The sequence below is a fragment of the Amblyomma americanum genome, chromosome 3 (assembly GCF_052857255.1).
Source record: "Amblyomma americanum isolate KBUSLIRL-KWMA chromosome 3, ASM5285725v1, whole genome shotgun sequence".
NCBI lineage: Eukaryota > Metazoa > Arthropoda > Arachnida > Ixodida > Ixodidae > Amblyomma > Amblyomma americanum.
Window position 1 is genome coordinate 72,620,497 of NC_135499.1, and position 237,410 is coordinate 72,857,906.

The following is a 237,410-nucleotide window of genomic DNA, read 5'->3' on the forward strand; positions in this document are numbered from 1 at the left end:
GATAAGCAAAACCCCGCATGCATCTTTTTCACCGTATATTGAGAATGCCCGAGAAATACAAAGAAACCCACGTGACTAGCGGATTCGCGTGCCTCGATCGCACTGCTCTCAATCCTAGTCTGAGCGCACGAAGTCAGTTGGTGACGTAGGCCAATATGTAGCGGTAGGCCTCACTTAAAACCGGATATCTGTTCTGCAGCGAGATTCTGAATTTATCTACTTTCCCTCTTACCGCTGATTCTTTGATGAGCTTCCGCCTCATTAGTTTCTTCCGTTCTCTCTTCAAGGCTCCGAGATTTTACCACCCTGTGGTCTCAACAACAAACCTTTCCCAGGACCTCCACCCCACATCCTCCATCGGTGCCAGGGTGAGCGCACAGTATGCAGCCTATTTAATTTTTAGTCACGCAGTTGGGGCTCTTCCACGCCCACTTCCAAGCCGCCGCGGTGGCTCAGTATTTATGGCACTCGGCTGCTGACCCAAATGACGCGGGTTCGGTTCCGTCCACGGTGGTCGCATTTCGATGGAGGCGAAATTCTAGAGGCCCGTGTACTGCGCGATGTCAGTCCACGTTAAAAAACCGCAGGTGGTCGAAATTTTCAGGAGCCCTCGACTACGGCGTCCTGAGTCACTTTGAGACGTTATACCCCCACAAACCAAACGTCTGCCTCCTGTTCTTTTGTCTGTTGAAGAAAGTATTCATGATCCGTAAATTATTTCTCTGTGAAAACTCTACCCACTTCCTCCTGCTATTCCAAGAACATCTGCCATATTCGCGTACTGCCTGGTTTCCAGCCTGCTTCTTTCCTACCTTGGCACTGAAGTTTTGTACTCTTACTTTGTTCATCGCTGATTCGACATCTCCATAAAAGCCTGCTACGATTTGGTCATCATAACTGGATCTAGGCGCGTAAGCCTGTACCACCATCAGTTTGTTCCTCTTGTTAAGCCAAATTACGATAACTGCCACCCTCTCGTTAGTACAATAGAATTCCTCTATGTTGCCAGCTATATCCTGATGGATGAGGAGTCCCCACATAGCACAGTACGTTCCCGCCCTTTAGCATAGTCCTGTATAGTCCTCCTAACCTGACTAAGCCCTATGGCATCCCATTTAATTATCGCTAGTTCTTCGAACAGCACTGCTAGACGCCTCACTGGATGATGTTCTAGCGTTAAACTACGCCAGTTTCAGATTTCAATGCCGGCCTGTCCAGAGCCAGATTATACTCAGCGGCACGGGCAGGGACACTTCCTTTCTTTTTATCGTCCCACAATGATTTTTTTTTTGTCCAGAGCCAGACGTTCTTAACGCCCTCCGCTGCGTCACAGGTCTGACCGCCGCCGTGGTCAGTATCTCCGCAGCTGCTGGGGACTGAGGGCCGAGGGTTAATTGGTTTGATCATAGAAGGTTGTGGCCAAGTACTACACCAGGGTGGCCAAATCCTGCTCTGGTGAGAGAGTGCGTTGTCGGTTCTAGTCACCGAGATCAGGCCGCACTCCAGGCCTGGTTATGCAATTCCATCGACACGCGGATGTTTTTTTTTTTTTGAAACCCGGTGCAGAATAGAGCGGCACCAGGATTCAAGCCCCGGTCCTCTTACACGCGAGACGGATGCTGTACATCTACGCCATCGTTATGTACATTTTTCAACTTGGATGTGTTCAAAAGGAGTCACCCCGTATTAAAATCCAATTGGCAAAATCAGACCAGTTTTGAAACTCACGTGGCTCGAGATCTTGATGCAGCTTTACATGGCAATAATGGAGGTGGCAAAATATTCGTCATGCTCTCCTCAGCCAAGACAGCGGTTCTTTTGCGCGTCCGTGTAAAGCTGCCCGCCTGTCACGGGAGGTCCGCACAATTTTCATCGTACTACGTCGCTTGCCTGGATTTCGTCGACGCACAATTGGATTGGAAAACATTTAATTCGTCAGAAAAGGCAGAATGCAGACGATCCGTGCTAGGTGGCTATCAGTCCACGGCTGACAGCGACCTGGGTAGCCCATTCAATGACCCGGGTTTGAACTCCCAAGTCTGAGCTGACCAACACGGCCTCCCACTGCTCGAGAGTAGGAACCTGTATTAGAGATTTCGGGGGCGGCTCCTCTTTACAATTCCACAATAGGTGATCATAAGTGGCTAAATCACCACATAATGTACATGCAGGGTCGTATTCACCGGGGTAGAATTTTGACAACAGGTAAGGCGTCATGAAGGATCGCGTCTGGAGTCGCCTCCAAGTGGTCTCCTGCTCCTTATTAAAGGCTTTGTCTGAAGGAGGGAATATCCCCCTTCCAAGTTTAAAATGATTAGTAATATCGTGAAAAGATGATAGGCCGTCCTTCGAAAAACTCTCAGCAACGACAGCGTCCCCTGCTCGGCTGACGAATCCTCGAGCTGTTATGTGTGCCGCTTCGTTACCAGGGTTCCCCGAGTGAGCCGGGACCCATATCAATTCAATAATTCTAAGTCTTTGGTTTGACCCAATATGCTCATTGCTGCCTGAGAAATTCTGTCCCTCGCATAATTGCGTATGACAAATTTAGAGTCGCTGAGTATGGTAGTAGCTTCTGTGTTAATGATAGCAAGGGCGATTGTCGCCTCTTCTGCCGTTTCCGAGGATTTCGTTATGGTAGTTCCGGAGACTATCAGTCTACCTTGCGTATCCACCGCCGTTAGTGCGGACGCTTGTTTCTGGGGATATTCTGCGGCATCTACGTATACTGCATGTTCATCTTGGTTGTATATGTTGTGTAGAGCTTTTGCCCTAGCCCTTCTCCCCTCGTGGTGAGCAGGATGCATATTCTTAGCTAGTGGCTTAACTCTTATTACCTTAGCGATGCGTTTAGGTATCTGTGTTTTGGTATCTTGGGGTGGCAACTGTATGCCTAGTCCTAAACGATCAAGTATTGTTCTTCCTGCTTTGGTGCGGGAAAGCCGGCCTCTCTGCATTGTTAAGTGTGCCTCTGTAAGCTCGTCTAAGGTGTTGTGTACTCCCAAGCCCAGAAACCTCTCGGTGGAGGTACAGTTCGGTAGCCCTAATGCTACCTTGTATGCTGTTCTAATCATAGACTCTACTTTGGCTTTTTCACTACTGTCTAATTTTAAGTATGGGAGTGCGTAGACAAGCCTGCTTATTACAAATGCTTGTACTATTTTGCAAAGTTCCGTCTCCTTCACTCCCTTCCTTTTGCTTGCAATTCGTCTAATTAGTCTTACCGTCATATTGACGGTTGTCTGGAGTTTTTCTAGCGCTTCCTTGTTCTTCCGGTTCGACTGAAGGAAGAGTCCTAGGATTCTTATAGTTTGAACTTCCTTTACAGGGAGCCCGTCCACCCAGATTTTCAGCGGAGGCGGAGGTTTGTAATTTTTTGCTCGAGGGCCCCTTGGTTTGTATCTGATTAGAAATAATTCGGACTTGGAGCAGGTTAGCCCTGCTTTACCCGCCAGGTCTTGTATTATGTCTACAGCTTGTGGCAGGGTATCCTCTATCTGACCATCGCTGCCAGTTGTGGTCCATAAAGTGATATCATCTGCGTAGAATGTGTGTTGCAGCCCCGGGATGGCTGCTAATTTAGAAGGAATTTTAATTAGTGAGAGATTAAAAAGGAAGGGTGACAGGACTGAGCCCTGTGGCGTTCCTTTACCTCCAAGTGAGATAGAGTCTGATTTAATCTCTCCCACTGCTATCTCTGCCGTTCTGTTACTGAGAAATGACTTGATGTACTGGAAAGTTCTTTCCCCTGGGTTGATGTCCGAGAGATTCCTTAAGATAGCATCGTGCGTGACATTATCAAACGCCTTGTTCAAATCCAAACCTAATATGGCTTGCAGCGCGCCTTCTGTTTGAATCCACGCGATGCTCACAGAGACATGCGTGTGTTCTGCTCATTCGAAAACGGAATATCTGCTACGAAAAAAAAAATCTTGAGCTCAACTTCATTCTCATATGCAGTTGGCATCACGAAAGCACATGACAAGCCATCCATGACCAGTGGAGTTGAGAATTCTCCCAACGAAACGGCAACACTGCCGCCAGAATTCCCAGGCGACTCAATTGTACAGTCTAGCGCCATTTGATCTTTCCTTATTTGATCTTTGTTTACCAGAAAGGCTGATGGGTCACCTGGGCTAAAAGTTGTAATCAAACAGCTTGACGAGGCTTGAAGGTTGTCTCATTCGTTCCGGCTGAAACGGTCGAAGAAATTTTGCCTGGCGTGGCGGTCACTAAACATGACGGGCCAGGAAAGAGGAATCCTTCGGTTAGCTAAGCTCATGTATGAGCTGCAGCGTTCTTATTTCGAAAATAAACGGCGTTAGGGCTGAAGCCTGAAGCGATCGCCTTCAAATTTCGTTAGACTGCACATTTCAGTTTTCTTTTTCCTCTCAGTGGAAAATAAACCTCGCCGCATTCGTATTTTCCCAACTTCGATTCTTGACCGCGCTTAAAACGCGGCGCGCTTTTTGCACCGTAACTCGCGCAGACTGGCTGGCGCGGGAGTCGAGACCACCCTCTACATATCGGCCTACCACAGCAACGCGGCCGGCCCGCGCCACGCCAGAAACTGATTCTGTTCGCTCCGACCCCGACTCAGAGCAGCACGATCGCGACACGCGAACGCGCTATAGTCACGAGGGTCACGACAGCTGGGAACAAATGATACACTTAAGGCTTACCTTATTCCAAATTATTCAAGCGGGGGTCTCTGAAGATGCCCTCCAACTCTGCGAATTTTATTTATTGCCTAAAGCCAATATTGGTTAATCTGGGGAAATAATTATAATGAATTAGTTAGTCGAAGAGAAATTCTCTGCGGTGTGCAGGACGACTGCTAAGAGCACGTGACTGGTTTCAGTCGACTAGAGTTTACAATTTAATTTTGTTAGTCCTCGCTAAAGTTCACTGGGACCCGCAGTGGGGATATTTCCTTCTTAGGTGACTTGTTCTTGCGTCCCAAATGGTTCCTAATTTTAGAAAACACAGCTATTTTCCGCTTCTCCACTACGTGAACATGCACTCCTGAAAATTTCAACTAGAGTAATTCTCAGTTCCCCAAGTTAATACCGCGACACCGCCAGTAACTAAAGCGGGCAACTGCTAAGTCATGTAGGCTCTCAGTGCACTGAGGCCGCTCTGAGGCACCAGGTGTCCGCGACCTGCGCGTCTGCAAATGCTAGCATCCACGCACGACCTGCCGCCAGGTCACGCATCGCTGGCCGACCGACTGATTGACCAGGCGACACCTGTTCGCTCGGGGTCGCTAACGGGGCAGCCCGAATTGGGCATCTAATGCGCGACAGCTGCGACCAAACAAGGACGCGTCCTTGCACCACCGCTGCCGCGTTTTCAGTCTTTCGGCGACGAGCGCGCAACATCCCGCCCCGGTTTCCGCTCTGGCGTAGCGCACTTCGCGCCGGCGGCGCACCCACGCCTCCCAGCGAGCGCCGACCGCGCCCGCGCTAATCGTCCCACGCAAGAGCGTACGCGCTACGAGCGCCGCATCCACTGTGCCGAGCAGCCTTCGTCTTCATGACAGACGCTGAAGTTCACCGCATCCTTCGTTGCTACCCCAACCCCGACATTAAACGGTGAGAGCACGCGGTGTCGCAGAAGGGAGGCCCGCATGCTCCGTGTATGGGTCACCGGCGGATTGCGCGCCGACTTCTGGAGAAACGCCCGGCGAATTTCGGCGCTGGAAAGCATGAATGAAACAGCTGCGGCGCTCCTTGCATCTCTCTCCCTCTCTGTCTCCGACTCGCACGCCGCGAAAAACGTTGCGAGGAGGGCGGAAAGAAACGGGCCGGCCGGATTCGGCCGTCCTCCGGGATATTGACCCGGCCAGAGCGCGCGCGCTTGCCACGAGGAGGAGCGCTTCTCCGCAACCCTCTCGCGGCGACCGTTGGAGGGCGCCGCATGCCTCACCTCCGGCACCGAGAGGGAGCCCCCTAAACCGGTTCGCCGGCAGTCTGTCTCTCCGTGCTCGAAGGCAGTGTTCGCCTCAGCAGTCGCGACGTTCTCGCAGCAACGCCAGTAGTGTTGGGATTCTGCGACGGCCGGTGTTTGTTGTGGACGGTGCGCGAGACGATGTGCTCGCCGACGGTGCGGCCACGACAACGGGACCTGCTCATCATCACCGCCAGCTGCCGGCGTCCAGCGATGGCGCGCCCGATCGGAATAATGCCGCTGATCGCGTGCGGCGTGCTCGCCGCCGTTTCTTCCGCGGTCGTCTGCTCCGCCGCTGAACCCAGCGCGGCGTCGTCGACGTCCGACGGCAACGGCTGCAGCGCGGCGCGGGACCTGCTATCGTCGACGCTCGGAGGCGGGGACCACAGGTGGACCCCGGTGCTCGCCGCTTCGCCCACATCCGGTGAGTCGCGCGCGCACAGCGTGTGCTAGTTTATTTCTATTGTTATTTTCTTCTCTCGTGCCGTGACTGCGCGCTCCGATTGCGAGGAGCCGGCCGGTGGCGCGTTTGATCGCGCGCGCTCGGCCATATGGTCGGTCGGTCGGTGGCACGCTTCTCACCGGCGGCAACCGCGCCGCTTTCAACTTCGCGCCTGCGTTCCCATCCCGCGGGCCGGCTTTTTTCGGGAGGCGGCGGCCGTTGGAGGTTGCCGCCGAGGAATGTGCACGAGCGGGCTTTCTCTTTTTTGTCGCCCGCGCTGCCTGCCCCGGGCGGGTTCGGGGGGTGCCGGTCGCCGCTTCTTCCCGGGGCGGTGTGGTGGTCGGCAGGGGGGGTACGGCCGCTTCCTTTTGTGTGACGGTGCGCGCAAGTGCGTTCCGGCCGCTGCCTCCCTCCCCTCCCGTGCTTTTAGTTCGCGCCTCGTACCGCGGGACGGCTTTATTCCCACGGCCCTTCGGCAGAGTCGCTGCGGGCGGCCAGGTCTTTGAGCCAGGTATACGCGCGCCCCCTCCTATTCCCATTTTCGCGGAAGTCTTCTGTGTCCTTCGTGAAAGGTGCCGCGGATGGAGGAACGCTCCTCTGTGTCGCCCGCGGATCCCGGTGCAGTACGGCCCGGGGAGCTGCGCGGTATGGGCAGCCTGCAGTCGGCCTCGAAAGAAACCGCGCAGGCGTTGAGTTGCCAGCGTGGGCATGGCAAAACGGGACGCTCGCCGGCCCGAGCGTGTCTTGCCTTGCTCGGCCGGCCCCCGTGGCGAGAGAGGGGGAGAGATCCGGTAGCCGGCAACAGCAGTCGTGTTTTCGTGATCGTCGCGTCACGCGGTGGACTTTGAACCGGCCGCGGATTGAAATATTCGCTGACAATTGCAGCGCGCACGGCTCCCGCATCGCGCCTTTGCGAGCGGATCGCTGGCGCTCCGTTTTGTCCGGGCGACGTCCGAAGGGCTGCGGTGGGCGGACAGGCGTTGCCGAGACGAGCATCGTTCGGTTGCGCCGTGTTGAAAACCGATCCCCGACACGTGCGCATGGTTCGCTGTCACCGAGCGACCGCTGTTCTTGTGCTGCGAGCCGGAGAAGTTGATGTACCGCAGGCTAGAGTATTGCGTTGGTGCGGTTGCCAGCGAGAACACTTCATTAAAGGGGTTCTCCTTAGATCCGAAACTTCGTTTCAATGCAGTTGCGCGGTGTTTGCGGGAGAAACCGAATTCTTGCCTCCTGCACTCTCTGAAGCGTTTCTCCCGGGGCTGCTTGGATATGATCGCTGGGAAGACGCGTAATAAAACAGTCCTCATTCTGGCGACGAGAGCAGGCGCCGAGCACCCAGCTGGCGTTTGTGTTCTCACGGCAGAAAATTGAAATTTCTCGCTGCAAGGTGGATGCATGGGGGGGAAGGGGGATTGGAGGCTATTTCCCGCGGATTGCACGCCAGAGAGCTCGGTTGCTGAGGAGGGCAATCCGCTTGTTTGCGTGCGAACTGACTGCGCCGCAGTGTTACGACCCAGAGGTGTTCGGCGGGAAAGGCGCTGTCGATTTATCGCTGCAGTCTCGGTTGCGTGCGAGTGGTGACAGCTCTCTCTGGAGAGTCCGGAATGGCGCTGAGGTGGTGTTGTAGTTTTTGGTGTCGGCGCCTGTCTGTGACGCCTATTTGCTAGCCTAAAAAAAAGGGAATCGCTGTTGTTTTCCGCTTGGAACATTTCGATTGAAGGTGGCAGCTGTCTTCATTTGCGTGTATGCGTCGTTTTGTTCGCTGTTCTTCGGGTGGGCTACGCGGGAAGGGGATGCGTTCGTCGAGTGTGCGATGTGAGGGGGCCCGTGATAGTCGCGTCAACTGAGATCTCACTGACCCGAGTGAGCAGCTCATGTAGGAACAACACCGGGCGACAGCGGAGTGCGCTGAAGCGCCTGACCCAGTTCACTGCCGTCGTGTGGCCCGTCCGCTCTTAGCTGAGGCGGCGCACCAATGATTGAACGCAGAAACGGATAAAAAAAAAATGAGGGCGTGTTTACAGCCACGCTTCCGAGCAACCTGCCCATCCATTGCGTCCGCATTCTTCACTGACTTTCGTTCCGAGGGTGGAGTTGTTGCTGTTGCCTGAAAGATGATGATGGCACATACCCATGGTGGGGGATTGGCCAGGGTTCGGTGCAGATCCATACAGGGAAAGTCTAATCCAAGTTTATCTCAAACGACGACAGTCAATGCGATACGCGCGCGTAGTTTTGCCGGCCGCCAATGTGTGGTGCCGTGAATCTAGGCCCACGTGGGAATCCTGTACGTCTCGCTATGCGGGGTTAGTCTTTTTCTTCGCTTTTCGTTTCTTTTATTGGTTTATTTAGTTTCTCAGCGCTCGCCGAACTGTTTTTTTTTTTTTGCAGGAATTGGCAGCGCTCTTTAAGAAAAAAAGACAAAGTGCGCGCCCATCATCTCATGCATGCTCTAAATAGGTCCGTGGCTATTTCCAACTGCCGCGTCCGCATTTTCCTCTCTGCTCCGACTCAAGATGGAAGAAAAATAATAATCCAGGGACAGATACTGTTGAATGACCGCAACTCCTTGGGTCGCCCCAGAAGTCGACTAGACAGTCTGTCCCGGTGTGCACGCGTATCTGCCTCGTCAGGCGGTATACAAGCCAAACTCGCAGCTCTCGAGCGCTTGGAGCCAACGCTGTGCTATCTAGCACAAACGAGTGTATTCACTGCGCAATAGCTGCTGTGTCGTCCGTTGAGTGTTCGCCTCATCTGGAGATCGCTCTTCTGCATCGTTTTGTTGAGGAATGCGCTGCTTTCGGCTGACGACGAGGTGTGCTGTTGAGAGAGGGCGGTAGTTTGTCGTACCTTGTCAAATGTCAGGGGAGAATTTTATTCCCATCTACGAAACGGATAAGTGCATCGGGGGAAGACAGTAGCTAATTGGAATGATCACCTCCTCGGGTGCAGAACAGCGAACAATGCAGTTTCTTTTGCTTCAGACAGCAAGCGGGTGCGAGTTTTTCACTGTTGTGTAAGCGAAGTGCAAACGACATCATCGCACAAGAATTCACCTGACTGCGTTATCTGGGCGCTTTTTGAGTGGAAAAGGCAGAGAGAGAGAGCAGCTGAGATTTTGTATTTTTTATTTTTCTTCAAGACTTGACCCCTGCCCAACTTCATCCAGAGCGCGGTCTGGTGTGGCCCGTTGCCGCCGTTTCACTTTTCGTGCATACCACGCATATCTTGCTCTGTGCACCGAAGACCGCGGACAGCGAACAGGAAGGCGCGCAGAAAGTATATATTTGTCGCACACCCATAGTTTCGTTATGTCGGCGCATGACTTCGGCTGCAAATAATAACACTTGCCGAAGCGGTTTCCCTGGCAGGGGACGGAACAGCAGCGTGTCCGGGTCCGTCGTTGAAGAGGTCGCTGTTTCGGTGCGACATCTACACCCTCGCTTACTTCGTATGCCGGAGAAAAGGAATTAGAAACAGTTTACTGTCCCCCCGGAAAGAATATTAATTTCGCCCTTCGCCGTGCAAAATGGGGGAGTCGTTGAAATTATCTGCGGCTCAAAACTGCCCAGTTACAAGGAGTACGTGAAGCAGCCAGTTACGTTTTGCCTTCGGAAAAAAAAAAGCAAGAATTACTCCCCGCATGTGTTGAGATGGAAATGTATGGTCCCTGCGCGAATCCATTACTTCGCTATACAGTGCGTTTCGTAATAACGAGGTTACTTCGCTGCACCAACACACACGCGCACACACACACACACACACAGCCATCATAGTTTGAAAGAGCAAAGCTAGACTGTGTAAGCTAGGTGACGAGACAGGAGTGTTCTCTACGCCGTTCGACAGCAGAAAGAGCTGATTTATTCAAAGCATTGGGGTCGAAGGACAGTGGAGGAAAAGTAGGTTTTAAAGGGGCGGAAATAACCAAGCGACGGGTGGCTAAAATTAAGACAAGAGTCGAATTTTACTACTCACGGCTAGCCAGGGTTAGCTGTTATCCGTCCAGGAAGGAAAGGATCGAATGCAGAAAGGAGATTAATAAAAAGCTTAAAAACGGCTCATATCTCTCAAACATGGCTGCCAGTATCCGCCGGAACCAAAACCACGCTTATAACGATCCTCCGCGTACCGCGCTCTTTTCGTGCTCAATTCAGTATGCGTTATGTTTCCTTTCGCGCATCCGAAAGAGGTGAAACTTTCGTTTCGTGGACGACAAACTGAAAACGAAAACTGCAGCCGTTCCGGTCCAGTAACGGCGTCTTTCTTTTTTCTTCTTTCATGTTAACCCCTCGAGAGGTGACCGTATTTGGGAATAAATGGAATATTTTATCGACTCCCGCCGTCGGAGGTCGCAGTTAACGAAGAAAGAAAGCACGAAAAAAAATATTCTTGCGCATGTTTCGGGAAACCGTTTGTAGAAGCAATCGGCGCAGTGGCGGCGGCAAAGCGGTGCTCCCGCACACGTGATGGCTCCGGTTACTTCCGGTCGCATTTCCGCTTCGTGACGCGGCGGTGTGCCCGCAACGGAAATGAAACGCCGCGCGAACTTGGGGGAGATCGAACTTCAGCGACTTCGTGTCGTCTGGTATATAGCTATAGCTAGCCCGATCGTTTGTCTGTGCGATCAAAAATTTAAAAAGAACTGACAATAAAGTTCAGTCGAAGGTTTACAGAGTCACGAAACGTCGAAATAAACTGCTGCTTTTTTTTTTCGGTGTGCGGTTACACAGAAGACCGACTGCGTGATCGTTTTAGAGCAGCCTGCAAGCGTAAGCCTAGAGATGCCGGAGAGAGGCTAGAGCCGCTGCTGACGTTTTCGTAACGACACACATGGCCGTCACGTTTTCACTCGCGGAGGCTTCAAAGCACGGCGGTGCGCGTTAACGCGGGGCACGTCGACGATTCGCGCTGCCTTTTTAAACCGAAAGCAACGCGCAGAGCCAGGGCAGCTGCGTACGCGGAACAAGCTGCCTTCCTGTCTCGCCGCCGCCCTTAACGTTCTGTTCCGCCTCAGTTCGCGACTTGATGACTTGTCCCTGATGAACAACACGGCCGCACTTGTGTGCGCCCGCCTCGACGCCCTTATGCGTCGCGAAGTAGTTCGCCGACATCCCGCACGATGGCTCCTTGACGGTGGTTGTGAGATGAGCTGCAGTGTGCGCATTGTGCGCCCGCCATTCGTCCTGTCGTTCGGGTCGCGCTGTTACCTGTCATGAAGGTATACGCGCGCGTCTTCACGCCAGGCGCAGTCATGAGCATAACGTCAAAACGAAGCTTGTGGCCCTTTAATTTCATACTTGCTACCGTACGTCTTTTCTGTTTCGCCGCGTCATATTTACTTGCTTCCTTGTGTGTGATTATTAAGCAGCAAATATCTGCTCGCAGCCTTTCTGCAACGGTAACATGCCTATGGCTAAGTAACTTGGCCGCTCCTAATCCGTCATTAACCATCTATGAGGCCAGGAAAAAAGTGGACGGACGATGTTTCGTGCGATGCAATGATGGCAACCTGTTCCTGTGACCGGCCGTGTGCGAATGCGGTCGATCACATCGGGGTGTGTGGGTGTATATATATATTATAAACAGGCCGCGCCCCGCCCACCCCACCTGGGCACGCCCAATGAGAAAGCTCGCCGAGATTGCCCACTGACATCATCGGTGTAGGGGCGGCTGAGAACGCGCTGTGAGATGTCGCCCTAATTGGTTGCGAGGAGCAGTTTTTAACACTTATTTGCATAATAGGGTCCCCGCAGAGCTTTTGAATTCGACTCGAATACTCACACAGACCGCCTCTGCAGATCTGCTGGACTAGATATTACGACCATCGAAGTCGTTGAAGGGCCCCTTTAAATGGTGAGGTCAGGTGTAGCGACAACCGCTGTGTCGGCAAGAGCGGCTGACGTGTTCTCCCTGGAGCTGTTCGCCGACGCCTGCATTCCAGGAGGCTTGCGTGTGTGTACTTTTCCTAATTATAAAAGGCTGACGTCACACGTGGTTGGCTGCCGACGAACCTAAGTGGTTAGTGCTGCTGTGAGCTCTGCCCTACTGCTGGCAGGGAAGTCGTAGGGCGCAAAGCGCATGCCGCTGAACTTGGCACCATTTAGCAAGAAGCATGTTGTGGAGACTTTATATCTTATGAGACATGGCTTGCTACATGACCAGTTCTTCGCGCACCATTTGCCGTTCGCCGTGCTATAGTCGGATACAACTCAAAACGAAGCGGCTTTTTCCCATCAACGGACCCCCTTCTAGCCAATGGCGTCTGCCTATTGTCATGACCCTGCTAGTGGTAGGCGAAAGAGGATGACCCCTTCCCTCTGCGGTCAGGGATAGACCCCTCTCTCCATTGTGGCGCCGCTTTCCGCGTTGTTACGCTATAGCAGGGCCATAAGAAGGGGATGCTATGACGGGGAAAAGCCGCTGCGTTCTTGAGTTGTATTCGACTATAGTGACACGTGCAACCAGCGCGCTTTTAGTGCTACACACTAAAGCCGAAGGTTAACGATGGCCTTCATGGTGTGGTACCGAGTAGACGTAGAATGACTTCGAAGATTTTCGAAATTTTCTGAATCCGCGATATATTCATTGAAACCAGTACGTAGGCACTGAGGCGACGGCGTGAATGTAAAGCAAGCGAAGGGAGTTAATTAAAACATAAAAGCCAAGAGCATGTGTGCCCGCGGCGCCGCTGTTTGGGCGCCGAATTCTCGGTCGCATTGGTCCCCGTCAGTTATCGAACTTGCTCGGACGCATTAGTCGTGAAACCTGAGTGGACGGCATCTTTTGCAATATCAGTTCAGTGCCTTCTTGGGCTTCGGCACGCGCGATTCCCGCTTTTCTTTTTCATCGCGACTTCTTTTACAGCTCACCCATCAAATGTATTAACGTGATACAGCTGGGGGGAATAGCGAAGTCTTTGTTTCGCAATGCCCTTAGTTTCCTCTCGAGCGGTAACAGAGAGAAAACCACGGACCGGCGGGATGAATTAATCCGCGGGGGAAGGGGGGGGGGAGGACATCTGGGCCATCGAAGCATTGTCGCAGCGCTCGCACGTGACCCCGGGGAGTTCTGGAGAGCGCACCGAACCGCGAATGTTGGGGAACGAGAAAAATACCGGGGGGGATAAAAGGGGTAAAAACGGCCTGTCGCTTGCCGCGTTGCATAATGCATAGAACCGTTGCATAATCAAGAAGCAGCCGCTGCGACAGCCAGAGGAGGAGGATGAAACGAAGAAGGCAGGAAAGAGACGACAGCCACTGCTCCGCGTCGGAAGCAAGAAGAAGGCAAGAGGAAAAGAGGTTAAACTGAACCAGAAGTTACGCCACCGAAAGAGAGTTGCGGATCACTTTGCGCCGGCTGTTTTCGTTATTCCCTCTGGCGTGCGTTTCCTTTCGGGCTCCATCCGTCGATCCGCCGCGCTGGCGAGTTATGACTTTTTTTGTTCGGAAAAGAAGAGGTGAGGCGATGCGAAGTGCGTTTCGCAACGCTTACGGGGTAGGGGGCGTGAATTCGTTAATTCCGTTACAGTTTGCTGCTACATAGCGTGGCTCGGAAAATCAAGCGTTGTGTAAGGTCATCCTGTTGAATGAACAATGGTCTCAGGGATGTCGGCCATTTAGTGGCCTCAAAATATGCAAGCCGTTGTTTCTGCATGAAAGGGGGAAATAAAAGACGAAACACTTCGACTTTCCATTTCCCCCGACGCTCAGGAAGTGACAACGTTAGCTCTGACCCCCCCCCCCCCCCCCCCCCGCTTTCCTTGTGAGCGCTAACTTCACAGGCCCTTTGGATTACGGGAACATGGGTCGCTCGGGACGGAAATGAGTTGGCCGCGATTTTCTGTGCAAAGTTATTCCGGGCTGGACGGTGTTCAGCTGTGGATAGGGAGACACTTTCGCAATACGTCCGTGGACTGAGATTTCACTGCGAGTCAAAGAATACCGCAGGCGGCCGAAATTAATGCGTAGTCCTCTACTACGGCGAAGCACATAACCCGCTGTGTCTTTGCGTCATATGTAAACGCGTGGACCTAACGTCAGCTGTGGGGGATTGCTAGCAAAGAGCGGGAAGAAAGGCTCGCACCGACTAGGGCCCGCAAAACGGATGTCGCTGACTCGCTGAAATCAGCACTGCGTTTTTCAGCAATAGCGTGCTAATATGTGCGGCTGGATTCCGTTTGTATCCCAAGCAGAGGACACCTTGCATGTCGCTTTAAACGCTCCAGAAAAGGGGAAATATATCTGGGCGTCAATGAAAAGCTTCTCTTTCTGTCTCGTGTGGTAGAAGAAATATGGCTCGTGGTGCGCACTCTGCAGGTGGATATACATGGTTGTCGAAGCCGAGAACAAAGCAGGAAAAAGTTTCTCTCCGCCGTTAGGTGCTCGAATGGCGCGCAACTGTCGCTTCAGCGGGAACAACTGGCATCGAGCGGTTGTCGGTCGTTTATTACAAGGCCTTAGTACCGTTGAGCGAGTGCGCATCGTCGGAGGCAAGTCGTCATTTAGATCCTCGAGGCTGCTGCCACCCAGTTGTGTGTGCAGCTCGGAACCGCGATGCGAGCGAGGCGGAAGCAGCCGCCAGGGGAGATGGAGAGGCGCACGCGGCAATTCCGGATAGCTGCCCACTCAGCGCGGTTACCATGTAGCACCTTCTAATTAATGGCCGCGTCGGATGGCCCTATGGCAGCCCTGTCTTTAAAAGACAGCTCCATTCAGTACTCGTTCTTACTAATGGTTCGTTCTTATGCATGGTGTCTGTGCGCCAGCGAAAGAGTCATTTGGTGCCCAGAAGAGCGGATTTATAAATCTGAACTTGAGAGGTCAGCGGCGGTATAATTTAGCCTCAGTGAGGAGCGCTGACAAAAGCTGCTTTGGCGACAACGCAGTTTGCTTGTGAAAACAGCGGGAGTTGGCGACACGCTGGTTGAGCTTTTCTACCTTACGCGAGCTCCGTTTCCCGTGAAATTAGCCTCTTTTTAAGTACAACGCGGTAAGCTGCGGCAGCGAGGTGCTGGCAGTGGTGAGGGAATGCGGGTACTTAGGGCAGGCAGTGACCGCAGATCCTGATCACGAGAGAGATAAACAAGAATCAGAATGGGGTGGAGCGCATCTGGCAGGTATTCTTAGATAAGGAATGGCAGTTTACCAATATCCCCTAAGAGAAAAGTATATAACGTGATGATGATAGCTTTGTATGGCGCAAGGGCATCTGTGGCCAAAGAGTGCCATGGCACAAGGTATTTTCTCTTTACTCAAGGTGGGGCAAAACACTCATTTCCCAAGCATTTCACCCTAAATAATCCTAAGTACACACTAAATACATAACAGCTGTATCTTATCGGTACCCACCTGTGGGGCAGAAACGCGGAGGCCAACGAAAAGGGTTCAGCTTAGGTTAAGGACAACGCAGCGAGCTATGGAAAGAAAAATGATCGGTGTAACGTTGAGAGACCGGAAGCAGGCAGAGTCGGTGAGGGAACAAGCGCGGGGCAATAACATCCTAGTCAAAATCAAGCTGAATAAATGGGCTCGGGCAGAGCATCTATTGCGAAATCAAGATAACCGCTGGTCCTTAAGTGTAACGGACGGGATAACGAGAAGGCAAGCTTAGCAGGGGGCGGATGAGATTAGCAACTTTGCGGGGACAGGGTGGCCGCAGCCGACGCAGCTCAGCGTTAATTGGAGAGACATGGAAGGAGACTGTGCCCTGCTGTGGTCGTAGTCAGGCTGATGGTAATGACGAAGCTATGGATAGAGATTTGTATCTGGCCGCGGTGGTCCTTGCTTGCCCTGCAGTACACGTGGACGGTGTAGGGTTAATTTGCATATGAGCAAGAGAATGATCCTTATGCAGCCGCGTTGGGGCGAAAATATGGCGCACTCATCACAGTCGTTTGCCTATCATTGGCAGAGGGTCGCTGTAGCTGCTCAGCAATCGAAGTGCCCTATCCTCGAAACAGCGCGCGTCACCTGGGCGAGGAAAGATAAAACGGCTCATCCCGATGACTGCTTCGCTGGCAGGGCTCTGCGGCCGTGCGCTGTCACTTGGCGAGCACGAAACGGCACTTCCCACATGTTGTGACGGCAGGACGAACGCCCCGGGGAGAGGCTTCACCGACCGCGCGTCAGGGCGCGGAGTTTCGCTTCTCAGCGTATCCGATGACGCCGGCGCAATCGTGCAACGCACCAACACAGCGATTGGGCGGATGTGCACATCGGCCGAGGAGGCCACTAATCGCCGTCCATTCGGGGGGCGATGAGGTCCAATCGTCGTCGCCGAGAAGGCGTCTTCTTGTCGGTGGACGGCGACCGGGGGAGCGAGCCGGGCGCTCACTGCGCCGCCGGGGTCGTCGACACTGCGCCGGCGGCCCCTCTCCTCAGCTGGTGTGCGCCAGTGGCGGTGCATGCCGCCGCCGAAGGAGTGGCGCGCAGGAACGCCGCATCTCTCTCCGCCGGCTGCGACCGTCAGGTCCGCGCGCTCATCTAAACGCCGGCGGAAGGAGAAAGAGGGGGGGGGGGACTTGGCGTTCCCAGGCTACGGCGCCCGAGCACGCTCACGGAGGATGGGGGAGATTCTGGAACGTTTGCTTGAACATTCTAATCCGTTTAGAGCGGTGACCGCGGAATGACGGCCGGAACGTGTATACCACTCGAGTTTGCATGCTGTGCTGTCGGTGCTGCGGTGAGTGATGGTGAGGAGGTAACCATCGCAAGGGTGGTTACATCCTAATCGGCGCTGCCTTTGGCGAAGAGATCAAGCAGGGCGGAAAGCGTGCTCTGCCCCGCGAGTTTCCTTTGTTCTTTCGCGCCTTTTTCCCTCCATGGCCACCTGTCGTTCTGTGGTGTAGGTCACTGCCCGGCTTTTCTCCCACAGGACGTCCCTCGTTCCGGTGGTCGAAATCTTTCGTAAAGCCCTCCACTAGGGATGCCTAGTCAGGCACCCGATTGGCGGTTGCCGCCGGCCACGTTAATGCCCTTTGGGCCTCGAGGGTGCAGCAGCCGGATAGGGTCGCCTCGCAGTTCTCTCGGGTGCACGTGTTGTAAGGGCCCTCCAACACTCCCTCTATGATTGCGTAAATGTTTTCACCTCCACTAGGGCACCTCTTTCTATTTCTTCGTTCACTCTCTTCTTCACCTCTTCCCTTACATCGCGTTCGAGATGCCCTCCGAAAAGTGAATAACACAGTTTCTGCGTCCTTTCCAGTCCTCAAAAACCTAACGAACTCGGGAAGAATAAAGCATTACCCGATTTTAAAAGATCGATATGGCTGGGCGGGTGAGTGTGTGCTCGTGTCACGCTGTCAAATGAAGCATGGCTGCTCTTTTGCGTCCAAGGTTATTGCGTCCGCGCATTTATTTATTGTGAGACCGGGCGCCCGTTCATCTCAGCCAGTGATTGATTGCACACACTCCTCTCGGCCAGGAGGAATCTCAAGGATTGTAGCCTTTAGGCTGGGGAAGGGGGATTTCAGAGCGAGGTGACGCCCATCTTGATGGGCGTGGGTAAACCAGCTCTGTGCATCGGAAGGAGTCGTCTCAGAGGCCTCGTGGTCCCGTTACTGTGACCCAGCGCTGTTTGACTCACCCGACCGCCCAAAGCACGGGGGTATACACAGCCTGGACAAGAACTTGCCGTACCAGTCAACGAAGCTAACAGCGTTGTGAGCAAAAACGGCCAACGACGTATTGCAAGGGCTGCCAAGCTCGGGGTCGACATGGAGGTACAGTCTTTCTTTAAGTCGCTGCAACCTTCCCCAAGTGCTTAGTAAATGAGTTGTGGCTAGGCCACTTGGCGGGACATTGTCTACGTGCTCATCATCACTGCAGCGTCTATCGCAGTTCAGTGCAAACACACCGCTCGCAAGCGGCGCACGACCTTCTACCAGGCCCGTCCGCGGATCGCGCTCGAATGGAAAATGCGTGACATCGCCTCGCCGTCCATTTCAGTCGTTTGTCTCGCATTTGAACTAGAGGTCCCGTGTCAGCTTGCGGGGCACTGTTCCTCTTGCCGCTGTCGTCGTGTATAGCCGTGAAGCTTTCTGCGTTCCACTGGGAATGGGTGACGTTATCACTCCGCTAAAAAAATAAAAATACGTAGGCGCACTTAATACTAATTACGGGCTGTGAAGGCGAGAGCATTAATTTTTTAATGCATATTGTTTTTCCGTCCTTTATAATGGCAGGCGTACTCGTAGCATATACAGTCGGAATGAAATGCGTACACTGGGTTCACCTTTATTGGACATGATGCAACGTGCTTTTATGGTCGGTGGGTTGTGTGGTCGCTTCCCAATCTGAAGGTGCTTGGTTTAATACCTCCCACCCTCGGCAGAAATTCTTATCTTTTCTTTGCTTATGACGTCTTTGGTGGTAGTGGTACCACTTTTCTTGGACGGCGGTCAACGTGCTGTTCCATTGCTGACCAGTCACGTAAGGCTTTCGCCTTAACATAGGCTGGTGTGCGCATATCTTGCGGAAAGTGCGAGTGTCGTTCCCTTAAAAACGGACTGACGCTTTTGTAAGACTTAGGCGACTACGTTTGCAAGTCGTTTCTGTTACGATTAGTACCTTAAATTACGCTTCGGTCACCAGGACCAGCTCTTGCCGGTCAAGGAACAGCTGTTACCACTGTTGACGCTTCCTGACTTCAGCTTGGGCGACACTGTCCGTGAAGACTGCCTCCAAGCATGACCACGTGTCGGTGCAAGCCGATTAATAGAACCAGCGCTTTCAAACGGTACCGGTGTGCGCCAAGCACGTTCACTGCACGCGGTCTACGCTTCAGGGCCACATCGCTTCAAGGTCGAGGGACGGCGGTCGCCCGTCAGGGGAAGGAAAGCTGTCGTCTCCGCGTGTCTTCTTCCTTCCCAGTCGGTCTCTTCCTCTCCTACAGGTCATAATCGCCGAACGAAGGAGTTGTTTACCTCAGATGGAGCGGCCTTCCACGTGGCAGCCGCCGCGGAAAGCCGAGCGGGGCTCAGTTCGAATGCGCGCCCTGGAATCGGCGTCGGAGATCGCGCTGGTCGGGGAAAAGCGCCGTAACGACGCGTGGGTTCTCCGTGATGCGATCTGTGCGGGCTGAGTCCACGCGTGGATGTAGAAGCACGCCGGTGCCGGATCTGCGCCGCGCAGTCGTCGGTCACTGCGAGAGCCGCCTTTCGCCGGCGCAGTTGCGTGGGCGTCCGCCAGCGCGCATAGCATACGAGTGCGCGTGCATGTGTGCTCGAGATATCGGAATATCGAATGCGTCGGGCTCCAGCGGGCGCAAACAATTTCGGATGCTAACGAATACGCGAGGGGTGGCCACGACGCGTTGCGAAAATGTTGGCACCGTTTTTTCATCTCCGCCTACAGCGGCGAATAAGCCCGGCGCAGATTTCGTATCCTCACTCTATACGCGCCTGACCGCGGCTACGGCTACAGCTTTGTGAGGCGCCGTATAATTGCGGCGCTTGATCGAGTTGCTCCGTCTTGGTGCTGTGAAATTTCGCGACGAGCGATTAACGCATAAGCTAGAGTTACTGGCAGTGGCGAAGGGAACGCCTCTTGAGAAAGCATATTAATTGGGCTCGAAGAAAAAGACGAAAAAAATGTTTCTCTTGCTTTTAATTTTTTTATTATGCACTCGTTCCATGCTGCGAATCGAACTCAACTTTCATTCCTTTTCTTTGTTGCTGTCTATATCCTGCTTTTCCTTTCCCTTGTTTTTCTCTTCTCTTGTGCATGAGATACATTGAAGTTTACGCCAGTACTCCGTCAGGTGGCCACGACATCAAGTGCTCGATCGTGAGCGTGGATTGAATAAAACATGCCCGCACTCAGGTCAGAATAGCTCGTCGTTTCAGCAGCGCGCTGGGAAAAAATTCACAGAGTCTTTTATGCATTTTGTGTGCAAAACGCGTGCACGCTGGTTAGCGGCCTACTCTGTCGCATCGCGTTTCCGCGCACAAGCTTCGGTGCACGGCAAGCGGCGAGTATAGACACGGACAGTTTATTAGAGACTTTTAGCGTAGTGCGCGCAGATGGCCTTCTAGGTGCCAGATGACGCCACGTGCCGGCCAGCACTTGACACGTTGGGACCAATCAGCGTATGCACACTAGAAGCGTGCGGTGGGCACTGTGCTATAAAAGTCTCTACTCTGGGCACTTTCACGAAACGCACGCGCTGACATGGTCTACGTTGCACGGCCAGCAAACGAAGGCAAGCTGACAAAGTAGACTTCGGCAAAGGCTGGAAGAAAGGGGACAAAGAAAGGAGGAAGGACGGCCAGGTCAGGGCGCCTCGACCGTCGCCGTATCTACCAAGGCAGCGGCGGGGCCTCGTCTCGCTGCAGGAAAGGTCGCTCCGTCAACCAGGTCTTGAGCGGGATCCAGGATCGTATGCAAACTAGGCTCGTGGCGGTATCATCTCGACGCCCTTGAGCCAGGGCGTGGCCCATGGAGCGAGAGCACAGCCGCCGCAGCCGGCGGCCATTGTTTCGGAGGGACCTGCGCCCTGAGTCACCGGCGTCTTGGGAGGAGAGGGCAGCCGGCTCTGCTCTGCGCCCGCCCCAGGGTGGCGCAGATGCTGCGCGGACGCGCGCCTGCGAACCAGAGGATCGGCTCTGGTGCCGACAACTGTCTCGCCTTACCCGCCCAAGTTTGCAGATGCTTTGTACCCATCAAAAAGAGTAACTGCACGAAATCGCAACGCTTTGATCACTAGCTAGATATTTACATTCCATTGCAGCAGTTTTTTTTTTTCTTTTCAGGTGGCTATACAGTTTTTGTTTATCCGTGTCTGTTGTCTTCGTCTTGTTCCTTTTGTTGACTCCACTAGTGGGAGGACAGGCACGTTTTTCGCAAGGCTTAAACCAACGCTGTTTTGAACATCTTTTCCTTTTTCCCTCAGTAACAACAACAACGAGGGCATACGTGAGCCCATCAGGCACGCCGTTTGCTGGCCAGCGATAAAGGCCGCGCCGGGAGCAGAACGGTCTTTCTTCTTCTGTCCCTTCGGATACTCGCTTTTCAGTGTGTTCCCGCTACATAGACTTTCCATGGCAGACGAGTTGTCGTTTCTATTGCCGCCCAACTGACCGTCCGAACTCTTCCATTGTTCGGCATCAGCTGTGAGCCATAGTCCATGAGAGCATAAACTACGACGTCATTAAAGTATGGTTTGTCTGCTACTTTATATTATAAAGCAAACGCAACACTTTGCCCTGACGTCATAAATAGCGAGCGTCGCGACGTGCTACTGCAGCCGTAGCGAACCGCGCGAGCAGGGCGGGACCTACGACGCTGCTATGTGTCGCCGCTTGAGTCTCTGAACACTTCGTTTGTCAGTAACAAATGCGTTTCTTTTTTCTCGTCAACAAAGCCACATGAAGCCAAGCAATCGGTTTTCACTAAGAGCGAAAATTGAATGAGGTTGTCCTCGGTGCCACTTTGAAAGATTACGTCGGAAAAGGAGAGAGGAATCGCTCATACTCGACAGTCAAGAGGGTGGCTCAGTGGTAGGGCCCGCGGGTTCGAACCTATAGTTGTGGCGGCCGCCTTTCGATGGAGGCGAAACGCAAAAGGCGCCCGTGTGCTGTGCGATGTCAGCGCACGTCAAAGATGCCAGGTGGTCGAAATTATTCCGGAGACGGTCCGCTACGGCACCTCTTTCTTCTTTCACTCCCTCTTTCCACCCCTTCCATTACGGCGCAGTTCAGGTGTCCGCCGAGAAGTGAGGAAGTTACTGCGCCCTTTCCTGTCCATTACAGCTGAGCGGAGAGAGTTTTGGCGGTCGCGACGGTGGTGTTCCGAAACATCCCGATGCTCTGCGATGCGGACGCCTCACCTCTCGTCCAGCACGTGTGCCCCGCGCTATAGAGATAAGGAGCGGCGAGATAAAAGGTGGTCAAAGCAAGGAGCAGCGAAGGCCGCAGCCTGTGCTCACTCTCCTCGAGATAAGGCCTTTGCGCGATGCTGGGCCAAAGCGAGATTGGATGCGGGGGAGACACTTCACCCTGAAAACGCGTGTGTTGATGTCCGCAAGCGGCGGAATGGGCGGAAATTAAAAGCCGGTTGCGCAGGCATAAACCGCTTTGAAATGCTCCTGCCAAGAAGGCTAGATGGGATACCCGGGGTGCCCGATGTAGCACTGGACGTCTCGACATCAGGCGCCGCCGTTCGCAGTGTCGACACTCGTCGCTTCATCGGGAAACGCCAGTGTTTGGTCACAAAATATGGCCAAGACGTTCGATATATACGACGGGTCTTGTTTCACCGGATTCTTGCACCCCAAGGGGTTTTCTGAAAAACCGGGGTAGATCCGATTTCTATACACGAGGAGAGGAAAGACATTTATTAAGAGCACAAATACTGGGTGTGCTCAGTAGGAGAAGCCACTGGTCGCCATCATAATCGGGCCCCTCTCAACCAATGACTTCTGGTCGAGGCAACTGTGGCTATGAAGGGTTGCCTCCCAGCGGTCACGTGTCGGATCGGGATTGCTGTCCAAGTCTGGGTCTCCTTGACATTCCCAGATTGTATGAAAGAGTGTGCCGACAGCTACACAAAAGGGGCACGACGAATCGTGGATGTCTGGATACCGTTTACTCATCAAGCAGGGATTGAGCAGAGTATTAGTTTGTAGTCTCCTGACTATGTCCTCTTCGAATTTGATAAAGGTTTTGTGAGGAAGAGGATATTTCCTTCTTATGATCTTATAGTACTCACTAATTCATGCGTAGCTTAGTAAGGGTGAGGGGATGTTAACTGCGTCAGAGAGAGGCTGCGTGCCAGATGCTCTGAGGAGGAGAGCTCGAGCAGCTGTGTTGGCGGCCTCATTGCCCGTCGTTGAGAGGTGCCCTGGCGTCCAGAAGATCTGGACGTTCGAAGGATTAGACGTCTCCAAACTTTCCCAACACGGAGCGCCAACGCGACCTCTGAGGTAATTGCGTACCGCTGCTTGTGAGTCGGACATAACCGTTGTCTCGCTGTTCTTTGATCTCGCTAGTGCGACAGCTGCTTCTTCAGCCGATGTGGTATCCACCGCTTGGATAAGGCTGCTTGCGATTATATTCCCCCCCGGGGTGAAACTGCTGCAATTGCCGCGACCCCGTTAACGGGCCCAGCCGCATCGACGTAGACGGTGTCCTTGCTTCCATCCCATCTCTTGGAGGAGGTGTATAGAGGGGTGCCAGAGCTAGACACCTCTCTGTATACCCGAGAGTGAGCCAGAGCACAAAGCAAATGGCACCGCACGCGAAGTAGCGAATGTCTCGTACAGTGTACACTAGTCTCCGAATTTAAGTCCTGTGTTAAACGTCGTCTAACGCTTAAGGTGGTATCTATGTCATGCCTTAGTTTTAAGACAACTTTAAAAAGTACATTTTAGAAGCGAGGCGGTCGGAACACAGGTACACTGTCCGGGCGTCTTACGAGCACTATTGTACGACCACTATACCTGTACTAACGACGACCTACTCCCAGGATTTGAAAGAGATGCAGCGGGAGGGCATAGCTGTTTTCCCAAACTGCCGTATGTTTAAAATGGCCGCTTTGTTATTCAATGAATGCTTTTGCCGTGTCCAAACAAACAGGCCGGCCTAGCACACACGCGGAAGCGCTGCTCAGGTGTATATGGGAATAACTATAGTGAATAAAAAAATTCTCTGATTTGCTATGTAATTTTCTTGACGGCACCGTCAATTTTTATATCTCTCCAAAATTTTGACAAAGCACTTCAATTAGGGCGCAAAAAATCAGCGCTAATAGTCAGTTATCACTGCGAACAAAGATAACCATTAAAAGCCCGACTAATGCAGCTATTTGCTGAATAACCTGATTTGCCCCACGTATGGTCTCTGCCCCGAAACGTCGCAGCGTGGCACCGTGACGCGCAGTGCACGCTAAGGGCAATCAAGCATGACGCACTCGCAGTTTGGAGAGACCGCGTGCATACGTTCACCCTCCTCGGCTTCCTTCCCGGCCGTCGCTGCTGCCACGGCCGCTGTTGCAACGGGGAAGACGACGCACATTTATTTCCCCCACGGTTGCCCAACGGGACAAGCGGTTGCACAATCTGCGCTCCATCGGCTTGGCAGATATTTACGGCGGCACACTCTAACGCGCAGTTCGTTTGAAGCACGCGGATGGGTGATCTAGTTGGCGGTTCGACTTGCGAAACACTGCGCTATATATTGAGTGGCACGCGGGAAGCTGTGGAGCAGAGGAGGCAGCACGAGCGGTGGACGTCAGTTGCTTCCTTACCGAAGCGAAATAATATGAAACGGTTGAAGGGGGACGGGGCCCGCCAACTGAACAATACAGGTGTGCTTCGCGGGTTGCTCGCGCGTGGAGAAATTGCACGTGCAAGCGCGGACAGAGGAGCACGCGCTGTAGCCACCTGCGCGACGCACTCGTGGCCGCCCTCTTGTATTTTCTTGGTGTGGTATGGAGGACAACTGGATGCACACCGGTCGTCCTTGTTGTGCCCTAATTGTGCACGCGCTATAGGCGGGCAACTGAATGCGCCCACATATATAGTTGTGCACGCATACCCGCAATAAGGAAGTCGGTTAGCACGCAGTCCGTGTGTGTGCACGCAAGTCTGCACCCGAGTGGTAAGCTTCTTGTCGCTCTTACCCGTCGGGAGGAAAACTGTTTGGAAAGGAAAAAGCTGCTCTTCTGAGCTGCAGTTTCAACGGGTGATCCTTCATATTTCCACTATCTGCGTAATGTGCAGGAAGCAGCTCGGCGAATTCGGTCCCTGTATGCAAAGTGAGACAGCGCCTGGTGCGTGACGCTGGCGGCGGCGGTGTCGGGGTCTCGTCGCCGCCGCCTGTCGCCCATAGGCCTTGTCCGCCACGGGGTGTCGTCAGTGGGGTTGCCTAACAACGCGACGCCGCGCGTCTTCCCCTTGTTTGTGTGTGTGGCGCGTGTGTCCTTAGTCTGCGGAGCAAGAATGGCGGCGCGCGTGTGTTCGCATTTCAATGCCCGCACTGGTTTCCTCCTCCCAAGCGGCCACTGATAGCGAGCAATTTTCGTCGCCGCAGCGTGAGGGATTTCGTAATGACGGGCTGCTGCTAAAAGAGGCAGCGACTGTCGCTGATGGGCGAAGGAAGGAAGACGTGTACGCGTATCTTCTTGGCACGAACGGTGGTACACGTGCAGTCTCGCGGAATAGGGGCGTTTTCATTGCCTGCACAATCCATGCCGGAGAATGCGGGGCTACCGCTCGAATTGCGGAAAAATAGGGGTTTTCAGCATACCGGAGACGTATTAACGTAGACGCACGCACAGTGGCCCTGCCTTCGCGTGCGCAGGAGCTAGGAGGCGTCCAATAATCCGGCATACGTGTACGCCAGTGCGTCCCCGGTATGCTGGAAACGCGGCCCAGCAATGTTGTGCAGCTGTTGCGAGCGTGGTCTCGCTCTGCGATAGCCGCCTCGGCCATTCCAGCAGCTGCAGAGCAACACAAGCGCCAGCGCCGACATACGCAAGGTTTCCGTACACTTAATCGCAGTACGAGCCACTGAGTAGTTGGTGGCGTTGCACGGGCGATCTACTTTGTTCGCCCAAAAAGTGTGTGCCATGAAGCGACTCCGGTGTCGCCGATGAGGCAGCGTAACGGGCTGGCGGACACGTTTTCCCGCGCTTTCGAAAAAAGAAAAAAGCCATCGGTGTTGGTTTCCCTGTCTTTGTTTTCGGTTCTGGGCGTTTCAGTGCGTGAATGGATCACCGTACGGAGATAAACCATCAATTGGTTAGCATGCAGCTGACAACTGTGGGAGGGCGAAATGCTGAGAACCGCTTCGCTAGCCCTTGCAAACATTTCTCACGGATATTCTACATAGATAATCTACAGACTTTCAATTGAAGTTTCTGCAAGTACTGCAGCTTCCCAAAAGTGTGCCTGTGCCATACATAGGGCTGCGGTTCACCAAAAGACCTTCGCGTAGTGCTAGCAGAGCCGCAGTACCGAACAGGACGGAGTTCCGCTCTTGGCGTCTTTGAAGAACGGTGCACCGAGTTGCACCAGTGCCCCTCCATACACGTCGTGCACCGCTCATCGCGCGCAATACTGGCGAAGCGTGATGTATGTGTGGGGCGTGGCATCACCGTTCCGAGGCCACGCTGAACATCAAACAGGAGAACAAGAAAAAAAAGAATTCACGATAGTTCATAAAACATTAGTCAGACTCCGCGTAAGGATGCCTGTTTTCATCGCCTTCTAGCGGGATAACCCGGTTTCTCCGACGAGCAGCGGTGGAATGTGTTTACTGTTCATCCTTGGCACTGCGTCGGTCACGTCCGGTGACTCACCTACCTTTCTTTCTTTCTTTCTTTCTTTCTTTCTTTCTTTCTTTCTTTCTTTCTTTCTTTCTTTCTTTCTTTCTTTCTTTCTTTCTTTCTTTCTTTCTTTCTTTCTTTCTTTACTTCTTTCTTCCTTTCCTTTCTTTAGTTCTTTCTTTCTTCCCACCCCTCGGTGCTCGGTGTCAGTTCTTTTTGTATGTGTTTATACTCTCGTTCCCAATTTGCTGCCGATGCGCGGGCTGTCGTGAATTTTGAATTTCTCTGGCACTCCTTGCGGAGAGCTGCCAGCGTTTACCCTCTCCAGAACCGACCGGTGTAACGCGGACAGCTTTAGTGAGACTTGCTGCGACCCTGTTTTGGATAGCGTTTTACTATTCGATCTTGCGTGGTCTCTCTCTATTCTATGTAGGCTTCTGCATCCACGTGTCCCAAAGACAGGTTGAGCATAGAAGCAGCTGGATGGAGCTGTACTGCGTGTTTTTAGTTTATCTGGCTTCTCGGTGAGCTCATCAAGCAGGCCTAGAAAACATGCACAAAAGAGATACAGGGTGGGAGGGGGGAGTCAACCGAGGAGCACCTGTTGGAACAGCCTGCCACGGGCGCATTGCCCATTCTCTGTGGCTAGGGTGAATCTTTATACGTGCGACCGATATGAGCGGGAACATGTAGTCCGCATTTCAGAGCCAAATCTGGATCTGCTTGGGCAGCCAAGTTAAAAAAACCGGATTGTCAGCATGTATCTAGTGAAAATCTGCTGAGCTAGCCCCAGGGGACCCCTCACAAACTGTAAGAGATACAGCTCCGCGTTGTAAAAATAAGTAAAGGCTAAGCTTCTCGCCTGCACTTCAGAGGTGATTGTTTGCTGCAAGCAGTGGGCTCCTTTTATAGCCTCGGTCTACACCCAGTGATTGGGTGTAGTAAGGGGCTTTCAGTGTGCGTAATGGATTGTGCTTTGCGCATTATGTAGGCTGCAGAAGACCAAGTTAAATGGCACGGTAGACCGAGCCACGCTTCTAGGGACCATTCTAGAGCCCCTATGCCTTTCAGCTGTTGATGTGAAACGATTTGTGCTTTGTTATCTGCAGTTTCTCGTGGAAGCACTTCGTACGTTCGCAAGAGAATTGGGTAAAGAGCGGTCTCCGTGTTTATTGCGGAGCGTGCGAATTAGTTTTGCCTCTCGCTAGTTGTCGCAGTTGTTTGGCTTTTATGGATTCGATGATGAGCCCGCGTAAGTGCTCACGCGCGCTTGGAGCGACCACATTGATGCACCGACAGTTGGTTTTGCCATTAGAATGAGAATGATAATAATTTTTTATTCGTACAGCACACTAATATCGTAAAATTAAACCAGAATGTGGCTCCCTTGACCAGGGACTCTACGGCATCCTCTTTCGGGTCGCTAAGCTCCGTTATACGCAAAGAAGGAAGGCAAATACGTCAGCGCAAGAAATTAATCATCGCAATGATGCTCGCTGCTTTGTCACTTACATCCTCTCCTGCAGCGCCATGCACAGGCAAGCGTGCAAAGGCTCACATAACACGAGCTCTCACGTCCAACTTCTCCCTGAAGCCAGATTACAAATCCACAAGCACAGGAAGAAACTTCCGGCTGCCACAAACACTGACTGCGCTTGACGCTGTCGGAGAAGGTAGAAAGTAGACGGCCGCGGTGGCGAGTGCGTGGAGGCGTCTTTCCAGCTTCATCAGCGGACGCGGAAGCCCGCATCTTTTCCCACCGCAGACAGAGGGGAACTGTGGAAGGAGGAAAATAAACTCGCCAGCTTTGTGGCTGTAAAAGAACTCGGCCGTTAAGCCCCGCGCGGGGCACCTCCGCTCGTCCAGTATACACGGGGCAGCCAAAGGAAATACGCAAATGCCGCCGGCCGTCTCTTTCCGCGCGCATCTGCAAACTGCACGACGACTCGGGTAGTACGCGCGCGCACTTAAATAAACGCGTCCGTCCTGCACCGAGCGAGCAGCGCGCCGAGAGCAGCAAATTCCGCTTCTTTATTTTTATTTTGTTTACTCCCGACGGAGAATCGCCAGTGTCTTTGTCTTGGCAGCGGTGCACGTACTACCGACTGCGGCCACCCGCTCCCTCCTCTCGGGTGGAGATCATCTCATTCGTGGCTGCCCCCGACGTTTGCGTCGACCGTTTACCGAGCGACGCGTCTGCGAACACTCTTTTCGGCGGCTCGCCCGTAACGCGCACACCGAGGCAGGGTAAACACGGTGCTCGGCGAGAGAACACGGCTAACCGGAGTCCGCAGAAATGAACAAGGAAAACGGCACAAAATGCAGAATTGAGAGAGAGAAAAAGAGAGCCTCGGTGCTAGGGCAGCAACAGCCTTGTCTAGAGTTCGTTACGCTTTCTTTGTTGTTGTTTTTCTTCCCCCGGCCTCTCTCATCGCGGCGGGAGTTGGCGATGCGAAGCGTTTAGCGCTGTCCGCTGCGGGCGCTCCTGCGTTTCGTCGTCTGCCCGCCGGAGCAGACGGCGTGTTCAGCTCGAGCAGACGGCGCGAGGCTGCTGCTGCTTGCTGCACGGCACCACGTGTCTGTGTACATAAGAAGCGAGTGCAGGGTCGAAGTCAGGGCCGAGGAAAAGACGAGAAAGAAGGAAGGGGAAAAAGGCAGAAGCGGGGGAAGATAAACGATTTAGCGAGGAAATCGCGCCCGAGCGCGACTGTACCGGCTCGGACGGGAGCCAGGAGAGCGAGCGCAGCACGTGACCTGGGTGTCCGCTCCGAATTACCGAGGCCGGAAAAAGAAAGAAGCAAATAGAAACGCCGAAGAAGCGGGAACGCAATAACTCGTTCGGACCGGTAACGCGGCGGAACTGCCTCTTCGCGGGCGCATTAATTCCCGTCGCGAGGAATGTGGGAAACGTGCTCGGGGCACTGCAGGTCCTGGATTGGAGGCTGGGAGATAGACTGCCTCGCTTACACGACGGGGGTATGCAGCTGGGGCGATTTTCCCACACTCGCCGCGGTCTATGTGTTGAGTCTGCGTGGACTGCGGATGCCGTCGGGGAAACAACGGCGAATCGGCGGTTGGCAGCCGAGGCGCAGATATAAATAGTACAATGTCGGTGAGGAAAAACGGTCGTCCGGTAACAGTGCGGCAGGGGTCGATTCCCGGCTCCCTTTTCTGCGAATTCGCGCAGTTATCGACCGCTCACCTTGGAAGACTGCGCGAGATGGCTCTTTGATCGTGTCGGTGAAGCGACAGCGTTTGCCATTTGCGCGAACCGCGGGAGCGGTATAGATGATGAATGACGAATGGTGCCGGAGGCAGGGATGAGTATACTTAACAGGACTCGCTTGGCGGGTGGATTTGTACGCTTTTATGCGTTTGTTTGCCGTGCATTTGTTACTTCGATTTCTGCAGCACCTCACCAGGCGGACGAACTGTTGCCTGCATAGCAACAAATGTTTCTTATGGTTTCCGTAGTCTACGAGACCGTTCCTTCGACTGGCCGGTATGTTTTTTCCTGGCCTTCCAGTAGTCGCCCTACTCCTCGTGATTAACTGAAGGGCTTGCCCGGGCAGGAATGCGTGCGATCTGGCTTACTTCTAGTATGTATTTGCGCTTACTTATCGATTATTTATACTGTCAACGTTGTCCCGAGTGCTGGGCAGTGTAAACAAAAGCAAAAGTTTTCCATGACTGATTTGTGCGCTGGGAACTGAAACGTCAAAAATAAAAGAGTATCACATGACCAAGCGTCCGATTGAGTATCTGATATATCACGCGTAATCGAGTCAGTGTGTATCCACCACGGCGTATAAGTTGCTTCACCGCCTCGTTTGCTCGAGGCCTGCTCTCCTTTTTCTGATTCCCGCACTGCGTAGCACCCTTTCTTTTAGGTCTAGTGCTACGCATGGCTGCGTCATTCATTCGCGAAAGAGGAATAAATAAACGTTTCAGAGCCTGCGGCTGGTAATCCGACTCCGCAGGCATGGCGACACTCTGCGAGCGCATGACGCATTGTGCCATCAATCTCCGTCTCCGCCATTTTCGAATTGCCGTCGACGTCAAGTTATTCTGCGGTATACTGCGGTTTCACAGCCCAGCGGAACCGTGAAACTGGATACGGGACTCGGTTGTGGTACCACTGGTCTCGGAGAGGAGGCTTCTCCGGCGGCGTGATCATTGCGCCACATTCCCCCTGGTGGCGAATGGAGCGGCCTTGGGAACGGAGACGGGACGAATGGCAGGCGCTCGATGGACACCTGCAGCAGCGGCATGAAGGTTTCGGTTGTTTCTGCGTCGACTGTGAGAGCGGTTTCCCTTTTTTTTTATTTGAACATCATCATCATCATCATGATCAGCATGACTACACCCACTGCAGGGAGAAGGCCTCTCCCATGTCACTCCAAATAACTCTGTCCTTCGCCAGCCACATCCACACTATGCCTGCAAACTTCCTAATCTCATCCGCCCACCTAACCTTCTGCCGCCCCCTGCTACGCTTGCCTTCTCTTGGAATCCACTCCGTTGCCCTTAAGGACCAGCGGTTCCCTTGCCTTCGCATTGCATGCCCTGCTCAAACCCATTTGTTCCTCTTGATTTCGACTAGGATGTCGGTAACGCGCGTTTGTTCCCTCACCCACTCTGCCCGCTTCCGATCTCTTAACGTTACACCTATCATTTTTCTTTCCATGGCTCGCTGCGTTGTCCTTAACTTAAGCTTAACCCTTTCAGTGAGCCTCTACGTTTCTGCCCCGTAGGTGAGTACAGGTGAGATAAAGCTGTGTTACACTTTCCTCTTGGATGGTAAACTGCCATTCGTCTGTGTGTGTGTGTGCGTGTGTGTGTGTGTGTGAGAGAGAGAGAACAAAACTACAACCCAGGGTGGCACACCTATAGTCTTGAGCGCTAGTGTGCTACCTCTTTCGATTAAACTCGTGCACCAGCTACAATATTTTTCTTTTTTTTTTCCGGGCGGGGTGGGGGGGGAGATATTTTGAAAATAACTCTCTTTTTACCTTAATGATCACAAACACGTTCTCCTCCCCCTCTAACCTCGTGCACAGCAATGTGTCCGATGGTTCCGATCGCAGACATTAAATGCGAGGTGAGGACATGTGAACCAGCATATCGGGACATCCGAACCACTCTACCACAATGGAGCACGGCAATGACCGTTCCATTTGCCCTCGCCAGGAGCGCGGTGCTGTACTGGCGCCGGCGACCCAAGCGCCGAGTGCGCGCAGTGCTCGTATTGTGGTCGGTCCAGGTTCGTGTGTTTTGGTTGCCTCCCGCGTCGCTGCATTAGGGTGCTTACACGACGAGCACGTGTTGCGTGTGTGGTGCGCCACCGTCGGCTCCCCTTTGGTCTCGCAACAACAGCCCCTCCACCTTTGCGCCGTCTCTGTTTTGTCTGGGGCTGCAGGCGCCCGATGGCGGCGGTTGATTATTTTCCCGCGCTCACGCAGCGGCAGATCGACGAGCTCTCCATATCCGCGCCCCGACGTCGGCGGCGCCTTCAATGGGCGCTCTTTGACGGGAAAAGAGCCCTGCCTTGGCTGCCCGGTGCGTGTCGATAAGGGCGGCCGCCGATAAGGGCGCCGATAGCGGCCGCCACCGGTGGCTGCAGCTTTTCACGCCTGCACTGCTCTTTGTTTACGACTCGATAGTGCCTCTGCGTCCTCAGAGTGGCTCGAGCCCTGGTCGCGAACAACGGGTGCTCGCACCGGCCGTGCGAAGCCAGGGGTTTGAAGGGCAGCCAGGGAGCGAACATACAACGCCGCGTGCTGACGCGAAGGCCTTGCATTCTGAGGCGAACGGCCTCAGGAGTGGGGCGGCCCGTGCCTGTGTGGTCAAACCTTTCGTACAATACCTCGCAAAGTCGTGGATCCCAAGTTTCCTCCCACGAAGCGCCGAGTCGAAGGAGCGCGAGATGAACGGCGGTTGAGGCGTCACGCATGCACAATGCACTCGTCTGTACGCGCACTTTTGTGTCTGTCGGTGAAATATTGGCAGCCCTGCAAAAGAGGAGAAACTCCGCCGAAAATTTTAATCCTTATGAAAACCGGTCAGTTATTTCGCCAGAAATGTGGCGTATGTCTGCATACCTCATTGAGCTTCATTGTGCTGTATACGAGGTTTGCCCGAGTGTTTGCGAACATTTTTTGTTTATTATTTCATTTGTTCGTCATTCCGGCAAGCCTGTCTTTCACGCGTTAGTTTATCGATCGTTGTCCAGGCTACCTCTGCTACAACGCGACGAATAAGCGCCGAGCAGCGGACTCCATAATTGCGCGCGTCGGTTTGGTTTTATGGGGTTTAACGTCCCATAGCAACGCCGGTTATGACGGATGCAGTAGTTCACTGAAGGGCTCCGGAAGTTTCGACAACGGGGGAGGTTCTTTAACGTGCACTCACATCGCACTGTACCGGGCCTCTAGAATTTCGCCTCCACCGAAATTCGGCCGCCGCGGGACCGAACCCGCGTCTTTCGGGTCAGCAGCCGAACGCCATAACCACTGAGCCACCGCGGCGGCGTGATTGCAATTAGTACGGCCTATAGCGTGCTCCGTTGGCACATGTCCGCACCTGCTCTTCTATATAAATGCTTTTCGGGCTCGTCGACGCGAGGTTGCGAGCAACGTGCACGGCGACGATAATGGCCCTGGGAAGACGGCAGCGACACTGCTTTCGCCGAACACGGCACTTTTGTGGCCTAGAAAGGGGCACAAATCACGAATTGTTTGTGGGCTACGGTATAGGGCAGTATCGTACTCGCCCGTCCCTGCATGCGTGTCGTCACGCAGGTGGAAAAGCGAAGGGTGGCCGATGTGTCTTTCCCTTGCCGCGCGTGATCCGACGGGAGTGCGCAGCAGCGGGTTGCTGCACGTGTGTCCCTGGCCTTGTCGTCGCGGCGGGGCCGGTGGTGCGGGCACCTTGTGGCGTCGGGTGTCCTTCCTGCGCGGCGGCTGCTGTTCTGCGTGCCGATATCCGCACACCGACCGCCGACCAGAGAGAGAGGATGGAGCGGTGACAAGGACGAACGCCACCGGAGCCGCGTGGGACTGCGGCGAAGTCCGGCGGCCGATGAGTTCCCCTGGCCTGCTCGCTGGCGTATGTGTCGACGGTGTCGCTTTTCATAACGCCGGTGGGCCTTTCTTCCGAGCGCGCCAATCGGAGGGCGTCCGGCCTGTTGCGACGCGCCATTTCACGTGAGCGGGACGCCGCCGCGGATGTCGCCTACGCGCTCTCCTGACGCCGAATTAGTTGGCCGCAGCGGAGATGCTGGGAATGCCGCGGTGTAGTTGTTTATTTCGCTGCCGTAGCATGACAGCGCGCGCGTATGGCGAAGTTGGGAAACCGATCCAGGAGAACAAGGCGTGGACAGAGCAACCGAAATGAATGAATGAATGAATGAATGAATGAATGAATGAATGAATGAATGAATTCTATTCCATCTTCGCATTCCGAGAGCTGTCGCTCATCCTGTTTTTTTTTTTGCTAAATAAGAGCAAAGAATACAGTGTCCGTAATCCAGTCGCACGAAGGTGATATTATATCGCCGTTTGATATAATTGTATCGCTTGGCTCAGGCGCGGGAAAGACTCCCGTCCGCGCCGGCCCCACTTCGAAGGAGGTGAAATTTTTCAAGACGTCCCCTTGCGCTGTGCGTCATATATCCCCTGGTAGCGAAAATTAATCCGGACGTTTTCGGCAGCTTCGGGGCGCTACAGATCGCGTGTTCCAATCGCACAGATCCGCTCGGAAGCGGTGGAAACAAGTAAAGCGCGCTGATGGATGCGGTAGGAACGCTTGGCCACACAGCTGTGAAAGAGAGATAGAGGTAAATTGATTCCCCAAAGAAAGTTTCCTAGTGCAGGTGACTGTGCTCACCGAGCTAAGCTGTATTTCATTGCTCCGTTTTCCTTAACGATATGTTGCTTGCCTAATTCAGTCAGAAATTCAGTCAGAAATTGAAAATCCGCATCGTCTGCGGCAACAAAAGCCAGACAAGCAGCATATACTCCAATATTTCTTGCGGTGCATCGGCCCTTTGAAGAAAAGGGCTGCCGAATAATATATATAACTTCGGGTTCATTAACGTGCACTGGCATTGCACAGCACACGGGCGATTTAGCATGCCACCTCCATCGAAATGCGGCCGCGATCGCATCCGCAAACTTGGGATCAGCAGCCGAGTACCAAAGGCCTCAGAATCGCAGCGGCGTTGTAGGGGACCAGAACTGGGTAAATAGAAAAGAAACAGAAGGCGCTGAGAGGGAAACTTCCGCTTTGCGCCTGTTCTCAGTCCGGCACAACGTCACCACGGGTGACAAATTCTATTTCTGGATACAACTGAAGAACGAAGCAGCAGATGCCCCTCAAAGGAGGCCCCCCAGCCAATGGCGTCGACCGATTGTCGTAACGCCGAGGTTAATCCGATTCAGCCGTCGTTGTTCCCCTTTCATCTACCAGCCCCCGTGATTTCACACTAGCAGTTCGAAGGGGTTCGGTCAAGCGGGATAATCGGTCATCGCCATTGCTGGAAGGGGCTCCTTTGAGGCGCATTTGCCGCTTCATTCTTGAGTTGTGCCCGACTATAATTTGGAAGCCGGTGAACGGAGGACTACATTCCAATTGGTCACGAGGGAGGTCGGGAGTGATGACGTCATTTAGTTTCCTGCTTGGGCCGTGAGGCCCGTAAGACCGCTCTCACGCAGGTATGGAAACAAGTGACGGACTGCCCCTATTGTAGCGGCCGCTTGCAGCGCGCGTGCAAGCTTTCGCTTTTACGAGCGTGCTTCTGCAGGGTTTGATGCCCGCGACGACAGCAGCTGTGCAAGCCCGTCCCCCGCGTCGAGCTTCTTCTGTCAAGTGGGCAAGAAGCTTGTAAAGCAACGGCTTTACTGCCAGCTGCTTTTGGCGCGTTCACGAAAGGAGCCGTGTTGACACCTCGCTCGGCGCGCTGGGCTTCCTAGAATTGCGCCGCTGTCCAGCTCGCCTGCTTCCATTGCCGCACACGGGCTCGGTTGCTCTCACCTCCAGCCGTATACTGCGTGCATGCGCTGTCGGCGGCAGCGCTGCATTGCACAGCGGAAAAGATTTAGCATATACCGCGAACCGCTTCCCCAAACCGGTTCCTAGTGGTGGTGGTGACAGGCTTCATTGAATAAAAGAGGTGAGGCTCTTTCAAGAGCCCCGCAATGAGTGGAGTCCTTATTCCGGGACCCCATTGGTCGAAGCCGCCAGCTTAGCCCTCTTGACCAAAGCCTTTTGGGCCTGAAGGTCCGAGCAGCCAGGCAGGGCCGCCTCCCATTTCTCTCTCTGGTAGGGTTGGGGTGGGGGAAGAGAGCCGAGTTGCGCTGGCAACCCTAAACCACGTGGTAGGTGCCAGCCACCTCCCCACAGCGTTTGAACCTGCCTGTGAACGCGGGATCGAAGTGTTTTAGTACTGCCGGGCACAGCATTGTATTCGTGAATAATCTGAGCAGAACGCGTTCATTTGCTTTCCCCAGTCCCTTTGCAGGGGCCGGGTAGAGGCGATGCCTATCCTTATAATAGGATGTGATAGCTTTGAATGAGAGTAAGTAGCTACCTTCAGGTTCCAGGTGCTCAGGAGCCAATGGGAACGCCCGGTGAATGAGTGCTCGGGCCGCCGCGTCTGCAGCTTCGTTTGCTGCTAGGCCCTGATGGCCCGGAGTCCAAACCAGGCAGCGGAGTGTAGGATCGGTATCCCGGCTGCAGTTCCTTAGTATTCGTTCAGTTAGTGGAGTTATCCAGCCAGCCTCATAATCGCGACACGCCGAACGCGAGTCCGTTAGGATGTGTTTGGGTTTTGAATCAGAAGCAGCTAGGCCATGGCAACCGCTTCAGCATGTGTTGTGCCTGGGGCCACTTGATATATGACTGCGGGCGTGCACCACCCCCTGTTGTTGGGCCCGGCTACATCTAAGTAATAGACACCATGTTTGTTGCCATAGTGACGCGCCAAGGCTTCTGCCCTAGCCTGGCGACGACCACTATGGTCTTGCTCATCCATGTTAGTGGGGAGGGGTCGAACTCTGACAGGGCGTCTCCAGAGTTCGGGCATTCGGACCCGCTCCTGAATGTGAAAATCGTGTTGGATGCGAAGCCGGGCTAGCAAGTGCCGACCCGACCTCGTTTGGGCTAGCCTCGTGTATTGATTCGTGAGATGGCCTTCCTTGACCTCCAGAAAGGTGTTCATCACTCCCAATGCAAGAAGTCTCGTATTGGAGGCGGGGACAGGAGGCGCCATCTGTGGGGCGCTCACTCGCCACTGTGAAGGCGCTGAGAGGCCCGCCCAGGAAGCGGATGCATGTAGAGATTTAGCACAGAAGGGACGTGCTAGCGAAGACGGAGCGCCTGCGCGTGCCCAGTCGTAGTCCAGTATGCGTCTCCGCTATGATAAACCTCCCTACTGTCTAATGTACCGGCCCCGTCGCCCGCACTTCTAGCGCGCACACTCCCAAGGTCCACGATGGCCGGCCCCAACATGCTGCCACCACTGACCAGAGGGGGATGACACTCCGCTCGGCCGGCAGGAGCGGTGGCGACGTTCTGTGACGCCGTTCGTGCTCGACAAAGTGGCTCGCACAGGTCGCGCCTGTCCCCGGCATATTGCACTGCGTTCCTCGGCTCCGCCCGCACCATTCACCCACGGGCTGAGGCTCCAAGAGCCGAATGCCACGCTGGTCCCACCGAAGGAACGCAGTGTTCCGTCACCTGACGGGTGCCCTTTCTGTTCGCGCGATGAGCGGAGGAGATAGGAGGAGGCAGAGTGCCCCCCCGCATTCCTGGCGGCCGGCGGTCCGGAAGAAAGGGAGGTGTGGCCCTCTCATTCGTCCCACGCGCCTCGGCGGTCGCGCGTTGCTGCGCCGGCCGCCCACCGGGACGCCCCCGTCTTCAGCGCGCACCGGTCGCGGGGCCTCGAGGGGGGGGGGGGGGGGGGGGAATGGACGGACGTGCAGGTTGAGACTTGTCCCGGCGATGCTGCCGCTGCGCATGAGTCACAGCAGTCGCCTGCCGCCAGGTAGCGAATGGTGGTAGCGGCGGCGAAGTTTGTTTTGTTATATATATATATGCTTAAATATACCTTAAACGAGCATAGGAAGCGAATTTTAGTTGCATGTTTTCTTCTATTGATGCACAAGACATAGGCTGTATGGATCACCACGTGGTAATCGCCTGCGACCGCTAAATAATTTGTTTGAACTTCTTCTGTCATGCTCTTTCGGTTTCATCAGTCTAACGATGGCTGTGACGTGAAAGTCTGTCTAGGTCGCGTGAGTCATGACATAAACTGCAATATAATCGCTCCAGCTCTTGAAGCACGCTGGCTTAAGCGTTGCAGTGATTTAAACCTGTGTATCAGGACTACGGACCTGTTCACACTTGCCTTTATGGACACAGCCATATTTCCACGCGGCTGTACGAGCAGCTTTCTGATTGGAGGATTTCACGCAGACTTCTACTGCGCATGCGTAGTGCGGTGCAACACGCAGGCGCGCTCAGTCAAACCGTAGACAGTGAGAGTGTCTATACTGCAGCTTTTTTTTTTGTCCTGAACGGACCTTATCCATCACAGACATCGTTCCGTCTTAAATCCAAACAACGTCAACAACAAATTTATTTATAAATTATTTAACCATCGTAGGGAAATACCACGGGGTGATCAACGCATACTAATGTCTGATGCATCATTTCAAAGAAGGAAACTAGCACGCGCAAATTCGGCGTCTGCCCTCCTTTAAGCTTGGAAATTGCAGTGTTGCCCCTGGCTTCCTCTCGCCAATTGTTCCTTTATTTCTCTGAGAGTGCTTTACATTCTTAACTACCAGAACGCCCTCCAGTCCCCAGTACACAATGGAAACGCAATTATCATCCTGCATGTCCTGACTTTATAAATTGCCAGGGTATGTATGGTCATTTTTGCAAAGAGCAAGAAACTCAAAAGTGAAGGGACTTCAGAGGATTCCCCAAGGAGAGCTGGAGAGTAGTGTACGCAGGGTGCAAAAAGGAAACTAGCACTGTGAATTGGAAGAAATACACGCTAGGAATTACTTGCTAGGCGCCGACGACGTATGCGTGGTGTGCGCGCGGAGAGCGTCACTGCACAGCGCAGACCGCGACTGGCAGTGCTACGCGGATACCCTGTCCAAACGCCGTTCTCTTTTCTTTTTCTTTTCATTTTTCCCCTGGCACGTTCTGTCGTTCGTCCTTCGTTGCCTATACACGACACGCTGACTGGCGATCGCGCTCAGCGACAAAACAGTCACCCGAATCCGCACCTGGACTCAGGGGCAACGGAAAAGGGAAGCCCAGCGGAACATGTTCAGGAACAGTTGCAATTGCCATTAACGTTGTATCTGCTCTTTCTTTTCTTTTCTTTTTTTGGCACGATGCCGCAAAAATAGGGGCAATTCACTCGCTCCTTTTACAAGCACAGAAAGTGTTCTAAGTACAGTCACGTATTCCTTGGCAAAAGTTAAACCGCACTCTCTGCCTATAAGAAAAAAAGCGGCTTTTCGCCGTCAAGGACACCCCTTCCAGCCAACGGCGTCTGCCGATTCTCATGAATCTGCTAGCGTGACAATTGTAGCAGATCAAATGGGATAGTCTTTCTTTTTCTTCGAAAAGTCTGACATAAGGCATAAGTTCCCATCCCTGCATTGTCACACTACGCATGTGACCATTGTTTTACGATGGCACATCTAGAATGAATCCGCGGAGAAGGTCACGTGGCTTTTTTTTTTGGTTCGAAGCAAGGAAATGAAGGGCAGGTTGCTCGGCTTTTGCGAAAAAAAACAATAAAACAGCCGTTTTTCGAGTGCCAGAGCTCCGCGGGCCTCATATACCGAGCGGTTAAAAGCGGCGTTCGTTTCGCGCGCTTCCCTGACGTGTGCGGCGTCTGCATACGCGCACGCGAACTGTTCGACGGCAGCGCGCTTCGCACGGTGCTAACAGGGAGGAGCGATCGCATTTCTGTCGTTGGTTCTGCTCTTCGGTTGTCCCAGCCTGTGCTTCCCGATTGCAAAAGCCAGCACCGTGTAAGCGAACGATCGATTGCATCGCGCTCGCAGTCATCGCGCGTGCGCTAAGGGCGACGCTCGCTTCCGACCCGCTGTCGAACGTGAGACGATACTTTTGAGACTCTTCGCGTAACGATGCGATGTGAGCGACGCGCACACTGCATCGTAACAGCGGTCTCGGTGTTGCGAAGCCTTTGGTGATGCACTTTTTGTGCGAAAGAAATATTCTGTTCCCGGTGATAATCGGGCATGCGGTCTTCTTCGCAAGCTCGTTCTTTTCTCGACGGTGTCGGTGCAGTATTGTTTGACCTCGCGGCGTCTCCTTGTTTTCTGCACGAAGCAATAATAATATAATAATAATTGTTTTTTTGGGGAAAGGAAATGGCGCAGTATCTGTCTCAAGTATCGTTGGACACCTGAACCGCGCCGTAAGGGAAGGGATAAAGGAGGGAGTGAAAGAAGAGAGGAACAAATAGGTCCGTAGTGGAGGGCTCCGGAATAATTTCGACCACCTGTGGATCTTTAAGTGCACTGACATCGCACAGCACACGGGCGCCTTAGCGTTTTTCCTCCATAAAAACGCAGCCGCCGCGGTCGGGTTCGAACCCGGGAACTCCGGATCAGTAGTCGAGCGCCCTAACCACTGAGCCACCGCGGCGGGGCAACGAAGCAGTCGGAACGGTGCTTCTTGTTTTTTTTTTTCAACTTTTAGGCCACGCATCACAATCGTTCTTTGGCAGCTTGGCCATGCGAGCTTGCCTATGCTAGCTGTCGTCAGATGTGACCACCTGCAGCAATCTTAGTTCTCCCTGTCGTAGATCCACGCGCAGCTGTATCGCGCTGCGTGCGCTGCCAGGCCGTCCCCCGCTTGCCGTCTCTGGCACCTGAAACGCGGTGTGGTTGTAATGAGCATGCTTTCGACCACTGCGGCTTTAAATTGCAACAACCTGCGAGTCCGTCAGCCATCTTCAGGAGCGAGGAGGCGAATGGCCCTGGTCGTTGCTGTACCGATGCTGCTCGAGCTTTTCTCTTCAAGCAGACGCCCTTTCGACGATGGGTGCGCTGCTTGGGGAGAATAGTTCCAAGCGGTCGGTGACACTGGCCTTCCTGGAACATCGCCTTTCCGCTTGAGGCACTGCGTTTCTTCAGCACAACGAAAGTGGCGGGGCGCGTCGGGTCGTCGGATTGCCGGTCTTTGTGTGCGTCCTGGCTAGAAGCGGGGCTTAGCTTGCAGAGCCGGCTGCGTCGCAGACAACTGAACCTCGCCGGAATGAATGGATGGATGGGCCTCCCCATAACGGCGCCACTACCGCAGACATATCGCCTTCCGCCGAGGGGTGTCCTTCACCTCGGCTCTCGTTGACCGTGGGCGATTCTCTTCGGCAAATTGGCCGCGGTCGTTTTGGAACGGTGCCCAGTGTATAGAAGGAGCGAAGAGAAATAAGAGAAGGGGCGCGCGTGGCCGCCGCGTGTTCGAAAAGCGTCGCGGTCGTTAATAAGCGCGGAGAAACGGTGCTCGGGGAGGGGGCGCGTTGACCCCGGCCTCGGCTTCGAAAAGTGCGAAGGCGCTCTCGCGCACAAAGGGGCTGGCTGCTTCACTGCCCGTCGGAGGGAGCGCGTTCGGACATGCCTCCGGGGTCTTTAGCCACCGCTGGCGCCCATCAACAACTCAGCTAGCGCAGCCTGACGGTGCGAAGAAAAGCGTGGCAGAGGGATGATGCACACCTCGTCCTGAGCCGCGACCTTGGAATCGGTCGCCAGAGCGCCGCACTCTCGCTCCTGCTGCTCTGTTGGCGGTGGTCGTGTGAGGCCCCCTCGCGGGGAGAGGAGGGGGCGCTCCCATTGCTTTTTCTCGAACCCGCGGTGCCCTATGGTGACGTCAGCGTTGCGGGACTCCTCGCCGGACGCTCCTTGACTGACCCTGTGCCGCGGTCCTCCCTCTATCGCCGCCCCTGCGCTTCGCTCCTCTCTTCGGAAGCGGCTCTTTCCCGCCGCCTGCTGCTGCGGTCAGCGGCGGAAAGTCGCGCCGCCTCGCGGGAATGCCGAGAATGCCCGCTTCCGGTAGCAGAAGCACCTGCTCGCGCTGCCCCGGTCAGGCGCAGGTCGCCGATGGAGGTGTGGCGAAGGTACAGGCCCCAACACGCGTGCGAAGTCATCTTTCATACCGGACGCTCGAAGCGGAAAGTGGGCGACTGGGAGGCACGGCTGCGTATGCTCTCACTTTGCCTGTTTTTATGTTTTCTCTGGCTGGATGGTATATGTCCTGCTAGCTTTCATCGATTGAGCTGCAGGCTTTGATGTCCGCCGCCGTAGTGTCTTGGAGGTCTTTTTTCACCCGGTACGACACTTATGGGCGTGATCGCGTCGACCGCGTCAGAGGTCACGAATGTTGCCTGGACGCTATTCAGACTTTGGAAAGTGCTGCGCCGGAAACAAGAGAGACTGCGACGACGCACTTTCCGAGCCTTGATGGGGACATGTGGTTGGCTCGCGCGCGACGAACTACCGAAGGCGGTCGGGAGAAACAAAGCACAACTTCACAACACGGGGTCAAGAACGCATCTTCTTGACATGAGCTTTCGCCAAACGGGGATGCCGCGTACACGAGCCGAGCTCGCTTGCTCAAGAAGATAAAAGTGTGCGCGTATGCAGTTCGTTTCCTCCGCTCTGCTCAGTAAACTGTCTCCGCTATTGACTCTTGCTTGGGAACACGTGGGCCCGGAATGCAAATGCTGCGCCGTCTCATCCCGCCCTATCCTCGTAGCAGTTTCCGAAATGCTGTTTCGCTTGCGCTTCTCTTTTTATTCCGTACCCTCCCCCACGCCGGAGCAGCACGTCTTGCGTAGAAGGCGAGTCTCTCGCTCAGCTGCCATCAGTGTCCGGGTTGCGGGCGCGATATGATGGCGGCGCCTACCGATATATAACCATGGGTTTACGATGGCGCATCTAGAATGAATCCGCACAAAGTTCCTCACTTGGATGAAACTAAGCTCTTTTGGAGTCCTTCGCTTACCGCATGATGCCTTTATTTGCATGTATGCGAACGAACGCACCTCAAAAAACAGAGTGCCGTTCCCTCCGCGATTTATCATTAAACGACGCCGCAAGATAAGGATAGCCTACTGCTTTTCCTCTTCCCGGACTCGGTGTCCCCGCTACGAAGCGCCTTGTTTAAGAGAGGCGCATATAAAGGCATGGACAAAAGTTAAAAGAACGCATCATTGCTTTCTGACTCACTTTACGCCTTCCGTAATTGAGATGAATAGGCTTACTATGCGTATTTTGGCGGTGTTCGCTAGAGTCGGATACAAGTAAAGAAAAAAAAGCGGCTTTTTTCCCAGTGAAAGGAACCCCTTCCGCCCAATGGCATCCGCCGATTTTCGTGAACCTGCTAACATGCGTACTGTGACAATACAGGGATGGCAACTTATGCCTTATGGCACACTTTTCGAATAAAAAGAAAGACTATCCCATTTCATCTGCTACAATTGTCACTCTAGCAGATTCATGAGGATCGGCAGGCGCCGTTGGCTGGAAGGGGTGTCCTTGACGGCGAAAAGCCGCTTTTTTTCTTGTTTGCCTTTTGCCAAGGAATACGTGACTGTACTTGGAACACTTTCTGTGCTTGTGAAATGAGCGAGTGAATTGTCCCTATTTTTTCGGCATCGTGCCAAAAAAAGAAAAGCAAAGAAAGAGCAGATACAACGCTAATGGCAATTGCAACTGTTCCTGAACATGTTCCGCTGGGCTTCCCTTTTCCGTTGCGCGCCGGTTGCGGCAGAGTCCAGGTGCGGATTCGGGTGACTGTTTTGTCGCTGAGCGGGATCGCCAGTCAGCGTGTCGTGTATAGGCAACGAAGGACGAACGACAGAACGGGCCAGAGGAAAAACGAAAAGAAAAAGAAAAGAGGACAGCATTTGGACAGCGTATCCGCGTAGCACTGCCAGTCGCGATGCTAGCGCTGTGCAGTGACGCTCTCCGCGCGCCCACCACGCATACGTCGTCGGCTTCTTGGGTGTCACGGGCGTGCGCGCCTGCTCCGGCCGTGCGCAAGGCGACACCGCGTGCGAGAGATATGCGCGACTCGCGCTGCGTCTGCTCTTCCAAAAGGCGCGCATCCACCCTCCTCCTCCCCCGGAGCGAGGAGGGACAAAAGGGGCGGCTGACTGCAAGAACAGCGGACCGAGGACGGGGCAGTTCCTGCCGCTCGGCTCCCACACCCTCCCGCAACAGTCACACGCTCCCGCCGCAGGGGCGCGCGCCGGGCTCGCGCTCGCGTCCGCCGCGCGTCAATTAACGGGGGAGGGGGGGGGGGGGCAGTGACGGCGGCGTCCTTGGGGGCGACGACGACGATCGCGTTTCCAGCGCGCCGCCGCAGCGAAAGGGGAGAGTGCTCTCTCGCCAAGGAGGGCTGCATCGGCGGGCGGCAGCGCTTGCGGCGGCGACGAACGGTGCGGCGGGCGCGCTTGGATGTCCCGCTCGGCCCCGCCGCCGCGACACTCATGCCGCCCGGCTGCCGTCCCCCTCTCCGTCCCGACGGCAGACCGTTGCGTCACAAGTGGCACCCCCCCCCCCCCCCCCCCCTGCGCTGGAGCTGCTCTTGTTGCGCGCGTCCTCTCGCGCTACGCTCTCGCTGGGTCGCTACGCGTCGCTTGTGTCGCGTCTAGGCCGACCGGAGGAGGGGGAGGGTAACACCCGCTTCCACGGCCCAGCCAGTGTTGCCAGTGTGTCGCAGCCTGGTTAGCGGTGAACGAAGCCGGATGTAAGCAAGTAGACGCTTTAACAAAGGTGGTCAAAGAGAGCGTCCGATTCCGGATGTTCTTTTAGGGGCAGTGATTGACCCGTTTTGCGCTCGCAGTCTGTCGCGATCCAACGCATCCCCATCGAGAGATGAGTCGCGTGGTGTAGCGACGCATCTCGCCGTTGCGTTTCTAACGACGGCTTCTGGCGTTACGTCCCGTTACCCCGTATGTGGGAGGTACGGGGTTCGATTCCCGGTGCCATTGGGTACCTGCCAGTTTTCCAATTGGTACAAGCTCTCCCCGGCCTTGTTCCGGGGTGAAATTCTCGGGGAAAAGAAAAAAGCCTATTTAGTTCCACCTCTGTGCAGATAAAGCACGCTAGCTATGGCGCTTTTTCGGCCGAAATGTAAGCACTTAGTTACAGTTGTCATCGCGCTGTGTTCGGCGTTGAGCGCAATTCGCAGTAGCTTAGTGAAATAGGGGTTCTAGCGAAGCGAAGCCAGCGAGCGATATAAACGAAGATCAGCGAAGAGAGACAGATGATAGCGGTGCTTTCGCTGGATGTCTCTGCGACGAGCTTTAATTGCGCAATTGGCTCCGCGTGGGGTATGACGCGTCCCGTGTCTGCGTCACACTCTGTAGCGGGGCAACCACGACGGGCTGTTTCCGACGAACTGCGAACCCTTCGTGCCGAGCCGCGCACGCACACACGCGCCTATAAAGAAAAAAAGAGAAAAAAAAAAACTGGGGTCGCGCTCTGCGCGAGCAAACCAAAAGGTAAAAGAAAAATAAAGGAAACTCCTCTGCGTTCAGATATCGTCCGGGTCGACATACCTGCCAGTGCCGCCGATCAGCAATATATAAACAAACGAATGAATAAAAATGCATTAATATTTCTTTACTTTAGATTTCTTCAATTGCAGTTGGTTTTTGACATGTCTTGTTTCCCATTTCAACTACTCTGGGCTACCATTGGCAACTAGGCGCAGAAAAGAAAAAGAAAACGCGCTTGTTTCGACTTGTAAGCAGCCAGATCTTGCTCTTTTTGCGGGTGTACGTGTGCCGGAGGGGGGGGGGGTGCAACTAAAATCCCTAAAATTGAACCTTGTTTTTCCTTTTCTTGGTAGCGAGGGCTTAGTCAGGCAGTTGCCTGGAAGCAAATCGGTGGCGGTTCGATCTTGCATGCCAAAGCCTCGGGCGTCCGGCCTGCTTGATAACATTGCTCAACTCAAGCTTAAATGGCAGAGGCTTGGCGTGCCGTTCAGGATCCATCAACTGTGAGGGGCTGATTGTATGTATCATCAGGAATGGGCGATTAGCCCTTGCATGCATGGCTGTCATGGAACAACTGTCATGCTTGAAACCACGGTTCCCTGGAGCGTAACTTTTGGAAGCGCTTGTCCGCTCATCATCCGTGTCCAAACATCGCAGTAGATTGCAGGAAAATAATGATGAGGCAAGGCGTTTCAGTTGGAGGAATGGTTCACAGCTGTTAATTTGACTGGTTAAGCAAGTGCTGTGCGTGCAGCAATATTTGCCCGGCGCAGGCAGCAGTCTGAGGACTATCGCCGAACAGAACAAAGGCGCCGTACTGGGAGTATTCACCGACGTAACAGCGGTCGCCATTTTGTTGTCGGTAGAGTACAGCGAAAAGCCCCTGGCGTATCTAAAAATTCAGGGGGGCACTTTGTTGACCTAAAGTGCGGTGAGGCGAAAGCCTTTAACGGGGTACGTGTTGCTGCTTTGTGTCACTGATGCGTGGTTAAGATGTTGATTAAGTACACAATTGTTTGTGAACCTTAATTGGCGGAGACGCCGGAGGCAGTCTGGGAGGCATCCGTCTGATTCGACGCCTTTCTGCAGTCTCCAGCGTCCTTACGCTAGACGACGAGAACTACATATGCATTGGCAGGAAGTAGCGTAGTCGTTAGCACGCTCGGTTTCGGAACGGAAGGACGGTGATTTGGATCCTATCGCCCACAAAGATTTTTTTTCTTACCGAGTTGAAGAGCGTAACGACGGAAGGACGGTATGACGTCACTTCCGTTGTCGGGACTTCCGGTTGCCGATGTAACGGACGGACAGGTTCTCGACCGGGAGTATCAGCCATCAAAGGCTTTCGCCTTAAAACGATTATTTCCCCCTACTCCGACCTGCACTGCTGGAGCAATGGACTCAGCAACAAAATGGCGCCTGTGACGCTGCTTGAATGCACTGGCGACGAACTTCAGCCGCTCCATGTTGAGGAGAATATATCCGTTGATCCTTACGTTATCCGTGCCCCGTACATTTGGTACACGTAGTCTACCCTCCCTGTCTAATCCCAATCCTCAGCTCTCTCTGTGTTATCCATTCCTTCCCTCGAAACCAGTTCGTCACTCTAATCTCCTGCTCGTACTAATTTTTTGCTGTCTTCGGATAGGGCATCAGTAACTGCTGTTTGTCACACTCTGTCATCTGCGTCGAGCGCTGCCGACGTAGGGCGTTTTGTATTGATTTACTGGTCGCGTAGTATGGCTTAAAACACCTTGTGATCAGACTTCACGGCGGCGAGCGTTTAATCATGCGCATTGCCAACCATTTATCGTCACTTTCGGAGTTGCTTATTTCAAGGTAGCAGCAACGCTGCACCATAACTCGCATTCCAGACGCCGAGTTGGAACACTGCACAATACTTTGCCTCGATATTTCGTCGCCCTTGCGCCTCCTTCTGGAGAAAACAAAAGCGAAGATGGCAGCCATGCAGGCGCAGACTTCCGCTCCCCCCTCCATCCGGACCCGTTTTAGGCTCCCTCCGTTGCTTCACACGACCTCAGCTTTCCGCTTGACGAATGCGTGATTTCATCGCCGTTTTTACGAAACGGTGACTGTGGACGCATGCACTTCTCCTGCACTGCTACGTGTTGTGTCTGTCCTCACACCTTGTGCTCGGCGTTGTTCAGCCACTCCTCTGCCAAGAGTGCGATGATGATTCTCCTCTAGTCGGGTACAATAGAGTTGAGTTGAGGTGTTGAATGCTACATGTGGGATTAGCCTTGCTTATTCTGCCGGAAACTGCTCCACCGTAGCGTCACTTCTATGTTAATAATGTCCCAAAACCTGTCGCATCTACCCCGCTATGCGCACAGTCTCTTATAATAGCACATATTCCACTCCTGCAGTCAGCATCTATGCACACAATCACTTCACGCAGTCCACACCATAGTCCACTCCAGAAGTCACCATCTATGCACATATTCAGTCACAGTAGAACATAATCCATTGCAGTGCCACAATCCATACACACATTCAATCACAGTAGGCCATAGTCCGTTCCTGCTGTCACCATTTAGAAACAAGGTACGTGTCCTGCATAAATGTTAAAAGAAGGCGTGCAGCCTCCCTTCTGCATGTCTGGTTCCCACTCGGGTAGACAATGTCCTGAACTGTACCGTGACGGGTTCCTGTCTTCTTGAAGGAAGCGAACATCACCTGCCTTTCCGCGTTGTACTCTGGGCAGTACATAATATAATGTTCAATATCCCCGCACTCACCACATAAAGAACGTAGCGGAGACGATGTTATGCCCGTCTTATGCATCCAGGCAGGAGTGCGAGCAGAGGCCGTGCGAATTCGATGTAGTAGGGTCGCCTGAGATCTTCTCAGTCCCTTGGTCACACGTGGCTTGTGGGGCGCACTCTACAGGGTGCTGAAATGATCGAGCACCGTTTTCGTGTAGAGGCTTTTTCCATCTTGAGGTAATTTTTTTGACGGATTCCTTGACAAAACTTTATGGGCGAGACTGTCTTCCACCTGAATGCCGCTGACTCCTACGTGAGACGGCACCCATTGGAAATATAGAGTAAAGCCTCTGCTGTTCAGATTCTGCACCAAGTGTAGTGAGCTTGTAGACAAGGCATCAGTAGGGAATCCGCGCTCTAACCACTGAAGGGCAGATTTTGAATCAGTTAGGATGACAACAGGTTGAGCCGGACAAGACCCTAACTTCCTTAAAGCCGCCTCAATAGCAACACTTTCTGCCGTTGTGGAGGATACGACAGCAGCAAAGCGTACGGACCACTTACAGCTGATGAACTTAGCTACAGATGCCCCTCAGAGGAGGCCTACCAGCCAATGACGTCGACTGATTTTCATGACGCCGCCCCGTGGTTTCACACTAGCTGGCCCAAGGGGATTGGTCAAGGAGGAGAGGGGAGAATCGGTTGACGCCAAGGCTGCAGGGCCTCCTTTGCGAGGAATGAGTTGCCTCCCTCTTGAGTTGTATCCGACTGCAGTTTATTGTTAGTTAATATTTAAAATACATTCATTTTGAGGGTGCAGTAACGTGTTGTGGGCCGATTTCGTCCACCGCAGTGTTAGCCCGGGAGTTCTCGCGTTTCGCCTTTATCGCAACGCGGCGGTCGCGGCTAGGGTCGAACCCGGGACCTTGATTGTATATTCAGCAGCAGAACAACATCGCCATTGAGCCAGTGCAGCGGGTACATTATAGAACGATGGAAGAAACGAAATACGATCGACAGGAAGATGGTTTATGGTTTATGTGGGTTTAACGTCCCGAAACGACTAAGGGTATGAGGGAAGTCATAGTGAAAGCTTCCGGAATTTTCGACCACCTGGGGTTTTTGCGTGCTCTGACAACGCAAAGTACACGGGCCTTTGTATTTGGGCTCCATCAGAATTCGACCGTCGCGGCTGGGATCGAACCCACGTCTTTCGGGTCAGTAGCCGAGCGCCATAACCACTGAGACACCGCGGCGGCTGATCGACAGAATGTAATAAAAATGATGGAAGAAACAGTACCAAAACCAGAGGAGGAAATTGAATGACGTTGGCAGCATTTGATGCCATCTGAAACCACCGCTCTCTCTAAGTTGCCAGGAGCGAAGCTCAGGAAAGCGCGGGAAAATATTACAGCTATTGGAGAGCTTTAGCACGGTGGTACTGTAAACACACCCAACGCCAACTACGACCGTACGGCAAATGTGACTAGGCAGCAGGACCATCGCAGCAACGCCAACGCATTACCGTATATGCCGTACGGCTGCCCGGCTGAGCTGGAACTCAGCGTTATTTTTGTTTAAGAAGTAAAGCAACTGAGCAGTCGTTTAGATGGTGCGAAGGTAAAGGATGTTTCTAGCATATGTGTCGAAAGCAGTCGCTCACCACCGCTTTTCTTTTGCATGCACTCACCGTAAGGTCAGTTTGAGTGACTTTTCCACTGTTCTACACTACGGCGCCCATATTCCGGCGGTTGTTTGCCTAGCAAGCTCGGCACGCTTGCCGCCCAAGTTGCTGGGCGCAGAACCCCTTCCCAGCCGCGGCCAACCATCTCGAGTATTCCAGCTATGCCGTCCGGTAATAGCCCATAACCACTTGACTACTCTTTGCCGGCGCCTGATGTGTGTACAGCGGACGAGAGGCGTGAATCGGGCGGCTGTTCTCCCCCTCCCCGTGGCTGGCGAGGAGGGGGGGGGGATGCTTCCAGCGAAATAGAAGCGGCTTGGCGCTAATTAAGCGGCGCGGCCGCCGCTGCGGATTGCTCCCTTCTCTCTCTCTCTCTCCGGATTCCACCTCCTTCTCTCGCTTCCTGGTTAAGGGATAGAAAGAAGGGGCGAGGAATCAAAGAACAACAGCCGCCGAGGAGGTGAGGTGAAGTGAGGTCAGCAAGGGGGGGGCGCACTCATCGCATCTTCTCCGAAGGGAGGATGCGGGGGAGAGGAGGGTGCGAGCATCATCGTCCTCTTCCTTCCGGAATGCAGCAACCAGCGGTGACTGTGTGCGCGTCCGCGCCGCCGAGTAGGGTGGCCCACAAGGAGGAGGAGGAGGAATGAGTCGGGGGAGAGAGAGGGTTGTCCGTGTGGGCGGCGGATGGTGCTCACTGCGTCGGCGCGTGTCCGCCGTGCTGGGACCGATTACGGCGGCGAGTGTCGGCGTCGGCCGGCGATTAGGGCCGCCTGCGCCATCTCCTCGCTAATTGCCCGGGGAGGGACAATGCGGCACCGCGTTTACCGTCGCCTGCCCCTGACGCGTATGGCGCGCGTGCCCCGGTGATGGTTCCCTGACCGCGCGACATCAGCGGGGCCCAGAGGCGTCCTTCTCTGCGCGTCGACGACCGGTGTTCGGAGCACAAGCGGGTTTGCGTCGCCACGGCAGCCCGGCCCTACTATGCTCGTTTGTTTTTGTACCGCTGGCTTGACTCGGTGGGAACTCGGACTCTGTCGTCGCGACGAGAGGAGGAAAGCGGTTCGGGGGAGGAGAGAGGCTATTTTCGACGAGCTTCTCCAGGAGGCGGAACGCGGGCGCGTTCGCCCGCTTATGACAGCTCGCAGAGCAGAGCCATTCGGCACGCTCGACGGCCTTTGGAATTGCCTCGACGCTTGTATTCGAATGCAGCCGCATTATGGCGCCCCTTTTTATTCAGGCGTGTTTGAAAGCCGTGTGAGGGTTCTACTCGGCCGTGGTTATTCCTTGTCTCCTTAATTAATGCGAGCATTGCACCTTTAAGTGGAACGTGCAGCAGCGAGAGTTAAGCACGCGTGTTATCTTTAACCTCGCATGCGATGCACTAGAGAAACAATCTGAGTAATGCCTGCGTACAAAAATTAACCTTGTAATTGGAGTGCAGCCCGCAGCAGGCCAAGCCTTGCGTGTACGCACCCTGAGGGCACGTCATTTTTCTTTGAGAAGAGCAATAACTACCGCAGGGAACACTGAATTAAATTGCCGTGCACTGGGGTTTGAGTGCTCCATAATGACGGTCAGTCCAGATTCCCCCTCCCCCGTTATGTCCACTCTTTGATTACGGAGATTTAGAACAGCGGGACGCTATCGGTCAGGGGGATAGGGGACTAGCGGCGCACCAGTGCGCAGGACAAGGGCGTCATGGTTCTGCACATGCGCACTGGCCTCCTGCTATTCCCCGATTTCCTAACCGATAGGGTCCACCTTGCTATCCTCTCTCCTGCACGGCGTGATTCGGTTTTACACGCCGACTGAGAGAAAGTTACTGCTCTTTGCTTTCCTCGTAACCAGTTATTACTATTATTATTATTATTATTATTATTATTATTATTATTATTATTATTATTATTATTATTATTATTATTCCAGACTCTTGGGAAGGAGGCACTTCTGTGACGCTTAATACCGCCTCTCGTTCTTCTGCTGCTTGTTTTCATTTATTTATTTAACCGCCACTCCGTTATTCTTCGTTAATTGCGCGCCACCTTCACTTTTATGTCCAGTCGCCAGCGCTCGGTCAGGCGCACCAGCGACTCCGGTCGTCCTTGTTTTGTCAGTGGCGTTGCTCATGCCGAACCAAGTGGCCCGAATGCGTGGTGCATCCGTTTCCGCCGAAGGCGTATTGCCGTGCCTCTCGTTCACAGCGCCAATGCGTCCTTGCACGCCGGAGCCGATGCTTCGATCCGCAACAGACAATGCGGCGTATCGCACTTCTTCCTGACCTTGGCGGTGGGCGGGAGTGCTTGGCGCCGAAGGCATTCATTGTCTGAAACTAATTATCGCACGTCTGCCAGAACGCCGAGCCGAATGGGGCGCCTGCTCTAAAGAGCTCTAGTGGAGCGTCCACACGTCCAAGAAATATGGAAAAGAACACGCGAGGCCTACGCCGATACGGGCCGATCGCGCGCGTGTGGCTCTTCTGAACACTGGTGGCACGCTCCAGCGTCTGCGCATTGGGGAATGCGTATATAATTTTAATGCCAGTTGCAATTTTAAGCAGAGCAGTCCCTGCAATTTTAAAATCGGAATGCGTGCTCAACGACAACTTCAACGAGCATAATTAACAGCCACGCTGCTTACTAGCGGAGGCGGCACGCGCAAGTGAACGGGGCGTGCCTGCAATAACACGGAGTGTTGAGCTAATTGGTGCATACTCTGAGACGAGGGACAGAGAAAGAAGAGCACAGCAGGAACAGCGCCGGTCCCAGCGTGCCTGCAATGTTTACAGCATGCAGCCACAGGCGGCCGATCGGCCCGCATCGCCACCGGCCCGCGTGTTCTGTTTCATATGGCTTCGACGTGTACACCATGGACGTCGGACGAAACGGGAACAACGCCGCCAAGGTGGCTCAGTGGTTACGGTGCTCGGCTACTGACCCGTATGACGCGGGTTCGATCCCGGCCGCGGCGGTCGAGTTTCTATGGAGGCGAAATTCTAGAGGCCCGTGTACTGTGCGATGTCAGTGCACGTTAAAGAACTCCGGGTGGTCGAGATTATCCGGAGCCCTCCACTACGGCGTCCCTCATAAGTCGCTTTGGGATGTTAAACTCCATAAGCCATAAACAGCGAACAAGGCAAATTAGACAACGAGATCGCAGTGTTGGCGTTAGTTTCGGCTTCGGTGCGGTCTTAGAACATTGTTCGCGTCAGTTGGCCTACAGAATATGTGCATTTTAAAAAGCACTGTCGGTCACCGTCGTTGACTTTCCCCGCGGTGAGACGCGCCAAGGAGCGGTTGCTGGGCTCCCTTCGAGTATAGTATGTAAGCAAGGGCCACGCTCCGTCGGCGCCCGGGCAGCAGCTGCCGGTGGCCCTGCAGCGTCACGGTTCAAGGCGAACGCCCTTGCCGCCGACCCGTTCCGCTCTGGCTGGCGAAGGTCTGCTCGCCACGTCGCAGTGCCCGAGTTGCAGCTTGGTTTTTCTTATCGGAAACCACGCCTGGTTATGCACGCACACGGCACAGGGAGGAGGGGGAAACCAGTCGAGTCACCTTGGCGCCTTCCAACCGCCCACACATCATGTCACGGTCGGCGGGGTGTAGTACACTACTCCGCTGCTGTACGCTGTGGCCGTAAAGAGGCGAGTCCGTGCAACGGGAGCCGTTCACCGCGGTGTTGACGGCGCTGGAAGTGGCCGCTCCCCGTTTCAAATGGCCGCACCGAGGATAACCGAGCTATACGGGTGTCGTGAAACCCGCCAGGTACACCGCGGTGGGCAACTTCGGTGGCGATACCATTCCTCGGGATAAGTCTGCAGTGCAAAACTCTCGCTAGTGGTTTGCATATATGCAAACGAAGCTGTCGCTTGTGTCGAGCATGACAGAATTGGGCGGGGCGTAACCTACGCTTGAGAGTAGAATGGGATAGCATTAGAGATCCCCCCCTGTGTAAGTACTCCTCTCAGTTCATAGATCCGTGGATAGCGGGGACTCGTTACACCAATACTGGTGCTGCATTGGTGCAGGGCTTACGCGATGCGCCCCTGCCCCGCAGGTGGCCGTTTCGAACACAGCCACCGGCGGTGCTTGCGGCACCCACGTTGCTCTTCCTGAGCTCCCGTAGGGCACAGACAGTTCTTTTGGAGGCTGTCTATCTCTCGACACGGATTGACGGATCTGCTGTGAACGGAGCGTCTAATGCTTCCGAAATAACAATAATAATATTGATAGTATTAAATATTTTATTGCTCATAATATGCGCAGTACAATGAAACGGGCCTGTCAAAGCCTCTAGTGGATTGACGGACTTGGCCCGGCAAAGTTGGCAGACTGACGCGCAGTATCAACAACATGAACATAATATCAACACAGAATGTCAACACAATACTAACACGAAATGAATAGTGACCAAGGTGTAACAGGTTAGGAAAAGTAACATCAGCAAGAAATGAAAATAAACTGCAAGGAACCTACGCCAAGACAACAGTAATAAAACACTTCGTGCCTGATCATGAATGTTTTTCAGACATATAGGAACCGTGTTACAATGAGTGAACCATGATTTTTAACCCTTTTTATTGATGTTGCGGAAAACACTTCCTCTGGCAAATCATTAAAAATTTGGGGAACATAGGCACAGCGCCTGGCTTCCCCATACCTTGCTGAGGAGCGCGGCACCCCAAAACGAATGGTACTACGCAGGCTTCGGGAAGCTGTATGACGTATTTTGAAATTGCTTTCCCAGAAATGCCGTACGTTCCACTACAGTCTGTAGAAAGAGTGTCCGAAAGCATGGAAGACCGAGGGCTGTGAAAATATTATCGGATACAGAAAAGGGGGTGTTATACGCTACATTTCTTAGTATGTTTCTGAATAAAGAGTCAACTCTGTTTTGCCGTCTGGCTGAGCAAAAAGCAAAAGCAGTTATCCCTTATCGGAGAATGCTGTGCCCTAGAGCATGCTCAATATCTTTTTTTATGTCAGAGGGAACAATGGATTCGATACTGAAAAACAACCAGGCTGCGCTCCGAAGCTTATCACAGACGTGTGATAGCTGACTGTGCCAGGACATGAACAATAATAATAATAATAATAAAAATTCGAAGAGTCAACAGAATCCCTTCGATGGTTCTCTCAAACCCGTGCAAAATTTGCATCGCATTTACTGATGATTTACAATGCGCAGAAAATGAGCCTGTAAGATTTTCGTAGCACCGTTCAGCCTGCAGCATCGGCAAAGCTTTGTCGTCGACAGAAGATAAGCTAACCACAAAGGCGCCAATTACTGAACAAACCTATTGGCACAAAGTGAGAGCATGGAAGAAACAAGTCGAAGCGATCGATGACACAAACAACGTTCAACCGTATACGTCCTCTCGCTCTCCCCGAGGACATAATGAGCTGCCCTCTTGTCTGCTGGGACATCGTATCACTGTGTACCCAGTCTCGCGTTCTTGGCAAAATGTGTCTGAAGGTCGCTTGTTCGACTTGCGCCCTCAACAACGCTATGTCGCAACATTTTTACGCGCGCAGTTTTTCCAGGTGGCAGAACAGAGCAGCAGCGCATCATCGACAACAGCGGGAGCAGAGCAGCGCAAAGCGCAGTGTTGCGTGCCGTGCGCTTGGCCACCGTGCTCTCCGCAGTGAGTGTGGCGACAGTCGCGTACAGCGGCCGTCCGACGCGGCTGTCTGCTCCGCTCAGCTGGAGCGGGATCATCGGCCCCGATGCGCCTGCCGGGGAGTATCGTCGCCCTCCCGGCGCAGCGCAGGACGCTGAAACAAGACTCAAAAGCGCAGGCGGCCAATTTCCGACGGCGCAGCTGCATACGTGCATCAGCAGAGTCCTCCTCCCACACCCGCCCGCCTGTCTCGACCGGGAGGGACCGCGCGTGGCCGTAGCGGATCCATTCATATCGAGTGTCGTCTCTCAGCAGCGTTGCAAGTCGGCGTCGCAGTGCGCGCGCCTATACGTACAGTACTCACATTGCACCGGCGCGGCGCGCTGCCTGCTTCGAGCGGGCCGCGGCCGCTTCGCGCCGTCTTTATGTTCTTCGTCGCGGCCGTGCTTGGCGGGACTTCGGCGGCTCCAGATATGCGACGCATCTGTCGAGCATTGTTTCTTCTTTTTTTGGAACCTGCGAGAAGGACACGCTGCTGCCTGTAAAACAGCGATAGTTAATCAACGGTCTCATCTCTTGCAGTCACTCGGTACGACGCTGGGAGCACCACTAATACGTTCGCCTATCGCTCGAGTGGAACACACTGTCTAAATTGTTCGCTCGTTCGAAGTGACTCTTGCGTAGATCGGCGTCCGGGTCTCGTTGTGGCAGAGCGCGAAGCCGAGCTCGGCGAGGGGACCGTGCTCATCTTTCTCTTCAAGAGTGCGTTTCACCGCATTGCAGGATTGCCTAGCAGTGAAGAGGGCGCTGAAACGTGCAGGGTGTACTTATGGCAGCAGCGGTGGTGCCCCCCTGTGGTTTACACACACGTCGGTGCTTGCTCCCGCGTAGCGGCGGACTGGATTTACTGTGCAGGAACTCTTCACTCGTTCTCGGTCGATACAGAGGGCACATTCTCCAAGGGAAAAAATCTGGTCGCGCTGAGGAAACCACTCGCTCGTTTGGTTCAAATACGCTCCGGCCTGTGAAGATTACAGTGCTCGGCGATTGTTAAAAATGAGTCCGTGTAGTCAGGGTGTCCTGCGAATTTGAAGGAAGCCATGAACATTGTTGCGCAGGCTCTGCATTGCTATCGTTAGCCGCAAAGACCCCGTTTTTCGGAAAGGGGGGCAGTGCGGGCAATGGGGGAGGATAATCTTGCGTGCGGAACGTACTTCTTGGAACCGAAAAAATGTTGGGGCAGTGCCTTTTACCATATCGTTTTTTCGCAGAGATGGGCGGAAGGAAGCTAGCCTCGATCCCTAATTACGCCCCTGTTTCTGAGCAGGGTAGAGAAGGGGCATAGATGAGGAAAGTCGTCCCGAAGGCTTTTCTAGATGAACTCTCGACGTCTTGATTCATGCCGCGTGCGTTGGACCCAACAACATGTTCGGTTTGTGTTACCTAAAGCAGTTCGTTACAAGTGACACTCCCATTAAAACGTCCGGGCTAGGAACATGATGAGAGTGTGAGCGTCTTTTCCGCAAGAAGAAGGCGTCGGTGGAAGTTTTGAAAAATTTGCAATGTATTCAAGCATGGTGCCCACTTTTGAAACACCTAACAACTAGTGAACGGTTCCCATCGACACCACGGACTAACTAAACCGGTGTCAAGAATCTCGTTTCGTCAGGAAAAATTGCCGAAAGGATACTTCTACCTCGGGCCTTTGGGTGAATGTTAAAGGGCAACTGCAACAATTTTGAGAATTCCGCGATATTCTAGGACTGGTATCTGTAGAGGCTCGAGGTAAAGCGCGGCAAGTGTTTTCGTGCTAGCATTCAAAATAGTGACGCAATCGATGATTGAACTTTAGGCTTCTCCTCAAAGTACCATAGGAGTGCGGGGAAGCTTGGTGTGACGTCACGGAAGGTAAGATTTAAAATTACCGCTTCCGTCAACCACACCCTGCCATGCCTCGTTGTATGCTGCCACACAACGCTCGGCGGACTTCGCCTTCGGTGGCGTTGGTTTTCGCTTCTTGAAAGCAAGCGTTTATGCGTTGGAAATGTGCCGGTACCTGCGATGACGTCAGCATTCGAACCCCCCCCCCCCCCCCTACTTGGCGCTGTGCGCTGCGGAGAAGTTTGAAGACAGTCGCGATGTGAATAGGCGATTACGTCACCATTTCAAATGCTAGCCCAAAGGGACTTAGCTTGCTTTACCTGCAAGTGTCGCACATTCGACTCCGTTGAGCTCGTCGATTTCTGAAAACCTGTGCAGTGAGTGGCCCTTTAACGGAGCAGCGCCCTGCCAAGGCGGCTCCCGCGACTGACACGCGCGTCGCCCAGTGCAGCGTCGTTTCACGGAGCACTATACTATACTGCCCGTGCCATGTGGGCGCCGCCGCTTTGCGCGCAGACGGTTCGCCGCCGCGATCGGCAACAGCTGTTCCCGCCTGGCCCCGTTCGCTCGCCCCGGCGCAGACTGGGCGGCTCCGCCGACGCCAAGTGCGCGTACAACACGCACAGCCAGAGCAGAGAAAGAAAGAAAAGCACAAAACGAAGGCCGCTTGTTTCGCCGGGGCTTCATTTCGCGCCCGGTACAGAAGGAGAGAAAAAAGGGAGGGGGTATGGCACATGTGCGTTGTGAGTGACGTTCGGAACCAGTGCGCGCGGTCTGCTCGCAGCGCTGCACGGTGTTGTATTTAATAACGCCCGATCGGAGGGGGGCTCTGCGGCTCGCTGGGTGGGTCGCTGTGATGTCAGTGCGCCTTTTGGCTGGTCACTGCGCTGCGCTGGCTTTTTGCTCCGCGAACGTACGGCAAGGCGCGTAGACGTGAATCGACACTGTTCGTGGTTTGCAAGGCAGGCGATAACGATCGATGTACGGCTGACGTTACCAGTTTTGTAACCTATTGTTCCCTGCTGCCCACAAGACTTCAAGAAGCGCTGTCGGGAACGTCGGCCGCCCTTTTTATGAAGAGGCCTGTGCACGTCTGGTGCTCTCACGTTGGTTTGATTTGTAGAGCAGCAATGTAGTAAAACACTGGACGGGAATTAGGCTGTGTCCGCTGACATTCGGGAGTTCGCACGCCGGCGACACATCGGGACCCTGAAAAGAAGCCGTCCCGAAGTGTAGTACTTGTCGCATGTCTTCGCGCATATAGCTTCTACCTCGAGGCATCTGTTTAACACGTTCAGTAAAGAGGACAGGACTTGAAACATGTCAGGGGATTTTGTTGTCCACCGCAGTCGTGTAACAAGGCGCACAGCAGGCTGTACCGTGCAGTCCGCCGTCGGACGTCGCCTCTGCATGCCCTTCAGTTGATGCCCCGGGTACCCGTGACGTTCTGTAGTCGTCCGCTGTTGCACCATGGCCGCACCCAGCGGAACTGCGCCGCCTTCACGTTTTAGTGGAGCTGTTTTGTCAGAGCTTGGCTGGAAGAAATCGCCGCGAAGCTCTGTTGTCGGAATACTGTCAGCGTCAAAAGCGGCACGCGAATAATGGGACTTTTCCTGTTTCCGTCAATCGCGCTTTTGCTTTCGGAAACATTTGTCTCAACTCCGTATTCATGGAGCCATCGCTTTCCGCTTTCGCGTTGTGAAGACGAGCAGTGGAACGGACAACCGTAGCAGGGTAAAAATTACAACCACACGTCCGTCAAGCAGGCACACGTTCTGCTGTGGGGGTGCGGAGGGCGCTCTCCTCGCGTCCGCGCTCTGTCCGTTTCCCGAATGTGTACCAACGGCGTCAGATGAACCCCGAACGAGACAACTCAAACGCGAGCACAAAGAATACAAAAGAAACGTTATAGGCTTGAGTGGAAACACAGGCGTGGCGGATTAATTAACACTTCGAAAGAGCTGTCTTTACGCCTTCGATGCGAGAAATCAAGCGATGTACAGTGTTGCAGTTGGCGTTTCGATTCTCTTGTTTCATTTGCTGATAGTGAGTCGGCAAATAAGCTCCGATAGTAAGGTCGGTTACTGCGGACTTAACACAGGTGGTTTAAAGTGAGAATCCAGTTGCCAGTCTTGCCGTTTGGTTCTCTCGCGTGTCGTTATCGCTTTTCGCGCGGCCTGTATTCTTCAGCCTTGAGCCAACTGGCCTCCACACGTGACAACTCTCTTTATGCACGCCTGTCTTTTACCGTGCTAGAAGAAAGAAAAAAAAAACGAATCTATTCTGCAGTCTGTGTGCTTTTGGAAGTCAGATCTCCTACGTAATCTCCGTTTCAAACATTGCACGGCAATAGCGACGCTTCCAAGTCGTTGGCTGGTTTCTCTTAACGGCTTCCTGCTCCCAGCGGCCACACAACTCCCATGTGTCTAGTCGTTCACCGCGAGATTATTTTTGCAATCTTGATCTGAATACATTTTCTGCCGCCCATATATTTACTTAAACGTGTTATAAGACAGTGTTGCGAGCTCTTTAAGGCCTAAACATCGATTCACTCGACTCTCGGTTGGCCCGTGAACCAGGCGTCACGTGACGTTCCACTCTCGCTCCATAAGGGTGGCCCGCACAGGGAGGAAGGGGGCGGGCAGGTCTAATCCGCTTATCGCCGCTCCCCTAACGTACACCTTTGCAGGTGGCGATAAGCGGATTAGGAGTGGGACCCAACGTGACGCCTGGTCAACGGTCCGTTGTGTGAATCGGCCTTAACGGCACAAATACCTGTTAGCAGAGAGCGCCGAGAAAGGCCGCCAGTAGAGAATTGTCGGGTGAAGAATGTTTCGTCTGCGTTAATAGGAATACCAAGCTTTTGAGCAGTGTATTTTGATTAACGGTGACAAACAGCCAACATTTGCTCGTGTCTGAACGGGACATATGCGCTGTGCATATCGCAGCCTCTGGTGACGCTGCGTCTTCTCTTGACTACCACTGATGTCCCGTGCCCGTGCACTGACCTCTCTCTCTCCCCCCTCTTCCGGTGGCGTTTCGCAGGTGAGCCCCTGACGCTGTGTCCGCTGGCGTCGTCGTCCAGCACGTGCTGCACGCGCGACACCGAGCGGAGGCTGCGCGAAGCCTCCTGGGACCACTTCCGCTTCCGGCTGAGGGACGCCACGGCGCCGCTGCGACGCTTCCTGGACGACACCCTGGTGCTCTTCCGCGGTGAGCGTCGCCTTCCTGATCGGTTTGTGGCCCGAATTATGTGGGCAATCACGTTAGCCGATATGCCCCCATTTGACGCTTGGTGCTTCTCGGAACCGCTTTCAGTCCTCGTCCGGTCTGCACACAGCTTGTTCCTGTATCTTTCTTTCTGTACATTCCCTCCTGCTACAGACAAGGGTCCCGATTGGCTAATTCATGGCGACGCAACTGCGTCTTTGCCCAGAGCAACGGCATTTATCTAGGGGTCTGATGGATGTACGTGTATGGTCAGACTAGGCGAACGCTGTTATCGTGGGTAGTTATCGAGTGTGGAGATCGTAAGATAACGATCCTCGCTCGATGGGTCGGCGCAGAACGAGCTGACAGCAAAGCGCTAGGTAAGGTGGTCCCCCCCCCCCCCTCCCCCCAACCTTTTTTTTTTCTGTCTGACTTCACGCTAGTTGCGAGTAGACGACAAAACTGCTCGCGTTTGGCAGACTAATGAGGGGCTCAGGAAGCAGTTGGGTTCGATCTGGTGCCATAATGATAGATTGCTTATTGTTGGAAGCGCGCTAATTCCTTTTTGGCGCTGAACAGCGGTAAGAGCCCGTTGCTGTTACCCTTTTTGCTTCTTTTACCGCGTAGTGACCCCGCCTGCACTTGTGGCGAGTCGCCATCCTTGGAAGAGCTCGTGAAGCCAAGAGAGAGGCAGCATGGTGTCGCGCGTTGTATCGGGGCTGGGCGAGACGCTGCCTTGTGTCCTTGAAGAACCTTTCAGGTTTTTTCGAACGCTTATCGAGCTATGTAACACCATGGAAATTAAAGGTTCTCGAGTTTACTATACCGGCGCTAGTGATCCCTCACTGGAGAAACGTAAAAACTGTATTACATTCATTCCAAACTGTATTGCAAAATCATTCGATGCCCGCCGATGTAACAATACGCGTGTAGAAATTCCGGGTACTATGGCTGAGAGGTGCAGCTTTTCAAGTGCAACTAGCTTCTTCAGGCAGCCAGCGCTGCCTCCGCAGCTGCTGCAGCGCACGCGTTGAATTTGCTTTAAGAAGTGTGGCTGGAAAAGGGGTTTTGTGTAACACTGTGACGATTGGTTTCACGGGATCAAGCATATAAGCACTCCTCTCTCGTTCCTTTTTATGCCGCGCTTTCCCTTCCCCCCAGCAAGCGGGCACAATCTACCGGGTAACCTGCCCTTTCCTTCATAGATCGCTGGCAGTCATCATATGGCACTGCTCGTGCAGCGGGTAAGCAATGAGCCCTGCGATGGCAGGTGCTGCCACCGGTGGGTCTTGTGCGACGCACATTGCTCTTCCCGAGCGATCAGTCGTAAACTTGACTGCCCCATTGTCACGGTGGTTAGTTTGCTGACGACCCGATGTGCAGGTTGCGATGACGGCACAAGGTTAAGTTACTCAGCTATAGGGGTTCTCCGGGGATTTTTCGCTGGCAATGCCGAAGACGCCGCCGCCGGATTTTCTGCACAGCGGAAGACTTTGCCCTATCGCGTTAAAAAGGCGACATTTCGCTACGCACACCATTGCATCCATTGCGCCCGAAGTCCCCAACTAGTCCGCGAGGACCTTTTTTTCTTCTTCTTTCACTAATACGCTTACGCCGTGGCTCATGGCGCTCCGCTTGAACACCGTATCTCGCCTGAAGGCGCTTCCATTTGACGGGGGAAATTAAGGGCCGGAAGCCTGGCAAGAAACGAATCGTTCTCCTCCCGCGCGTAGATTCAGAGACAGCGAGTGGCTCGGATGTGGCTGGCGAACCGGATTTTGGGTCTGCGTTGGGGTCCGTGCACCTTCAGAGAGACGCGCGGATGCTCAACGACGTCGTACCTGCCGGGCCGGCTACATTTCGATAAAGGCGAATCTGCCACCACCGGTTGAGAAACTGAACGAAGCGCAGACCGGAGAACAAACCTGTGTGCAAGGTGTTGACTCGCACAGGAAGACGGGGACGTGCGGAGAGCTGGTTAACGGATGGTCGGATTCCTAGGGAAGTCAGAGATACATGGGGTGATGAGCGTGGGCCATTTGTTAGGATAATGTGGATGCGGGTATTACAAGTCAGAGAAATGAGAAGGCGCTGAGATGTACAGTGGACTCAGCTGGGCCGAGGTTAGCGATGATGACGCAGATCAGAAGCGCTGGTGGCACCGAAATTCGGCTGCATGTTTATAAACTGTGAACTACAGCGTAACGTGGGTGCAAAATTTAAGGTAGGCACGCCCAAGTAGCGATTTCCTATCGGATGCAGAACGAAGGCTTCTCGGTATATTAGCAGGGCCCTTTCCCCACTTGCTTGCCGTCGGCTCTTCATAGGAAAGGGACTCACAAAGGGAACGAGGGAGGGGAAATCCTCACGGTGCATGCAAACGTTTCGAAGACAAATCCTCCCGTCGAACTTTGCCAAACACCCATCCCTTGTTCACTCTGCGTTTGTATAGAAACCATAAAGAAACCAGATAAGCCCCCTGTCTACCATGGACTCGATAGCAAATGTAGCGCCTGCCGTCGGAGCCCAAGTAGAGCAGTGCTGTTCTGGCGCTATGCCAGCCTAGCGCGCTCTCGTAAGCGAATCCCGACTTCAAGAATTCTCTTACTAGCGAATTGGTTACTACTTTAGTGCAGATGATTACAGTCAGCCGCATTCTCGACTGAGGTAAACGTTTAGTTGAGATACCTTGCACTATGTAAACTCTCGAGTTTACTTCGACGCGGAAGTGATACAACGAAGCTCAACTCTTCGCCGCTGTCAGACAGACACGCGATGAAAGAACACGCATTGTCGGGCAGGTCTTTCCGTGGCCCTGGCGGGAAACGTATCTATGCGTAGTGGAGGAAGAGCACAGGGCCGACTCCTTGACCGTCGCGTTGCTCCCATTGGGTGCAGATAAAGTTGGTGGAAAACCCGTGCCGCGCAAGCATGGCGTCACGGTGCTCCGTCATAATCGAACTTCCGCCTGGCGTTAGAAGGGCTCAGGAGAGGCGGCTTAAAGCGGCACGCGCGTAATGCCAGTTTACCCCGGATGATGGCGCTGCCTCCGCGACTGCTCTCCCTCGTCGGAGGGGCTTGCAGTAGTTCGTGCTCCGTGGGATCGAGTCGGTGCCCGTCGCGGGATGTCGGAATTAAGATAGCACGTCCGTCGCTCGCGGCTGACAGAACGCACGAAGGACAAACAGAGAGGAAGAAGTGGACGGTCGACTCCCCGCCGCAGCGGCAGCAAAGAAGGGGCGGCCGACAAATCAAGGAACTCTTCGGCACGCGGCGAGGGAGGGGATTACGCCGCCTTCCCCTCTTTCTGTCTTCCGATGTGAGGAAGGGAATGAAGGAAGGAGGAGCACCCCCCGGTGTACGAGTGTCGCCGCTGGGCGCTTTGCGCGAGCAGAACCGCATTCCGCGGATTCTGACCGATCGCCTCTTAATCCCGGCGTCACCCCTTTATAGTTAAGCCGCCGCGGTCGGCGACCCCTTCGGCTCTGAGACGGCCTGGCCGCCCAACAGGCCGTCGTCCCGCTGTCAACGGGCGCAGGTATTGCGCAAAACAGCGAACAGGAAAGAAGAAAAAGGTACTAATAGTCTGACGCAGTCGCGTGCGCAAATACGGACGGCGTATTTGCAGGTCAGGTAAGCCCGTAAAAGCCTTTGCTTCCCTGCGGTTTTTACACTGTCTTACTTACGCCTAGGTTGCGTCTACGTATTACCGTCATCCCAACTACGTCCCCTACAAGGCAAAAACCTCTCCCATGTTCCTCCACTAAATCCTATCCCGTGCTTGCTGCGACAACTTTATCCTCACGAACTTCCTAAACACCATCCGCTTACTTGACTTTTTGCCTCCCACTGCTACGCGTGCCCTCTCGTGGAGTCCACTGTTGCCCTGGGGGACGACCCATTACGTTCCCTTAGAGTTACACACCCTCTCCATGTCCATTTATTTTTTTTTGTTTCGACCAGCATGTCATTAACCCGTGTTTGCTCCACGACCCACTCTGCCCTCTTTCTGTCTCTCAACGTTACACCTGTCATTTTCCTCTCCATAGCGCGCTGCTCTGTCCGCAGTTTAAGCTCTAACCTTTTCGTTAGACATGTTTCTGCCCCATAGGTTACTATAGCGGTGCGATAATCGACTCAAACTGTAAAAAAAAAAGGATATAAAGCAAACGGGAATACGCGATGACTTGCCTATTTCCGCGCGCCATCGATGCCCGCATTTAAAGGAATTCGTACCGGTGTTCCGCGCTTTGCGGAAGAAGTCTGCGGGATCGTGCTGAGCCTTTATGAGAGGGTAATAAATGATATCGCGGGGGCGCGGCGCTCGCACCAGGCGGCGCTGTCGGGGAGCGAGCGCGCTTGATTAAAACGCCGTGAGCAATGACCGCCCGCTGACTTAATTAGAAGATGGAAGCTCGATGGTTCCCCTTGTGAGTTGAGGTGTAAAAAGAAAAACTTGAGAAAAAAGAAGCATACGCCGGCCGCCTAATTGAACGCCTGCCTGACGTTTTCTGTTTCAATTCCAAGCCGTGTATCTATATATAGGCCTATACATTTTTCGCAGTCTATCAACTTTGCACTGGTTGCCGCCACAGGCTCCACTCTGGACGTCCAGAATTTCGCTCGTGTGTACCGCTGTTGTAGGTAAGCGCTGCTGCGGTGTTAAATGAAATGATGGCACAGTCCGAGCATTGACGGGGAGCAATGGCGGGGCGATGAAGCCGTAGCCCAGCACTGATACAGTCAAGTTTATACTTTCCTGAAGGCAGCTGTAGCCAGTGTGCGTAACGCGTGCCATGCCCAGTCGGAGTGGGCCCTAAATACCTTTGTTTTAGTGTGCGATTAAAACATTTCCACCACACGCACTCACACGCGAGTCCACACTGTGAGCGAGATGAAATGGGGGCAAGTGCACTTTTTCTTCTTTTCCCCTTGAGAACATGTTAGTCCTCGAGGAGACTAAACTGTGGCCGAAGTCCCTTTTCATCTGATCTCGAAGGGAGTGATGGCTGTTCTTCTTTGGGGGAGTAAAAGTTGTGCCGACCCAGGTCGTCCTCTGAGAGCCAACCGCTGAAGCACTCTTTTGACGCGTGCATTGAGCACATCCCGTCGTATGGCTTTGCGAGGCATGGCTCGTAGGCCCACCTGTCCCTGTCCCGCTGTGTGCACGAGCGGATGCGGCGCAGCCTCATTTGCGTGGGAAGCGGTCTGCATGCTCGCGACTGGAACGCGCGCTTTCCTGCTCTGTGTCCGCTGCTTTCCGCGAGGAAAAGGAAAACGCTCTTTACAGCGCTGCGTTTTGCCCCGCGTTTTCTGATGGCGCCCGAGTTGCGGCACCCCGCCTTGGTGCCGAATCGTGACTGTGCACTGTAGGCATCGCTTTGCTCCGGCACAGTTGACAGTATACTGGAAACGCAGCCGCTGCACACACACAGCGGGCGTTGGCTTTGCGATTTCAGCACCTTACAGAAGTCCTGCCAATGTAAGGCGTGTATGTAACGGCATGTCTCAGGCTGGTTTTGTTTCTTGTATTGGCGGAATTGGTATTTTGTAATTTCTGAACACCCTCAACATAGCCATACTGGAGAAATAAGTGCTCTGGCACGCACTCACAGTGTTCAAGGCCGCGGCTTTCAGGGACCTTCGACACACCTGCCTCAGTCCTTGCGTCTCAGCTTTAGTGTACGTGAACGGGAGCGTATGCGTGCGTGCTGCGTGTATGGGGGAGTTTGATTGAATTTACGCGCTGGACGTACCCGGCTTATCTTTAGAGCGCAGCACTTCGGCGCCCGTGCCTGGATTGAGCGTATACAGTCATCGTTGTCGCCCTAACCAGCAGGTGCATACCAAAGCTTTGTAACCGTGCACGGCGCTAGGGGTGAAAGTAGGGCGACAATGAACAGGCGGAGGAAGGGGTAGGAGAGAGAAAGGTAGAGGAGGAGGGGGGCAGCTAGGGAGAGGGGTCGCGTTCAGTTTGCACCGCCAGTTGCGTAATGATTTCCTAAACGCGTTTGCAGATAGCCGTCATGCTTAGAAGTACACCGCAACCACCTGGGCATAAGCGACTGCGGTGGATGCGGTAGCAGGGAGATGCAGATACCATGGTGATAATGGTTTTTTCCTCCTCCTCCTCACACAGCTCCAAGTTTAGTTTCTCAGTATACCGAAAAATCAAGCTGCGCTAAAGTTTCGGATTAGGGAGCACTTTAATCGTCACAAAAAAAGTTTGCCCGTGCCCGCAGGCTAGTGTGCCTACGCTCTAAGCAAGAATGCGCTAGTATGGGAGGAAAAATAGAGTAAACTCCTGTTGTAGTTGTTGTTGCGACTGAAGGAAGAATGAAAAGGAAAGGGCACGGGCCTGCCCACTGGCTCAAGCCGAGCCACAATCGCTGCCACGTGCAGACAGTAGGAGAGTTAAAAGAGATATGAGAGTAAAGATTGAAAGACAAGCCGCGCATCGCAACAACCGCGTCATCTGTATCTCTTGCTAAACCGTCGTCGTAAAGCTCCTTTAGTGTACTCTCTTTTATAGAAGAGACCGGGTGCGCTAGAAGAGCTTGTTACCTTTCTACTCCTTTTTGTTCAGAAGTGTGCAAGTGGTAGACTCGTGTGCCCCGATCGACCGGCCGCGTCTCTGAAGCGTCCGCTGGCTTGCTGACATGATCCCCGTTCACCCGTTCCCGGTGAGCATTCGCGCAGACTCTGCGGTGTTGTACGTGGCTCCTGAGAGAGTAGCGTGGAGCCATTTCTCTCAAAGTGAGCAGCCGCAGGCACGCCGGCGCCCGCGGGCTTATGCGCCGGCCCTAATTCAGGCGGGGCAGTTACTAATCCCACATGAAGAGCGGGAAGAACGGCTGCTTCGGTCGTTCCCACCCGTGTCTTCGTCCCTCGAGTTCACACGGGACGTCCGGTCGGCGCGGTTGCGTGCCTCGCCACCGGCTGCCTTTGTTGCATATTGCGCGCACCTCTTTGTGAAGAGTAGACTCGTCCGTATACACGCCGTCCTCGCGACGAGACATGCCGGGGACAATTACCGCATGCAGCGCTGGACGGTTTGGGACTCGGCGAGGAGAAACAGCCCGTCGTTGGTCGCGTGGGAATGCACCAGGCGGGGGAGGAAAACTGACGCGTTCTGGGAGCTTGATAAACGCGCCAATTTCCACGCGAGCTGGACTATTTTTCTTCGCTAATTGCGTCTCTGCGTCGCGCCTTTATTTAAATGCACGTGAGAGGAGGAAATGTTCGCGTCCCTTTGGCGGCGGTCGGTGTTTCTTCATTTAATCGTAACATGCACTGACCGAGCAGCAAACGCGCGGTTTTGCTCGTTTGGTTTTGAATTGGGGAACAGTCCCGTGGTTGAGACAAATGTGTGATTGTCTCCGGTTGGTCTCCAAGGATAAGGCCCGGTCCGCATGCATCTCGGAATTTTTATTGGCTCACCTCTGGGAAGCTCGATGAGGTATACCATTCCCCTGAGCTTACATGTGTGCCTCTGGCCGCCTTGGCACTGATGCCCGAGGCTGCTTCGACCGACATGTTGCTATACACGGGCCGATACGAAAGCCGTAAAACGACCGCAAGAAGTCAAGTTACAGCTGTGTGGAGGACTGGGCGCTGGGCCTGTAATGGCCTGGCATGCATGGCCGAAAATGCGCCGCAGAGTGCGGGCCAATAGGGTTCAGTTCTTGGCAAACAGAGTAATCTGCAAGACCAGTAGCGACCTCCCAGTCGCTTGTGATGTCTTTGTAAGCGCGATAAAATTGTCTTCAGTTCTGTTCGGCACTCATGCTCCGTCTTACGCTATTGGCGTGTCAATGGGACTGCCTCAGGTCGCCGCAACCGAGTAGTTAGTCCGCAGCGTATTGTGCACGTTTAGTTGGCCGCGTTGCGTAAGCCCCAGGTTAATGAGGTGCGAGGCACCTTTCCAGCTGCTGGATTTATTTTCGCCCAGCAAGAAATAAAGTCTGGGGGGACCGCAAGCGGAGGTCAGCTTGGCACGGAAGTGGCCTCTGCACGAGGGAAGCGCAGACGGTGCTCGGGTAAAGAAAGGGAAAGAAAAACTCGCCCAGGACGTGGATGGCCGCCATCAATTCTCACTGTTCGCTGTCGGGCCTCGCGACACGATGTGGACGCTGTCCACGGCCGAACCACATAACCTCGCTTTAAGAAAGAAATATGGCAGGGCAACGCAGAATCCTTGCGGCGCCTGACCCACGATAACCCGGCCTGGAAGGAGAGCCGTTGCGCAGTATGGATTAGCACGTCGAAACGCCGGAGGAAGTGCCAGCCATGTATGCGAGCCGCGTACAGTATATCTACACGTATTAAACATTTGGCAAGCGCTGTGCTAGGCCTGCGGATGGAGAGGCAATCTCTGCTAGCTCGCTCTTGTAATAGCCAGCTCGCTCGCAGGCTGCCGGACTCCGTTAGCGAAGGTGTCGCGGCGGTGTCTCGGGGGATTTCGATCCTTCCTGGCGCAAGACCCCGCGGCCGCAGACACTGACGCTCGCGTTGCCCGCTGCTTCGACCACGGGGGATTCGGCGCCGACCCGCGGGCTGGGCTGCCAGACGCGCTGGCGGCCGGCCAGCCAGCGTCGTCGGCGGCTTTTTCCAGCGACCCAACTTTAGCCCCGGGCCCCGGCGTCGTCTCTTTCCTCGCGGGTCCATGGCCGCGCTCCCTTCTCCCACTCGGCGTTTTTCTTTCCTCTCCGGCGTTTCTTTCCGGCTCGAAGGTTCGTTTGTTTGGCCGCCAGCTCGGCTGTGGAGGAATGCGAGCGCGTTATGGCTTCCGCGTCATCGCCTGCGGTTCTTCCCTGCTCCGCCCTCTCCCTCTGTCTTTCACCGTCTTCGCGTCGCGCGTTCTCTCTCTCTTGCCCACTTCCAAATGCCATTCCGTTCCAGCTTCGTCACACCGTCGTTGCGGCCCGCGGTGCTAGAGCCCCACGCCGTTCCGACCGGTTAGGGAGCGCGCGTTCTCTCGCCGTGACATGCCTGGCGGGCCCGTGACGCAATCTGTTACGTCACAGAACGACGTTCCTCTGTTTTCAGCCTGTAGGAACCGCGTTGACGTATCGCTCGATGAGTGTCGAACGTCTTCGATCCGCTTGGATTCCGGTGTGAGAGTTCTTCCGTTGCTGCCTACGTGTTTGACTACTCTACGCCTGCACAAGCTGGTGCACAAGGGCAAGTTAAGGGCAGGTTCTCTCAGGCTGGCTGCAGCGCCGCCGGGGTGCACACTTGGAACAGATTCGGGCTCAAGACCTCCGTGTGGCAAGGGCAAGACAAACTATGGGGCACTCTCAGTACTCTATGCGCGGGGGAGGGGGTCCGGTCATTTCGCTCGCGAAACTGGTCCTTTTGTCTGCTGCTCGCCATTGATCAGATCAGGCGCCAGGTGCGCCTACACAGCGTTAAACTATTATTCGAAGGCGCTAATGTCAACTGCGCCTCTTGGCGAATGACCATATCGCACTCTGACATTACCATCAAGTCACGTGGACGCTGGGGCGCAGAGTCTGGCGTATGGACTTGATGGAAGGCGTAGATTTTTCGGAGGTACTGCTTCGACACAGGAGAACCATTGCGAAATTGCGTGTTCTTATATAAATAACGCATAAATAACGTACATGTCACACTGTAGTTGACAGGCTTAAAGAAATCGTTGTCGCAAATCGGTGAGTTACGAATTCTATCAGCGCTACTTCAATTGCGATTCGTGCCCGGACAGCCGCGCAACATCGAGCTAACGACAGCACCCCCTTCGAGATCGCAAAAAACAACTTGTTACAAGCGTACGCGAGTCGTACACGCGAGCCGAGGTGCGGTGCCTGTGGCAGCCACAGCGGCTCTTGTCCGGCCGCTGAACCGGGTGCGCCATTTTGATACGAGCTGGGTCTCCCTCCAGCGGGGACTAAAAAACCGGCCTGGCTTTGCGCCACGCACTGCGAGATAGAAAGAAGTAAAGAAAAACGGAAGAAAGAACGGTAGTGCCTTGTAGGACGAGCAGCTTTTTTTCTGAAGGATTCATTCTATCTTCTCGAACTTTTTCCCCCGTTTAGTGGCCCGATTTGCTTGGCTTCCGGTTGAGCGTTCCAAGTGCGGTAAGCCGCTGCTCACGCTGTGTCTGTAATTTAAAGTACGCCGAAGTGAATATCATTATTGACTGTATGTGCTGGTAGAATGAACTGTGTGGCACAATAGGAGACTGTTGGGTTTCTTTCCGCAGATTTCGTGGGTTCGGAAAATGCAGAAATAGAGAGAAAGCGCACCTAGGGGGCGACAGCGTCACTCCTCGCGTTAACGGCTAGCTTTACGTTATAGCTGGTCGCACCTCGGTTTCGTCGCGGGCTAGGGCAGTGTGAGCAAGTCTATCTCAACGCACCGGCTTGAATAACTGCGCGTCGTATTGAATCACCCGCTACAAAAGACGCAAATACACTTCTTCCGGATGGGTGTAATTGTGACTGAACACCTGTGGTGTGGTCGTTGCACTCACCTTGCACCCGTTTATTAAGGGTGTAACAGGGTGTTATATTACAGTGCCTAGAGACAGCTGTAAGTACGCAAGGACTTTCTTTGAAGTCACTACTGTGGAATGAAAAAGAAATGCGGATGTGAGGCCCTCGAGTCCTTTTTCCGAAAGCGTGCGCGGGGCGCCACTTTAACGTGCATCCATGAGAATGGTTCGAGCGTTGGTGGGTGTTCTAGGGAGGCAAGTGTTGGGGTAGAAGTTTACAGGGTGCAAGTAGTCGCGTGACCCCAAGACCGCGCAGGTAAGAGTCCTCTCTTTCTGCACCTGCGAAATGCGTGCTTCCAAGACTCCCTGGAGCCGCCTTAGTGTCGAAGACCCCGGCAGATGGCGCGCGAAAAGCAAAGGCAGCGGCCAGTCAAAAGGGAGGTGTGGGCGCATCATCCTCGGGAATGGGAACTGCAAGTGTGTAAGGCGCGAAAATGCGCTTCGAGCAACTCGAGAAACGCTTCGCTGCAGCGTCACGGTGCCCCCGCATGTGTCGGCGAAAATATGGTCGGCTTTCACGCCTTTCACGAGACGAGCATGATCGGCTTTACTACCGCTGTACTGAGAGGCAGCAACGTAAACGGCAGGCTAAGCAGATAGCGCCGGTCTGGCAAAAGGGTCTTCAGAAGAACAGTGGCACACTGTGAACACGAATACGCCTATATGGGAGTAAAAGGGGAGTAGGATGCCTTCTAGAGCACTCCATTTCATTACATCATTCCATTTGTATCCTATTTCACTCCTTGCTTTTCGTAGTGCACAAAAGACGCGAGCATGGCGCGCAGGTTCCCGGAGGCGAGGCGGCCTCGCTCTCCGCTGTGCGACAGCGCGTCTCGAAACCATGTGTTTTATCGCCTCACCTCCTCGATGTGCAGTGGCAGCTGCTTTACGGGGCGCTGAAGCCTACGTACGTGCACGTCGTTTGCATCAGAGATGTCAGCGCTTCCGACGAAAGCGCTTGCCACAGGTAGAAACAACGGGACGGGCTCTCCCGAACAGCCTGGCAGAGCCGGACGGTTTTTTTCCTGCCGGGGAAATAACGTGGCAACGCGCCGGGCTTGGAATTAGGAAAGAAGGAAAAGAGAAAGCTTGCCAGACTCTTGGCTCTGCCTATGCTTTCCAGGATAGTCAGCTCCAATTACTCTTTACGCGAGGTTATATATCGCGCCTGGTGCAGCGCCATGTTCGATTCTTCGTATTCGGTTTAAGTACTTGCAGCGGAGGCTTTTGTGTCCGAGGTTTGCAGTTGTCGTTTTCCAGCGGTCGCGAGCACTGTTTTGCGCGCTTGTTTGGGGCTGCACTTTACCTCGCGTTTTCTGCTTACACACGTGTATTAACCTTGCGCACTCGACGTCCGCCAGCGCAACAAAAGCAACAGCGCCGACAAAAGCTCGAAACATAATGCAGGACGTCGACAACTGCGCCGCGTTTGTGTAGCTTTGGTTTGTTTGTTTTCACCCACTCCCCTCAGTAAAGCCACTTGGCTTCAAGGTACAATCAATAAACAAATAAAGAGCTTTGTCTTCGCTTACACTCATATGTGTAGCTCAGTTTGTGTGTTTTCAGGGAAGTAAATGGCGCAGTAACTTCCTCACATCTCGATGGACACCCGGACCGCGCCGTAAGGGGCGGGATAAAGGAGGAACTAAAGCAAGAAAGGAAGAAAGTGGTGCCTTAGTGGAGGGCTCCGGTATGATTAGGCCACCTGGGGATCTTTAACGTGCGCTGACATCGCACAGCACACGGGCGCCTTAGCGTTTCGCCTCCATAAAAACGGAGTCGCCGCGGTCGGGTTAGAACCCGGGTACGCCGGCTCAGTAGCTGAGTGCTCTAACCACTGAGCCACCGCGGCGGGTCTAGCTCAGTTTCTCGAAACCGCTTTTCGACCCCATTGAGCGCAGCGCGACTCGGTAAAGTCGCAGATGGGCAGGCGAGCTGTGCCGGTAATAACGGCCGCGTACACGGTTCCGGTTTCTTCTTCTTTCTTTTTCTTACACAGCCGCCCATTACCGCCCCGGCAGAGGCGCTCCTCCTCCTCCCCGCTTTTGGGTGCCGAGACAACGGTCGCGCACTGCGTCGCACCTGCTGCTTCGTGTCTTGTACAATCCGCGCCATAGGAATCCTCCCGCGGGGACCTGCGTGTAGCCACGGCTGCAAACAGGGATCCGTCGGTCGTCTGCGTGTAGCCACGGCTGTCTCTCTCAGCCCTTGCTAAGCGGCGGCACGAAAGCAGGGAGACGTGACTTGGGAGTTTTGTGCCGCCGTGCCATTGGCGTAGTGCGCACTGCACCTGCACACGAGAGCTTTGCGGTCGGCACTCCAGGTGCGGCACTGGCGTGCGCACGTGGGTACTGGGCCATCGCGCGGAGGCCGCGTCCGCAGTGTATCGCATTGCGGAGGGAGTCGAACGCGCAGCCAGGTGAAGGGGAGGAGTAGCGTTGTGGGCGACCCAGTAGCGGCCGTCGTCGGTGCGGGCCAGATGTTCGGCGGTGCGGAGGAGGAGGGAGCACCCCCTCCCCTGGTCGGCGGTTCAAGGGCCCGCCGGGAATGCACGGCGACGACCACGGGAGCGGCGGCGGTGGTCGCGGCGGCGCGTAGGCGCGCGCGCTGTGCGGTCGTCCTTCGGGGTCCGGTTCCCGCGGCGGCCGCCAACTGGTTCCCGGTGCACACCGGCAGAAGCGAGGGGGACCGCGACAGTCCGTGGCGCCGCCGCGCCGGGCCGATAGCGCTTCTTCCTTCGGCTGCTGCTGCTGCACTGCGACGACCACTGTGCATAGTGGGCCAGAAGAGGGGCCCATTCCATGCGGCCTTTGACCCCGATTCGGTTCCGGACTGCTGGCCCTGCTGCTGCGCTGAGCCAGACGTCGGGGCTTCCATTTACCGAACGGCACTCCTTCTTGCATGTCGCGGATGGGTCCACCAACCGTAATAATTGTCGCATTAATAAGAGCTAGCGCCGCACTTGACGCACCTCACGAGTGGAATGCATAAGAGATGCCCATTGTTGCTACTCTAGTGTTTGTGCGGTCATTTTTTATGCGTTTCGGGGTTGCTGCTTAGACACAGGTCAGCATTCAGCGAGTCCACTTGGATCGCACAGCTGAATCAGCAGATGACGTCACAAGGTGGCGTGACCTCCCAATTCGTTGGGAGGGTTGGCACCTGCCACCGTGGACAAGTGGTTTTATGGGCTTTAACGTCCCAAAACGACTCAGGCTATGAAGGACGCCGCCGTAGTGGGTGGCTCCGGATAATTTCCACCACCAGGACATCGCACAGTACACGGGCCTCTAGCATTTCGCCTGCATCGAAATGCGACCGGGATCGAACCCGCGTCTTTCGGGTCAGCGCCATAACCACTGAACCACCGCGGCGCAGCGGCTTGTGGGCGGGTGGTGATGCCGTCACAAGGTCGTGGGACCTCTCAGTCCGGTGGGGAGCTTTGCGATGGCGTCACAAACTCGCGTGACCTCTCTCGAGCGATCAGGGAATTTCGTCTCGGGTCATCGGCGGGGTTTTGGTGCGACGACAACTCTAATGCTCACGCATTAAAAGGGAACAGCTGAGAGAGTATAGCGCGCACAGCTGTTCTGTCCTCCTCTCCTTCACAGGCACGTGCAGCGAAACTGGACGCAACAAGTGTTGTCACCTTCTCTCGCAGTGTACCAGGGACGCGGAGCTTCACAGAGCGTCGCCTGCTGTGAAACTCCGAGTCGCCACACCCCTCACTCGGCTGCGCTTCCACCATGCTTGAACTGCGTGCACGCAGCAGTCCATGGCGACGCTCGGGTAGGGAGTGTCTGTATACCCGCCGTGCACCGGTGCGGACCGAGTCCGGGCACTCGTGAAACCAGGTAGCCGTCTGCGCGGCGATGTCTGTCGTAACCACTTTTCCACGCAAGCCGAGGTCTCTGCAGAGAATATATCCCGTGCTTAAGAAGCGAGCAGCGTGACTGGGCGCTTCTTTGCTGGTTCGCTACCAGGCACGTTGCGCTTTGGTGGGCGAGAGATCCGACACGGAAATGGCCCTCCCAGAGTCCAGGAAAGGCGTCGCTATACTACAGACGACCGTCCAGCAGAACCGTTAGCGCCCAACCGGCGCTTGTGCTGCAGGTCGCACAAGGGTACGGCTGCGGCATTCAACCACTGGGTCCAACAATGTGTGTTAACTTTTCAAGCATGGTCTATAATATCGCGATACGTGGGGGCATTCGCACTGCGCCTCCATCAGACACCTGCGGACAGAGTCGAGTCCATGACCTTGTGCATGCTCAGAAGCAGTGTACGCCACAGGCACTCAGCCATGGCGGCTCAGTGGCAGTTTCTTTATTCCTTTTTTTATTCTAAAATGCGTCTTGAAAATGTCTTTCCGTTTATTTTATTCTTGATTGGCTTTAAACATGCCGGTGACTTAATTCCTCTAGCGGGGGGGGGGGGGGGATGGAACAAGCGCCAGAGGCAAGGGGGCGCGTTGCAGCCGACACAGCACCGGCACATCGTGCCTCGGTTTACTGAGCTGGCGCAAAGCAGCCGCAGCGGTGAAGGTTGATGCTGATATCGGTGGCCATTGCTAGCTGTGCTAAAGGGATGAATGCATCAGTCAATCAATGATTCAGCCAGTGATGGAATGCATCAGTGCGTTGTTACCTCGGTTCAGCCGATCATTGAACGGTTTGGGTTCTGCGTATAATTGAATGAATGAGATAATCACTCAATAAACCATGAGTAAGTCTCAGTGGCCGTCTCTTAATTTTTCCTGCTTAGTTGTTTCTCAGTTGTTCGTCTGCTTCACACGCATCACACACCTTGCACAAAGTAGGCGTCTGCACCGTGGATTAGTGCGAGACTAACTACGCGAACAGTATGGGATTAGCTTCAGGAATGTGCCTTTGTGAAGTTTCAGGCTAGGTTAGCTTAGTTGGAGTGCTGTTATGCTGATTTCCATGAGCTGAACAGGAGCACTAATTATGGGCTTCGCTATACGACACTAGCTACCCGCGACGCACGCATCGCGCTCACGCGAGGGTACGAGTGATAATCGGCAACAAGGAAAGTACAAGGCGCAGCGAAGGAAGAGAGAAAGAGATGTTAAGGCCTGCTGTTGGCTCTCGGACGGGCGGTGTACATCGCACGGGCTTGTTTTGCATGTCGTTCGAGCGGTGCCAGTAGTCGTGCGGTGATTAGGGGCGACGCACGGGCTCGTTAAAGAACGATTCACCGCCGCATTCGCGAGCGTACTAAGGCCAAGACAATGCTTTAGATCTGCGGGCGAGCGTGGAGAGGAAAAGGCGAATCGAACGGCGCTCGCTGTGATCGCGCTCTGGACGGGACCTTGATACCGGTTCGATTTATGGCCGCACGCCGTTGCACGCGGGTTGGGGCTTGTCACTTCGTTTCCTCGTGCTGGGAAAACACCGGGAGGAGCCCTCGCCTTATTCCTTGTTGCGCAGTTGCATTTGCTGGAACAAGGCTTCGACGAATTTAGCTTTCTGAGCTCTTCTCAAGGATGTTTGTTTGGGCTGCAGGATCTCCTCCAGGATTGCCGCGCAAAAACGTTTTACTTATTGGGAGAAATGTTGGTTACTATAGTTGCTGAATGCAAAAAAATGTTAACGAGGAGTCATATCTCTTTCAGAAAAATACACGCTTCACATTGACACGGCTTTTCGCTTGTTTCGCGGGTCACGTGCAGTCATGGGAAAAAGTTTTGCGGGATGCGGACGCGCGGTAAAAAAAAAAAAATGTCGCTTCTACGTGGTCAGGCAAACCAGGTGGATGAATAACATAGTTGCGGGTGGAGGGATGCGTTTTCCATCCCCTGGCACGAATCCCTGTTGTAATCGCTGTAGCGAGGCAGCGCAGAATTATTTTTTATGTCGCGAATCCGCACCGCGCAAGCTCAGTTGCATGCAAATGACTGTACATGTTCAATGTTTTGTTTCCTGAGTTTCCCCAAGAAATCATGGCCTGCGTGGAATGGTTTACGCCCGCTTTTTAAAACTGTCAGCTGGAACGAAATCATCATTTACCGGGTAATAATTTACCGGGAGGCCTGCTTTTGTATTTCTGTACAGCAGATAATAATAATAATAATAATAATAATAATAATAATAATAATAATAATAATAATAATAATAATAATAATAATAATAATAATAATAATCTACTGTATTATTATTATTATTATTATTATTATTATTATTATTATTATTATTATTATTATTATTATTATTATTATTATTATTATTATTATTATTATTATCTGCTGTACAGAAATACAAAAGCGGGCCTCCTGAAGCCCCACAATGTCTCTATAGCTGCATACAAATCAAGAAGGAAGCGGCAAATGCCCCTCAAACGAAGCCCTAAGCCAATGGCATCGACCGATTCTCGTCGCGTACTGCTTAATCCCCTTTGATCTGCTAGCGTGACATTGGGGGGCGGAGGGGGCAAATTACAGGGCGCATTAACTCTGCCTTAATCGTATCACCCGCAGCGTCACGTAAATCGGCGACGACAGTGCATGGCTGGAGGGCCTCCTTTGAGGGGCATTTTCCGATTCGTTCTTCAGTTGTATCCGACTGTATAGTTCTCTAGGGAAGGTTATTCTAGCTCTGTTGGATACTGCTATGAAATGTGCAGCTTAAAACTTGCTTGTAGCTTGCCGGCTGCTGCCACAACTACCCCAGAACAGTAAAAGCATGCTTCAGTCGTCGTAACCACGCAAGCCGGATTGTCGCCGTTGTCACTTGCTGGTCGAGAGTCCCGCACTCGGGAGTAAAGCCCGTCACCGGAGGCTGTATCCCAGGAAGGTTAATTTCGTTTTATATGGCCGTGACGTCAATCGTGACGTAGGCAGCAGGAGGCGAGGAAGCAAACTATACCTGTCACAGGCACGGCCGGTCTCGTCGGGGCGCTGCCGCCAGCCGGTCGAGTCGCACGGGCCGTGCTGCTTCAATTCGTCGCGCAAACACTGCGCAGGTGATTTCTCGAGACCGGATGAGAAACGAGAACGAAACGAGACGGTACGAGATAGATATCCAGACCCTCGGGAAGGTGACCGCCCGCGGTCGCACCTTTCACGACACTCGCACAGAAGGTCGTCCCCAGAGATGTTGCCTGTGAGCAGAGTGCGTGTGGTGATAAGCACCATGCTCGGGGACGAGTGACTAGCACGTACCACCCGTGTCACTCGCGCAACACACCATTAGCATTGCACCTTAAACGACGTAACGGCGGGCTCCATGCTGGGCTATCGCTCTACTGGCGGTAGCTAACGACGCCCTGGGCTTCACAGCAGCAGAGAGGGAGAGATGAGATAGAAAGAAAACCGGCTTGATGGTTGTAAATTAAAGTGTTTTCAATCTCGTCCCCGCTTGCATTTGCTGCTTCGCGGGCCGGTGCCTTTGTGCCCCGTCCCTGTCTGGCCCTCGCTGCTGCAATGAAGCGATTAAAGACGTAAAGGCGCGTCGGGCAGTGCGCGAGAAAGCGCAGAAATCGTCGCGCGATGAGAAAAAACAACAACAAAAAGGAACGATAAAGAAAGTGAGGGACAACGTCCGCGAAAAATGCGCCGGCCGCCGCTGGCTTCGCGGCGCGTAGTTATACGATCGCATGGGAACCACATTTACTGCGGAGTATTTTGGCCGTTCAGTGACACCGTCGGCGGCATGCCCGGTGGGCTTCCTGTAGCGTCCAGCGCGCATCGAGAATTCCCGGAGAGAGAGACAAAAAAAAAAAATAGAGGTGCGGCGGCGGCCAAACTGTCTTATCTGAGCCAGGCGGAAGATAAGAACCGGCTCGGCTGTAAATTAAAATATTTTTGCGGCGCCCCTGGTCGTCGTCGTGCATCGGCTCGCTTCGCGGAGCAACTTGGGGGAGAGAACCGCGCGGTTTGCGAAATCAGCACTGCCTCATCCGTTCCGACGCTTGCGCTGGGGTGCCCAAAATGCGCGAAATTGTCGCCACGGCGCGGCGTATGTTATCGCTGCGTTGCCCCAAAACAAGTGAAGACTCGCTTGTTTGCTCGTGGCATCGTTAATTCTGTACTGCTCCCGATCCTGTTTACATCTTAAGCGACGGCTGCACTTTGCGGCTGCATTGACTGTCGAACGAGAGCAGGAAATCACTCCTGGAAATCACAAAGAGAGGGTTACACCTGGGAGAGCATCTAACTGTTCGCACTAGAACCGATACCTGCGCGAGGTGGTGGGCTTCCATAAGTGTGTTCGAACGCGCTTGTCTGGAAACCGTCTCCTCGGGCTCGGTATAGTTTCTGCTGGTTAGTGACATATAGTCATCTCCGTGCCCTTGAAAAAAAAAACAAATAAAAAACCGGTCAGGTTTCGGGGCCTGCGTCCACAACGCAGACCTAACCTCGCATTTCGTACCGCGCGCTGTCACGCGACTTCGTGGCCGCCGTATAGCGGCGTGCCTTTAACGTGTAGCGTTCGTAAACGCCCAGCGCGTGTTGGCGCTATTAGGTGGAGCCTCGCATTCGCCCCAGTCACCCGAGAGCCGTACCACGGCTCGCGCTCGTTAGGGCGGCAAAGGTGAGAGGCGAGGCGACAAGTGCATGCGCAGTTTCCGGCTTCCGGGCGAAGGCATATGGCGACAGTGCTGCGGGTTGTGAGGGGACGAGCCCTGCAAGCGGTCAGGCGGAGGGCGGATGGGTCAGGACTCGGAAAGGGCTGTAGTCGCTTTGATCATTTTGGTGTATCTGCAGCTGTGAATCAGTCCAGCTAAAAAAAAAAAAAACTAAGGATGGCACCTAAAACTGCTTACGGGCTTTGAATGCGAAAACATTGTTTTTATTTTACATCTATTTTTATCTTTAGATTCCTTTCTAATGACACAGCTAGTCATTAGCATACAGTCGTAAGACAACGCATATACTGGATTCGCCATTGTTCGCCAAGAAGCAACGAGATCTTGTCGCCTATGGGTTGCGCACTCGCCTTGCAATCTCAGATCTCGGAGTCCCCGTTTCAACTGCTCGCGCCTTCGGAAGAAATTTTATTTTTTGATACCACAGTGTCATCATCCATGATTTTTGGGACCACTGCTGCTGGTCAGAGTCGACGTCGGGTTTCGCATTGATTGAGAATTGACGAACTCCATGGGGCTCCAGAAATGGCATCTCACAAGGACAATAAATTCATTCGTAAGCGAAATTTGACGCCACATCCACCTGGTTCGCTCTAGCAGCTGCTCCATTTGGCAGCGGAGTGAACCGATCCTCGGACTGCGCACCCGAACAGGTCCTCGGTCTGACCAGCTGCACGTCTTGTCCCCAGTCGGGTGGCCGGCACGGAGGAGCTTGTGAAGTTTAGAAGGGCGGCACACGGAACAGCAGAAAGTCAACGCGACGAGTTGACCTCCGGCCGGATGCATCTTTCTCCGGCGTCGTGGCTGGACCGGTGCTCCGCTCTGTGCTCCGCCGAGGACGCCTCCGTCGCCGCTGCCTGCGTTGCGATGCTCCCACGCGGTCCGCCTCCGCGCTTTGGCGCCTGCGTCGGTGGAATGGACGGTCGTGTGCCACATGCGCTGCTACCAACACCCTCCCGGCGTGCCCTCCTCCTGAACTCTCCCTCCCACTCAGATTAATCGTGTCGGTTGCGAAACTGCGGCTCGTAATCGTGCCATCTCCCGGGGCCACTTTGTCAGAAACCACCAGAGACACCGCCTCGCTGGCGTTGGCTGTCGGTTGCGCCGTAGGACACGCAAGCGGCCCGAGCAGTTCCGCTGGTTGTCGTCACGGGTGGCGCCACAGTCTTGAGAGACCGCTACTCGTGGATGCCTAAAGTCACTGCTTCCACTGTCGCTACGTATAAGGCGTGTAAGCCTCACTTGCTCCATTGAGCGAAAAGCCATCTCCGCCCCCCCCCCCCCTCTCTTTCTGGGCGTGTGGGTGTCATACCTCGGCAAAATGACGGGTGCTCACTCAGGCTTACACCCAACAGTTAGGTCAACCCACGGGCTCATTCAAACTCGCACTCACAGAGGCTCGGGCTCACTCTAACTCGTGAACTCAAACTCATTTAGCATCATAACTCACTTGGGCTCACTCGTTTTGACTCACGACTGATCTGAGCTCACTTGCACTTTTCAACTCATGACTCACCCACGTTCACCTTGACTAGGACGCCTATCAACTCACACATCGGACGGCGGAATCGTTTTTACACCCAACGGCCCAAATTGCGCGCCTAAAATGCCAAGAAAGGTGTTAAAATGCGGCGATGCGACGATCTCGTAACTGCAGCTAGCCTATAGCCAGGCCTGGCTCTGAGGCCTGTAGCTGCCGCTCGCAGGATGTAAAGATCTAAGACCACTGCACGTGTTCCACAACAAATAAAAATAGCAAAGAAGAACTAAAGCAACCGCGATATAGTGAGGCACAGCCAATATCTATACGGGACCAAGCACTGCGACTAAATCATCTTTTCTGGCCTATTGGTATGCTCTAGAGAGCCACAAAAATTACACGCCACGAAACAATGAAATCGCTCTGTGAGTCTACATCATCTCAACCAAAAGGGTATCAGTATGTTACGACCGCATAGGAAGCTCTCCTTTATAAACGTTGCAAACTCGTGCCCGAATGGCGTTATGGATTCACTTGGGATCGTAGGATTTTGTTCAACCTCACATCATGGACTTATTTGATCTGATAGACCCACACTTTACCGGACTGAACAAGATTCGGATTATGATCAGAATGTGATCCCGTACTCATGACTCACCTCATGATCTGAATTTGAGCCCGGACTCACGACTCACATCGTCACCCGAACGTGAGTCCGGACTCGCTCACTACTCAGAACATGATCTGAATGTGAGTCGGAACTCACTCACAACTCAGATCATTATCTTAACATGAGTCCTGGCTCACTCACGATTCATGTCATGAGCCTGAGTGAGCCCTTGTGAGTCGACTCATCAGTGAGTTTGCCAACCTATGGTGTGTGTGTGTGTGGTGACACTGGATGGTGCCCACAAAGGATGGCGTCCATATGCAACCTGGCAGGTGGCGGTTAATGGTTGGTCGCGAGAGGTTGCTCGGGACAACCTGGATCGCACCACCGGTGGCAGCACCTTCTGCCCCAGGGCAGTGGCGCAGCTCTTAACCACTGCGCCAGGAGTGGTATGAGGACTGACAGGGACCTATCAGTGTCAAGGAGAGAATAACGAATTCGGCATATCAATCAATCAATCAATCATTCTTTATTTTTCCCAGAAAGAACTGGAATATGGGCACTAACCGATTAGCCATCGCGTCATACCCGTAAGGCGGGCCGCGGTACGGCGGCGACTGCCTTCTCGAAGTTAGCGCGCAGACCAGAAGGGGTGCGGCGGCTACGTGGCATCTGGTCACATCACGCGGCGACTGCGTTCACGAAGTGAGCAGGCTGGCTTACCCTTTCTCACATGTAGTACGCAGTCTTAGGCCACATTTTTTTAATGCGATAACATTAGGAGGACCATGAAGGCGAAAAGTGACCTTCGTCGACACCCCTCCACTTGTTTGTATGCGGGAAAGGAGGAAGAGGCTGGACTAAAGATGATAGCACAAACAGTTAATGGAAGTGATTGCGAATAGAAATGGAGTAAGAATAGAATCATAATTGCAATGCAATGGGAGATAATTGGAATGTGACATAATTTGAATAGATTCAGAATTTGAATAGGGTCATAATAGACATACATAGATTGGTGAGCGAACGACAATGGAATCGGGATTGTAATGGAATCAGAACTGGAATAGATTGGTGAGTGATAATCAGAATCGGGATAAAGATTGGCGAGCGAAAGAAAAATGCTACCTCATTTCCGCCGCATCAATCCATTTGACCGCTCCTACTTTTTCCCTGCACGTTTCTCATAAAGAAGGACATACATAATATGTTGAGGGAACAAAATGAAGAAGAATAATGGCCTCTAAAAAAAAAAAAGTAGTGACCAGAAATTCCCGTACTAACCGGGCTGCTCCGCGGCAAGCAATTGACAAAGATATCTGGACCCTTCATGCCGCCACGGGAGAGGAACCGCTTTCGGGCGCACCTGACAGTTCCGGGATCACGCGCTCATGAGCCGGCAGCTGAACACGGCACTGCACCACTCACGTAGGTCGGAATGGATTCGCGTGATCCCTCATTAGACGCAATTTTGGACGGCTTTGCTTCAGTTTATTACATTCAGGGCACTTTTTGGGGTGTTTGATGCATATTCGCGGTTAAAGAATGTCTCTTAACAGGTCATTAATTTGGCGCCAGATGAGAAATCAGGGCTGACGACAAAGGAACAGCAGCGACAGAACAAGGTCACTTGCAAACACCCCACGGCGACGTTTGGCAACTGCAGGCTAAGCGCTGGAGTTGCTGCTTCAATAGCGGATACTCGTCACTCTGCTCAGCTCTGCAGGGTAGGTAGGTAAACTCTTTTATTGCGCCCAAAAACAGGGGACCAGTCAAAGGACCGGTTGCGCTGACTTAGAGGAGGTCGGCGGGGATCCTTTGGGATGCCGCGGCCTCCACCGCGCGCTGGATAAGCCAGCGTTGGTCTGCTGGCTTGGAAGTACACAGGAGAGACTCCCACGTCTCTGGGGTGTTTGCGTTGTCTGTGTTGTAATGTGTACAAGTCCACACCATGTGTATGAGTGTGGCCGGAGTTGAGCAGTGTTTACACATGGGGGCTATCTGTTCCGGAAAGATCCTGCTGTATAAGAGGGGGTGTGGGAAGCTGCCAGTTTGTAGTTTGCGCCATTGGACGGCCTCGCGTCTTGTTAGATCGCGGTGTGCGGGAGGATATGTGCACCTTTGGAGTCGGTAGTGCTGGAGTATGTCCGTGTAAGTGGTGAGTAGAGAAGCGCGTGGGATATTAGTGTCAGCGGAAGCAGGGTGGCTGATCATACTCTCGGCTCGGCAGCTGAGATCTCGAGCGAGAGTGTGTGCCTGGGCGTTTCCGCTGAGCGACTCGTGGGCTGGAGCCCAAAGAAGTAAGCGAGATGTGGAAGAGGGTGCTGTAGAACGTAGAATGTGTAACGCCTGGCAAGAGATACGGCCAGCATCGTAATTGCGAATAGCCTGTTGAGAGTCACTGATGACGACTTTGGTATTAGGGTCGGCTAGCGCGAGCCTGCAGCATTCGCAATGCAGAAACAGTCACCGCAGCTGAGGAGGTTGATCTGCAGGGACCACGCGCTAACAACGCGTCGGCCGCCTGCCGTACCCGGATTGGTTGGATGCGCATGCGCAGAGATGGGTCCTTGGGAGCCTTTGACGTGAGGCAATGGCTCGGCAACGGCGGGCGTGGACGCTGCGCCCGCAAAAACAGCTTTCCCAGTGAATATCTGATGAGCTGTGCCGTCGGCAGTACCGCATCATCCGCCACTGCTCCCGGGAGCTGGATGAACGTTCGGAGGACGACCGGCAGCCAGAGAGCGTGAAACGGCAAGTCGCAGCGACTCGTGGAGGGTTGGTGGTAAACTCAGGTGGCCTTGGCCGTGCCCTGGCGCGGTGACGGAATGCTGCTGTCGGCGCTCTCTCAAAGAAAATATACATAGTTGCGGGGTTATATAGTTGCGAAATCCTGTTGGAAGGAAGCTCGGTGCACATTCCTTTCAATCTCTCTCTCTCTCTCTCTGCTTAGCACACGGGAAAGGACACAAGCGTCCTTGCTCAAGTATGAAATATATTTGAGCGTTCAAAAACAGTTCGCTCTGTGGTTCACAGCCAGCTTGTGTTACAGAAGAGCACTTTGGCGGCGTGCCATGCCTCCGGCGCATCCGTCGAAGAAGTGCGTCGTTGAGAAAACAATATCTGTTGCCCCGGTGCCACTACCTGACCATTCGTTGTTGTCTGGAAAGAGAAACTCGAGATGTCCGGGCCTTGTCGGCCGCATGGTATAGTGGGCGGCATATTTGCATGCGCGCGCCAAAATATTCCGGCGCCCCGCAAGAGAGATGCCCATAGAGACTCATTAGATTGCCGCGGGCGAGCGCGACACTTTCGCACGCCGTAAGTATTTTGGCTCGGCGTTGCGGGTTTCGAAACGCAGGCGCTAAAGTATGGGGGCAGTTTCGCAACAGGCATTGGACGGGAGGACGCGCCGCGGCGCCATCTGTAGGCGGCGCTTTCGTGAGGCATCGCTCCAGCTGTGGTGTGGTGCCTGATGATTCGTTTTCTCTCTCATTGCCGAACAGTTTGCGTCGTTTGTGGTGGTCAGAATAACCGTGAACTCTTTCCGGCAGGTGCCCGAGTAGACCTTCTTTCTCTTGGAGCTGACCGTACCACACTGGACTACGGCCCCTGGTGGAAACCGTAACTGGTCAAACTGGTTTAAGGAAAAAATTTCACTTGATTCCAACTGAAAACAAATTGGAACCTAGTTGAAATCAACTAGGAATTTTTTCCTTAAACCACTTTGGCCGGTTAAGGCGTTTGCCTGAGGCTGCCGACGGCTTAATCTGTAGTGCTTCCTTCGAAAACTGGTCTGACAGTTTGTAATTAATTTCTGAGCGTTAAGTTCAAAAATTGCCAGCGTCATGAGCTTTTACTCTGTCTGATTTTTTTTTAACCCCCCTTTTAGGTCGACTCCTAAAAAACTTCTGAGAGCGCACTGCTCGAGAGTACAGGCTGCAGTTGGCAGTACGCTGCTCAAAAAGGGGCTGGCGGAAGCTGCTTGCATTCCTCTAATTCCACACTTAACACACGCGCTACCGGTGGCAGTACGAATGGGGTTCTGTGTTTAATGTATACTTCATTCGCTGCGCCACTGAAATCTTCGGAAAAGGTGTTCTGGAACGAAAGACGAGTAAATGCTGTCACCCCCTATTGTACATTGAGCGTCTGGCAGGATTATAAGTGCGCACAATAACACGCGTAGTAAAAGCAGTTTAGGGAAACTAATGCCGAGTTAGTGCAGTCCTTTTAGTTTGTGGTGATCATTGCCTGAAGGCACAGAAGTGGTGAATTGTATGAATGGGAAAATGTTCAAGCCGGACAGTTCACCACGCTTTCTGACCGAGATGCCTGTAGGTGCCAGCTGCCGATTATGGTTGAGTAGAATTAGGTAAGGCTAGCGAAACTCGGTGAAAATAGATAAACCTAGCGGGTCCCTCCTTGCATTGAGCTAGCGACACTCGTTACCTAACTGAATAAGCACAACACCAGGCATGCGCTTCAACGAGAACGCAGTGGCTCCGATCGTAAAAGAGACGCCGTCTCTTCTCGTCGCTGTAACCATAGGTGAGCGAGGAGCGCGTTGCCGAAGCCAAGTTTCCACCCTTATCTGTATGTAAGCAGTCGCGTGCGGCGCCGTTGTCTCCGCAACAAAAATAAATAAAAGAGAGAATAGGCGCGGCGGGACGTGAAGAACGAGCCAGTCCGGGCCATTGTGAATCTGGCGTTCGCAGGCGGTGCGCGGGCGGCCCACTAATTGGCGTGTCACTGTCAACTGAACGTGGCAAGGGCGCAGCTGTTCACGGATGCGCAGCAGGATCTCCTCCTCACTGGCATCAGCGCCACCTGTTTCTGAATCCTTGTACGACACGTTGCATGCGCGCCGGCCTAGACGTGTAACATGCATACCCTTACAAGCTAGGAATGAATCGCGAACAATGTGGGTTGGCCTGAACAAGAGCTCTGTTCGCGTTTTTACGTTGGCTCGTAGGGGACGTCACAGGGTGGACTAGAGTAACTGCTGACGCTTGCGTGGAGATAGTTTCAATTTGATTTCATCGACTTACGTTGATTCGGGGTTGACATTTCGCGCCTTGGTGGCGTTTCGTGGATGGAACTGCAGGTAGCTATTATACGTCTGCGTGAATATGGGACAACTTTACGTTTGTCTGGCATCGCCGATCCCGCCCTGTGGAAAGAGGCTTAGAAGGAAGACGGGTGTAGCGGAAACAAAGCTCGAAATAGGCGCCTTTTCTTTGCGGTTCATTGCTTCCTGAAAGCTCATCCGCTTTGCCACGACAACTGCCCGGAGAGAAAGCATCCTGCTTACTGGAGGACAGGCTCAGTCGGTTTATTTCAGCCTCCCGACTGTTTATGAAATAAAACAGAGTGTAGGAGACGCTCCGGCATCTAGGATTCAATAGCGCCGACCAGTGCACCACAGACTGCGGAGGACGGGGAGGTGACAAGGTCTCTGCCTTAAAGGAGGAGCTTACACTAGACGATTCCAGACGAGGTCCCAGACGTGTTTACTCCGTGACATCTCTTTCTCTGTGCCCCCTGCGCCGACAAGCGACCTGCCGCTGTTTTGCGGAGGCGTGTCGAGCTGTTTGTTTCCCGTTTCTGAGCAAAAAAGAAAAGGCCGCGAGTCTCGGCGCAGCCCCGCTCTCTCTGCCCCCTGATCGGCATTCCGCAGATTGGATGATTCCAGCAACTTAATCCGGACTCGTCCTCGTGAGAGAAACCTGATCAACACGATAGCGGCGGACACGCCGTCGCCAGCCACCGAAGGGGGGAGACGCGTTTTCCAGAGCGCACCGGGAATGGCAATGAGCCCCGGTGGGTTGGTCGCCGGGAGGCTGGCAGAGATGTAGCAGCAGCAGCCAAGGCGCGGACGCCAGCGGGGGATGCGTGCTTCGCCGCGTGGCGCATCTCGGGCAGTGGCGGCGGACGACACAGCAGCCGACGAAGAGAGAAGAAGGGGGGTTAGCAGCAGCAGCAGCGCGAGACGCGAGGTGCGGCGGGGAATGCGTGGCACGCCGCCGTCGACTCGTTTTCTTTCGCGGCCCGAGCCGGATTAGACGCCGCGCCCCCCTCTCTCTTTCGCCCCCTCTCACACCCCCGTGTGCCTACCTAGTTTAGTATTGTTCTAACCTGGCCCGGACTTTGCCACCACCAGAGGGCGAGCGGGGTAATGAGAAGACAAGCAGCGCCTCGTCATCGGGCCGCAATGTGTGCGGAGAGGCTGGTTATGCAGCGCCGCCAGCCGGCCGGCCAGACGGCGGGAAGTTCCGGCGGCGATATGGGCATCGAACTCCCGAACAGTGTGAACGGACTGCGGTGGAATGCGCGGCCTTCTTTCCCTCTCCCGGCCACTCTGCCTTTTGGTGGGCGCCGGAAAGCGGTCACCTGTGGGAACTGCCATGGGCAAGCTCGTGTCACCGACTCGCTCTCCGGCGGTCGCTATTCTTGTTTGTTCCTGATTAATTGCGTTGATCCGCCGAGCCGTGACGTAACCGCCTTCCGTTCTGTTCAAGTTGGTCAGCTGCGAGTGACACGCAGAGACCTACAGGCTCACGTACTGGATTGAAGACGTTGCAGGAGTGTCCACAGAGCATTCACCCCATCCTCGCATTAAATGGCATTTCTCCGCGAAATATATGCTGCGTATACCGCACGTTTACGTCGGTGGCGCTCGAGTTTTTACCACACTGGTATCGCACCCCTCTCAAGGCCGAGGATACCCAGCTGTCTTGTCTGCGTGGCAGCCACCACGTGAACGAGGGGAACACACTGGTGCCGAAATTCACTCCAACTGAGTGTTCTTTTCTTTTTGTCTTCTGGAAGCGCTCTTTGGGTTTGCAACGCTAACACAGTACACTGAAGGCGTCTACTGAGGTAGCCTACCGTAGTCGCCCGGTGCTCCTGAAGAAGCCCATACATCGCTCTTGGAGCCATGGCAAGGCTCAGTGCAAACGTCTTTGTTTTCCCCTGCCTCTTCCTGTAGTGCGCACTATTTTACACTACCAACGTACATTGTCACGTCGCTAGTGATGGATGCCGAAAGTCGGATGAAAAGCGCAGTGTCACTGCTGCTAATTGAGGCTTTCCCTCTGGTGTCTTCCCGCGCGAATTTCAACGGTATGAGCCAGGTGTCGCGTGCAGTCTTTCAAGTATTTTTTTTCTTATTTTATTCAAGCCATCAACAGTCTCGTTTCGAGGGCGACATTTTTCCGCGTTGAGCTGGTGCGCGCCATGTTTCTTTCTGCGCACTCTCCTCTTTATGCATCTTCTCATCGTTATTCCTCCTCTCATGCGTACAGGGCGACAAACCGAACACTTCTTTTTCTCCCTAACCCGACAGCTTGTTTTATTCAGACCGAACTGTCGTCTGGGGTCCTGTTTCGGTTTGCTTCCTGCAATGGAAAGGAACCGAGCGCGGTCGAGTCGCTGCCCTCTGACGCGATATCAGAGTCGTGATGAACTTTATACATACTAGCCGTCTGGTCACGCGCTTCTGTAGGTGTCGAAGTTTTTGCACTTGTGTATATCGCCTGCAACATCTTCGCATAAGGTGTCATCTTGATAATCGCACCAACCCTTTGTTTCGAGTTATTCCACAAAAGTCTACGTAGACGCATTCTATTCACAGAGTGAACTCTCCTCTTTCGTTCTATTTTTGTCCGTTCCCCACCTGTAGGGTAGCCAATCAGCGGGTGTTGCTCTCTCGTGACGAGATCTTATTAACGCGATAGGACTATAGTCGGACACAACTTAAGAACCCAGCGCTATTTCGCCGTCAAAGGACCCCCTTCCAGCCAATGGTGTCGGCCAGTTCTCATGGCCCTGCTATGGTGACAAGCAGGGAGTGCTGGATGAAAGGACATGACCCCTTGCCTCTGTGGTTGGGGATATACCCCTCTCTCCATTGTGGCGCCGCTCCCTGCATTGTCACGCTGGCCGGGTCATGAGAATCGGCCGACGCCATGGGCTGGAGGGGGGGGGGTCCTTTGACGAGGAAAAGCCGCTGGGTTCTTGAGTTGTATCTTACTATTGAAGCCTCATCGGGGGAAAAAAAGGCGTCATCGGCCGCTTAAGTCCCAGGACCGGAAGTGATAACTACACGTTTCGATGCATCTTCATTGCGTCCGTGTCGCCACCTTTGGGGAAACTTCTCACCGCTAGCGAGAGGACCCGAAGAGATGTCTGGTTGTGTACAGACAGATGAGTACGGGTCCACTAACACAGCCACGAAAGAACTCTATTTAAAAGCATCAACAGCTTCTAATGATATCGCATTGCCAGCATACAACACGGTGTCCCTGTCAACTGAATGGTCCCCCCCTCCCGTGCAGAGCGGCTGTCGAGCCTGGTGTCCGAGGCGGAGCGCAGCACGGAGCTGCTCTTCTCGGACGTGTACGCGGAGCGCGTGGCCAACGAGGCCCGGGCGCCCGTGCGCCGGCTCTTCCGGGCGCTGCGCGCGCGGCTGGGCCTGCAGGAGTTCTCCGAGCCGCAGGAAGCCGCCGGCGAGGAGGGGGACCCCGTGGACGCCTTCTTCGGGGAGCTCTTCCCCCTCGTCTACTTCCACACGGTGAACCCGCGGCTGGCCGACTTCAGCGACGACTACAAGGCCTGCCTGCGCGGGGCCCAGGGACGCCTCCGGCCCTTCGGCGACGCCCCGCTCAGGCTTAAGGTGGGACGTGTACCTTCTTGCTGGCCCTTTCCTCAGTATACCGGAGTTAAACCGACCTTAAGCGGCTTCGCTTCTGCGCGACGGTCGCACTGAGGGCTTTGTTCGTAGACAAGCATAGTGTGTTGTCCGGAAATTCCCTTGTGCCTCATGGGAATGCTATCCACGTGGGCCGGAAAATGGGCACTCTCGGGAAGAAGCAGAAGGACAAACTGTTTTATAAGAACTGGAAATGTTAGCCAGATAACAGTGTACCTGCAGAATTACTCTATATTCCATCTGAGTAGTTCCGCCGCCGCGGTGGCTCAGTGTAACGTTATGGTGCTCGGCTGCTGACTAAAAAGACACCGGTTGTATTCAAGGCCGCGGAGGTCGAATGGAGGCGAAATTGTAGAGGCCCGTGCATTGTGCGATGTTAGCGCACGTTAAAGAATCCCAGGTAATCGAAATTACCCGGAGCCCCCCCACTACGGCGTCCATCATAGCCTCGGTCGCTTTGGGACTTTATGTGAACACAAGCGCTGGCAGACGACAGACGAAAGGAGGACGAGAGACACAGTGCGCTGATGGACTTTAAACCTCATAAATGAAACCATAAATGATGGACAGCCGGCTTTCGTTTCGTCTCATCTCGCCTACGAAAAAAAATAAATAAAACGTATCAGCAATAAGTTTCCTAGATTTTTTATTTAGAGTGCCGATTCGAGCGTCGGTTTCTTACAAACATGGTTCCTGTTCTAACAACCAGGCGTCGTCGATTAATACTCCCTTCTAATCATACCTGTGTACTGCGCGCAGGCGGCGCGCAGACGACGAGACAGGAAGGAAAACGTTTAGCGCGCCCTCCCGATTGGCTGAGCGCGGTCTCTACCTTCCATGGTGCTGCAATGAACTTATTAAATGAGAATGCCTTGCGTCCCAGTGCGAGGCCTGGAGCCACGCATTGGGAGCCATAACTGTTAAGGATTTCCTCCTTCTCTGTATGGCTCCGGCTAGGACGAGACGGTCGGTATAAGCAACGTGGTCTAATGACCTTGAGATCCAAGCCCATGCCGACAGCTGCGTGCGCCCGTCCGGGGCGAAGATAGCGCTTGAACCGAACAACCGGCTATCCTTGGCAGGCCGTCCCTCCCAGTAACCATCTTTTGGATGTGAGTGCCACCTGTGCGGTTTTAACCAAGACGCCACCTTTACCGCGGCCTTAATTAGTGTTGTGGCGGAGAGCACTACACGCCTTCAGACGGGAGAATTGCAGACTGGTCGCCCGACTGTCGTCGCATATATGCCTCTTCATAGTAAAGGCGTGTTCACAGTGGCAAATCGCGGAGGTCACGCGACAGGTTTAATTCGATCTGTTGCGCTCCCTCCACGCGTTCCTAGTGTTTCGGAAACCGTAACTAATTGGCCGAAATTGGTCGCGCCACCTCCATGGCTCGCAAGTGTGAACCCACCTTTAGAGCTAGCCTCGCAGACTTTACTTCACCGCCCAGACTCCCGCGTAGGCGTCCTATTACTTAGAGATAGGGAAGGGCCATTACTGCGCGATACCCAGAGGGCTCGGTGCATGCGCCTTTCATCGGCGCAGTCCGCGCCGCATATCAATGACTGCTGTGGCCGGTGCGCAGTCCGGCCATCGTGCTCGGTGCCGATACTGGCGAGTCGTGCTCCCACGGGGATCATTGGGCGAGAGCGTTTCCTCGCCGCCGACTGACGGCTCCCCGCGAGTGATCACCGGTGCTGTGCGAGACAATGGCAGCGCAGGCACCGGCAAGGATATCGAGTCCCCGCCGTCGACGCCCGGTGACGGATCTGCGGCCCGCAAGGGCGCAGAGTCGCGGCAGACTGCCAGAGCCATTACGCGGGATTTTCCTTCCGCCGCCGCCATGCATCCTCGAGGCGGCCTCTTTCCGCTGCTGTTGTTGTTTTGCCGTCGCGGAAGGAAACGGCGCCCTGGCCATCACTCATCGTTCTCGGCGAAACGCGTCACCACGCGGAGCCCGCGGTGCGTGCGTCACCGCGTGATGGACGCGCGCGCCGTCGTCGCTCGTGTGCGTGCAGTGGCAACGAGCTGGCCTGCTTCCCCGCTAGTCTAGTGGAGGTCGAAGGATACGCGCCGCTTCATCAAAGCAGCTGTTGTCTCTGCTTTGACCGCGTCGCAAGCCGGTCTGCTGCGGTGACACAGCGGCCGGCATACTTTCGTGAAGAGGGTACCGCGCGCGGACTTCTTTCGCAGTCAGTGTACGCTATGCACGCGCTTCGTTCTCTTCGTCGTATTCAAGCGCTCATGATTTGCATATCGTGCCTTGTTCTCGCTAGAAACAGTTCCCTCAGCTATTCGTCGCAGGCAATGATGAAGAAACGCGACACAGCACGTGGGCTGGAAGTTCAGCGCGACCAGACGCTCTCCCGCATGGTTTTTCACTCGCCTGCCTACCAACTTGCTCACTCGGCTGCCCACTCGCTTGTCTCGCATCACATCGTCTATCCTCCCGTTCAATCGGTCGCCTACCCACCAGCTCACTCAGGAGGCTAATTCCCTGAGTTGCCTGCCCACCTGTTCATACGCTCGCGTACTCATTCGTTCATTAACCTGCCTATACCCGCTCTTTCGCTCACTCGCCAATAAACTCGGTGGACCACTCACCAACCGATTCGTTTGCTCGATCGGTAACGCACATGCCTACCCGCTCTTTCGCTCAGTCGCCTACCCGCTCACTCGCCAATCAACTCGTTGGACCACTCACCAACCCATTCGTTACCTCGATCGGTAATGCACGCGCTCATCGCCTACCCACTCTTTCGCTCACTCGCCTACCCACACTTTCCCTGAGTCGCCTAGCCACTCTTTCGCTCAGTGGCCTAGCCACTCTTTCGCTCAGTCGCCTACCCGCTCTTTGGCTCAGTCGCCTACCCGCTCTTTGGCTCACTCGCCTACCCGCTCTTTGGCTCACTCGCCTACCCGCTCTTTGGTTCACTCGCCTACCCGCTCTTTGGTTCACTCGCCTACCCGCTCTTTGGCTCACTCGCCTACCCGCTCTTTGTCTCACTCGCCTACCCGCTCTTTGGCTCACTCACCTACCCGCGCATTGGCTCACTCGCCTACCCGCTCATTGGCTCACTCGCCTACCCGCTCTTTGGCTCACTCGCCTACCCGCTCTTTGTCTCACTCGCCTACCCGCTCTTTGTCTCACTCGCCTACCCGCTCTTTGTCTCACTCGCCTACCCGCTCTTTGTCTCACTCGCCTACCCGCTCTTTGTCTCACTCGCCTACCCGCTCATTGGCTCAGTCGCCTACCCGCTCATTGGCTCAGTCGCCTACCCGCTCTTTGTCTCACTCGCCTACCAGCTCATTGGCTCACTCGCCTACCCGCTCATTGGCTCACTCGCCTACCCGCTCATTGGCTCACTCGCCTACCCGCTCTTTGTCTCACTCGCCTACCCGCTCTTTGTCTCACTCGCCTACCCGCTCTCTCGCCTACTCGCCCACCCGCTCTTTGGCTCAGTCGCCTACCCGCTCTTTGGCTCAGTCGCCTACCCGCTCTCTGGCTCACTCGCCTACCCGCTCTTTGGCTCACTCGCCTACCCGCTCTTTGTCTCACTCGCCTACCCGCTCTTTGTCTCACTCGCCTACCCGCTCTCTCGCTCACTCGCCCACCCGCTCTCTCGCTCACTCGCCCACCCGCTCTTTGGCTCAGTCGCCTACCCGCTCTTTGGCTCAGTCGCCTACCCGCTCTTTGGCTCACTCGCCTACCCGCTCATTGGCTCACTCGCCTACCCGCTCTTTGGCTCACTCGCCTACCCGCTCTTTGGCTCACTCGCCTACCCGCTCTTTGGCTCACTCGCCTACCCGCTCACCCGCCTACCCGCTCTTTTGTTCAGTCGCCTACCCGCTCTCTCGCTCACTCGCCTACCCGCTCTTTGGCTCACTCGCCTACCCGCTCTTTGGCTCACTCGCCTTCCCGCTCATTGGCTCACTCGCCTACCCGCTCTTTGGCTCACTCGCCTGCCCTCTCATTGGCTCACTCGCCTGCCCGCTCATTGGCTCACTCGCCTACCCGCTCTTTGGCTCACTCGCCTACCCGCTCTTTGTCTCACTCGCCTACCCGCTCTTTGGCTCACTCGCCTACCAGCTCTTTGGCTCACTCGCCTACCCGCTCTTTGGCTCACTCGCCTACCCGCTCTTTGGCTCACTCGCCTACCCGCTCTTTGGCTCACTCGCCTACCCGCTCTTTGGCTCACTCGCCTACCCGCTCTTTGGCTCACTCGCCTACCCGCTCTTTGGCTCACTCGCCTACCCGCTCTCTCGCTCACTCGCCTACCCGCTCTTTGGCTCACTCGCCTACCCGCTCTTTGTCTCACTCGCCTACCCGCTCTTTTGTTCAGTAGCCTACCCGCTCACTCGCCTACCCGCTGTCTCGCTCACTCGCCTACCCGCTCTCTCGCCTACCCGCTCTCTCGCCTACCTGCTCTCTCGCCTACCTGCTCTCTCGCCTACCTGCTCTCCCGCTCACTCGCCTACCCGCTCTTTGGCTCACTCGCCTACCCGCTCTTTCGCTCGGTCGCCTACGCGCTCTTTCGCTCGGTCTTTTACGCGCTCTTTCGCTCGGTCTCTTACGCGCTCTTTCGCTCGGTCTCTTACGCGCTCTATCGCTCGGTCTCTTACACGCTCTTTCGCTCGGTCTCTTACCCGCTCTTTCGCTCGGTCTCTTACGCGCTCTTTCGCTCGGTCTCTTACGCGCTCTTTCTCTCTGACTCTTACGCGCTCTTTCGCTCGGTCTCTTACGCGCTCTTTCGCTCGGTCTCTTACGCGCTCTTTCGCTCGGTCTCTTACGCGCTCTTTCGCTCGGTCTCTTACGCGCTCTTTCGCTCGGTCTCTTACGTGCTCTTTCGCTCGGTCTCTTACGCGCTCTTTCGCTCGGTCTCTTACGCGCTCTTTCGCTCGGTCTCTTACACGCTCTTTCTCTCGGTCTCTTACGCGCTCTTTCGCTCGGTCTCTTACGCGCTCTTTCGCTCGGTCTCCTACGCGCTCTTTCGCTCAGTCGCCTACCCGATCTTCCGCTCGGTCGCCTACCCGATCTTCCGCTCGGTCGCCTACCCAATCTTTCGCTCAGTCGCCTACCCGCTCTTTGTCTCACTCGCCTACCCGCCCTTTGGCTCACTCGCCTAACCGCTCTGTGGCTCACTCGCCTACCCGCTCTGTGGCTCACTCGCCTACCCGCTCTGTGGCTCACTCGCCTACCCGCTCTTTGGCTCACTCGCCTACCCGCTCTTTGGCTCAGTCGCCTACCCGCTCTTTGGCTCAGTCGCCTACCCGTTCTTTGGCTGTCGCCTACCCGCTCTTTCGCTCGGTCTCTTACACGCTCTTTCGCTCGGCCGTCTCTTACGCGCTCTTTCGCTCGGCCGACTCTTACACGCTCTTTCGCTCGGTCTCTTACACGCTCTTTCTCTCGGTCTCTTACGCGCTCTTTCGCTCGGTCTCTTACCCGCTCTTTCGCTCGGCCGACTCTTACGCGCTCTTTCGCTCGGCCGACTCTTACGCGCTCTTTCGCTCGACCGACTCTTACGCGCTCTTTCTCTCGGTCTCTTACGCGCTCTTTCTCTCGGTCTCTTACCCGCTCTTTCGCTCGGTCTCTTACCCGCTCTTTCGCTCGGTCTCCTACGCGCTCTTTCGCTCGGTCTCACGCGCTCTTTCGCTCGGTCTTCTACGCGCTCTTTCGCTCGGTCGCCTACCCGCTCTTTCGCTCGGTCGCCTACCCGCTCTGTGGCTCGGTCGCCTACCCGCTCATTGGCTCACTCGCCTACCCGCTCATTGGCTCACTCGCCTACCCGCTCTGTGGCTCACTCGCCTACCCGCTCTTTGGCTCACTCGCCTACCCGCTCTGTGGCTCACTCGCCTACCCGCTCTGTGGCTCAGTCGCCTACCCGCTCTTTGGCTCAGTCGCCTACCCGCTCTTTGGCTGTCGCCTACCCGCTCTTTGGATGTCGCCTACCCGCTCTTTGGATGTCGCCTACCCGCTCTTTGGATGTCGCCTACCCGCTCTTTGGATGTCGCCTACGCGCTCTTTCGCTCGGTCTCTTACGCGCTCTTTCGCTCGGTCTCTTACACGCTCTTTCGGTCGGTCTCTTACACGCTCTTTCGCTCGGTCTCTTACGCGCTCTTTCGCTCGGTCTCTTACACGCTCTTTCGCTCGGTCTCTTACCCGCTCTTTCGCTCGGTCTCTCACCCGCTCTTTCGCTTGGTCTCCTACGCGCTCTTTCGCTCGGTCTCTTACGCGCTCTATCGCTCGGTCTTCTACGCGCTCTTTCGCTCGGTCGCCTACCCGCTCTGTGGCTCGGTCGCCTACCCGCTCATTGGCTCACTCGCCTACCCGCTCTGTGGCTCACTCGCCTACCCGCTCTTTGGCTCACTCGCCTACCCGCTCTTTTGCTCAGTCGCCTACCCGCTCTTTTGCTCAGTCGCCTACCCGCTCTTTGGATGTCGCCTACCCGCTCTTTCGCTCGGTCGCCTACGCGCTCTTTCGCTCGGTCGCCTACGCGCTCTTTCGCTCGGTCTCTTAGACGCTCTTCCGCTCGGTCTCTTACGCGCTCTTTCGCTCGGTCTCTTACGCGCTCTTTCGCTCGGTCTCTTACACGCTCTTTCTCTCGGTCTCTTACGCGCTCTTTCTCTCGGTCTCTTATGCGCTCTTTCTCTCGGTCTCTTACGCGCTCTTTCTCTCGGTCTCTTACCCGCTCTTTCGCTCGGTCTCTTAGGCGCTCTTCCGCTCGGTCTTCTACGCGCTCTTTCGCTCGGTCGCCTACCCGCTCTTTCGCTCGGTCGCCTACCCGCTCTGTGGCTCGGTCGCCTACCCGCTCATTGGCTCACTCGCCTACCCGCTCATTGGCTCACTCGCCTACCCGCTCTGTGGCTCACTCGCCTACCCGCTCTGTGGCTCACTCGCCTACCCGCTCTGTGGCTCAGTCGCCTACCCGCTCTTTGGCTCAGTCGCCTACCCGCTCTTTGGCTGTCGCCTACCCGCTCTTTGGATGTCGCCTACCCGCTCTTTGGATGTCGCCTACCCGCTCTTTGGATGTCGCCTACTCGCTCTTTGGATGTCGCCTACGCGCTCTTTCGCTCGGTCTCTTACGCGCTCTTTCGCTCGGTCTCTTACACGCTCTTTCGGTCGGTCTCTTACACGCTCTTTCGCTCGGTCTCTTACGCGCTCTTTCGCTCGGTCTCTTACACGCTCTTTCGCTCGGTCTCTTACCCGCTCTTTCGCTCGGTCTCTCACCCGCTCTTTCGCTTGGTCTCCTACGCGCTCTTTCGCTCGGTCTCTTACGCGCTCTATCGCTCGGTCTTCTACGCGCTCTTTCGCTCGGTCGCCTACCCGCTCTGTGGCTCGGTCGCCTACCCGCTCATTGGCTCACTCGCCTACCCGCTCTGTGGCTCACTCGCCTACCCGCTCTTTGGCTCACTCGCCTACCCGCTCTTTTGCTCAGTCGCCTACCCGCTCTTTTGCTCAGTCGCCTACCCGCTCTTTGGATGTCGCCTACCCGCTCTTTCGCTCGGTCGCCTACGCGCTCTTTCGCTCGGTCGCCTACGCGCTCTTTCGCTCGGTCTCTTAGGCGCTCTTCCGCTCGGTCTCTTACGCGCTCTTTCGCTCGGTCTCTTACGCGCTCTTTCGCTCGGTCTCTTACACGCTCTTTCTCTCGGTCTCTTACGCGCTCTTTCTCTCGGTCTCTTATGCGCTCTTTCTCTCGGTCTCTTACGCGCTCTTTCTCTCGGTCTCTTACCCGCTCTTTCGCTCGGTCTCTTAGGCGCTCTTCCGCTCGGTCTCTTACGCGCTCTTTCTCTCGGTCTCTTACGCGCTCTTTCTCTCGGTCTCTTACGCGCTCTTTCTCTCGGTCTCTTACCCGCTCTTTCGCTCGGTCTCTTAGGCGCTCTTCCGCTCGGTCTCTTACGCGCTCTTTCTCTCGGTCTCTTACGCGCTCTTTCTCTCGGTCTCTTACGCGCTCTTTCTCTCGGTCTCTTACCCGCTCTTTCGCTCGGTCTCTTACCCGCTCTTTCGCTCGGTCTCCTACGCGCTCTTTCGCTCTGTCGCCTACCCGCTCTTTCGCACGGTCGCCTACCCGCTCTTCCGCTCGGTCGCCTACCCGCTCTGTGGCTCACTCGCCTACCCGCTCTTTGGCTCACTCGCCTACCCGCTCTGTGGCTCACTCGCCTACCCGCTCTGTGGCTCACTCGCCTACCCGCTTTTTGGCTCAGTCGCCTACCCGCTCTTTGGCTGTCGCCTACCCGCTCTTCCGCTCGGTCGCCTACCCGCTCTTCCGCTCACTCGCCTACCCACTCTTTGGCTCACTCGCCTACCCGCTCTGTGGCTCACTCCCCTACCCGCTCTTTGGCTCAGTCGCCTACCCGCTCTTTGGCTGTCGCCTACCCACTCTTTGGCTGTCGCCTACCCACTCTTTCGTTCGGTCGCCTACGCGCTCTTTCGCTCGGTCTCTTACGCGCTCTTTCTCTCGGTCTCTTACACGCTCTTTCGCTCGGTCTCTTAGGCGCTCTTTCGCTCGGTCTCTTACACGCTCTTTCGCTCGGCCGTCTCTTACGCGCTCTTTCGCTCGGCCGTCTCTTACACGCTCTTTCGCTCGGCCGTCTCTTACACGCTCTTTCGCTCGGTCTCTTACACGCTCTTTCGCTCAGTCGCCTACCCGCTCTTTGGCTGTCGCCTACCCACTCTTTGGCTGTCGCCTACCCGCTCTTTCGCTCGGTCGCCTACGCGCTCTTTCGCTCGGTCTCTTACGCGCTCTTTCTCTCGGTCTCTTACGCGCTCTTTCGCTCGGTCTCTTACGCGCTCTTTCGCTCGGTCTCTTACGCGCTCTTTCTCCTGGTCTCTTACGCGCTCTTTCGCTCGGTCTCTTACGCGCTCTTTCGCTCGGTCTCTTACGCGCTCTTTCGCTCGGTCTCTTACGCGCTCTTTCGCTCGGTCTCTTACGCGCTCTTTCGCTCGGTCTCTTACGCGCTCTTTCTCTCGGTCTCTTACGCGCTCTTTCGCTCGGTCTCTTACGCGCTCTTTCGCTCGGTCTCTTACGCGCTCTTTCGCTCGGTCTCTTACGCGCTCTTTCGCTCGGTCTCTTACGCGCTCTTTCGCTCGGTCTCTTACGCGCTCTTTCGCTCGGTCTCTTACGCGCTCTTTCGCTCGGTCTCTTACGCGCTCTTTCGCTCAGTCGCCTACCCGCTCTTTGGCTGTCGCCTACCCACTCTTTGGCTGTCGCCTACCCGCTCTTTCGCTCGGTCGCCTACGCGCTCTTTCGCTCGGTCTCTTACGCGCTCTTTCGCTCGGTCTCTTACGCGCTCTTTCGCTCGGTCTCTTACGCGCTCTTTCTCTCGGTCTCTTACGCGCTCTTTCGCTCGGTCTCTTACGCGCTCTTTCGCTCGGCCGACTCTTACGCGCTCTTTCGCTCGGCCGACTCTTACGCGCTCTTTCGCTCGGTCTCTTACGCGCTCTTTCGCTCGGTCTCATACGCGCTCTTTCGCTCGGTCGCCTACCCGCTCTTTCGCTCGGTCGCCTACCCGCTCTTCCGCTCGGTCGCCTACCCGCTCTTTCGCTCAGTCGCCTACCCGCTCTTTCGCTCAGTCGCCTACCCGCTCTTTCCCTCAGTCGCCTACCCGCTCTTTCCCTCAGTCGCCTACCCGCTCTTTCGCTCAGTCGCCTACCCGCTCTTTCGCTCAGTCGCCTACCCGCTCTTTCGCTCAGTCGCCTACCCGCTCTTTCGCTCAGTCGCCTACCCGCTCTTTCGCTCAGTCGCCTACCCGCTCTTTGGCTCAGTCGCCTACCCGCTCTTTGGCTCACCCGCCTACCCGCTCTTTGTCTCACCCGCCTACCCGCTCTTTGTCTCACCCGCCTACCCGCTCTTTCGCTCGGTCGCCTACCCGCTCTTTGGCGCACTTGCCTACCCGCTCTTTGGCTCACTCGCCAATCAACTCGTTGGACCACTCACCAACCCAATCGTTTGCTCGCTCGGCAACGCACTCGCTCTGTCGCCTGCCCACTCTTGTGCCGATTCTGCACTCGCCTTCCCGCACGTTCGCTCACGTACCTATTTTCTTACTCACTTGGACACTCGCTGTCGTGCTTAACCCTTCGCTTACACTGCTACTCACTTTTATTCCCTTTGCTGAATGCAATTTGAGAGAGAGCATAAAACTACGACTTGAATTCAATTCTTTATTTTTCCATAAATAATGGATCCTGTGTATCACTGAAGGCAGTAGATCGCAGCAAATGAAAAGGAGGATGGCGCGACCGCATGTTTGTGAACCGCCAACGGCACCAACTCATCTGCGCCACCTATCGGATTATATAATATTTGTGAGAACGGGTAAGCGCAGAATTAACACGGCATGTTATCGCCGCTTCTGTGGCGCAGTGGATCAGAGCGCTGCTTGAGAACGCTTAAGATAGGTTGAATCCCATTTTTACTTGGACACTTTTCGTCGTTTCTTTTTTCTCAGCATTTACGCCACGCAAACCATTTGTCATTTCCGCGAGGGTGTGTTGCCTTTTAGGTCGCATTCAGAGATGGGAGCGAAAATCACTGTTTAATTAAGCCACGCAATACAAGCCAATTTCGCTCGTCTCTTTCCATATTTGAGCAAGCAATTACCGCGGCCCGCAAATAATTTACTATTTCCCATCGCGGTGTGTGTTACCTTATAAAGAGGTTGCATTATGATGGCCTCTGGATCAAAAATCGCCGCTTAAAAAGCTTTCAGACCAGTCAGGAGACAAGACCTGGAGTTGGTGTGCCGTATCGTTGACGGAATGGCAATACGCGGCGCGACCATCTAAGGAAGAGCGGAAACCACCTCTCCGGACCACACACGAAAGCGGGTCATCCGCGGCTGTGTATTCCTGCACCGCCGACGAACGTGACGGGACGCAGGCGCGTGCGTGCTGCTTGCTAGATTACCGTTGTTGTCCTCGTCCGGTTTTCGACCCCCTGGCCGATTATCGAGCACTGTGCAATCACGGCGAAAACAGGAGGGAAAGAACTGCACATGGGCGAATGCGCCGCTTTTCGGTACAACGGGAGAACACCTGTTTTGCCAATATTACCCGCACGGCCATTCCTCGGTTGCCTATGTCTAGTGTTGTGTGTTTTATTGATCGTGTTTGGTCCTTGGTTCCGCATGATATCAAGTTCGGCCTAGTAAACTTTCCGGTTCCGCCGAAAAAAAAATAAAGTAGGCTCGACATATATCCCTTGCGGCGCGGAAGGCGCCATGAGACGGACGTCCCAAACGGCCCGTGCAATGGCTTGAAGAATGTATACGAGCCTTGACTGTCTGTCCTGGATGGATCGGCGGCTCCGAAATGGCGACCTGGTTCTTTCTTGAGCACGAAATTTTTTATTAGATTGTCACATTGCTCCCCCCCCCCCCCTTTTTTCGGAAACGGCTAAGAAAACAGGCGCGTCGCGCGTAGAAACATTTCCGTGCAAATAAAAAGCCTTTCCAAGAGTTGGCCATGAAGCGGCCCAAGCCACGCTCTTTGTCCCTGTGAAAGCCATGCGTACGCTTGACGGCTAAAAAAGATGAGCATAAAATATTTTTCTAACGGTCATAAGAAGTTATACGGTGGGAGCGGCGTAGAGGCCGGCTCTCAACAAACTTTGTCTGGAGCGGACTCCCCAGCGCCCGTGGACCGCCCGCGGAGTGCAACAGCGCTCATATGCTGCTCTTAACGCTTTCGCAGGGATCGCTGGCCGAGTCCCTGGGCGCGGTCCGCACCGTGCTTCAGGCCACACGGCTGGCGCTGGAAGTGGTCAACGCGACTGGCTCGCCGCCCGACGATGCCGAGCCACACTGCGCGCTGGCACTGGCCAGGGCATTGGGCTGCGGGGCCTGCACCGCTCCGCTGCCGCACGCCGCTGCGGGACACGGTGAGCGACGGCCGACGACGCTGCTCGTTCATCCTCCTCATTAGGGAGTTTTAGAATAGGGGGACAATTAAGGGAATAGTGGGGCACCTAGTGAGCATGCGCGGAACAATAACTCCCCTCCGGTCATTGTCCTGCGCATGCGCACTGGCTCCCCGCTATTCCTCTGTCCCCCCATCGATAGGGTCCCCCCATTCTAAAACTCCCTACTATCCCGGGGACATAGGCGCTTCCATGTCCCAGGATAGCCGTTTCTTTTCGGCGCACCGGGAAGCGGGACGCCTATAGTGGGCGCGACCCGCATGGTGCTTGCGTTAAAAGCGCCGCAGTGTATTTTTAAAGACAGTTTTTTTGGTAAGAGAGAACAGTCATTCTTACTTATGTTTTACCGCAGAATGTTGCCTCATGTCGTTTCATGCGACTTACGCCGACAAATTAGAACTCCGCCCACCTAATTCTTCTGGAACAAGACAAAATATCTCTTGACCAGCCTCACTCTCTTAAGCACTGGTCAGTTGACCTTCCGTTTGGGGTCAAATTTTTGCAAGTTATGCAATACGTCAGCCATGTGAGCTTTTCACGATGGGCTTCCATGCTTGTCCTTCCATTCTCTTTAGGATGTCACATGGAGTGCAAGCAGCGCTTTGCTTGCACAAGGCAGATGCAGCTGGTGAATCATGATGAAAACTGTTGTGTATCATGTTGTGCTCTGGCGCAGACATTAAGGGGCGGCGACGCACCCTTTTATTCGAATTAAGTGCTTGCGCGCACTTCCCGTTTGTGAGTCAGCTCCCACGTGCGCTTGCGCAAGTGTTTTCCTTTTTTATTTTTATTTTGGGCCCGTCTGCGCCGGCTGTCTCGAATCACCACAAGCTGCACGAAGTGTTATGGCTGGGGAGGTCAAGGCAATCCGTCTCCTTAATGCAGCAGTCGCGTCCCCTCCATTTGACTAAGACAGCCACGTATAGGATGGTATATAGAGCTTGGCCTGTGCCTAGTGATTCGCCAGAGCTGGCAGATCAGTTGCAAGACACCGAAGTTTGTATTTTGATGTTTGCAGGGTGACTAGAATCACATAGGTGCTCAAAATTTAGCGGAGCACTTTCCTGTGGTACAAATCGGGGAGCTATGGAAGGCGAATGGCCGCCTGTTTCGGCAATTTTCGCAGTGCTATCCTCTGTTAGTCTGACACAACTCAAGAACGAAGCGGCGAAGTGTCGTCGACTTGTTGCCAAGAGCTCGCGGTCAACTTCCTCGGTTGCTACGGCTGATAAATGGTGCAAGGCAGGTTAGCCACCGAATATGTGATGACATTTTTCTCTTGAGGGAAAAGTGTACAACAGCCGTATCTTACCGGTACTCACCTACGGGGCAGAAATGTGGAGGCTAACGAAAAAGGCTCAGCTTAAGTTAAGGGCAACACAACGGGCCATAGAAAGAAAAGTGATATAGGTGTAATGTTAAGAGACGAGAAGCGGGCAAAGTGGGGGAGGGAACTAACGCGGGTTAATGACATCCTATTTGAAATCAAGAAGAAGAAATGGGCTTGGGCAAGGTATGTAATGCGAAGGCAAGATAACCACTGGTTCTTAAGGGTAACGGAGTGGATTCCAAGAGAAGGCAAGCGTAGCAGGGGGCGCAGAAGGTTAGGTGGGCGGATGAGATTAAGAAGTTCACAGGCAGGCATAGGGTGGGCGCAGGTGGCAAAGGACAGGGTTAATTGGAGAGACGTGGGAAAGGCCTTTGCCCTGCAGTGGGTGTAGTCAGGCTGAAGATGATGATGATGACGTGATGACATTGGTTGAAGGGCCTCTTTCGAGGGGCACTCGCCCCTTCGAGTTGATCGTAACCGACTAGGTGAGCTTGCGGTGGCGCTCAAGCATATAGTGTTCGTGACATCACACCAAAGCCTACCACTTGATGCATCAACGTGATAAATCGTGGCCGATGATTGGTACCTTTTATCCTTGTACTGCAGTTGTTCTAGAACAGTTCTGTACATTCAGGACCCACCGCTGTAAACCTGCGCCGACAGGCAGCAGGAGTAAACAGGAGAGAAAGACCCGACAAGCAAATTTACCCCCTGGCCCGTTCTCGCGGTTGGCTTGCAGCGAGCAAGAAGAGTGCCTTGGCTCCGTCCTGTTCGGGCCTGTGCATCAATGCGGCCCGCGGTGGCTGCTTGGCGGCACTGGAGGACCTGGAGGCCCCCTGGGGAGACCTGGTGAGTGCGCTGCACCGGCTGCTGCCCCGGCTGGTAGGTGCCTACAGCCTGGACGAGGCCCTGTCCCTTCTGGACTCCAGGGTCTCCGAGGCTGTCATCCACGCCATGGAGAACGGACCCGAGCTGGTCAAGAGGGTGAGTACCCGTCTTTCCTCCCGCATCTATCCAACGGCCGTTGCATAGGTGGGATGACCTTGGCATTAAAAAAAGGGTAAAAATGAAAAATAATAAACTCACCGGGCGGCTACGCTTGTTGTGACGCGAGTCTAAGCGCAGTTGTTGCAATTTTGTGATACTTTTTGGAGCGAGAGGTCCACTTCTAGCATGCAAAGCTGAAGGCCAGATGGCGCTTGGATTTCACCTCCAACTGGAAGCTTGCCACTGGTGCGGCTATGACGTCATACCACGTCACTTGTCGCAGCTGTTACCGCTCGTTCCGCCGCTCTGACCACTCGCTCTCGCAGTTGTGCCACGGTAGTAACCACGTGATTAGCTCTTGCTGAATGAAGGGCAGCGCTTGCCGCCTATGCAGTATCACCGCTGCGCCGTGCTGCGCCAAAGCTAAATCGTGCCTAACCATGCTTAATCGAGATTTCGCTCCGTATGGCCTAGCTCAGTCGTGTTGAGACACAGCCAAGTTTTTTTTTGTGATTTCGAATTTGCGATATCAAGATCAAGAAACTGAGAGAGACATTGTTTACTAAGAGGTTATTTTCGCTCATGTGGCATTGTTTACTAAGAGGTTATTTTCGCACATGCAACTCATCTTCTCGCCTAGTCATTATGGCGGCGAACACAGCCTTGTGGTCCAAGACGTGGCGCGATACATGTTCGAATCAAGTTACGATTGCTGCACTAATCTGATCACTTTCCCTCTGCTGCATTCCTCTCCATTACCCCCTCGCCCTTTCTTGCTCACCCTTCTACAGGATTCCTAGAACGCTGCTCAAGCCACGAACTGGTGCTTGGCAGCTGCTATTTTAATAATTATAATAATAATGAAAAAAGAGATTACTAGCAGCCGAGCGACAATGAATTCTTGAGGTAACCAAAGTCAGAGAAGATTAAGAGCAAGTATGGTTAATATAAATGGTGTCAATATTATATGCGCAGTGTTTGAAATCGAATACAAAAGGCAGGCTTTAAATAGTGGCTACAGACATCTTGCATGTTTTGTGAACATATTTGTGGTTTTCCATTGTGCCTCATGGATTCGTGCCGCTCCCCCCCCCCCCCCCCCCCCCCCCCGTGTAATCACCTCGCACGTCGGCATTAGTATTAGTGGCACTAAAAATAAACAAATACTTGCAAACATGAAGTATGCACAAGAGCAGACAATGCTTTCCCCTTTTCAGTGAGACAGCAACAATATTGACTGTTGTTACTTTGCACCTGAGTGAACTCAAGATCCTGTTAGCTTTGCTAAGCTGATCTATTCCCTCCTCATTCACTGTCACTACCAAATTTCTTTTCCGTATTCTTCAAGTGTCTGCACTTCCTGGCTTTCGTGCACACAGGTGAAGCTGGAGTGCGGCGACCCCCGGCGGCGCTCTGGCGGAGCCAATCGGACCGAGCCCCGGGCCGAGGGACCGGCCAGTCGGAGGCCCTCGGGTGCCACCCTGCGCGGTGCCGACGCGGCCCTGCGGTCGCGCCAGCGCGAGCTCCTGCGACAGCTCAGCGCCTCGCGGACCCTATTCTCCTCCTTGGCCGGCGCCGTGTGCGACCCGGACGTCTCAAAACCACCTCCCTGCTGGAACGGCGTCCAGATTGGACGGTGTGTTAAAAGATATGCCGCCTGCATAAAAGGGCACAAGTGTTTACTGCAGGCAGCGAAGCATTGGAAGGTGTCAGGAAAAGCATCTATTTAGGGCAGGTAGTAACTGCTGACCAAGACTACGAGCGTTAAATACTTTGGAGAACAAGAATGGGTGGGGAGCATTTGGCAAGTACTCTCATATAACAGTTGCATCTTGCCAGTACTCAACTGTGGGGTGGAAACGTGGAGGCTGACTAAAAGCTTGAAAGCTATGGAAAGGAGAATGATAGATATGTTAAAGGTGCACTAAAAAGGATTCTGTGCTCGCCTTTTTACTGCAGAAACTCTATCTACACGCTGCGAGCATTCTTAAAAACTACGAATTATTGTCCTGTGCAACCGATTTTCCTATCAAATTGGATAATATATCCCGGCTCGCACCACTTTTATTTACCTGACCTCAGGGAGTAGGAGGAGTCAACCAACGCAGGGAGTGCCTTTCAGCCGGTCGCGTGGCGGCTTGTCACTCTGCCATCGGTGGAGCGGTACATAGTAATATTCGGAGTGATCTGCAAAAGCAAAAAGTTCATGCGTATCTTTATTTTGGCAGGGCTAATTCTGGAAACGCATGTTGGGAGTCTACAGAGCTTCAAATAAATTGCCTTATTGATAAACTTGGGAGGCAAACTACTTTGAATCATTGCGATGTAAATAGGCATTGTTGTAAAGGAACTATAATATGAAAAAAGAAAAAAAAATGCCTGGCGTAATGCTTATCAGAGTCATAGTTAAGCAACTAATTAACTTAGGTAGGTAGGTACTGTAAATAGTGGGAGAACACGTATAGCTGAGGCAGGCAGTTATGGGTCATACGAGAGCAATTGGCAGGCGCATAATAATGGGAGGGAGTGCGTTTGGTAGACAGCTCCGTACAGATATCCAGCAGACAGAAACATTGAATATAAATGATATATCCAGGTAGTGGTCGGCTATGGGGCCAAACCTTTTGGGCAAAAAAAATGTATAGTAGTTAGACTATGAGCAGTGCTGTTTGTAATAAAGAGGAAGCTGATAAGTATAGTGTTAACAGACAAAAAGAGCAGCATGGATTAGAAAATAAGCATGGGGAGGGTGATGTGCTAGCTGAAACTGAGGGGAAGGACTGGAGCTTGGGCAGGCTGTAATGCACTATTCTGTTGTCTGTCGTACCAGTTAACAAACAGTTGCCAATATATGAGTAGCACTGTGCTTATGAGGAGAAATTATGACTGCTGAAACTAGTAGGTAGGCAGGCATAGTGGTATGATTACAGAATACACAGAGATAGATTGGATGCAGTTGGTGCAGGACAGTGATGGTGAGTGAACATTTCTAGGAGAGGTCTTTCTACTGAGCTGCCTTCACCCTTATTGGTGTTATGTAATCGCCTGCAGATGATTGCTTTGCACATTTTGTGTTTGTTCTCCCTCGGCCTGTTTTTGCAAGCCAGTCTTGCAATAGCGTTGTGTGCATGTCAATATTAAGTGTGTTTGTGGGTCGCTGGTCTGTGCAGCTATGTCAAGTCAGTGGTTGCACCAGGCATTGCTGCTCAGAAGGAGAACCCTGAAGCCAGGCACAAGGTGTCAGCATGGGACTCCCAAGTGGACGAGCACGCTCACCGCTTGAAGGAAATGACAACAGTAAGCAATATACCGTGTTCACTCGCGTAATTTGTGCACTTTTTCTCTAAAATTAAAGCGTCAGAAAGGGGGTGCACAAATTACATGGAGATTTCACAAACACGTCCTAAAAAAGTGCACAAATGTATATGGTATATTACCACATATAAATCGACCCTGCAACTCGCACCCCTCATTGTCAAAAAAAAAAAAAGTTGACTTCAACTATAGGAGTATAAGTCCACGCATAATCCCTCCCCCCGCCTGCTTGGCCCCGACCCACAGTATGTAGTTCCCCGTGCGGCATGAGGGCGCATGCACAGCTCAGAGTAATTAACATTGAACGATAGATAAAACAGTGCCCTCGCATGTAGTCCGGCTGAGCAGCAGAAAAGCGAACGGTTGGATTCGGATTCTGGCGTGATGCACAAGACACACATTCCAGAGGCTACTAGAAGTTTACTCTTGCAGCCATTCATACAGGAAAGTGACTGCCAACACGAATGAGCTGGATAGGCAGCGCGCAATTTACTTGTCTTTACTGAAATCAATTTACAAACAAATTACCGACTTTTTTTTACACCACTCACTTTGCGCAGCCGCATGGGGTGATGTGGACATGCCGATCTTCCCAGCCTGCCCTGTGCGCACCCGCATGCATGCATGTTGGCGTGCTTGCTTTCTTTTTCTATAATCTGTATAAATTCTGTAAAAGGTTTTTTTAAATAAATTTTGGTAATAAACTGGGGACACAAATTATGCTTGGGCACAAATTGCGCGAGCAAATACGATCTGTTTTGTGGATGTCCCACAGCATGTCCTTGGCAGTTGTGGCTTGGTTGCAGATCTCACCTCTGCTGTGCATCATGTGTCTGCCCCTGAATTTCAGACCCATCACCAGAGTATTCCTGCACAGGTTGCGTCGCAGGTGGGAAGTGGGGGGGGTGTTAAATCTCTGTGTTCAAAACGAAAGAATAAAGCACGCCCGGAAAATTTTCTGGGTGGCTGCCTCCCGTTGCCTCCCCTTGGCACCATCACTGCCCACTATCTGCTTATCCAACAAGCTGAACGCTGATGAGGGCCTGTAGTTGTCCTTTTTGCCATCTTGCCCAAAGGATGTGCCATCTTGTGCCTGATATGAGCTCCCCCCCCTCCTTCGGGTACAGTGATGCAATTGAGAAATGCAGCACACTTTGATGACTAGGTCTTTGTTGAGCTTGTCTCATCACAGCTCACCTGCACATTCCCATATGAAGCATTCCTACATGTCAGGAGAAATTAGTAATAATAACAGTAGTGCCAACTGTTGTTGTGGCAATAATAATTATACAATAGGCAGAAGTTGTAATGTCATGAAAGGGTCCTAAAACACCTCTTATTCTTTCTGCTTCAGGTATCCTTGCTCATGATGTCGAGATTCATGACAGTTGAAGAAAAAAAGAGTGTACTGTCATCTTGCACGCATGCTTGCATCCACGCAGGAAATACTCAGTCACAAGGTGTCGCTGATGCCTGAGTCGGACTCATACACCATGGAAGGCAGCGGCAGTGGTGACTGGCGAAGCGAGGGCACCACCGATGATGAGGACCTGGATGACAGTGGCTCTGGCAGTGGGGAAGGTATGTGCTCACCGTTGAAGAATTATTGCCATTCACTGTTTGTGGACAAACTCAAGTTGGCCTGTTTCAGTGCATTACATTCCAAGAAGGAGGAGCTTTAATAATAGAGCTTTTGTAAGCCAGAAAAGGTAAAAAAAAATAAAATACAGGTACAGTAAAACCTCATTAAACTGTAGTTGGCCAGAGCTTGGGAAAAGTGCATACTAGCGGTAATATATCTTAACTAAAATGACATAAGATCGCCCACTTACCTGTCAGAAAACAAAACCAAAGATTGATATGAAGAAAGCGGAAAAAAACAGACGCAGTCTTTATTTACTTAGCACTACAAAGGTCTGTTATTTTCGTTTGTTGCTAGGGCAGCCCTGCAGCAGCAAGAATGGCTTCAAACTCGTTTGAGCCACAAGCCAGCTTTTCCGTCAGTCCGCTTTTCTCAGCAAACACCCACATAACAATTACGGCACGTGCAGCTTCTGCCTCTGTCGGGCCCAAATCACCCGTGCGATCACTTCTGTATCGTTGTTCTCAACACTGCCAGTAAGCGACATTTAGCCACAACTGAGTCGATGATGGCTTCAACAGACATGTTATGTCCCTGAAGTCAGTGAAGGACATGCCTTCTGTGGTGCCCTGCTGCTCCAGCACTTCAGCAAGCAGGCTGTTACAAGCCTGTTCCATGGTTTCGCTCGCACCCACTGCGCCACCCGCATACACTGTGAAGCCGGTGCACTTGAAACAGTTCTGCACAGTCACAGATTCAGCTTGCCACGGTGAATTGCGCTCAGCAGACTGATGGAGAAAACCTCTTCACACTGAAGTGCTAGGATTCCGCACAGCAGATTTTTCCTGTGCAGCTGTTTTACAGTTTGAGTGACACCTTGGTCTAAGGGCTGGGCAATTGCTGTGTGTTTGGCAGGAGATATGCCAGCTATGCAGCCTTGGGTTATCCAACGTGATCTGCACCAATGCATTGTTGAGGACGACAGTGTTTGTTTCCTTTGCTGCAAAACAGCTGTCAATGAGGCGGATGTGCTCTTCAAAGGGCTGCCTGATCATCCACTCTTTCGTGTTTTTTCTGTACACGACTCTTGATGGAAATTGGGCACCTTTAAAATATCTCGGCTTGGCCCAACTTCCCAATCACGGAAAGTGGCAGTTTTTCGGTTCCCAAGAGGTTGACTCCAAATGCAACCGAAATTCTGTCCTTTGCATTCTGGCCGCCGGTGCATGATTGCCTTTTGAACGCAAGCCTTCTAGTCGGCACCAGCTTGGAAAACAGAGTGGTCTCGTCCATGTTAACAGTATAGTCAGTCGTGTAGTCCGTTAAAATTTGCCTCAGCTGGCCAATCTACCCATCTTCTACACCATTGACGACAGCTGCAGCACTATCTCTGACAATGGCCCTTCTGTTGATGCCATGACTCTCCTTAAACCCCATACATAAAGTAGTCTTGATTCAGCTGCGAGGTGAAAACCAGGGCCTTCTCAACAAGGAGGCTAACAGGTAAGTTTTACAATTGTACTGCTTTTAGGCACCACACCAACGACTCCTCCACATCTGGAAAAGCCGAACCTCTTACCTGGCATCTGTTTGCAGTTGCAGCAGCACTGCCAGGCACCTTTTCCTTGATGTTCCAAATATCTCTCATAGCTTTTAGCAGTAGATCTCTCTCCCTTGCCAGCACCAATTTCTTCGTGCCACATTCGACAACACGAATGATTGCCAACTTTTCTGCTATGCTGAGAGCCCAGTGCTTGTCCCAGTTTCAGCATAATGTGTATTTTCAACTCGCAACACATTCTGCGGAAGGGCTACTGCATGGTCAGTTCTTGTTCTTGCAAAGAGAGCATGCCGCTAGTCATCGACATCATGGCTCCACTTCACTGCGCTTAGCTACAGTTTGCCATTGGTCGTTTGGCTTGCCATCATTGCGTTACTATAGTCTGCTGGGCTGCCGTTAGGGACAACACTACCACTGTGATTACGTCACGTGCAAGCTCAACAAAAAATGAAAACAGTACATGTTAATTGCTACGTACGCGACGAGCTGGTTTAGTTTATGCCGATACAAAATGCATTGTATTCAGTGGATGATGAATCAAGAATTTGATTTTACTGCTCTCAAAACAAAACTACTGTTTAAGCAGGTACATTTTAACAAGGTTTTACTGCGTCATTACCACTAGCCATTTTTGCATGCCAACTGTTGGCATCTAAGATCTGTTCTTGGTTCTGAATCGCCGAGGCTGCTCTGCTATGCACTTGCAACTGGTGGTCACAGAGTCCTTTTTGGCCTTGACGTCATAAGTTTGAGCTGAGTGGCAGGGGAAAGAAAGTTCCATTTTTAAATCAAATTTTCTCAGCGGCTAGTGCATCTTGTGCTGCCAGACAAACATTTTCACAGCCAGATGGAGCCACAGGACCAATTTTCACAAGGAACAAAAGTTGGTTGGAGTTGTTGTCTACGTCAGCTTTAAATTGTGCATAATTATTATTCAGTGACATCCAGGGAAAGTGAGACCTCCCACACCTTGTCATTTTTCAGCAATCATATTTTCAGAACACGTATGCTAATCTTGAGAATGGCATTTATCGGTCCCACTGACCTGTGCCTGCATTTTTTTCATGTGCTTCCTGAAAGTTTTGGACAGCTGTTGGCAGTAAAATTCAAACTAAATTTAGTAATTCTATTTAGTTGCTGGGCTAGCCAAGATTTCTTCAATTGGACCCAGACTCTTTGCATTTTGCACCACTATCAGTCTAAGGCACATCGCGTATATGTATAGATCGGAGGTAGACGTTTCAGTGTGAGGGCGCATGCGCGCAATGGACTTATTTTAGTGTTTTGGCATTACATGCGCTTTTCAAATAACAGAGCTCTATCGATGAACCCACCTGGCTCTATAGCACTCACAATAAATTAAAGGTCACAACTTTCATTTAGATAACTTTGCCAAGCAACAGTCTACCAGTAGCCCTAATTAAAGGGGTCATGAGACCATTTTTCAGACTCGAGTTATTTATTGCATTTTGTTCACCATGCATCTCGGAACAACTGGGCAAAATATGAGCTCAGTTGGTGCAGCGAATAATTTGTCATTGAATTTTTAAAAATTCTCCTGGGCCGTGCGGCAGTCAGGCAATGCTGGCACACTCGCGATCCCTGATGACATCAACCGGTGGTCATGGGCTTTCTCGTGACAACGACTCAACTGAGCATAGGGGAGTGAGCTGTTCATTGTTCGAGCTAGGGGTGTGGAGGGGTGAAGAGGGGTATGCACTACAGGGGGACAAAGGCCTGTGTCTGTCCCTTTTCTGTCTAGCTACTGCTTGATTTCAAAGCCTTCACCACTATTTGTCACGGCCAGACTCGAGTAGGCGTGCGCTCTGCTCCACACCGACCGTGCGCGCGTCAGTTTTGCAGCAGACGATAGCACTGTCGGTTTATGATGTTTGCTCAGGCTGCTTCATTATGGCCGTGACTGCCAGGGCTTGGAGCCGTTAACTTCTAGTTGCAATTTCCAGCTCAAATGTGTGCATAGAGCTCTACATCTTGTTTTAAAAGTATGGAGAACAACCTCATGGCTAGTACTTGCAATGTAAAACCACGATTTGTTGGTAGACCATGTCATGGCCCCTTTAAGGCACACTTCCAGGAGAGTATATAAGCACATAAGTGAAGGTGGCCTGTTGGAATCAGGTGTGTGAAGAGATGGGAGCAGTGCTTGTGTTCTGCATATGCATGCTCTTAAAAGATAACAAGAGTAAGGTGTTGAGTTAGTTGCTACTGCATACCTAGAACAACAGCACTGGGAACAAGACGACAGACAAAAGTAAGGACAGGGAGCTCATGTGTCTGTCCTTACTTTCGTCTGTCGCCTTATTCCCAGCGGTGTTGTTTTGTTCTAGGTATCTTAAGAGATGTTATGATGTAAAATGGCATAGTGATGTCTAGTGTATGATTCTATATTTGAAAAGGAATCCAAATGGACTGAAAATGTAGACTAATTATTCGTGCATGAAAGAACCCTGTGTGTGCGCCTTCTGTCTGCATCCGTGTCTTTTGCACTGTTTTAAGAAGCGTGAACCACCAACTAGCCTGCACGTGTACTCTTTAAAGGTTCTTTGCAAATCTGAGTGCTTTTTGAGTTCCTAAAACCATAAACACTCAACTGTGTGAAGTGTGATTTTATTTTTTGATATTACATACATTCAATCACATTTCTTTCACACCTTGAGTGTTTAGGCCTCACGTAGGCTGCTTGTGTCTCCACTATGCGTGAAATCTACAAGCATCTTGCATACGTCCAGCTGAAATATATTAAGTACATATCACACCTCGGAATGGACAATAATTTTAGTGTTGTGAAAGATTCTTGGTAGACGAGACTAATATAGATGTCTGCTCGAAGTGTCAAACGTCCAGTGTAAATATCTCATGGACAGCCATGTAACATTTTATGGTTTGCTGGGTTGTTTTGCATTCTTCATTGCAAAAAACACCAGTGCCATAGACCTCAATGAGAGCAGAGGAAGAGGTGAGCCATCCCATTTATTAAGTTTGCTGAACATGGGAAGACAAGATGAGCCACATTTTTTTCTACCAGTTTTGTCCTATGTTGTGCTAACTTAATATGTAGAAATGCATCAATTAGCACAGCAACAAGTTTTACTCGAAGCATCCCTAACTTTTTACACTTTCTTTGTGCTGCAGGAGAGAGTCACACCCCCTCAACACCTCCACACCATGGAACTACTACAACGCCAAAACCCAAGACAGCCGGATCGTCAACACAACAAGTGGCAATGCTGGCGCTCATCATGGCCGTGGCATGCTCCCTCCTATCGACAATTGCAACCTGAGCAAGAAGACGGCAGCTCTGCCTCCTGTGACTGGGGGACTCGAGTGTGCCGCAGCATCTTCTTTGTGGCATTGTGATAGAACTGGGCGCGGAACAGCATGGTGTTGGCTGCATTAGTATCTTTAAAGGTGTGTGTGCGTGTGCGTGCGTGGGGACGGCTGAACTCAACAAGGATTGCAGGGTTACGGTCAAATGATGCTGCCATGTGTCGTGTCGCCGGATTCTTCTTAGTGGTGCGCTAATGGCCCACAGAACAGCATTGCGTTCCGAGTGACTTCGTCATTGCAGCCGTACCGCTCTGGATGAGGTGGGCAAGTGTCTCGTGCCCTTCTCTGCGCACGTGCACTGAACCACGGAGGCCCATCTATCTTTCTTCTCGTCACCTTGCCGCACCCTGCTGATGTGTCGTCGTCATCGTGGGGCTCTCCAGCAATGCGTGGACTCGTGTCACTGAGCTCGCACTGCGGCTGTGCCCCCCAAGTAGTCATTTTGTGCAACTGTCGCCATTTTTCTGTGGCCTTAAACGAGCTGGTTTGTAAGCTTGCAAGCAGTTCTGGTGCAACAGCAGGGTGTTGTTGTATGAGACACCAGATACTGCCCTTTTTGTGTGCTGCTTTCTTTGTGTGTGTGTTTCTTCGTTTCTTCATCAGCAGAATATTGATTGATTGAAGGTTTCTCTGAAATGACTCTAGCTGCCTGCACATGCTCTAGCATGTCACGTAAACCATGTGCATCGTATGATGTTCTGTTGTGCTTCCACAGAGCCCCTCTCTCTTTCCACTGGGCAGAAACCCTCCACGGGCCCTTGCATCCACAAATGGTGGTGTGCCATCCCTGTGCCATAGTGAGCGGTATGTTGGCTGAAACACACAAGAGACCTTCTTCCTGCTGCTGCCAGTTTAGATCTGTGGCAATGGCTCACTTAGGGTTCAACACCAGACACACGCAGCTTGTTTAAACAGGCTACATGCATTGCTCACATTCTTGTGCACTGCTGTAAATTTGAGGTGCGGGAACTTAGCCTGTTGTCCTCTTGCAAAAGGAGCACTACATGTAGTGTGTGCATGCCAGCTCTGCAGCCGGTAGCTACCTGCGAAGTGCCACCTTCTTTTTTTTGCCTACTTCTCTTTTGAATTTGCCTACGGTCAAAATGCCACAGTTTGCGCACCACACGCAGCTGCAAAAAAGGGAGCAGAGAACACACTTAAGTTCCAGACATATCTGATCTTTGTTGCCCTGCATTGCCACTGGTTTGCAGCCTTCTGAGAAGCTGCGGCGCCTCTTTTGGACATTCTTATTGTGAACTGTCAAGGATTAAAAGAACACCCAGACAGACATTCTGTATCACGTATGTGTTTTCCAATCCTGTCACCAGCAAAGTTGCTGCATATAGAGTTGGCTTCTGCTTTTACATCCTTGACATCGTCTCTACACAGCAGGACTCACTTGTGCCACCCAGTAAAGCAAACCTGTCGCTCTCCATTCTCTCATGCTCAAGCCGAGATCATGTTCCACATTGACTGCTGCACAGCAGTGTAGCCCGGCCATTGCAGGTAGGGAGAAGGGAAGGGAAGTGTCATCGAGACTCCTCATGCAATTGCTTGTACCTGAGAACCATGGAACGGGGATTGGCGACGCCTGTTTGTTTGGGCTGTGCAGATGAGCTGGTCAAATGTTTTGTTGTGAGGGCAGTGCAGGATTGTTCATTGCAGCTCACTGCTTTGCTTGTCCTCCACGTGCTGAAGAAAGCGTACAAAGGAAATATTTTTATAGCCTGAGCAGATAGAGCTGAGGATTATGAACTGTAATTCAGGTTAGCTACCAGCAGGCATATGTTGAAGGTTCGGTAGTCACCACGTGAGAGTGCTATAATTCTAGTGCTGTAATAATTTGCACTGGTCAGAGTGTCTCGTTAATATATTTAACAAGGGAAGGCAGCGGTTGATTGCTGGATTCACTTATGTTTGCTCGCTTGCAGTCTCTGGTGGAGACAACGACAAAGCCATTTTTTTTGTGCCAATGCCCGATAGAGGCATGCTGCGTGGAAAAAGCAACACGCCATATTTTGCTTCTCCATCTGAACAAACTCAAGCAGCATAGATAGTGTTGTGCATGCTTGATGGGGGAAAACCATAGTCCTTTATTTTTCTTTATTGACTTGTGGTCCAAGCCTTTTGCTCCATTTTTTCCTCCTTCGTAATGCATGCTGTTTGTTTGAGTACAAGGTGTGGCCACTATGTTTCGCGCTGCTAAAGAAGTGGCAGGCAGGAAATGCTGCCAGATATGTATCATAACATAAGAAAGGCACTGTGCTGCATATTCATATGCAAAAGGAATGGCCTTTTTACTCCGTGTAAGTGCCAAAATCAATGCAGAAGTGCTCTAGGAGAAGCATCACATGTATTGTTTAGTTATAGGATCATGAGTGGCACTCAGTTCATAAGGCAATGAGGCAGGACTTGGAAAAGAAATTTTTGATTGAAAGAAAGAGGCTTAAACTTACATTCAGAAAAACAGTGTATTCTTTTCTTGTGTGTGAATGTGGTCAGTGCAACCAGTTCATGTGTACAGTTGTCTTCTGTGCAGGTGACATGCTCGTTGCAAACTCTATTGGCAGTTGCACGGAACAGCGCTCTATGTGTGTTTTCATGTCCGTTGCCCTTTCTTCCCTGGCGTGTCTGTATCTGCTGTATTTGGTGAAGTATTTATGGATGTTATGCTCGAAGAGAAGTCAAAAGGTACTACTACGTGCGTACCTTTGATATATATATATATATATGTATGCCAATATACAATGCTGCACTTGAAAGGACCTTTTCCTTTAGCAAGACAGCAGCTCAATTCATGAAGCAATGTGCAGAGATTTCCTACCTGTGAGATGGGGTGGAATCTTGCACAGCAGTTTAATTCTTGCAAGTAGTGACGTAGAGAAACCAGCACTACGGCCAGTGTTGTTTTGTTGGATACTGTCTTCCCAAAGGTGCATCTCATCCAGTCAAGCAGTTTGGATTCAACATTTAGCTACCACAGAACATTTTCAATTTGAGAAAAGTGCTCCTGTTGTGACTGATAAAAGTTTGAGGGTTCTCATGGCATCTGCCCTGCCACCTGTCAGCAGAGCTGGAATGAAGTCAAAGTTGGTTATTATGAAGGCTGTGTAGCTTATGGCAGTCATATGACAGTGAGTGCATGGCATGTTTTGTTTCGTTTATCACGGGGCCATTGCTCAACAGATCACTTTCACTACTGGTTTATAGTTCAGAATTATAGCAGCATTTATCGTACTGAGAGGGAATCTACAAACTGTGACTCTTGACATGTGTATGTGAGCTTATGCAATGCTCCAAAGCATTTGCATCTTTTTTAATATGTTTAAAAGTCCCTTTTAAGAACTGCGCTTATGATACAGGTGTGCTTATAATTTGCAAACACAGTTATATTTCATGAAATGCTGCGTGCATGAGGATATTTACCAGTGCACTGCAGGACAGTTGTCTCTGGTCTGCATTGTCTTTTGAGTTAGGCCTTAAGACAGCTTCTCTATTATAAGTGCGCATATCACCCTGGTTACTTCGGTTCACAAAGGTGCTGTAAAATTGAATGGCAGCAATCATTTTCAGTGATAAATAGCTTAGAGGACACGGAAAAATATGGAAACTTTACAGAGGTTACAAGAAATTGGACATTCTGCACGCATGAATTCTTTCAGTGCACTGCAAGTGGGATCTTTTAACAACTTGGTCTTTGCCACCTGTTTCAGCTGCATAGCCTGCGAACAACTTCTTCCAAGCCGCATACTACAGTCTGCGTTCAGTCACCTGGCATCTGTTTTTGTTTTCCCTGCTTATAGCTGTGGGTGGGAGATTGAACATGGTTATATTTTGTATATTCAGATGTTATTTATGTTGTTTTCTGGCATTTATTCTGCGCCTCATGGTGATCCCTGTTGGGGGGCTGAAATGTTCATTTGTTACTAGTGACGCAACGAACCTTGAATAGGCTTGTGGCACATCTCAGAAATAAGTTCTGCCGGTGGCTAGATTAAAAATGCCTTTACTGTTTATGCTTGTTTCATGGATACTTCAAAACATAGCTGACACTCGGAAAGTCTAGGAGGCTTAATGCAAGGTGCCTGTGTATGGTGCAATGTTAGCGCACGTTAAAGAATCTCTGGTGGTCTAAATTATCCCAAGCTCTTCGTTAAAGTGTCCCTTATAGCCCACGTTGCTTTGGGGCATTAAATTCCACATACCATACCATACCGTCTTTGTCATAGCTGCGGCTTAATTTGGTGCTGATCTATTATGTGTATCTAAAGCCTATAACTTCTTTGTTTCTGTCTCTTTCAGCCCTTAATGTTATGTGGTTTGAGCTTTTCCAGGACCTTCTCAGAAATTATGAGGCAGTCTGCATCTAGGACTGTTTGACGAAATGTTTTTAAACCGATTTTCTCATGTGACTGAGACGATGTTTTTAAAAAGCACCTGTATTGTGAATATATGTCAAGTTAAAGCAGCTTAAAATAAGAGTTTTTTGGTTGTTACTGTTTACTCTGGACACTGAAAGCATACTTGAGGTGCTTTCAGCCTTCAGAACTTGAAAACAATAAGGATCAGTGCCAAATAAATGGTTAGATATTGAAACCTCCAGCTTATTATGTAGTTGAAGAATTGAAGAGTTGACTCAAGTTTGTAAGAAAAATTGGGTGCTGGTTGCATCACTAGTTGCAATGCAAAATAATCTTGTTTGTTTGATGTGTACAGTGCTTGAGTAAATGGATGACTGGAATGTTGTACAGTGTTGAAGGAAGGCTGTTGTTTGTGTCATGTTTTGCCAAGGTGAATTGGTTGCTCTGCATTTTTGGCCATGCAGCAGTTGTCAGCATTGGCAACAGTAATACAGTTAGCCGCAATATCCAAAACACAGAACTGTGGTGCAGTTCACTGTGATACTCAGTTACAAAACTGTCATTGCATGCAGTGAATCTTTAACCTCTACTTCAGTACTATTAATAGTGACAGAGCATTAGTAAAAAGAATATGCAAGGACAGTTTATTTTTTATTGGTACTGGCTAGACAGTTGCACACTTGGCTCAAGAGGATGGAGTTCAGGGCTAGCTGTGATACGAAGCATACAAATAAACACTCTGAACTTCAGTCATTCCAAGAAATTTTAATATCACTGCATTTGCAAAGAGAACTCCCAAAGTCATACTTATCAAATTTTAACAGAATAAAGCAAAGCAACTTCTCAGGGTAGAGTGACATTTCGTGTGAATAAATCAGTGGACTGCAACTTTTTGCATTTAAGATTTTTTGCGCTTTGAAAAAAATTATGACTAGCCCTCAACTTAAAATGTAGTGTTTTAACTATAGTTATGGTTCAAGAATATTAACAGACAGTTTGGGTGTATAATTGGTTGTGCCTCAAACTAAATACCATACTGCATGTAGTATTGTTGGCTTGTATAAACACAATGGACAGTGACAATCACAGAATTTTGGTGCTGGTTTCGTTTAGTCTAAAGGTAGTGAAATAGTTGGTAAAATATTGTGATGAGCACATTCGTGCCAAGAGCTTTTATTAAATGCGTGCACTAGTGTGTTGATAGATCCATCTTTTACATTACTGTCGTTCGGTGACAAGTTCTGCATGGCATGCAGGTAAAGCATGTATGGTGCCAAAGACCGAAAGTGTGGCAGCATTGTTCATGTACTCCAAGCAGTCCTTTGAAATTCTTTATAATGCACAAGGGAGGCATTATGCAAGGCTGGGAATAGAGTTTGTAGTCTGTATTGTCATTCGGTCATGTCACGTGAGCAAATTATTAAGAATACAGCCTTAATCACACCGAGCTTACCGAGTGTCAGTAGGAATAACGTGTATGATTGTCAGTTCCAGCAAAATTGCACAACTTTTGTCACCACAATTTTGAAATAGTGCATCAAAATAGCTGTGCATTGCATATTATGTCCATCAGAACTTTTCATTGCGTGCTTTGAACTGTCTGCACTTCAGTGCAACAATTTTTTTAGTTATCAATTTACCAATGCCGAAGATATGTGAAGTGAGGAGTGGGGATTTCTGCGCAGGTCATTATCAGAGCCAGCACAGACAATCTTGGGCATTCATTGCACTGACCAAGAACACACGTAACTGTGCTGCTCAGTGCTATGGCACATGCATTGCAGGAAGAATCCGAAAAAAAAAGAACGAAGTTTCGAAGCTGTTGAAGCATTAGTGAGAAAGCTTTTCTGTGAGTTGGAGAGTGTTAGGCTTGAAGAGTTTTAATTGCATCGATTGCATCTTTGTTTTTGTTGCTTTCTGCCTGTGTTGCAATTGTAGTCTGCTTGTAAAGATTCTTTTTGTGTGTGTGGATGTGTACAGGTATTTAAATGAGACTTTGGCTCCTGTTAGCACCGTGGTTGCCTATTGACCAGAGTAAAAGTACAGTATGAAATTCTATGCAGCTACAATTATATCATCAGGTGCTGACTTTGTTGAGATGGCTGAAACTATTAAAGCAACTAGATTTCCTATATTGTAAGGACTTGCCCAGCACAAGACAGCTGGTTCTATCGTCATCGCTCAGTTATTTTCTATAGGGGAAGCCATGTAGATAAAAGAAGGTTCTAGTGAGTATACTGCTAACGGTTTTGTCTTTGGGTAGAATTAAGACTTTCTGTCTTTCCTTCCTCCCTTTTCACATGGTGTGCATGTCTGCACTTTGGTGTTGTGTTGCAAGAAAAATTCAGTTATCATTTGTGTTGTAATATATTTGCTTACCGATAATTCTAAGCGCTGTTAAAGGATGCGGCAACAACAAAACCTTTGGTGAAGTCTCCAAGCATCCTTTCGATTGCATTGCTGGCAATATATTGGATGAACGCTGTTTCTTTTGTTGCTTTTGTGGCTTACTGGTTATGTGAGATTATATTTGTGTGCTGTGCACCATGTGAATGCAATGTGTTGTTGATTAGTGGGAGACTTTTGAAAGATCTCTCCAGCAGAACCTGTTGTACATGTTGTGCACTCCATGGTAACGTTGTTAAAATATGTGGCGAACACAAGTCCCCCAAACTGTTTTAGGATATTCCTTGCCTGCTTAGTGCTAGTATTTAATCTGCCACTGGACGCTTTGCATCCAAATGTTTGCGCATTGTCTTATGTTTATGCTGTACTTTTCTTGAATTCCACCATAATGAAATGGCAGTGTCAGTTGGAATTGATGATGTGGCAGCAAAAGAAATGAATTTACAAAAAACCTTGCCGCTCTTGTTTTTTGCTTATCTTTTGTGCCCCTCTGTGGGACACATTGTGGGATGCACTGCTGGAAAAAAAACATACATGAAGTCACTAAAGCTTCTCCCTCCTGACAACACAACTATGCATGTGTGAGGATGCTGCGGACATCCGAAACCGACTCTGAGTAGCTCTTACCTGTTTCCATCTTCTGGCTTTGGGTACTGCTCAAGATGTCTTGAGGTATGTTCAAGAGGGCTTTTTCGGAGTACTATCAAGACGCGAAAAGACCATTCCACATGCAGAACTTACCAAACAACTATCAAAGATTCTGCGAGCTTTGCTTCAGGCCTCTGGCAGAGTAACAAGCGACTGTGGGATGGCATACTCAAGGGCCGCCTTGTGACTGATTGACGATCCCCAACAGATTTAGGTGTGTTATAGCGAGTGCTGTCGTGGATCTAGACCAGGAGATCGTGTGAGCTGGAGGGGATAGGCTCAATCTACCCCTGTTCATGGTTATTGAATCACGCGGCCCTTTGACATCGAGATCATGTGATCACGCGCTGCACTTGTGCTTATCCTGTGCATAAGTGCACATGTTAGGACTTCGCAAGAACGACGAACGTCTATTGTATCTAGTGCTAGCTGAAATATATTGCCCACTATTGGTAACGTCAACAAGGATTATAGAGCCGCACCTCTCTTGGTTATGCTGGATTCAGATGGCTGACCACTCGGGACTGGTTAGTTGGTTTTCGTAATTTGAATGCATTTTTTTAGCGCAAGACACGTATAAAATGTAGAGGTAACCACATCGAATGTGGCTGTGCCTAGTAAGCAATTAATAATTTAAATTTTTGTTTCCTCGCTTTGTTTTCGGTTCCAGCTGCTGAACAGTGGCTGTGAAGTACGAATGAGGTCACTAGAGGGATACAAGAACTGCAGTATATATAGTTGCTTCATCAGTTTCATAGTTTCAAAATTAGTTGTAGAGTACTTGTAATTAAGGCTATGGCTATGAATATTGCTGGTGATCTAAATAGATACAGCTTACATGAGAGCTCAAAACTAGAATAACATTTTATTTGGTATTGTTTCTTTAATACTTTGTGCCACTAAGGTACCTTTTATTAAAGTCGACTGAATGCAAAGTATGAAGTTATTTAATGAATATAGAAACAGCTATTAGCCCAACTGGGGCTAAAGTTATGTGATTTGCAAAAATATATAGATTTATTATGGTTTTTCTTCTTTTTCAGTGCAATTAAATAATCATCCATGGTTTCTTTTTGTGTGTAGAGAACTTAGTTTGCTTACGCCTTGCAGTTCCTGAGAAAAAAAGCACACAAACCTCCAAAAATGCTGCTTTTAGAAAAATGCAAATCCTCTGAAAGCTCCCCTTAATAATAATAATAATTGGTTTTTGGGGAAAGGAAATGGCGCAGTATCTGTCTCATATATCGTTGGACACCTGAACCGCGCCGTAAGGGAAGGAACAAAGGAGGGAGTGAAAGAAGAAGGGAAGGAGGAGGTGCCGTAGTGGAGGGCTCCGGAATAATTTCGACCACCTGGGGATCTTTAACGTGCACTGACATCGCACAGCACACGGGCGCCTTAGCGTTTTTCCTCCATAAAAACGCAGCCGCCGCGGTCGGGTTCGAACCCGGGTTCGAACAAGCTCCCCTTTCCCAAAACTCCAAATCCTCACTCCCACGACGAAATAGGATCAGAAAAGAATTTTTCGAGTCGCGAATGCCCAAATGCAATATATTTCCTGAAAGCTGAAAAAAGGCTTTGTCAGAAAGTCGTAATATCTAATGGTATCCTCGAGTGGTCGCTTTGATCCTCTGACCGAGAACGCGCAGATCGGTAGCAAACTGAGAATCTGGGTTGGAGGACGGATACCGCCTAGCCGAATATGCGAGGTGCTCACACTGCAGAGTGGTCATGTGAACGAAGTAGACCCTGAAAGCCTTTTGCCCGGGACCGACCGATAACAATGTTTGGCGCAATTTATTTATTCCACATCATACCTCCCAGGTGAAAATCTTCAACTGGAAACTTAACTGAGAGTAACTGGTTTCAACTGGGAGTAGCTGGTTCCAGTTGGAAGTCAAATGGTTCCAGTTAGAAGTCAAATGATTCCAGCTGGATGCCAACTGGTACCATTTTGGAATTTTTGTCAGAGCTTATCCGTATTCCATCCCAGAACGCTAGATCGCTCACAACGATGAATTTGGTCGGCACTGCAACGTGCCTTTCGATCTTGCGCATGCATAGCATGGTCTTCTTCTTCTGTGGTTGAAGGAAGGATTAAAAGTGAAAAGACACTGGCTTGTCTACTGGAGGGCTAGCCTCCACGCCCACTGCCGGCGTGTCGTAGAAGGAGGAGGGGGAGGAGAAAAAGATTGAAAGGAGAGGGTAGGCGCGCAGCCGCAGTGATCTGTCAGATGACATGTGCTGTCCCCTGAGGCCTATAGGCGGCCAGAGAGGTCGGTGGCCTCCAGGAAGGAGAGGAGGTGCCGGAAGGCCTTGGCAGCATGGTGGCCGCTGGGGAACAGAAGGTGGTCCGCTGAGCTGCAGGGGAGGCCCACGGAGCGGTAGCCCGCCTCCATGATAGTCCTTGCGGGCACAAAGGCAGGGTACCCACACAGGAGATGCTGGGCTGTCTCCTCTGGGTAATTGCAGAGGCTGCACCCAGGGGAGGTGGAGAGACCAATGCGGAAGAGGCGGGAGCCGGTCTTGGCGCAGCCTACCCTGAGCCTCAGGAGGAGGCTGCGCTCTTTGCAGTACGGGCCAACAGATGGGAGAGGGTGTGGAGGATGGCCGTTAGCCACCCTGGGATCTGGGTGATCGAGGAGGAGGTGGCGATCAACTATATGTTCCTTGCCAGGTCCAGTGGGCAGACGTTCCTGGAGAGAGGAGTTCCAGGCGAGTGTGCCGCTTTGGCCAGGGAGTCCGCATCCTCGTTGCCCAGGACTCCGACATGGGCCGGGACCCAGGTCAGACGGATGCGGGTTCCCCTGTTGCACGATGCGTCAAGCTGCCAAGACAGCCTGCGGGCGATGGGCGGGCCCTTGAAGGGCCTCTGGAGGAGTTGGAGGGCTGCCCTGGAGTCAGTATAGATGGCTGCCTCCTTGATCCCAGGGAGTTCGTTAAAGATGTCAGCAGCCAAGTGAATGGCAGCCAGTTCGGCGGTTGTGGACGAGGCCACAAAAAAGTTCGCTTGCTGACACTGCCACTATCATCCAAGAAAACATTCCACTTTCACTGTGCACACGCAGGTTTGCACTGCATGCACCGATAGGCACCTGCATTGCATTTGCACAGCACAGACGAAGCCGCAATTAAGGATGCACCGTCGACAATGTCTACGCGCACCATACAAGGCCCCGCGACTTTTCTATACAGCCGTGCCCCGTTAACACGACGCCCGTTATTATATATGGACGACCCGAATTATGGGCAAAATTTTCTGGGGACCAAACTTTTTCAATGTATTTAATTACGCCCCGTCAATATTGGAAACTCGCCATCCGGACCATGGGCAGGGCGAGAATGCGCGGAGCCCATGGGAGTCCATGTATTTTTCTGCCACTAATATGGACTTTAAAAAAACGGAGCAGTACGGACGCAAGTTAAAGAAAGGAGCGCCGTCCGTGAAACTACACGAGTCCCGATTCGGCCGGAGACCTGAACGTGCCTGCGTGGTTGAAAGGACCAAAGCGGCGTGTCTTTTTTAGAGCGGAGAGGAACGTACAGGAACTAAAGGTCAGTTATTAAACGAGAAAGACCGATTAAAAGGAGGGAACCGGGAGACTTCTGTGCGGAGTAGGAGTGCATAACGAGAGGCCGATCAGCGTTGGGGAAAAGCTGCCGCATGCGGTTGTCACGTGCGGAAATGCGAAAGCTGTGTGCGTTCCGCATAGTTCCGCCATCTGCTGGGTCAGCACCGTACATTGCGAGGAGGGTTTCAGTGGGTGCCACATGATGACTATGACTGCACGCCAAGCAAGGAGGAAATTTGGAAATCGCTTGATTGCGCCATCCGTAACTAACATATATGCTCATAATTTCTCATGTAGGTCTCAGTACAAATCTCAAAGATAAGTTTTTTTAAGAACTGAGCATTCACTTGAAGCATGTTTATTCAGCGTCAAACGCTGCAGTGTGCATTGTCATTGCGGAGTGGCAGCGTCCCCGTCTCGCACGCCGGCGGTCCGGTTTCGGTTCCCATCTGTGCCCCAATTTTATTTTCTTCTTTTTATTCTTGCAGACAGACCACCCTGAACCGAGCCACTGAATGCTTTCGCATTGATAAGTCTGTCAAGGCGTTCTAGGGACTGCCAAAGGAGGGAACAGAAAGAATAGACAGAGGGGAAGAATAAACGCGCCAAAATGGCGAGAAGAACTAAGTTGTCTTTCTGCAACCCACGAGCGCGCCGTACCGAGTGTATTCCGTGAAGCCGTTAACGCTGTTCACTCATTTACAATGCACATTCACAAACTACAGCGACAACAGAAATGAGGCGAGCACGGAATCGGCACCGCGCGTCACGCTCTGGACGCGCTCCCCCCCCCAGTGCCCTTCTCTGGGGCATGTGGCTTTCTTCGCTGCTACGGTGCCAGACTAGCACATTTTGCACCCTCCCTACACCAAGTGACAACACTGACGTCCAAAGGACATCCCTGTGATAGCTTGACAGGATATGCGGATACCCCTGGCAGATCCAGAAATCATCTGGGGACATCCCCTACACATCACTTTCGCCAGGATTTCTGTATCCCACGGAGTCCATGGTATGTCCTTCGGGATCTGTAGGGAACCAGATAGGGACGTGAAGGCCTTGGTTCATTTTGCTCTTCCACGGGTATTTCGAAGTGACAAAATAGCACACTGCAGGGCAAAAATGGACAACAATTCTTATGCGACTGAAACTTTATTGTACATTTCTGTATTGTACATTTTGTACACTTATTGTATTGCAATACGACCAGCGTGTTTAAAAATGTAAAGGCCGGAAAAAATTTGGTACACATCTGAAAATTTTTAATACGCAACCTTTCTCCTACATCACGCAGGTTACAGCGCAAACAGTGAAGACTACGAAGGAAACGCATGACAGCCTACGTCCTGTGCTTTCTTGCCAGTGTGACGACCCCCCATAATGCGCAGGTCCACACGGGACGGAGAGGCAAAGAGACACCGTATGGCTCAGTTTAAACAAACAGATATATTCAATAATTATACATGATTATGATTCAGAGGCTGGGGCGTCCGAGCTTACGTGCCGACGACTTCATGGGGACGATGGAGGGGCTCCGGAGTTGAGCTCGAACGGTTGCTGGCAGAAGCTGCACGCCGTCGGGCTTCGGCGCTGAAGGCCCCCTTGGCGAACGATGTCGTCCTGAGCGTTTTTTCTTCCGTACTCCTTGTCGATTTTCTTATCCCCACACTCCCTAGGGTGAGGACGCCCACGCCGGAGTGGGAGGGGCCTAAGGCTTTCACTTGGGCGCACAAACACACCACCGCACTTATGGTCTCGCCCCCGTCACGTGTTGAGTCCGAGGGGAAGAAGGTTGTCGTCGAGGTAGTGTCGGCTGTGGTAGACGGTCTATGGCCCGCTGACGGTCCCGCGGGTCACCGACCTCCGTTCTCCATCAAATGACACTCGCCACTCAAGGCCGGAACGCGAGGTCACTAAAAGGCCGGGAAAGTGGTCCCTTGTCCTGGGATGTGCTCGGGAGGGTTGATTGATGATGCCCGCCGTCTTGTCACGGGGCCAGGCCCGCCGAAACGAGGCCCTTCGTAGCACACACAAGGAACGTCACACTCGCTCACCCTCCAGAAGAATGTTCTCCGAACATTTGAGTCCATGCAGCTCCCCTTGTCTTTCTGAATCGCCTCGCACAGTGCGTCCGACAAAACACTTTTCGCTGCACTCAACACCACTGCACAACACCATATGCCTCAGCTGTCATAACTGGCGTCTCCAGGGGCAGCACTGATCTTCTTTTACAGATAAACATGAAACTTAGCACCCAAGCCTCTCCTTTCTAGTCCAAACTGGACAAAATAAATTTACCACAGTTACAAAGGAGCTCCCACTTCTAGCACGATCACGGCACAGACAAAAATATAGATAACGAAAGGAAGTAGGGCAGGTTCTTCATGCGCTCCGCATGCTCTCCTGTGAAGGTGTTACTTAATGACAGAAAGGTTTAACTACCAACTCCGCTCTGTTTACGCCATTAGTCCGACTTAGCTTTCCGATTTCGCAGCGGATATCGGCCTTCATGAGTCATACCAAGTAAGTCTGTGACCCTTTGTCTGCTTTGAGACTCGCGAGGGCTCGTGGCAGGAGCCTCTCCTGGCGTTATCTGCGCGGCAACCTCGCGCGCTTCTTCTTCTTCTAGCAATGCATGAGGTAAATCCAGTGGCATTTCGGCCGTCACCTCTGGTGCCTGCCGAACAAATGCAGGAGAGGGCGTTTCTTGCGAACTATCTGGGCGCTCCGCTTCACTTCTGTCCCCATCAAAATCCGCGCTTTCCCTTTCCTCATTTCGTGAATACTGAACCGGTGCCGACTTGAGGCGATTTGCGTGTATCCTTATCAAGCGCCGGTTCACGTCTCGGACTCTGAAGTTTACCGGAGAAAGCTTCTCGACAACCTCGCACGGTCCTCTCCACTTCGTCTGGAACTTACGAGCTAGCCCAATCTGCCTTTGGCAGTTTTCAATGTACACGCTGTCCCCCACATCAAACGGCGCGTCTCTAGCACTGCGATCGTGCACCTCCTTCCTGCGCTTCGCCGCTTTTTTTAAGGCCTCCTTTGCGATGTCCCTCGCCACTTGCAAGCGCGATTCTAGCTCAACCTTATAGTCGTCCAGTGAAGCGTATGGGACACGACGGGGGCCCTCTGGCACTTCACTAGGCTGGTCCGGGTCTCGGCCGTAGAGAAGAAAGAATGGCGATTCGCCCGTGCTCTCGTGTGCTGCGGAATTGTAGGCAAACATTGCATACGGGAGCCACAAGTCCCAGTCCCGCTGGTCGCGCGAAACAAAATGCGACAGGAACCCGGCCACGGTTTGGTTCAGTCGCTCCACCGCGCCGTTGCAAGCCGGATGGTACGATGTTGTCTGCTTCTTAGCGATCTTAAGCAGCTCGCAAACTCTCCTCATTAGCTGCGACACGAAGTTCGTTCCCCGATCTGTCAAGAGTTGCCTCGGGGGTCCATGTCGGAGCACGATCTGTTCGACAAATGCTCTTGCAACCATGTCTGCCTTCTGATCTGGGAGTGCTACCGCTTCCGCGTATTTTGAAAGGTGATCGACAAATACTAAAATGCACCTGTTTCCGGAAGTGGTCGTGGGCAATGGGCCCATTATGTCCATACCTGTCCGCTCGAAGGGAGCAGAAACCTCAGGGAACGGCTGAATTGGAGCTGGTCTTCGTCCCTTGGGTGTTTTTCTTTCGAGACAGGAATGACACTTCGCACAGTAGTCTCTAACATCCTGTCGCATGTCACTCCAAAAGTACAAACGCTCCACACGCCTGCGTGTCTTCGCTACGCCAAAATGACCGGCGCATGGCGCATCGTGAAACGCGCGAAGAACCCTTTCTGTCCACGACCGAGGTATGACGACTCTCTCCCAAGCGGTTTTCTCTGGTCTCCCTTTCCTGGTTGGCCTCGTGCGCCGACACAGGGTGCCGTCTTTGCCAATGAAATAACCTAGCTGTTCGGGGTGAGACGGTGCGCCCTCTAAGCTTTCGATTATTCGCTTCAGGTCAGGATCTTTGCACTGCTCTGTGCGTAATTCGGCGGGGTCGACTACCGGGACAAACTCATCTATAGCTGCCACGGCAGCTGTGCGGCTGAGTGCATCAGCATTCAGATGCGTCTTTCCTGACTTGTGCTCCACTTCAAAGCAGTATTCCTGCAGGTGTAGATTCCATCTAGCGAGTCGCGAGCTAGGGTCCCTGACACTCATCACCCATTTCAGAGGATGGCAGTCTGTGACTAGCTTGAATTTGCGGCCGTAAAGGTAGCATCTGAAGTGCTTTACTGCCCAGACAACGGCGAGGCACTCCCTTTCTGTAGCTCCGTACTTTTGCTCTGTGGGGCTCAGCTGTCGGCTAGCAAAAGCAACGGGATGTTCTTTGCCCTCGATAACCTGAGATAGCACGGCACCAACTGCGAACTTTGACGCATCTGTGGCCATAACGAAGGGCAAATTAAAATCCGGGTGGCGCAACAGCGGTGCACTCATTAGCTTCCTTTTCAGGGCCCCAAAAGCATCCTCCGCGTTTTCGTCCCAGCGAAAGGTGCCCGAGGTATTTCACCTCGTTTTTGAGGAATTGGCACTTAGAGGGCTTCAGCTTGAGACCCGCTCCTCTTAGTCGCACAAAAACCTGCTCAATATCGCGCAAATGGTTCTCAAAACTGTCACTGTATATGATTATGTCATCCATATACACGAAGCACAGCCTCCCCAGAAGACCTGCCAGGATAACATCAGCGGTTCTCTGCCAGACAGCAGGGCTGTTGGCCAGACCCATCGGCATTCTTTTCCATTCATAGTGCCCTGAGGGCGTGTTGAATGCCGTTTTCTCGGCATCTGCCGGATCCATTGCTATCTGCCAGAATCCCACCGCCATGTCCACTACCGTGAAATACCTGGCAGAGCCCCGCTGAGAAAGCGTCTCCTGTATATTGGGGATGGGGTATGGATCGATGCGAGTTACGGCATTTAGTTTGCGGTAGTCCACTACCAATCGATACGAGCCATCTGGCTTTTCCACCAATAGTGCTGGTGCTCCCCAGGGTGACTTTGAGTGTTCGACAATGCCGCGATCAATCAGGTCCTGCACCTGTCGCTCCATCTCCTCATGTTGGAAGTAAGGAATCCTGTACGCACGCTGGTAAACGGGCGATGAAGTGCTGGTTTCTATCCTGTGCTTTATAACGCCACAGCAGCCCAAATCCAGGTTGGACGCGGCGAATACCTCCGAGTAGTCGTTCAGCAAACCAGCCAGAGCCTCCCTCTCCCAGGATTTTACGTGAGAAAGATCCAACGACGCCTTTGGAGCAGCCGAAGGACTAGCATGCTCTACAGTTGCGAGTACCGTATCGGTGGGCTCACGTTTCTCTATCGCAGAGGTGAAGAAAGCCAATGTTTTGTTCTTGGGAAGGCTCAGTGGCTGCTGGCTACAGTTAACCACCCGTAGGGGCACTCTGTGGGCGTCATTAACTGTCACGAGGCACGCGGCTGCCTTCAGGCCATTGCTGAGGGAGTCGACCGGCTCAAGCACTCCCACGGCGCCGCTCTCTACATCCGAAGGCACACACGCGTACAAAATGTGCTCCGACCAAGGAAGGACGATCGCCTCATCGACCAGCCTGACGGCAACCCGCGAATATACCTTCTCCAATGATCCCACTGTTTGACGGGTGTCAATATCGGTAATGCGAATCTCAGCCCCTCTCCTGTTCAAAAACGGAACTTTTGAGCCGCCCGCATTAACCTCTTCCTCAGAGAATGAGACTACTACTTTCCCTTTTCTCAAAAAATCCTGCCCTAATATACCTGACACTCCGTTTGGCAGAGACACCGTGTCCGGGCATACGTAGCAGGGGTGCTCCAATGCAATTCCGCCGAGAGAGAAGGGTAACCGGTAGAGTCCACTTATGCCAAGAGGATCCCCCGTTATGCCTACAAATTTGGTTGCCATGCCACCAGACGCTTCCAACACCTCGCGGTCCCCCTTCCTTCGAAGCGTGTTAAAACTGCTCTCCTTAAGCAATGTCACCTTTGACCCCGTATCTATCAACAATTCCATGCAACAACCATTTAACTTGCAACGTAAAACAGGGCATGCCTCGTCGGCCACACAAACCACCACCACCTCATCATCCACTGCTCCCTCCCCACGCTCCTCAGGGTGGGGAGGACTATCTAGTTTTTTGTCTCGGTATCTGGAGCCCCGCTGTAGGCTTGCTTAGGGCGTGTCTCGCCTGCTTCTCTTTGTGGCTCCCCACGGCGCACGTTTTGGCAGAACCTGGCGATGTGTCCACGACCCTGGCGAGCGAAGCATACGATTTCTTCAAAATCTCGCATACCGCGCCTGTAGCTTTGTGGCGGTCTCCGGTTTCCAGCGAATGGGCGCTGTTGAGCGCGCGCTTCAACCTGGCGTTCCACCTGCTGAGATAGCAGCTGTTCTAAGCGATCTAACCGCTCTGTCAAGAGAGCAACCTCAGGGTTGGGCACCGCTCTCTCTATGACGCGTACTCTCGCTGCGGCTGTCGTTAACGCCTCATTTCGTTCCTCGTCCAATGCGGCCGCCACGGCTTGGTCGAAATTGCTCGGCTTGCGCGAGAGCACGAACCGGCGCACGGGGTCTTGCAGACCAGCCACGAACAAAGCGGTCATTTCCTCTTTAAGTAGATCCTCCGCGTATTTCTTCTTTAGCTGGTCTCCTTTCTCCTCCCTGCTTAACGTATCGCGTGCTAGGCGCTGAAGCCGCGACGCAAACGTTCGCACGTCCTCCCCTACCATCTGTCCGGCGTCACGGAACCTCTATACCCGCACGTGACGTGGTTCAGTGTCGAAATGCTCAAACGCGAGCTTCTTAAATTCCGCAATGATTTTGTGGATTTTACTTTTTCGTCTCGCCATGCGAAATCATGAGCAGCTCCTGCTATCTTACACCTCGCCATTCCCAGCATTTGAGCATCGGACCATGCCCCCATTTTTCCAATCTCTTCTAGCATGGAAAAGAAATCGCAGATTGGAACCCCTGTCTTATATCCCGTAAACGTCGGAATGACGCTTCCTAATGCCAGCATGCTTGCTCCGAGCGACGGCTGTGGAGTGGGAGCAGACAGAGATACAGACATTTTTTTTTTCGCTCAAGCCCTCCGGTGCCTCAAGCCTCTCAAATGGGGGTAAAGTCCCACAGTCAGTCCCGTGATTCCCTTTTTATTACAATTTTGAAGTCATGAATGTCGCAGCATTCAGAGGACATTTGCTTTTGAGACCCCACTTCTGACACCAGTGTGACGACCCCCCATAATGCGCAGGTCCACACGGGACGGAGAGGCAAAGAGACACCGTATGGCTCAGTTTAAACAAACAGATATATTCAATAATTATACATGATTATGATTCAGAGGCTGGGGCGTCCGAGCTTACGTGCCGACGACTTCATGGGGACGATGGAGGGGCTCCGGAGTTGAGCTCGAACGGTTGCTGGCAGAAGCTGCACGCCGTCGGGCTTCGGCGCTGAAGGCCCCCTTGGCGAACGATGTCGTCCTGAGCGTTTTTTCTTCCGTACTCCTTGTCGATTTTCTTATCCCCACACTCCCTGGGGTGAGGACGCCCACGCCGGAGTGGGAGGGGCCTAGGGCTTTCACTTGGGCGCACAAACACACCACCGCACTTATGGTCTCGCCCCCGTCACGTGTTGAGTCCGAGGGAAAGAAGGCTGTCGTCGAGGTAGTGTCGGCTGTGGTAGACGGTCTATGGCCCGCTGACGGTCCCGAGAGGTCACCGACCTCCGTTCTCCATCAAATGACACTCGCCACTCAAGGCCGGAACGCGAGGTCACTAAAAGGCCGGGAAAGTGGTCCCTTGTCCTGGGATGTGCTCGGGAGGGTTGATTGATGATGCCCGCCGTCTTGTCACGGGGCCAGGCCCGCCGAAACGAGGCCCTTCGTAGCACACACAAGGAACGTCACACCAGTATTTGTTGTTGAGCTATAGAACTTACCATGTTTTTTCCCGATGGGGCGGACACTGTCCATATGCGTTGATGAGCACCGGGGCACAAGTACGTGTTGAGCCCACGACGGGGTGGACGCGCCACGAAAACGTGCGCTAAAGGGGACGAAACGTCCAGAATATAATGCCGAAGCTTCAGCATTTCTTCTGGGCAGTCCACAGCAGTCTCAGGTCCAAGATATACGAGAGCTCGCGGTGCGACGGCTGCGAGGCCATTCCGAAATGACCACTCATGGAGCGGCAAGACTGATGAACCAGTGCCTGTGCAGAACAGTCGTAACTTGAGACATGCCATGTTAACGGGCGCTGTTTGGGCGTATGCGCAAGATGTGGAGAAATGCTTAACTGTTGATATACTCACTGTCGCGGTTCTACTACGCTGCCCCCAACTGCATTCGATGGCGACGCAGACACATTCAGACACACGATAGCAAAAACGCCTACAGCGAAAAAAAAAATTCAAGACTACTGTCGGGCGGTGGGCACTGAAATCTTATATGAAAACTTGCGTTCATAAATTGTTTCCCGCTCAAAAATTTTTTTGCCCAGAATTGTTGAGTATGTGTGTGATAAGACTTTCAGTGCTTCAGAACCTGAGAGCGTTGCAAAGAGTGCATATGAGACTAAAGAATATAGAATAGTATATGTGCTGTTTAGCTTGAACTATTGTTTTCTGCATTGTTTTTTCTTTATTTCGCACGCTCAGCATATCAGATGACATATTACCGAAGATTAATAAGTTCGCAATCTGGAAATAGTTGAAAACTGGCTCTGTCTCGAATTTCCATTTATTAACTTCATAAGAACATAAAAATCGGGCGTTCAGTGAAAGTACCCGTTCACTGCACAAACTCAAGCCCGGCTCAGGCCCGTCAGTATAAAAGCCCCCCGGCCGGGCTCCTCAACCCAAAGCCCGGCCTGGCCCGGGGGCTGTCGGCTAAGCCCGAACCCGGGCAGTGCTCAGATCGACGTTACCACGTTTAACGCTGCTGTCATGCAGCGCGAAGAAACGTTCCGACATGGTGATGAACTTTGTTGAATTGAAGCTTTATTGTGCGAAACTTCAGCAGAACTTACAAAACTTGGCCGCCCGCGACCGGGCGACTGCGTCATTGCGCATCGCCGGCGAGCTGAGATTGGTGGGAAGTACTCACGTGACCCAGGACGCCCTTTCGCTCCGGATTTTTTTTTTCTCTTGGAGCGTGTGAGAGAGCTGGAGGCCGATATTCCGAAAGAACCAGCCGAATACAAAACGATCGCCCGGTATCGAAAAGCCGAATGGGAGTGCTCTTATCAGAGCGCTCGAGAGCACGCCAAAGCGACCAGTCGAAAACGCCATTAAAATATGAGGGGAGAAAAGTGGAAATTATCCCACTATAACGGAAATAAAGAATTTTAAAACTCCTACTTTTCCGCTCGACGCGGTGACGAAAAAGGATCTAGAAAACATTTTCGAAGTAGCGAATATGTAATGTATTTTCTGAGAGATGAAGTAGTGCTCAATCAGATGGTAGCAAAATCTAAAAATTAAATCGTTTTTTCTTTGTCAAAACATCCTTACCCCACCTTAATTCGCTTCAGCCCCTAGCGAGCCTGCCGCAAGAGCAGGTATCCAAGAATTACTTAAACAGCTATTGCAGTTTCCGCATGCTTCGCATGACCTAAACCTCACTTCTGACGTCAGAGCCACTGTTAGGCTGCTGAAATCGTCACACTATGTCCAGAAGAAATTGAATGAGAAGTTATTTTCCGGGCCTAAGTGAATTCTACTTGGGGGTCCACTGTTACTGACATACGCACGTCTACAAACACTGCACGCAACGAAAACTACCGGGTCTCTAGCCGTTTGAACAAAGTCCAGAAACTCCACTTTAGCCGCACAGCTCTTGACACAGTCAACATTCATTTCATGCATAATACCATATCTATACCGGTTCTCACGATGTCGCGGTTGATCCCTTAGCGTGGCATCGCAAGTGACTGGCAGGTGCCTCCGTAAAATGGGATTAACCGTGGCGCCATGACAGTCGGTCGATGCCTTTGGCTGCGTGGAGGGCCTCCCTTTGAGGGGCAGTCGCCGTTGCGTTCTTGAATTGCATCATGCTATGTCATGCAAAACTGACCATCGGAGCTTTAAGCCTTTGGGACATCGAACACAAAACATTTTATCACTGGCTCCTCTTAGGGTTTTGTTGCCCCGACGTCTCCTCACCACAAAATTTCTCTCTCTCTCTCTTTTACGTCCTGTTGCAGCCAACAAGAATGCACGCGTGCTCTTCGGGTACCAATTAACTCACGATGCCCCGAATCGTAACTCTAGGAAAGTGGTCAAAGTAGAATAGGAGACCACTTTTTTACATCTACGGTGTGATTGAAACACCGCGCATGACGGGGAGTAAGGACGTCTGTCTGTCTGTTGTTGCCAGGAAGAAAGAAAAGGAAAATGCACAGGGCTGCTCACTGGCTCAAGCCGAGCCACAATCGCTACCACGTGCAGATAGTAGGAGAGTTGAAAGGTGATATAGAAAGACAGGACAGTAAAGACGCGCTAAAGACAAGGCCGATCCCGGAGGCAGTGCAATACCGGGCCAACCGGTGGCGGAAGTGAAGCAACCTTCAAACTTTCCGCCACATTTCCAAAAAAAGTCCAATTGGACCCGTAACAGATAGTCTACGAAGTCCGGACAGGGGCCCACAGAGTAAGGACGTATAAGAGCTGTCCGGTAGCCGAAATGATCGCACCATGGTGGCGTGGAGACAGCAGGTTTTCTACAAAAAGCACGGATCACCGCATGGAATTCGCCTCCCCTCAGTAAATAAATTGCAATTGATTTTCTTCTCCCATGTAGTTTCAGTTTTTGTAGCCGAACGAAGTTTGCAAAGTCGCAATTAAGTATGAGATCACGCATGTAATGCATGCAGAAGCAAACATAATCACCGTTGTGTCGTACTAATTCACCCCAAGATTACACTAGAATGCTCCAGAAGTCTAAAGGAGAGCGAATGAACGAACAGCCATTATATTGCAGTTTTTGTATGCCTCACGTGACCACATACGTATACCTGTGACGTCGCGACCGCCGTTCGGATGCCGAAACCTCCTCTACTCGTCTGTGGGAAGTTTCAGCAGTGCCCCAATTGGGAACCTGCGCTGGCCAGGGGGCGCGCCTAAATCTGACACCCAGCGCCACCCGGTTTTAAAACTGAGTAATCACATAGTACGACGGAGCAGACGAACCGCTCGAGCCTGGCTGGCGTGGTCATTTGCTCCTCGACTTTATGTTGCGTTCGTAGACTTTAGTCTCAGCTTTACTGCCCCGAAGAGCAAGAGCTTTTCGAGATTAGTTAAGCGACACGACTTCATCGCCGCAGCTTTTTGCCAACGTCGATACCGGCCATGTTGTAACTGCTTGCGGGAAGCATGCCCCTATTCTTTCTGCAGTAGGGATTTCGATATAAAACTCTTGTTCAGTATTTTTTCCGCCCCGGTTTCCCCGTAAACGGCGAAGCATTTGCACAGCAAATTATGCGCACGCCGCGAAACAAACACTCTCAAGCAAAACAAGCTTCGTGACAATGCACGTGTTTAACATCCAAGTGTGCATCTGCACTCTACACGCCCTACACACAGTAATCCTGTTTAACATTTGCTTTTTGTGCTTTCGAAAAACTACGCCAGTATCTTAACCAGGCCAATATCTGTTCACTTTGGTTGCACCTCGTGCGTCACAAATTCATAACACATGCAGCTATGTGTGAGAGGGAACCATTGATGCAAGCATAACTGGGAGTGAAGCAAGTGTCTGTCCTTGCTCCTTAATACATGCGCACTACAATGTAGCTTATGATCGTGTACGGCCGCCTTTACAGGGGTTTCATGGAGGTTTCCACTCTTTACGCTTCCTAAATTAATAGAAGACGTGAGTTCCGCAGGTGCATCATATATATCATGCACCTGCAAAGCTTGTTTTGAGGGCACTGCAATCATGACGCCGCTAATTAAAACACCGCTGCCATGATTGACGGCGGTGGTAATTAAGCCACCCTCAAAAAACGCAGGCCTGAGGACGACACAGTGATCATCTGTGGAAGACTAGTCGACCTGAGTGCGTGCTCTCTAGTTTTAGGAGTAAAGAATTACTCAGTATCGGAAGTTGTTTCATTCAGTATCATGCAATAAAATTGATTCAGAGAAAACAAGAAAATCAAGTTGCTGTGTATGGCTTGCAGCGCTATGCGAAATGTATGGTCTTCATGGCATAGCGGTGCGACGTCTGCGATTGCTTAGGCATGCCTCCCCTGCCCCCTTAACACACCTGCTACGGTCAAAAATCAGTGCACAGAACAAAACGGAGTGCCACCGTGAAGCGCATCCAACAGCAGGACATTTAAACACAGAAAAAAAGTCTCTATGCTCGATGTAAAACGAGCTATGTAATCACTGGAAATTAGCATGTGTCCTAAAACATATACCGCATGAAAGTTTTCGGGCTGCGCACGCAAAAAAGCAATCACTAACATTGAAGCAACCGAAAAACAAAATCGCTCCGAATGCTATTGATGCAATGTGGCAATATGGAGCAACTCCTGCCCGGTGAATTGTTCTAAGAGTGTACTTATGCTTCTCAAATATCCTTAAGGATTCAATGTAGGAGCCTAGCGGGTGTAAGTGTTGCGGGGGAAATTATCAACAATGCACGGTGATGCGCTGACATTCCTCGGTTGACATTCCTGACAAAATGCTTGCTACTTTGAGTGTCGATCGCTGCCTGGCAGACGCGGTTTGCCGTCGACTGTGCAGTGGGAAAACATGTTACCTTACATGCGCCACGACTAGCGGAGAAGCATTGCGTTAAGCAAATTAAAAGCTTGTACGACAAAGCGACCAACAAATAAGGCGCACGCGTATTTGCCGTACTCGTCTAACCGTCTGAATCTATCACTGTGCCCCTCTTAGGCTTGCGGCCACAACGGAAACAGGTAGAAAACATACTTCTCGTGGCCCTCTTCAATATAGCACTTGCAAAGGCCGCGGTATGCTGATGATTTTGGCGTTTTTTCGGTCGCCCTTCCGCAACTCTAGCCGTGGTAGCTGCATTCGTTCTACCAAGAAGTGCGGCGATGGCCGCTAGGTGGCGCTAGTGGTAGGCGGGAGAACTGCAGCGCAGGTTCCTTACGTCATAGATGACGTTTCGAAGGAGGGGCGGAGGGCATGGCTTGGAGTGGTTGGCAAAACATTGCGCTGCTGGCGGCGTGACGCAGTGGATTTGGTCACGTGTAGCGACAATTTGCTGTGTTTTTCTCAATGCCATCGGGTTTTTGCGCGGTGGAATGCGCTAGTGGATTGAAGAAGACCAGAGTATATTCGAGTAAGGCACAGATATTTGAGGATTGCTTAATGCTAACTGGTAATGAGTTCCATAATGTTGTGGCAGTGAAACGAACTGTTTGCTTTCTATAATTAGTGTTAGGTTTAGGGAGTAAAAAGTTATTGTGATTAGCAAAACGCGTGTCGTTGCGACGCGGATTTTGGTCACTGCTAGTTAACGAAAAAGGAAGTAGATCTCTTACAGATTTGTACATAAGGGTACATAATTTGTAGTCGATTATTTTGGGAACCGATAAAATATTGTATCGCATTATTGCATCGCACTATTGCATCGCATTAGTTGTTCCCGCCCTGCACTTACTCAGGGTGCTATACGTTCTAGCAATGATTGAATTTTGAATTTATTGAATTTATTGGGTATATATTGTATAAGCACATAAATTGGGTATACAGGCGAGGGTCCCAAAGTCAAACGACTGTCACGGGACCCATGGTCGATCAATACTAAGTAGAATACGAGACAAGCAGCAACACAGACAAGTATATTTAGCAGTAACAACAATGGTAATTTATATAGAGAAACTTAAATTTGATGGGAATGAAGAGATTATCAGGGCGAATAACGTAAACAGATATGCAGAACAAAAATAACGAACCGATATAAATAATAATGTAAAAATAGAAAAAAGAAGCAAAGCAAAACAGCGCTGTGAAAAACGATCTTGATATTCATTAAAATACACTTAAAGAAACGTACTACAGAAGTTAGAATACACAGGTATAGTTGTCAAGCCACAACAAAGAAGGGAAAAATTTCTAGCAAATAATTAAGGACAAGAATTTCAGAAAGAGACAGAAGCTGTTCACTCCATTTATTGCACCAAAAGAAAATTTTTCAAATTCGAAATATAGTTTAAACTCAGGGGTAAATTATTTCACAAGGAAATGCATGCAAAATGAGAACACCGCTTTCCCGTTTTTATGGAGGAAAAACGCTAAGGCGCCCGTGTGCTGTGCGATGTCAGTGCACGTTAAAGATCCCCAGGTGGTCGAAATTATGCCGGAGCCCTCCACTACGGCACCTATTTCTCTTTCTTCTTTCACTCCCTCCTTCATCCCTTCCCTTACGGCGCGGTTCAGGTGTCCAACGATATATGAGACAGATACTGCGCCATTTCCTTTCCCCAAAAAAACCAATTATTATTATTATTATTCCATAATTAGTGAAAACTTGGGGTAGCAAAAGTTTTTTCGAGCAGCAAATCTAGTAAGGTGAGAATTCTTCGAAAGTCACTTGTCAGTAATATCAATAGAAACTGTGTTGTTCAATAATCTAAAAAAAAAACATGATAGCTAAGTTGTACTCAAACAAATTATTAACGGATAAGATATATTGACAAACCAAAGGCATAGCAGTAACAAGGTATGAACTGCTGGTAATGATACGAATAGCTTGATTCTGAATATACTGGATCGAGTGCAAATGAGTTGTAAGTGTTCCCCCATACTACAATGCCATAGTTAATCTGTGTGTGAATAAAAGCAAAGTGATAAGAGTGCTGATGGAGGACAACACGGCGAGCGTTTATTAATGCACGAATTCCAAATGCACTTTTTTTTTATTCACCTGGTCCAAATGATGATGAAATGTTATTTGCGAATCAAGTTGAATAACAAGGAAAGTCACGTTGTCACAAGGGTAAATGAAACTATGACCAAGCTATAATGAAGGCAAATGTGTTGTGAGTTTTTGTTTTGATCGAGAAAGCATAAACTTAGTTTTAACGGGGTTGATAATTAGGGTGGTTATCATGACATCAGGACATAATGCTAACCAAAGAGGCATTTAATTTGGAAGTTAGAGAGATTAGGCACATATCAGAAGAAGAAATGGTAGTGTCATCCGTACATAATACACAGTGACTGTCAACAGGTATGTCAGCAAGATCATTAATGTAAATTAAAATGAGCAAAGGGCCAAGAATCGAACCCTGGGGGACACCTGTGTTAGTGACCTTAAATCGAGAAAATGCACCAGCCACGAACACCAAGTTTTGTCTATCAAGTAAATAATTTTTTAGCGAGGCTAGAGCGGGACCAGTTATGCCTTAGGCTTCAAGTTTGGTAAACAAAACACTGTGATTAATCATGTCGAAAGCTTTAATAAAATCTAAAAATACCGAGCCAACAGTAGGCCCCTGTCCATTGATTGTTTAATATAATCAGCTAGGCAAAGCAACGCAAGGTTAGTAGAAATTCCCGAACGATAACCGAACTGGCAAGTTTTTAGTTAGTTAACCTTACTTAGGTAATTATTTACTTTAAAGCAAACAACTTTTCAGTAACTTTACTAAGCGATGACAGTATAAAGGTGGGACGATAATTATTTACAAGCTCTTTGTCACCTTTTTTAAACACAGGAATTATTTATGCTTTTCTTTAGAATATCAGGGAAAATTACAGTTTTGAAAATCAGGTTGAATATTTAGCCAATTATATAAGATAAAACAGGAGCAGATAACTTCAAATGCGCACACAAATGCCGTCTATGCCTGTGCTCGTATTTTTTAGTTCAGAAATAGTTCGCTGTACTTCTTCAGCGGTAACTGGAAAAAAGATAGAATGAATGCGATGTACGATGCAGATTTGTTTGCGGAGTTTTATTTATTTATTTATTTATTTATTTATTTATTTATTTATGAAATACTGCGGACACTAAGTCCAAGCAGGGTGGGCGTACAAGTGAGCGAAATAAGAAAGAAATAACACTGGAAAATAGACAGAAATAGCACTAATTGGTTAGACCTCATGGGGCAATGGTTGGTTTATTTGATTCCAATCTATTATAGTTCGTGGGAAAAATGAAAACTTGTAGGTGTCTGTTTTGGCGAATATAGGGGTTAGAAACCTAGGGTGGTAATGTGGAGTTTGTCTGGCAGATAACGGCTTTAAGTATAATGAGGTGTCCAGACCAAATTTGTTCTCTAATAAAAGCGCAAGAAACTCTAACGTGAACTTTTTTCTTCGGAGTTCAAGTAGTTCAATTTGGTTAATTTCCATCAAAGTGGTGGGGGAGTGAGTATTTGCATATTTATTGAAGATGAATCTAACAGCCTTTCTCTGTATTCGTTCCAAATTGGCTATGTTAGATTTAGTATACGGGTCCCACACTACGCATGTGTATTCGAGTTTTGGTCTGATTATAGAAGAATAACAAAGTAGCTTGATGTTAGGAGGCGCGTTCTTCAGTTTATGTCTTAAGCAGCACAATTTGCGAAATGCGGAAGAGCAAATGTTATTGATATGCAAGTTCCACGTTAATTTGATAGTTATAGTTATGCCTAAGTATTTGTAGTTAGATACTTGTTCAAGAGGGGACGAAATTAATTTGTATGTGTAACTATGTGGTATGTTTTTTCTTGTTATCAGAAGATACACACTTTTGTCAGCATTGAAAACCATGCCCCATTGGTCGCACCATTTCAAAACATTGTTCACAGCATTGTTCAAAACATTCTGGTCATCCCTATTAGTAATTTATTTGAATAATATACAATCGTCTGCGAACAATCTAATATGCACTGATGGGCTAATTACTTGAACAATGTCATTAATATATAAAAGAAAAAGTGTGGATGATTGTGGGATGATAAAAGTGATTGCAGAAAGCATTAGCAATATCTTTAGATTGGTTATATGATATGCCATTGAAAGTAATTTTAGATATAGGAGCACTGAGAGAACGTGTGTTCAAAAATTCATTCAATAGTTTCCACTGTTTCTTGGAATTATTTTTATATAAGTTGAACGCTTTCTCATAATAACTTTTTTGTGCGAGGCTTATAAGTGAGTTCAAAGAATGTTGCGGTATTTCTTATAGCGGGCTGGCAAGTGCAAGGTTACAAGGTCGTTTTTAGTTTTCTTATATAAATTATCTTTTTACAAATGCTTTCCAAAAGCGTATTAGTCATCCAAGGGCTGAATGCGAATTTGTATTTCATTTTACATTTGACAGTAGTAGTGCTCGAGAAAACTGCCTGTAAGAAAGACGTGCAAAAGTACTCAAGCGCCTGCACAGGGTCGCGAAAATTATAAACTGACCAATCGGTAGCAGTTAGCGATTCAATAAAAGTTGTGTCTTTAGATACAGATGCAAAGTACGAATGGTAATTAAGTATCATGCATTTGTCAGTGATAACGTAATCTAAACGAGACAAACTAGGCAAGTCCGCACTTGAGAAAAATCGGCCAGCCGAGCATGGCGCTCGTAAACAGTGCTGTCCTCGCTCATGAGCGGCTGCTCGTAAGCGAAGGCTCTGCAGTCGCTTCTTTGAAGGGAGTTTAGTATGCGGTTACCGGTGCCGACGTCTGAAGTAACCTACTTGTAAGCATGCCCTTCCATTTCGAGGACCTATAGAATTTTAGTGTCTGTGTACAGCACGGCCAAGGCTTGTTCCGACTAGATGCTCGACATTATCTCCGAAGTGCATGTTTGCCGAACACTTAAAATCCTTTTCTGTTCCAATTGTCAGTCGCTAATGGGTCCGGGTACTGGTGTGCCGCGTACTTTGGCTTTATTTAAACATACCTAATGCACAATTTGAGACAGAAAATGCACGTCGTCGGGCAGCCCGCCAAGCTCAGCACAGCAGGCAGACCGGACCGGAAAGGCCGCTTTTGCCAACCAAGCGTGTTATCGTTCGGCGCGCCCCTTCGCCCACTTGCTCCCCTGACGTCACATTGTTCAGACAGGCAGAGGTCACGTCCCCTTTTGCGGCGAATGCTGGCTACGTGTGTGAAATGCTGAACTAACTTTTAATGCGAAAGCATTAGACGGCTCATCGACGTGAAAACCCAGCGTCGCTAAAAATTGGCGGCGCTACAAAACCCGCGATTGGCCGAAATGGTGTGAAAGAATCAAATGCGGGGAAAAAATAAGAAATGTTAACCAGTAATACACAATACTTGCATTTAAACGGCACAAAGTACAATGGTTTCGCTCATGAGTTTTAACGTCCTTAAGTGACTCAGAAGGGACGCAGTATATTGGAGTGATGAGGATAATTTCGACCACCTGGGGTTTCTTAACGTGCACTGACATCGCACGGTACACGGGCCTCCTGCATTTCGCCTCCATTCGACCGCTGATGCCGGGATCGAACTCGCGTCTTTTGGGGCCAGCAGCCGAGCACCATAACCCCTGAGCCACCGCGGCAGCTCCAACTACAAACAGAATCGAATTATAATATAGTTAGAGCGGAATTACAATGAAATAGAAAATAATTGGAACAGAATTGTAATGGCTTTCGCCTTACTCGTACGTTAGTTCCTGAACTGCCCCTGGTAATTTATTAAATCCCTTTTCCGAGCACGGACCCCGGTGACTTCGCGTGCCTCACTTTGCTCCACGGAGAGAACGCGAACATCGGGGTCGTGGAGAGCCTGGCCTTTCCGATCGGCTCTGCGTTCTTTTTGCCTTGCACGCTTTTAACGCGGGCTGCAAGCCAAGAACGTGGTAAATAAACAGGCTGGTAGCGAATCCTCTCCAGAGACGCAGAAGCTCCAACCTGCACGTGTCGCTTGTGCGCCGCGTTCCGAGCTGAATTTTTTGTACGAAAAATTGGTTTCGAGCAAAGCAAAGGAAGCAGTAAGTCGGGGCAAACGGAGGCAGCACTTTTTTTTATTTTTAAGACCTCCTAATAATGAATACACACTTCTAGGTTCCCCGTCCTCGGTTCAATTCCCCGCACGCTAGGAAGAAAATTAATTTTTCTTTGATACCACGGTGATGTCATGTGGGATTTTTCGGATCACTGCTGCTGGTCAACGCCGACGACAGGCTTCGTTGCGATGAGTCGTATAATGCCTTCGAAATAATAGCACACGATGCAGGGACTTTACAACTAAATGAAAAAGAAAAAGGCGTACAGTGGATTTAAAATCGCATTTTCATAGTAGGGTGCGAGTGGAAGCGGTGACACGTACTTTTCACTCAAATGCTCACCGCGCAAAAATACAGCGACTATAAATTTTGTCATACATTGTAATATTTCTACTCAAACAGTGCAAGCAATGAGCAGTGCCTCTGCCAAACCGAGATTGGAAATCTCACCCCAGGCACAGCAATTCGGCCTTATACAGTCAGCGGTAAAAAGATGGCTGGCGCTTTAGCATTGCTAAGCACAAAATATTAACAGTTTTTTGCAGGTGGACACCAACGACACGTACCTAAAAGCGCGATTGAGGCGTCCACGTACCTTGGGAGTCAGTTATGGGCGTCTTCAACTTTTTCATCATCAGTATCAATTTACCCGATGTACGCCGGGGGCCTATGTTCCGGTGCCGCGTTTCTGCAGTGCAGCATCGTTGTCAACGCCAACGCGCATTGCTCAGTGGCGCCTTTCTGCCTCAACGTTTGTAGCGCGCATCTCTCTGCCACTACCTCCACGAAGCTCAAAGCTCTAGTTTGATAGTAGCATTAGTTGATGAAGAAGAAGATGTGCAATGCGCAGCTCGAGTGTGTGTTGCAGTTTATATAGCACAAGGTGTATCCGGCTGCGGCGATAGCCTGTAGTGCTCTGGCGCAGTGGGCAGCGAACTTGATCTGTTCACGCTGCCGCGGGCTCCAATCACAGTCGCGGATATTCATCTGATTTATCTTTATTTTCTTGTTTCACGTGCAACAACCCACAAACACCGCAAGAATACAAACAACGCAAGATCTTGCCCGGGGTTTACCAGTCAGAATAGCGCTTTCGCGCTAAAACATGGGTGGAGGATTGAGGTCCGCCTTAAGGGTATAACACGATAGCGTGAATCGGTCGCTTCCGTTCCCTGCATGGGGTCCAATTTGCGCATCACTTCGCAGACGCGGGCGGTGTTTTCTTTGACCATCACGTAACGCTTAGCATTAGAGATCCCTCCCGCGCAAGTATGCGCCTTCTCTATGTCGCCTAGGTTCTGCCTACGCGCCCATACAGACAGAACTGGTCATTCTCTACTTAACATTCATAGATTGTGGGCAGTTTTCATGCCGCTCCTGGTGCAATAGTGCAGGGTTTAAGCGATGCATCACTGCCCCGACAGGTGGGGCTTGTGAGGCCGCAGTTTCTCTTCCCGAGGAACCTGTGGCGAGCAATCATTAATTTAACTGCCACCCGCCACTGTGGGCAGGTTGTGAGGACATCACAAGGTCACCTGACCTAGGTGGCAAGTGGGCCTCCTGCGTTTTCGCTCACAACGCCGACGACGCCGCATTCTCTGCAGAACGGAGCCTTAGCGCTATTGCGTTAATATACCGTTCCTTTAACCTATTAACCAAAAGTCAACGTAACTGCACAAACTCCAGTTTTTGCGAACAGGCGAGCGCTGGCGAAAGCGGAGTAGACGAGGATGCACATTGCTTTTAGTGAATTCGCTTGTATCACTCATACAATACGAACAGCACTATATAAGCGAGCGGCAGGAGGCACCGAACTTCAGTTTCATTGCAATGAGGAGATGGTAATTCATTTCGGTCACACAGCTGGCTGTTGTCTCCCGAAATTCAGTTCGCAAAAAAATGCAAAACGCTAAGGCGCCCGTATGCTGTGCGATGTCAGTGCACGTTAAAGATCCCCAGGTGGTCGAAATTATTCCGGAGCCCCTCCACTACGGCACCTCTTCCTTTCTTCTTTCACTCCCTCCTTTATCCCTTCCCTTACTACGCGGTTCAGGTCTCCAACGATATATGAGACAGATAGTGCGCCATTTCCTTTCCCCCAAAACCAATTATTATTATTATTGAAAAAAAGTTACTCCGCAAGCGCTGCAGTCAGAATTGTCACACTCGCCACGGCCAAGCAAGCAGCAAGAGTTCATGACAAACAGCGCTCCCATCAATCTCAGCTTTTCAATTGTATTCACAGATTTTTTTGTTTCAATACATTGGATTTTGCTTTCCGACCCCGCAACACGTTGGCACATTTACCCAGCAGGGAGCCGCTGACAAAAACTACACACGTAAAGTGCGAACATGGCACTCACCAATAGAGATCGGTCACTCAGTCGAAGCATGCTGGGCTGACTGCTCCCGGTTGGTTGCTGCAGGAACTTGTGGCACAACAAGAATGCGGACGAACGCTGTGCCAACTCTCACACAAAAATTCTAGGCTTGACAGAAACACAGCGGGTGGTTGTAATCACAAGAGATCATAGGCCACTCCGTCAGCAACGCACGGGCTGCAAATTAGCAGCCACGGCGGTGCCATTTCGTCGAAACTGGGCCTAGTTAGTTTTATATTATGCTTGTATAAGCTTAGCGGCACAATCACGGAACAAAGGACACTGTCAAAGCGCGAATTGACCACTGCTTATTTAGTCACGAAGGTTTTTGTATTTTTAAACAAAGACCCGTGCCACTTAATAGGGAAGCGCGCTGGGCCAGTTGGTGTAGCGACATGTTCAGGAAAACTTTGCCACGCGGTTGGAACCAAAACTTTGCGAAAGAAAATGTAAACCAAAAATCCAGCAATAAAAACGCAAACGACGTCATGGTAGAAGAGAGTAGCCGCGCGTTGCATGTAGCGACGACGAGCGAACTTGCACAGGAAGAAGGGTTCAAGAACGTTGAGTAAAGGTACTGCGAAATATAATACAAACAAGGACGAGAAAGACACAAGGACGGGCGCAGACTCGCGACTGGGTTTATTCAGAAGAACAACCGCCATATCAGTCACTAAGCGCAAGCCAGAAATCTACTTTCTGTCTGATAAAGTCTTATCGAGGTATCACTCACGCAATCATCTCTTTTGTTCCTCATAAAGAAAGCCTCGGCAAGTTCACGCGCCATCTAGCTGGTCACGGCTACGCCTCAAAATCCTCGTTTTCGGCAGCGAAGACAGGCATGGGTTATCCCGCGTAGCCGAAGGGCATGTGCTACAATGTAAGGGCAGATTAGGCCCTTTTCTGGTCTTAACTGAAAGCTGGCGTTCCCTCAGCCGGTCGTTTACACATGGGCCTGTTTGACCGATGTAAGCTTTTCCCCATGTTAGGGGGATTTCATAAACAACCTCCCGCGAGCACCTGACGAACTCAGTGGCGTGGCGCTTCTTGCATTCTCGCACGCTCCTTTCTCTGGAAGCAATCTGAGGGCAGAGTGAGGCCAATTTGCGCGGGGCAGAAAACACCACCCGCACACAGTAGCGATTGACTACGTTCTTCAACTTTTGTGACACCCTGTGAATGTAGGCAATGTTGTGATCGCGCTTCCTTCCTGCTGTGGACTTCGGCGAAGAGACGTGACTGCAGGACTGCCAGAGGGAACGACGACAATAGCGTCCCCACGTGTTCGAACAGGAATGCCGGAAGCAGCGACGATAGCGTCCCCATAGCAACGATAGCGTTCAACAGGAATGCCAGCGACGACCATAAGCGTATTCGTTCCGGTCCTCGCCAGGACGAAGTGCGGCATCAGTGTGGTCCCCTTCAGTCACGCTGGATTTGAACAATTGCACGAGTGCCGCAGCTGCGACAGAGCTTCCGCTTTGCGGTCACCAGTCAAGCTCTTTCGACACCTGCGGGGAGACAGCCTGCATTCCTGTGTCATGCAGGTGCCCTCCGGACGCACGTGCGCGGCCACCTGGAAGCCGCGGGGACGACAACGTGACCGTGTCCTGTTCCCTTTCCCTCGACCGAGCTGCGAAGAAACATCAGAACCGCCCTGCCGTGGGTGGTACCTTCAGTGCCATCGTGTGATTGGACATCATTCTTCGAATTGTATTCCCAAGCTAGGGATCTGGGGAATACGAAGAGTATTTAAGGAGCTGCTGGTTTGATGCCAGAAAGAGCTCCCTTCTTGAGAGGTATCAGAGACTCCCGACTCCTAAGAAGCTGTCTTTACTGAGAAGCCCTCTCAGTTGCCCGTACTTGTACATAATGTAAATAGTCCTTGTATAAAGTTTTCCAAGTTTTCTTCCTCCGATCGTCCTCGTCTCTTCTTCGGCCCAGTCACGCTACCTGAATCCCAACAACTGGTGGCAGCGGTGGGATGCTGCTACCTGAATTCCAACAACTGGATGGCAGCTGTGGGACGTCCACGTGAAGTTACCGGCTCCAACGGACCTCGGCAGCTACGGGACTGACAGGCGTCAGCTATACCTTGGCAGGGTGAGTGCCCAATGTTTTCCGTTCATTTCGCCAGACCGTACTAGCACAGGCAGATGCTAGGTACGGATTCCTGTTGTCTGGGAAATTGATTTAGGGAAACTGCTTTGTCCACTTCAAGCTAGGGCTTTAGTTTTAGTGGGCTTGCTAACGCATGGTGAAACTCACTATGGAGAAGTTAAATGTGCAGGACCTGCTCGAAATTTGCCAGGAGCTGGGGATTTCGCTACGTTCTGCGAAAAGAAAAAAATAAATTCTCGAGGTTATGCGGCAGGAGGAGGTGACTACTGATAAGGTCGACGAGGCTTTGGAAACGATTGTTGGACGCAAGAAAGAAAAAGAAGAGCTTCGGTTGGCTCAAGAAAGACGGGAGGTCCGTGAGGCAGAGAAAAAAGCGAGAGAACATGCTCGGAAAATAAAGGAGCTCGAAATCGCGTCGAACGGAGGGAATATGGTGCGTCTTAGCCCTGTAACTTCGGTAGAGGAGCGAGGGAGGCAGAGATTGCAGGATCTCGTCTCACCATACCGCGTGGAAGGCGATATTGCAGTCTTTTTGGTAAATTTCGAACGCGCATGCGGGAAGGTGCACATCGACAAGAGCGCTTGGTCTGAGAAGTTACTTCCTCTCCTTCCGTGCGAGGCGGCCGAAGTGGTGGCTCGCCTCTCACGAGAAGACTGTGACGACTACGAGAAGGTAACGAGCGCACTGGTTAGAAAGTACTGGCTTTCTGCTGAAGCCTTTAGGCAGCGATTCAGGCAGGCAAAGAAAGGCGGAGAGTCGCATACTGACTTCGCGTACCGGCTTAAAGTCAACTTAAACGAGTGGCTTAAGACCGCTGAGGTGCAGGGAAGTCATGACAAGGAACTGGAGTGCATCGCACTAGAGCAGTACTATATCGCGATTCCAGAAGATCTGAGGATATGGCTTCAAGATAGGCTAACAGATATAGACCTAAACAAAGCAGCACAGCTCGCAGACGAGTATTAAGCGGTAACCGCATGAGGCGATATTCCTTCGCGATACGTCGCGCGATGACGCCGCCGTCGCCCATCGCTGCCGCTGGCGCAAACCGCACGAAGCGACGGGACTCGGCGTCGGAGCGGCGCGTTTTCAGTGTTGCTCGATTGCGGCCGCTTCAGCGTTCAGTCATATTGCGTTAATTAACGCGTATAACAACGCTCTTAAGGCTTCGTACAAGATAAAACACAATAAAAACATTGAAAAATATATTTAGATAATAATTTTATTTTTAGTCTACACAAAGTCACGTGACGCAGAAAAGTGCGCCCGAGGGACGCTGCGATGAGGCGCCAGGCGACATTCCTGCGCTCTTGCGACTTATAGTGCTTGTAGGACATACCCACAACACCCTTTACTTTTGAACTTCATTAATGAGCATTTCATTAAATTCTTGCATAGCTGCCATGGTGAGGGATGCGTCGACTGTTGCTCCGCGCGGAAAGCCCGCTGAAAAAAAAAATCGTCTTTCGCGCGCAAGACGGATCGGAAGTTACTCACCCGCAAGGCCTACCGTCATTGGCTAGTCTCGCACGGCACTTCCGGGCGATTGGCGAAATTTTTTGCAAACCCAGAACCTGGGCGACGCGATGCTTCGGCGGCCCTCAGCCCATCGCGCGGCGTGTCGCCGCGAATTTTCGCCTCATGCGGTTACTGCATGCTCTACGTTCGCCGAAACCTCCAAAGCAAGGCAGGGTACGATAACAGGTTAGGAAAGGGAGAAACCTATTTAAAGAGAATCTCCGACCGAAGGGTGCCGTCACTGCAGCACGGCGGTAAGCAGGGGCAGCCATTTTGTTGTTTATCATTGTTGCCAGATTGCCGCTTCGGCGACCTCGCTGCTAACTTTGGCCCGGCCATTTTGTAAACAACGCTGTTAGCCACCCTGCGCTGCGGCGGGGATCGTAGCCGTACGGCATGGAAAGCGGAAAGCGCATGTAGCGTTTTCCATCATTCTGCGAGTTGAAACAGCCAACAACGCAGCAAAACGGCATCCTCGTATGCTCTTGTGCAGCTGAAATGCTGCGAGGCGCGGAATCCCTGGTCACTGAGTCGGTCACCGGCAGCACTCGCAGCGTCGCAGCACTAGGACTACCACAGTTGCCCGACTGAAAGCGCATAAGCCACAAAATGGCAGCCCCCATGAACCGTCGCAGTGTAAACAAATATCACGTGATGCAAACTGACCAATGATCGTGGCGGCGGCACAGAACAATAGGAGAAAAGAGTGCCGGTACTCTAATAAGTCTTTATTTAGTGACTCTAGGTGCCACCAGCACGCCGAGATCACCGAACAGAGGAAGCGGGATCAAAAGGAGGAGGTAGCGAAAACAAGATGGAGTCACCCAAATCTGCCGATTCGCCGAAACAGCAGGCACCTGGAGCTCGCGCGTTTGAAGCGCGAAAGCCCATTCTCTGCTATAATTGCAACAAGGAGGGTCACATCTCAGTGAACTGCAAACAGCAATAGATGGCGTTCGCGTGCATGCTAGAGTCGGAGGAAAACCTTAAATTGCTGGAGCCATACATGCGGGACGTGGTTATAAATGACAAGAAATTCAGGGCACTGCGGGATTCAGAGGCTACCATGGATGTTGCTCACCCGTCCTGTGTTTCCTCCACGGACTACACCGGCGAATGCGCCTGGATTAAGCAGGTCGCCGAAGAACAGAGTGTATGCTTGCCTATAGCGAAGGTGACTCTAGAGGGGACTTTTGGTAGGCTAGACACAGAAGCGGCAGTTAGCGCAAACTTGCCGACACACTTTAGGTCTCCTTGATTTGGCTGCACTTTCTGCACCAATTCCGTTACTGCGGCACTCTCGCACTCGATTTGACAGTGCAGCTAGTGCCACCTGCACTTCGGCACTCGATTTGGCCTCGTGCTGCATGAGTTCTTCTGCACTCCTGCACTAGCCTCCCGGCGAGTTCTCTTCTCGTGCAAGTAGTGCAAGGAGCTCGGCGCGCTCCGTAGCAGACGGCTCCGCGGCCATGCTACGGTGGCTATGCTTGTTTTAGTGAGCGGCGTTGAGACCATGGTTGAGAGGGCCGCCTACCCGTGAGAGACGCGGCATCTGCGCCGGGCCCGCACCAAACAGCTGAAATGATAGTGCGCGTAAGTGTGTATGCGCGCGTGTCAGTGTACGCGCGTAAGCGACTGGCTGTCATGGCGCACGTAGTACGTACTGCGTATGTGTTCTCGTCTTTCTGTCCAGCCTCGCACGTAGCTTACACCATTTCTCTTTTGTGTGCAATTATTATAGACGCAGCACGATGGAGCGCTTCCATAAAGAGGCAGATTGTGAAATGTTTTATAATACGTGGGCGATCGCAACGTTTGTGACTCGCTGCGACGTCGGTAACCTCCGCTTACGACAGCGACTGGGCTAGAGGTCACCGCGTCAGCCCACACCTTCGCCTGCCAGTTAGCCTCTGACAGTCACGTCGCCGTCACCGTCCGCCGAAAGTGAACGCGATTGAGTTGAGTTCAAATATAGATCAGGTAACTCTTGGCGGATAACCGCAGTCACTTTTCGATAGAAGGAAAGCAGCCTGACGCGTAAGGACTGTAAATAATCGTCTCGAGCGGTACTCTGAATAACCTCTCGAATTCATTGTTGCCTCTTCAAAGTACCCGTTGAATCAGTGACGGTCGACCGCGGCCTGCGCCACTTTGCACAACGCAACGGAAAGAACGGTGTCAAATTGTTCACCACCTTTGGGATTAACAAATTTTATATTCACTCCACGAGATGTGCCACTTCGAGCAAATACACAGCGTTCAATGCAGCTAGCACAATCTCGCGCATATATGAAAACACGCGGCAAACACCAACACGTACATGGCCGCAGCAGACGAAAGTTTCTGCACTTCTGCACTTGATTTCACCGCTGCACCGACAGCACTAGTGTCGGGCTACACTCGCGCCGCAAGAACTGGCACTACACTGACACGGCACTTTTGTGAACTAGCGCCGAAAGTGCAGCCAAATCGAGGAGACCTTTGCCCTACCTGTTTTCGAACAAATCCGAGCAGCTTCTGAAAGAGAAGGGTCTCAGTTGTGTTCCTTTTACTTCTTTCTCTTCTTTGATGTCAGCCCGAAGGGGAAAGGTAGAAGTTGTTGGATGCCGACGTCTTGAGGTTCTAAACTTGCTCAGTCACATTACTCGTGGAACTTCAGGAAGTAAACTGTTCAATCACAAATAAAATAGTTAAGACAGAACGGAAGGTACAACAAGGAGAACAACTATGTACATAGTGATTGATCCGCAGAGTGACCAGACGAAATCAACCCCCGGTCCCACCAAAACGTCTTCTTTTAATCCCTAAGTCCCCGACCTCAGTGGGTACACCAACCAATTAGGTCAAAACACAAGCACGCATCCAATCAAGGACCGGGGAAAGGAAAACACATCCAATAAAACCCATGGGAACGGAAAACACATTGAAAAAGAGACAGAGGAGAGTGAAACACGCCCAATAAAAGATTGGGGAGAGGGGACAGGTCATTGTCACGAATAATAACAATTCCCCTCTCGGATTACTCCATCCTCCCCCGCGGGGCGGCATGTTTATTCGCTTAAAGAGCATGCGAGGACCGCCCAGATTGTCGAAAGCCGTCCCCGAGGGGCCACTTAAGGCGCCACCGCTCCCCAATTCTTCTTGATGCCCCCATGTGCACAGGAAGTGCCTGGAAGTCATATGGAGCTGATAAGCGCTCACAGTGAATATGAGGAACGCGTCTCCAAAATTGCCTCCTAGCCACACACTGAACGACCGCCGCCCGGGTCATGGCCTTGGGCAGCGTCGCCGCGGTAGGGATGAAAGGCGTCGCGCGTCTTCGTTGCTGCTTCTCGGAGCGGGGCTGCGAACAATGGGGCCCGGCCAAGCTGGGTCGCCTGCGCACCCCGAACTCCCCTCCGTCGCCGTCCGCTTGACTCATTAGTTCCATGTGGAGTCAAAAGGAAATGGATCACAGCGTACGCACACAGGCGGCGTTCCGTACGTGATTACTTGAGGCTCCGGATGTGCCCAAGCCAGCCGCGCACGACACCTCCCTACCAAGTGTGCTGCATAACATCTTGGAATGAAGCACACACAGAAAACCGAACAGACCAACGTGCTGCGGGCCCGGAGCCGAAGAAGCACCACCTGCCGCTGCCGAACCATATGCGTTGCCAAAGCCTCAGGGTACACCTCCATAAATGGCATAACTCCAGGCCCCGGATTCCCCCACGCCTCTAGTTGGCAGCTACGAGTCGCGACATTGCATCGGCATTGGCGTTTTGCTCCCCCTTTTTGTGCTCGACCCGGATATCGAATCTCTGCAGAGCGAGTGCCCAGCGTGTTAGCTTGGCGCCGTGCGGACTACTCAGAGTCAAATATTTGAGCGGGTTATGGTCCGTTATGACCCGAATTTGTGCGCCACACAACCAGACTTCAAGTCGCCCTAATGCCCAAATGATGGCATAGGCCTCCTTCTGGATAGTCGCCCAGCGGGTCTGAGCCGGGCTTAGCTTTTTGCTCAGAAAAGCGATAGGCTGCTCGCGGCCCTCGTTATCGCACTGGGCAAGGCAGGCACCCACCGCGTAGTCCGAAGCGTCGGTTGCGAGCACGAACTCCCGACTTGGGTCAGGCGCATGAAGTGAGGATGCGCTCTTCAAGCAAGCTTTCACCTCATCAAAAGCTTTCTGTGCCTCGTCATCCCATGGGAGCCGCTGCGGTGTCCGCCTGTTAGTTAAGCTCGTCAGTGGGAGCACGAAGCGGGAATAGTCGGGGACATATTGTCGGTAATAGTTAGCTAAGCCCAGAAAGCTTCTGAGCTCCTTCTTTGTTTGGGGCCTCGGCATCTCGTCTATTGCCTTGACCTTTCCTGGATTAGCGCTGTGCTTCCCCGGCCCAACCACATGGCCCAAAAATTCGACTTCTCGTCTCGCGAAACGACATTTGCCTGCGTTCACGGTGAACCCGGCGGCTGAGATCGAAGCGAGCACCGCCCGAACGTGCCTCAAATGCTCCTCCCAGGTGTCTGAATAAATCGCGAGCTCATCTATGTAGGCGCATGCGTACTCGCGGTGCGGTGCTAGTACCTGGTTTATGACCTTCTGAAATGCCGAACTCGCATTTCGAAGGCCGAAGGGCATGACCTTCCATGCGTACTGCCCCACTGGCGTGACGAATGCCGTGAGGGCCTGTGCCTGCTCGTCAAGGGATATTTGCCAATAGCCTCTCAGTATGTCTATTAGGCTGATGAAGTTGGCCTTCGCTACTCGGAACAGCAGCTCGGACGGTAGGCTCATCGGGAAGGCGTCCTGCTCGGTTATCGCATTCAACTTCCGATAATAGCAGCACAGGCGCAGCCCCCCAACCTTTTTAGCGACGCAAACGACTGGGTGAGCATGAAGACTCTCAACGGGATATATTAGTCCCCACTCCAGGAGCTCATCTACTTGCCTCTCCACTTCCTTCCGATACGCCATCGGAACCTTGTACGCATGGCCAGCCCGTGGCTGAGCACCCTCCTTTAGCACGATTTTGTGCGCTCCTAGCGTGCATTTGCCGGGCCTACTGCTGAAAACCTGGCCATTCTCCTCGATCAGTGCCTCTAGTTCTCGGCGCTGCGCTTCGTTCAAATGTTCGAGACGAGCACCCGGCGGCAGCGCGTCGCCTGGCACTGAGCGCATGGGGAACGTGGGCACGTCGCCGAACTCCGCGTCGCCCTCGAATATCACCCCTACTACATTCACCGGTGCGTGGTATGTTCTGAGCTTGTTTGCGTGGACAGTCCGACATGAGCCATTGTCGAGTTTGATCAGATAACTGTACGGGCGCGTCTTCCGCATTACCGTCACGGGCCCCGTCCACTTGGACATCAACTTTCCCTCGCCATCCCTTTCAAGCAACAACACCTGCTACCCATCTGTGAAATGTTTATTGACAGCGCGCAAGTTGTATAGTCCAGTGTACCTGCGTTGCGCTACCGTGCTGTTGTTACTAACCTTTGCGTTTGCCTCGGCCAGCTTCTCGCGCAAAGCTGACAGGTACACTGCCGCCGGCGTTGCCAAAGAATCTGGTACCGTCCAGTCTCCCGTCCAAGTTTTTTGGAGAATGGATAGCGGTCCGGTCGGTATTCTGCCATACATTAACTCAAACGGCGACTGCCCGGTCGTCTCATTAGGGACCCCTCTGTAAGCCCGGAGCTAGAATGGCACAAGCCTATCCCAGTCACGTCCGTGCTCCTGAATAATCTGGAATAGCATGGATTTGAATGTTCCATTCCAGCGCTCAACCAGACCATTGCTTTGAGGGTGGTCCGGCGTGAAGAACCTCGGAGAGGCGCCCAATTTCCTGAGAAGCTCTTGTGTAAGCTTTGCGGTAAAATTTGCGCCCTGGTCACAGCACACTGTTTCAGGGGCTCCCAGGCGCGAATATTTGCAAAAGAGCGTCACACGTGGCCTTAGCGGTCAGCGCTTTTAAGCACACGACTTGGGCCAACGCGTGTTCATGTCCACTACACAAAGTGCATAGCGGTGCCCTTGAGCTGACGGTGGTTCTATCGGTCCTATGCAGTCGATGTTCACCACTTGGAATGCGGCCTCTGGTCTAGCGATCGGTGCGATCGGCACTCGATCTGCTGTGCGTGCACGCGACTTCACCTGACATGAGTGGCATGAGCGGCAGTACTGCTTCACGTCGCGTGTGACCCCGGGCCAGAAGAATGAAGCCTTTATCCGCTGAAGCGTTTTCCGCTCGCCGAGATGACCTGCCCACACTGAGTTGTGCGTCCGCCCCCCATGTCTGGCTTTTCCGCGGTTTGCCTTTTCGGGCAAAATATTGCGATGTGCCCATGCCCGTGGCAATGGAAACACAGTCCACGTCCCCGGGGCCGCGTGTTGTTTGGTCGGGACTGGGTTCCGTCGCGCTGTGTTACCTCGACTGCCTCGTTCGTCACCATCGCCGCGCTCGCTGCTTTCCCGACCTTATATCTTCGGCTTTCGTCGTAGTTTTCTGCCAGCGTGACAATCTCACTAGGTTTTAGGAACCCTGGCTTATCATTTAGAGCAACGTGCGTTCTCGCCTCTGCACTGAGGGCTTCCCTTAGTCGGTCCGCGACAGCTAGCAGTTTGAACTCCTCTAGCGAAGTTACCTGACAGCTGTTTAAGTAGCATTCCAGGTAGTTCTGCCGGCGTACCGCAAACTGCTCCCACGTCTCATTTGGGTTTTTGCTCGCGGATGAGTAAAGACGCTTGTATTCGGCGGCAGTGAGCCTCAAGCCGTCTAACACTTTAGCTTTCAGGAGTGCGTACTCGCTCCTTTCCTCGGCGGACAACCGCGTGAGCAGCATGCGTGCCCTCTCGCTTAGGTGTGGCAAAACTAGTCCAGCCCACCACTGGGTTGGAGCTTCGTATGACCCCAACGTGGCCTGTACGTCCTCGAACCATCCCGGCACCAGGGCTTCTTGAAGCGGCATCGGCGTGAGGACGCCTTTCATAAGGTTAGCAAATTTCAACCTTCTGTCCTCGTCCATTCTTCCCCTCGATCCCGCGCTCTCACCAAGCCCACCTGCTGTTCCGCTCTGCCTAAGATTCAGCCTTGTATTTTCCAAAGCCAACCGCTCCTTTTCCACAGCTAGTTCAGCAATTCGTAATTGCACTTGCAACTCGGTCATTTGTTGCACCGGTGCGCTAGCTGTCAGAGGGTACGTCGGACTTGGCTCTCCTTCTCCCCTGCTCACCCTCTCCTGCTTCGCACCTGGGATGGTCATGTGATCGCGGATGCACTGGTGCAAACGCAGGCATGAACACTGCGACACCAAGGAAGCTTTCCTCTTGAAGGGAAAAATCCGGTGTCTTTGATTCTCCTCCAGTCGCAGGATCGAAGTAGAACTCAGCGGTGACAAACAATGCGGGCAGTGCGTGAATATGTGATTAACAGATGGAATTGAGTCGCCACTCTGAAATTTTTTACGCTTATGAAGCGTGTGCCGATGATTTTTTGCATGCTTGCTCTAAGCGTGGTGTGTTCTCACACTTAAAAATCGCGCTTCCTAAGTACGACTCACGGGATGCTTAACGCTTGCCAAGCGTGAGTGAATGCCGTTTTTTTGCACGCTTGCTTTAGGCGTGATGCGCTTTCGGCGCCCACGCTCGTCATCCGTGACATGGCGATCTACCTCTTGCACCCATGCGCAAACAACACTGCGCTGGGAGAACGTAACAAAAGATAGCTAGCTTTTTTAGAAGTTCGGAGTGTGGTTTATAGTGCAAGTAGTATGCAGAAAATTAATACATTCTATCATTAATTCATTGGCTACTCTTACCATTTTGTACCATTTTTCATGTATGTATGTATGTATGTATGTATGTATGTATGTATGTATGTATGTATGTATGTATGTATGTATGTATGTATGTATGTATGTATGTATGTATGTATGTATGTATGTATGTATGTATGTATGTATGTATGTATGTATGTATGTATGTATGTATGTATGTATGTATGTATGTATGTATGTATGTATGTATGTATGTATGTATGTATGTATGTATGTATGTATGTATGTACGCGTGCGTGCGTGTGTGCGTGTGTGCGTGTGTGTGTGTGGGGGGGGGGGTTTACCGTCCCAAAGCAACACGGCCTATGCTTTTAAATTTCGACCGCATGGGTTTCTTTGACGTGCACTGACATTGTACATCACACAGGCATGCAGCATTTCGCCTCCAACGAAATACAACCGCAGTGGCAGGGATCAATCCCGCGTGTTTCGGGTTAGCAGCCAAGCACCATAGCCACTCAGCCACAGCAGTTACTCATTGAAGTTCTATTCTAGGAGAGCTTTATACAGGAGGTGAGCACAGGGTCGGCCGTCGAGTTGTCGCTCATATGTTTTGGTGTATCCTATAACGTAAGGCGAGGATAATTTTATACAACTGATATATTCCAATCGCCCTTGCTCTGAAAAACCGAAGAGCCTGTTTCGGCGCACGATTTGGATTCAGATTCCGAGTTCTGACTGTACCGTGACGGTATGGATCATATAGACACTTTAAAAAACAAAACAAAATTTATTGGCCCAGGGCATCAATGATGGGCTAAGGTGTGATGAATGATGTAGTAGAGATTAAATGAATGGTAAAAAGGTTAGCTGATTTGATGAAGTCCAGTAGAGAACGATGGTACGGTCCCTGCGTCCAGGCAATGTATGAAGCAGGGTTGCTTGGTGAAAGACCTGTTACCATCAGGTGCCGGATCCTTGTAGGCTTGAGAGCTGGGCAGTCCCACAGTAAGTGATGAATGTCGGCCTCAGTGTCCTCGTGTTTACATATTGGACACCCTGGCCGAGGAAACAATTCTCGGTACTGAGGCCACTTCCGAGTGATGGCTGGTGTGAGGGCAACCCCGACCCGGATCCTCCTAAGCGCAACCTCCTCTGCACGGGTAAGACCGCGGGGGAGGGTTACCGCACACGGAGGGATGAGAGCACGTGTGCGGCGCCGGAGGAGTTCCTTTCTGGATGAAAGGAGGGTAAAATTGACCAAATGAAGGAGCCGAGGCAGTGATGAGTTTGAATTCGCAAGGCGAGTCGCTAAATCTGCCTGGCTTTGATAGGTCAGCAGATCCCGTGGGACCCACTCAATACGTACTGGCTGCGGGTTGCGTGCCGCGAGCCGGTGGATGTCCTGACAGATCGTGGGACAGCGGCTAACACGTCGTAGCAACCGGAGAACTTGAAAGGCGTCAGTGCGGATGACAACGCGGGCCGCAGGGAGCATAGTTATGTCAGCCACAGAGCAGAGTGCTTCTTGAACTGCAACGAGCTCAGCACAAAAGGACGAAGGGGGTTCCGTATGCTGAAACAAAGAGGTTTGATTCAGGGCAGGTCTGCACGGACAGTAGATAGCTGTTGTTGCTTTGCAGTCTTGTATGCTTGCGTCTACGTAGACAACAATGGATCCTTCAGGCAAGCAAGCATCTTGTTCCTCAAATTTCTGGCCAAGCAACGATGCCGAATGAGCAGATGTTGACCGGTGATTATCTGTTGGCTTGTTGTCGCTGAGCTGTACAAACTTCCATGGGGGAAGAACTGGCGTTGGCGACTGAAGAATTTATTTATTTATTTATTTATTTATTTATTTATTTATTTATTTATTTATTTATTTATTTATTTATTTATTTATTTATTTATTTATTTATTTATTTATTTTACCTTCAGGGCAAAGCATTACAGAGGGGAGTGGGCAATACATAATAACACTGAAAATACAAACAACAGCAGAGAACAATAAATTATCACAACATTGATAAGTTATAACAAGTGATCAACACAATATATCATTCAATAGAAGCGGTAACAGCAGACCTAAGCAATACAGGGTCAGGAATTGTGGCAACTGAGGAAGAGAGGTGGTTCCAGTCATATGACAAGCGAGGAATAAAAGAATCCGAGAATGTTTTAGTTTTGCATATAGAAATGCCTACCTTATGTATGTGATCTGTGCGGCGTGAAATATATGAAGGGAGAAAAGTAACGCGTAGCGAATAGACTCATGATGAAATATTTTGTGAAAAAGGCACAGGCGTGCAATTTTGCGTCGTGATGCAAGTGAAGATAGGCCTAGGGTAGTTTTCATATAGGTTACGCTGGATGTACGCCGAAAGTCAGAGAGAATAAACCGCACTGATTTGTGTTGTACCATCTCCAGTAGGTCGCTCAAATTCTTAACACCAGGGTCCCACATTGAAGCATATTCTAGTTGTGAACGTTCGAGTGTCGTATAGAGTAGAAGTTCGATGTTAGTTGGGGCTGCGTGAAAGTTACGTCTCAGATATCCGAGCATGCGATTAGCTTTGTTAGTGATGTGCTCAATGTGCTCATGCCAGCTAAGGTCAGACGTAATCTGAATTCCGAGGTACTTATATCTTGTAACTGGATCAAAGCAACACATCATTAAGAGTATATACGGGCGATTCACTATTAACGCGAGAAATGCGCATTAGTTTGCAATTTTCAGCATTTAAAGTCATATTCCAAGTTTTACACCATGTTGAGATAGCGTTAAGGTGGGACTGAATCATGTGCTTATCACTATCATTTGTTATTTCCCGAAAAAGGACGCAGTCATCGGCAAAAAGATGTACATAAGAAGAAAGGTTACTGGGTAAGCCGTTGATAAATATGAGAAAAAGCAGGGGCCCCAAGACTGTGCCTAGGGGCACACCGGAAAGGACAGGGTGAACGGCGGAATTAACATTGTTAACGGCAACAAATTGCTGACGATGGGTAAGAAAAACTTCGAGACATTTTAGAATGTTAGTGTCTAATCCCACCATGCGCAGTTTTAGTAACAAAAGATGATGGGAAACCTTATCAAATGCCTTCGCAAAATCTAGGAAGATGCAGTCGGTGATCGAGCGGCAATCTAAAATTGCGTGGAGTTTGTGCGTGAATAAGAGTAACTGTGTTTCGCATGATTAGGATTTCCTAAAACCGTGCTGAGAAGGATGGAAAAACGAGTTTGATTCAAGGAAAGTGACAATATGTGAAAAGAGTATGTGCTCTAAGATTTTGCATGGAATGCTGGTAATTGATATGGGCCGGTAGTTAAAAGGCGAATGTTTATTACCAGATTTATGCACAGGAACCACCTCACCTATTTTCCAATCGGCCGGTAGTTCACCGTTTTCCAAAGATTGCTGAAATATTTTAGTTAAGGCAAGCGATGAATACATTTTAGTACTTTTCAGGAACTTTGTAGTAATGCAATCAACACCAGCACTGGAGGATATCTTAAGATTATAAATTATTTTAACTATACCGTCAGGATGGATGACGACAGAGTACATTGGGAGGAAGTTATTATGAGACAGTTGAGGGAAATCCGTAGTTTCACCACTTGAAAAAAAGCTCGAAAATACATCATTCAGTACATTTGCACAGGCAGTGTCAGATATAGGTTCGTCACTTGAATTCGTTAGTATTATGCTAGACGTTTCAGAGGGGTTAATGACGCTCCAAAATTTTCTTGGGTTATTGAGCAACATACCCGGTAGAGTGCTATTCTGGTAATTGGCTTTAGCGTTCTTGACCGCAGAATTGTAAATGTAAGCTGCAGAGCGATAACGGGACCAATTATGTTCAGTGCGTGATTCTTTAGCTGAACGGAAGAAGCGTTTCTTACGGTTAGACAAGCACTTAAGATACGCGTTATACCATGGCGCATGCTGCTGATAAGATATTACGCGAGTGGGTATGAAACGGCTGGTGAGATCTAAGATTTTGTTCTTGAATAAGAGCCAGTTTGCGGTCACCGATCGCGAGTCGAATTTGTCGAAAAAAGTGGCCAGGAAAGAACCTAGTTCATTATTAACTTTGTTGAAATCAGCGCGATGATACATGCGTATTATTTTAGGTTGACTAGCCGACTTTTGTATGGGAATGTTGACAGAAAAATTGAGCAAAGAATGGTCGCTTAACTGGGGCATGTAGGTTATTTCTGAGCACAGTTCTGGGCATGTTGTTAGTACGAGGTCTAATGTACTTGTAAATTCAGTAATTCTTGTAGGCTGAGTGACAATTTGGGTAAGATTAAACAGTGAGCATAAATTAGTGAATTCCTTGCATAGTGTCGAAGCGGACGATGGTTGCACCGAGGACCAATCGATGCTCGGAAAGTTAAAATCACCCAATAGAAAGATTGATGACGAAGGGTAACGCGTTACTATAACATTAATCGTATCATGAAGCTCTGCAACAAATGTAGGAGATGCATTAGGCGGTCGATAGCATGTGCCTAGGATTATATGCTCTAAACACCGCCGCACTGATTCAGTCACAGCAATGCTAAAAGAGTGTCAGTTAGAATCACTAGAAGTAAGAAGAACAAAGCAGAAATTGAAACTTTTTTTTTCTGATAATGAATGATAAAGTCAAAGGTAATAAACATCACTATGTTACACCTCCCCTGAATCGTTGCCCTCGGAAAAATCACAGTAAGGTATTACAACCTATTATTACACGTACTGATGTCTATCGCTACTCCTTTTTTCCCGATGCTGTAGAAATTTGGAATCAAGTACCAAGTGACGGTGTGGACCAAACAGATGTAGAAAATTTTGTGATAGGTGTGAACGCGTTCCTGGAAGATTGCTGTGCAAATCTGTAATTCTGTGCATTTGAGTGTTTCTTTTTTTTAGCGAAGAGAATTGCACTTGTGTCTGTATATGTTTCCCTCCCTGTAATGACCCTCATGCAGAGGGTTAACAGTATGAATAAATAAAATAAAAATTCTCTGGTATCCTAGTTGAAGAGATACCCATATAATTTCGATGCTTGATTTTATGTGAAGAGAACATGACTATTTTTTTACTGACTGCTATTAGTACACAACCCCCTTTCCGATCTTTCCTGTCACAACGATAGAAGTGGAAATGATTTGGTGAATCGAATATTTCAGAACCACGTATGTATTCATGCAGCCAAGTTTCAGTTAGGACGAGGATGTCAGCGGAGCACGCACTTGTGGCAGAGGAGAGTTCTGTACGTCTTTTGATGACACTTTGGATATTAGTAAATAGAACTGATGTTTGAGCAGCGCTTAGACAACGATCACTGCCCCTCGGTAACCGTTAGGCAGATTTACAAATGCTAGATGCAGCGGAGAGAGACGAAGGCGCGTGCTGGGCTGTCTGCTTGGCGCGTTCTGCGGTAATCTTAAATGTTTTATCGTTTACAGGGTCATACATGTAGGATCTGTCATTCACGACCAACTTATTGTATTTTAGCTTAAAAGATGGGGAGCTGGGCAGTGATTTGGCGAAGCCGATCAGTTTTTTGCGTGCTTGGCGTGTAGCATACGAGTAATCTTCTGTAACTTGAACGTCTTCTTCTTTTAAGTCTTCTTTACACTTCAGAATTTTTTCTCTGGTTTTGAAGCTGAAATTCACAACCACCGGACGGCATCCAGAATCAGAGTACCGCCCTAATCGATGGGCCCTATCTATGTCATTTGGTGAGATTTCGGGGTCAACATATTTTGAGAGGACGTTTAAAAGTTTTTTTCCGTTTCATTCCATGTTTCATGGTCATTCTCATCGGCGATATCATGAAAAACTAGATCATTTCTACGACTCTGGTCTTCTAATTCATGAATTCGTGCCCGCAGCAGTTGATTTTGTTTGCGAATATCAAGAGCAGTGCATTCGAAATCCTGTTTTACTTCGTCAATTGCTTGAAGTGAGTGTTCAACTGTCGTAACCCTGGAATTCATACTGGCGAGGGTTGAATTAATACTTTGCTGTCCGCTCCGTAGTTCTTCTATGGTTTTCTTTATATCTTCGTTACTGGCTGAAAGCGCGATTGACTCTGCCTGCAATTCCTTCAAGATACGAAGTATTTCCATGTTTTGCTCCGATTGTGTTAATACGACATTAGCGGCAGGGTTACTCTCCTCGATCGATGTGTCTGCGCTCGAATCACCGCTGATTATTTTAGTGCGCGTGTGAAAAGGACCTGGATTTACTTCCACATCTCCCAACAATAGCAAAAGAAGGCAGCTATTGAAGCATTCAGTCAAGACGCTCAAAAACACCCGTGGGCACGGGAGCAGCAGTAAGCATCGATTGTCACTTTTCTTAGCATACAAAGGAATGTAGTTACGCACCTGCATGGCAAACAAAGGCGGCCTTTTAGCCATTGTCGCTGCAACGCTGCTCTCGTGCCCACGGAAGCGGTCCCACGGACACCAGCGCTTAAATACTGGCGTTGAACTTGCTGTCGATGACCATGCCGCAGCCTTGGAGTGATAAGGACTGTTCGCAAATCTTGAGGGCGCCGCCTGATGAACGAACGGAGGCACATGATACGAAGCAAACTGCGTCACTTGGGGCAGAGAAGCACTGTCACGGGCAGGACGGCAGATGTAGATGCTGTGCACCACAAGTGGAAGCAGCACCTGCATGGCAAACAAAGGCGGCCTTTTAGCCATTGTCGCTGCAACGCTGTTCTCGCGCCCACTGAAGCGGTCCCACGGACACCAGCGCTTAAATACTGGCGTTGAACTTGCTGTCGATGACCATGCCGCAGCCTTGGAGTGATAAGGACTGTTCGCAAATCTTGAGGGCGCCGCCTGATGAACGAACAGAGGCACATGATAGGAAGCAAACTGCGTCACTTGGTGCAGAGAAGCACTGTCACGGGCAGGATGACAGATGCAGATGCTGTGCGCCACAAGTGGAAGCAGCACCCGCATGGCAAACAAAGGCGGCCTTTTAGCCATTGTCGCTGCAACGCTGCTGTCGTGCCCACTCGTGAATGGAGTGTGACGTTGCATAAGTCCTCAGTGCATGCGTGGAGTGCGATAGACTGGCCTTAAGGCTGCGCGCTTCACGGCGCTGCTGCACCAACTCATCAATGGTATGGAGCTGCGCATTCTCTTGTAAAGCTATGACCGGTGTGATGCGTGGGAGGCACGTAATGGTCCTCATAGCCTCTCAGTTCACGGCTTCAAGGCGATCTCATTGGGCTGCTGTAAGATGTTGAAACTGGGCTTGATAAACAATACGTGGCTGCAGAACTGCCCTCACCAATTGCCGTGCCACAAACGAGCCTGCGCCACCAGTTTTAGGGGCAATTTTTCTAATCAAACCCAAAGTCTGAATAGTTTGCCTTTTTGTCTGAGAAAGCCATGCAGTCGCTGATCCTGATTGGTGAATCATTAAGCCAAGGATTTTTACACTCGGACTTTCCTGTAGTGGGGTGCCTGATAGACAAAGACGGATTGGACTTGCAGCAAGTTTACGGCGTACCCAGCGGTTGGCGACTGACGTGTAAGTTGTTTTATGCACGGGTAGCTGAAGTCCGATGGATGATGCGTAATTACAGGTAACATCCAAGGCAGATTGGAGGCAGCCTCCTGAGTACGGATATCTTGGTGAGTACTCCACACCGTGATGTCGTCATCGTACTGAAGAAATTTTATGTCACGGATGTCATGTAAGCGCCAAGCCAGCGGGATGAAAGCAATATTAAATAACGTCGGCGACAATACTGATCCCTTGGGCACGCCGCAGAGAGGAACAAATGATCCGATTTTCTGCCTTCCAAAAATGATTGGACAAAACTACGCACTCTCAGAGGGAGATGAAGCATGTCAATGGAGTTCAGAATGGCTGCATGACTGATGTTGTCATATGCCTTTTCAACGTCCATTGCTAAAACAGTACGCACATTGCGGTTGCGGGTAGATGACAAGTCTGCAGATGCTAAGACAGCCAACCCGTCCTCTGTACGAATATATCGACGAAAGCCGATTTGTGCTGGGTGATAGAAACCGTGCTGCTCTAGCCACCACGACAATCGTGTGGCTAGCATTTTCTCCGCCAGCTTGCACAGCGTAGGAGTTAAGGAGATAGGTCGCAAGGTGGCAAGGTCCGTCGGAGGCTTTCCTGGTTTCGGGATAGGAATCACGACAGCGGATTTCCAGCTCTTGGGCACTACGCCATCCAACCATACTTTGTTTATGGTGTCAATTAGTTGAGGGAGTGCAGCGCTACTCAGGTTCTTGTTCACCTCGTACTGAATATTGTCCGGGCCGGGCGCTGTTTTCAGTTTCGCATCATCTATTGCAGCCAGCAACTCAGGCATAGAGAACGGACACGCAATTCCATCTACGTAGACATCAGACGGCATTTGATATACATGCGCTGGGATGCCTGCCATATTTAAACTAGCGGCTGAAGAAGGCACAGCACCGTATTTCGGGAAAAACGTGCGCGCTGCTTGTTTGGGGAAATCATCTGGCGACAAGTTAGCCTCGAAGCACGCGGTTGCCGCTGCGTCAATCGAACGGCGACCGCGTTTCATTGTACCGAATTTTCGCCAGAGAGAGGCATTCAACGATTTTGCAGAAAATTGTTCGCACCACGCATGCCACTGGCGCCGAGAGAGGTCGCGTTCATATTTGCGTGCCTCCGCAACTACTTCGGATCCCCGTTTGGAATGCGCCATAAGAATGCTAAAGACACGATCGCAAAGCGCTGATAAAATTTTACGTACAGTACGCAGTTACAACCTGCAACCTTTATGTTGGACCTATTCTGTCGTTCCAGCGACGGTGATCGCTCTGCGCGGCGCGTGCAATCGCAGTAGTTTGAAGCGTAAGATACGCGTCAGAAATGAGCATATTCTGTATTTGGCGATGCGCGAACATTCCAAACAGCAAACATGTTGTTTCTGTCAACACGTAGGGAGTTTAAAAAGCAGTGATTAGGTGCATTCTGCAGGTTGGTAACGAGTTTCAGCCCAATGACCCCTCTGTTCCTCAGCGATGTACTGTGTTGACGCCACGACACCGTGTCGTCAATGCATTCCTATTCAGAGTTTTGTTCATGCGACCAACGTAGCGTTTTACAGCTGCATGAAACTAGTGCAGTGCTCGAACACTGAGCTGATATGGAGTATATTGGTGATAATTTAAGGCGACGTTTGTAGCAAACAGATTTTTCATCAAGCTTCAGCCCATTCTGGTCTAGATTAAACATGGCTTTCTGAGTGCACAACGTTATTGTTAAATGGCTATATGAATGGCAAGAACTTTACAATTGTGCCTTCATTTCTCGGATATAATGCGCAAAGTGGATGAATAACTGCAAACGCTTCTTGGTCGTATGCTCAATTGATCACAGCGTTTTTCCCCTAGTCAAAAACACATGTTGAGCATTAATTTTGACTGTATTATAAAGCACGAATGACCCCCTGGCTGCCGCTTCAAACAACAACAAGCACGTTGTCTTTTCTATTACCGAATATGTGACCAACGCACGCTGCAGATGGACTACGGTCGGATACAATTTAATCTTCAAAAAAAAAAAAAATCTCCGTCCACATTCAGGACCACCGAACAGAATTCTTCCGTGAGAAGATGTAGACGACTGGTAAAACTTTTCTGTTTACCTTAACAAGCAGTCAATCACGAGTAAAAATTGTAGGCTCTAGGATTTTGATGTTTCTAGCTTGTTTGATACAGCCCAACATTAAAAAATTGATTTTATTCACTGTTGTAATTTGTAAGTGCAGTTATATGACGCCGCGAACCATGACCAGTCTTCCCAACTGCTGATTTTTGTTTTCAGTTGTGTCCTTATAAGATCACCGCGCAATAAATACGCATACCGTATTTATGCGGGTATGGGCTGCACTCGGGTAGGCACGAAATATAGCGTCGGCCTGTCAGGGTCATTAAAGTAGTTTCCGCTTTTGGGTAGGTGCCGAAAACGACCGAAATTACGAACAAAAAATGAGGCCCTTATCCTCATATGGATGCAATCACCACGCGCCGAAAAAACAAGAAAGTGAAAGCGCACAAAATTACAGTTCAAAGTGTTTGTCGCACTTATTATGCTGAGTTCTCAAGTTTCAACGCCGACGGAGTTTTTGCGGCACTTGCGATCTGGCGATTCCATGCTCATATCAATCACGAGTCGAAATTGTAGGCTCAAGGATTTTGATGTTTCTAGCTTGTTTGATACAACCCAACATTAAAAAAATGATTTTTATCACTGTTGTAATTGGTAAGTGCAGTTATATGACGCCATGGACCATGACCAGTCTTCCCAACTGCTGATTTTTGTTTTCAGTTGTGTCCTTATAAGATCACCGCGCAATAAATACGCATACCGTATATATACGGGTAATTTCGAGCCTGTAATGCAGCCAAACTTAAACATAGGATCTTATTAATAACCGACAGCCATTTGCTGCTGCTTATATAGACACTAAAAATTACACCAAAGGTGCCACAACGTGAACAAGCCGCTTTGCTTCTATAGAGACGCACGCGGCGGCATCGGCGCCATCACCACCTCGTTCGCCATGTCGAACTGCCGCCGCGCCACCGGTAGGAGCCGGAATGACCTAATAGGCAACCTGCAGCGTTCAGACGGCTGTGCAAGTGTTCCTCTGCACGCCTATAAAGTGCCGCCGTAAACCGCTCGGGCCGCTAGAAAAGCGAGACCACGTTCTGAGGAATTAGTCGCGCGTTTGGCTGAAAACATTCTTTGGCCAGGTGCTCTCGACATAACCCATTTAGCATTTTCAGCGCGCGGGTGCCACTGAAGCTTTGGACCTATCTTCCAGCACTGAAGAATTAAAAATGTCTGCTGCAATGTTTTATTGTAGTGCGTAAGCTTTGTCGATTTTTGGTATAGTACATTTCTTCTTTGTAATAGCACTATGCACAGAAGTTGTGCACACCACGAGCTGTTGCATGACCGCCGTTTGAGACATGCTTCAGCGTTTTTCCGCGGCAGGAGCAGCATGGCTTTAAATGAGAGAACCTACACGTATCGAGGTAAATAAATTCGCAGAGGACGATCAATGCAATTGATACGACATAGTCTACGTTAGTTTGTCCCGGACTGAGCAGCCCCTGTCGCTGACTCGTTTAGACCATGCGCGCGCGTGGCGCGATCCACTTCGTCAATCACAGTGTGACACACCATACCATGTCTTCACTTTTCCGATCCAATCCCGCAATCACAATGTGACACGCCGTACCCCCCCCCCCCCCCCCTTACTCTCTTTACCCATCGACTCTGATTGGCAGCAGAGGTGTCCCTCTCGCCACCCATCGCCTTGTACTCTCTCTTCCTCTCCCTCCCGCCTGCTCCCTGATAGAAGAAACGGGAAGTTCTCTCCACTTTGCCTGCTGCCAACCAAGCCTTCACATGCCAACGCCGGCCGCTTTTTTCGACAGTAGGCGTTCTAATGCTAGCGCAAATAAGCAGCCATCTCAAGTCTCAACAACAGGCGCCAGCCGAAAGCGGGGCTTCCTGCAGTGCAGTGATGTCTTCTTGTACCGTTCCTGCTTTGGCTGGCTGGCAGTATTGAATAAAAAAAGAAAAAGAGGACGGCAGCATGAGCAGCTAGCCTGTCGCGACGAGCAGCTATAGTAAAAATGGACCCGTGCAGATGTAGGGTTTGCCAGCACGTATCTCATATTCGTATAATGAGTCTTCATGAAAAAAAAAACATTCAATCGGCCTCAAATCATATGGTTGTCCAGCCAGGGTGGCTCTCAGGGCTGGAGGCGGGCCCTCGAGTCACCATATGATACACCTCCTCTCCGGGTTCATCTTGGTGCGCTCGTCGCAGTCGAAGGTCTCGGAGAAGGCACGCATGTTCTTCAGGGGAATGTTCACCCTGAAACCAAGGGGAAGGGTAGCGACAAAAGTGAGCGCGCAATGCTTATGCATTCCTCCTCTGTCCAGGAGGTCCTGTCGTCACATCCTAAACGCAGAGCTCAGAGACAAATTCCAGATTGGTATAAGGCGCGCGATTAGACACGCGCTTTCGCTTTATTCGCGCAGCTCTAGACATTACTTGAAAGGTGAAGAAAAAATTCAAAGGGACACCTAATTTCAATATGCGTTGGCAATGTGACTACATTAGAGCTATTGATGACTTAACTATTGCCGCCACTTCCTGTCTGGTTACGTCACTTCCCTCTAACCAATGCGCGAATTTTATTACCAACGATGCATTAAAGACAATATGCCGGCCTGCGACGGAGAAAGATATGACAAGTAGCGCTAAATATATTGACACGAGGAAGAGTGGCGCACACAGCTAATGCTGGACACCACATCAAGTTAATACACATGTGGTTCTACAGGCGAAACATCAGGCGGGCCCAAAGGTGACAAAAAAGAGCGAAATGCACACCAGACAGCAGTATAAAAAATAAGTGAAGGCGACCAAAAGTCACCCTGCAAAGGATGTCGTAAAATTTTTTAGATGACCTGCGATGTCCAGGCCATGTGAGCAAACGTGATTCTATTTCCGGTGTCCGTTGTGTCCACCATCCGTTCTCCTGTCATCATCACTGCGAAGCAGGCTATCTTGTCTGACCACGTTACAAGCACCCAACTATCCCAGCTGTCTACTATAAAACGTGTGGCCAGTTGCTTCCGGCAGTGTGTCGTGAGAGCCTCGAAGCTACAATCCCGTTGATGAGTACCTCCAAGACAGATCTTTATGTATTTTCCTCTTCTTCTCGCGCAGTATCCGCAAGCTTACTATCTATGAGGGATGATGGGCTTTCATCCCCGTACTTATTTTCCCAGCTATTTCACGCTCATGGCCCAGATCTGCGGTCACTACTTGACCTAGACTTGACTTGACCACTGCGATTATCTCGCTGATTTTCGTAAACTCATCACTTCAATAATAGCGTGAGAGCACACAAGGGAAAGAGAGTCCACCAATTCGCCCAAACTGCAACTTCATTTCGTAACCTGTTCATCCTTTCACAGACGGCTGTACATCTTTGGTTCCTTTATTACAATTTTTAGTCCTACAGTTCGGCTTCGAGTGTGAGGTCATCACTCACGTAGAGCAATCGCTCTGCCCAGTTACTTAGCAGTGTAATATCGCCAGAAAATCGGCGTGCACAGTGTGCGCAGTACCAGACGTCTTATTGGCATCATTATATCAAGAACTAAACACGCAAACAACGTCCTACTCCAAGTTTCTTGTGCAGTTAAAATCATCAGTGATAAAGGATTGATGCTTTAAGAAAGTACAAAGGGAGGCAATTTCTGTACGACCGCGGACGTGCTGAGCAGGAAACTGTACGTGATTCGCACGAGAAAATAATTGTATTATTTAAAAAAAAAGAAATATCTCATTTGGTGAACGTCAAGTGTACCTGCCATCTTCTTATGTCTGCCAAATATTGATCCACAAAGAGGGCTGGCTGCTTAGTCGCGCACAAAAACGGGCACTCGTTCTAGTTTTTATTTATGTCTTTACTTATTACAAAATTATGAATTACCCACGAAAACCCGCATCATCAAAATACTGGCTGAATATAACATTTTTTCTACATAAATGTGAGCTAAAAAATATCACCTGGTTTTTGTCCCCTGAATCTCCGAAAAAAATGAAACCCAAAAAGAAACCATTTGTGTCAGCAGCGCGAACACAATCAGGAAAAAGACGCAGATAGGACAGAGCGCATACCTTCCAACTTTAATGGAAGAAACTGAAACCCGCCCTTATATACACACCAGGTGAACGCTCACCGGGGGGGGGGGGGGGTAATCAAGGCTACGTGACAGTCCCAGGCTACGTGGCAGGCTACGTCACAGTGACATAGGTTATGTGTTCTCAGAAAAATGAACTTTTGAATACATAAAAAAAAGAACTGCACTGGCGATCGTACCATGTGATGCGACAAAATTATTGGTCGTATATTTCGCGTATGCATCGATCGCCTTCCTATTGCGCCTTTGAATTTGCTTTCGCCATGGGCTTCTCCTGGGTGGACACCTACTGGAGGGTGTACTGGAGGAGTTAGGGGAGTGGGCGAATGCTCGTACGCGGGAGATGCATTTCACAGAGACTGCTGTTGATGGCCCGTTCCCTGGGTTTCGCTTCGTTGTAGTATACTAGTACTACTACTACTACTACTACTACTACTACTACTACTACTACTACTACTACTACTACTACTACTACTGATGCTACTGCTACTACTACTACTACTACTACTACTACTACTACCACTACCACCACCCCTTCTACCTCCACTACTACCACCACTACTACCACCACTACTACTGCTACTGCTACTGCTGCTGCTGCTGCTACTACTACTACTACTACTACTATTGTTACTACTACTACTACTACTACTACTACTATTGTAGTAGTAGTAGTAGTAGTAGTAGTAGTGGTTTACACGTGAGCCGCTCGGCGGGTGGTTACCGTTGAAGGACGAGACTATGGCATGAGCGAGAAATGCGTAATCCCCGTTGTCAAAGGTGAGGAGCACTCCCTCTTTTTCTGTGGAACGCGGTCACACAAATGCTCTCCCTGCCCGCTTTAGAGCCTTGCGCTTGGCCATGTCTGTCCATTAAAGCTGTACGACAGGCAGAACATCGTAGCTCATCTCTCCAACCTTAGCAAAAAGACACCGTGTCAGAGGTCGCGACTGAAGCATATTAGCATTCTGCCATCGGAGCTGATGGCGAGAAAAACGACTGAAGTGCCGCAAAGTGGTGGAAGAGCTCACTGCTCACCTGAAGCTTGCTGGGCTGATGGGTCCGCGCATTCGGCGCTCATAGTCCGTCCTGGAGCTCAGCGCCGAGCACATATTCTGTGAGCGGAAAGCACGATACTTAAAGCGTGATTCTGACGAGATGCTATCTTGAGAAGGGAAAGTGCGAAATGCTTCCGTTGTAACGAGATATGCACCTAGACATAGCAGCTCTCTGTCAGTACGCAACCAACACTAAAGCTAGCGAAAAACGTGCCCCCGATGGTTCTGTTGTCAGCAATGGTAAGCTGCGTGCTATGGAATGATTCCTTGGAAGTGACACTTTTATAAGGTATAACCACCTATTCCTATCTATTACTGGGTGAACTGTACCGATTTTGAATCCCCAGGTTTTTCTGCGAGAAGCTTAATGGAACCTTTACGTTCAAATCTGGCTCGAAAGGAATGTCTCCACCTCTTTGTAGAATACTCCTCGCTACAAAACGCAGGTTGCCTTGAATGCCCGCAGAAGACAGAAAACGACTTTTGCTGCTTGTCCAAACAAAAAGTTAGAGACCTTAGCTGCTAACAAGCTCCCGTGGGGGAAAAAAAAACTAGCTGCGAGACTGACAACGTGCCTTTGATTCAGCGTAGGTAGCTTCGCAGCTCTGTTGTCCCATCCATAAAGTATGGCTGCATGGTTGATGGATTTGCAGTGCTAAAGCAATACCTTGGGTAATAAGGCAAGCAATACCGGAGGGCTGCAGATTAATTTCGACCGCACGGTGGCTGCAGATTAATTTCGACCGCATGGTCTGCTTAACATGCACCGGACTCTACGTGCGCCGTGCGCTTTTGTACAGTGCCTCCGTCGGAATGCGGCCGTCAAGGCCTGTCACATATATTGAGGAGCCTAAATTAAATTTTAAAGGAAAGAGGTTTGAAGAGGACAACGTGGATTAACCGAAGAATAAAGGAGATGAAGAAGAGGCATTCGGTGAGGTGGAGAGAGATGATTGGCGGAGAAACAGTCGGTGAGGTGGAGAGAGATGAATGGTGGAGAAGAGAAGAAGAAGACGACGACAAGGCTTACGTGTACTAATGCGAAGGCTATAAAAGGGCGAGTGAGAGCGAGGCACGGGGGGGAACAGCAGAGAAGCGGAGGCTCCGGCGGGTCAGGGACACTGGCTGGAAGAGAGCGACGCCGGCTACTGCTCCGGTGAGCTTCGCATCGTAGACTTTCTGCCGTGCCTGAGCCCGTTCCGGGGAGTCAACAGAGGGCGCTACCACTTGCTACGGCCAGGGGTGTCTCCAGCGCTGTTGCCACCCATCCGGTTGGTGCCGCTAACGCCAACAACACCGACATCACCTCCACGGGCGCTTGGAACTGGAGCTTATACGACGCCGCCAGCAACGCCAGTCCAAGCACGTCGAACGCCGCCTCGACGCCGGATACTGGATCCATACGACGCCGCAGCCGCACCGAACCAACCGTGAGCACGAACGCCGACCACTAACAGTAGAACTAGTATTAGACGCTGGTAGCAGTGTGCCCGGGTCGTGTGTATTTATAGCCTTTGTGTTTTTTGTTAGTTTTGTTAGTTTTGTGTTCTAGTGTGTGTGTCACATAGGGTGTATTAAATGTGCATTTGTGTGGGTACACCCGTCGCCTAGTCCATTCTTTCGACTCGAGTGTTCTCCGGGGAGATCCGCGATAAAGTGGCGAGCCGTTGCCAGGATTCATTTCCTTTTTTCTTTTTGCTTTGTCTCGGATCTTTCCGATCTCTCGACGGCAGAAAGTATGGATTTGGCAAGAACGTTAGAACTGGCGCTCAAGCTAGGGTTAAGCAAGGAAGAGGGGATGCGTCTCTATGAGGAGGATGGAAAGAGGAAGAGAGAGGAAAGGGCGCAAGCACGCGCAGACGCTCGCGAGGCGAAAAGAGCTCGCGAGGCAGAAGAGCGAGAAGCTAGAAGTGCTCGCGAGGCAGAATAACAGGAGAAAAGAAGGATAAGAGGAGTTTATTTTGTGGAAACAGGCCCATGTCGCAAGATGATATGAGGAGATCACGGACAATGATCAGCGTTCCTTAGCGGGTACAGAATCTCCTAGAACGGCCAGAGTTTGCCCAAGAAAGCTGATGGCTCCTTTCGATGACAAAAGAGATGATCTGGACGCATATCTGCAACGATTCGAGCGGATAGCTTTGGGGCAAGGCTGGAAGCGCAGTGAATGGGCCATGGCATTGAGCATGTGTTTAGTCGGAGAGGCGCTGAATGTGTTTGGAAGGATGCCTGCTGCTGGTTCCATGGACTACGAGAAAGTCAAAAAGGCACTCCTCTAAAAATTCAGGCCTACGGCAGAGGGTTTTCGTGAGAGATTTCGCACCGCGAAACTTGAGGATTCGGAAACCGCTAAGCAGTTTTCCTGCAGGCTGACCAACTATTTTGATAGGTGGCTTGATATGTCAAACACAGAAAAGAGTTTTGAAGGGGTTCGTGACAAGCTGGTCACAGAGCAAGTTTTAGCGTGCCACAGCTCAAAGCTAGCGCTATTCCTGAAAGAAAGTTGTGTTCATTGGAAGAGTTCGCCGACACTGCAGACCAATTCCTCGAGGCTCAAGGGCTAAGAAATTTGAGTAAGACAAAGGAGGAAACCCCAAAAAATCCTAGAGAATGATGCGGCAAAGCCAAGAGCATATGGCGGTGCATCTAAGGCGCCAGTAAGGTGTTTTCTCTGCGGTAAGGTGGGACACCGTGCCGCTGACTGTCGGACTAGTAGCGCTGCCCAGAAAACACAGGTTGTGTGTCAAGGTTGTAAGAGGAGGGGTCATACTCTGGATGAGTGCCGATACAGAACGCAGGACCGAGCTGCATGCGTTGTCCACTCTAGGGTAGAACTTGTCACGCCACCCGAAGTTCCACAACTGAAAGGAGAGCAAACGCCGCTGGAAAATGATGCAGTGAGTGAAACACCCATGTCGAAAGAAGCAATGCCGGTGGTGGTTGGGCAAATAGGGGACCGTCCTATATTGGTGCTGAGAGACAGCGGAGCCAACACAGTCTTGGTTCGGAGCAGCCTGGTGAAGGTCGAGGATCTTACAGGGGAAGCATCGGTCGTCACTCTGGTAGACAGCACAGTAAGGTACCCTCCTGAAGCCAGGATTCTAGTGTCCACGCCATATTATACGGGGCAGGTAGTGGCAAAATGCATAGCCCAACCCATCTACGATCTCATCTTGGGAAACATTACGGGTGCAAGATGTGTCGAAGGCCCCGATCCCGAGTGGAGGATGCTCGACGTTGAAGAACGTCCAAGGGAGAAAAGGTCCGCGGCAGCTCAGACGGGTGCAGTCAGTTTCTCGTCGGCAGGGGAGACAAGAGCTCAAGCGACAGCCCGAGCAACGCAGCGTCCGCTCTGTACTCCTGTTGCAATGTGCTTGAGCGTAACACCGGGCGAAATTGCAATTAGGCAAAAAGAAGGCCCGAGCTTGAAAGCCTGCTTCGAAAGAGTCGAAGAAAAAGTGAAAAGAAAGAAGAGACGTACGTCCTTCGAATATCAATTGGTAAATGGTCTTCTGCACAGGGAATGCATATTTAGTTCAGGAAGGCCGGTTCAACAGCTGGTGTTACCGAGAGATATGCGAGAGGCCTTGCTACGCTTAGGACATGACGCCATTATGGCCGGACACCACGGTGTTCAAAAAACTGTGTCTAGGAACACGGAGGAGTTCTTTTGGCCGGGTGTTCAGAGTGACGTTAGGCGCTTTGTTCGCTCATGTGAGGTGTGCCAGGGCACAGTTCCGAAGGGAAGAGTTGGTCCCGTACCTCTGGGCGAGATGCCAGCCATCGACCTACCGTTTCAAAGAGAGACTATTGACACTGTGGGGGGGCGGGGGGATAAGGTACTAGTAAACCCCGATTTCAGTGAAGACAGAAGATAACGTTGGAGCTGACTTCATGAGTAGAGCCAACTGAACAGCTCTAGGTATCTCTGGGATGTATCTTGTTGTTGTTGCTGTGTTACTGTATCTCTGGGATTTATCTTGTGATTGTTGTCGCTGTTGTTGGTGTTATGCGATCATACAAGGGAGTGTGTTGTGGACACGAACATGTTTATTAAGGACTCTGTACGGACAACGGCAGTGGTGTGTTAGTGTTCTGACAACGCAATTTGGTGTGCTGTGTTAGTGGTGTGCGTTTGGTGTGTGCAGGGTCCAGAATCGCCACAGAAGATAGTCGGTTGGCTGGATGGCTTGAAGTGGAGGATGACGTGAGCAGTTTTTCATGAAAAAAACTCTTGAGAGAGGGGGCCCTTGTCACATATATTAAGGAGCCTCAATTAAATTTTAAAGGAAAGAGGTGTGAATAAGACAACGTGGATTAACCGAAGAATAAAGGAGATGAAGAAGAGGCATTCGGTGAGGTGGAGGGAGATGATTGGAAGAGAAGCAGTCGGTGAGGTGGAGAGAGATGATTGGTGGAGGGGCATTCGGTGAGGTGGAGAGAGATGATTGGTGCAGAAGAGAAGAAGACGACGACAAGGCTTACGTGTACTAATGCGAAGGCTATAAGAGGGCGAGTGAGAGCGATGCATGGGGGGAACAGCAGAGAAGCGGAGGCTCCGGCGGGTCAGGGACACTTTCGCTTGAAGAGAGCGACGCCGGCTACTGCTCCGGTGAGCTCGCATGCTACGGCTTCGCATCGTGAACTTCCTGCCATGTCTGAGCCCGTTCCGGGGAGTCAACGAAGGACGCTACCACCTGCTACGGCCAGGGGTGTCTCCAGCGCTTTTGCCACTCATCCGGGTGGTGCCCCCAATACCAACAACACCGGCATAACCTCCACGGGCGCTTGGACCTGAAGCTTATACGACGCAGCCAGCGACGCCCCCAGCGACGCCAGTCCAAGCACGTCCAACGCCACCTCGACGCCGGCTACTGGACCCATACAACGCCGCAGCCGCACCGAACCAACCGTGAGCATGAACGCCGACCACGAATAGTAGAACGCTAGTAGTAGACGCTGGTAGCAGTGTGCCCGGGTCGTTTGTATTTATAGCCTTTGTGTTTTGTGTTAGCTTTGTTAGTTTTGTGTTCTAGTGTGTGTGTCACGTAGGGTGTATTAAATGTGCATTTGTGTGGGTACACCCGTCGCCTAGTCAATTCTTTCGGTCCGAGTGTTCTCAGGGGAGATCCGTGACAAGGCCACGATGGAACCAATGACCATGGTCTCAGCAGGCGATTGCCCAGCCACTAAGCAACCGCGGTGGGCTCTAGGGAGACAAGTGGCCACAGCATCCTATTACCAGGCGTTGGCCGTCAGCCAAGCCTGCATGGACTCGTGTTAGTAGCTGTATGAATTCTTTCTTTGTGGGACGGTTCCACCCGACAGGCACAGTCCAATCTGCCTCAGCTCAGTATTTGGACACTTCTGTGCTAAACCTCATCCTCCCCAAACAGCCCACGTACCGAGGCGTAGGCGTAGAAGAAAAGCTGCTCGGCGGTCATGTTGTTGTCGCCAAAGTGCCACTGCGCCTCGCGGTTCACGAACGGCGGCCGGCTGTACTTCAGGATGCTCGTGTAGACCTGCGTGTGCACGGGCGCACATGCATTGGCGTCAGTGGATGGAGTTTATTCCTTTAGATTTCTTTGTTATTCCTGAAAAATGCTGTTTTCTAGAACTATAGTTTGGGCTTGTTGGTTCATGATCCACAAAGAAAACGGCGCGAAATACGGGGACAAAAAATAAACAAACGTACACGGCACTGGTCCTGCCATATATATTTCTGTTTCGCCCCGTATTTTGCGCCGTTTTCTTTGTGAACCTGAAAAGTCCGCAGTCCACTTTGCATTACCTCTTAGAATCGAATAATAATAAAAAACTAACTGGAATAATAATAATCTTAATAAAAAATTAATATTCAGATCTAAATCAATGAAACTTCCTCCGGTCAGACCAAGTCGCAGTGGGTTTTCGGGCTTTAGCCGGCAGTCATTTGTAATGGCGGACTGTAGCGCCGATAAATTAACGAAGGAGTAAGGAGTTCATTGCGAAGGGCTCGCTCTTCAGTCTGGAAATATGAAAAGAACGGTGAATAAGAGGAAGAGCGAGAAAGCGATCCCCCAGGATTGAGCCAGTGCACTTCCGGCGGACTCCGTGGGGAACGCCAGCAGAGAGTCCAGCGCCGCCCGCCGGCTTTGTGCCGCGGAGCGAGTACCTTCTCTGTAGTCGCTAACTGACACTGCGTCGAGGTGTGTGAGGCGTGGGTACACAGCCCACTATGGAGTGCCGGGTCGCGGATCAGCAGGGGCTAGGGAGTCAAGGAATTCTTATGCTTCCAATGCACTAGTGTACTGCGTTAGTGGTTGCTCTGCGGTCATTATCAGTGTCGTCTGTGAGAGTTGGGACTTCAGTTTTCATGTTGGGTGTGTTTGCCATGATGGTCCGGATAGTCACTGTATGGCGCTTACGCGTGAGCGTCAGTGGTCCAGTACATCTGGTGTGAAAGCGATGTGAAACCACAGGCGGCGCAGTAATACTGGTGAATCTGTTGAGAAGCTATGATGTAAGGAGTGGATGTTACGATGAGCCATGGCTTTAATGTCGACATTGTGTTCTCTATGTTCCGCAGGGCTCTGCGTGAGTCGGGAGCTTAGTGCTGACGGTGGTTGTCCAATTGCATAGGAGCAGCACGATCCAGCAGAGTGGGGCAACCATTACGAAAGAGACAGGCCATGAACTTGCTGTTCGCGATGATTCCGGGTGTCTCTTGTAGTTGCGAGCTATGTCTTCGGGGCCCAGTACACTGCACATGCACCACACCTCTCCGTTATGCGGTGGACCAAGGACTTGCCGCTTTGGGGGTTGCAGCATTCCTGGTACGCAGCCTGGGAGTGGGTGTAGACATAGACCACCTTTTCACTGTTACTCGTGTATGGGGACGCATATTTCTCCGGCAGAACTCTCCTTTCGAAGCATTGCACAAAACTCGGCTCCAATCACTTTGGGTGGAGAGGACGTAGGAAATTGTTAACTGCACGTGACATCCTCTTTCAGGTCACTGAGGACAGCGTGGCATCGTAAGCTTTGCTCGTAATTTTTGCTACCGCACTGAAGTGTCAGGTCAAGCGAAACTGCTGCGTCGAAATGGTTATACATAACGTGGCCGGCTCCGAAAACAGGCCGCTCATGTCATTCTCGGTTTCCTGTGTGTCTCAAGAACCCGCGACATTCTGGTAAAGGTGCGGACCTGTAGAACGCAGCCGCATGCCTCCAGCAACACAGAGTCCAGCTCTAAGCACGGGAGCCAACCCTTCGCAGAGAAGGCCGAGATGCTAGCAAGTGTGCGGCTTCATGGACACGCCCCGGAATTCGGGCTCTTGCCAACCCAAAACAAAAGGTCCGTGCAGGAACTGAGCATGGCACAAGCTACCGTGAACGAACCTAGCTGACCGGCTCCTTCTCAGCTCCTGCCGTGGTTTACCAATCCGTCACTTCTCTTGCGGATGCCGCGTTCCGTGGCGACACCACTGAGGGTATTGACGACTAGCTTCAGTAGTATGAACGCGAGTCCCGTCACTACGGCTGGACTGGAGTACACTGCCCGCAGAGTTGTATTTGTTTGAAAGGCACAGCCCGTCACTGGTACCCAAATCACGAGACGTCCCTTATTTACTAGGACGCCTGCAAGAACAAGCTACAGAGGACGTTCGAGAACCAGCATAGGCGACAACGCGCAAAGGATTCCCTGCAAACCAGGTTAGGCCCAGATGAAAACATGACCAGGTTTGTCGAAGACGTCTTGCGGTTTGCAGTGTCCACGCCGATCACCGTGCCACTGAGGACAAGAGGTGCCTGTCCTTATGCAGGGCTTCAAGAGTGACATTCTACTCTTCGGGAACCGCCGACAACAGAGGCAGACTTCGTTACCTAGGCGGCGAACATCGGTCGATCCCTTGCCACGCACGCGGAACGTTACCGTCGACTTGCCGGGGGTTCTACTGCTTCGAGTCTCTCGGCCACCCGCTTTCCGGTAGGCGCCATCGACGCCGCGAACCTTCGCGAGCTCATCCGCGAAGTCGTCCGGGATGAAGGTAGGAAGTTGCTTCCGTCTGCTGACCGTTTCGTTTCTCGTTCCGTCATGGGGGCCGTCCGAGAAGTGCAGCGCGCTCTATTTCCGCAATGCCCGGACGTCACTTCACCTGCACAGCCCGTCTTGACGTACGCATCCGTGGTATGTCACTCGCCGCAGCTGCCACCGACACAACTCGAGTGCACAACCCCTTTCAACCGCTGCACCCACACATACGACCCTCATCTGCAGCAGCACGGTCCAAGTAAGGTTGATGCGTGGAACAGCACCGACCACCGACCGACGTGCTTGCACTGCGAAGCCGGACACGTGTACAGTCGCTGCCATTACTGCGAGCTCGATCTTCGCGACTTCCAGCGGGGTGCTCCCCGCCCTATCCTAGATACGGTGAACAGCATCGCGAAACTGCGGAATTTCTGCGACATTTACCATTATCAGACCGGCCTTCTTGTCGTGACTTTGGCTCGCCGCAGCCGTGCCGGCTCGATTTCCGTCTTCGCTGCCTCCGGTAGGAAAGCCTCCAACCTCGACGGGATAACTAAGCCCAGCGAAGCATGGAGGTGGCGCTGCCGAACACGAACCTGTAAAAGAGCCCTCGTCGACAGCGATGCCGATTGCTTCTCCAGAGCTCCCGTGGACTCGGCACGTGCAGATGCGCACGGCGACAATGAGGACGCCTTTCTAGGATCACTGAGCACCGTAGATATGCCAGCGCGGTAAAGACTTGATATGTAGCTCAGCGAAGTGATCGCACATTTCTTGGAACAAGGGGGCACAATCCACGCCTCCTCAAACGCGCACTAGCCTCTTTATGCCTCCGACACGAGATTCTTTGCAAGAAGAGGAGGATCGGTGGATCGCTCGTGGGCTCCATCGCGACCGCTTCGCCGTGTTTTTAGCCTCCCCCCTCCCCCCCTGGTTTCCTGAGTGTCGCAACAACCTACGACAATATTCGATTCGCTATGAGACCATTTCGAATACTCGCACATCAGTACCAAAACTAAGACGGATTTAGTGGTCCAAAAGGTTTATGAATGCGATAAGTGGGCGTCATTCCAAGCAGTGATTCTCGGCGGATAGCTGACACATCGAAAAGCTGTGTCTTGTCTCGTGCTCAGTTTGATGCTTTGTAATCAGGTCATAGCAACTAGTCGCTCATCGCTCACTCTTCCAAAAGCTATTCCGACCTTTTGACTATGTGGAGGATGCGGCCGTCGGCTCTTGCAATCCTAAGTTTGGCAGTGTGTTCCAACTTTGCCGCTTCGATCAGACTGCGAAATGGTAGAACTTCTGAAAATGTGCAAGGTTCCTCCGCCCCAGCATTTTGATTTGGGCAGAATTGCCCCTTGGTCACCAGCTGTCACCACTAGGAAGCTGGCAGTCGGTATCATTGTGAAAACAAAAATGCACATGCGGATGCACCGGCCTAATTAAAGCGCCATAAAAGTGATCATCGTGCGCTCCAGCGTACGCTGCGAATATGTCATGCTGCTTAAGCGAAAGTAGCGCAAAAGACGAGGACAACATGATGTCATGCTGGCCAGTGAGCCTCTGAAGACAATGGCCTGCTCCGTCAACTCCACATGTTCTTTAATTACTGTGGCACCACATGCGCACCAAGATGCCTCGAGAAATGAGCACGTGTGGGCTCTAAATAAAAGACTTTTTTCAATCAATCAGTCAATCAGTCAGTCAATCAATGAATCAATCAATAAATCAATTAACTATTCGCTTTATCACGTAAAACGCTAAGCCGCAATAACAAGCTGATGAAAACTGGTATCTGAACGCGCTATAGTGGAGCTGCGTAACTTCTTTCATGACCTCCTCTCCGTCTCATGACTAATATGAAGGCTGATGAAGCAGGAAGGTTACAGTGACTGCACCGATGTGTTCCCGATGTGTGCAGGAGACAGGAGTAAACGATTCATATACGTGAGTATTTGCTGAGAGGGTGCCAGTACACCGACGACCGGCCTGTTTTCCATGCCATGTGGTGGTAGCATTAGTAAGAAACGTTTACTTGCGAGATAGCGCTTTCACGTGGTCATCAGGACGGTGCACTTTGGCGCGCTCCACGAGTCATTGCTGCTCAGCGGCCGTGACGTCAGTTTTCACTTTGCCGCTAGGATGCGTAGAGTAAAGCGCGATGGTTACGTAATGTGCCTTTATACAAGACCGGCCAGACGTTTTTGACTAGAGTGCTCTCACCATGTGCGCGACTTGAATGGCGACGTTGTCGAGAACGTTTTCGTGAAGCGAAGCAGTTGCGTTTATCTGAAAAGAAAGAAAAAAAAATGTTATGCAGACCCCTAAGCGGAATGCGACAGCGTTAGAAGCAACGTTTTCGATACCTATTTAAACGTCTGCGTCAATTCTCACCCCATACACAATGCTGTCGCTGTCGTCGCATCTTTATTTGCACGGACACGGTGAGTGAGCCCGCCGACAACCTGTCCCAACCTGCTTGTCGCCCTTTCCCGATGGCGCGCTCCTCCTCGTTTTTCCTTTTTAAAAATTTCGCGCCATATAGGGCAGGTGGCAATTGAATTGAATTTAGTTGCATCAACTGATTCGGCTCTTGCCAGAGTAGGCAGGTTGCTCAGACCCCGTCGACAGGTTGTATTGCAGTCAAAAGTCATACCATCGCCCACTCGACCAATCATCGACTCTCGTGACCTATGCAGGACGCGGAATCACACGAAGGGCAGTGTCACGGTGGGCAGGTGGCAATTGCCTTGAATTTGTTTTAAATAATTTAGTTGGAACCTGCGACGATGGACAGATTTTGATGACGTCAAAGGTCACGCGACCTTTCTCGACCAATCAACGACTTTGACAGACGCAGGACGAAAATCGCATATGTGAGGTCTAATGCTGCCGCACTATAAACACATTAAAGGGCAAACAAATAAAGTGTCTTTTTGGGCGTTTATACTTTTACAGTAAAATCAATAAGTTTAGAATACACTGCCAAAGAGCTGCGCGCTGCAGTATGCAGCCAATATCTCTCACAACTGGCGGATTTGCTGCGCCACGACCGTGAAATAGGTTTTATGCTGAATAGCAAAAGTGAACATAGTTGCAGACAGTTATGTCCTACCCGTTTTGGAGCTCGCCTAGCATGCGTAGGATTAATGCGTGTGCAGCCGCTTAGTGAGGAGAATTTTGTGTAAATCCACATATGATAGATATCGTAGATGGAACATATACCGTAAATCTATCCTCTTACAGCAAACTTAATGTATTGTATGCACTGAAATTGGAGAATCTGGTGGACGCCGGCACGGAAGTATTTTGACAATGTGATTTTTTTTAGTTCCACACTGAATGGCTTCTAACTCTACATTTAAGTTTTGCTCACAGAGCGCGAATGACGGGACTTTCGTACATGACACGTGTTCATGAACGTGTTCATGACAAGAACGCGCCATGAACACGTACCAACTCGCCCAAATTTCTTCTTAACTCTATATTTCTTCAGCCGTGCGGGTGTTTTTCAATAAATTCTTAATACACAAAAGTTACGAAGCAGTGATGGTGACACAGATATCATATTCAAGAATAATTGGGATGGTTTTCTCCTTATCTCTCCGGACAGGTGAAATTCAGCAGTATTCCAAGTCGAAAATCTTACAGTTGGCTACAAAAATGCATTATAATTCCTCTTGATGTGTGATATGATAAAGTTACACAATAAACATTGAACTGAGAGCACTAGTTCTTTATTGCAAGAATTTTTGTATTACACATTTTAAAACCCACCCCGCGAAAACAGTTTTGCTTTTTTGCGGGTCGGTGCTGCCAGATCATATTACATACAACAAATCTCTCACCATACGCAGCAGTGCCACTCAATGTGCACTGCTCAGCTCTCATATATAATCATTTTCTCGCTCACACACATGCATCAAACGCAAATTTATACATCGTTCTTGAAAACACTAGCATCTATCAGTTTACTGTTCATGGTGAAAAAAACAGCGCCAACTAGGCGGGACAAACAAGATGAAGAAACCATACAAGTTGACTCGCACCTGAGGGTTCAACGAAAAGTGGAAGGAATGCTACAAGCCACCGTAAGCTCCGCCCATCATGCACTACAACTTAGAAACAAGTTCAAAGGCGAGGCATAAAAAGGTGGCGCACCCAAAGACCGTAATCAGGAGCGCAGGGTAGCCGATTATCTAAGTAACAGCTTTGCTACAGTTCGTTTGTTATCCTAACTTTTTATACATTATTTTCTACCCAAACTTACAGAACACAGTCAGTTTATACATCTTTCTTAAGAAGTCCCAATTCATAAACATACGTGTTACACTGTGGACATAATGCGTAATGAATCACAAATAATCATGCGTCATGCAAGAAGGAAAGGGGACGTGATATCTTAAGCGAAGGTTTGCTGTCAAGCCAATTTTAGAACGCATCATGGGGTAAATTTCTGGTGATTTGCTCATGAATCATGGGTAGAACATCAGTAGGGGAGCAGAAACTCAACAATCATTTTCGTAAGAGGGCGGCTGCGGCCTGCGGGTAAATCATTTCGCCTATTTTAGGATGTTTTCAATAGGCCCCTTTTCTTTTCAGTATTCAGTTGCCTCCCGGAAACTGCCTTCATAGTATGCCTTGCCGACAACGATCGCGAGAAAGCATCTCACTCCTGGTGAGTGAACAGCGGCGCGCTCCACTCACCGGCAACCAGGTGTGGTCCGTGTACTGCCTGGCGAGGCAGAAGGTGCGCTTGTCGTAGACGCTTCGCGCAGCTTGCGACCACCAGGCGCGGAAACGGCCGCTGTTATCCACCAGCCAGCCTGCGGGAAAGCGGTACGTAGAATTGCCAATCGGGAACGCCTCCACAGTAGGCCGTAGTGACACGTAGGTACTGTCCAGGCAGCAAGCTCTCAGCTCAATTTCAGCTACCTCAGAACACGAATATCACCAGCTGATAGTGGTTCAGCGTGTCAAATAAGTATCCACTGACTACAGCACCCCTTCAATGTGCTGAGAGGGGCTGCCTTGTATCGAGGGAGCTTCTGGAAAGACCGAATGTGAGGTAAGTAGTGATGTCTGAGACTCATTTGTGTGTGCTGCTAGCGAAACGTAAATAGGCTAATTCTGTAAACACATGAGCATAAAGAAACGAAGGAGCAATGTTTGAGGGGAGCATAGTAGCTCCGGCTACGTGGTGCCTACTTCAGCTGCTCCAACAAGTAAGCGTGAAGTGGAATGCTGTACCTCAGAAAACTATAATTTGATAACGCTGCAGCTCGCACCCGTGTCACCCTTACGTTGAAGACAAGCTGTTGTTTTGCTGGAGAGGGTGTTGTCAAACAGCTGTCTCACCTTGGGGAAGAACGGCTTGCAGAAGTTGTCGGGCAACGGTAAATCCGAATCGGGCCACGTAGATTGGCCTGCGAACAGTAATGCACGTGAAGAAGCTTATGAGCGCAGGTATACGCCTTCTACTTCGCAACTATTTCGACGCATATTTAAGACCCGTTTCTTCAGAAACTAGTTCAGATCGCTTTTTGGGGTTTGTTTTATTTATTACCGATTTCCACTTGTTTCAACCGAACTAAAATTACTGCTTTGTAGTGATGGTAATAGCTTGATGATTTTTACCCCACAGCATAAATTTTATTTTTTTGCTGTTTATATAGAATAAAACTCTCCTATACCAAACCTACTACATAGATATGTACCACTTTACTCCAGTAGATTTGCATCTGTGTGTTGGTACAGGTAGAGAACAGGTCAGCCTTTTATGTTTTCTTGTGTCTCTAATAAAGGCCTAAATGTAACAAAACGAGAGATTTTGAGAATTTTGAGGTTAACCACCAATTTTATATGTTTAATTAAATATTTCCTCAGATTTAATATGCACGAAATATATCTTCAGTATTCACTACTAATGTATTCACTATCAGTCTGAATTTGACGCCTCGTTGCTTTCAACTTTGTTCCTATGGCCTCCATTGTGTCCTTTTCAGCATCCCTGCTGTAAAATAATTTTTCCGCGCAGAAGCACAAATCCGTCTCGATAAATAAGAACGCAGGATTGCAAGACAAATCGCCCATACATCAGGACGGCGTCCTGTGCCTGCAGCATGTCCTTGGACCCTGGAGTGATGCGGCTTCGGCAGCGCGTGCGTCAAAAGCATTACCAGTTTTTTTTAAGGACACGTGGTTGATAGAAACCCTCTGATGACTCTGCATGTTTGTGAGTGCGTGAGTTGCGTTTATGTTTGATTTCATCTTTCCCTTCCTTTTTTCCTCTTTTTACCCTCTTTCTTCACCCTAATCTGGAGTAGCATGCCGGGTTAACAACGAGACAGATCTCTCCTGTATTCACTACAATCTCTGTCTCGTTCTCATTCAAGCACGCTTTTCAGTTCACGGAGCAAGAAAACATGCTCGGGATTGCTGACTGGAACACGCCAGGAGAAAACGCGCACCTCACATGAAGTGATGAGAGCGCAGAATAAAACGTGACGCCGGTTGTAAAACAAACCCCGCACCTTTCTCATTCTGCCTGTCTTCTGTTGAGGAATCATCTGAGCTTAGGAATATTCCGAGTTTTGCTTTCGAGATAAACTTTTACAGCGAAAATGCGAGTGAGTGCAAGCTCCGAGGAAATCGAGCATGCCCGCTCGCCACATTTTTTTCTTCAAATAACACGCTTTTCAGGTTCTATTAAAAGGTGTAGGATTAAGTAAATAAATGAAAAATTTTCAGGAATATTTTCGCTTTAGATATTGGTTGAAACCCAAATATCTCATTATTTTTTTTAAATCCTATCCTGCCCTGCGATCTTAAAGCCCCTCTGTGGCTGGTTCTCTCTCTGAATCATAGAATTCTGCAACATAATGATATTCTTAATGTATTATTCGGGAGTGAATACGTTTTATATTCCTTTCTGGCGACACTTTATACCGTCAAAGTCCAGGCGAAAACGTTTTTTTTTTAAATATATTTCAGCTCTGTTATTAGTACCAACGTTCAAGAAACAGAAGCTGACGTAAACACGAGTAAGTCTTGTGGCACGGATTTCGTGCGCCTTTCAAGCTTAGAAAGATGCTTAGCTACCTGAATGATCGTTGACGCATTTCATTAACTCAGTACTGTAGGCACATCTGCCTCTTTCGTATTCATGAAGTAATATTGCATGCATCCATATTTTGTACAAGTTCCTGCCACATGACTGAAATTCTGTAATTAGTTGAATGTATTTTTGCCGCTGTAGTATACGACCAGTTACGGTCATCTTATTTCTCTGTGCTGATGTTATAAAAGACATTGCTGTTCGACATAAGCTTGCAGCTATTTCCTTGTAGAATGAATTTATTTCACAATACTTCTATTTTACCCTACGTTCCGTACTCCTTTTGTCCTCTTTTCATCGTGAATAATGGAATCGAATGAGAAATTTAAATCTCACGATATTTTCGGGGGCTTCGTGGCGCCTCTGTTGTTACCTATTGAAGCGATAGAATGTATCGATAAATGATGCATCATGAACATATGCGTATAATGAATTCACTTGCAGCAAGAGGAAAACATAAAACTTCACATCGTATTGGGATATGCCTCCAGGCATAGTTGAAGCATTAGATTAAGGACGGAGTAGACTATTGAGTCGCCTTCGCCTTTATGAGCCCCGGCGGAGAGGGAACTGGCTTGCTAAGCAGGCTTTATGTCCATACTCTGTCACCCGAAATGATGGTTCTGAAGGAGATCAGCTGGCACAAGCAATTCAGGGGCTGTGAAAACAATGGGATTAGGTCGTTAAGATGCTGAGTGATTTGCTAGAACCCTCGTTATCATTTGCCGGGTTACCGTGCACGGTCGAAACGATGGGGGCAATCTAGTTACAAAGTGCTATTACGTGCCAGATATTTTGCTGGGTGTGGCAGGCTTACACTTGGACCAAGTGGCTTCAAATCCAGTGCAAAGAAATTGTGAAGTTGCTAAAGTTGTGACCCAACTTTATGCGCATCAACTTGGTTACCTGCGTTTCACTTGAGCAATGATTTTTTATTGGTCCTCCAACTAACACCCTTCGGACTTGAAGAAAAAAAAAGATTCCAGCTCAGGAATCGGGCGGTGAATAGACACCACTTGCCTCTGCGCGTTTCTTGCAGTCGGAAGACGATACCTGCCGATACGCAACAGGCTCTGCGTGGGGTAAAGCAGGAACAGACGCCTGCAATAACCCACTCTTAGCGTGAGCTCATTAAATAGCGGTAGTTTCGGTGCCCAGAAAGGCATCGAATCGCCTGCTGGTAGATGCTGGCAGCCTATATTTAAGAAGTCGCAGCTTTTGTGTTGACAGGAGGGTGAGAAGCGAGGACTTGCTTACGGGAAAAGGTTGTCGTACAGGAAAGGCTTCTGCACAGACGTGAAGGGAATCACTGAAAAAAGAAAAGGAGAAGAAGAAAGAAAGTACCAACTCTGTACGTTTTATCCTTGCTAACTACAACCACACAGAAAGTATAAATGTTATGAAGTCTAATATCTGCCTTACGTCACTGACCTCACATAGAAAAGTGTTCCGCATCGCCCTGTTAATTAAGTTGTACCAATATCCCGCACTCTGTGATCACGTCATTCTCCAGCCAGTTGTATCCCATAGCATGGATCATCACCACAAAGTCTGAATTGTGTCATACAAGACAAATCTCGCAATCATTCCTGCCGCGAACCTGACGTGACTGGAACCACCTTCCCAGATAAGTTGTTGGTATTAATAATTATGAGCAGTTCCGCGAACAAGAGCTACGTTGTACATTCAGGGGAAGGGAAAAGGGCGGCTCGCTATGACATGCATGACGGAAGCAACCAGTCGCCAACATTCGGTGACTATCGGCTGCCGTCTTGTATGTCATAACGAGCCGCTCTTTTCCCTTCCCTGGTCTGCTCAATAGCTAACGAGGGCCTCGGTTCCGGCAGTATTGGTGCCGTAGGTAGCATAAGAGAGTTCACACACATCTTTCTCCCTGACCGTTAGATATCGTTCCTACGTGGCACTCGCGGTAATACATGAACGGTAATGCTATGGACAAGGGTGGCGCAGGTGAACTCTCGCAAGGTTCGCTTACACTGCACATAAATACCTCTGAAGCAAAAGGTTAGACAGCCGTCGCCGTTGCTCAGTTCGTTGATCACCTGGCGCGAAATTCGGAGGTCGTGGGTTCACTTCCCACTGGCTGCATGTGGTTGTTTGTTCTTTTGCTTTGTAATAAATTATCTTTAAAATAATTACCGTATTATTCTGCCATTGATGAACGGAACATAATTGAAAATAAAACATCCCTTATTCTCCCTGGTTTCGGTGACTTGGATTCCGTCATGTATTGTGTATTCCGGTGGTATTCAACATTAATATAGCCAACTATATTTTTCTCGCCGTTTTGTATATTTACAACTTCTTTTCTCTAATGCATGTGGTCCTGAGGGGCGATATAAAAAACAAATATAGAAGGCACTTATATCCATGAAAACTTAAACGTAGATTCATTACCTTGAGAGGTGATGTTTTCGAAGGCGAAGAATGAAAGCATGCTGATGCCGACCGCGCCTAACTTACGTTAGTAATAAAATGGTAAGGGGCGGACTCGTCATGCAGACAATATATCAGGAGACTTTGCTAGTACCGACTGCAGTGCGTGTCGAGTTGAGATTGTGAACACATGCCATGATTTTGGTGCCTGTGCGACCTGCCCATTTCGGTGGAGAACAGAATGCTTTCGAACTCACTTGCCTGCCACTAGAGTGCGGCACGGAAAAATGCATTACTATTAAATATTAGCTGGTTCTACAGGGGGCAACCCTTGCAAAAATTTCTTATGAACAGTCTATAGAGTTTTGGGAATAAAGTATATCGACGTTCTATTTGCGATATTTAGATTTATGACCATATACTTTCAGTAGACTTTCGTCCATGAATTATCCATCTACAGGCAATGTATAGACTTATGGCCACACAGTTTCAATAGACCTTATTTTAAAATCTGCATTTCAGTATCTAAAGAAAGGCAATACAGCGCTGCCGCGGTAGCTCAGTGGTTATGGTGCTCCGCTTCTTACCCGAAAGACGCAGCTTCTATCCCGGCCGATACGGTCGCATTCTTAAGGAGGCTAAATGCTAGTGGCCAGTGTATTGTGCGATGTCAGTGCACGTTAAAGAACCCCAGGGGGTCGAATTTATCCGGAGCTCTTCATTATGACGTCCCTCATAGCCTGAGGCGCTTTGGGATGTTAAACGACATAACCCAAACTAAACCAGAAGGGCGATAGAGTTTGTAGGAAGTCCACAAAATGTCTATGTACCATTTTTATATGGGAAAATGTTTGGCGCGCGAGCTGCGTGCGCGACATCTTGCTATAACGCCTGGTTCGAGACATGCTGCACGTGAACATGAGCTGCCAAGCTGGCGGTATTGCGCACATGCAGCCTGCCTGGAACTGGAAGTTATCGCTAGATCTCGCACGTGCAACAAACAGCTCGCGCTTTCTAGACAAGCGTTTTGCCCACTGTATGCATGAACAGATTCAGCGTATATATGGGTAGATGTGCTTTCTTCTCTTCGTCCCTCGTCGTTTTGCGCGGTTGCAATATGCACTCCATAGATGAGCTCACTCGTCCGCCAGTCCATCGATTCATTGATCAATGAATAAATGTCGGTAAAATTAGCTATAATAAGCGATTACAGATTACAGCCAATTAGTTGACAGACTGACGCTGGACATTTTATGCCCCCGTATTTCAGCAAAGAAAAACAAGCCCGGTTCACTCACCTAATGTGTTGCGAAAGACGTCATAAAAGGGCGACACGTCCAGGAAAGCCCAGCTGGAAGGAAAACAATAAATCCGCTCACTCCTGTTAATTACAGGGACAGCCATTTACCGTTTATGGGCTTCCCAGGCTTTGCAGAAAGACGCAGAACTTAGGAGCTGTCATGACGGTTGTCGTTTGTTTCCTTTGTTCTAGATATACTTGGTCTGATTTTTCACTTGTTGCGAAGAGATGACAAATGCTGAGCAGTATTGGTAAAAGATACAAAAGCCGAATAAGAGCCAATGAGTATAAATTTGAAATGAGTGCAGAATGGTAAACGCTCAGGCTATTCCCATCATGTGCAAGCGATGCTTCAAACTCGCGAATAAGGACATGTGAGGCTGCCAATGAAAAGTGAAAATTGCGAAGCAAACGTTACTGACACCAGAAAAGGGAGCCGCTCAAGTATGGTTAAAACAGTATCGAGCGTAAAACCTCCTAGTTACTCAAACAGGAAGCTTCGAACACAGGTTACTACGGACTGGCGGGACTAAACGTTTGTGCTGTGGATCGCGTGCGCGGCGCGACCACTGTTATCCGACGCAGGAGCGCCATCTCCGTCCATGTCGGGAGAGAATGATGCAAGGTCTGAGGCAACCGCGCTATATAGCCTGTTGTGACGCCTCTGCCGCGTGGGGGCTCGTGCGCCTTGCGGTGGCCACACGAACCCGTCTTGCGCCTCGACAGAAAGTGCGCTCATAGCGGCCGTTCCGCGAAGCTTCACACTGCTGAGTATTCACCAAGAGGAAACCGGAAGGTGGTACCTACAGCTGCCACTTGAAAAAAAATCGACAGAGGAGGTGTCACCGAAGAGAATGGTGCCGCGGCTCTTAATGCCTGCCCGACTGCACTTCGTTAGACCGTAAGCAATGTCCCTCACATGCTGCGACAGAGTAACATATTTCTTCGCCTGGTGCATATTTTTAATGCTGTCAACTTTGCATTGGCCTGTTAAGCTAAGTTATGGCCACGGTGCGGAATGGAAAGGGGGACACCCAGTTGTGAGAAAGTCGGATACAAAGGCCCAAGGATGGAATGGGAGCGGATTCTTGTCTGCCAAGACTTCGTGCTTTCTCACCAAAACAAACTTGGCAGTATTGCCCAAAACGTCATGATCAAGGGCTGGTATTTCGGCGGCAATTCTAGTGTTAAGATGAGGGTTCCGTCACCAAAATGTCACCCTTCAGAATTTTTTTTTTCACAGGAGCAGCTCAGGCTATCCATTGCACGAGAGAGAAAACCTCTCGATTCTCTGCATTTACCTATATTCGGTGAAAAAGTAGAAGGAACATTTCGCCGGCGTCTTTAATGCATTTGACTACTACTCATGGCCTCGCAAGAACTGTTCAGATGACACGGCAGCATATGCGGTACACGGGACTGTTTAGGTCATAAAGAATGCGTGACCGTCAAAAGATGCAAGATAACTCTGCGTAGGAAACACGCAAGCCGGCATACCTTTGCTGCGCGGGCGCCGTCAGCGACCAGCGGTTCTCCATGGCCAGTGACGACAGCGTGAAGAAGCCGTCTAGCACGCGCGACGAGCTGATGTCGCGGGCCTGCAGGGGCGTGCACACAGTGTTGTTATAGTTGCCCACGTGCATTATAGTGTTTAACGAAAAGGGTACACTGGCAGGACTGCTACTCATACGATGCGCAATGGAGCGAGATAGAGAGGCAGAGAGAAGGCAGGCATATGGTAAGTAGAAGGGTGTTCTTGTTGGCTACCCTGCAATGGGGAAAAGGAATGATGTGATTGAGAAGGAAAAGAGAGAAGGGGCTAGGGGCACAGTCACAATTGGTCCCTCAAGCAAGTCGCTCTCAGGAAGCAAAACAGCGCCTTGTAGGCCATGACGACAGTCGCTTGCTGTGGCCACGGTCCCAGGATCTTATCCTGTGTTAAAGGGCGAGGATCGAGGCGGTCCAAGGCACAACGCAGCGCAGCATGTCTTTCGGTTTCCAAAGCGGGGCACTCACTCAGGAGATGTGCAATTGTCTCTCCGCAGCCACGCCTTTTACAAACAGGGCTGTTGGTTATCCCAATCCGGAACATGTACTTCGGAGCGCATTGGAAGACCGTACTGAAGGGATGGGTTGAATTTATTTGACTGTTCCTTCTTTTAAAATTTCGTACTTTTAGTAAAAGACTGCATTGAAGTAAACGGCGCCTGGCCCCTGAGAGCTGTGGGAGACAGGCCACTGATGCTTCTGCACACGACCCACACGGTATACTCTAACAAACCGGCTGTTGGGCTCTTCATGCTAGAGAGAGCTGCTGCGAAGGCAGCTTCTTTTACATTTGCTCCGAGGCGCAACCTACATCACGTCGTATAGTAAACTTTCTATTTTTTAAAATCACCTGCTAATAACATTAAAACATTAACATTAACCTGTTTTTTGTGTTCTCTTACTCTGTCCGTCGTCCGGTTTTTTGCGCTTCCAAGTTTACAACATATTATTACCCGAATGCGAAATATTTGGTGTTAGATGACAGGAAGGATTTACAGTACGAATCTGCTAGCAAAGCATCTCCACTCAGGTTTTCTTCGTTTCGCATGAGCGGAGATGCTTCGCTAATCGATTCATAATGTAAATCCTTCCTGTCATCAATTATCTTCCTAAGGTTGTCTGGTGGGCTAGCAGGTACAGCATACCGTATTTTGAAGCGCAGGTAAAGAACAAGGACGAGAGACTAGGATGAGACAGGCGTAGGAATCTTAGTCGAACTTTCAACAAGAACAGCAAGCACGCGTTTGCACCACCTAATAGCACTGTGGTCGAAAATTGTGCACCTGTTTGACCTAATAGCACGGCGCATGGCATCTGCAGCTGTGGACACAGCACTTCGCCTTGTCGTTGCTCTTACAGAGGGAGGCATATGTAGACTCCTTTACAGCAAAGCTAATGTGTCGAGATCGAGGCCCTAAAATTGTCAGCGGAATCATTAAGATATTCAAACAAAATAATTGCAGCGCAATCAACGAATGGCATCCAGTGACAGCAGTATAGACCAAGAACGAACGAGATTACCTGCTAATAGAGAGCACGGGCAAAAATAGGGCCTTACCAAAATGCATTACTATATACTCTGACCTGGTGCTACAGGCCTGCATGCGAACCACGGCGCTCGTAAGTACATGGAGTTCACCGACTTCCATGTTATATAAAAACCGGTGGACACTAATTTTCATAAGGAGATATGGTTATGCTAAACGAAACGACACGTAGAAACCTGGGTGAAAATGCTACAACGCGCTCCTAATAGACGTAAATGAAGTGTCAAGTGCCGAAACAACACTTTACTGCGGGGGACACCGTGGCTCAGGACCACCTGTTTCCTGACCACTTGTTTCCCTGACTCTCAACTTGACCGCCGTTCATGCCAGTCTATAGATACTTCCCCCCTCCCCCCTTACTAGTACTAAACGGAGGAGCGGCTCCAGATTGGTGGGACACTGAGCCCAATAAGAGATCTATAAAATTAGCGCTCCACATTTCATTCATTCACGTCGCTCAGCTGGAACATGATCCCGCGTGCGCGGTGGTCGACCCGCGTGCACTGAAAAGGCTGTTTACGCGCCAGAAAAGTAGACGTGAATAAAGGACCGCTGGAATTTGATACTTTCAGAGGCAATATGCATCTTTCTGTTTTGAATACGGTCTCATAAATCAATTCCTAAATTAAAAGTAATCATGATTTAGTAGGTACAGCATACGGTATTTTGAAGCGCAGGTAAAGAACAAGGACAAGAGACTAGGATGAGACAGGCGTAGGAATCTTAGTCGAAGGACCAGCAAGCACGCGTTTGCAGCAACTAAAAGCACTGTGGTCGAAAATATGCAATTTCTCTCGCGTTCTTATAACCAGCACTGCTCGACAGTGTCACACGCGGCTTATCTGCACTTGAATCATCGTGTTAAAGGTGGCTACAGACAGGCTGGCGTTAACGATGTATTTCGCATGAAGGTTACATCATGACGCGTCGTGCGATCTTACGTTGTCATACACTTAGCCTAATAATAAGTTTAGCACACTGTATGCCATAGTAGTATTTGCACTTCTTTCTTCGGAAAAATATTTATTTAAACTGCACATGGTAGAAATTACCTTTTCGAAAATGATGTCCATGTCCTTGACGCCTTCCATGTGCTTCGGGAATATGTGCCACTTAACATCGCGCATCTGCAAGCAACAAGAATGACAGACGCCATCGCTAAATGCCACTAGACGAAGGAATCTAGCAGTCGCATGCCGAAATTGAGCTTGTCGTTTCGCTTGTCAGTGTTCAGTTTCTTTTAGAGCGCGAAAATAAATAGCCTGACTTAATACTGCGCCGAACAAGAGGAAACTTAATATGGATCCAAACAAACGTCCGCGAACCATGCACTGGGGTAGAGATGAATGTTAATGCTGACATAATTTTTTTTTCATCGCTGCGCACCCAGAGGTGATAAATATGACCCAGGTATGCAGGTCCTCTTGTGCTGGCAGGCACGCACCTCATTTCTTTTTTACTCGGCATTCTGGCGTATGCATGTACCGAAGCGTTGCTATGAGCCTTTACACTATGTGTTACGAGGATACAGGCACGGATGAGACAAATGCCACTTCATTAATCCTGTTGTATTGTTTAAATACCTAGCATTTATGCATCCAGCCCTCAGCACTCTATATACAGTCGTTCGTCTCCAAAAACTTTACCGCTACTGTAGGGCAGTTCTTCCCGGCCGAATCAATTTTTAATTTCTGGGGGGTGGCGGTTACAATTACACCTGCGGTGCAACAAAGCTTTCCTACGTCCACCGTGCCCATGCTATGCCAACGAGGCTATGAACACTAGTTATGTGGCAGCCTTGAAATCTGCACCCTCACCGCCAGTTTAATGAGCGTGGAAGCCTTGAGATAAATCTTAAATATTTGCTCACTGTCGTTTTTAAAGGTAAATGTCGCACGAATTTCGTAGCAATGTTTAGCGCAGTGTTTTACTTCACTTCATTTATTGGAGAGATAAAACGCTTATTTGTGCAAAGCTGCTTCAGTTAAAAATACCCAGTGCTGTTAAAAGTGCGTCTTAAATGAAAAGAAAACAGGAAGCGGTTCTGAAGCGAATCACGCGCCTCTGATTTCTGCGCTTTCCGCCGCAGTTGCCATCACGACTATAACGTTCTGCGGCGGCAGCAGTGGCGCGGGGACACAAATGAAGAAATCGACTTATTGCGTATTGCCTGCCCTGAGCAGCAATTCGCTCAGAGGGAAGCCTAAATAAGAAGTTGTGTGGGATTAATATACACTGCTCTCGTCGAAAATGGGATGAGCAGATGGCAGACCACATTCTGAGTCTAAACCAGGAAAGGATGAACTGCCCAGAAAAAGGTTGGCTATGTTAACATTTGCGTTAATCAGCAATTGCAGACAGTTAACATGGTGGGCAGCATTCATGCAGCACTTGTGTGCAACCGCCATTACACATAGTTAACTGTGGCAGACTGCAGGCGCAAGGAGAGCCTGACTTCTTCCAAAAAGAACCAGAGATCGAGGTTGTCAACACAAATTTGTTATTATTGCGTACCCACGATCCCTGCAAACGCATTAGGGAGACACGCACTAGTATGAAACGATGCCCGCTTAATAAGCAAATAATAGGGTTCCGAAAAAAGGGAGCGTCCTCAATAGGGCTGACTTTGACCAAAAGTTTCAGGGATTCAGCTTAGAGCTTTTCATCGGCCGAGGCCAGTCACGCACCTTCTCGCCTATGACGAGGTTCATCTCCTTGGTTACGACGGGAGAGCTCCTGAGCAGTTCGACGATGCTGTCCTGAACTTGGCGCAAGAGCGTCTTCACCTGGATGGGTGAATGGCAGCTTCAGGTGCCGACACAATTCTTCAATTTGTGTAAAATAAAAAAATAGCGGCGATTTGAGCAGTTAGACCAAATGCGAATTCGGTGCGCTAGCAGTTCGGTTCTCGCTTAGGTTCCGGTGTTCGGATCCAATGTTCACGGATGGAAGTTTTTCGCATAGCGATAATGAGTTACTGCCCATATCTGCGAAATTGATCATTCTCTACTTTACATTGATAGATCCCGGGGAGTCCTCATACCACTCCTGGCGCAGTGGTGTAGTAGTTAAGCGATGCGCCACTGTACCGCGATGGTAGGTGCTGCCCTTGGTGGTGACTGTGCGAGACCCCTGCAGGTTGCTCTTCCCGAGCAGCTTGTTGCGATCAATGAATAATTGATCTGGCTTATACGAGCCTGGCCGGTTGCCCACACAATAAAGGGTTTGAGTTTCGTACAAGGGCGGCCATTCGTTTATCCGCGCTATCGGCCGGCCGTAAATAACGGTCGCCACGCTACCCTGAAAATATTATGTCGTTGTATACACGGAGTACATTGAACGCGAATGTGCGGCAGTTATCCATGCAGAGAGCTTAGCAAGGCCCAATTACACTCTAAACAGAAAGGAGTAAAAGGGGAGTAAGCTGTTTTCGAGCAAAAGGGATTGCGTATAGGCGTGTTCGTGTTCAGAGTGTAGGAGCCCGTTGAATGGCGGAGGAAGAACGGCCATGATGAAGTTTTAATAGAGTGCGCAAGTAGAGAGTACATCTATAATTTTACTAAAGATAAGGTTGCACCAAAGACGACATTGGAACACTTGAAACGGTGAAAGGAAATGCAGTGCGCAATCGCTGTACACATTCACCCAAAGAGCTTTTACACTCCGCAGGCATCCACACACTATCCAGCCGTGCTAAATTACGGCCCCTACTGCTTTCTTCTGGCATGAATCTTTTTCTTCCGGCATGAATCTGTTGAAACATTCTACTGCAGTGTTATTTCTACTGTATTTGTGAAACGGCAGTGTAGTTCTCGGTTTATTGCTTGGTTTTTTCTTTTTCTCTCACGTGTTATATGTGTATCATACTATTCCTGAAGCTCCTAACTGCAGCCAATGGAACTCTTCGTGCATATGCCTCATGTTTTTGTCCACTCGTGCAAAAATTCCCGAAGAGTGATTTCTAAACTGCCAGTGGAGCTTTTTCGAGTTCAGCCAGGTTTTTGCTGACTGGCACCCCTTATACAGGAGTCCCGTCAAAGTGTCAAAACTAGAAGAGGAGCACAATTTGAACTCGGGATTTATGCGAAAGAAGCGCCGCAGTAGGAAGCTACACATTCTCGTAAACAGCTGACACACACACACACACACACACACACACACACACACACACACACACACACACACACACACACACACACACACACACACACACACACACACACACACACACACACACACACACACACACACACACACACACACACACACACACACACACACACACACACACACACACACACACACACACACACACACACACACACACACACACACACACACACACACACACACACACACACACACACACACACACACACACACACACACACACACACACACACACACACACACACACACACACACACACACACACACACACACACACACACACACACACACACACACACACACACACACACACACACACACACACACACACACACACACACACACACACACACACACACACACACACACACACACACACACACACACACACACACACACACACACACACACACACACACACACACACACACACACACACACACACACACACACACACACACACACACACACACACACACACACACACACACACACACACACACACACACACACACACACACACACACACACACACACACACACACACACACACACACACACACACACACACACACACACACACACACACACACACACACACACACACACGCACACACGCACACACACACACACACACACACACACACACACACACACACACACACACACACACACACACACACACACACACACACACACACACACACACACACGAGCTGGGATTAAAAGGTGCTTGCTTTGATTTGGTGGAATTTTTTTCTGTTCGAAGCAAGACCTCCGTTCTGCTTAGGAAAAGCGACCACTTTCTGTCGCCAGTGTTTTTCGCAACAGCACAAATATTGTGAACATTTCTAAACAGGTTGCAGTTTTATTCTGTGCACAGAAGTCTATTGACGGTGCCTAAAAGGTCGGTGACTGCACATTCGACACACCGTTCACCCATGCGCTTTTTAAGCGCCGTTGGAACAATGGTGTTGACCAGGGCCACCACCCGTCAGCTCCGCAGCAGACAGTTCGACCAAGAATTCGACAGGCTGACAGTTTAGGAACGATAGTTTCAAATTTTTAAAATCTGTACAAATGGCTTGAACTCTTTAATGTCACTCACAACACTGGCGCTACCGAACAAGCACGCGCCGAAGTAGTATCTCTGTCTGAATCCTATATTACGATGGACGTCGAGCAGGCAGTTTAGGTTTCATACACTGACACGAAGTGACCCCTAGTGGCACGGTGGGTACCAGTTTGACATATTTAAGCCAAAATGTAGCAGCAGTTAACAGGGTTAGACATTTCGAGCTGATTGGAACAGCGACAACATCTGTGTATTCTTTCTGCGTGAGCACAACGTAACGATTGAGTAGATGCAGCGCACAAAACACAGTACACGAAGAATAACTCGAGACGAGACACGAGACGAGACAACGTAACGAAATTCGGCACTTTACAGAGCGCAGATCCGTAGCTTTCTGCACAGACCTTTGCAATGGTGCTTAGCCTGTTTTGCGTCAAACGCAAGAGCGTCTTCGCAGCAGCGGCCACAATGCTGAGATTGTCTTCTCCATTTTAATGCGCTCTGACGTAGCTGCACAATAGCAAGCCGCGGAGTTTTAACGCATGCGGCAACGTTGGCACGTGGGAAGTGCAAAGCCTGTTTCACGGTCTACGACGCCTTCCTTGTCAAGCACTTTAAGAGGTCGGCTAGTAGCGACGACTTTCTGCGCATCAGTTTCCAGTTCTGGCTATATCTCCTGCAATGCTAACTCCCCTTGCTGTGTGAAGCCAGTTGAACGTAATATAAACAGCAAGGAGGAATAATATATATTAGGTTCGAGTGCTACAAAAGGTTTATGACTATTTGTTCTTCGTATTGCAAGCAGTAGCGCCTCGTGTAACTGAATTTTATTTTTTTAGCTGTCACTATTGCTAGACGTGTATATTTTCGGTTGCAGGTGAATGTAACTGGCGCTTAAATGCACTTTCCTCTACATGTCTGCCTCCCTTATGAAAACGGTGATTAAAATTTTCCAGACTTCCAACTTACTTGCTCTGCATCCTCAGAAGTTACCGAAAATCAGCATTAAACCTTAAACATGACGTTACAACTTGCTCATGACTGGGGCACGTAATTTTCGACATGGCCATGGGGCTAGATTTGGTAACGCACAAAAATGAAGTCCCCCAAATTTCGCAACACAGTGCGCTGATGTGCCAAGTCCTCGGTTTTGCGCTATACTAGGGGCAGGAAGGGAGGCGGTTGCCGGCAGAAAGAGCACAGAGCATGCATGGAGGCGGGAACGTATACAGGGAAACTGAACGCGTTCCTTCTTTCAGGTGCAAGAGGCTTCTCCACGAATTTGTTGTGCCGCTCACTTGTCTCCAAATCCCTCGCCGTTATACACTGTTATTGTCAGGCATTTCATCTGACCAGCGTGTGCGAGGTGAGCGGCCGAAGAGGTGTCACCTTAGAGACGGCGCTGAGCGAAGGCTGGCGACGCAGCAGCGTCGTGGCGAAGGTGGCGCCCAGCGCCGGCTCGAGCAGCGCGTAGCAGGCCAGCGTCGGGTCTCCCTGAGCGTGCAGCCGCGACAGCTCGTCCAGGGGCCTCGGCAGCAGCGGGGACACCGACACCAGCACCCGCCACGCCACCAGGGTGGCCAGGCTAGCTCTGCGTCGCACCACCGGTGGCAGCATAATGGTAAAGAAAGGGAGTGGCTACACAAGTTTTGAACCTTGGGAATTATTTTCCATTCCGGTGGCAGCACTCGTGTAAGAGGCGCTACAATTTCGAGGTGCACAGATATAAAGAATTAAAAGCCGTTGTTGATCACTGAATTTTCTTAAGATACTCGCAACGCAATTCCGCGCACTTAAACTAATTTCTAAGGCGCTCAGCCAAAGGAAGGAGGCTGTTGTAACGGTCATCATACCTCGAGCTGTTTCCAAACACCGGCACCAGTTGTCGTAGGAAGTCCACCGAACTGACCAGGACGTACAGATCTTCCCCCAGCGATGACTTCTTGACGCCGAACAGGGTGGACAGAAATTCAGTCCAGCTCCACTGGGGAAGGGGGGGGGGGAGTAGAAACTCGAAGTCCTTGGTCATGTACAAAGGTAGATTCTACACGTGTAACGGTTGATAGTGGCAAATGTACTGTTCACTTGACTATTTCTAGACTATTTGGTTTGCTACTGGCCTGTATAATGATGGCCACCTAGTGGGTCGCAGCGATTCAGACGTCTACGAAGTGAAGAGAACTTTACCGCTCTTCTCTTTAGAGTTTTTAAGTGTCGAGCGTGCTTTCCTCACACAGCTCAGGAATGAATGCACTGGCCTGGAAACCCCTGAACAGGAAGACATGTCTTGTCCATCTCGTGAAAAGAATCATGCAGCATGAAATAGTATTACATTCCTGCATTCAGTTTTTATCTTTCAAAATTTAATGCCCGAAATGTAGCCGTAATGATGATCTAACGACGAACGAAGACAAGTCAACCCAGAACTGAAGGACTGCTGAAGAAGGGAACACAACGACGCGTTCCTTGATGGCGCAGTCTTAGTGCCCAGGGAGGTTTTGGGTGGTGCGTACTGTGACAAAAACTGTCTTCAGTCATTATTGGAGGCCCCAAACTGAGGCTGACAGTCGTATATCGTGTTCTAAAGCCAATAAAATCAAAGCACTTACACCCCCCCCCCCACCCCCCCACCCCCGTCATCTTCTTAGTCTTCCTCTGTTGTCCTCTTTTGTTGTCCTTCTTTGCTCAAGCGGTTCTATAAACACACTTATAAATGCTATTGAACTTCCTTATAACGAAGTCAAAGGGCCTCGCGGTTTCTTTGTAACAGCCGTTGCTTCATAATAGCCGTAAGGTACACTGGATGCAACTGCCGCATACCAGCGCGGTTATCTGCCTCTTTGTATGAAGAGGACAACAAATACGGCATTTGGCGTGTCGCCGCTGCGCGTTGCAGGAGCCTACAACATGCAGACTGAGGGCCTACTAAGGGGCTTCACATTGTACAACCGAAAATTCCTTACCAACGCGCGCCCGTATCTTCCGGAGCCTGTATGGGCGCCAGTGCCTAGACAATGGGTCCTGGAGGAATAACGTCATAAAGAACAAAAAAAGACCTATTCGGAGTATTCGGCTTCGTTTTCTTAGTACTCAAGTCACAGGCCGCTGTAAAAGAGGGCGTGCAGCAACAATTTAGTCGCGAGTATATACTTCTTTTCGTTGGCTTTGCCGCATTACCCACAAGCCCACGCGCCAAGAACTTCTGCGTTGACAGGAATGTCTTGCAGAGAATGCGCACGCCAGACCAAAAGCTTTGATGATGGCCGACTTCGGGACAACAAAAATTCTTCTACGCTTTCAGCTTCCGCCGCCTGACCCTGTAAAACTAACTTCGATATCGCGAAACCTCGGTTCGCGAAGCCACGGTTCGCAAGGGCCATACGGTCTTGCTCGTTCGCCGCCACCACTTGCGTCCGCCACGGCACGCCAAGTTTAGTGCCCATGTCTAAATAAAAAAAAAAACCCTTACTGAAGGTGTGTTATGGCATGTTGCGCAGTACTGTGGCCGGCTGGCCAAACACGAAGGCAAAAGTTCCGCGCGATAATTGGTTTTGTGGAAAGGAAAATGGCGCAGTATCTGTCTCATATATCGTTGGACACCTGAACCGCGCCGTAAGGGAAGGGATAAGGGAGGGAGTGAAAGAAGAAAGGAAGAGGTGCCGTAGTGGAGGGCTCCGGAATAATTTCGACCACCTGGGGATCTTTAACGTGCACTGACATCGCACAGCACACGAGCGCCTTAGCGTTTTTTCTCCATAAAAACGCAGCCGCCGCGGTCGGGTTCGAACCCGGGATCTCCGGATCAGTAGTCGAGCGCCCTAACCACTGAGCCACCACGGCGGGTAGGATACAGTCTCAGCGGCAACGCGGTAGTTGATGTATTTTAAGGCGAAAGCCTTTAATGGCTCATACTCGCGGTGTCCGCCCGTCCGTCCGTCCGTCCATGTCACTCGATAAAAAAAAACAACAACCTTTGTGCACGATGGAATTCCATCCACCATCTTTCCGTTGCGCAGCTGAGCGTGCTAACAACTACGCTACTTCCTGCAAACACACATGTAGTTCTCATTGTCTAGGACTCTGGAGAGCGTTTGCACAAATGTGTCGAATCAGATGGGTGCCTCCCAAATGCCCTCAAGTTTCTCCCGCATTTAAGATTCGCAAACAATTGTGTACTTAATTAACACCTTAATCACACATCAGTGACACAAGCAGCAACACCGCGCTAAAGGCTTGCGCCTCACCACACTTAAGGTCAACGAAGTGCCCCCTGAATTTTTTTTCTGCCGCTCGGCCGATAGAAGACGTTCCACATTCAGGGGCCCGGATTGGAGGTGCGTGAGCGGTACTTTTGCTGGCTGCTGATGTCCAGTGCGCTTCGTGTGTTGTGTCTTCACCTGTTCCTGTTCAAAGAAGTCGATGCGCGCTAACAGCAAGGCGTCACATGCTGGACCCGTTTACAAAAATTAAAAATATGAGCATCACACCCCTTGTAACCGTGAATAACCCTCCACGAAGCTGCATCGCAGTAGAACAACGAAACGGATGGAGGAGAATTATGTGCACCGCGTTGCATGTAATTATTTCGAGAATTCATCTACGAGGGATGGCAACAGCAGAGATCGATCATTATTAGGGCGCGGAACTTAGGGCATTTTCCGAGAAATGCCTGTAAGCACCTAGAGGGCGCATTCCGGCGCTTGCCTGTCTTTTTACCAGTTCTAGGAATATACAGCCATTTTGCGCAGATTAAAAAAAATATTCCCATCCGCCCGGGTTTCCGGTCAGTAAAGTGGTGATTACGGCAAAAATGTATGAGGCGATTGATTTCTGGATCGGCAAGGGTCGAGTAAGTAGACGGCTGAGAAGCTTAGCGAGCCAGCGCTTAAACTCTCTATGGTCAGAAGTGTAGCGCCAGGAAAAAAAACAGTTGGCGCGAACACTTGAGCTCTGCCTTAAGTGTATGACGCGATAGCGTAATGGGTCAATTCCCATATACGCAGAAGGTCATTCTCTACTTTACATTAATAGATCCCTGGGGGTCTTCATACCACTCCTGACGCAGCGGTGGACCTCGTGTGGCAGAGGTTGCTCTTTCACAGCGACCAATCATTGATTCAATTACCACCTGCCGTGGTGGTAACTTTGCTCACTCTCCTGTGGACACTTTGTGATGACGCCGCAAGGTCACGTGACCTACGTGGCAAATTGTGTACACGACTTAATGATGTCGAGCAGAGTGGAACGCGCAGCCTACTGCGCTATGTGTACTAGAGCGCCCTGCCCTGCTTCTGAGGGCACGTGGGGCACGTGTACAGTTTACATTGTCTTGGTGTGGTGGCATTATATTGTAGCGAAGAGAAAGTTGAAGCGCGATTGCCGCGTGCCGACGACGACGCTGCTGCTGGCGGACCTGCCTGTTCGTGTGTTCGTGCGCTCCTGCTATCACCACCTGTGCTCGCCGCCGGCCTATACGTCAAGCAAGCCGTGACAATGTGACCGTTCAGCAGCGCGTTTTGGTGTACTTGACGGTATTGATGTTTCGCTGATTTCGCAAGGCCAAGATCAGTGACAGTGGCGGAAAACGAAAATGTAACAGAATTTCTCTTGTTGTGACCAGAAGGCGGCCACAATAAAAAAGAAAACTTGTATCGGGTGCGAGGAAGTGTAAGTAACTGAACAGATGACTTTGACGTAGCTATGAACACGCTGTTTACAATTCTCCGGGACATATACGCCTTCGCTAACGCCGTCGCCGGCAGTATGAAAGGAACGGGAACGAAGCTACATTCTCTCGTCTTCTGGAAATTTCTGACCTCTTTTTAAATGGGTTTTAGTTATCCTTCGGTCTGGAGTACCATTCTTCATAAGACACTTCAGTCGTGCAGTGAAGTGTTGCGATTTGCATGCTCGAGTGTAACGCGAGGAAGCCAACCAAACTGCCGCGGAAACAGCCGACGCGCGGCCTCTTTCACGGGAGGCCATATCAGCTTAACCTTAATGATAACGGGGGTTAAGTATTTAGAATGAGTCTATTCCTGTCATCTACGGCTTTATTCCTCGATCTGAACACTGAAGCGCTGGCAGACGACGTCAGAATGTCAAACCAACTCGCCGAGCAACACACCCTGCTCAAGATTATTCCTCAAGCCTCGTTTTTAAAGTGCTGAAGCCAATGCGGGCTGAAGAAAAAAAAAGGGCGCAGGTTATCTAGGCTGAGATATTCAGTTCGTGTGCCTACATTCGGCCGCGTGCGTCGGGGGCGCTCGGTGCAAGTGTTGAAGCGTTGAAGGCTCTTTCAACACATATCGGCGACATATTAAACGTGTGCTAGGTCGTCATCGGTCTACACCGTTTTGTCATGCGACAGTTGCGACCAAGGCCACCTGCGGCTGTAGCAAAGCAACGGCTATAACGAAGCGGCCGCGGCGCCCCTTCGACTTTAGTATGACGAGGTTTAACTGTGTATGGAAGCAAAAGACAAGAGCGTTTCCACGAGCGACCGTGGTCCTCCACTCTGATCTGAGCAACATTTTCAAAATGGGGCACGACGGGCCGGCTGAGGAAGCTACGATTCTTTTCCGCTGAAAGCTCTCTGCCTGAGCGACGTAGTGTGTGAAGGAACACCGACGTATAAGCAGCACTGATGCATTCGCACCCTTATCAGTGCTGCTGCTGGTAAATTTACGTGCAAGTTTCTCAAACATTTATTATGATGAAGTGCGGACGAGGGGACCGGCGAAAGTTCAGTTGATTGCTGACCGACGCTGGCTTTGTACTCCATCCCGCATATGCAGACTGAGTCGCTGTGTGTAAAAACATAGCACTGCAGCTTGAGAAGCTTATAGCACGCTTAATACGCAGAATGGCATCACGCATGAGCGGACCTTTCTAAGGATCCCCTGAACACCAACCGTTTGTGGAGGAATGAATTTTCTCAGCTCGTTGATGGCGTAGGTGGGAACATGTGAACATACCTGTGGTATGGGCAGCAGATTCTTGACGACGACCCGCTCGTACAAGGGGTACGACTCATTGGGTGCGTCAGCTATCTTGGCCTGCGATTGCAAAAGGAAAACTCGGTGCTTACGACCTGCAAGAAACTGCATCTTATTGGTGATTTTCACGACTTGAAGGGGTGCCCCAACTGATTCAATATGGCGGCGCTGTGGAGGACTGCTCCCGGGTTTAGTACAGGCAGCATCGCTCTTGTTCTAAACATTGTCGATAAACTCGCGCTTGTTTGTCGATGGCGGCAACGTCACACAAGTCAAGCAGTTCGATTTCTCAAGCAAGGAATGAAAAAAAAACCGTTCTCTGGCATTTGAGAACGGCGGGCGTAAAATGGATGCGGTAGGCGGTCGACGTGTGCTTTGAATAAAATTTGAAATACATTCCATCGATCATGAAGGCTCTTGCTTATGGGGCGAATGAAAAACAATCAAACAAAAGAACAAGAAGGTGCGATCAGTAGTTAACCGCGCCTTGTGCTCGCACTGGGTTCGTAAGCAGCGGATGCGAGGCATGCAATGATTGTAACGCCGCTTTGATACATTCCTTTTCATCCAGCAACATTATATCCTTGCCATCTACCTGTGAGTCTCACTGACACCAGCGAAAGCCACGTCATTGGTAATTAAAGTGCAAAACTGATCGAGATGGAATGGAATTTATTTTTGAATCAACATCCCCTTCCTCTCCCTGGATAACAAAACACCATATCGCCATGCACACTCGTGGGGCATTAAACAGCGTGACGCACAGAACTCTCCGTGGTTGAAATGTGCCTACGGGCTGAGCGATCTTTCATAACAAACAACGCTGCCTATTTGAATAGGTTTTTCTGGTCCAGGAAAATCATATGTATAGAAATACAGCTTGGGGACCTCTCATGGTGCTGAAAATGTTGCCCTACCGCGTGAAAAAATATCCTGTTTGCATGCTGTCTCAGTATTGCTGCCATCAGAAAATTCACGCAGTGATGCTCAGTGAAGGAGAGGGCTGAGTCGGGCTGGTTGGTTCATGTTGAAACGGTAGGCAAAACAGCGCTGACGGACAGGACGGAAGAAGGCGAGACAGACACATGCGCTGAACTAACAACCAAATGGTTTATTGCGAAAGAGGGGGCAATATAAAGCATAGAAGGGAAGAAGAAATGCGGTGCAAAACATGATATGGCATATATTCGGGATATCATCACTGATTAAGAAAAGCGATCTCCTGTGGGAATACAGCCACCGATGGTTGGCTTACACATGAGTTGCCTAATGCATGAATGTGAAAGGCCTCCGATATCAGGCGCGAGGTATGATCGTTATATTTGGCGATGATAGTTGTTTGGTTCAAAAACGCCTCACATTCTTCGCAATCTGCGAAATGAATGACCATATTATTTCGGCGTGACTTGTTTTCAATGTCTTTCGCGTGCTCGCGTAGCCGATCGTTCACGCACTGTCCGGTCTCTCCGATGTAGAAACGGCCACATGACAGTGGGACCTTGTACACTACACCACAGCAACAGCTGACAAATTTGTTTCTGTGTTTCTTCTGACAAGACTTCTTTCCACTCTCCTGATTCACTCTCTTGCACAGGCCTCCCAACTTCTGCCAGGAACACACACACACACACACACACACACACACACACACACACACACACACACACACACACACACACACACACACACACACACACACACACACACACACGCACACACACACACACACACACACACACACACACACACACACACACACACACACACACACACACACACACACGCACACACACGCACACACACACACACATTTACTATTTTACTTCAGTAAACTTTTACTTTTCAGACGTCTGAGACGTCCTATGATGAAGTAAGTTTACTACTCGGCTTGTGGTCTTAGCATATGAATGAATGAACAGTTTATCTCCTGTAAGCTTTAAAGATTATTACTATTTGCATACAAACTTGAAAGAGAACCCTTCTGCTCGAGAAAACCGATTCTCTCAACATAGCGACATGCGTAGAATGACAGTTGGCGTGCAGTTAGGCAAAGCAGCAGTAAAATTGCGTGATAAGTTAAGCTAAGGCTTGTGAAAAAAACTGGCGGTGGTTTAGCTCTGGTTAAACTTGGAGTGACGCGATAGCTACAGCTGGCTGACTGGAACTTGGTCACGTGACCAACCATGTGAAGAACCACGTGATCAGCCATGGCGCCACGCCGCCGGCAGCTAGCTGCTCCGCACCACGTGACCAATCACGTGACAGCGTGGCGCGGCGCCACGCTGAAGGCTCGAAATGCTACCGTAATGTAGCTATCGCTACAAAACAGATCGCCGTCATGCTTTGAGTCGCCGGACGATTTCCACACACAGGACTCAAATCGTACCCTTTACATCGTGAATAAAAGCGGCGCAACTTGACATGACAGCACCTCTCTCCTAGACCGGTAGGGAAGACAGAAAGGCGGCGAGATTTTGTGTTCGTCAAAAGTGAGGACATGGCATAGGTCATTTAGGTAATGAGTCTCTCGGTCGTTACGTGTCAGAATGATGCTGGGGGCTATGAGTTGGGCGGCAGTTGTGGGTTACAAACCAATACTTACAAACTCGTGCTTTCTTAACGTGCAAAGAAAATCTCCACGTGCAATAAAGGATTGATTCCTTAATGTTATATAGCGGTTGCAAAGGTTATCTGACACGCTGCAACGATTGTTGCAACACGTAGCGAGACGTCCACGTGCGCGACCATTTAAGCGAGAGAATTGCATCGGAAGCCACATTGTACGCATGCAGGCCACTGACCAGGGCGATGTCGTTCTCCAGATTGAAGGTGTCTTCCGCTAGGCGCGAGGCGAAGTTCTCGTCTTCGACAAGGTAGAAGAATGCCTTCGCCATCAGGCCCTGGTACCAGGATAGCCGGATCACGTTGTCCTCTAACAGCGGCGCCTCGACGAACACGTCAGGTGCACCAAGCTACGGTGGTAAAGAAAAAAGCAGAGAGGCGCGTGAGACATGGCTTACTGGTTTCCTTCACAAGTGAAAAATAAACAACAAATTCATCTGTTAAAAGACTGGATCGTAGCACTACAGGAATCATCTGCAGAGTGTGCAGGTAAGACGTGACTCTGATGATACAAATTTTCTGCAAAACGACTGCCTCAAACGAAACCTTGTTCCTTCCAAAGGAGATGGGGTTGGATAGGTTGTGCAGCAAATAAATGATAACACCTATGAAAAGATGCGGTGTGGTTCGCAGCAGCGCAGGAGTAGAAACGAATACAAAAAACATCACCGAGAACAATGAGAAACACTGAAAGCCTAATGAAAATCGCACAATGCAAGCTGTGACTAAAGATAAAGGAGAGCTAAGCCTACATCATTCTAAGAGCTTTCGGTAATCAATTGTAAAAAAGGGGAGGGGGTCCTCGACCAGGTGCACCGGACGTATTTAAAGGGTAGATGTCGATGATTGCTAGGAATTACACCATCGGCGCATGGATTTTCGTTTGCTGTTTGGTCCATAATTGCTGAGTCCTAATTATGCACGAGCCACCGAACCTACCCAGTACTTCTCAATAGTGCTATAAAGGGTCCTGAAATGTTTTTGTAGCGATAGCTACATTACGGTAGCATTTTGAGCCTTCAGTGTGGCTATGGCGGCGCTGCCATCCTGTGGCTGCACCGCCAGCCTGTGGCTGCGCCGCCACGCTGTCACGTGGTTAGTCACGGGGTGCGGAGCAGCTGCCGGCGGCGAGGCGCCGTGACTAATCACGTGGTTTGTCACGTGATTGGTCACGTGATCAAGTTCCACTCGGCCAGCTGTAGCTATCGCGTCACTCCAGGTTTAACCAGAGCTAAACCACTGCCAATTTTTTACCTGCATTAATCCACGCAGTCACTATGTAACATGCTAAGGAAGAGCTTAGCCAAGCGCAGATGCTCTCTGTACAGGAGGCTAGTTTTGAACAGTACCACGCGAGCCTCGACCGCCCACTCTACACAGGTGTAAGGAGCATACATACTCCCTAGGCTCCCTAGGCTGAGAATGTAGGACCCATCGACAGGCTGGTGTGTGAACGTCTTATCACAGGGTGGAGCCGCAATAGCAGCCAGAAGAGGAGCATGCTTATAAAGTTTTTGCCATCGCGAGCGTTGTCTGCCAGGGGTCTTGCGCATGCACGCCGAAGCCGTTCACCATCAATTTGTGATTGGAAAAGGGCTTAGAATTACTTGTCTGTTGTGGGAAGCGCGTTTGGTTTCAAAAAACGGAGTCAGGGAGGTGCAGTTAATCTGTCTTGCATGCAGTGCGCTTAGACTAAATACCTAGAGTGCAGTAATAGCGCCTTGTAACCGCGTCAGCGAAGCCTGAAGTCAATTTCCACAACTCATTTAGCCTCCCATGACGATGCTGCCTATTTATTGCTTGTATTCTGACCAAGCTAGCTGCTACACGACTTGACACGTCTCTTAGTTATAATACACGCTAGCAAACCATGGAATGATGATGTAGTCTACGATGTTTCATACTAAGACGCGATGATAAATGGGGCCGAACCTGCTAACTTTGACCGCTTGAAAACTAAATAACAATTACACTTTGTAGGTGTGTCTTTCAAAAAGGAAAGCTGAATATAGACATTGCCAAAGGCTAAACAACGGGCTGCTTACCATTTTGTGTGCGCCATGTGGCCGGACTGTCCCCGCTTCGTACCTCCGATAAGTCTTTCGAAATATATGCGGTTGTGAGCAGCTTAAGGCAGTCGCCAGCGCGAATGCCCTTTACAGCGTACAGACTTCACCGTGCATACCCACGCTATAAAATAGGCGTCGTACATTACGGCCTCACTGATGGAAGTCAGTCGGCTACCTACGGATGCGAAGCGGTTTGTACTGCCCGGCGATGTGACATCGCCAAAGCGACGCAAGCAATGCGGTGGAAAGGAGTCCCGCTCACGGCGCACACGGACTGTTCCTTGAGCTGGACGTCGGGCCGCAGCTGAGCCGAGAGGAAGGACTGCACGCCGAGAGTGCGCAACGCCATGGCCGCCAGTCGGGACAGGTCCAGGCGGCGGGCCTCCTCGTTGCTAGGCGGGAACGGCAGGCCCAGCCTGGCCAGCAGAGTCTTGAGCGGCGCTGCTCCCAGCTCCTCGATGGAGTCTGCAAGGACCGCGGGCTCGGTCAGGTCGGCCCCATGCTTCGTGACTCAGTTGTAGGGGGACGGAGGTAACAGAAGGGAATAGGTTTCATGAAGAGCCTCGACGGAGGTAAGAAAGTGAGGTAAGCATTACTGAAATAGTCGGAAAGCCAAGCAGGCCGTCGTCAGAGCTATTGAAGCTTCCCTGGAGCCGATCGCAGTTCGCCCATCGATTGCCGCCCGAAGGCCGGCTGCTGTGCCCCACCGCTCTCCGAGTGGGAAAGGGGGAAATGGGGGCACGTGATCTTTTCTGTCTACTTCATCCAATACACCTGAAACGCGGTTTCATCCACTCGAGTGCTGTTCGTCTATTTCGTCGCCGCCCCGCAAGCGCGGACGCATGAGAGCACGACAGGTGGTACACAGAAAAAAAGCAAAGTAGAGGATGGAGCAGCCGCTACCACAATGAAAACCCAAAGGCCTCGGTGCCTTTCAATCAAAATTTGAAAGTACGATAGCATTAGGTTGACTATGCTGTCTACGATAAGTTTCTAAATCTCTTGTAGCGATTTGCCTGCCAAAACTCCGCTTGGAAGCGGTTGCGTTTCCATTGTATGGTATGCGTGAGTCAGCACATTCTAAAATGTTCAAGCGTGTTCGATTATCATATAAAATTATAGTAATCTGACATAATAATCCTCCTTAATTCATAAACTAATTGCCGCTAAGCCACCTTAATTTATTATTTGGGGTGCGCCTACTGTCAAAATGTTGAAGGTCTTTTGGAATTTCGGGGGGTGGGCCAATTTGCGAATTCTGAGGGTGCTAAGATTTACAAACTTGGCGCTGCCCTATGATTGGCCCACTGGCGGTCATGCGGTGCTAGTTACGTCACGGCCCTTTCAATCGTATTCGTAGATCGCGCGGAGTCCTCATTTTTTTTTTCCAAAAGAAGTTGAAACCAATGGTACAGCTTTGAGAACCTGAACCTTACGGCAAGCACTTGTACTATCGGATGTATTTCGTTTGTGACAGAGGGCAGCAGACTGGCTTCGGAGAATCATCGCGCGTAGTAATGTCCGTAAAACAACCGAATCACCGCCGTCTTTTACGGCAGTTCTCACCCCGCGAAATATCACGTGACCACTCTACGGGGATCCCCCTCCTGTCGGATCGCGATGCAACTTACCTCCTACTACATAAAATTCGGAGGCTTCAACACAAAGCACGGACGAATAATAAAGCGAAGCGCTCCATAGAGGGCTCGGAAACTATCACTGCCCCATTGCGCAACTAAGAGCTGGTGAGCAAGGTTACATTATAGTACATACCTCCCTTTACCGCATACACTGAGAGAGTGTTCAGTGCAGCTGCTCATCTCTCCCCGACGAACTGTGGGAAAATTAGCGACAACTTAAAAAAAATTTTACAATACGAATCGTGAAAATTAGCATCCCATAAGAAAATATCAATCATGCCGCAGTAATTGATTGTAGTCTGAGTAAATTGGTGTCAAGGCAATAAATGTTGGAGGGAAAATAATGCAGATTTAAATTTAAATTAAATTTTAAATATTTTCGGTGCTCTTTGATACGTCAATCGGAGTCACATACGCTTGATGACACCACAATGGTCACCTGACCCCAAGTGACCAATCAGAACATTTTGTTGTGGAGAAACCGGAAACGGCATGACGACAAACTGAATGCTATCGCATTAATAAATCTCGTTGCGTTGCTTAACGCCCGTAACCGTTTTGTGTCTTGACATCATAATAAATCAATCCTCGTGCTCTGCTGTTATGCCAAGAGCGATGACGCGCACTAAATAAACTGTTGGCGCCGTATTTTAGAAGGTACCTTTGTACATCTGCCGGGTTAGCACGAAGTCGAAAACAATATTTAAATGAATCATTTCCTTTTTCGCCTAAAAGATAATGTTTATGAATTGTCAATTTTCCTGCTGAACAAAATGGCCTCATTTCTGTATAATGCGCAATGTCGAAAGCAGCAAAATACAGTAATTAACATTTCACCGTGAAATGAAACTATTCCAGATGGTACACTACTGAACTCATTAATACTGCTTGGAGTCTAAGCAGTCTATCAGCTGCGTAGTTGTGGCAAAAGATTATGTAAGCGTTGTTCTTAGTTCTTTAGGCATGTCGTTTAACATAAATGGCATACAGCATCTATCAAAAAACGTCTTCCCAGTTGCTGTTATATGCAAGAGGGAAGGAACGACAAACATTTGTTTATTTGTAAGTCGTACCTGCGCATGTGGTTGTTACTCCCCTAAAATTGCTGCTGTATGACTTCTTAATTGATGTGACAGTTGCAGACATCCCAACTTGATGTCTTAATGAGATAACCGCATCTTACAACGATATCGCCAAAGTACCACAAACTGAAACCTAAGAAAAGTCAACTTTACAAAACCTCGTATACGAACCGGGTATGGTGAGCAGTTAATTCACTGACAAATCCTGAACCTTTTGAACTATTACCCTCATTTGATCTTCTTGAACAATCACCAGCCTTGTCATCCTTCAGGAAAGAAAACTAAACTATACTTTGTGGAACGCATATGATTATTTGTGCCCTATTCCAGCTGTGTGCTCGCATTATCTGATCTTCTAACTGTTCATTTGATGTACGTAAAGGGTTGTATTTTTTATGCGTTTGTATGTGCACTTTATCCGCGACCAGTGACTGACCGTTCTGTTTTGCTCCATGCACGCCAAGTTGTGTTGCACATGTAATCTATGGTGCCGAAGGCCCAGTCAGATGACTTTTACGTCACCTTTAGCCTCGATCTCATGGCAAATTTTTATTTGCTATAATTTCAGTATTTCAAATCAAAATCAAATCAGAAGTGCGCTGGTGAAAAGAATGTAGGAAGACAATTAGGCGACGCAGTGAAAGCAGAGAAACATGCTCGGCACTGGGGTTACCCACCAAAGACAGTCGGATTGTAGCCTTGGAGTGCACACTTTGCTCACATGGCATGAACTGGCGCGGGCATCAGGAGTCAGCTTACCCCTGTCCATGCAGCCAGTGAACATGGCAGCAGCCTTTTCTTCGGCAGACTGCAGGGCGCTGTCGATTGCCATGGCTCTGTAGTCGTCTGAGAGGAGATTAGTAGACCTTTTAGTCCACTTGAAATTTCCTGCGCAGACGGTCTATCGCGCTCGAAGTGCAAATGAGCATAAAAGTGAGAGAAGGAAAAGAAGAGCACAATAGAACTATCCCAGTTCTCGCCTTCCGCCGAGGACAGGAAGCGACTACGTCTGCCAGTGATGTTTCAATCGGGAAATTTTCCCTTTTTCAGAGAACTTCAAGTGCAAAATCTGAGAAAGGAATTTCTAAGCAGTGCCAGGGAATACTAAGAACCAAAATCGCCTCGCATTTTCCAAATTGTCGGAGTCTTCCAGCTGCTCCAGGAAAAAAAAAAAAGACCCGAAATTGGGAGTTTTGGGTATGACTGAGGAAATCTGGGTTTGCGGTTGAGGTATAAACAAGAGATTGTCCAATCCACGGCTCTCACGTTCTTTGTGACTTAGGCCATTGTGAATTACATTCTGATCGTAAAGAATGTAAATGCAGTAGCGAACCTCGCAGCTGACGCAGTAACCCAGCAGAAGATTTTTTACACAGCTGTCACCTTAATAAGAGGGCTCCAGGTACAGGTAGTTCCGATAACAAAGGGACTACAGCGTGAGCTCCCCATCCCGGGAATCATTACTCTGTAATCATGATTACTCTATTATTACTGTATAAGTATTTTTCACCTGAAGGTGTAAAAAGCCGGAAGGCATTTTCGACTCCAGCGCATAAATAACAGCCCGAATTGCCCTTGTGAGAAAATTGACCGTTCCCTCTATATTGGAGCTGCATGCACATGCATGCAGGGCAAGCGGGCAGGGAACAGAGTCAGGCCCACCGTAAAGCTGGCGCACGTATCGAGCCCTCACGGCGTCCACGCGGGCGTTCTCCGCCTGGTGGCGCGACGGCAGGTTCCGGCGCACCCAACGGCCGCACACATGAGCGTAGAAGTCGTCGCAGGCAGGCGCCTTCTCGTCTACGTCCTGGGACAGCGCCTCCTCTGCGTGTACGGACAACAACCGCGGATCAGCGCAGGCAGCCAGGTTTGTGGCTGAAATCGCTATGCGCCACTGATAGTCTTGTCGCAATTCAGTATCTCATCGTCTCACCTAATTCAAGACGCAAAGAGCCTGCTTGTGATTATGTAGACTCTTGTACTTGTAATTGTACGTGCACATGTGATGTACAGCCCCCTTCAAAAGTGCCCAAGGGGTTTGCTTATAAGCTGTTTAGTGGGGCTCCGAAGCACATCTAACAGTTCAAAGCTTGGAAGGATTGAGGACGCGAAGCCATTCCTTTTTCGAGAGGTTACGTCGTTATAGGGATGCATAGCGAGACATACACACCTCACAAGCAAACACATTGGGCAGTATACTTTTGACTGGCGGTTAGTGCCTATTCTAGTGCTTGGGCATGGTATACCTGCAGTATTTCGTAAATAAATAATATCATCCATTAATTGAAGTGTGATGTTTGAAACTGTGCTTTGCTTTTTGATTTGGCTATTGTGTCAAGTATTCTTCTTGTTTTTTTCTTTTCTTTATAAATGGAAATGTGCTGTGATGTAAGTCTACTTTCTGCTATTAGCTTTAGGAGAAACGGGGAGAAGCCTACTAAAAATGCCGTCTGTGTCAGTTGCCGCGTTTACTAGTTGGTTTTTCAGTCTTGGTAAAAAGCGATGCCGAGAAAGCGTATTTTCTGAAAGCTTATGAACACCAGTAGGTATGACTTAGTGCCTGTTGCACATCTGGCGGGGTATATAGAAAGCTTGTGCAATCCTTCTGCATAAATCACGACCTTCAAGCTGCGCTGTAGTCCTCAGCCCCTGTAATTTTTGAACACAGAATATTTCAGACTATTTGAAGTTGAACACAGAATATTTCATAGCTACAGTAATGCCTTTCTGATAGGACACTTTACGAAACACTAAAGAAAAAAATTTATTCCCATTCCTCCCCACCACACCTCGCCGAATGTGTCTTGCTGTACAATGCATTTCCTTTCGAACGAAATGGAGGGGAGACGGAGAGGAGGACGGGCGGCAAAACAAATGCGCCGCAGCCCAGAGGCTGTGGCTGAAGCCAAGCGGTATTCACACGGAGGATCCCGCCGCGGAGTATTGTGCATGATGACGCCGTTCGACGGCGTTCCCTCACCTGGCGCTGAATCAAACGGTGAGTTACCATACATACGAACCGCTGGTTAATCCACGGAACGCTGCCGTGGGCATGCAGACCACAGGCTGCGTAACCTGCCTGACGCGAAAAAAATAGCACAGCTAAAGCGTGTAGGACGTGCGAAAGCACTTGAGGCAACATCGCCTCACAGAAAACCATGCGGCATGCGAGATCTTATCGTCAACCGCTCTCGGCAGCCGCGCGCGGAGAGTGGAGGTGGGGGGGGGGGGGGGGTTGAGGAAGGGGGTTCCGCACGTTGACTGAGCAGCTTCGCAAGGCCTCCGTCGCTGGCGCTCCGTCAAAGGTTCAGGCTTCGCACATTCGTCGGGGTTTTTTTTTTTTAGCTTTGCTAGTGACGTAGCGCTTTTGCGTTGAAAAAATGCCGCTCAGGCGCCGCCTTGGAGTGAGGGGAGTGGGGTCGTTTGTGCGGGCCGAGCAAACAAACTGCTCTGCGCAGCCTGTGAACGACTGAGTGTTACGTCACAACGCCAGCGCTCGAAGGAATGAAGTTTTGTCACGTGATGCGGTGGCCTCAGATCTGGACGTGAGGGGGGTATCACTCATCGCCCGCGTGATCATCACTGATGATGACGACGAGCGTGCTGATGTAGCAGTGATGATGGATGATTCATTGTCCAAAATGGCTACAAAGGCGCATTTCTGTGGCTTTTTTTAATGCGTCAAGGCACGTGATGGAGGACACTATTCTCCTTGGCCAGCTGGCCGCTGGCGCCCGTTACCCGAGATGACAGATGAGTATTGAAAAATGGGCTCAAAACGCGCACTTTTCATACTGCCACATCGTATTACTCGGCTGGCCAAAGTCACCTGCGTATTTTTCTTTAATATATCATAAACTAAGAATTGGTGGGGTCGATGAATTTCTTTCATTTATTGCAAGGGTACAAAGTGCGGCGGAAACTGTTTGCGACTTATTTCGCTTCAAAACTTGCTGACAAGAAGCCTAAAATGGCCCCCCCCCCCCCCCCCCCCCGCCCAGCCCTGTAATATGCCTTCTATTAAAATCGTCGATTTTTTTTCTTTCAGCCGTTGAACCAGAACCCGAGACAATCAGTAAACAATCGTATTAGCCATACGGCCGGTACAGGAGAGCAACGGCTGCAATAAATAAAAGCTTTGTTTCCTTAATACTTGATTTAGGATAATTAATTTTCAATGAAAACCACGTGCACCGGTCTTTAGCGCACAGTGCTTGTAGAAGCATGGCGCTACAACGCTCGCTCATGAACGCTTCCCTCCCCACGCTGTGTGAAGAAGGTTGAAAGCGGGCTGAGTTTTCCCTCGTCTTGTGCCTCCTAATAGAAGAGGGCAGAGCGAAGGCCATCAGAAAGAGAAAGGCAAGGCGTTGGACGCGTCGACCGTGGCAGTAATGAAAAAAAAAAAAACTTTTTTTTTTTTTCAGACAAGACGAGACTGTGTCACCAAGTGAGTTTTCGGAGAGTGGCTCATCTCAAATGCTACAAAACTCCTTACGGAAAATCCTCAACGAACTGAACTTGTACTCGCTCGGATGCTTCACAAATATGAAGATGGATTATGTGCAGGGCACGCAGAGTTAGGCGCAAGTATGCGGAACGAGCCATAGCGTTCTGCCTACGAGAGAAGTCCTTTTAAAGAAATGAACTTGCACAGTAAAAACAGCATTCTCTAGTGACATCCATCCTGGAGCATGTTGTGGAAAGGGTAAAGAGAGAGTGAGCAAAGTTCCCTAAATTTACGAAATTCAAGCAACATACGGACAATGAGTTTGCCGTTAACTCCTAGCCTTGTCCACATCTTAAGTGGAGGTGACACTGAGTGCTTCTGCGATGTTACGCTCATGGCGTCCAGGATATTGGGCGTACCTTCAGCTCGGCAGTCGGGATTTCGGCAGACGACGACATCCAAGCCGTCATCGAGGTTTCCTGCACATAACAACACGGGCTCTATAGTCGGATACAAGTTAACTCAGTATGCAGTGACCTCCGCGCAGAATTCTTCTGTCACAAAAAGTAGTCCTTCAAAGTTTTTCTTGTTACCTAGGCAACAACCTAATCACGAGACGAAACAGCAGGTTAAAAAAATTTGATGCTGCTTGCTTTTCTGATATAGTCAAACATTGAAAAGCTTATTTCGTTTACTGTTGCGATTGGCCTTCGGAGGATACAGGACGCCGCGGGCCACAGCCAATAATTGCCAACTGCTGCTTTTTAAAGTTGTACCCGACTAAAAATCTCTGCAACTAAACTCAGCTTGATAACCCATGTTTTCTGCACACAAGACGCCATTCGAAGAGGGCAATTATATCTCATTTGTCAATCAAGAAGATGCATGCTCATCAGCACTAGCACAGTTATATACAATGCTCTCAGGACACACACAAATCCTAAACTTGTCCTTTACTAGGGTGCTGGGGCTACCTCCAAATATCGCAGTTCTCCTAGCCCAGGCCTAACCTCCCTACTCGTGCACTGCCATGGCCTCTCTCGACGCCGAGCCTGCCTGCAGCAGCATGGCTTACCAAGTCGAAGGGGAAGACATCACGCCCGAAGAGTTTGCTACCGATCCGAGATGGACCTGGGCATTTACGGCCCGCAAGCTAGCGCACCCAACTTCGTTCTCGTCCAAGCAAGCCGTCTCTGCCACGTGCTCGCTACCCAAGTCATTGCCCCGGCCGGCCTGTCCACACCGGCCTAGCCCCAAAAAGGCAAGTCGTCTTCGCCCACTCTACCTAACTCAAGCGCCAGGCTCCGCTACCGAAATCACCAACCCTAGAGCTGAAAGCTATTTTCCGACCCAACGGAGGCCTAGACCTTCGCAAGCACAACGGGGGCTTCATCCTCTCCCTTCTGTGCGCCATATTGAAACTCCCCGTGGAAGCGGTATGTCAACATGACATCATCTGTATAAATACCCGCAACAACTCGTTCGCCGTGAGTATGCCCTCGGAAGAGCGAGCGGCGCGCTACGTGCAGATCACCTCCCTACTCGTCGGAGACACGATGTACCCGGTGAAAGCCTACATAGCCCAGCCCAACACATACTCTTATTGTGCCGAGAACTCCAACCACCATCTCGCTGGAACCTCACAGACCTAGAAGGTTGGGAGAGCCGGCCTCACAGAAGAGGCTGGTGGAATGGGCAGAGAAGGTCGCCAGAAGTGATGGACTGATGGCCGCCAACCGAGATTAAGAACCAAGGAAACCAAACCTCCACTAACGCCTCCCATTACTTGGTCCATCGATAAAGTTTTTACCTACCTACCTACCTAGAAGACGTATTTCTTTGAGCCAGAGTGGCGGTGCAGGGCATCCGCCCGCGCCTGGCGCCGTCCATTATGGTCCTCCTTGTTCATCTTAGTCGGAAGAGGACGAACGTAGAGGGCGCGTCTCCACAGTTCGAGCACTCGAACCCGTTCCATCGTATGTTGGTCATGTTTGTTATATAACCGGCCCAAGAGGCGGCGACCGGACACGGTCTTAGCGAGACGCGTGTATTGGTTAACGAGATGCGCCTCGAGAAGTTCCCGATAGGTGTTCACCACCCGCAACGCGAGTTGTGCGTTGGAAGTGTAGATTAGGAGGTCGAGGGCTCTCTCAAAAATTTTTCGGAGTACAACCTCCAAGCAATCTTCGTCATGTTTGCGGTTTTGACCAAGTGAGCGAGAGGTGAAACCCCTTGTGGCGCGGTTGGGGTGTCCACCGATGAATATGAGACAATTACTACGCCATTTCCTTGCATCAATACTGATTCGGGTGTCCGCTGATATATGTGAGACAGTTACTGTGCAATTTCCTTTCTTCATAACCAATTTTAACAACAAATCTTCAATTTTCCGTGAAAGCAAAGGAAAGGCGCACAACTCGCAATTTGGCGCCCTCGGTCGCAATTTGAGCTACGTGGCGGTATAGTGACAGGTGTGCGCTGCATGCGTTGGCATTCACAACTTTGTAGCAGAAACGCGGCACTGAAGCTATAGACCGTCAGCGTTATTTGTGTTCATTGGTGTTAGCCTTGACAATGTTCTAGACTCCGATGATTTTGAGGAAAGGAAGGCGTATAACTGGCTCCCTGTGTAAATGGACGCCTCAATCGCGATTTGAGGTACGTGGCGGTGGGGAGAGAGAGAGATGTGGGCTGCATGCATTAGCGCTGACAACGGCGTGGCAGACACGTGGCACTGCAGCAATAGGCCGCAGCGTTTATTGGGTCACCAACCTCTCGCGATCAACCATTAATTTAACCGAGACCTGGCGGGGTGGGCGCGTTGACTATCCAGTGTGCGGAGCGCAACTCAAAGGCTAAGCCGCATCTACTTACCCGATACACCACAGCTTTCGCCCTCTAACGTCAGCAGTAGTTGAACCGCAGCTAATTTTTTTTTTATGAAGTGCATTTAAGATATTTCCCTTCAAGTATCAACTTTCTTCTCACCAAATGCTCATCTAAGCGTGGATGTTTCTGAGCCTGCCACCGCTCATAGAAACTAGAACTGTAATGATATTTCCAAAGCTTTGGCCTAATTTTTAATGTGATATTTAAATCGTATCTTGTATGAATTCGTTAAAATCTCGCATCTGTTAATAATCTGTCGCGTGACATTTGATCTGCAAAAGTATTCTACACATCGGCACGAAATTTTTACGGAAACACTCGTGCAAAGCTCCATAATAACAGTGCATATGTATAACAACTTCCTTGCAGTTGGAGGTTAATATGACAGTGGTGCACCGTTTTTAGAAGAATATTGGGTCTAAAAGCCAGAATTGATTTCACTTCGAAACCCCCACGGCTCTACGCAATCAGTGGTCGCTCTTGTTCGAATTTATTCATGATTTATTCACGATTTATTCACGAAAACTGGGGTTCTGAAATTTAATACAAGGCTCAAAGCATGTTATCTCCTCATGTCTGTAGCGTCGTGAAACACTGGGCGAATGGGTTCGCACAATCGATAGCATGAATACAGATTCGGTGCTATGAAGCGAATGACGATAAAGGAATGACCAGCTGGTGTGCCCTCAGACAGCGCTTCGGAGTTCAGCATGTGCCTCGTCGGGAGGTACCTGAGAGAGTGCTCGACTTTAGCCGCAAACTTCTTCGGAATTCTCGTGACCGACACAAGAGCTTCGTGCGCAGCGATAAAATGAGATATCAGGACGTTTTTAGTAACCGATAATAGGTTTATATCAGGTAATGGCTGTCATTAAGTCCCTGACAGTGTGTAAGACATACTCCCATATCCCACCGCTCTCGTTTGTTTCGGCGTGTCCCTCCAACACAAACACAGCATATTTGTCAGAGTTTTTTACAAGTCTTGTACAACGCTCTGCCGCGGGCTTCGCACGCCCGCGTTCCCGAACTAGTTTAGTTCGTTCAACACTCCCAGGTTTTCGTCTTTGTGCTGTTGCAGCCATTGCGGTGACTATTCTCAGCGGTCGCCCATGGTTATCATTTATCGCCGTTCTGCAGCAGACAGGTGGCCCCATGCGTGGTTTCGTGTCTAGTGCTTATCCATGATGCGAATGCTTTCCGGAAGTGGACGGCCGATTTCATGAATCCTCATGCCTTCATGAGATGAACCAGTGCATCAGCAGGATATTCGTGCGCATTCAATTTCATCAATGCACGTGAGCCAAGCAGGCAGAGACACTCACCGCGAGCAGCCCGGAGAGACAGCGCGACGAGCCTCTCCCGCCCTGCACAGAGAATGGATTGGTGGCCACATGTGCCGAATGCCCGGATGTTGCCACGTCGCACTGCCTGAAGTGCCGTCAAGGAATAAAACTACGCAATACCTGTATTTGTACACGCCAGTAGTGAAGCAAAGAGGTTCAAATTCCGCAGCCTGCCTTCGCTTCCGCGGACTGCATATTGGGCATCTTTTTTGTTTATCGTTGACGCAGAGAATAATCTTAGAATGAAGAAGGCAAAGCGATAACGTGGCACGATGTCCAGAGAGGTCAATGACTTGAGTACAGGCAGCAACGCAAATGGTCAGGGTCGGAAAAGAGCTGTCGGAGCTGGAACAAGTGACGCTCAGCTACTACATGCACAAAACACGTGCACACTGTGGCTCTGTCACAGCACCTGCCAACTGCAAGTGTTCAATACTATACTGCAATTTGTAATGGAAGCTTCAACGCGCGTGCATGTATGGCGAGCTACTTCAGCGCGCACATCATGTCTTGGAAGCAACCACTTCATTGTGGACTGCAACGGTGATTTATGGCTTGCTGAAAGCTATAGTATCTGGGGCGTTACGAAGTGGGGTTATCTCGATTTCGACGCCCTGCAAAGTTTTGGGAAGTGATTAATTGAAACGATATTTTGCACCCCGAGGAGCGCTGCCTATTCCTCGCCGCTTTGTGTTAATCGAAACGAATATTAGCAAGATGGCATGAAAACAGCTTCAAGAAAAAAGCAAAAGCATAGAAAAGAAGGACTTTACTTTCGCTTCATTTGCCCGTTTGTATGTATGGCTGACACTTTGCCCTTGGGATCAGGAACCTATGAGTCACTTGTTTTCGCTTTCCGTGCTCCCAGGAAAGCCAGCATGGCCACTCACCGCATTTAGAACCAGCGCGTCTGGAAACGTAATTTTGCTTTCCAATATTGGCGCTGCGCAGAGCGGCCGTTGACTGCAGGTACCACAAGGCATAACACATCCGACTCACTGTTGACGTAGTCGCCGAGTCCGATGAGGAAGACACTGGATGAGAAGAAGACCACCAACACGGAGACGGATATGAAAGCGACTACCAGGTAGCGACCTCTGGTCTGCAGCTTCGGGGAGGGCACCGGGTAGCGTCGTCTCCTTTGCGGTGGAGGAAAGACAGGGCCATGGGCACTTCTTAGGAGCTTCTCATTTCGTTTTGATTAGGGTGTACTACACGCCTTTTAAGACCGAAACACAGGAGCAAGAGAAGGATCACACCAGCAAAACGCTGACCCACAAGCTTTATAATAGAGAAACGAACACAATTATGGATGTGGACACCTCTGAAAAGTGCCACCACAGTGGCTATGGTGCTCGGCTTGTGACCCGGAGACGAAATGTCCCGGAGACGAAATGCTAGAAGCCTGTGTACTGCGGTGTCAGTGCACGTTAAAAAACGCTCATTGGTCGAAAGTATTTGCAGCCCTCTACGGCCTTCCCCACAGCCTGAGTCGCTTTGGGACGTTAAACCCCATTAACCAATTAATCAACTGCTGAAAACTGTCATAACTTCATTGCGAGAAATAAAAGTAAAAATCACATTACTCTCAATGCAACAAACGAAAGACGCTAGCACGGATTACCAAAGTATCAGGTATTTTCTGGTAATGCCGGGAATAGAAGCAATAAAGTTAATATTTACAAGACGTAAATTGAAGAAATACTCGAGGTACTATGGTTTGCCTTGTGACATTAATTTGCAGTTTGTATACTGTAGTACTATTTTCCAGCATCACGGTGACTGGGTGGGTATGGCGATTGCCTCCTGACACCAAGGTCACAAGTTCAATTCCGGCAGTGGTGGAAGTATTTTGATGGATGTCAGATGGATAAATTCACACGTGCTTAGATATTAAAACAAGCAGTTAGCACCGGGGGGGGGGGGGGGGTATATGCACTCTTGTGCCTCCTACTGCGGCGCGCCTGATAAAGCAGGGTGTGGATTTGATACATAAATGACTGTTATCCTGTTATGTTTCCATGACCGATCAGTGGTTGACATACATGGCGGAAACGTCAAGGAAACGCTGGAAAGTTCAGTTCCCCAATCATCCACCACTCCTCGTTGCGCCACATGCCTGCGGATAGCACATCGAGAGACTAGATATACCCCAGCCATCAGATTCCACGGGCCGGAATAATTACAATGTTCTGATATATCAAGCACTTATGAATGCGTCCTGCGTAGTTTGAGGACGCTTCGAGTCCGTCGACAGAATGCAGAGGCGCTTCAAGCGGCACTACGACACCTACTGAAAAATGGACACGTTGTTCTGTTATAGCATGGGAAGAAACAAGCTCTGAGGTGTCCTTGTGTTTGGAAACAAAAAGTCACACAATAAAGACTGCGACAATACGTTTGTCCTCCCTGCTGGACGCTTCCATTAAGAGCTCGCTCGAGGCTTGCTGCTTGGGCTAGCCGTTTTCTGGAAGGACGCCTAAGCCGTTATAACGACCGCGAAAACTCGTACAGGTGTCTCCTGGTTAGTACGGCTCATAATGCTGTAAAGAAATCCAGGCTCGCCGCCAATGACCATATCGAGGGTTACGGCTGCTGGCTACTTTGAGCCAAATTAGCTACTTTCTCTAGCGCTTGGCGACTAAGATTCTGGGTTGCCGCTCAGGCTGCTTTTTGGCTGCTTAATAATAATAATAATTGGTTTTTGGGGACAGGAAATGGCGCAGTATCTGTCTCATATATCGTTGGATTTTGGCTACTTGCAACTTCCATATTGGGGCATTTTTTATTCACCCATTTTAGCCACATTTTATTAGCGCATGCCTGAATGGATGAGGACCATAGATCGTTTTCGTGCGAGTTGTTGTTAGCTGTTGCTTTTGTAACCAGGGGTTTGACGACATTTTGCCTGGTAAGGCGTAAGAAGAGATGAATGATGGTCACTGACCAAGTATGAAAATAATCGACCTTTTGGAACCCTTCATCGGTTCCTTGTTCACTGCCGCTCGGTATTAACCCATGTGCAGCTCCGAGATGTCGACCGTCTTCGGGCTTAGTCACCGCGGTTCGCTTCAGTTGTTGTTTTCCTTACCATTTTAATGGCGTGTTGTAACACACTTCTTTTTTTACTCTATGTCACGTGATGGTGATCTTGGACTCCAAATTTCCAGACAATCCATGAACCTTACCAGCTAGTGGTATAAATTGGGCTAGTTGGTTTATGGATTCCGACATGGTAACTAGCGCTACAGGCACGGACACAGAAAGATGCGACAGGACACATGGTAGTCCTGCCACGTAGCGTCTAGCGTGTGTCCTTAGCGTGTGTCCAGTCATTTCTTTCTGTGTCCGTGCCTGTAGCGCTAGTTACCATGTCGGACACATTACTAGCTGCAGAGTCTACGGTCTCGGGATTGAATCCTGGCCGCATTTCACTGAAGCTGAATTAGGAAAAACCTGCGTTCCGTGCGACGTCAATATATCTTCCTCATGCGATCCAAATTAATCCGTAGCCCTCCCTAAAGTGTTTCTCTTAGCTGGCGTGCAGCCTCATGGCATTGAGTTCGATTGCGTGCAAAGGTTTAGTTTTCTAAGTGTTAGCAACTTATTACTTTTGTGGCCATTTACATCTCTCTGCCTCCCCAGAAAGCGGCTTCGTAATGCCTCTTCAGTGCTTTGGAGAAAAAAATGATATGGATCAAGAAGCTTCTATTAGCTTGAGCAGCCACGCAGTGGGAGCTGCCGTTTCGTTTTTTCACATATTGAGATATTTTTCGAGAATGAAAGGTCCAGCATGTGCAGGTGTTTGCGATCTCGTTGGAATAGACGACTTAAGTTTTATCGCGAAGGGGTTCGCCACATTGGCATTTCTGGTGAATATCAAGTTTTTAATCTTTCTGAACGCTCCTTGAAGATACTGCCACTTGCAGGTGGAAACGCCGACTCTTAGCTTGTTTTCACTCGTCGCCAGAACCGCAGCAGAAGTTCAAAATACGAGGAACACATAGAACTGCCTGTGGCGATTCTGCGAATGAAATTCGGTCCGTGGGTATGAGAAAAGAAGTAATCAATCTTTAACGTACGTGACACGTTTCTGTGAAAAAGAAAGAAGTTAAATTACATTCACGGTGTCACTATTAATTCAATATGCATGATCGAGTGTGGGCATACTTTTGCGCTTTTTTTTTCCACAAAAGTTTGCAACAAACCTGAGGCCAAAATAAAATGACGTGGCTATATTTGGGTACATAATCATAATCATCATCATCACCGTCATCCTGACTACGCCCATTGCAGGGCAATTGCCTCTCCAATATATCTCCAATTAACCCCGTTCTTTGCAGCTGCGCCCACAATATGCCAACAGACTTTTTAATCTCATTCGCACACCTAACTTTCTGCCGCCCCCTGATACGCATGCCTTCTCTTGGAATCCACTCCGTTACCCTTAAGGAGCGGTTATCTTATCTTCGCATTGCATGCCCGGCCCAATCCCATTTCTTCCTCTTGATTTCGACTAAGGTGTCATTAACCCGCGTTTGTTCCCTCACCCACTCTGCCCGCTTCCGGTCTATTAATATTTCCATAGCTCGCTGCGTTGTCCTTAACTTAAGCTGAGCCCTTTCCGTTAGCCTCTGCGTTTGTGCCCCATAGGTGAGTACCGGTAAGATACAGCTGTTGTATACTTTTCTCTTGAGGGATAAGGGTAAACTGTCATTCAAGATCTGAGAGAACCTGCCATGCCATATGCGCTCCTCCTATTCCTATTCTTCTAGTTATTTCCCTCTTATTATCCGGATCAGTGGTCAGTACCTGCCCTAAATAGACGTATTCCTTTGCCACTTCCAGCACCTCGTTGCCAATTGTGAACTGCTGTCTCTTGCTAGAATATCGAACATTACTTTGGTTTTCTGCATGCTAATTTTTCAGTCTAACTCATTATTCATGATTTGCAGTTCATCTCCTGAGTGAGTTAGCACGACAATGTCATCAGCGAATTGTAAATGACTTAGGTGTTCTCCATAAACTCTTATGCCCAACTCTTCCCAATCCAGGCCTCGGAACACCTCTTGTAAACAGGCGGTGAATAGCGTTGGCGAGATCGCGTGTCCCTGCCTGACACCCGTCCGTATTCGAATTTTATTACTTATTATATGAAGGAATATGGTAGCTGTGTAGTGGTTATAGGCATCTCCCAGTATTTTCGAATAAGGCTCTTCTACACCTGACTACGCAACGCCTGCATGACTTCTGATGTTTCCACAGAGTCAAATGCTTTCTCGTAATCATTGAAGGCCAGATATAATGGCTGGTTATATTCTGCGTATTTCTCTATCACTTGAGTGGCAGTGTGAATACAGTAGATTTTGAAGTTTGAAGTTTATTTTCACTTCAGTAAGAAATGAGGGACCCGAGACAAAAAGTGAACGTTAATTCATTTGACGGCGCTCGGGCCCCATTACATGGCAAAACCGCGAGGTGTCGGTAGTAACGTTTGGTGCACATACAATTTAGGCAGTACACCCCCGTACATTTACAGACATTGCAACTCCTACTACGCATAGTTCAGTCTTTTTGTTGTTAGAGGTAAAGGCACAATATGAATGACAAACATGATCAGGGAATAATAGCAATTGTACACAGCAACAAACCCGCAAAAGATCCAAAAGACACAGGAGAAACACACCTCACGAAAAGCAGAAAAATTACATTTGCGAGAGAAAGAATGAATGTATTCTTTTCTTATTTACATTTTCAATATTAACCTTATTTTGGCGAGAATAGTTTAACAGAGTGGACAGACTATATGCAAGCATTTGCTGGCCAAACGTCGTTCTTACGAAAGGTATGCCCAGTTAGAACGCGAAGGATATGTTCGTGTAAATGTTGTTAGATTGCCGATCGAAAGCATTGTACTCTCAAAAGGTAGTTATGTGCGGTTTGTAGCGAATTGCTAAGTTATACGAGTAGAGATACTGTACTGACATTACTTTAAAATTCTGAAAAAGCGGCGCAGTATGAGTGTAGTAGTCTTTTCCAGCTATATGGCGAATAGCCTTTTTTGTAGTGCATGTTTTTGGAGTACCCTTTACGAAAGCCTGCCTTATCATTTGGGTTAGTGAAGTCTAAGGTTGTCCTGATTATATTTGCGATCACCTTGTAGGCAACGGCCAGTCAGCTGATCGGCATGCTATTTTTAAAGTCCTTGGCGTCCCCTTTCTTATGTATTAAGACAATTTTAGCGTTCTCTCAACCTCCTGATACAGCCTAGATCATGACATTGCGTGTACAGGGTGGCTAGTTTTTCTAGCACAATCTCCACTCCGTCCTTCAAGATATCTGTTATTACCTGATCCTCACCAGCTGCTTTCCCCCTTTGCGTTGCTCCTAAGACTTTCTTTACTTCCTCTTTGGTAACTCGGTGCGTTTGAGTTCAGTACTGGCCTTCTTGTACAGCTCGGGTAGAAGCTAGGTCAGTGGCTATCTCGCTGGAGACATCGGGCTGGGAAGTAAGCAAACTGGGTATCTACTCCCAGCCCACTGGCTCGGCGCACCTAAAGTCTTCGCCTCCCTTATTGGCAACGCTTCCTCTATGAGGAACTTGGAATGTAGCTTCCGAAATATGCCGCATGCACTTGCTCCACGGAGAAAGCGTTTGAAATATGAGCTCGGGCCATGAGGGACATAACGGCAAATAGTGGGGGCTTTCAAGAATATTCCGCCTGTCCTCATGCATCCTAAATGCACCTGGAAGCGCTGCACTCATGGGATGGAAAGGCCAGCTGCAGCGTACCTATCGCTTTCACTTAGCAATGGGGCAGCGGTAACGTCGGGCAGTGTTTCCATGAATCATTTTGTGCCGAGGATTCTAGACACCGCGTAGGCTCGCGAAGGAAGCTCACCTGCGGTAGCGGACTGCGTCATCACTTGTTGTTATAGCTGGCTTCGACTCCATCTGGACCGAGCCTTCTTTTCGTCTTTCTTGCCTTCGGCGCTGTTGCTTTCGCTGCTGTTGTCGTTGTTACTCTGCTCCTCAAAGGATAAATAGCGCGTAGCAACTGCAGATGGGCCAAGACACAAGCAAGGACTGACAGGTGCTCAAAAACGTTAGGATAAAGAAAGGAGGATGGGAGTTTAAAATTAGAAACAAATAGGTTTCTGCGCGGACTCCGCAAATGCCCGCAGGCGTGTTCCCTCCACGGGAAACAGAAACAAAAAGTGTGAAGGATAATGGCGACGTACAGAGTAAAAACTCTGTACAGAGTGCTCCGTTAAGTCCACTAGCCTGCCAGCCTACGTTTAGCTACTCTCGTTGTAAATAATCTATAGCTGTGGTTAGAGCCAGTGGAAAAGTGTTCAGAGTACCACGTTCCTCCCCCCCCCCCCGCGCTGCAGGGCTTGGGAGGTACATGTTCACCCCGGCTGAAAATGCCATACAAGCAAATGCCAACGTTTGCAGACAATTTACATAAAGCACCGAGCTTCCAAAGCCTCTCGAGTTTTTTTATAGGACAAACCCGCATGCACTCTGATTCTGCGCTCAGAAATAAATAGCACTAGGGAAAGCCTATTTTTGGAGCCAACAAGCGAAACAAACTTATATGACCATTATGAACTTAAGTAATAGCACTGCGTTAGACGTTAACAATATGCAAGTGGGGCCAGTAAAGTATGCTTTAGAATTTATTGTCTCGGTACTTGTCCACATCTATAATCTTGTGCTCGAAACCGGTGTGTATCCAGAAGACATGAAGCAGTCTATAGTGACAGTAATATATAAAAGTGGTGACAGGAACTTAACATCAAGCTATAGGCCGATATCGATTATAACCATACACTCCAAAGGAAGAAAAGCTTATCTCCTGTCGCATCACTCGATTTTTAGACCAACACAAAATTTTGACTGAAGCCCAGTTTGGATTCAGGGAAAACAAATCACCTGACACAGCATTATTCACAATAAAAGAGACAATTGTGGAAAACATTGTAAATGATATTTACGCGTTAGCACCCTTTATTGATTTCACGAAGGTTTTTGATTCCTTAGATCACAAGATATTATTATCCAAACTATCGTCGTATGGTATGCGCGGGAAGCCGTTAAAACTGATAACATCATATTTAACTGGAATAAGCCAATGTGTATGCATAGGCACTACACGGTCATCCTTTCTGCCTATTACATGCGGTGTCCCACAAGGCAGTCAACACGATAGAGCTGGTAGGTTTCGCAGCCCATTCTTTTCCTGGAGACTCCACACGACGCACAAGTCGTTTCACGTGCAGTACACCTTGTGGTTTCAGATAATCAAGTAGGTCCCGTTCTGAATACCACTTTGGTACACCCTTAATAACACAAGTGTTCTTCATGTAGGAATGGGGCAACCGCACGTTAACTTTGATGCCAAAAATCTGAGAGCTCTGCAGGAGCTTGTCAACCTGCTCTCCCGTCGAGACATCCAGCTGAAGAGCCCCGTGCATGGTGAACCGACTTCGAACCGGAGCTGATCCCAGCAGTGATTGAATGGCCGCGAAAAGTAAGATGGCCCCGAAAAAATTGATCTGGGATTCGCCAAACACGCAGTTGCAGATTTCACTGAAGCTCCTCCACGGTGTTTTCGATGCCAACGGTTTGGGCACGTGGCCAAAGTTTGCACAAAGGATCGACGCAGTAAGCGGTGCGGAGGCGACCACGACTTTAAAACATACAGGGCAGATTTTGCTTGCGCCAATTGTGGTGGCGATCTTCCAGCGAGTTTCGGAGGCTGCCCCTTCCGTGTGAGCGCTCTGCACCGTCGGATGTCCTTTATTGCTCGTCCAAAAACCCCACCGACTGAGACGCCTGTCCCTGGATTAGACGAGTTCCCAGTATTGGAGTCTGATGTTGTTGCGTTGCCCAACAATGTCTCTAAGAGACCTGAGTCCAGCAAGACGCCAAGGCCCAGTGCGCGCGAGTCGACTGTTCGACCTCCAGCAAAAAGTGTCCATGTTCTTGAGCGGCCGGATCACAGCCAGACTCCACGGCAGGGGGACCCTTATATGCACAAGTGACAAAAAAAAACAGCTACTGCGGCCAAGATTGTGTCCCCGTCGGCATCTTTTATCAATGTTGTGAGTGCGTTGCGCAAAATAAGGAGCTCAAAAATCAAGGTATGTCTGACCTTCTTCATGTTTTGTTTGGGGCCCTGCGTTCACATGTTCCAGCGATGATGCCTGGTAACCTGAAGAACTTTCTACAGCTGGTGCTTTCTTTTGAGTCTCTAATTTCCACCTTCACAGCAAACTTCCTTGCGAGCTAAAATGAATGGGGCTAAACCTCGTGGATCTCATATGCACCGAAAAGTGCCGTTTATATTGCAGTGGAACTGTGCTGGGATTTTAAGTCGGTTAGCTGAACTCAAACTATTCTTGAAAGAGACTTGTGTTCCAGTATTGGCCCTGTCAGAAGCTGGCCTGCTAAGCGGGAGACGTTTGACTGGATATGTCGCCCATAAAAACTGCAGCATAAAGCCATTTCCTGCAGGAAGTGCTGCGCTTTACATAAGAAGAGAAATTCTACATGTTTCTATAAGCGTTGCCGATCTCTGCACGGATGACATTGAGGTAGTGGCTGCAAGAATACAGCTCGGCTCTCGAACCCTTTCTATTGCATCCGTGTACGTGTCTCCATGGAAGAAGGTAGCATTAGATTTGCTTCTACAGCAGCTCTGCGACCGCTGCCCAGCACCTAGAATCATCTGCGGTGATTTCAATGCCCATCATGCCGTTTGGGGTGACAGGAACATGGATTCCTGTGGACGCAAACTTGTAGAGGTTATTGACAGTTTGGACCTGTGTGTTGTCAATGACGGAAGCCCCACTTTTTTCCGGCCTCCAGCCTCAGCGATAGCTATAGACCTCACACTGCATTCACCGGACGTCCGCGTGAGTTGGTCAACAGCGCCTGACCTCATGGGAAGTGATTACTATCCGATTTTTGTGTTTGCTGCCGACTTTCGTATGCATGGTCCTAAATGTAGCAACGTGGTCAACTGGGACAAGTACAAAAAGCACCTAGGACGTGTTTCTGGTGATGTTGTTGACAACATGATTTCTAGTAAGCTAGCAGTAACTACGGTGGTCAAGTTACCTGATCATTTTCCGGCCCCGGATTTAAAACTCAGGAACCTTTGCGCAGCGAGAAGAAGGGCGGAGCGCCAACTCGTGCGGAAGAAGGACGACAGGCAACTGAAGACGACCTTCAATAGGCTGAATTCTGCTATTAAACGGCACACGAACAAGCTGTACAGGTCGCAATGGGCCTCATTCTGTGCTAGTTTGACTGTGTTCTCACCGATAACGAGAATATGGCGAGTTATTGGCAGCTTTGCAGGAGAATCTCGCCCTTCAAAGCCTTTTGAAGCTCTTGCAACACGCAAGGAAAAACCTACTGCGTGCTTGGCAGAGGAATTTGCAGACGCACTCGTACGCGCTGATTCTGGAATAGATATATATTCGCCACCTGCCTCCTCCAGGTCTATCATGGACGTCCCGTTCACGCTTCGTGAGCTTCAGACTGCACTCAGTGGCCTGCGGCGCCGGTGTTCGCCAGGTCCCGACGGCATCACCAATCAAATGCTGAATAATCTGCCCTTGCAACTCAGAAAGGAGCTCCTCAACTTCATCAATCGAGTTTGGGAGACTGGCGATGTTCCTCCGTCATGGAAGGTGGCACATGTATTTCCGGTACTGAAGCCTGGCAAAGACATGACAGACCTTGCCTCGTATCGCCCAGTGTCATTGACCTCCTGTGTAGCTAAGTTGATGGAGAAGCTGGTAAATGAACGCTTATCATGGTGGCTTGAGGACAGCAAGGCACTGCCATCCTGTATGACAGGAGTCCGCCGAGGTCTTAGTGCCAAGATAGCGTCTTAGACTTGATCAGTCACATTGAACACCAGAGAACTTTCGGCCTTTCCACCTTAGCCATTTTTCTTGATGTTGCGAAAGCTTACGACAGCATGCTTCAGAGCTCAATTCTAAATAGTTTGCAAGGCATGGGCATACAGGGCTATATGTTAAGATTCATTTACAAGTTTATAAGTGATCGCGCGGTTCGTGTACGGTTAGGAAGTACGTTAAGCACCGAAAGGGTTCTATCGCGAGGTGTGCCTCAAGGAAGTGTTCTTTCCCCCACGCTCTTTAACGCCGTAATGGCTGGCCTACCCGATTCGTTGAAAAAAAGTTGCAGGCAAGTGCGTATGCCACTTTATGCTGACGACATCTGTATTTGGATTACTGGCTACCAACACAAGCGATTAGCCCTGATAGCTCGACAGGCTATACTTTCGGCACAAGCTTACCTTCAAGGTGTGGGGTTGTCTCTGTCAGTGGACAAATCCGGCTTTATTCTGTTTCCAGGCGTAGGAAGACGTCAAGCGCGGTTGAAGATAGACCTCGGTCACTCTTGCATCCGTCAATTCAACCACGCGCGTTTCCTGGGTGTCATTATTGACTCCTGTCTACAGTGGCGAAAAGCTGTAGACGCGGTTGTTTCATCTATATCTTCTCGTCTCAATGTGATCCGTAGAATTGCACGTGTGCAATGGGGAAACCATCCTTCTCCATTGGTCAAACTTCATGAAGCGCTGGTGGTCAGCCGGATAATGTATCAATTACCTTTTATTTCCCCCTCGGCATCACAACTTGAGCGTCTCGAAGTTGTCCACAGAAAGGGCCTAAGAAGAGCCATTGGAGTTCCCAAGGCGGCTGCGAATAAGGCAGTACTTCATGAGTCCCTATCGCTTCTCAGAGACTATTAATGCATCTTGACCGCTTAGGAGAGACGGTAGCTGGGCGATCCCTTCTCCAGCGGCTCTGCAAGAGATATGAGTCGAAGGCTTACTTGGCACTCCATACTCTTAGTTCTTTAGGCATTAATGTCCGAAGGCAAAGGAAACGGTTGAAATCCCCCTGGTCTTTTCCGACCCTCGACTGTAAGGCCACAATTCCCCATGTGAGCGCAAAGCGCAGCTCTCCTTTGGCAGCAACGCGTTCACTTGTACTGGAATTCTTGGAAACAGAGTATGCCTGCCATCTTCAAATTTTTACGGATGGTTCTGTGGACAAGGTCAAACAAGCTAGCCTAGCGGCTTTTTACATTCCTTCTTTGGACTGTAAGTGGTCCGTACGCTGTACTGCTGTCGTATCCTCCACAACGGCTGAAATTGTTGCTATTGAGGCGGCTTTAAGGAAGTTAGGGTCTTGTCCGGCTCAACCTGTTGTCATACTAACTGATTCAAAATCTACCCTTCAGAGGTTAGAGCGCGGATTCCCTACTGACGCATTGTCTCTAAGCTCTCTGCGCTTTGTGCAGAATCTGCACAGCAGAGGCTTTACTCTACATTTCCAGCGGGTGCCCTCTCACATAGGAGTCAACGGTAATGAGGTGGCAGACAGTCTCGCCCATAAAGCTCTCTCAAGGATTCCATCAAAAAAAGTACCTCAAGATGGGAAAAGTCTCTGCAGGAAAACGGTGCTCGATCACTTCAGTCCCCTGTGGAGTGCGTCCCACCAGCCATGTGTGACCAAGGGACTGAGAAGATCTCAGGCGACCCTTCTACATCGAATTCGCACGGCCTCTGCTCGCACCCCTGCATGGATGCATAAGACCGGCATAGCATCGTCTCCGCTCTGCTCTTTATGTGGTGTGTGCGGGGATATCGAACATTATATTATGTACTGCCCAAAGTACAACACGGAAAGGCTTGTGATGTTCGCTTCCTTCAAGAAGACAGGAACCCGTCACAGCGCAGTGCAGGACATTGTCTACCCGAGTGGAAACCTGACATGCAGAAGGGAGGCTGCACGCCTTCTTTTAACATTTCTGCAGAACACGGATCTTGTTTTTAAATTGTGACAGCAGGAACGGACTATGACCTACTGTGATTAAATGTGTGCGTAGATGGTGTCTTCCGGAGTGGACTACTTTATACTGTGAGTGAATGTGTGTATGGAGTGTGGCACTACAATGGCCTATGTTCTACTGTGACTGAATATGTGCATAGATGGTGACTTCTGGAGTGGACTGTGATGTGAACTGTGTGGATTGATTGTGTGCATAGATGGTGACTGCGGGAGAGAATGTGTGCTATTATAAGAGACTGTGCGCTTAGCGGGGTAGATTCGGCATTGTTAATATCGAGGGACGCTGCTGTGGAGCAATTGCCGGCAGACAAAGCAAGGCTAACCCCACCTGTAGCATTCAACACCTCAACCTCAACCTCACAAGGCAGTGTTTTGGGACCTCTTCTTTTTAATGCTTACATAAATAATATTATTACAATTAATCAAACAAAGAAATTTGTCATTTATGCCGATGACTGCAGCATTCTAATCTCTAGTCACATTGAAGTTGAGTTGAATAACAATACCAATGAAATACTTGAACAACTCCAAATTTGGTCACAGTCGAATAAACTAAACGTTAACGCAAAAAACTAAAGCAGTTATTTTCAGGGCAAGAAACAAGCCACTTAAATTTAATCATATTGTTAAATATGCTGGACAACAAATTGATATTTTACATGAACATAAGATCCTAGGAGCTATTTTTTCATCTCATCTTAGCTGTGGTTCGCAAGGGCATAGCCTCTGTAGAAAACTCTGCAACAACAGGAGCACTCTCTCGTTGCCGAACACTTCTCCCTACGAAAATAAAGCTTAAAATATATTACGCTTTATTTTCATCTAATTTAAGTTACTGTAGCCTTATTTGGCTTACCACAACAAAAACAAACATTCAAAATATACTTGCACTACAAAAAAAGGCCATTTGCTATATTGCCAATGTTTCGTTCCTACTCGAGCCAAATGCTATTTCCCTCATACAAAATCGTCAGAGCTAGTAACATATATGATTTCCGTATTTTGCTTTCTTTCTTCTTCTCAACTACTGAGCAGAAGAATTTTTTGGTACAAACTGCAAGTCTTACACCCAAAAAAACAGTTAAACCTTCTCGTAGTACTGAATTATGGCATATTCCGCATTTCCGCACAATATACAAATTTCAGTCATTGCAGCACAACCTCCCACAAATACTCAATCAACATCAATATGCCCAGGTAATTTCATTTTAACAGCTTAAAGAATCCTTTTCCAAACTATAAGTAGTCGCGTTTCTGATATATGTTTGCTTCACTGACCTATTATTTCTCGTACCTCTATGCTATATTGATTTCAGTTATGATTGTACAAATCTACAGTTTTATTCAAATATGTGTGTATGATGTATTCTTGGG

General features: G+C 50.6%; 2 protein-coding genes across 3 annotated transcripts; one reads left to right on the forward strand and one right to left on the reverse strand.

Moving 5' to 3' along the window:
• Window positions 1-5,510: 5,510 nt before the first annotated feature.
• Window positions 5,511-121,522, forward strand: dally (division abnormally delayed protein). The gene is made up of 9 exons (XM_077657483.1): window positions 5,511-6,373; window positions 60,165-60,332; window positions 89,882-90,219; window positions 101,949-102,135; window positions 104,244-104,488; window positions 105,871-106,127; window positions 107,662-107,788; window positions 109,249-109,387; window positions 114,103-121,522. Exons 1-9 carry the CDS (start codon window positions 6,091-6,093, stop codon window positions 114,249-114,251), a joined length of 1,893 nt encoding a protein of 630 aa, XP_077513609.1. The 5' UTR covers window positions 5,511-6,090; the 3' UTR covers window positions 114,252-121,522.
• A 48,230-nt stretch (window positions 121,523-169,752) lies between these two features.
• On the reverse strand, window positions 169,753-230,176 carry LOC144123057 (endothelin-converting enzyme 1-like). Of its 2 annotated transcripts, XM_077655972.1 has the most exons (22): window positions 230,033-230,176; window positions 224,130-224,269; window positions 223,110-223,151; window positions 219,318-219,377; window positions 216,114-216,275; window positions 215,211-215,297; window positions 211,992-212,194; window positions 209,840-210,010; window positions 207,018-207,098; window positions 201,894-202,024; window positions 201,430-201,631; window positions 197,483-197,581; window positions 195,848-195,922; window positions 193,198-193,298; window positions 191,699-191,751; window positions 189,261-189,312; window positions 186,245-186,312; window positions 185,594-185,712; window positions 183,110-183,175; window positions 178,275-178,391; window positions 172,850-172,926; window positions 169,753-169,967 (listed from the first exon to the last, which is right to left on the reverse strand). In XM_077655972.1, exons 1-22 carry the CDS (start codon window positions 230,083-230,085, stop codon window positions 169,868-169,870), a joined length of 2,259 nt encoding a protein of 752 aa, XP_077512098.1. In that variant the 5' UTR covers window positions 230,086-230,176; the 3' UTR covers window positions 169,753-169,867. The 2 variants fall into 2 exon arrangements, with proteins under 2 accessions (XP_077512098.1, XP_077512099.1); XM_077655973.1 differs by lacking the exons at window positions 223,110-223,151; window positions 224,130-224,269; window positions 230,033-230,176 and adding an exon at window positions 219,974-219,978.
• Window positions 230,177-237,410: the final 7,234 nt, after the last annotated feature.

What these genes read in the sequence shown, in the direction of transcription:
- dally (XM_077657483.1), top strand. Translation starts at nt 6,091, where the DNA reads ATGTGCTCGCCGACGGTGCGGCCACGACAACGGGACCTGCTCATCATC. An exon ending in GACCCGAGCTGGTCAAGAGG is followed by an intron (nt 104,489 to 105,870) that starts GTGAGTACCCGT and finishes TCGTGCACACAG; the next exon opens with GTGAAGCTGGAGTGCGGCGA. An exon ending in GCTTGAAGGAAATGACAACA is followed by an intron (nt 107,789 to 109,248) that starts GTAAGCAATATA and finishes GCATCCACGCAG; the next exon opens with GAAATACTCAGTCACAAGGT.
- LOC144123057 (XM_077655972.1), bottom strand. Translation starts at nt 230,085, where the DNA reads ATGGAGTCGAAGCCAGCTATAACAACAAGTGATGACGCAGTCCGCTAC. An exon ending in GCAAGCCGTTCTTCCCCAAG is followed by an intron (nt 185,713 to 186,244) that starts GTGAGACAGCTG and finishes GCTTTCCCGCAG; the next exon opens with GCTGGCTGGTGGATAACAGC. An exon ending in ATCAGCCCAGCAAGCTTCAG is followed by an intron (nt 169,968 to 172,849) that starts GTGAGCAGTGAG and finishes CCTTGGTTTCAG; the next exon opens with GGTGAACATTCCCCTGAAGA.